At 41.5% G+C, this 288,358-nt stretch overlaps 7 protein-coding genes, 2 long non-coding RNA genes and 1 other non-coding gene across 17 annotated transcripts; 5 read left to right on the top strand and 5 right to left on the bottom strand.

Moving 5' to 3' along the window:
- Positions 1-2,176: 2,176 nt before the first annotated feature.
- Positions 2,177-5,905, bottom strand: LOC135413553 (coiled-coil domain-containing protein 42-like). Of its 2 annotated transcripts, XM_064653432.1 has the most exons (7): positions 5,529-5,902; positions 5,085-5,190; positions 4,853-4,957; positions 4,118-4,315; positions 3,536-3,757; positions 2,826-2,984; positions 2,177-2,369 (listed from the first exon to the last, which is right to left on the bottom strand). In XM_064653432.1, exons 1-7 carry the CDS (start codon positions 5,603-5,605, stop codon positions 2,199-2,201), a joined length of 1,038 nt encoding a protein of 345 aa, XP_064509502.1. In that variant the 5' UTR covers positions 5,606-5,902; the 3' UTR covers positions 2,177-2,198. The 2 variants fall into 2 exon arrangements, with proteins under 2 accessions (XP_064509502.1, XP_064509503.1); XM_064653433.1 differs by lacking the exon at positions 4,853-4,957 and having other exon boundaries at positions 5,529-5,905.
- Positions 5,906-33,888: 27,983 nt separating this feature from the next.
- LETM1 (leucine zipper and EF-hand containing transmembrane protein 1) lies at positions 33,889-64,862 on the bottom strand. The gene is made up of 14 exons (XM_064653430.1): positions 64,683-64,862; positions 60,495-60,552; positions 56,952-57,408; positions 52,126-52,269; positions 51,042-51,179; positions 48,094-48,297; positions 47,510-47,629; positions 46,298-46,429; positions 45,448-45,627; positions 44,684-44,833; positions 41,584-41,718; positions 40,837-41,024; positions 39,185-39,323; positions 33,889-37,818 (listed from the first exon to the last, which is right to left on the bottom strand). Exons 1-14 carry the CDS (start codon positions 64,759-64,761, stop codon positions 37,669-37,671), a joined length of 2,274 nt encoding a protein of 757 aa, XP_064509500.1. The 5' UTR covers positions 64,762-64,862; the 3' UTR covers positions 33,889-37,668.
- Positions 64,863-64,869: 7 nt separating this feature from the next.
- LOC135413552 (uncharacterized) lies at positions 64,870-67,336 on the top strand. Its single transcript, XR_010430284.1, has 2 exons — positions 64,870-65,018; positions 67,186-67,336. It is a non-coding gene; the product is annotated as an uncharacterized LOC135413552 (long non-coding RNA).
- A 13,400-nt stretch (positions 67,337-80,736) lies between these two features.
- Positions 80,737-89,551, bottom strand: LOC135413551 (uncharacterized). The gene is made up of 2 exons (XR_010430283.1): positions 86,273-89,551; positions 80,737-86,229 (listed from the first exon to the last, which is right to left on the bottom strand). It is a non-coding gene; the product is annotated as an uncharacterized LOC135413551 (long non-coding RNA).
- Positions 89,552-89,702: 151 nt separating this feature from the next.
- On the top strand, positions 89,703-165,743 carry NSD2 (nuclear receptor binding SET domain protein 2). Of its 5 annotated transcripts, none has more exons than XM_064653425.1 (23): positions 89,703-89,840; positions 104,105-104,730; positions 119,949-120,114; positions 123,653-123,819; positions 124,189-124,680; positions 129,182-129,326; positions 130,341-130,418; positions 131,871-131,989; positions 135,377-135,458; positions 136,462-136,586; positions 149,536-149,667; positions 150,703-150,826; positions 151,734-151,934; positions 152,586-152,765; positions 153,796-153,952; positions 154,687-154,892; positions 155,345-155,448; positions 155,705-155,974; positions 156,071-156,187; positions 157,948-158,089; positions 158,814-158,920; positions 160,506-160,710; positions 161,623-165,743. In XM_064653425.1, exons 2-23 carry the CDS (start codon positions 104,134-104,136, stop codon positions 161,886-161,888), a joined length of 4,182 nt encoding a protein of 1,393 aa, XP_064509495.1. In that variant the 5' UTR covers positions 89,703-89,840; positions 104,105-104,133; the 3' UTR covers positions 161,889-165,743. The 5 variants fall into 5 exon arrangements, with proteins under 5 accessions (XP_064509495.1, XP_064509498.1, XP_064509499.1 ...); XM_064653426.1 differs by lacking the exon at positions 89,703-89,840 and adding an exon at positions 90,483-90,503; XM_064653427.1 differs by lacking the exon at positions 89,703-89,840 and adding an exon at positions 90,959-90,979.
- LOC135413906 (small Cajal body-specific RNA 23) lies at positions 157,672-157,802 on the top strand. The gene has a single exon (XR_010430475.1). It is a non-coding gene; the product is annotated as a small Cajal body-specific RNA 23 (non-coding RNA).
- Positions 165,744-168,000: 2,257 nt separating the features above from the next.
- Positions 168,001-182,478, bottom strand: LOC135413550 (uncharacterized). The gene is made up of 9 exons (XM_064653431.1): positions 182,014-182,478; positions 178,763-179,248; positions 177,292-177,427; positions 175,269-175,357; positions 173,461-173,524; positions 172,252-172,340; positions 171,118-171,230; positions 170,506-170,662; positions 168,001-168,303 (listed from the first exon to the last, which is right to left on the bottom strand). The coding sequence occupies exons 1-9, from the start codon at positions 182,066-182,068 to the stop codon at positions 168,152-168,154; spliced, it is 1,341 nt and encodes a 446-aa protein (XP_064509501.1). The 5' UTR covers positions 182,069-182,478; the 3' UTR covers positions 168,001-168,151.
- A 5,151-nt stretch (positions 182,479-187,629) lies between these two features.
- Positions 187,630-211,397, bottom strand: NELFA (negative elongation factor complex member A). Its single transcript, XM_064653424.1, has 11 exons — positions 211,018-211,397; positions 203,789-203,960; positions 202,476-202,637; positions 201,482-201,571; positions 199,489-199,619; positions 199,236-199,305; positions 198,297-198,385; positions 197,084-197,195; positions 194,593-194,849; positions 193,411-193,510; positions 187,630-191,891 (listed from the first exon to the last, which is right to left on the bottom strand). The coding sequence occupies exons 1-11, from the start codon at positions 211,267-211,269 to the stop codon at positions 191,707-191,709; spliced, it is 1,620 nt and encodes a 539-aa protein (XP_064509494.1). The 5' UTR covers positions 211,270-211,397; the 3' UTR covers positions 187,630-191,706.
- Positions 211,398-236,180: 24,783 nt separating this feature from the next.
- LOC135413545 (NELL2-interacting cell ontogeny regulator 1-like) lies at positions 236,181-248,089 on the top strand. Of its 2 annotated transcripts, none has more exons than XM_064653423.1 (4): positions 236,181-236,342; positions 238,694-238,836; positions 240,619-240,707; positions 245,224-248,089. In XM_064653423.1, exons 2-4 carry the CDS (start codon positions 238,713-238,715, stop codon positions 245,293-245,295), a joined length of 285 nt encoding a protein of 94 aa, XP_064509493.1. In that variant the 5' UTR covers positions 236,181-236,342; positions 238,694-238,712; the 3' UTR covers positions 245,296-248,089. The 2 variants fall into 2 exon arrangements, with proteins under 2 accessions (XP_064509493.1, XP_064509492.1); XM_064653422.1 differs by lacking the exon at positions 236,181-236,342 and adding an exon at positions 236,503-236,606.
- Positions 248,090-254,571: 6,482 nt separating this feature from the next.
- NICOL1 (NELL2 interacting cell ontogeny regulator 1) lies at positions 254,572-268,247 on the top strand. Of its 2 annotated transcripts, none has more exons than XM_064653421.1 (4): positions 254,572-254,678; positions 254,855-255,012; positions 262,031-262,119; positions 265,931-268,247. In XM_064653421.1, the coding sequence occupies exons 2-4, from the start codon at positions 254,880-254,882 to the stop codon at positions 265,994-265,996; spliced, it is 288 nt and encodes a 95-aa protein (XP_064509491.1). In that variant the 5' UTR covers positions 254,572-254,678; positions 254,855-254,879; the 3' UTR covers positions 265,997-268,247. The 2 variants fall into 2 exon arrangements, with proteins under 2 accessions (XP_064509491.1, XP_064509490.1); XM_064653420.1 differs by lacking the exon at positions 254,572-254,678 and adding an exon at positions 254,719-254,738.
- Positions 268,248-288,358: the final 20,111 nt, after the last annotated feature.

Genomic DNA, 288,358 nt, shown 5'->3' with positions numbered 1-288,358 from the left:
AAGATACTTTGGAATTATTTCCTTATAAATCCAAGTATAACTTTTCTCCGATTTCCTTAACCACTGTATGGATTCCTGTTATGCACTCAGATTTCAGCCTGTGTCCAGCACTCTTAGTAACCCAATTAATGTCACAAAAACTCAGTTATATTAGAACTTAAAGCAGAAACAGAGGCATTGCACTGTCTTGTCTCAGTCAATAGTCGGTATTCACCTGGAAGAAGGCGTATGGTTTTTCTTTCTTTTTTTTTAATTTAAAAAGAGGCATTTATGATTTCATTAAAAAAAACCAAACCAAACAAGAAAAAAAATCCAACAAGAAACAAGATTTTCTATAACTATCTTAGATTTAAACTTTATTTCCTGATTCATGGCAGTGTGACATGGGGAGGTGCAGACAACTGGATCAGGCTGATGTCAAGATAGTGGAAGAAATACCATCTTTTGGAGGTGTAAATTCTGCATTTCTGTATCCTCATTTCAAAAGCATATCTAGCAAATGGAAATAATTTCCATAATATTCATATCCTCAGCCAAGAGGATTTTAATTAAAGGATTTAATTTGTTGATTTTACCTTTATCATGAAAAGATATTTAAAAAAACCCCAAGGGTAACAATGCACATGACCATTCAATCCAATATATTAAATTGATACCATCCTAAAATTTCCTGTAAGAAAAGTCAGACATTCATTCCTGTGTTGGCACAGGGCTCTGAAACCCTCATCTAGTTCTCTTGTGTAAAATATTAGGTACTGAAATTTGTCTCACTTTTTATTTATGAGCACAATGCACTGCAAAGCACACAGGATACCAACAACAGCTGCATTTCAGCCACATGTGATCCCTATGGAAATTGGGATTGCTTAGAAGGACATGTACCAACACACAAAGAGGATTTTTTTTCTTCCTAACTACCCGCCCGCATGCGGGAAGGCAGGGTGTGTATATCAGTATATCTCTGAAGTTTGGAGGAGAGGTAATACCCAGGATTAAAACTGTTACAGGCATGTTATTTCTTGCCATACAACATGGAAATATCAAAGTTCACACCCTGTTATTTTGGAAGATCAAACCAAGCGTAGATGGCAGAACCTGTCTAGCTAAAAAGAGCACCAGTTTGGGACTCACACTCACTATGCTGAAGCATTTGAATTGCTTCTTTCCCCCCAAGTTTTAATTCTTCCAAATTTAGCCTAGCCCATGCCCTAAAAAATCAGAAATTGCAAGGACACTGTGCCATGGTGAGGATAAGGAAGATGGAGAAACCCTTCTGAATTAGTGTTTGGGGATATGTCCCCAAAGCTCCATCGCTCATCTCCAGATGCTCCATTTCCAGCCCTGCTTCTTCCAAATCCCACCCAAAGCCTGGGAAGCGCTGAGCATCATTTCTGCATTGCACTGTGCAACCTTTCACCAGTCTCAGAGAGTTTTATTTCCTCCTGGAAGCTCTTCTTCCCCCAAGAAGTCCTTTGTCTAAGAACAGGAATAACTACTGGAGAGCAGGGAGCGAGAGTGTCTGATCAATGGTCTCTTGCCTCAAAATCTGTAAGCTTACCTCATTGGATCCTTAGTCCAATAAAAGGTCCTCCCCAAAAGACTGTGGAGCCTGACCTGAACTCCACAGTATGTCCCTGGAGACACTGTTAGTCCTCTTGTTTTGTATTCCTCATGACAGTACATGTGATGAACAGCTAAACGCTTGGTGAGGTAGCTTTGGCTGGTTCATCCATCATCTATGTCCATTCTCCACCTGTGTGGAGAACCTATGTCCGTTCCCCCTAACAGATTGAGGGGGAAGGTGAGCCTTAGTCTGTAACACGTGGCTGTGCAGAGAAATCCATATCCACTGATGTGCTGGATGTGGTGGAAACTCTCTGAAGCTCTCCTGAAGCACAGTCTCCCCACCCTGTTGTGACATCTCTCTCGAATATATAAGAGCTTAGGCTGAGTGGGACATCCAAATGTGAACACTTGTACTGATCCCTGTTGGAAACTATATTACTGTCCCAGCCTGCTCTCATGATCTTGCATGCTTTGCAGGAACACTATCTCCTGCAACCAGAACTCCATCTGCCAGAGGAGGCACCCCAATGGTCTCTGGGGTGAAGCTGTAGGAGGGAGTTGCTCTGACATGTCCAATCCTCCCAGGAAATGAAGAGACACCTTAAAACAGTTTGTTTGTTTGTTTGTTTATTTTAGTCTACAATATCTGTAGGGTTCTCCTCTTTCCCTTCCCAACCTACTGAAACTTTGTTGTCAGGGCAGGTCAGGTCCCCTTTGGCTTCATCAGTGTAGTTGCTCGCTGGTGCTTCTTCTTGTCCCCCACAAAGATGGATGTCTTTGAGGTACTGGATAAACTGCTTTATCTGGAGTGGGAAAGAGAGATGGCAGAGCTCAGCACAGGAATGGGAATAGGAAGAAAAGAGAGAGATTCATTGGCCCCAAATGTCACCGATCAAACTGAACAGGGGGATAAGCATTTGCCTTGCTGGATCTGCACCACCAGAATGGAGTTTTGTAGGCAAGTCTGAGTTCAGAGTATGGGTGAATGAAACCCAACCTTAGCTGTGGTTTGATCTGCATGTCCTGCATCTCCTGCCCCAGCCTGCCTGGCTCCCACTCCTTTCACCAGGCAAGGACCCACACCTTGCTCTGCCTCCTCAGAAGAGACAGGTTTGCCTGGTATCCCCTGCCCATTCCCCATGCCCGAGAGAGAAAGGATCGTGTCTGTTGGGCCTGTGGGCTCTCCCCTCCTTTGGGCAGCTGAGAAACACTACTGCTCCTCTTTCTGGGCAGGGAATAGGGCTCTGGCTTGGCTTTACCATGTCCAGCTGCTTGAGGCTGTCATCCACCGACACTTTACAGTCCGCATTCAGCCGCATGTTGGTGGACTGGAAAAGGTCATGGATGGCCAGCTTGATGGCCCAAAGCTTCTTGGTTTTCTTGGAAGTCCTATTCTGGATGTCAGTCCAGCAAGTCTCCTAGAAGGAGATGAGATATGCAGCATGGGGATGTGCCCCAGCAAAGATGCTTCTTCAGCACTGAACACCTGGCTTGGAGACCCTAACTTCCACACTCATCTGCCTGGCTAGGAAAACCCTGTCCTTACCAGGCTGTGCTGGAGGTGGTTCAGCAAATCCAGGAAACACCACAGCTGCTCCTTGCTCCTGGAACCTCCCCATCTCTTTTCCACTCCTGCAGTCCTCACTCTGGCTCCCTGCAGGCCCTATTCGTGCTGCCCTATTCGTGCAGGGTTGCTGATACCCTGGCAGCAACACATGCCACTGCCACCCTCCTAGACCAGCACCTCCTAGGTGCTTTCCAGCTTTGCCTGATGGCAAACTGGCTCCAGACCTGGTCCGTCATTCTTCCCTCTGCAACCCCATGGAGGGATGAAATGGTGAACCTCCTCCCATCACAAAGACTGCTACTGGGCTCTGCCATGACCCCATGGCTGAAGGATGAGCCATCAGCTGATCTTGAAAGAGACAGGCCTTGGAGATCGTCCCCTGCCTGCCCCACAGTTCCTTACCCAGAGGCGGATGTCGGTCTGAGCCTGGTCAAAACGTAGTTTGAGCTGTGCCAGCTTGCTTTTGTACTGAAGCATCTCAGCTTCTTTCTCTGCCCTGTACTGTTCCAGGAGCACCTTGTCTTGCTCAGTCAGGTCCTTGTGCCCCTGCTGTGACTGCAGAAGGTCCTTGTGTGTCCTTACCAGCAACGCGTACCGTGAAGTGACTTCCAGGATGTCCTCAAACTACAGCACAGGATTCCTGGTGTTAGTAAACTCATGCCCTCCCCTCACGAGCTGCAGGCCTTGTTTCATTTGGCACCCTGCCCTTACCAGGGCCAACACCTCCCCCAGATGAAAGATCTTCCCTTCTTCCCCAACTCTAAATATTCTGTGATCCTGTGATTCTCAACGAGACTTCCTTTCCTGCTCCGGTTCTCCTGCTCTAACTCTCCTCCCTGCGGCTCACCTTGGTTGCAGGGAACCTCTTCCCATTCCATCTGAGGTCTCTAGCATCCAGTGGGTTTGCCTTATCTCTTTTAGTTTCAACACCTACATAAGGCCCTTCTCAAGACCATGATCTGTCTCTCTCACATCCAAACTCACCTGTGAGATCTTTACCACATCCTCCAGGTATTTCTTGAAGACAGAGTACTTCTGTACTTTTTTGCAGAGTTTCAGGTGCTCTTTTCTGAGGGCTTCCAATTTCATCTTAGCTTTCAAAAGCTCACTCTCCTTTTGCATATTTTCCTCTCTCTCTTTGCTGTCTATCTTCAGAGCCAGGATTCGTACCTCTTCATTTTCCTGGTGGTTTCCCCCACCAACACACATGCATGCACATAAACAGAGAGGGAAAGGAAGGCAAGGAAAGATGGGGCTGGATCACTTAACAGCACTGGAAGGGCATACTTTCAGAGACTAGAGTCTAGTACTGAAGCACCCCAGGAATATTTTCCCTCCCCATTTGACAGGGCAATCCCTCTTGCATTGACCCTTTGGTCTTGGAGACAGGTGGCTGGAATGACATTCTGATTTTCAGACCTACTCGTTTCTGTCCCTGGAAGACAGTTGGATGCCAACAGTAGCGGCAAGGCTGAGACCCTTCCTAGGGGACATTTGGTGCCCTCAGTAGATCCCACTAGTACAGGACAAGCTCTCTCTCACTCAAGCTCTAGTAAGACTTTTCTGTGTATGTGGTACAAAACCTCATGCCATGCAGTTCCTCTTCCTTACACCTCCAGGTTCAAGGGAGACTTGAACAGGAGTACTGGCCCAAGACTCTCTTCCCCAAGGGTGGGGAGAAGTGGGTGGTGTGGCTCAAGGTCATGTCATCTGGCATACCTTTATAATTTTCCCAGACTTCTGCACGTGGTCTTTCAGCTGAGCCCTCTTGGCGTGCAGGGCCCTCCACCGCTCGACGATGACTTTCATCCTCTCCCTGAAGGCCTGAAGCACCAGAGTGAGGGTGGCATGGCTGCCCTCACCCAGCACCAGTCATCTGCCTGCTGGTGCCCCGCTCCAAAAAACCACAAGCCCTCCCAACCATGCCACAACACCCTCCCATCTTTCTCACCTCATCTTTCTCTGCCAGAGTCTTTTCCATCAGTCGGACTTCCATCTTAGTCTTCAGAAGGTGGATAAATGAAGATGGGGATTCCTCCTCTCTCACTCCGAGTTCCCTGCCACAGAAGTTTTCCTCAAGGTTACATGCAGGGTCCAGTTCCTTGGCAGGGTGTTGGATTGTTCTGGGTGTTGGATGGTGTCCCAGGTAGGGCAATCGGGCAGAGCAACCCAACACAATCTTTGACCCCACCTGGCAGCATGGCATCCCCACCCCTCCCCAGTGGGGATCCCCCTGGCAGAGCACGGGGGTGTTATAGGGAGGAACAGAACTGGGGAAGGCAGGTACAAGAGCAGATAGAAATGATGGAGATAAGGGATGGGAGTTTGCCATGGCAGAGGAAAGAGGGATGGAGAAGACAGAAGAGAATGGAGGCTAGTGGAAGAGGCCCCTCACCTGAACAAGTGTGGGAGTTCCACCCTGTAGAGGTTGAGGAAATAACCTGACATCTTCCCATGGCTCCAGATATCCATGATTGCAGCCACCAGCAGGAAACAGAGATCCCAGGCCCTGCTGGCAATGCCCCTCTCCCAGGTCAGCCCAGGAGCTGCTCTGCAAGCCTGAGGGCCCAGAGGTGTGTGGGAAGCACCAGGCAGGGGATGAGCCCCTCTGCTTTCCTGGGACCTTCCTTGACCTGTGGCCTCTGAAGCTCTTTGGCCCTACGGCTACTCCAACCCCTGTGCCAGGCCCTGTGGCTACTCAAGCCCTGCAGACCGGCCCTATGGCTACTCCAACCACCATAACAGTCCCTGTGGCTACTCCAACGACCATAACAGCCCCTGGCAACTGAATGGTTGCTTGGCAATGGAGTGTTTGCTTGGAATTAGGGGGACTGACCACTCTGTCCAGAACCAAGAATTTTTTCATTCCCTTTCTCTCATTTCCTCTCATTCTTCCTCTGCTAAAATTTGGCCCCCCGTGCCCTGTGACCTCTGTTGCCTTGGGTGGGTACTTCAGTGCCACATCCTGACAGCCACATCCCACTGTCCCAGTGCTCAGGGCAGTGGGCTTTCTCCTCTCCCTCAAACCCCAGATGGAAACACTGTTAACCAGGCACATCCTCATGGATGTGTGAGCACTGTACTGCCATGGTGAAGTAGTACCCTTCCCTCACAGCTCTGCTCATTGAGACCACCTGCTCAATGCTTTCTCCTAAGCAAAAACATCGTTTTCCAGCCCCTAAGCCCATCATCCAGTGGGCCATGAAGCTCCTGTGCATGGCTCTAAAAAGAGTGGCTGCTCACTTCATAACAGCAACAAATTGCTCCTGCTGGAGAGTGCAGGGGATAATGCTCCCAGCTGCTCCCTAATGGGTTATTAAATCCTCCTAATCAAGCAGTGGCAAACCATCACTCCCTGAGAGTGGTTTTCCATTTCCTATTTTTCTTCTGACCCTTCCCAAAGCCCAGATCTTCCTGCAGGAGGGTGCCCAAACGTCAGGCACCAGGCACACCAATGCAGCCAAATTAAACAGATTTAATGGCTCTTGCAGCAAAAGCTCCAGGTCCACATGCATGAGCTCTGCTCCTGGAGTCTGAGGAAGAGAAAGTTTCTTCTGCTCAAAAGGAATTTTTTTCCTGTCAGTTATGATAAAAGCTCAAACTGGAGATGATCTACAGAGAACGGGCTGAATAGTTCAAGGGCTGACAGTGAGATTAGAGAAGTTGCTATAGCTGGGGAGAACTTGGGAGGAACCATCTGTCCTGCAAACTCTTCTTGATGGCTTTTCTCTCACTTGTCCTGGTGCCATATATGTGTCTCTACCAAGATTCACTCCAGCAGCAGGAAAAGATGGGTTTGAGGAGAGAAGCTGTAGGAACAACTGTGGGCATCATCTGGACTCCAACACTCCCTGTTAGAAGTGCAGTTTCTAACCTCTTTTTGGTTTATTGACTAGATTTGCCCTGGGGTTGGGGAGACTGACAGAGGAAAATTAAGTCTTGGAAGTCTTCAGAAGCTTCTTAGCATGGACATGCTAAGGAAAACACACCAGCATGCTACAAAGGACAAGCTGTTGCTCCAGCCACAGTGTGGTCTACTGGTAGGAGTGGTGACTTCAAAAAATTTTGACCAGTGTCATTTTGACCATTTTAATTTAAAAGTCTATGAATCTTCTCTTTCCCCTCCAAAACACCAGTTTTGCCTGTCAAACTCTTACAAGCAATTAGCAAAATGAAGAGGCATTGAAGAGACACAGGACATGACAGCTGCTGGTGTGGAGCCCATGCTGTGCCGTGGTCACGGAGGCCACTGGAAGAGGGTGGCCCATGCCACCACTGACTTTTCAAACTTCCAAAAACCATTAGCTTATCAGGCTGTTGATCCCATCCATCTACAGCTACCAGATCCACACACTTTCCCCTGTGCTGAAGAAACTGCCCTGGGTAGCATCCCAGGCCACCTTTAAAGGACACTTTGCAATTTAAGAAAAAAAAACAAAACAGTGCTTTTCAGAAGCAAGCAAGTAGCGTCCTACAAGGTGCCCACAGAGCCTCAGCCTTACTATTTTATTGCCTTCCTAATAATTTTGTTTGCTCTGGACAAATAACAGCCCCCCTGACAGGTGGAAAGGTGCCTGGATGGAGCAAGAGGGTTGGACCAGAGGCCAGTTGGCCCCTGCAATTCCTCATTCTCTTTTCCAGGCTCTCCAGCATCTCGCTGAGAAACTTTCCCAACTGGAGCATGGTCTGCTCTGCTGGGGTCTGCAGGAGAAGCTGTTCACTTGCAGGTGAGGCACGTCAGGAAAACTGCCAGGCAAGGCATTAAGCAATGAACTAGAAGCAAACTAGAGCACAAAGTGCTCACCAGCTGCAGCAGGAGCAGTGTCAAGGAGCCACCTAATATCCTATGTCTGCTGCGTCTTGCAGAAACATTAACTCCTCCTCTGTCTTCCTCTGCCCACATCTTACCCCTCCATGGGGCTCTGGCTTGGTTTTGGAAATCTGAGAGGTAGGATTATCATCTTGGTTTGCTCTGGTGTGGTATCAAAGGGCTCTGGGAGTATTAGGGTACAAACAGTGGTCAGTTCCCCTTGCCTTGACCCAATGTGTGGCTGGCAGGCAGCGTGACAACACACTGCCTGGACCAGTGCTCACTATCACAGCCTCTTCTTGTAGCCAAAATCTCAGCACAGGCAGAGGCAGTGGATGGAAATCAAAGTCACGTGTTTCAGACACAGGGTCAAACAGCCTGTGTGCACCACTCTGTGGAGGAACAGGCATGGGGACAGGCTGAGTGGCCACAAATCTGCTTTACCCCCAAGGTCTTTTTCCCCTGGGACCTCCAAGGAGCACCAGCCTGAAATGAGGCAACTCAGGGGCTGCTCTAGTTTGGGCTCAGTGCTAAAGAGCAGGTCAAGCCAGATTCAGTTGCTTCTGCTGTCTCCTCTCCACACCTTTGTTGGGAGACACATAGAGGCACAGAGCAGAGAGGAGCTCATGGAGGTAGAGACATGCTGTTGACCCTGCTTGGAGATGGAAGTCAGACTGAAAAATTCCAGAGGGCCCTGTCAGCAGGTCTGCTGAACCATTAACTGACCCTATAGGCTCCCCGTGAGCCTTCCTCCCCATACTGTGACCCTCCACAGAAAAAGCCCACCCAGGTGAGGACAAGGGCACTTGGCAGCCCTTTTCCCCACAGCCTGGCTACATAAGGCAGAGCTTTCATCTCAACCCCTGGTACTTTGAAAGCCTCATGAATTTGTATCAAACACTAATGGTTTAACTCCTGCTTACATATGTAGAAACCTTGCCGTGAGACTGAGCTTTTTGGGGGGGTTGTTTTGTTTCTTTTTAACTTTATAACAACTTTAATTTTACAAGTTCATAGATAAACTCTTCTTCCTTGCTCTGCCCCACATCTCCTGTCTAGGTGTGGCTATAAGCAAATGAGACCATTGAATGAAAACTAATTTTTTTCTTCTTTTTTTTTTCTTTAAGAATCACTCATGTCTCCTCACAGCCTCAAATATTTCATGCAGGTTGTGCCATGTATTTCTTAAGCTAAGCCAAGCAAAACACTGCCTTCCATATACACGGCAAAAAAAATGTTTTTCAGGCTCAAAGCATTTCTGTCTTTGGCAGAATCTTTTCTCAAAGCATACCGAAGGAAAAGTATGGAAATTAAATACAAAGAGTGGTTAAAATAATATTTTGGGTAGAGATGAGCCCAAACCCCAGATTACAAAGCCAGATACCCCCTTAGATACCAGGCCTAACATGAGGAGGTTTGTTGTGATACTTGGAGAACAACTGGGAAGCACTGCAGGTCTCCCACCAAGTTTAATTTCTTAATTGAACTTATAAAAGATTTAACCCCTACCAGTCCTCAAAGCTAACTCAGATCCTATTATATTCATATCATAGATTATGTTTACCTGAACTGTCTGGATTAGATATGGTGTGGGCAGGCTGTGGAGGGGCAGATGGGGGTCCAGCATGGCAGAGAGGATCCACAAGGCAAAGGGGCTGTGCTGAACCTGGGCAGTGGACCCAAAACTTCCCTGGGTTTCAGTGTGGTTATATCTACTATTTGGATCCATCCCATCACTGATGTGGGCACAAACTGTGGTGTAATTTGGGGTTTCAGACCCAGCATTTAAGACTGGATCCAAAACTCAGACAGAAGAAATTTGGGAAAGAGGCTTTTAAGAGCCTAATTTGAAACAGAAAACCCATGAAACTATTTTTGCCCTTGGTCTTTAATTGAACTTTTTTTTTTAATCTTCTAGTATGCCTGGGCTCTTCAGGCATCCAACAGCAATGTCTCAGTGTTAAATAGGATACTTTATGCTGTAGGAATGATGAATGACTGACAAACTCAGCTCTGTGTGAATCTAGTGTTCTGGAAAGGTGAACAAACAGCGTGTTACAGCTCCATACGTGCACTCAGCAGCCATAAGGAAAGCTGACTTTAAGGAAAGACTATCTTAACAGAAGATTTCAAGACTATAATTGCACCTACGAGTTCTTAAATACTCTCAGAAACTGATAACCCAAGTCTTAGACTCAGAGGCATCTTTACTTTTTGTACCCCAGCAGAGTCCATATATTTGACTATAAATTAAGACAGTTTAATAAAGTGTATTTTACTTTCTAGTTTAATATTTTTTATAAATCCTGAAATAGTCTTAAAAATATTTGTCCTAGTACTTGACAAGATTTGCGTTTGTTTTTCCATCAACTTAGTGGTTGTAACACAGGTCTCAAAATAGAGAGAGAGGGAGAGTGTTCTGTTGCTCCAGAAGCTGAGGGTATACCCAGCATGTCAGCCTGTGCCAGCCCTGGTGTAGGAAGCACCTACCATCACGAGCTGAAACCACTCCAGCTCCCTGCCAGATAAGGATGGACATGTCCTGGGCTTTGGCCACTGCTCTGCTCCATCCTGTACTGCACAAGAACTGCTCCCATTCGGTACCCACAGCACAAGCAGGTGCCCAGCTGAATCCTCCCCCATCTTCAATAAGCCAGTTAGTCACACCTCTGTTCCTCCAGCCTTAAAACAAGGACAAGACTCAGATAAGGTGCTGGATCTTTGGTGAAGCACCTGCTACTAGGCAAAACAAAACCTGGCAGGCATGAAGGGTTTACAGTGCAGGAGAAACAACTCATTAAAAATCCTTTTTTTCATGAGAGGTATCGTGTTTTTAATATTTCATTATGTTAAATCCTTGCCCATCACAGCTTGACAATTGTTGGTTTGCAGGGGTCATGTCCCACCTTTAATGCATCCAGAACAAGCCCAGCTCTGCCCCAGCAGTGGTGCCAGCACCTCCCTGCTCCTATTCCCAGATCCTTGCTGCCACTCGTGCACAGGGAGGGACTCCCTCTCGGCCTTCTCAAGCAGTTTTGGGAACTGCAGGCATCCAGGCTCGAAAGCAAACTCTGGAAGCCAGTTTTGTAGCAGACAGTGTTCCTGGATTCTATCAGCAACATCTTCAGACTTGGTCACCTTTGAAAAAGACAAACTCCATGTACACTGTTCATACATACATACATGCACACAGAAAAACAGTTATTAGCTTCATAGGGTGAGTATCAAAATGCAACAATAAATTATCTGACATCTTTATTGCTTAGAATGACAGATTCAAACAAAGCTAACCCTTTAATTATGTTTATATAATGTAATTTGGCATAAGTCATAAAGCACCCCTTTGGCAATGCCAGATTAAATATTTTACATTTGCTTGGGCAGCATATTACGAGACTGGAAGTGGGTATTTTTGCCCAGTGCTACAGAGCAGTGACTGTAGTAGTGTGGATGGGAACAAGGGCACAGAGGCTGTCTCCCACAGGAATTGCACCGGGATCAGGGGACCCCAGCCCCACATCCCACTTTGCAGAGCTCCCCTTCACACTCTCACACCCATTTTATGCCACAAACATTTTGGCTAATGGGCTTTGAGAGAATTCATACCTGGGATTTCAGAGAGAAGATGAAGCACTTTGAGCTGTTCTGCAACAGGGCAGGGAAGAGAGAGCAGTCTCAATGTCCAGATTCTCAGGGCCCATTTTCCCATCCCTTCTAAGTATCTTTCCAAGAAAAAGGAGTTCCCACACCAGGCTTGGTGTCTGGGTTCCTCTGAAGGAAACTCTTTAAAGGTCCCACATCCAAGCTCCATGGCCCTGTTCTTCACTATTGAACTAGAAATGCTAATCATGCTTGTTGCCTCTTTCAAAGGGATGTCAATAAACATGGCCCTCTCTCACAGAAAAGATCCCATGAAGTCATCCTCCACTGCCAGCACATCGGGTAAGTACATGCAGATGAAGTTAGAGCAAAGTCCTTCAAGATCCAGAATGGCTATTTTAGTAGCAACAGACTAGTTACCCTTCCCAAATGATTTTCCAGGAATCACCACCACCATGCCAGGAATCTCAGTTCACTCTCAGCCACCTTCTTACTCTGACCATGACCACCTACTCCAACATACCTAAATCCAGGACTGCCAAGGACCAGGCTTGTCCAGCCCAACCACATAGGTCTTCCAGAGAGGTTTCCCTGACTAGGTTCTGTTGCTACCAATAGCTTGTAGCTGAGATGGTTTTGTTTCCCCTTTCCCATCTGCCTGTCTGACCCTCGTGCGTCAGCTGTGACCCACGTGGGCCTCTGTCTTCAACTTTGCTTCCGTGGTCTTGGAGTCAAGATGAAGAACATAGCTTCATGTCATTGCCTCTGTAGGTAAAGGCAGAGAAAAGGCAAGACAACATTCTCAAAGTCCACCAAGTCCTTCAAAACTCCAGAGATGCAAAAGGTTGGGAGAGAAGCATTTTACCAGCCTCCATCACAACCTCACGTGGCGTTGAAACTTCCAAATGTAAAAGCAGTAAGGTCACATCGTAGGAGGCATCCAAAGTGCTTTTGTTTTGGTTTGGTTTTTTTTAGTGTTTGTTTATTGCTTGTTTGGAGGTTTTTTTGGTGGGGTTTTGGGGTTTTCTCAGCCTTGCCATCTATGCAGTGAATGATTTTATCAACCATGGCAGGATCTGCATTTTTCTTAAGCTGCCACCAGTACACAAAAACCAGACACGGCACTGCTGTGGGAGATGGGCAAAAATGCAGTCCAAATGAAAATGTGGAAGTGTTCAGTCCTGCAAAAAGCTGTCTGCAACCAGTGGGATGGGAAGCCACACTCACAGTCTGCTGGAGCACCCAGCTTAAACTTAGTGTAACCCCACTACTTTAAGTTCAGACCATTTCACACACACACACACACACACACACACACTGTCCAGCATATTCTTTGTATAATGTATAGTAAGTAGAGGTTTGTATTGCTCATTATGAACATCAATCTGGACTCTGCAAGAGGTACCTAAATCCCTCTTCACTCTCATAATAGAGTGATGGCTGTGGAGACGTCAAGAATGAATGAGGACACAAGACAGAAAAAAGGAACTTGAACTTCTTCAGTAACATCTGGAGCCAAATGGTAAAGACTTGACTTAACATCAAAATTTAAAAAAAAAAAAAAAAAAAAAAGGGCAAAAAAACCCAACTAAAAATAATTCAAGTAGTCCACAGAACAACATATAATGTACAATTTAGAGCAGAACACTGAGTAACGTGAAGAGACAAAACCTTTGGAGCACTAAGCAGAGCAGCAGTTTACAAATTCTAGAGTATGTCATGTTTGCATCAAAGTGTTTTAATTACAGAATTAATAAATCTACCCAGACAAAAATTCCTTGGCTTCTTCAAAGACAGCCTTGACTGTTTTGTCAAAGCACTTTCCCTTTTTGCCTTCATATAAATTACGGTGTGCAAAAAAATAAGTCAATTAAGAGAGAACAGGCATTATGAAATACTTCCCTTTGCATAAGCACACAGGCTTGCAAATCTCATTGAAATTCTGTTGACTTGCATTGCCCACACAACTTGCAATCTTAGCGAAAGCCACACAAAAGGTTTTCCTCCCTATTGTTTACAGGAGCGTTTTGGGAACCGGGCATATATTGCTACACAGAAAGGGAAATGGAGACAGGAGTGAAACGTAGTTTGTTGAACTAATAAAACAGCAAGCCTTCCATTTGTTTCCTTAGTCCTATAGAGCCATTGCTGTTTAAGACTTGCACACTCCACTGTTCGCAGAGCTGGTGACAAGCATTTTCACTGCAGACTGTTAAAGCGTGTGGGCTGGTCTAGTTTTAACTATGAGGATGTTTCCCAGCCACTATTAATGGCAGTGGCTTAATTCATGATTTAAGAGGTTGATATATAACAACAAAGGGACAGAAAGCCCTAAAAAGACAAGCTGAACCATCAACCTGACTAGTTAAACTCATTTAGAGACTACAACAACCCTAGAAAAACATAAAATTCATCTAAATTCAGGGACTTCTAAAGTTTGCAAGGAGTTTGGCCGAAAGCAACCTAATTATTTTCATATTCCTTTACATAAAGTTACCAGTACTGCCTAATTACATGAGTAATAAAAGACAACAAAGCATCCTTCTCACACACTCAGAAGACTCTTTCATGCAGCAAGGAATGGTGTATATATAAAATAATTAAGACGGACATCAATGAAAGCAAGAAGGGGCATGAGCTTCGGAAAATCTGCCAAACCACTGGAGCTCCTGGCAGAACATCCTGAATGTCTGTGATCTGCTTATTCAAATATGGGCATCAGAGTTCTCAGCAGAGGCACCCCATGTCACACAACCACCGGACAGCAGTTGCCTCCTGATGCCCTTACAGGTGAGCTTCCCACTTCAGCTCCAAGGAGACAATGACAGAAACTGGAAACAGATGAGACAAATTCGATAGCAAATAGCTCTGAAACAAAAGGTATCAGAGATACCCATCTTCACGTCCCAGGAACTGAGGTTGCTCCAGCTCCATTCCTCCATCTCTAGAAGGGCTACAGACCATTTCTGAAGACTCAAGCAACATACAGACGGAAAGAAACGCCCAGGTGTGTTAGTGTTTCTTTTTTCCTCCTATCCCAAATATTCAAATTAAATGACTGAGGAAAAATCCAGCTTTACTTGGTTGGTAACTTTAGACCATCATGGCTGCAGCAACTTAATGCTGCTCCATACATTTACAGTGCCAATATCAAACCTTTCCACTACTCTAAAACTTACTGAAGGCAAAGGGTCACCTTCTGCTCAGCAGAAAGGGCTAAAGACCAACTCCAAACTGCTTTTCTTGCCTATTGGAAATCATAATTTACCCCCTCACTGTTGAGGAGGAAATACATAACCAGTTCACTCTGGATGTTCAGTTAATTTCAGTAGGATAGTGATAATTTACAGGAGGGGATAAAGCCACCAACAGGTGAACTCATGTCTTTCCTGATTTACACCAGGGATGAGATTCACTATCAGCAGGTGAACCAGCATTGTGTAGACAAGACCCTCTCAATAACCAGGTGACTTCAGTGTGGTTTAATTCTGAACCTCACATTTGCTCCAGAGTAACAGGTGAAGGTGTGCTCCTCTGCAAAACTTCGTCTTTACATGGCTGTGTGCTGGGGTATTGGGTGAAGCATCCTGAAGATTTTCAGGAAAAGAACTGAGGAAAGATCTTTTCCATAAGAAGAAAAATACTTTCTACAGGAGCAAGGCTCTGATCGCAGCCCCAAGCAAGTGGAAGGTGTGTTAAAGTCTGCAGCTCAGCTGGTGAAGGTCATATGAGGAAACTGGACAACTTCTTTGGGCTGTGCAATCCCTTTCCCAAGCACTGACACGCTACCACGGCCTTCCAATCCAGCCTAAGCAGAAACACCTCCCATGGAGCAGTACTGAGAGCTGAGTGTTTGAACCGAGTCATCCTTTTTTTGTTCAGCCTTCAACTCAGAGTCAAACCTCCCTTCCCGTGCTTTCTCCTCACTAATCCACACAACGTGTCTACCTGGTTTGGCCCATGGCAATCTGAGGTGGGTGGTCACTCCCCCGCTGTGGCTGCAGTTTGCTCCCATGCCTGTGGCCATGCACAGCCCCAGCAGCTCTCTGGCTACCAGGGAATTTGCAAACCAGAGTGATGAACTGTAGGGACTCTTCTGGGAAAGCACGTCTGGCACACACATGCTTATGCAGCTGGAATTAAAATCAGGTTTTATTTCCCTCTCTGGGTCAAGTGGAGTAAATCACCATTTGCCTGGTAAGCCCAGAGCCTGGGCCAGCCTCAGTGACAGAGATATGTACCCACAGAAGCAAAAGATCTTCTTTCACTTGCAGTGTGTTGTAGCCTGTCCCTTCTTCCCCCACCCCTGCATGTTTTCTGCTTATAACAATTAATTGCTTCATTGCTGAAGGCAGGGTTTAATCCCACAAGCATAAATTCTCACGTACAGTGATGTGATCAGTGAGGCTTGTGGGATTAAGTCCTTGGGTCCACCAAAAATTTTCACAGGAGTGTAATTATAATCAGACATGCAGCTACATGAGTGTTTCAAGGGAAGCACACGTGCAATTCCTTGTGATTTGTTGCAGTTTTTAAAATCAGAAAAATTGTTCAGGATCAAGTCAATATGAACTTCCTGGGCAGACATGCACAGAATTAAACTGTTTAGAAAAATCATTTTTTATGGATTCTCCTGTTGATCCTTTACCTAGTCCCTCCTCAGACCCCAAAACCTTTCTGAAGAAGTGACTTTCCTCCACTAGACTTTACACTGTTGCTTTCCTGACCTGAGCCCCTCCTGACGCCTCTGCATTAGTCCTGAACCTGAAATTTCAACCAAACACACTAAAACTTTTACCTGAACATCTCATTGTTTTTTCCTTGCAGCCCAAAGGACAAAGAAGCATAAATATGCAGTTAATATTTTATTAATGGTATGTTTTTCAACTGAACCCCCATGTCAACCCAAAAATTGGGAAGTGAGGATCTTCATGTTGTCTCCAAGATGACCAGTCTGGTTCATGTGGCTAAAGAAACAGCTCCTTGTCCTCTCCTGAGGGCATGCATCTCCCCCACTTTGCTCAGCCATGTCCAGTTCCTCTGCAGGTCAGATGATATCCCAACTTGAGGCAGCTCACTGCTGACTGCAAAGCACAGCCTGAACAACAGGCAGTCATTGCAGCAGGGAATTCCCACCAGCAAACTGCAGCTCTTCATGCCAAGACCATTAAAGAAATAACTCATAAAGATATGTTCCTTGAATTAGGTCCTTTTGCAGAACCTCTTCAGCCAGTCACTGCCCCTTATTTCCCACTGCATTCCCAGCAGCCACTCCTGACCCAAACTGCCACCAAGCCCAGCTTTCACATTAAATTTCCCACATCACTGTCACAACTCCTGTATTTACAAGAATCTGGCAGTGCCAGCCCACGCTGTGCCTGGCCAGGTGCCCGGTGCTGGTACAACCTCCCACATGCTTTTGATCCACATTTGCAGCTGCTTCAGAGCCTTTCCCATTAAGGGCTGTTCTGCAGAAGCAAAGTGTCCTGACTACACCCCTCAGGGCCCTGGGGTTTGGAGATGAGCTTTCTCCAGGTGAACCCAGTTGCAATTACTGGATGAATAAGACATTTCAGCTGGGTAGTCCCACACCCTCTCTGCTGCTGAGAGCTGCAGCTCTGATGAACAATTCCTGAGACCTGTGGCTATTGCTCTGGGCTTTTCTCCAGCTTCACAGCAAGAATCAGATCATTGGGGTTGTACTTGCACCCTGACTTTGGCTTTGGACCATCAGATATAAGCCATGGGCTATGCAGCCCGTGTTCTGTTTGCCTTCATGATGTCTCCAAAATAACCAGCTGCACCAAATTATATAAAAATCTCACTAATTGATGAGCTACGACAGACCATCTGAAAGGAGGTTGTGGTGAGATGGGGATTGGTCTCCTCCCCCAGGTAATGAGTGACAGGATGAGAGGAAATGGCCTCAAGTTGTGCCAGGGGAGGTTTAGATAAGATATTAGGAAAGATTTCTTCACTGAAAGGGTTGTCAAGCACTGGAAGAGGCTGTCCAGGGAGTGGTAGAATCACAGGGAGTTAGTGCTGGTCCTCTTTGGCTTCTGGCTTTTGAGTCAGCAGAATAGAAAAGCAGTTCTCACACCCTGTGCAAGATTCTCCATGCATTTTATACCTGGGCACAAACTAACCTGAGCCTGTGTGCACAGCATCCTGCTGATGCAGTAAAACTATCAAGGGTAGAAGGAGAAACTTCTCTTCATGGCATAAATTTTGTCCCCTTCTGATGGTATTGCCATCAACCTGTTTCATGGGCTGTGGGTAAAACCTCTAAATCAGAGAAGGAGCCAACTAAGTTTGATTTAATAACAATTTGCTTAATGAAACAGAGTGCCAAATTGGGAAATTATTCACTGCCCTTACTAGAAACACAATATGGTAATGAAAGAGAAAAACATATATTTAATGTTTTTCCATCAGTCTGAAAATCAGACTTATTGTCCTAGATGCTTTCAGAACTATTTGCTCCCTTCGTGCCATGCCGGGTTTTGAATGAAAAATGGACTGAGATAATCAGTATTTAAACCTCTACATAGAAGGATTTATTCCAAACGTACAAAAATGTCCTTAAATATTACCTCTCCAGTTATGCACTGCATAAAAATTTTGCTTTCTTAAAAATGGAATTGTTAATTTCTGTACTGAGTGACAGCTGCTTGCACAGCTGATTCTACTGAGAATTTATGCCTGGTCCAGGCAGAGGAAAAGAGCCTGGAATTAACCTCTTGCTCTCTGCTACTGGTAATTACCTTTGCTGCAGAGTAGAGCATGCCAGGAGCACAGCAGTGAGGCAAGGCCCTGCCATCAGCAGCAATGGCATAAATCAAGATGTGACAGCATGAAGGAACAAATAAATCACCAGGAGAGAGATGATGTGGGGAAGGATAAGACCTATAAGCAATGCAAGCACAGATGAGGATGTGGCCAAGGCCAGCTGTGCAGGAGCTGTTTTAGTTGGCATCAGTTGAACATCTGCAGTTGAGTTGGGTTTGTGGTACAACCTGTGCCTCGAGGACAGGAAAAATGAGAGGCAGAGAAGTTAAGTTTGAGTTTTCCAAGAGCTTCAGGGGAGCAAGACACCCTGTTCTGGTACAAGGTCTCATCTAAACAAGTTTCCACAGGGTGTTAGTACCAGAGCTAGAGACAGCTTAAAGGCATCCCAGATCTTCCTCTTCTGACATTGGCATGGGGAATTTATTTCATCCTTTGCTATTCAAGTATATCAGAAGCACTTCTAAAGGAAAAAATTATTTTTGAACTTCTGCTGTTCTTTCTGAAGAGAAAAAAGAAATCTGTGTTAAGATACATTACAGGTATTAATAAGGAAATATCCTAACAGAAACTTGAAAAGCAACACAGAGAAGGAGCCTTTCATCTTTAAACCATACATTGAAGGTGGGAAAATAAAGAGGAAATCTGCTTTTTGAGGGGGTTGGGTTTTGTTGTGTTTTTTTGGTTTTTTGGTTTGGGTGTTGTTTTTTTTTGTGGTTGATTTGTTGGTTTGATTTGGGGTCTTTTGGTTGTTTTGTTTTAAAAAGGGAGAATGAGCAGCAGGAGGGATTTGGCTGTTGAGGGTATCTCATGGCAGTAGGTGCCAAAGATGCCCCAATGCTCCCATATGACATTTTGGTGAGATGATGTGTTTGGAAGGAAAGCAAAATGAATGTAGCTGCTTCCCAGAAATAATCTCCCGAGGTTTTATCTTTAGTCTCTTTCCCTCCGTGCTCTGATATGAACTACATTGAAAGAATCCTGAGGTCAGCACAGCAGCCTGTGCTGATGCCAAAATGTGTAACCACGTCCCAGCCCCTCTCCAGAAGCAATTGCAAGTGTCTCATTTCCTACAGGATCTTGAGCAGGCTCTGGCTTTAGTCGTGTCCTCACTGCCGCCAAGCCACAGACAGTGCATGGAAATACCCACGTTGGGCTGCGGGTTCCTCCAGCAGGGAGGACACAGGAACAAAGCTGGGATGTTTTAGCAGGAAAGGGCCGCTGCCAGGCAGCTCGGTAGTTAGGGAAGAGAAATCTCTTCTTTGGTGGAAAAAGTGAACATACACAAATTAGCTTGCTCAGCTCCTCTGCTATCCCAGTGAGGCAATTAACTGGCTGGTTTTTATACCATCAAGCTGTTCCTTTCTGGTTTGGTTTCTTGTCGTGAACTTGAAGACCAGAACACGCTTACATGTGGTGAACAGCAAATACCAATGATCATTGCAAGCATAGAAGCCACATAAAATGGGGGAAGAAGAAACAAGGCAACGACTGAGTGAAGAGAAACCGCTAAACACCTGGAGGAAAACAAGACCAGGATCCATTAAGAGACCAACAGGGAGCCAAAATAACGTAAAATAATAATAATAAAAAAAGAACATAGGGGATTTTGAGCAAGATTCTTACTTCAGTTTGTGTCCCACAGCACTTATGAGGCCAACAGCTTGCAAAGTGCCAAAGGCCATCAAGTGGTTTTGTCAGTATTAGGTCTTGGGAAGATTTTGTTAATGAGGAATGGGAGGAGAGAGTATTTTTAATTATTATTACTTTTCCATGCAACTACTTTGAAGAACCTATCCCTGAGGAACAGAAGTCCTCCTGGAAGCTGATATCAGCTAAAAACTTTACAGCCAAAATCTTAAGGTTCTTCAGAAAACTACCTCTGGGAGGACATCTATACATGCACTGTGGAGAAAATACCAACCACTAATTATGATAAAGGGGCATGCAGAGGTGAAGAAACCTGCCTTACCAACCTACTGCCCTGCTCCAGGAAAATATTTCTTACACTCCCTCCAGCTTGCATTTGATTTTGTGGAATCGAGATCCTGCCAGTGTCCAGCTTTCTATGTCCTCCCCCCCGGTTTTTTTGGGCAGAACTGCAAAATGATAGGGTTAATAGAGTGCAGAGCAGCTGCAATCTATTTGGGTTTCACTGAAGGACTCTATGCTGTCTCCTGAAATCTTATGCTCCGTATTAACTCACGTTGGCTCAGGCAGGAAAACACTGTCATACGGATTGAAAGCTGACTGAGATGACTGCAAACATGGGGTACTGACTGACTGCACCACAGTGGGGCTGAGAGCTCCTGCTGCAGCTCAACCTCATCGGCCATCCGGGGAAAAGAGAAGGGGAATCTAAGAAGCACTGACAGAAACTTCCAGATGCAGTTAAAATAAAAGGGGGTTGCATCCAATTGGGCAGAGGTCAAGGGATTTAAGAAACATTGATAAAACAAGCCAAATTTTCCATGGGAAGGAAGGGGGAAGAGGGTCGTGTACCTGTGCAGGGATAGAAGAGCACACGTGTAACAGAGATGGCAGGAGGCAGAGGTGTTAATATCCTTGCAGCCACACAGCTGTCTGCAGAGCCAGAGGCTGCTTCACAGATTCACACATCCGTGTTTCAGCACAGATTCACACCTTGATGACATGAGGAACTTGACCAGAAAAAGCTATTGCAGAATAACCCATTCCACAGTCACCATTCTGGAGCAGCTCCCTGCTCAGACTGTCTTCTGTAGTAACAGTCATTTTAGGGTGGAATAATTACTGCTCTCTTCCAGAGGGAAATAATTGCTCTGGAGTACACTGCCTTAGTAGAGTTCAGAGGAGCAGCAGGTCCAGAGCAGCTCTTGCAAAATAGAACATTCTGGACAATTCTGCCTGGTAAACAAGCCCCAAAATTCAAACTCTTGATCCATAGCCAGAAATCTATGTGGTGACAGCAGGAAGGAGTTGTGCAGCTGATGCAGTCAGGAGACTGCTGCCCTTGTCAATGCAAATATCTACTAACCCATCCCACTGCTCTTGAAATCTGGGGCAATTTTGCTGCATTGATAGGAGAGGATTTGATTATGGCCAGTTGCATGTTTTCAAGGAAAAAAGGCTTTCTATATTAAAAGTTTTTAATTGCTTCAAAGTTTAGTTGGGTAATTCTTTTACCACTGAATCTCAATATATTGAAAGTGTTTTAACTTTGGAAGGGCAAGAAATCTGGACAGAAAATTGAGAAGAGCTTGGGAAAATCTAGGGTAAGGGTACATTTTTAAAGAATTATGGACAGGGAAAGATAGCTTGCGTTTTCCCAAGTACTGTTGATAATTACTTTGTTTGACATCTCTGCTTCTTCACACACAGAGTTTCCAAATTCTCCAGCAGAAAATAAAACTACAGGAACTTCACAGATATTCACCCATTGCAGTGATGAGCATTTCCCAAAGCACCCAGGTGGCTGAAGAAGTCAGTTGTTCAAAAGGCTTTAAAAATGGTTTGGTCATTCAGCTGTTGGTGTTCTTCCATTAATTTGGATTTTGCATCCAAAGCTCACAAAAACAAATAAACTCTCAGCTCCTTCACCTCCCTGGAGTGAGCTGCATGTCCTGGGAGCGGTTTTGGATACGTGGTACAGGGGCCTGCTCCCATGGCCACTTCAAAGAACGGGCTTGAGCCTGATGGAATTCACTGCAGGAGTGATTCTAGTTCCTCCTTTCAAATCCAGAAAACTCCTATCCATTTCTACCCATGGCAAGGTTGGAAATTTGGTTGAGACAGAGCTGGCATGCAGGGCAGGGTGGATCACCCCTCACACAGCAGAATGGGGATCCTTCACAGCAGAGTTCCCTGTGCTGCACGGTGCAGTGTCTTATCACTGATAGTCACAACACTCACCCCTCATACACGGACATCTCCGGGGTGGAAAAAAGCAAACTTAAGAAGAGCCTGACTTTCAGTTTAATGCAGACTCCATAACCAGCCAATCACTGGGGACATGAGATTCAGCCTTCTTAATCTCTTCCTGACTAATATGAAGCAGATGTCTTCTATTAATGAACTATTTGCTAATTAGTAACCACTTCATTTCTCTTCCATCAGTTTTCTTCTGTAGTTCAGACTCAGGGAGGTCAGGTTGTGTAAATAAATTGGTTCCCATAGAAATGTACTGCACATAGAGCAATCCAGAAGCAGTGAGGTACAAGATGAGCAGGGCAGTGCCTCTGATGAGATGGGACACTTGACAGGGGCGTGGGACACGTCATTTGCCCCTTTGCATGTCTTTTGACTTGCCGAGTTTCTTTACCCTCTGTATTTTGGACTCAAATCCTTGCTCATACTTTGTCTGTTCACATCATAAACACTGAACAAGGGACACGTCTCTGATTTCAGTGTTTAGCAGAAATGGGCTGTGATATTTTCTATCTCCTGGGAGACTGTAACGGGACAAAACTTCACAGCAGTTTCTCCTTGTTTGCAGCGGCGCAGAGCTGAGCATTGTCAAACCAAAGGCAAATTCCTATGCCTGGCACAAACTCATACAAAGACAATCTGAATGGACTTTGAAAGGGAACAAGGGCAAAGCCAGACCTTGTGCTCTGAGCCACAAGGACATGTGGGTTAAGCTGATGTGGCATAAAGCACAAGGACTTCTGTTAGCATGATTTTATCACTAAATCCAGAATTTCATACCTCCTTGGAGCCAGGTTCACAAAACTTCAAAAACAAAGCCCATGGATGCTGTACTCCATTGTCCTATCACCTATGGGACAGTGCACAGGGCAACCCTGTGACTCTGGATCTAGGTGGTAAATACTCCATTCAGGGTCCAGAAATGAAAAATTATTCACAGTAAGCACCCCATTTTCATGGTGGGAATTGTAGGACATATGGAACAACCCTCAAAGCAACAGGCTGCAGCCTCTGATCTATTTCTGGTGCAGGATTCTCATCCCTTTGTTCCCAAGATATTCAAATGGGAGTGGAGAGCACCCAGCAGCTGGGACACACTGCCCAGGACCCCTCAACGTGGTACCTCTGAATTCCAGTCCAAAATGTTACATCCCAGTTCAATCAAGAGAGATTATTTTCCTCTGGCCTTGCCTTAAAAAAATGCAATGATGCTTATGCATTATTTATAGAAAAGGGGTGACATTTAAATTCTGTCTGGGTCCCAGCCATCACATTGCATCTTTCTAATGGTTTCCCAATAGAAACAGATTCCTCTTCTGGCTGCCTGACTCTCCTTTCCCCTTTCCCCCTGATACCAAGGGATCTTAAAAGCTTAGAAGGCTATAGCCATGCAAATTTTGTAATACACTGTAACACTCCTTTTTCACCGTCCTGAGGGGGACTTACTCTAATGTGGTTCTTGGAAATGGCTTCTCCCCTCATAAAACACCCCAAATCGTAAAACTTCCAATGAACTCCTCACATTAAGGCATTTTAAAGTTTTATTTCGGTAATCATCATAATAAACAACTCCAGTCTTTACAGAGCTTTTCATCCCCAAGGATCTCTAAGTGCTTTCAGCCACTCCAAACCAGCTACGGACAGGGATGAGTCCATTGCCCTGCTAAAAGGCAGCTGCCCCCAGGGCTGCCGAGCAGGGCTGTGCAAGGGAGGTTTCAATGTGAAGGAAGAGCAGCATCTCTGCAGCTCAGCCGGCGCAGGGGTCCTGTTACAATGTCAAACCTGGCCAGAGCAGGAGTGGGGCATGTCCTCCACTTCTGCAACATAACCAAATCAGAGTCCAGTAGGTGGTTATGAAGAAACAAGTTATTAGTTGAGGGATGTATTAAGTAGTAATTAACAGTGTTGACTGCTCCGTGATATCAGAGAGCCAACGAACAAAAGTTGCAACATGGGAAATTATAACTAAATATAAAGGTGGTTATATGTCACAAATAGGTTGTCCAGAGGGGTAGTGGAGTCTCCATCCGGAGACTAAGTCCTTGAATTCAGCTGGATGAAGCTCTGAGCAACCTGGTCTTGCTGGGACCTGCTTTGTGCAGGGCATCAGAAGAGAGGTCCCGTGGTCTCGTCCCAAATTTTTCTATGATGTCGTCTGGCACAATAACTTAGAGCACGAGTGGCATTGGTTTAAATTAACACATCAACTGCTGAGCTGCAGCAGCTGTCACAGCTGTTAGCTGCAGGCCTAGCAACCTCCAGCCAACACCAGAAAGGCAATGCCTCAAGTTGCACCAGTGAGAGTCTACGGAACCCCCACTGTTCTGGTACTTTCACTGAAAATTCAGTTGCTCCTGTCTCGTCGCAGCAGCTGTTGAGGAGAATGGAGCCTGGGCAGCAAATGCTTCCAAACTTGGGTGTTCCCTTGCCTTCAGCCCCGTATTTTCTGGATTAAAGCCATGCAATGCCATAAACTATTCCTCACAGCAAACGGCCTCTCATGGTTCTCATTAATCTGGACCTGCTCCAGCTCGTTGGTATGAGGGGAGGAGTGCAGTGCCCAAACCTGGCTTCAACACACTGCACTTCAGACCTCATCGACACCCAGTGTGGCCACCTCCCTTATCTCACATACAGCCTTCCTAGGAAGCTGGCCCAGAGAGCTCTTACGAGGCAGACAAACGGCGTCATGCTGTCCCACTTGGATTAGAGTCTCCCATAGCTTCCAGATGTTTCTCCATCGCGCTGCAGCCGCACCAGCTGCTGCCTCCTCTTTAGGAATTTGTTCACTGGATCACACCTTCTTGCTCACGTCTTCACTAAAATCTGTCTTGCTGCTGGCAGGTTTGTGGTTAACCCCTGAAAAGTGATATTTCCTCTCCAGGGAGCTGTGCATCCTACACAAGGAACGACAACTAGACCTGGGGTGGAAGACAGCGAGGCAGGGAGACTCTACCACTGCCTGGGGGTTTTCTTCAATAGTTAATTTCCAGCTAACCACTTTTCAGCTCACAATAGATACTCAGGAGGTTGCAGCATGATGTAAAGACTTGGGAGCTCGACAGCAGCTATAGGCGAAGTCATTGCGTAAACCAAATCTTCCGGGGCTGGGAGCCAGCGAGTGTGGAACTCAATATGGAAGACATCACACTGTCTATTGTGTTGATATCATTATATTTTATATTCTGTTTCGTTACAGTCAGAAAATACTTTTTAATCCACTGCTCTCACTGTGATCTGCAGTCACCTGATTGCCTTGGTGATGCTTATCCCAAAGGAATCCTCACCTGGATTCAGGCTCTGCTTGGATTTAGACAGTTCCGGGGTTTAATAATTTTTTTTAACCTTTAGCAACTGCTGGGAAGTAAACAACCCAATAGTTCCTGTGGCTGTGGAGACCTTTTTGACAAACTGCAGCTCTGCACTATAAAGGCAGTACTTAAATCTCTGTTGTAGGGCAGGGAGACCTGGGGCAAACAGTGTAGATATTTATAGCTTGAAAAAAAAACCCCTAACCCATTGACTTTTGACAAAGGTCTGGCAAGTTCCAGCTCTTCTGCATAGCAGCTTCTAAACTGCAGTTATCAGCTCTGTTGAATTAACTGAAAAACCCACATTGCTAAAGTTCACATCTAGAAAACATGTAGGACAGAAAACACACAATTGGAAGGTGAATTGAAGAACAACTCTTTGTTTAAAATTTTACTCCGTGTAGCGTAAATAATGAACAGGTCATTTTTATCTTGTGGGATCAGTATGTACAAAAATCACATGAACTTTTCAACTTATAACATTTCTGAACACACATCACTGCTAAGCAGAAATAGGGTGGGGGGAGGGGAAAACAAACTTCCCCCCAGAAAGTAATGAAATGAAAGTTAGTTACAGGATTTTTGAAGAAATAGTTGTTGGACTTCATCCAGAAAGCTTTCTGTTTGGACCTGGTTAAGTCTTCCTAAGGGAAGCATTATTTTTTTGATGCAGAGGCTCAAGTCTCTATTTTTAGAGCACATCATAGTCAATGAGTTTAGCACTTTCACGTTTGAACTAACTGCTTATTAATATTTTCTTCAGACCTTCTGCAACACCACATGGTAGTTTGTTCACTTAATAATAATTTTGTAAATTGTCATGCCTGTCATTAAATTGGTTTTACCCTGAATAACCCCTTGGATTTGGCAAGTGAGACTCAGCTATCCCATACTGTGCATTAACTCTGTGACCTCCTTGTTTCCTTTCAACCCTTCTTGTTCAGTGGAGTGTTCAGCTCAGTGATCATAGCAGCCCTTGTGTGGGAGGGGAGTGAGAGCTGAGCGCAGAGGAGAAACCAGCTAATGGGAACACCATGAAGTGCTACAAAGGCAGATGCAGAACTCTTCACCTGGGAGGAATAACCCCATGCACCAGTACATGATGGTCTTTGAGAAGTTGGACAGCATCTTTGCAGAGAAGTGGACCATGGTCTAGCAATGAGCCCTTGCAGCAAGGAAGGCCAACAGCTGCATTAGGAAGGACGTTGCCTGCAAGCCAAGGGAACTGATCCTTTCCCCCTGCTCAGCACTGGTGGGACACACCTTGAGTGCTGGAACCAGTTCTGGGCTCCTCAGCACGAGACAGATGTGAACTGTCCACTGTGGGGGGTCCAGCAGAGGCCACCAGGATGGCCAGGGGCTGGACCACAAAGCGTACGAAGAGAGGCTGAGCCAGCTGTGCCTGCTGGCCTGGAGAGGGGAAGGCTTCGGGGGGACCTTATTGCAATCTGCCACTACCTACTGAGAAGGTGTGGAGAAGATGGAGCCAAACTCTTCTTGGGGTCGCACAGCGATAGGACAAGAGGCAGCAAACACTAGCTGTGACGTAGGACACACCCATCAGATTTTAGGAAAAAGTTATCACCCTGGAGGTGGTCAGACACAGGGCTCAGGAATTTGTGTAATCACCATCCCTAGAGACAAGCATGACTGGACAAGGCCAGGAGAAACCTGATCTAAATTTGGCCCTGCTCTAAGCAGAAGGTCAGGTGACCCCAGGGGTCCCATGCGGCCTGAATTATTCTAATTCTCTAATTCATACCTTTTCACCAAGCTACATTTTTTATAACAGACATGAGTAATTTGAAGTATCACATCCAAACCACTGAATCACATCTGTGTAACCTATTTTAAACCGACTTTAGCATTTGATCCTCAAAATGCCTCATCGCAAAGAAATGAGAGTGGACTTTCAGTTTTTGTTAACTGAGTGCTTATAGCACTGAGTAACACACTTGTTAAGCCCCCGAGACAAGAGCTGAATCTACCTTTGCAGAGGAGAGTGCGTTGGAACCTCTGCTTTTACAGCAACGGGAAAGTGCTGGGCTCTGTGGGGAGATACAAACCCAGATTAGTACTTTAATCCATTACAGAAGGAGGGGGGTTTGGATGTCACCTCCAGATGTGGAGTCACATGGAATGCCCTGCAATCAAAGCAGACGAAACCTCACCAGGCACGGCTGAACACCTTGCTCACAGCGTCAGTACTGAAGAGTTAAGCAAATCTTATGCACCACCTGCACAGAGGGAAGGGCTCTGGGGAGAGCAGGACACAGGTCACTGATGAGAGAGTCAGGAAACTTTCAGAAGAGCTGAGCAGCTCTGGAGTTACCCACGGTAATGCAGCCCATAGCAGCCCCACAAAGAAAACATTGTTGGGGGCTTTTCCACTGAGCCAACTGAAGCCAAACGAACAGAAGCTGGCATTAGATAAATTTATTAGAGACAGTTTGGCTTTTTGTTATTTGATTTTCCAAGGGTGGGGAGTTAATTTATTTTTTCTATTTTTAAAGACTTTTTCCCCTCTCCCTTCCTCCCCAAGAAAACCACCACAAACCACAGAGTGATAGCAATAGCAATACATGAGTACAAGAGCTCACCCAAAGTTTGTGGCGGATTCTATTTCACTGTCAAATTTTAAACCTAGATTGGAGAACTTCTTAGAAATGATGCTGTGTTTGAAAGAGGGATTCATTTTGGGAAGTCCAGCGTCTGATTATACCAAGTCATTTGACCAGACAACAAAGATTTGTTCTGGGTCATGTGAAAGAGTTATCTTGCTGACAGACAGAGAGATGAAACATGGGAAGAGGGAGAATGGGGCACTGAAACAGCCACACATCCCCTTGAGTAAACAGCATCCTCAGCGGGAGGAATCAAAGATTTTAGAAACAAGAAGCTGGGAAATGGTGGATAAAAAGCTGGACATGACCCAGCAATGTGCATTCGCAGCCCAGAAAGCCAAACATATCCTGGGCTGCATCAAAAGCAGCAGGGCCAACAGAGCAAGAGAGATGGTTCTGCCCTTCTTCTCTGATCTCATGAGACCCCAGCTGGAGTAGTGTATCCAGCTCTGGGGTCCCCAGCACAGAAAAGATACAGACATGTTGGAGTGGGTCCAGAGGGGGACATAAAGATACTCAGAGGGCTGAAACACCTCTGCTATGGAGACAAGCTGAGAGAGCTGGGGTGGTTCAGCCTGGAAAAGAGAAGGCTCTGGGGAGTCCTGACAGCAGCACTTCTAGCAACTTAAGGGAGCTTATAAGAAACATGGGGACAGACTTTTCAGCAGGGCCTGTAGCAACAGGAGAAGAGCTAATGGTTTTAAACTAAAATTGACTAGATTTAGATTAGGCATAAGGAAGAAGTTTATTAGCACTTAGTGCTATGGTCTGGTTGACAAGGGGGTGACCAGTCAAAGGTTGGACTTGATGATCTCGGAGTTCTTTTCCAATATAAATGATTCTGTGATACCAGGAGGGTGATGAGGCAATGGAACAGGCTGCCCAGAGAAGCTGTTGGTGCCCTGTCCCTGGAAGTGTTCAAGGCCAGTTTGGACGGGGCCCTGAGCAACCTGGTTTGGTGGAAAGTGCCCCTGCCCATGGCGGGGGGGTTGGAACAGGATGATCTTTAAAGATTCCTTCCAACCCAAACCATTCTATGATTCTATGCAACAGAGCCCGTGAGTGCAGGACAAGAACCCCGACACAAAGACAGGGCGAGGGAATCGGGAATAGGATGGGACCCGAGCAGCGACGCGCTTGGAGCCCGTCCCGGGCCGCTCCCGGCGGGGGGCGGGCGCCATCCAGCGGGAACACTGGGGATTGCCCGCCGGGCGGGGCTTGGGAATTGCTCGCGGTGCAGCGCGGGGGTCGTTCCTGGGGTGGGAAGCCCGGCGGGATGCTGGCCCTAGTGCTCTGACAGAGCAAATTTGTTCTCCGCCTGCTCTTCTGCAAAACGCAAGGGGCGTATCCGCTTCATCGGCCGCCGTGGCATCGCTTAGTTAAAAGTCGAGAAGAAGTGTGAAAGCCTTTCCCCCGCTTTCTCAAGCACCTAAGTTCCAGCTTCAGGAAGAGTATCAGGCTCGCCGGTACCTATATTACAACATCTATATTTCTATATTTCTAGTATATTTATCTTGACTGAGGGTATTTTTATCTTCATAAAATTAAAACAAATAGATATTATAGTCTCCCATTTACTCAGGGGCAAATTACAGGAAGGAATGCACAACCAAAATGCTACCACTGGCTCTCCCCATCTATTTGCATTCACTGCTACAGATGCTCCATGAGCCTGGCTAGGTGATCCATGAAAAATTCCCTTGAGCATTAAGGTACAAAAGAGGTACAAATAAGGTTTTTCTGTTAATGCTTCCTCCCCTGTCATTTATCTGAAGAGGTCTTTTGGGTAGACATCGGGCAATTCTTGAATTTGCAAGTCCAAAACCTAGATACCCAAAAGGTTGTTGTTTTCAGAGTACAAAGGATTTTCTGTGGAAAGAGATCCTGAGTGGTTTGGGTAAACCTCAAATTAAATCATACTGAGTCACTAAGGGACCACAGCTTTAGTTTAATCATAGAATTTGATGGGTAACTCTGGTTGCAGAAGGTTAGTCTAAAAATAGGGATGTGCATGCCTCTCTCTCAAAGTCACTCTTGATTTTGAAGACTCATCCTAAGAACATATTTTCCACTGGAATGTTGTGGCTTATAGAAGAGCATACACAATTTCCTGCGATAAGAGCACACAGAATTCAAAGGGAAAGAAAAATCATCCTGTTCTTAGGAGGAGAGACTGAACAGAGCACACAGTGGAGCTGGTGTAGTTGTGACAGAGGAAGATGAGGGTGTAGCTTGATGAAGGCTGATAGTGACTGGAGTTTACATAAACCAAGCACTGAAAACCATCCAGTGAGGAGATGCTCATTGGAAAGATAGTCTCCATATTTCAACTCCACTTCCACCGGTGCAAAGCAAGGTTCTGAGAAATTGAAGTGCAAGAGGAACTCCATAAATCCTTCCTACTTGGTCCTGCATATTAAGTAAGGGATAGAGAAAAGGAAAAGTCTGGGAGATGGGAAGGATGGAGAAGAAAAGCCTGCTGGTTTTCTCACCACTGTGGGATTAGATTTGTGGAAAAAAACCCTGTTATATTTACAAGTCTAGAATAGGCTGCAGAGATCCTCAGGTTTTCTGCATAACATGTTAATTCTGATCTTAATTTAGTAAGATTCTTAAGACTTTTTTTTAAATTATTTTTGTTGTTGTTGCTCATCTCCCAGTTGCCCTTCAGCTCCTTGCAGAAGCTCTCCTTAGGACAGAGTCTGAAAATCTTGCTTAATCTAGGACCTGAAAATGCAGTTAGAAAACACTAGAAAGGAACTTGGGCTGGAGCTAAGACAAAAGGAGGGGGAGGGAGAATTCGCAGTCACTCCCAACACACACAAGAGACCTGACATCTCGAAGTGCTGGCTGCAGCATTCCCTGAGACATAAATCAGGCCATTCATGAAGGGGCTGCTCTGCCAACATACATAGAGAGAAATACTAGACGGAAAGAGGCAAATCTGCATTAGATCCACCTCTAGCACAGCAGAAATCCTTTACGCCAGTTAGATGAGAGAAACTGATGTTTGCAAACCACAGAAGGTTTGGCAAGGGAAAAATTGTACATGCTAATGAGCCCCCAAAGAATTTTGACCTGTGAAGGATATTTAACTACTGAGAAAGATCTATATCCAATAATACACAAAAATAGAAGTGAGCACAGAGTACGGGGAATTAGAAACACATTACAAACATCCTCCTGATCACATCAGTCAGCACTGAGAAATAATTCAAGAAAATACCAGAAACACTTTTCAATATATAAGCAGTGAGAAATTAAGAATCCTTAGCCTGAGAAACTGCGTGGTATGGTCTGTCATTGTCTGCATTCAGTATTTAAAAGCCTTATTGCTACAAAACACTGTACCAGGTCCTTGCACAAGGAGACTCTGCTCTGGAGAACTTGTCTGCCCAGTCACTATCAGGGAGGTTTTATGTTACAGTGGCACAAGAGCCAAGTGATGTATTATTGATAGACTAGGCATTAACTGAACACAGATTTCTCAAGCCTCAGGTCAATGAAACAACCGCAAGACTATTCATCTCTCCACACCACTACGCAGATGTGTTCACCCTTTAAATGACATTTCACCAAAAGAGTTGGCAATAAAACTTCTATATTAATCCTTTTCAGACCATGATTTCACAGTCAGACATTTTCCTAACCAGCTTTCTGCCCAGCCTCATGTAAGAGAAGATTCCACCCAGTGAAGTCACAGCAGTATTTCCATTATTTACTGTTAGTGCAGGGAGTCGCCATTCCCTCTGTGTGTATTTGCAGATAATGCATAAATTCACATCTGTAATAAAAGATTATCCCCATCTGTCACAAGGGAAGCATAAGAAAAAACCTCCTTTATTCCTGATCAAACACTGGCATAGGTGGTGCAGAGATCCACCCAGAGAGGTTGCAGAGAGGTGATGGAGTCTCCATCCTTAGAGATACTCAAAACCTGATGGGACATGGCCCTTGGAAACCAGCTCTGAACAGGCAGCTGGACTGCATGACCTCTGGAGGTCCCTTCCAGCCTTACCTTCTCCAGGATTCAAATTTGGCTTGTGCCTACACACCAACCAGACTGGCCAGGCACCCTGTGTTTTGATTCCCTCCGACATCAAGGAAAGAGAGTCCAAAAAAACACCAATTTTTCCTTTAGACTGTAACAATAATTAGACATAATTGTTACAAGTGTGTAATAAGGATTCATAAAAAGAGTGTAATTTCTCTGATATAACCGATATATCTCAGGAAAGATAACATTGGATCCAGCAGTCAGTCTCTCTTGAGAATTCAGGACAGTGGTAAATATGATCAAGGGCACTTGACAATGTCCACATCTAATTCACAAACTCAAACTCCAGTTTCTCTGCTACTGTTTGACCACACTTGCACAACACTCCTGTTCACCCTAAATAAGTCTGTCATTAAAGGAAATTCTCAAAGCAAAAGCCATTTTTCAAGCTTTTTATTTGATATTTGGTTTTAAGCAAAAGAAGGAAAAATCTGCAACCCTACCTAGCTTATTTATTGTAATTTTAAAAGCATGTCAAGGCAGGAGGTTGTTTTCAACCACCTGCTGAAACACCTAGACACTAGAAAGCAGACTCCACATTTGCATGTTCCCAAATCCTGTTTGAAAGCAGCCAGGAGATTACTTTTATCAATGCAGCTCCACAAACCAGGACCTTCCCACCTTTTGGGTCAGGATCTTCTCTGCTACACATTTCTCTAAGTGCCAACCACAGCTGGGCCAAGGCGAGTGCTGAAGCTTCCAAAACAGCAGCAGTATCTGTTGTTTGAGATAGCTGTCATTTCCAAGGGACCAGACATGCACAGGACATCTTTTTGGTTCAGGGGCTCTGCTTTCCCACCCAGGCTGCCGAGGTATCAGGTGGTGAGTTAAGCATTAACAGCTTTTTTAAAGCATATTGTTGGAAATGCTCAAGACTTGGCCTGAAGCTGTGTCAGGAGAGGTTTAGATTGGGTATTAGAAAAAGTTCTTCACCCAGAGGGTGGTTGGGCACTGGAACAGGCTCCCTAGGGCAGTGGTCACAGCACCAAGCCTGACAGTTCAGGAAGTGTTTAGATGCTACTCTCAGGTACATGGTGTGACTCTTAGGGGTGGTTCTGTGCAGGTCCAGGAGCTGGACTTGATGATCCTTGCGGGTCACTTCCAACTCAGCATATTCCTTGATTCTGTGACTTAAAAGTCTGCTGAATGCTTCGTGAATAATATTGATTACAGAGGAATACATGTAATTTTCCAAAATCAGGAGCAAGGGGCACAGCCTGGCATAAAGTAAACTCTGGAACCACTTCAGGTATGTTTTTCCCCTACCTTGGACAAAGACTGAACAAGGATCTTTCCTAAGGCTATTTCTGTTTGGAATAGATCTTAATCTTTCCATTAGTTCTGTAAAGAGTAAGCTGCTCCCCACCTTCCCCACCTAAAATACAATAGACTGAAAGAATGGCTTATCACAATTCACTACAGCAGGCAAGCGGCCCCACATTAGCCAAGAGAATTTCTGCAAGAACTACCACTCCACCAAACCCCACGTAACCCACCAGCCCCCCCGTTAAAAGATTTGTCCTTCACTTTCCCTCTTCTACCTCAAACATTTCAGTTGTAACACTCAGCTCATCAGCATCCAGCTCCATGCCTGGCATCTCATCTGAACAGCAATAAATTAGCACTAAATAATCTAAAGCAACAGAAAAATAATGGAGAGATTAGGTTTCAAAATGATACTTTTATTATGACTAAACAAAGGACACAAGCTCCAATTAACATAAAAATTTTATACTGCGTTATGGCAAACACAGGACCAGTATGCTCAAAGCACAGACAAATGATTTTCAACTTAAATTTGTAAAACGGGCTGAAATTCATCAACTGAAAAGCAAAACTCAGAATACATACAACGGACAGAATATGGGATTATTCTTTTAATTAAATATACCCAATTTTTTTATATTAACAATTTAAAAGTATTTAAATACATGCTGAAGTAGCTAAAGTTAATATGATTTGCACGGTATGCAGATATAAAGTTACAAGAAGTATTTTGGAGTTGTATAAAAAATGTAACTTTTCCCCTCAGACAAAGCCTATGTAAGTGTAAGGTACTATCCTGGCAAGAGACTATTCCCTGCCTGCATGCAGTCCTGCTGAAAACCTCCTACTGAACCAGCTTTCTGGTACTTAACTTGGAGGCAGATTTACTCTCACAGCATGCAGTCAGTGATGAAAATCTCTGTAAAAACCATCTTTTGAGTTATGATGAAACGGAAACAAGTTTTTCAATAAAATAGGTCCTATAACCCACTTGTTTTGAAGGGGAAAAAAGAAATTGCACCCTACTCTGCTTCTCTTCCCTGTTGCTAAATGGATTTTTAAAAAAGCTTTTTTTGTGTGTTTTACATTTTTCCCCCAAATACTTCATAGTCAAAATCTGTCTTATTTGAATCTGTAAGAATCCCACAATGGTCTTACCAATTATGTAACTCTGAGCTCAGAGGCTTTGCCTGTGTAAGTCAGTCATCAAAATTTCACACATCCTTTAATTATTTTAAGAAATATTTACATCTCCTGATTAAATATTCATTCAGGAATAAGTTCTGACCAGTTACTGTACACTCGCAAGTCATCCTTTCTCTGAAAGTACTGCAGCTCCTGGTTTTTTGGTCAACACAAAAGACAACCAAGCTTGTTATCCAAAGCTAGTCCTCGAGCCACTGATCTGCTGGAGTTGTCTGTTTCGCCGGGACAGAGCTGCTTGGGAAGGTTCACAACTGGGTAAAAGTGGATCACCGAGGGCTTCCTAATCCTGTAAAGCTTTCAGAAAATGTGCTGTTCAAGTCCAGCTGTCATGGGTTTGCCTACTTTCAACAACGTAAGGAAGATATACCCCGCAAAAATCCTTTGCTATGGTCGATGCATCCATTAAACGCTTTTGATAACAGCGGAAAACTGGCATTTGTGATTTTATGTAACCTGTGGAGATTTCACAATACTCCAAATTTCAAACAAGTCCAAAAGCTAAAAATGTTCAATAAATGTATGACAATTATTTTAATCAGGATGTTCTTCATTAAAAAAAAAAATCATCAACTATTTTTGACTCCCTTCTTATTTAATCCACAGAAAATTTAAGTGAACAGTAAACACAGAATGGCATCTGTCCTAAACTCCCAAATAGTACAATCTGATAATTTACTGTAAAAGCTCTGTAAAACTCTGACCAATAAATCTTTGAAAACAGCTTTTTCTGCTACATCCCTGTTTTATATCTGCATGCATTCAAATGCATACAATTCTTAGGTTTTTATATTCCATGAAAGGTAGCAGGCGATTTTAAAGTATCTTTGCCATGTTTCAGGAATGTCAAGTAATATCATCATACATTGTTTTTAAATTGAAAGTATGCAACAGCAAAATTTAGCATACTTCAAAGCCCATTCATTCTAACTAAATTATACAATGTTAAATTAGTTTCAAGACTGTATTTTTGTAAAATGAGTTTCACTCTTTCAATTTCATCTAAGTGTTGGCCTAAAAAAAAGCACCTAGTGAAGTCTGATCTTCAAAAATCTACAAAGTGAATTCCATGCTGAAATCTCCAAGTCAACCTCGATTTATGAGGAAGAGAACAGCCCCCTTGTTTAGGGACACAGGAACCACAAAGATTGTACTGATGTGAAATTTCAGCTTTGTCACAGCAATTTCACACTTCAGATACAGTTACAGTAATTCTCAGGAGGATCGTGCTGTGAGCAGCTTTCTTTGCAAACTGTACAGAATATGAACTCAATAGCTGAACTAGACACTGACTCTTTTTCTAGAACTGTACATCTCACTGTACATATTGCTTTGGAAACAACTAAATACAATGGTCCATCATGCAAGCCATGAGACTGTCAAAACTTCTCTTGTTCCACTAACTTCAAATAAGTTTATACAAATAATTTAGCCAATCTGCATAAATACTGCACATGGAATTATGCTGAAATACGCTTGGGGGTCAACATTTTCTATGAAAATATACAATTATGACTAAAAGCATTAAGTACTAACTGCCCACCTCACTATCACCGTGTACAGCGCCATTGTAAGATGTGCTCTCTATAGTGTACACAAAATCAAGACTGTTCATACATTTTAAAAGACTGGGTGCAAAATAAGAATGGAATAAAAAAGCCAAACCACAACCCTGCTGGTTCAAGCCACGCAATGTGTATTTTATAGAAGATTTTAAGAAAAGTGGAAAATTTAGGCTACCAAAAGTTATGGAACATCCCAGAGTTAGTATTTTAGTTTTAAAACTTTAAAATTTACTACTAAGAAGGAACATTAATGAGCAAAACTTGACCTACTGCCAGTATTCAATCATACAGTTAGACAGTGACTATAAGCAATTAATTGGAAAACCAATGATGTAATTAAAGCACTGGCAATACCAGACACGACTTGTTGACTGCACAGTAAGCAAAGCCATGAGATGAACATATTTATGTACTCTTGACTATAGCTGGTTAATGACTTTATACCTGAGACGAAAATTGAGAGGTAAGAGAACCAGTTATGATGTAAATAATTCTCAGATGAAAAACAAGCATGCAGAAATATCTGCATTTTAAAAAAATATATGCAAGATCACAACTGACATTTCCCCCTTATGATTATTTTCACTTTGCTATTTAGACAAACACTTTAACTCACTTTACCATGTGACAGAATTGTGTTCTGAAACTATTTTAAAGGCTCCTGTGATTCCAATGCTTTAACAATTCATGGAGTTTTGAGTAGAGGCAGCACACTCTACTCCCCTAGTCTTAAGAAATTTAAGGCACCCATAAGTAGCAAACTTCATGCCATGTTTCCATTCTAAGGAAAAATCTGATTTTTCCCTTCAACAGAAAAAAAAAACAACCATGAATTCGTAGAAGTGATCAGAATGCCACATTCTCTGTCAGTGAGGCAACAGCTTAGTGATATTTAGCTTTAAAAAGCCACAAACTACAGAGTTACTACTGAAGCCACAGAATCTTCACTAACAGGTTACGAAATATGTAATATTGTGACAGAACAGAAAGCTTGTATTAAATTCTGAAAAAGCTAAAAGGTAGAAGCAGAGCAAGGTTGGGCCCCAAGTAACAATGAAAGAAAATAAATGGGAAACATTTTTCCATGATAGATACACTTAATTTATACAGCAAATTTCCAAGTTTAATGGATCACTGTACCACAACAATGAGTGCAAATACATGTTTCTGTGGGCAGGAGCACTGCTAAAAAAGCATATTTTGTTTTCATCAGTATGGAATGACAGTAAATCACTTCTCTGATGAACGGAAATTTCATTCCATATGTCAGAAAACGCATCTACGATTTATTACCAGAATCAGCTCAAAACACTTCCCATAATCACAAAGCTCAAGTAATATGTAGCCATTAGACACAAAGATATACAAGATTTTGGTTACAAGTGCATTAGCTTCAGATTCTGAAGCTTAATTCTTTGCTTCTGCAGCTTCTTTATCATGTTTCTCCTTTGCTTTCTCTTTTTCTTCCAGTTTTTCTTCTTTTTGAAGCAGTGACATAATCTCAGCAACCTGACTAGTGCCAATATCAATATCTTCTTTGTCAATCAATTCTACTACCTAGATGAACATAAAATGAAATCGAGAGAGCGTTTAGTTTTTACATGATTGAGGCATTTTCCTATAATAATCTCTTAAGACAACAAAAGTGTTCAGTTCTCATGTTCAAGAAAAACAGGATTTTTTTTCTTACATGAAAGACAAATTCAAATCACAACCAGTACCTCAAATATATCCAGAGTACTAAAAAAAAGCTAAAATGTAAAACAAATTATTTAGAACTTTTGAGCTTTTGTGTGTGCAGCATATAAAGATTCACATTAGAAAACAGATCCATTTATTTTATTTATTCTAATGGAAAGCCCAGATTCAGTACCTGCTGAAACAGTATTTAAGACAGTAATTTATTGGCCTACTTTTATCAAAAAAGTTCTACTGTATTAATAGGCACAAATTTAGAGTAGAGAGGGTGGGCCTTTCAGGAAGGAAGTGAAAAAAATAATCTGGTGGATGATTCCAAATTCCTTTATACAGCTTTTTATATGAATGTATTCTTGGCATAACTCCTCAATTTCCTAGAATTAATTATTCTGTAATACATGCAGAATTCAGAAGTACAGTTTATCTGTGCTGCTAAATGTACGACGGCTGTTTAGAGCAACAGGGAAGATAATCACCACTGGGACAACTTCAGTAGAGAGGGAAGATGTGTTGCAAAAGGCTCTTACTGGATTTTCTAGCTGGCCTTACTCTACATGCTATTCCTGTATTGAGTAGGATAATGACTTGCAAGAAGATGAGTTTCAGAACATATCTGAATTTACCAAGTAAAAAAGAAACAAGAAAATGCAGGTGAAACGCAGAGAAAATCTGAGAATGTTCCGCAAAATCAGAAAACAGGACAAACAGGCAACAAATACAGGTCATTTACAGTGGACTTAAAGACAACTGATGGTCTGTTGCCCTTCAAGCATAGGAAATACAGGTCTCGGTGACAGCCAAGGTACACAAGTAGGCAAGAGCAGCTACTATCTTGTGTTGACATCAAATATATCTATGGGCATTTTGTCAAGACATTTGCCAACAGTGGTGTTCCTGAAGTAGTTCTCCTACTCCCTCCCATTTTTAAGTAGCAAAAAAATGACCATATTTTATCAAACTTGACATAGATGTACAGAAAAATCTACAGCTTTGAAGGTAATGTGGATAACAGACACAGGATAAAGATCCTTCTTTTCCCCCAAAAAACAGCCATATAGATTCTCAAGATGCTAGCATGTATTGCAAGATCTATTTACAATACATTACCAAAAACCTCAGTGGTATAAAGACTCTTCAAAAGACAGCACTACCAATTTAAGTCAAAACAGATCCAATGTTTGAAGGATGGTTAGCCTTATTTTCTTTAAATAGTCCACAGACTTACCTTAACAACATTATCTATATCAATTTTTCCATCCTTGTTTTCATCTAGTGCCTCTGCAATCCTAGTTAGCTTCTCCTCTGGAATCTTCTGAATTTGTTTCATTGCATTGATTAGTTCAGCAATACTGATGAGATTCCCCCTGAAGAGAAAGCACAAACTGCATATGGCAAGCAGGTATTCCAAAGGAGTAAAGTTGACAAAAGGCAGTACTGAAAGTCATTACACTGCAGACATTTGTAAAAGTATTATGTAACTACTTATAATCCTGAAAGAATGCAAAAAGCAAAAATTAGTTACTGATCAACAAGCAGATTTTTATCTTACCATTGAATTTCGTGCTTCTAGTTTCCACATGTTTTATTTCACAAATACAATATCCAGCAGCATTTGAAAAAAAGTTTAGCACAGTTCCTGTGCTTCCCAGACTGTGTATCTATTGCCCTTTGGACCCCCACCCCCATTTACCAAAGATGCAGTGCCATGCATTTGTCATCCTTTTAGATTTAGAGGTTGGCCTACAGAAAATTAATGAAAGGCACAGGAAAACAAAAGCTGAGAAATAATCACTTGAGCAATTTCTCATATCACGGACTTGGCAGAAGAAAGGACTAACAGGTTTCAGATGTTTGCACTGTCTGCTCACTGATCTCATGAAGTTGTCTGTGCTACCTAAAGCCTCTGCTTGCCTATACAATTTGCTAGTTTGAAGAACCATCTTCCAGTACAGATCCAGCTGAAATTCAGGAGACAGTGAATCCAATAAATACTAAACAGGAGAGTTTTTTATCAGTGTAGTCTCAGCTCCTCTGGGCACAGACTGACTTTTATTCAAGAAGCATTTCTCCACCTGCCACCAAATATTCTGGACTGGTGTCATTTCTATGACTCTCGATGGCTTCATAATGACTGCACCAACTTGAGGGTTGAAAGACAAGCCTTTGACAACTAAGCAATATTCAAACCAATAATTTTCAATCATCCACAGTCACCTACAAAATTATCCAGAAAACCATCCATTACAAAGTATAATTACATTCAGTACAAGTAGATTCTGCATTGTATTGTTAATTTACAAATTCAGATGGTTTTGATCAACAACTTCTCTGCAGCACCACTCACATGGCTGCCTTAATGCTACTACACAAAATCTGAAACAAATGACCGTTTGCCCTGGGGACTGGAAAAAACAAAGTTCAGAAGCAACAAAAGCAGAATCCTTGTTTCTGTTCAGTTATGCTCTTTGGGAGCTGGGATCCTCTCTCAATGAATCACACAAAATGGTGCAAGCATAAACTAGATTAATACAGCATTCATGATCACAAACCATGAGAATTTGTGTCACAGTTTCCAGGTGTTTCAGTGTCTTTAATATGCAGCATATGACTGTTTGACACAGGATGGCCTGCTAGACTCTCCCCAGGACTAGCATCTGGGGAATTAGAAAACATTTTTTCCTTCCTCATTTCAACCATATTTAACCTTATAAGAGAGAAAATCTACAGCACAATTTTGTTAATTTTGTTTTTAAAATCAATTACCTCAACATTCTAAACATCAAGCTATTTACCAATTCTTTTCTAACCACACATCAGACAAAAGCAAGAGTGAAGATGAACAGCCAGAGACATATCCAGTGCTTCCAAGTCACTTACCCAGCAGGAACATCACCACCAGCCACCTTTGCATCCACTGTCTCTTGACTTGTCTCTAATTCAACAATAATTTTGTCTATCTGACCAATCATTCGGTTCACTTTCTTTGTCAACCTCTTGCTTGCCTTTGACTCTTCCACTGCCTCTTCCTGGCCAGTTTTAGAGAGCTCTTTTATCTCTTGCAAATCCTAAAAGAAATAGTCAAGAGAGAGAGAAAAGCTTTTGCTGGTGTGAATTCACAACAACAGATTTCAACTAGCATTTCAAGACAGGAGCCATTTGTAAATGAAATGCAAATGAAGAGATAAATTGAGCCAGACTGGAATTAAAACAATAAATTCTAACACTGCTGCCTATTTCATGCACCCCTTAAATGTTATTTTCCACATCTTTCATAAGACTGGATAAGATTAATTTTACTTGACTTGAAGTTTCTGTCATACTGACATCTACCCTTGATAAGAAAGAACTGCAGCATGCAGCAGTCAGTCAGCTCATGTTAGCCTAGTCACCCTGGGAATAAGAGCAGGAACAGGATTCTCATCTGCTGGGAACTACTCCAGTGACAACAACTAGGCTTTGAACATGTTATACCAATGAGGCTCTGCATTGTCCCATACAAAGTTCATTCACTCAGCTACCAACTTCAGGCTAACAGACAACCAACCAAGTTAATCTGAATTTGTGGGTCATTTCTGCTAAAACTAAATATGCACAAAAAAAGAACTTCCATGCCCCATTCTTCACCTCACTGTACTCCTGGATATCACCCTTCAATTCCTCAAGCTCCTCCTTCTCCTTAGTTAGTGATTTTTTCTGTTCCTGCAGCTTGGTGCAAGCATCACTCAGCACGTCAATCTCCTCCTTAGTGATTTCCTCACCCTGTAACAGAAAACACACACAAATTAGTGAAAGGCACATTCGTGATTTTCCTCAAAGATTTTGGGTCTTTTACCAGAAAAGAGAGACTCAAGATTCTTTTCCCATGTTTGAAGTCAATACTATCATAACCATTTTGAGGCTAATGCAAAGATTTTAAACGGTAAGGCAATTAGTTTGCTATGGTTCATATTTTTTTGAAGTGCAACATCAGTAAGTTCAGCTAATGTGACTGATTATGTGCATTTTGGCTATTAGAAATTCTGTAGCTAATCACCTCATTTGAGAACGTTTTACTTCATTCTTTGCTGGGTTAAGCAATTTAAACAACTGAGAAACAATTCACTACGTATAGGAAAGATAAATTACACCAAAAAAAATTGTAAAGTTTGGGAAGTTGAGCTGTAGAAAAGTTATCTTCAACAAGTTTTGTGAGAATGAGGATGAACATCCATAGTTTTTGAAGTATACCTGTCTCTTGAAAAGCTGAGAATAAAAAACTAACCTTCAAACTGGAAAAGCAAGACTTCAAGATGATTAATTACAAATGCTAAAATCCCATAATACTACCTATAGTTAGTGTACTAATCTTACCCAGACACCAGCTTTTATTTTGAATCGCTAAACTTTTAACAGACACATAAGTACAGTACAGAAAGACATGTGCAAACAAAACAAGGATGTGTGGAACACAGAGTAGAAGAATGATGTGCTTCCAAGAACCAACTGTGGAACAGGCATCCAGTCCCTTCATCAACTCAGAAGGAGTTTCAGTGTAATGCTGATATCTGGGCACCAACCTCACTTCTGATTTTAACACAATATCTATAGTTCACATTAGCAAAAAAGGTTTAAAAAAAAAATAAGAAGCAACTCGATTTGAAAACAAATTCCTCTGCCTCAAAATTAGTCATCTTCAAGAAGCCAGCAGTCTTGTATTTCCCTTCTCAGAGGTAGGAATTCCACTGTGCTTAAAATCTTTGAAAGCATCTTTAGGGGACGGGCCACACTGCAACCTCAGCTAAGAACTGTCATGTCTACTTTTTGTTTTCTCATATCAGTTTGGGCTGTTGAGGAAGTCCTACTCATGGCCTGGTGCCAACACATTCTCACGGCTTTGGTGCTGCAACAGGCAGTGATACAAACGCTATGACAGATGTGGCAACAAATATCCTTGCTCTTTCCAAATGAGATCATCCCAGCCTTGCCTGCCTCCCTCCCACAGCATTCCTCATGGCTGCACTTCATGCACCCAGCTTTGCAGTCAGTGAGGCAGCCAACTCACCACTCAACAACACCCATTTCCAGGCACATTAGTTCCATTTGGTTATTACCATTGAAACCTCCTTGGCAGCATTCTGAAGGAAACAATGTTATGGTAACAGCAGGTAGATAATGATGCTGTCGAGAAAAATCGAAAATATTTTTCTACTTAAAACATCCATTTTTAACTTAATGTTGTTATTCTGCAAAGTAACATCGAGACTGAGAAAAATCCTGACCTCAAACCCCATGGACAAAAACAAGCTACAAATAAAACACAAGGTGCAACTGGAATATGAAAAGGAAGTCTACAAGAGTTGGAAGCAGATACAGGTGACCCAGGAGGAATGCAGAGACACTGTGCCACCATGCATGGATGCATTCAGGAAAGCCAAAGCCTAATGGAGTTAAATTTGGTGAAGGATGTGAAAGGCAACAAGAAGGGCTTCTACAAGTACACCAGCAGCAAAAGGAAGTCAAGAGAAAATGTTTCTCTCACATATTCTCACTCCTCTCTTCTCTAGCCGCAATTATATCTGTGCAGTAACTTCCTTCCTTCTTAAATAAGTTATTACAGAGGTGTTACCACATCTCTGGTTGGTTTGGCCTTGGCCAGCAGCAGGTCCATCTTGGAGCCAGCTGGCATTGGCTCTGTCTGACATGGGGGAAGCTTCTTGCAGCTTCTCAGAGAAGCCACCGTTAAAGCCCCCCTCCCTTGCTACCAAAATCTGGCCATGCAAACCCAATTCAGGTTGTCAATGCCTTCCTCATTCTTTACTGGTAAGGGCCTCCAGGAATGCCAGGTCTTAGATATCAATGTCTGGAGAAAGGAAGACCTACCATCAACGGAGGAGGATCTGGTTAGAGAACGTTTAAACAAACTGAACACATGCAAGTCCATGTGACTTAATGGGATACAAGCACAAGTGCTGAGAGAGCTGTTAGATGTTACTGAGAGGCCACTGTCCATCATCTTTGAAAGGACATGGTCATCAGGGAAGACTCCTGAGGACTGGAAGAAAGCAGATGTCACTCCTATCTTCAGTAAGGGAAAGAAGGACACCAGGCAGGTACCAAATGAAAAAGAGCACTCGCTGTCTGTAGCAAAGCATGCTCTGATCACAACAAAGCATGCTAAGTTTAGAAATTAACCTATTACTTTAATGATGGTAAATCATGTTCCACGTTATACTGAAGAAATAGAGAAAGAGTACACTGAAATGTTTTTAGCACACATACATTGTCCATTAGCAGTTTAGAAGTGGAAGTCAATACAAATCTAGTACAGTCTAGTCCAAACCTAATTCCTTACTTAATGCTCTGGTCTTAGCTACACCCTTCAAAAGAAGGGAAGAATCATCTTGACCTACTCCTGCCCTCTCACTCCTCACATGTTAACTATACACAGCTTAAACGTGCACAGACCAATTACATCTACAGCCAGTGCAAATGCCCCACAAAATAGGTATATTAATTTCAACAATGCAAACAGATGAAGGAGATACTCAGAGATGTTTTGGGCTGACTTCAGTTTCTGCACTGGTTGCTTAAGAATTTGCAATCTACTAAGTAGTTGTTTTTAACTGACAGAATGCGGTGAGAGGGTTAAAAGTGAAGGACAGACAAGCAACTTATCATGGTTCTTAGGTGGATGCTTTGAACCTTTACATTCAAAAGTGAGAAATCACATAGTTATCCAGATTACCTTGATGCCTTCCAACACGGGTGCTGTATCTATCAGTGTCTCCGAGTGCACTGCCAAATCTGCCCTTGCCAGTTCTTTTTCAGTATCCACAGCCACCTGGACTTTTTTAGCTTGCAGAGCTTCAAGATCTACTGCTGGTTCCACCTCTTTCTAAATTTGAAACAGTCATTAAGTTTCAATTAAAAAAAAAACCAAACCATTCTCTGTATTAGCATCAGTAAAGAATGACTTCTCAAAATAGAAACAGTTGCCAAAGTAGACACACACATTTTTATGAGATGTTAAAAAACTGCAACATAGTGAGTGGGTTTCACATTAACATACCTGCTTGCATCCAATGAACTACATTCTGTGAGCTCGAGGCTTAATTCACCAGTAAAGGAGGCCAGCAGCTTTCATAGTCATACATTATACACTAACATTACGGGATTAATGACACACTAAGCCAAAGATAAGAACATTTAAAGCATAGGATGCAGAAAATAAAACAAAAACCAAACAAAACACAACCTCTGCTAGAGAAAAAGAAGTCTTCTCTTACTACTCTAATTAAGAAGAAAGAGAAATCAAAGACATGTAAGACGAAGCCAACATTTCACAGTAAACCCTTCTGTGTTGCAGTCACTTTTAATGTTCTCCCACATCTTCCCTATATGGATTTAAAGTCCAGTTTCTTGCAGGGAACACCCAGAGCAGAGGCAATAACTCATGTTAGTTTTTACATTACTGACATTTACTTTTCAATAGTTGTGAGCAGAACTTACCACAGCTGCAACTTCAAGCGTTTCTTTGGCTTTCTCTGCAGCTTCAGACAATCTTTCCATCTCTTTTTCTTCATTTTCTTTTCTGATGGCTTCCTCTTCCTGAAGCGTTGCTTCCAGACGGACTTTGTTATCTATTTTTTCACCTTCAACTTCTGCCACTTTCACCTGGGCCTCTTTGGCCTAAAAATAACATAAGTCTAATAAAAGTGTGTGTATATATATATGTGTGTGTGTGTATATATATATATGTATATATGCATATATATATATATATGTCTGCATGATTTAAGAAATTTAGATATTCTTACTGAGGTAGGTAGTACAGGTATGCTAATGAATCAGGTTGAAATCCCCAAATGTTACCCCAATTTTTGCATTTCTCAGGAAAAGATGACTCCCTTTCTTTAGAAAGTTTTCTGAACAAAGTTTCTGTTTCTGGTGGAATCATGAACTTTTCACCCTGTAATCATACATGTTCTTCATTCTATTTCTCTCAAGACTACCAATAATTTGATAATTTCTCTCTCTACATAACAAAATCATATATTTTCATAGATTAATGTCTTTATCTGGCCCAGAGCATTCATGGTATTTATGTAAGTAAAATGTGTATTCCAAACCTTTTTATGTTATTGCTGTCATGCAATCTACTATTGCCTTGTATTTGCTTTATTCTCATACCCCTCCACACATAACACAATTTCCTCTGCATTTGAAGGTCACTCAAACTTATCCATGGCTTAGTTTTTCATGGAAAAGAAAGGAACCAAGAAGAACATCTACTTCTCTGAATGGATTTTCAGTGATGACACTGAAAGCTGGTGCACATACTGTGCACATCAATACTTACAACACTATCTGGTAGTGTCTGAAGTGTTGTTTTGAGCTGATCAGCTGGAGAAAGGGTATCTGGAAGATACATGGCTCTGGATAAAATAAGCAACGAAGTAGGGATTTCCTGGTTCAAGTGCAGATCTAACCACTATAAACACAAAACAGAAAACAAATCTTCAACTTTGGGATTTTTTCTTTTTTACAGACAAAGTCAAGCACACACAAAAAAAGTATATGAAATTTTTTAACCACTATTTATCAGTCAATATCCTACAACAGGAACTACAGCCTATAACCAGAATTACAGCAATTGCACTGAAATATGGGAAGAAGTATTTTGTTTGAACAAGTATTTCAAGTAATATTCAATGAGTGTTTGAAAAAGTGGTTTGTTTCATATACATATGAGAATTACAGAATGTTTTGGGTTGGAAGGAACCTTAAAGATCATCCATCTAGTTCCAACCCCTTTGCCATGGGCAGAGGCACCTTCCATTAAACTGTTACTCAAAGCCCCATCCAACCTGGCTTTGTAACACCTCCAGGGTTGGGGAGTCCACAACATCTCTGAGTAACTTGTTCCAGTGCCTCACCACTCTCACAGAAAAGAATTTCTTTCTAATACCTAATCTAAACCTGCCCTCCTTCAGCTTAAGGCGATTCCTTCTTGTCCTGTTACTGCATGGCCTTGTGAAAAGTCCCATCTCCAGCTTCCCTGTAAGCCCTTTTTAGGTTCTGGAAAGTGCTATAAGGTGTGCCCAGAGCTTCCTCTTCTCCAGGCTAAACAACCCCAACTCTCTTAGCTTGTCTTCATAGCAGAGGTGCTCCAGTCCTGTGATAACTTAGTGGCTCTCCTCTGGACCTATTCCAACACATCTTCCTCTAAACCAGGCAACAGCAAAAGACAAAGAACTGATTTACTTAGCAAAAATTTCTTTACAGAGCAATACAAACAATTAACAAGACAAACTTCCAAAACTGAAAACATATACTGGCTATGTTTAAGTATCCATTTGCATCGTCAAAATGTCATGGCCCAGTCAAAAGGCAGAAACCCACAGCTACTACATTCTTACAATTTATGCATGATAAAAGCCTGTTAAGAAGAAAGACTCTTTTAACCAAGCCTGTAATGAGAACAGAATTAAAATGACTTCTCAGAATCAGAAGAAAAATCAGAGCTAGCAACTGCAACTAGGCCTGTGTATTCAGTCTTGCAAAACTATACCTGTTTAAGCTGCTCCTTGAGACGCTGCTCTGTCACACCAAGAGCTCTCATCCCTCGGGCACGACAAGCTGCCTGCAGCTCTTTAACAGTCAGGGTATCAACTCCTTCTTCAGCAATCATCTGCACAATGCATAAAGTCAACTTCAGTACGTAAGAGCTCAAAACACAGGCATCAATCACCATCACTGCACAGTTCGTGTGTTACAATGGCCACTAGAGGCTGCTGCGGTAACACAAAACAGCCTCCACTGTTCAAACACCTCCATAATGGCCATGTCAATCTCCAAGCCAATATTTCTATCAGCTCCCTTACAAATTACACTTTCATAGAAACGTTTTTCTTTGTAATAGAATTAATTTCATTGCGATTAATGGTAGATTAAAAAAAGGTCAGCTTTTTCATTACAAATAAGGGCACCCGATTTTAAGCTCTTCAAGCCTTTTCGTTTTAAGTTAGTTCAAAAAATAAGACAATTACGACAAAAAAGACAAATACCTAGGAAAACAAACATATATATTTCCACACACTGTCACTACTCTTATGTTCCAAAATTATCATCCAGTGCCTATTCAGAATGACTCACCTTGTCATCTGCTTTTATGCTTCTCAACCTCATAGTCAGTTGGAAGCGGAGAAAGTTATTTGTCCCAATTGACTGAAGTTCCAGCAATTTACAAAGTGCCACCAGCTGTGGCCTGGTCAGATTGTCCAGTGTCAACTCATCTTCAAACAGTTTAGAGAACCTTAAGATCTCCTCATTACTGGGTCTTTCACCAGTTTCCCTGATCTGTAGGAAAAAAAACAAACGCACGCAAAGCTTTTCAAAGCAGGTGTTAAGGTTGGGCATTATTTTGAATAAAACGTTCTCCTCATTTGTCAAACACTTTGCATCCATTTTGGGATAGGAAATAGCACACAAAGAAGTAACGACACAAATTTTTAAAAAACAACTTATATACTACAAAAGGCAAAAGAATTGATAGTGCTGCAGTTTCCAGCAATGCTGCATAATACCTCAAAATCTATGTGTATATATACATCTGAGTGAATACAAAGTTGCTAGAGAAGTCACCCTGACAAGTATTCTTTCTGGTATCACACTTACTAAACACAGAAGCACATTAAAAGCATCACCCTGTGAAGACATAGTGAGAAGTACATCCAATGGCAAAAATTTTGCAACGCTGCTGTCCCTATGAAACATGGATTAGGACACTTACCTACCTACTTCTCTCCACAAGCACATTTGTTACAATATTGTTTGGCTTTCAGTTCCTAGCTGTTCTGCAACACCCCAGTGCAAATGTTCTTGTACTTGAAGTTATTCCAAAGTATAAACCACTATTTGGAAAGGGGCTCTGCATCCTTCATATACTGGAAGGTTCTATGTAACTACTTGTACAAATGCAAAGTTAAGCTTTTCAGTGATATCTGGCCAAAGGGCACTTCACAGTCATTAAATCCAATTACAGGAAGCAGAAATAACAGTTCAAAGAAGTAGGAGAAAAATCATTCCCTAGTCTTATCAGGTCATAGTAAAGCATTATCACCTGTATAGGTGCTGATTTTTCTATTTAAAGGATACCATTGAAAGCTCATTAGTAACATCAGGGCATCAAAAATCTACAGTCTGAAAACCTAACATTACCTACACAGACTGATGTATCATGCCTAACTTTTTTACAAGCAAACTGAAATATTTTAGTAAACGGCTACTGAGAGCACAGGAAAAGGTAAAAATTTGGATACTTGTCTAGGAGAGAAACCAACTCAGAGAAAGGAAGGTCAAAGGCCTTGTTCCACTTCACCGGTGTCTTCACTATGGGAGCCAAAAATGGCACTTTAAAAATATAGGAAGTATTTTCTTCCTTGTTTAAAGATGAAGAGCCAACCATGTGTTTCTTAAGAGTACAAACTGAAGCTTTCTAGTACATCACTAGCTAGAAAGCAACATGGGGAAATTCTGGAATTCTGCAGCAAGCCTATAATCAATGGTTCTTGCAGTATCAAATACTTCAACACAGAAGAAGCTGTAAAAGAACAGCAAAAAGGTGGGAAACATTTAAGCTTCATCTTGCTCTGACATTTATTATGTGGTACAGTGAAATGAGATCAATGAATTTTGTCTCCACGGCACAAATGAGAAATATAATGCTGTAAAAAGCACACCCACACACAAGAAATGCGGGGCTTGAAACTTCTTTTTTAGTCATCAGAGGAACTTGGGACTTCCTCCAGCAAACGTGGAGTGAAACATCATTTATTTCCACAGAAATTAACGGCCAAACACAAATTCTCAGTAGCAGTTCTTTCAGAAGAAAACAAAATGTTCCAAACATGAAGCACGGCAGTGGCACGTTCCCAGGGTCTGCAGGGTCAGTGCTTCAGCCATTGACTGCTATAACTAACGACTTACAATGTTCTGCAGATTAAAAACAACAGAAACAGGTAATTGCATAGAAGCTTCAAAGTACATGGACTTTGCAAGCAGCTGCTGACTGGCAAAATCTGCCGCTGCGATGATGTGCGGTAACCCACGCGGCACTATCAACACCATCTCATTACCCCACACTTCAGAACTTCATTCTTACCTCTGACAAGCAGGACAATCTTAAGCTGACAGGACCTGTAAAGTTCAGGTCTGAAATCCCCAGGCTTATGTGCCTTTTTCTGTGCAAATACATGCACTGCCCAAAGGAGGGGACCACACCCTTACTTTCAACAAAGCACCAGTGATGTTGTTGGCTCCATCTCTTATTCAACAGCCCCACAATTAAGAGAAATTAAAAGTGCGAGTGGACTGAGATAAATCCTATCCTGAGAAGATTTAAGAAGGTATTTTTATCTCCAGGGAATTTTCTACCCTTACCTACAGTTTGGTGAAAGGAACCACTGTCAAACCTAAAAGCCATCAATACAGGAGGCAGACGTCTGACACTCAGTCTCTCTGTCAGCAACGGATTGTGAACAGAAAAATTTTGCACCAAACACAGCAACCACATTACAGCTAAACCCCAGACTATACGTTATAGTCAGTGACCAAAAGGATTTCAGCAGCATGGCAACTATGCATTTAAAAACTGTTTCTACAAGCAGAATTAGATCTGACCAAAAAAATTTTACTGTCTTCCCCCATGAAGTTTTAATTAGTTAATTAGGAAAGAACTCCCTTCTCCCAGTTTTCTTACCCAGGCTTAAAAAAGGTCAAAAACTACACAAATAACCACTGAGCACACAATGTTTCATGTCAGAATTAACTTGTTAACAAAATAAGAGAACAATAAGCAAATGAGCAGAAATACACTGCTTCTAGAATAAGAGAGTAAAAGCACCAGCTAGAACACCAAAGAACAGTAAAACTTTATCACACTGAAGTATAACTTACAAAAAAGAAATTTATCATAAAAAAACTTCTACATCCTGCTTCTTCAAGTCCAACAGGATAAAGGTATCTGACGATTACCATAAACCAAATACAACACCAAGCCATTTTTCTGTAGCAAGACTAAACACATTTTTAAATTTTTTTACCTTTTGAAAGAAAGTTGAAAAATCTTTTGCCACATTTCCCTTGGCTGCTTTATTTTTTAATGCCATCTCCTCAATGGTGTCTTGAAGGAATTTAGCCAATTCAAGCTTTACTCTCAATTCTTTCTTCAACCTTTCCTCCTGTTAAGAAAATATTTGGTTTTAAAAGTTCCTTCCAGAAACATGTGCACAAAATATCACTTCTTCTGGCCTCAGATAAGTCATGTGAAGTACTTCTGAACTTCTGCTGTAACACATACATCCCAAGAGGGCATTCACTCTTAGCAAATATCTCCAAATTACTCTGAAAAATAGGTTCCAAGCTCCATGAGGCATGAGATGCAATGCCTCACCTGCTAAAACTAACATGCACTCTCTAAATTAGCAACAAAAAGATTGAAAAAAACCCTGTTTTGGGTAGTTCCCAACCCTTGTATCCAGCACAGAAATCCTACACTACATCTCATCCAAAGGGAATTTATCACAGAATTAGACATGAGTGGTTACTTAGATCCAAATACACAATCATGATTGATTATATCTGTGACTGACTGGGAACTCCCTATGTACAAACCTCATGGAAGCTTTTTGTACTCTGAAAGTGAGAATTTGTGGGGCTTTTTGGTGGGATTTCTAATTCTGATAAAACTTAACTGAAAGAAATAAACTCTAAACAAAAAATGCGTAAGAAGCTGTTTTAAATATTAAGTATACATATGAAAAACCTTGTATCAAGAATAAAGACTACAAATGTTACAATGTCTATTTTAATACAAGTCAGGAAAATTAGGCCTCAGAGCTTTCATTTCTGAATTGAAAACGGAGATGGGGATAGCACAAAAGACACGAGAGGCTTAGAGCCCTGATAGCTCAGCACCTGCACATATAAACAGGTAAACCAGGATGGCACTGGTTCATTATTATACGTTAAACAGCAAGATCTTCAACACAAGATAAGGAAGATAAAAGCGTTACCCTAACACTGAAAAAAAAACACAAACCTACTTTTTAGACTTTTTCTAATTTCTTTACCAAGATTTCTAATTTTTTCAAAATGTTACTGGATTACAAATTCAGACCTGCTTACCTTTTTAGACTTTGTCTCAAACGTAGAGGGTAGCATATTAGGGAACAACTTAAGAGCTACTGGAAGCAAAAATTCCATAAATGGGACAACAAGAAAAACCAAGAAAGGGACCAGGCGGAAAAGATCGGCACATATTCGAAGGAACTAGAAGGGAAAAAAAAAAGAAATGTATTGATAAGCTAAAATTTAAATATTTATTTTAAAAATACGTGATATGATCATCCAATTATCACTTAGGCTCACATATATATATTTGGTATTAAGAAAATTATAAATAACACAGAAAAAGGATGTGACAAAGTCAGTTTTTAGTATGTTTTTCTTCAAGTTGCTATATACTACAGAGTTTCAGGACTTTTCAACACTATAGAAAGTATTTCAAAAGCCTCACTGTGTCTCAATAGGATTATTGAACAAGTATCTCATTTAAACCTCTTAAAAGCACCTGAAAACAGGAGGTGGTCATTTGTTGTCATTAAAGCTGCTTAACTCCTTTTATGCATCTTTATTTGTGCTCCACCACTTCTTACATGCATGAGCTACTATGGACTAAGTAATCAAGAACAAAATGAAAGATCCCTCCCCCTGTGCCTTATAACAATTGTAATGTACATTTAAATCCAGGGTAATGAGCCCAGCTTGGTAGCTTCTTTTTTTTTTTTTTAAATCACTGCTTTTCTAGAGCAGTAATCCTCTGAAGCAGGCCAAGACATTGGTTACTGAATCTTCAGCTGCATGAAATACCATCCTTGTGATTTCTGTACACTCACAAATATGTATATTAGGCTGCACAGTCGATAATCAAATGTTCAGTAACTGTTGAAAGCTTAAGAACTCAGTTTATATTAGGGAGTGCAGATATTGCTTGATTCTACCTCATTTCACAACAGATATAACTGGTTGTTGGGAATACTGTCCGTTCCTAAATCAGAGACCAAAGGCCAGATGTGCACTATGGCACACTACTGCCACAGCAGATGTCATTCAACATCAGGATTTGATAAACACAGCTATGAGTGGTAAAAACTGGCAACCTAAATGCTATTACAAAACCAAACACATGCTTCCCTCTCTCACCCCTTCCCGCAGCTCAAAGCAATCAGGGGAACAGCAGCAACAACCAGCACAGACCTCACGTGCCTAGGACTGATTTGCTAGAATACAAAACCTGTAAAACTTCATTCAAAATTTTCTTAGCATAAAACCAGACAGAATCTTAAATACTGTATGAGGAATGCACATGCTATACAGATTCAAAGTTCCACTTTTTTTTTGTTTGTTTCGTTTTTATACATATAAAAAAACTCAGTTTCCCAGAAGGGATACTTTGGTCCATTGTTTAGAGGCTCAAGGATTTTTCCATTCATTCCAACAATAGAAGGCAAACGACTACCAGGGAGTTTAAAAAAAAAAAAAAAAAAAGAAAGAAAGTTTGGAGGAAAATTTTAAACCTCAGAAGAACAAGTTCCAAAAAAACCCACCTCAAAATTTTCTAGAGTACAGAGTTCCTATTTTAACCCAGTCTCTATTTTCAGTCAGTGCGTGCAAGTATTTCTACAAAATCCATATCCAAGGAAGCAGTTTTACCACTGGATTAAGCTACCCTAATGCTAACCTGAGACAAGGTATAAAGAGCCATGAAGGTGCACTAGCAGTCACACCTCTGATCCAGGTAAAACTGGTCCATAAATACATACATAGACAAGTGAAAAAGGATCAGTACAAACCAAAGAGGAGAGCTGGGGGCAGGGGGTGTTGCAAAACTCAATTAAAGCACCAAGCAGGACCAGTTTTTTTTTTCCACAGCAGCACTGTCCTGGATCATTTTACATAAATCATGGAACTGCACTCGGCTAACTCAAGGAAAACAGCTTTACACAGGAACCTAATACAATGGTGTACGATTACACACACGTTATTTGGCAGCACAGCAAGAAGACCTTGTGACTACCTTGTATCTGCTGCTACAGCTCACAGATTCACTTTTCCCCCCTCTGCAGGCTTGAAGAGTTTGTAAAGCTGGCAGACCTGCCACAAACTCCATAGTGTTTGCCACCTCACTTCCATGTCCTGAACCATCCTGCTGCAGGAACCATCACTAGAGCCATTAGTTTTTAACAGCCAGTATCATATTTTGCATGTTTTACTTCTTCCTGCCCTCTCTCCTAAGTGTAGGTATGTGACCCTGTTTAATCCAAACCCTGCCAGCAATTGTACCAGCAGAATTTTGGAACTGACTTTTAGTTTACATAAGCAATAGCTCCCTTTGCATTAGCCATGCTGCAAATGCTTGTTCATGTGGTTAGATTACTTGGATATCCTTCCATTATTGCCTCCAAAGAGGAAGGAAAGGGCAGGCAGAAATAACTCATTTGTCAGTCTGCATGAAGATAAAATTTCTCTAGGACTGTCAGTTCATGTACAGCTTAATACATTTAAGGCAGTATGTACTTCAATTTTAATTTTACATTTTTTAAAGTTCGGGAGCAACTTTGGCAAAGTTTTAGGGAATTTGGCATCAAAATTTTAAGACTTCTTCCAATCAGTCAGTATACTATGATTTAAGGTTGAACTGATAAAAAGAAATTAACTGTGTTAAAACAAACTTGAAATAAGGTTTAAAAAAACACAGTAGATAAAGGGTTTTGTTTAGCTGCAAGATGGCTTTGCTTTTCACTGATGCTGGGTTCTAAGTCTACCATGCCTTCATTCCAGAGATAGGATGTCCTCTTCCTCCAATACAGAAAACACAAAACCTAGACTGAGAAACTAACATCACTGCAGTTCTTAAAGCTATTTTCTCTACATCTCCTACACCAGATTACATGCATATACATTCACACAAACACACGTCATTAGGTAAGAAACAGGCTACATCAGTGTAAACACCACCTCATATCTGCAAACAAAAAAACTTCGGTTTTATTTAAAACAAGAAAAATTGAACATCTGCACACAAAACCAAAACGAATCCAGAAAGGCCAAATGCCAGATCACTACTTAAATATGAGAAAGATAGATCTATGATCAAAGGGCAATCAAATTAATAAGTCCACCTACTGATGGAATATTACTGCTGTTTGTATAATTTCCCAGAAGTATAGCTCAGTGAACACAACACAGGCAGGAAAATCAATGGTTTCAATCCACCCTCTGGAGAATTTCTGATTCTGTTTGAAACCATGAATTAATTTGTCTCACTTGGCTTTCCAAGTTTCCCAAAGCTCTCAGTAAGCCAGCACAAGCCAGAACTGCTGCTTCACCAAGTCCTGCAGTCCTCACCTTCCCCTGTCCTCAGTTACTCCTTCTTGGCACCACATAATCCCCTCTCACGTCAGCACACACTGTTATATTTATTGCTGAGCAACGTCTCAGCTGGATCAGCTGCCAAGCATATTCTTGCACCAGCATAAGGAAGGCGTCAAAAATAAGGAGCATGAAAATGCTGAGACCATCAACCGGTGCTGTTCTTGGAAAGAGACCACAGGTACCCACAGCTAAAAACTGCTACATGTGCATGTAACAATTTTTGCTATTTGTTTCACCTTGTGAATATAGGAAAAACCTTTGCATTCTGCATTAGGATGTGATGGGTTCTAATTACACATCAAAATGTTCACATGTGTACCTAATTTCATCAGGAAATTATGAAAACAATGAGCAAATATTCATGTTTTTTATCATTTATTGGAAGTTTTGAGGGCAGAGATGTGACCCTAACACTTCGTGTGTGCAAGTGCACAAACTGCAGAGCGGCAGACTGTGCCCACGGGCAGCACTGCTCACTCCTCCTGCAGAGTACATACACTTTTTGCTCTCCAGCATTTCTTCCAGCACATCTTTTTTTCAGCAACAGCTGAACCGCTTTTTTTGTATTTAAAAAAGGCAGGAAGGCAGACCTGAATTTTTAATCTGTATAAACTGCTTAAACATCTTGTCCTTTAAAACAGTAAAATGAGAACTATCAAATCAGCACGTTGCATATTTTGCTAATGAACGGGTGAAGTTGAATACCAATGCATTCTTAAAGTAAAAAAAGGAATTAACTACACCAGTTTATTATTTTACAGTCTTCTCATATATGAGCTCACATCAAATGCTTTTAAATATCCATATAACTTTTTATTCTAATTGAATAAGCTTGCATTTACTTCATCCAGAACCTGAAATTACTATTGAAATGCATGTATGTTATTCAAATTTGAAAGCACTCATATTTTGCATCTCCCTTTTCTTTAAAATTATCAGTTTCCTTTTTACAGTTTCATACATGTAAGCTACATGTCATGAAGAAAACAAATGTATCTGGACTAAAATTATTTCAGATATATTTATAACAGATAGTACATTATCAGTCATGAATTTCAGCCTGCTGCTTTAATCCCGTTCAAAAAAAAACCAAAAAAAAACAAGCAAGCAACAAACCAGAAATAGAACTGGCACAAATCCAACCTTTACTAGAAGTGTTTTCCCTCTACTTTTCCAGCTGGAGTGAAAAAGCAAAGAAAGTGACCATATACAGAGAAGTAGCACATGGATGGGAACTTTGAGAACAAACCACAACTGCTGCTCACATGACAAAACAGAAGAATCCTCTGCTGTTCCAACTAGAAAATACCAAATTTATCTTCAATAACAGGGAACACAACTGAAATGTTTTGGAGCAAAAATATCCAAAAATTTTAGTGTCCACACAGTGAGCAGGAGGGAAACACACCTAGCAGTTTTAATTCTAGGAATAGAAGACAACAGAAAGAACTAACTCAGTTCAATAAAATGGAGGAATCACTGAGGACACTCAAGTGAAACTGGTGTTTATTCAGTACCTGTCTCCGTTCTCGACGAGACAAAGTGTTTCCGTGCAGGATTCTCCAGAGCATCCTTGCAGCTATTTTGGTGTCAATCCACAGTAATCGAAACCCATGGTAATAGTGCTTCAGTTCATCCATAACCCTCTGTCCGAGAGACTTTTTCACAACTTCCACTTCTGTTGGACTATACACAGGACCTCCTTCTTCCAGCTTCTTGTTTTTGTCCTTTAAGGACTTCAGTGACTTTTCAACTATAGAGTCATCTTGAAGAGGACGTGAAGAATGCCACCATCTAACTGGGAGATACTGGGGACCTAAAACACCCAGGGTTGCTAGTGGCGTCCATGAGCCAGAAGAGCTCATAAGAGTAAAGTATATTTGTCCAGATCCTTTAGTCCAACAACAGAAATGATCTTTTTTGGAGTATGTGTAAACAGGAGGGACACCAGTGCAATATTTAAAGTGTACAGTCCTTCAAAAGAAAATGCATTCGAGAATTAGCAACAGATCACAAGCTATTTATATATATATATATAATATACACTTGTATAGTTATATATATTTATGTATTATAAAATACATCATTTGAAAAATATCTACAACATATTTATGAAAAAGAATGCAAACTTTTGTCTCTTAAGATCAATGTCTATACCTGAAAAGAACAAGTGGTTTTACTTCATGACAAAAAAAATAATCTGCAGGGAATTTTCCATTAAACAACTTTGAAAAGGTAGTTTATTTTACTCCAAATAAATAAAGAGTAGCCATCAGATGTACTTTACATTTAGAAAGCTACATTTGAAAATTATTCTGCAAATTCATGAGTAACACAGAGACCCTTTTACTACTTCTCCTGTTTGAGCAAAACACTTGAGAAAAAGAAACAGAATTTGTAGACTTGGGATAGGTGTTGAGTCAGAGGAAGAGAATTACTATCAGAGAAATCCGATTTCATTAGAGTTCCTCTCTTATTATCTCCATTCATTTAGTTTTCCTTTTTCAGTGGAAACTTTCGCAAAAAATTCCATCCTGGAATATGATCCGGGGCATAGAGAACCAGCACCTTGTTCAGAATTTTGTTCTTTTCTTTAATTAAATGTAGACTGAAGTTAGCAGGGAAGCACTGCCCAAACACCCCAAAAGCTCCTGTTACACACAGAAGAACTACTCCTTATACCCAAGTAGAACTCTACACACTTTTATAAAAAGACAGGACAAAAATAAAATAGTAGATAAAATATTTTATATAAATGAGTTCCATTAGGTGTCCCTCAAATTGAAATGCCAGCATTAAGTCACCTACAGGACAGAAATGATTGGGGTGTTTCTTCATGGAGCCATTGTACTAACAAAACAAAATCAGAATGTGATTTTTGTCTTCAGTCAAAAACAGAAAATAGGAGCAAATGGCTCTGCAGGTCTGAATAACATTTTAAGAAAAAAAAAAGTTTATTGAACACTTGTAAGTATTAACCTCCCTCACTCAATTCTCAGGAAGAAGCACTTTTTAAACTTAATTATCACATGTTCCGATGGATTTTAAATTCCTTTAATGGTTTTGTCTATTTAATGTTATTCAAACAGAGCTTTGAACAAAAAAAAGAAAGACTGAAATTATTACTTTTTAAAGAGACATTATTAGTTTCTAGTTTAAACTAAAGTTTTAAACACCTGACCATTCAATGGTCAGACAACTGCCAAAACAGACACAGTTACACAAAACAGTCTCTTGATCAGCTAGAAAAGTACATATTTGCACAGATATTAACTGATGAGAATGACAGGTCTCTTAAGAAAATAAAGTACATATTCAAAACCAGATTAAAACATTTGCATAAATCAATCCAGCCTGACTCTAAGCTCTAAGGCACTTCCCAAAGGCAGAGCTCCAGGCCTACAGACCAAGTTCCACCTACATACATCAACACTCTTCTGCATGGAGAGAGGAAGGGAGCTCTGCCAGCAGAACTGGTTCTGATTCTGCAGAGAAAAAAAATTTGCAAGAAATGTGCCTCTCTGAACATACTTTCACAAGCAGGAGGTCAGAGAGACTTCTATCCTAGTCTGTCCTCAGTATTTGTAATAGTAGAGTCCCCTGCTTTCAGATCTGGGTCATGTGGGGTGCAGGCACTAGTTTGTTTTATTTTAAGCAGCCACCTTACATTAACAGCAATTTTTGTTAAAAAAAAAACCAACAAAACAAACAAAACAAAAAAACCCCCAAACAAATTACAAAAAAAAAATATTTTTGTTTGATTTGGAAGGGACCTTATAGAGCATCCAATTCCAAACCCCCTGCTATGGGCAGGGACACCTTCCACTACATCAGGTTCCTCAGAGCCCCATCCAGCCTGTCCTTGAGCAGTTCCAGGGATGAAGCATCCACAGTTTCTCTAGGCAACCTGTGTCAGGGTCTCACCACCCTACAGCAAAGAATTTCTTATGTCTAATCTAATCCTACTCTGTTTCATTTTAAAGCCATTTCCCCTTGTCCTGTCCCTCCGTGCCCTTGATAAAAGTCACTCTTCACCTCTCTGTAAGCCCCTTTAGATACTGGAAGGCCTTCCCGAGCCCTCTCTTCTCCAGGCTGAACAATCCCAATCCTCTCAGTCTGTCTTCAGATGAGAGGTGCTCCAGCCTACAGGCTTAAAATCCTAAGTTTCCAAATTTCCAAGAGAGAGGTCTTATAAGACTTACACTAAAAGTCTTTACAAATAAGTACATAGATATTTGGAAATGCTTCATGTATTTTTAAAAAAATAACCACAATTAATTCTACAGCAGGTGATATAGAACTAACATGTCTGAAAAAGAATTAGTTTGTTTTGCATTAAAGGGTTGTGTCTAGAGACACATCCTTATGTTAAAATGGAAACTCAGGAAATCGAAGAATAGTCACTGTGCCCTGGTCAGTTTGACTATTAAATGAACTACAGAACACATATTTTAATATTCTAAGGAAAGGGATTAGGAAATTCATGTCCACAAGTACGCCTTGTGAGCCAAGCCAGGAACAGAGAATGGATTCTGCCAACATTCTACTCCTTAAGCTCCATAAGGGCACACAACAGCTGGATTCATTTTCAGAAGAGGACACCATCACCCAAGGCTGTAACATATAATAAACTACTTTCTCTGGTTTCACAGAGATACAAATCAAATGATTTACATTCCCAAGTGTCAGCTATGATTTTCAAACTAGCTGTGATTCAATGTTTACGGTACTCCACAGAGAAAGTATGCGGGAAGCTCATCACATCCCGTTATGACACCTGGAATCACCCAAGAAAAATATTAATATTCTACTGCTTTCACATCAGAACTGAAACAAAAAGGGAGGAAGTGGGTGGAAAAAGGAAGATCTCAGTTTCTTTCTCCCACACACAACCAAGCAGGTGAAGAGAGTAATACTCAGACTTCCTTTAATCTGTCAATAACACAAGCTGAAGCTAATATTTTAGCACTTGGTCTAGATTTAAACCTACGCTCTACAACACTACACTAACTGATTTTTCGTACAGTTTTGAGTTCAGAAAAATGTTCATATTTACTCACATCTTGTTTGCCAGCCTCAGAGATGTACAGCTAAGACACGCCCGATCTCCCAAGTTACCTAGAAAAAACATCAATAATTAGCATTAATTCTGAAATTCAGCACATTTATTTACACAGTGAGTTGCACACAAGCACGTGATTTACAAGACCAACCTTTACATAGGAATGGCTACTACTGAAAGCACAAAGATGCAGCTTAACAGCAACTTCCCTAAGCACTGTTTGTCAGCACATTCACACTTTGGATGTTGCCAATTCTGTTTTGCTTTTGACAGTAGGCACGTGAAGTACTGAAGCCCTATTCCAACAGGAGTCAAAGCACATGCCTTGTTCTTATTTCTCTCAATCTGTAACCTCAATTTACAGCACAAAAAAGAGAAAACAGGTGGGAAGCAAGGCAGATGAGATGTTCAAGTAAACTGCCTGTGCACATCTGTGGATGTGTGAGGTACTGCTTGCTCTTGTTCAGTCACCTGAAGACACATTTCCAAGTCCCTCGGGCAAGTAACTATATTGCAGAAAAACATCACTGAAAGCAAATGTAATTTTTTAATAGCTCCATGACAACACAGGATTAGATGATCCAAATGGAGCACTTGCCGAGCATTTAGGATGAAAACAGCTTTTTGTTTGTTTTAAGCAAAACAACAAATAAAACATGAGTAGGAACTTAAACACATTTCATTAGAGAAGCGAAACCACATCACTTCAACACATTGCTGTCCATTTTGATTAGCACCTGGTAAAAACAGCCCTACTCTGTGATCTCTCTGCAAAGGATACAAATTGTCTTGAAGGGAGAGGACCTGACCCAAAGCATATGAAAGGTTAGCTTTCCAGAAAAAGCCATGTTCCTCAAAATGAATTTTATTTAAAACGTTAACTCAGAATCAATCCTAATAATAGCTAATAAAGTCCACAAGTAGGACTGACACCTATATACAGGCATCCTCTATCCAAGTATAGAGACAAGCAGCATCCACTCTGGAAATAAACTGAGGAGAGACCATGAAATGATAAATCATTTCACAGGCTTCAATAAAGGGCCATGCTTCAAAGCCTTCCAACCCTAATGGCAGAAGCATCAGCAACATGAAATGCTACCTAGTGGCTGTACACAATCTACAATCAGTGAAAATCATCCCTGAAATCACTGGAAAGGAATTAATCTCCCTAAAGAGACTTTAAAAAAATAAATCTTGTATCGACACCTAGCTACAATAACTCAACAGGTAGCTGAGTTATACCAACTGCAAAAAGATTTCTGGACAAATTACAGGAAAATCACATAAGCAAGACTCCAAATGCCTTGACACTTTCTGGCCAATCTTCTCAGAATTTGTTGTATCCAAAACAAAACTGGAGAGCTGGATAGAGCAGGTATGCTGTGGTTTGTTTCTCCCATCTGGAACCTACTATTTCTAGTCAATCCTAAGAGACAGCAGGATAGAAAAGTCATTTTAGAGGTTAGTTGTACCCTTTTCCACCATTAAAGCCAAGATATGGTCTATGACAGAACCTAAAGTAGAAAACTCTGAGAAAACACAGCATCCAAATACGAGATAGTTTAAGTATTAAGGGAAAAGAGATACCACAAAACCAGGTGGGACAATCAGAAAGTATAGAAGATAACTTATCTGATGAAAATCTTAATAACCAAGGGATGTCCCATGCTAAGTGGGCTCTGAAGTAATTACAGCAAAAGCCATCGCATTATCAAGTCAAAGGATTTACCCATCTCAAGTTATATCAAACTCTAACAGGCACTTACTGCCACTGCAAGTAGAGCCAAAGGAAAAACTGTCTCTTTCTGGCTCAGAAAGCAAGCTTTGAGAATCTGTGAAGGCATTCTGATACTCTCTAATATTTAGAGAAAGAACAGCAGCTGAATTTCTAAACCCAAAAGGCATCTCACAGGATGTCCCTGACTTTAAGGAAGAGCTGACCAAAGCAGATAAGTACCCAGTGTCTAGACAGGTAAGCCACAGCAGGGTAATCTGCTTGTCTCACCTGAGTGCCAGGCAGCACACAAAGCCCATGTGCCAAAATCCAGAGTCCTACTAGGAGAGGACACTGCCTGCTATGGACAGGTGCCCCCAGAACAAACAGAGATGATCTGGAGATCAAAACTGGCTTGGAGTTTCTTAGATAAAAAACTCCACAGAGAGCAAGACACTTTCACTTCACTTACTTCCTTTCCAACCAGACTCATTAAATGTTAAGGAAGGGGTCAAAGAACAATATTCCAAGGTTGCCATAAGAAAACATGCTGACTCAAATGCTTCTTGTTGTACAGCTATTCAGAGTGTGAAGAGGTACACAGAAACCGTTAATTCCAGCTTTGCCAGTCTTTGCCAGACAACAGCTCTTTATGTTTTGCAGTGTCTGTTATAACCAAGTACCTAAGAGCAAACCAGCCCTGAAATAAAACACATACTTCCTACAAAAAGGAGCAAAGTCCATAATCCTTGCTTCTAGGGTAACCCAGACATCCAGAAGTGTCTGAATAAGGTGAATATTGCTTAACCACACTCAACACTCTTCATTTAAGAAACTTGCATTAGCTTTGTAAGAAAGAAAGGCAGTAGTGCCAGAAAAACTGTATGTTGACACGTTCCTCATGAAAAAGGAGTAATGAGAAACTTTATTCACAAATTTAATGAAACATCAAAATCAAAGTTTTTAATGTAAAATAGCTGTGTACTGTTACTATGTTTAGAGTTTTTAAAAATAAAATGCTAACATGAAGTAAGTCCCTACAGAAGTGTAAGCTTGCAGTACTTAACAGTCTGATCTTGACAGGAAGAACATTTAGGATTCTTAGAAGCACTTAGCTTTAACTTAATCTTAGACTACTTACACGTAGAGCAAAAGAAGATGAGCTAAGTAAAGCAGAACACCACACAAAAAAAAATTACACCTTACAATAATGCATTAATAATAAATTAACACCCCAAATAAAAGCACTGATTGTATCATAACCATAGTGCACCACAGCACACTAATTGTTTGATTCTATCACAGTATTTCAGCACAGGTTCTCTAAGATTTATAACATGCAAAACCAGAGCGATCATTAGCACTTCTTATGCTATGCAACCAGAAGAATCAAATTTAATCCCACATAATTGGAAGGTACATGGATGTGTTTCTTCCTGTTATAAACTGGACAGCTGAGATACCCCAGTTGTTGGGGTTTTTTTGAGGTCACTGTACAAGCTCAACCTAAATAACTGTTTTTACAGTAGTAGTTTAAAAAAAAACCCATCAACCAGAAGAAGTTATCGCATTTGAGTGATTACTCGTAACCAAGAGGACAGCCTGGTCATCATAATGGACGAGCCTCCTCTTGGCTCACCAGGTTGGCCTGAATCTGGACGTGCCGCCGGCCTGTTCTCAGTGACAGCGCTCCAGTGACAGGCCGGGCCCGTGTCAGTGACAGTGTCAGTGACACGCCGCTGCCTGCTGAGCTTTCCCTCATTCCTCACTAACCCTCTGCCATTCCAGCTCTGGGACGTAAAGAGCAACCACAGGCCTCGCACATGTCTCAAGTTATCAGCTGTTTCATGCCACTAAACTTCACCACCCAGAGATCCTTAAACCGTCAAATTATCTTGGTTATTAATCGGTATCTCAAACTGCCTTTACTTTTTATTTGCCAGGCTTTCAAAGCCACGAAGAAAAAGACGAATTCATATATCCTTCCTGATGCGAACTAAGAAAAAAAAACCCTTGTACTTTCTTAAAGGGAAGGAGCACATAAACTAGCGAGAACTCCACTCCACACCCAAGCTACGCTGAGAACAAGGCGGGCAGGACCGAGACGTAGTTCCTGCACCTTAGCAAAAAGCACGTGTTTTCTTCTTCCCCAGCCAGCCGGCATTTAAAGGATACGCCTGCCCCAGCTGCCCTTAGGGCAGAGCATCCTCTCCAACCACGCTGGTAGAGGAAGCACATGCTTAGAGGCCGCAGGACCCAGGGAGCGAGGGCCGGGACAGGCCGGGCCGGGAGCAGCGCCCTGCCCAGCCCCGGCTCGCCCCCGGCGGGGACTCAGCGGCGGCCCTTCCCTCCCGCAGCGGCCTCTCCGCCCACGCCAGGAGCCCCCAGACGCCGCCGCCTCCGCTCTCCCTTCCACCCTCCCGTTTCCCCTTCGCCCAGGCCCAGCGAGCGGCCCCGGGGGAGCCTCACCGGGCTGTGGCCGGCGGCGCAGCGCTCGGGGCAGGCGGCAGGCGCGGCGCCCGCAGCTCTGCAGCAGCATGGACGCCATGGCGGCGCTCGGCGGGCGGGCGGCCCCGCTCCTGTCCCGTCTTGCCGCCCGGGCCGCGGCGATCTCCCTCCCACACAGCCTCAGCAGCGCCGAGGAGCCGCGTTCGCCCAGCACCGCCCCCGCGGCGCCGGGCACGCCGGGAGCCGTAGTCCAGAAGTGCCCGGTGAGGGCGGCTGGAGCGGGCTGTTGGGATGGCGTCACCGAGGGGCAGGCGCTGTGGGGTGTGTGGCTCCGCAGCCGCCCGAGGGGAGCGGCGGGTGAGTCTCGGGACCTGCTGCGGGTACCGGAGGCTACCACGATGACGGGTCTCCTACGCCCGAGGGTGGCTCGCTCGCAGCCCGCGGTCGGGAAGGTCGGGAAGCCCGAGCCCGCTGCGAAGGGCGGGCGCTGGTGCCTCACGGAGCCGCCCTGAGCCGCTCGGACCGCTGTGGCCACGCAGAACGCCAGCCCGAAGTACAGCGGTCCAGCACCAGATGGTGCTTCCTGCCCTGGCAGCGGGGTAGGACTGGACGGTCTCCAGAGGTCCCTTCCAACCCTAAGAATCCTGGGATCCCGCGGTGTGCGCGGCAGGGTTGCCGCACGCCTGGGGCCAAAGCCCAGCGTGCCGCTGGCGTTTGGGGACTGCTTGGCAGCAGCAGTTCCAGTGCACACACGTGTATGGATTGCGGATCCAGGGATGAGACATGAAAATAGCTTTCTTGTGGAGCTGTGATATCTTTGATAGGAAATAGCACATGAATCCATGAATCAGTCAGTTGACAGATGTGCCTCGCTAGTGCTGGTTAATTGCTACAACGTAGCATGATATTCTTAAAATATCAGTTCTACTGACCAGCGTTAGGATCTCTTATCATATACGTCAGTAGTCAATACAGCATTACGTATCATTTTGCATACTTTCGACTGCAGAGGCAGATGCAGCGAATAACTGGAATCAAACTGCAGAAATTATAATTTAACCTGAGAGCACTGAAATTTTAAAAGCTGTGTACATGAGGTTTGGGTGTTAATGCCTTGCTTGTTCCAAAAAAAAAAAAAGGGGGGGGGGGGAGTAGAAGTTGCTGGAAGTGTCTGTGGACAAGATGGCTGACAGCCCTGCCAACAAGATGGCTGCCCCAAGGACAGGTCTCCAGAGGGATGAGGGTGCTGTGGGCTCAGACCTCTCCTGCCTCACAGGCCATTTACAACACCAGGCATTGCATCACCTCTACACCTACCTAAACCTCAAAGAAAATAGGTGCTATTTAACCTATATTTACCCTTATATGTCAAGGGTAGCAGAAGCATCAGGTTTGACCCAAACCGTGACTGAAACAGCCTCACGCTAATAAAAAGCCAAATGAGTTCTGCGGTTATCCTTTCATGCTTGAGACTTTGCAAATGCAGGAAATTAATTAGTAATGTTATAAAGTTCTTTTGTGTATTTAAAGAAAATCCTCAGAGGTTTCTCCTAAGTGTGAAAAATTTAGATGAAAAAGATTCAAAAGAATATGTGAAGATGGACTATGCAATTGACTGAATATTTAAAAATAAAAAACAAGACACTCTTTTCTCACATCTTTTCACTGTGTTGGCGATAGTAATACTAGTGTTGTTTACATTTAATGATAGTTAACAAATTAATTGGTATTATTATTTATGTACTCTAATTACTAGAGCTAGTATTAAAATGTTAGGTTCCCAAACGCACTAAAAGACTTTTAGCCAGCTGTGTCTGGTTTACAAGTATTTAAAAATGTAGTGCATTTAAATGGTTAAAATTATTTAAAATGTGCAACCTCACAATAGTGCTTTATGTTAATATGGCAATCTTAAAAAAACAAACAAGCAGCAACAAAAAAAACATCTTCCCAATCTACACATCTCTCTCACTAGACTGGGTTTGTAGCTTTCTCTTGTTATTCTTTTTTCTTTCTGGTTGGCTGATAACAAAACCAAATGAAATGGGGCAACTAATGGCAGTTCCTCTAACAAAGCTGCTTAATTATGTAGAAACATTATATGAAGCCTATACAAGAAGAATAATATGCTCTGAAGTCATTAAACTATTGACAAGAGATTTCAGACAGCAAACAGATGATTACAGAGGTCTCAATACATTTATGCAGACAAGTAACCAGTCTTTCAATAGTTTCATTAAATTCATTAGTATTCAGGGTGGCAGACAATGTAGATGCATGTGCCTTTTCAGAGCTGAATTCGTTATGTTTTTGTACAGTCTTTTGTTCCAGATTTGTTTATACCTGGAATTTACATGGTTTTCTACCATATATAAAAAGGATTGATAATATACTCTGAAAAAATTGTAAATAGATACAGTTTCAAAAAACTAACTGTGTGCATTTACCAAGCATTGTGAAGTTCTGTTTAAGATAAGATGGAGTATTAATAATTTCCAAGTAGTTGTACAAATTGTTCCCACAGGAAAAGGCCGAGTGACTGTAGGTGACACATGGACCTTCCACACAGGTCAGTCTTTGTCTTAAAGAAAAACATCTTTCACTCCATCCCGAGCAACAGACCATGAGTTCACAGAGAAAACACTCATCCCCAGAATAAATCACCATACACATAATTACTAGGGGTTTATTTTTTAAAAACTCAACTGCTACAGCCATTTTAGACCTGGTTTTTAAAGCAACCATGTTGCTTGGAAAAGTTGTCAGCCATCTTGTTGAAAAATGTGTTTTCTAGGACGAATAGGATGAGGGACTGAAAGGAAGAAATACAAAGCCTTCTTTCTAGATGGATTTCACAAGGATCTGAAAATTATTAAAATAAATGTAATATTTGAACGTTAAGATTTGAAAATTTAATTTTAAAATTAAGATTACTATTTAGTATTAAACATTGATTTCCCCCCCCCCAAATGTTTAATAGAAGCAAAAGCAAAGTAAGAGTTCTCGAAACCAATTTGAAACAACCTCCAAATAACAGGCAAATGTGATGCCTGGCAGAGCCCAGTGATAGGACAAAGGCAAGGCTGTTTTACTTGTCTAAAAGAGGTATGATGCAAAGACCTATAAAAGCACAGAACATGCCTACGGCTGTGCTTTACTAGCATAGACATGACAAGGAGCAGATGAACCCATAATTCTCAATAAGGAAGGTTCGAAATCTGTCTAGAAATTGGGGAGCAAATGTTAATATCAACAGGGAGCAAAACTGTAAGGGAACTACTATATATGCAGTATTCTTGTTCAGAAAATCTCTGCTTCACAGCCAAAGTAATAGTTACATGAAATTCCTGTCTGCTGTTGTGCAGTACTCCTTCCCTCAGCAGCCCCTAACGAGCCCTGGTGGGCTGGGCAGGTGCATTTGGGGGGCAGGATTCCTTTGTGGGGTGCCAAAGATGCCTGCACTGTTGGACAGGGTGCCCCTGCCCTGAGGACACGTCCTAGGAAGCACTTCCTAGATCCTGTTGATGTTTTTGAGGATGGATAAGAGGACCTCCCACTGCAAACTGCAGGTGCCCTGTAGCTTGTGACAGTGGCTGTGTAACAGTACCAGGTCTGTGACACTCCTGCCAGAGCCACCATTACACAGACACGGCCTCAGTCCCCTGGAACACCTCGATGAGAAGCCAGGCTGGCAGCAGAGGCAGGAAGGGACCGGGGTAGTGGGATTCAATGAGTGGAGGGGAAGGAGGTGCAATGTTGATGCTCTGGGCTGCAAGTGGGAAGAACTGGGAGTGTAATTAGCGTTTGATGAATTGGGAGACAGGTTTGCCATTTCACTGCTTCAACATTATGTTTGTGTATACACAGTGCAATTCTGTAAGATACATATTAGCATAGGTCCATAGACAGTATTTAAAAGTAGGATTATGCTTTTAGTCTGTAGAATCTGTTTCCATGGCAATCCCCAGGTTGTCTCCTTGAATAGGTTTAACAATACAGGATTAACCTCATCTTTATTCAGCGTAAATCTAAAGAAAGGAATAAAAAAAAAAGACATTACTGTGTAGCAAGTTGCATTAAGTTTCCACTCGAGGGAGAAAACCAACAGATTATTAGTAGTTTTTAGAAAAAAAAATACTCCCATTCACCATCATGGATTTTTAGGAGAGACTCGTGGGATACTGAAGCCTGTTGCTCTGTCGATGTTAAACCCAAAGGTAAAAGTTCAAGTGGTGGCTGGATTACAGAGTTGCTGTATGTTCGTCCAGGTCACAAGTTCACTCCTGTCTGTAAATGCGCCAAAAACAAGCAGCACTGGCTACACATTAGCACAGAAACAGGCGGCCCCGGGTGCCTCTTCAAACACTGCCCTGAAAAGCTACACAGAGATTGTCTTGATGGTAATAACGTGCTGTAAACAGTCATTCCTGATCCAAGGATAATTACCTGCTCAAATTCTAAATTTGAGCAATTCAAAAGTGGTATTTTAAAAGATTGCGTAGGCTTGACCCAAATTAGCAACATAAAATGACAAATACAATTAACGTTATTAGGTTGTCATTAGTTAGATTTGACATGCAGGCAGACAAGGAGAACACAGCTAGGGGAGCACAAACAGGTAATTTTGAAAATCTTTCCAAATTGGGGGGAAAAGTACCACTTGCGGTTCCGAGAGAAAACCACCGAGGTTCTCGCTTTACCCACCAGATGGAGCTTATGTGAAACAAACAGGCGGAGAAGCTGCGTAATCACCGCACAAAGAGGGGTTTGGGGGGCGGAAGGAGCACGAGGGGGGAAAGCCAGAAGGGTCTGGCCCAGACAGGATCAAGCAGAGGGAGGGCAAGCTCTGTTCAGGCTATATGCACAACAAAAAAAGGGAAGAACATATCTATAACAAGCAAACTGATTTAGACCTTGAGAAAAACGGGGGGGGGGGGGGAGGGGGGGGAGACAAAAGGAGTCTTTAGTGTTAAAAATGCACCTGTTAGTTCCAGCTGGTGTGAGAAGGACTGAGATTTTACTGCAAAACCACTAACCCTGTATATAAGTAACCTGTTCTGCCTCCAAATGCATCAATTTGATTTTATGAATGACAGGCTGTATTTAGACTCTGTATTTAGAGTTATTCTTTCCTTCCAGGATTTGTTGAGTCTGTAAGGTTTGCAAGTTCCTGTCTGCAATTAGAAGCACAGAAAGCCAACAATCATAGGTCATCATCTGCCTCTCAGTTAGGTCTTTTCTAAGAAAACACCAAATGTTGTGTTACTGTCAATAAAAGCCCTAAATCTGCCACCTCTGCTTTTGTGCACCCATCAAGAAGCAAGACAAGAAGCGCACGTGACCAGGGAAGCCCTCCCCCCACCCATCCCGTATTTTGTGGACCTGTCCCTGCACTCCTTATATATCATCAAATTCCTGGTGAAGTCAGGCAATGTTACAGGAGTGCTGGAGAAACAGGAGGTCCCTGCAAACCAGAGATACCTTCCAGTTTGTGTCCGTTAAAGAAACAATAGGAGGTCAGTACACCATTTTAGGAGAATTTTTACCTTTATATTCTAAAAAGGAGAAAAATGTGCTACTTCCAAGGGCCATTTTAATGGCAACAGCATAACTTTCTTTAGCCATTTAGTGAGGCTGAGGCTGCTTGTGGTAGGCACTGGTTTGGAGGGGAGTGGATTACACCAGCACATGCCCACAGCTGTATGACTTAGTAACAGGCAAAATGCACCGTAATCCCATTGTCCCCCAGGCACATTCAGGTTTTCTCTGCCTCCAACGAGGTGAGCAGAACTAAGCATTTCTGTTAAAAGAACAAATGAGAAAGATACTGAAGATGGAGAGGTTGATTTGCTGGAGCCCGATGCTTAAAATTCATATGGCAGAATTTAGCCCTCTTGGGCCTCAGCTGTTGTTACCTCTTTCTTGCAGGTTTTGCAGGAGATCTTATCAGTCTTGGCTCATATTTTTCCCTAACAATCAGCCTTAATAACCTCACCGGAATGTGTCTTTCAAACCTTTGAATCGCTCTTTCTTATTTACCTTTCAGCTTTACACTTTCTACCTTACATAATCCAGACCAAGCCTGTAACACAGATCTCACACTTTTTTATCCTGTTCTCCTTGACCTGGCTAACACTCCCATATTCCACGCTGCCGTACAATGACCTCCCCATTCCAGCGTGCAAGCCCACAGCCCCTCCTTTATTCAAGTCAAAGAGCTGCTTTTCTCAAGAGGCCTCCCCACAGAGATAATGAAAAGCAGATTAAGAGATTTAAAAAAGGAGTTGGTTCCTTTGGAATGGTCAGTGCGCTTTCCCTTTCTACAACCATCCTCTATACTGTAAATTTTCCAAATCAGTGTTTGTCTGGATGTCTGTGCCTTGACCTCAGCAGGACCTAAGCTGTTTGGGCCCCAATCCTACACATGCATATTCATGCCATGTCCCTTTGCTATCAGAGAGGTTCACACAGAGTGGTAAAGAAACAGCGCAGTTACGTATTTGTAAAATCAAATCCTGGTGCTTGCCAGATAATATCATAAAAGTCTTGGGAAGAGCTAAAAATCAACATTTTAATCTCTGTTTTTGTGACACAGAAAGAATGGCAACTTGCAAGGCAAGTGAAGTGGCAGTTCTGTTGACAAGACTTGGTTTGAACTGATCTGTAGGTATATGAGAATCTTGGGGGGAAGTACCTGGTAAAATGTGATGTGAAGCTGTAGAAATACAACAAAGAGCCATCAGCACAAGTACATCCCAGTGGTGCTTTGCCAGTATCCTGTCTTTTTCTTGTGCTGCTGAATTTCAGGCATCAGAAACAGAAGACGCTTTGTCTGGGCTTTCCCATGTAATCAGCAACCTCTCTCCTGCCTGTCTTCGGTCCCTGTTCACTTCATTACTATTGCAGTATCCCCTAGAGACAGACTTAGGAGGCATTCACCCCCAAACATCCTGTTACCTTCAAGCAATTAGGTGTTTTCTCAGTAACACATTACATGCTTTAATCCTGGTTACACGTGTGGATAAAGTGTGGCTAGCAAGTTGTATGTGTATGTAAGAAGATACAAGGTTACATAAAAGAGCTTCACCATAGGGTTTGATCAGAATCCAGAGGAAGTCAAGTCCCCCAAAGCAGTTGCTGTCCTCTGAAAGCAACGTGAAGAGGGAATTTTGTGTACAAACTGAAGGCTTAGCTGGGGACTGCAAATATCCAGCAGTTCATCGGCTGGATAGAGCAAGAGGAACTCCTCGGGACTAACCTGTGCAGCAGGTCAAAGTGAGCCATCCAGCCTGCTTGTCAGTCAGGGAAACAAGCCCCACACTCATTCCAGTATGACATATATCAATCATTTTCTTTTTTAATCACTGTTCCAACAGTTGAAAGAGGAAATACGCCCAACAGATATCAACAAAAAGCTGGCTCAGCCAGCAGTGCTTTCCTGTTGTGCCAAGGGAACAACCTCCTCCCCTTTCCAAGGCCTCTCCTCCCAAGGAACAGACATCTAACTCTCCCTGAGCTGGGAAGCCTCTTTCAGCGTGCCAGCTGGGAATCAGGGCCCTGGGCGCAATCCCAGCACCTGTGCCTGGTTTTCTTACAGAGTGCAGCCAGCTGCTCTTCTAGGTCTGCAAATGTCCTGTATACTCTATTTCTTTTCATTTCTGTGTGTTGCTTTGGATAAGCGATGCAAATGTGTTGCTTATATTTGGATTTTTGCAAATACATTATTTTACATTTACCTTAACCTGATTTCTTTAAGGATCATATCAGGGCACTGACAAATGGAGCCATGCCATGTTTTTGGTAGTCCTTAAACCAGAGTTGTTGAACCAGTAGTGCCCAGAACCTCTGAACTATTTTTCAGGGAATTTGAAGGTGAGAAAAATGTAACTGCAGGCCACTTTGGAAACTGGTGACATGGAGTTTGGGAGAAAGAAGTGTTTTTGATGGCTGGTGTTTGTCAGCAAACTTTTCTGGCATTGCACATGGCAGCAGAGAGTATAGTTGACCCTGAGGGTTCCCAGGCATTAGATAATTGTTTTGGCTCTGACTTAGTTCACAGAATGTTAGACAAGTCATTTCTATCTGTGACACCGAACTATCAACTGCAAACTTCCTGTGTGGAAATAATTATGCATGTTTTCCGAGTTGGCATTATGTTCTTAAGTATCCAACGGTTCTTATGCAGAGAGGCAAGGTTAGAGTTAGGAGAAGACTGTTGTCACTGCTAATAGCTTGACTCTGAAAAGCCTTCATATTATTCAAAAATTCTAGTATAAGTGGAGCCAGAGTAGAGTTAGAATTCTGTACTACAACAGGAAGGGGAAACGTAGAGGTTTGAAAAATAATGAAGGTGGGAGGAAAGTGAATAGAAAATGGTTATTATCATTGCTAATAATACCATAGCAATTCAATCAGTTTATCTGGGAGCAGGGTTTAACAAAGAACAGAAGGAAATATATTTTCATGCAAACTTGTTCCCACAGGATGTTCTAAACCCCCAAAATATAAATAAATAGGTTCAACAAGAAAATAGGCAAATTCAAGGGAGCTAGGCATCATGAAGTCTTTGACACATGCTTGTCTAGATGCAATGTCACGTTTGGAAGTTAGGAAATCCCTAAACTACTGATTTTCAGGAATGACACAAGTGGTTAGGAGCTACTTTTCCTATGCCCTGTTTCCAATTCTAAGCATCCATTACTACTTCCTTTCGTGGTTTCCCATGAGGAAAGAACATGCCCGAGCCTGCTTTGAATTTTAAAAGCCTTCTCCATTCTGCACAAATAGAAGCGAGAATAAGAGACCATAAATGATTACCCATGGGCAGCTAATAAAAGCCATAGGATGGAAGTCCTAAACTGGAATGAGGGAGGTGTTTGAGGTGGAATGAAGGGTCACTACTGGTGGGTCTCGAGGCACTTGACTTGAGGTGTGCATGGCCTACCCCATGCTGGGGGGCTGTGGCAGTTTAGTTAGTCCTAGACACTGTTTCTGCCATCCTTATAGCTCCAGGTGTTGCCCTCATCAACAGAGGAACAAATAGGTTAATAGAGGTGGGGTTTTTTTGTGTAGAAGTGTAATGAAAGCCAGGTTAGAAAGGGAAAGGATTTTAGTCTACTTGGTAACTTACACAGAACTTAGCAACACGAAACTCTACCAAGGAAGGGGACAAGCATCTTCTCTTGCATTCTTACCACAGTGCTTCCTCTTTGAACTTTACAAAGTCCAACTTCTGCCATAATCCACCTGGCAACAAGTTACAGTCGACGTCCCTCTAGTGGGTAATTAATTACCCATGAAAGCCATGACAAAGCTGAGACGTGTGTTAAAAATTTGCCTTGCAGTTGCTTTCCTTAATCTTCTTTCTTCAATTTGCTTTGTTCTTCTTTCATCCGTGATCTTTCTTACACGTACATTCCATGTTTTCTTGGTACCCTCTCTAAACATCATGTCTGCTCCTTCTCCATTCTTGTGCTTTGTGAGGAGTTGGGCTGTTTGAGGGTTTTCTGTTTGACTTTGATGTAAGTGGAATTGAAAGTAAAGAAGCTGCCAAAGAATGAATTTAAAATGAAATATTCTGGAGATTAGTGATGTTTGCACAGAGGCATATGTGAAACCCCCAGTACACTGAAGGCTTAGAAATCTAGGGAAAAGAAAACCCTAAGACCTACCTTAAATGGGTTCCTGACGTTTGTAATTTATTTTTTCTATCTGGAGTTAGTAAAAAGAAATTTACAGTTGGGTTTTCTTATCCTTAAAGTTGATTTATTTGGGTGGAAAATCTTCCCCGTTCTGCTTAGTAGTTTGTTCACTTTGCATTTGTTGTTCCATTACCAAAACTATTAAGAGCAAAATACATAAGCCAGCTGTGTTCTATCTGAAGTTAGCTCTCTAACAGCAACAGTTAACTACCAAAGAGTATTCCCAGAGCAGAGCTGACGTTAATTGAGAAGGATAGTGCTCTCAAATACATCGAGACAAGATGCTATAGAAATTGATTTAACCAGACCATGCCTTTTGTCTATGGAACTGCATTTCTCTCCTTGCAGAGCACATAGGCTGGATACTATGGCTGCTCCTCCATTCAGATTAATGGAAATATAGTAGGGATGAATCTCAAAGGTATTTCCTTTTCTCTGACTACTCTGATTTTTTTTTTGTCTGGTTAAGCAGAATTCAAACAACAAGAGGAACAAGTCAATATTGTCCAAACGAAAAATGACAGATCTGGTTCAAAGAAATTTTTAGGACAGGCTTTGTATTAATCATTATGTTACCTTTCTGTTTAAAACTTTGAATTATCTAAATAAACTGACATAAAAGACATTGTGCTCCAGTCCAAGTATTTGCCAGGTTCCTGGAGGCACTGACCTTTTTCTCAACTCACTGTGATAATGATGTTCCTCAAAAGTCACTAATTAGAATCCCAAGAGTCTTTATTATCACAAACTCAGGTATCACAAGGAGAATGAATAAAATGAAAATAAACTGGAATTTAACTGAAGCAAAGTAAGGTCATGGATTATTTATCATGAGCAAATTCTGTTCCTACTAACACCTGTGCAATCCATATATTTACATTATATTGTGAAACAGCCTCATACAGAAATAATTTTGCTACACAGCATATCAGGATTATCAACAGTTATTTTACTTACATGGGTAAAAAAATACTGCAGCTTTTGCTCCCTTTATAACTGAGATGTCAATATAACTAATTTCATCTCACTGTAATAAAGATGAAATGAATTCCAATCCTGCTGCTATATCAGTTACAACATATTTTTATTCAGCTGAGACATTTCATAAACCGGCTGAAGGTAAGAATTGCAGACGGCGCTGAGGAAGGAGGTGGAGGCAGGGAAAAGGTACTGCAGAAGAAATTTACAGATTTTGTCTCCAGAGCTTTCCTTGCATTGATGTACAGGACAAAAAGGATTCAGTGACTACCAGCCTTCAAGACCAGCTTGTACAGCTGACAGTTAGAAAATGTTCTTTTGCATCCAAATTGAGTGCATTTGTTCGAGAATTTATTAAGAGTCTGAAAACAAAGAAACTTACAGCGCCACATCCTATTCTTTATTTAGGTTGGATGAAGGCTTCATTTGGCATTATGGAAACTGGAACGACTGCACTGGGCTAAACCAAAGGCCTGCGAGTCCCTTTATCCAGTCTGTGGTCATAGTCAGAAAGCAGTGCTTGGGGAAGGAGTAGGAGAAACAGGGTGAGCACAGAGCGTTGCTGCCATTTGCCTGCACTGCCTGCAGCAGCAATGCTGTATTTCATCGCTGCTGATAAACACACACGGAAGGTAGTCTAGTGGTCTGAGCACAGAGCTGGGAGCTATGAATCCGCTGTTTCAGCCCTGCCTCTGTCACCAAGGTTACTTGTACATTGCTGTGTCCCAGCTCGTGTGTGGTGGTGGCAAACCTGCCTTCAAGCCTCCGCACTGCAGAGGCACACACGGCCCACGCTCACGTACCCACACTTGCATTCGTGCTGTAGTTGGCCAGGTCTGGTATTATGGAGAGATTTGTTCCTCCCTAATGGGCTGCTTAACATCTGTGATTGTTTCCAGAAGAGCTGCACAATATCCTGGTGCACTTCTTATTGTGCCCCTTTATCTCTCCCCCATTCCTTCTGGCTCCTCTGTTTTTTGCTTGATTATCATCACTGGCTTTTGTGGTCCTCGTGCTTTGTCTTAAGCTTGTCATCCCTCAGTTCTTACACTCACAAGCAGCAGGCTTGGTGTAAAAACTCTGCAAATGTTTTCCCTGATTGCATAGCCCAAGTCAAGGTCAATCCGTCAGGTAGCACTGATCCTTTCAAATGTCCCCACTGAAGCTGCTGATAAAAAGGCGATGCTGTTAGATTTCCAGTAAAAACCGAAAGATAATGTTAAAGTCACCTCCTTAAAAATTCCCATTACAAATTTTGTTTAAAAACTATGTTACACATTGCTTCAAGACTACCTGCAATTCCCAGCATGGTAAGATGGCTCCTGAATGGACCCTCCGAAAGTGACTATCAGCTGCAGGCCCAGTTCTCGTGAGCTCACAACTTCATTGTTGCTGAAACTCCACCCTCTCCTCCTACACAACCATTGTCTCCACCTCCATTGGTCCACCATCCTTTCAGAAACACCACTGCAAGCTGTTCACTCAGGACACTACTCAGAACATCACGGTGCAGACAGGTAGACAGGGAGTTGCCAGAATTCCCGTTTCCATTTTTAACCTTGACATGGAGAGACTTTACCAGTTTGATGCATCACTTGGCCTCTAGAGCTATTGGGCATGTCATTTCTGCAAGGTGATTCAAGCTGGCTGGATTGAAGGGCAGATTTGAGGAATTTCTCCCCAGATCCTTGCACCTCAGGTTGAGCAGAACCCTGGAGAGCTCCTCCTCCTCCTCCCTGCAGCCTCCAGCTGCGCTTCTATGCAGGGCAAGGGTGCACAGGAACTGGAGGAAGCCACATGCAAATCAGAACTGAGTGGTAACCAAATATGCTTAACCCAGGGGGATGCTGGTGGGAAGCACAGAACTAGTGAAAGGGAAGTGAATAAATAGACTGGAACATACAGGCCTTGGAATATTGGCACGTCAGTGGAGGGCTGTGTATAGTAAATAAATAGAAGTATGCATGCTTTAGCAATTTCCCCAGGGTGAGTAGGAGTGTGTTCAAAGAGTAGTACTTGCTTTATAGTGTCCTGTGAGCACAGGTTCAATATATACATTAGGAAGTACATATAGGTTGTATATATGAATGATCAAGGAGTTTAGACAACCACCTGAGTAACTGGCAGCAAACACCAAATCCCATCAGCCTGATCCCAATGCCAAGTTCCTCACTTCTCAGTGTTCCAATTTCACAGGCAATTAAAATGGCTACTTAGCTACATCACTTGTCAAGTATTTTAAGTAGGAAAAGTGATGTTAATTGTTAGGCATTACTGCCCATGTAAAAACCACACCCCCGTGTTAAGTATGCACAACAATACACCATTAACCTGTTTAATATGATAACTTGAAAGAATGGTATGTTTTTCTAATACAGTTCTACTAAAAGTCCTTTGTTATTATTTTGTTCATTAGAATTCTGTCTGCAATAAAGGGGATTCAATGATTTTGCAAACCAGCATCATCCCCAGAATGTTATCATTTGACAATTTCAAGGCTTTTCAGCACAGACCGTTGCATATATGTCATATATCGCATTGCAGATTTCATCCAATAGTGGAAAATGTACTCTGAATGCAGTATCGTCTTATCAGTATTCTAGCACCATAAGCTTTCTCACTGCAAGCAGGCTACTGTTCATTACAATGAAACTGAAAATGGAATAACTGGAGGATTGATTTATATGACCTTCACTCAAGAATGTTCTAATTCTGACATAATCTCTCTGACTGAAATCCTAAACACTGTATAATTTTGATTGATTACCCTTAAAAGAAGGAGCCTGGATCTATAGATCAACAGAATACCTGGCATGAAAAGGAGTGGTGCAACAGCTCAGGGAGACTGCAAGAAAATGCAGATCGATCATGTGACTTTACTCCAAACATTGTCTCAGCCAGCGAATCCAGGAACGGGGCTGAAAGCGAGTGGAAAAACATTATGCGGATGTTTTCACAAATCACTCTGTCACTCAGAAATCTCTCATGATTATATACATTTTATAGCAAAGATAAGAGTATGTTAATAAGTTCAAGCATGAAACAGTCTGTTTACTAAAGGCTGCAGGAAATGTTTATTAAACCAGCTAATTTATGGCAAAACAGGGCCAGAGCTCGATATACTCCACAAAAGGCTGCTTTGCCAGGCAGCTCTGTTTTCCCACTGCTCCAACAGTAAAACCTACCCTGTGCTATTCTGTCCTACCTCCCGCTGCCATGGGAGCCAGGAGAAGGTGTGAGGGTACATTGGACCTGACTGCTCACAGGTGAACACTAGAGCAGCCCTACAGCTGCTGCTTACAATTAACAGCTGGTATCTTTAAAGCAAAGCAGCCAGATCTAAATCAAGTAGAATCTTACTGAATTGAAAGGTGAATTAGGCTGGTTGTCACCTGGATTTTTTTGGTGAGGTAAAGAGAGTAGTTAGAAGAAAGGGCAGATAGAAACTATTCACAACAAACTCACTGATAAGTATACATTAAAAGCCTAATGAACACAGTTTTAATACCTTGCAGGACTGAAATCAACAAGTCATTTAATTTTAAGCAGACTAGCAAACAGAAATCTGCCCTCCACCCCTGTCTTTTTTCTGTTCTCAGTGTTGGGTGAAATGAATGCTTGCCTCCTTCCCTCCCACACACTCAGCTCACAGTTCCCACTTAGCCATTTCCCAGTCCTATTTTGGACAAATCTTTATCTTATCATGCTTCTCCTGCAAATCCTTCTTCTCTAGAGCACTTAACATCCTCTTTCATAAAATCCACCTTTTACAAGTGTACCTAATCAGTCTTACTTTATCCTAGCCAGAAAACTGAGGGGGTTATTTTAGAAAAAAAAATTTGTTATTCAGTGAATTTTGTGTCTGGTATGAATTGTTTAATTCTAGCAGATGGTAGTCTCCTCTATGCAGGAGCATTTGTCTCTTCACTGTGTTGCACAATGTGTATTATTCTCACCTATGAATGGGCCTGTTCCTTATTACTCCCAAAGATCAAACATTACACAATTCCTCCAGTATAGAGCTACAGTCTGAGTTACAGCTACTGCAGCCACTGTAAAAGCACTACAGCCTCAGAAAGATTATTCCTTCCTTCCTGAATATGTTAGAGTGGATATACCAGGAACTAAATTTGTGCTTAAGGATAGCGGGAAGTGCCTGATTCTTTTTATGTATTTGTAGAACAGGAGGGGAAAAAAAAGAAAAAAAAAGGGAAAAAGGAGGAGATAGAGAAGAGAAAAAGATAAAAAGAAAAAAAGAGAGACTTGGGTGGAATCATATTTAGGACATTTATTCCTTCAACTATATGGACACAGTCTTCAAGAGCAATAAAATAAAGTATTTATATCAAAACCTGTGTTCTCCTAGAATGACAAAGGCTTGTAAGCAGTAGACAAAAGAGAAAAAACATGGTAAATATTATTTCTGTAATCAATTGCACCATACTGGTATATGGTGCATATCAACATGTATGAATACAATACAGACAATATTTGATTCTTTGGACTAGAAAATTTAACATAAAGCCCCGTTCTGCAAACCAATCCTGGCATACTTGATTTTCAGCATGAGTTGTTTATTGAATTCTCAAACGAATGTATTTATCGTTAGGAAAATCAGAACAGCAGAGGAAGTAATATTGTCTTAGATTTCCCAATGGTGAATTAATTAGCGGAGTCAATTCTGGCCTCAGTCTGGTATCTCATCTACCAGACAACACTCGCTTCCCAATGTAATGACAGATCATCATAAAAGCTTAGCAGTGTTTTGCCAGTGCTGGTAAAGCTGATAGGGATGGGCGTGAAGGGCAGGTTGGTATCTTCTTTAACCAGTGGCATAACTATTCAGTATGAGAGATTAAGAACTAGACTTTCTTAGGATGATTATCATTACCCTCAACAACAACTATAAAAAGCTCTAAGTCAAACGGTTCTGACTCACTTATTGAAGGGTAATACCATCTGTGGAGGAAATTCTGGGCATGGGCTATCACTGGGTGGCTAATCCCCCCAGAACAGGTGCACAGCAGTTTGCCAGTCCCACATCATAGCAGGGCTGGGAGCCAGGGCCTCCAGCTCATGAAAGAGATGCCCATTGGAAAGGAGGTAGACAAAAGAAGGAAGGGCACTGCCTCTCTTGGCATCTCTTCTGAGTGGCTTCCACTTGCAAAGTTTTGGAAGAAGAATTTGGAAGCCCTTCTCCACTCAGTGTGCATCAGCAGTAATACCCTACTTGTCCTTCCCCGATAGCAAGTTCTCCTGGGCCGCAGCAGCAACTTGGGTGAAATACTTTTGCAGACAGTATGTTTGTAATTGTAAATTCAACAGATTCTCTACAAACTGTTTAATATTTTAAAATATCTCTAGAATGTGTAAGTAGCAGAACAGTCTAACCCGACTAAGGTCAAAAAACATTTATTGAGTCTGTTCAGGACAGAAGGCAGAAATATTGCAAAATTGACTTTCAAGTGAATGAACAAGGAATATAGACTCAAAACCTCAACTCTGGCAGACGCTGAACCTGTCATTTGATCTGCAGTAGCACTTGGGTGTCTTTGTAGGTCAGCTGAAGCAGAAGGAAACCTTTCTCGAAAAGATTGCTCAACTAGTCCAAACTGGTGGCGTCTGAGTAAGAGAAAAACATTTTCTTACATTATAAGTAGTATAAATAAAATAATGTAAAGTCCTTTCACTGATTCAGACACACTTATTTAAAATTACATGTCACAGAATTAGAAAGGACCCTATCATCAAACCTGCACTAGACAGGCTAAAAGACTTCTTGAAGAGATTTTTTTTCAATCTGAAATATAACATACCTTTCAATATAATATTTCTGCCCAATTAAAGTAATTCCACTGATGATGAGTCTATCACAGGTTGATTATGATTACAATTTGTTGTAAACTTATTGTATTTGTTAGTTACCTGAGCTGTAAAAAATGTTAATACTAGTAATTATTAAACATAAGAATAATGCGAAGAAAAAGATAAAGAAAAAAGAGGGAAATGAAGCTGGTTAAATGTCTGTCTCCCATTGATTGCGAGTAGCTGCTAGTGTTAAATTAAGAGGTTATTTTATTGTCCTCTGCAGCCAAGCTCAGCTATACTCTATTCAATAACCAATAATTTATGTCTTCGAGTTAATAATAATCACAATAAAAGTATTCCCCACTTTCTGGCATGCCGCGTTTATTTTAGGATATTAACACAGCAATCCAAATACAACACGTAAGACTCCCTCAGGGCTTTCTGTCTCACATCCCAGACCTTCTGTTTCTTTATAAGCTTTAACAGCCACAGTTAGAAGAGATATAAATAGTCCAAAGCACAAGAGAATCTCTCTTCCCTGACAGAATCTTTATTTACAAGCTCTACAGACCTAAGCAGGTCAAACAGTCCCTTGCTGGCAGGTTAATAAGGCCCACCTGCCAAATAAACCCACCAGTGAACTCCACAGGGCCTACATAAATCCAAAACACTTGGACAAGACAAGATTTTCTCCCCAGGAATCATACTGAGATGGGATCCTTATAGTTCAAAAGGGGTTCATCTTTCAAACTCTAGAGTGCTTGTCTACCTGGCACATACTCATGAATGTGCAAAAGGTTTGTAAAAACTATGGCTCTTACTTTCAGAAGACATCATTATTTAACATTTATATTTCAACATTTCAATTTCAATAGGACACCTTCATGCTGAGGGCTCCCATACTGGTGCCATAAAAACATGTAAGGCTTTTAAGTCTCTGCCCTTGAGACTTTCTTTTTAAAAGGCAAGAATAGTTGGGACATAAATGAAATCTTTAAAATTATTCAAAACTTAACATACAATTAATTCCCCAACAACAACAACATGAAAATGAAATGAAAGAATATGATATCTGGTTATTTAAACCAACCTAGAAATTGATTCTCAGAAGCCACAGTAAATTTTTAAATGATTACTGGCCATTGCCAAAATGGAATTCTGTTCCGAGATCTGAGCTATTCAAACATGACTCTTGGGTAAATGTTTCCCACTGAATCAATGACTTCTTTATGTTCTTTCCTGAATCAGTTAGACCCAGCAACTATCCCAGTGTGAGCATATCCATAGACTTCTGAAAAGGCCCAGTCAATATGCTTATATTGCATTGTAAAAAGCATCTCCAAAGCACCCTTCAGATTTCTATTTGCTGTTCATACAGTCGGCAAAGTGGTAAATTCTGAGAGCATGCCTCACAACTTATTACACTTCTTAGGATGGCCCCAGGAAGATGAATGCAGACAGTTGTAGCTGGGCAGCAGAAGCTCTCCAGCCCAAAACACTGAAGCAGAAACCTGTGATCCATTCATGAAGGGAGTTGGTTTACCTTTCACACAGGCTGAGAACTGCAGTAGTGCCTGAGATGATTCATGAACAGAGGTATGTCCCAGCCCCAGAGGTGGCAGCAGCAATCAGAAAGGGCAATACAGGGCTGGAGAGGCAGTGTGTGTGTAGTGGCAGGGATCACAGGTCCCATTTTAACGAGCCAGTGGAAGTCTGATAAAGTTCTTTAATGTATTGTGAAGGACACATCCATACCAGGCCTACAGGCTGCCTGCCCATAAAAATCCTTGGGGACAGGCAAATCAGGGAGGACATAAAAAGGCTTGCAGCGATTCCTTCCTGCAGGTCCACAGTGGGCTAGACCAGACTCCCCTCAGGCACTGGGATTACAGTTTTGCAAGTGTAGATGAAGCAAGGAACACATGTAGAATGTGCATTTAAGATGGAATGCTGTGGCAAATCACTTAGTTGCACTTTGAAGGTCTCCATGTTGGATCACCAGAGAGAATGTTCAGTTTTGAGATCCTGGTATTGCAGCTCCCAGTGAGCTGCAAGCTATCAGTGGTGTACTTTAAGTAAGAAACAAAAGTGCCTCTTCTGGGTTCTATAAAGTACTTCTGGGACAAGACAAAATTTGGGGATTTGAATCAGTTAGACTCCTGAATTCTGAGTGCCATTTAAGTGCCTATCACCTCCTTTGGACCAGTGCAAACAGTTTATTCCTGCTTTGAAGAACCAGTTCAGACCCAGAAAATGCACATCACATCAGCCCTTCAGCAAACACCACATGCCCAGTCACTGCAGCAGTTGCAAAAGGAGGAGTGTTCAACTCAGGGTGACTCGTGCCCACGGCAGTGATGCTATTATTAGCACGGTGGTACTACAACCATGCCCAGCTTCAGCGTGAGACAACGCAGGGTGGGTGAATCTTCATGTAGGCTGTGTTCTACACGCTGGCCAGGCCCAAAACCTCTTCTCTGCTGAGCACATTCTTCATTTGAATTACAGTTTAGTTCAGCTGCTGTAAATGCAGCTGAGGCAGCCTGATGTTCTCCTGCTGTATGTAAACTGGACGCAGATTTGGCACTGGAGCCGAACTGCCACGGTGGGATCAGTGCTGTGTGTAGGGTTGAGCTGCTGACAGTGTGAGTCCTGCAGGCAGCCCAGCAGCCCTTCTGCTCCCTGCCAGGGCTAGTTCACCAGGCAGGAGTGTCTCACACAGCCCTGCACTGCCTGGCAGAGCGCACGCTCTGCTTCATTAACAATAACTGAAGCGAGCAAATAGAGCTTACAGGAGTGAGCATGTCGAGCTTGAGAAGAGTGTAAGAAAACTGTAAAATGTGCAAGAAACACATCCTACTCCTTTCAGTTTTCACTGCAGAAACAGCACAGGTGATAATTTAGCAGTTCGGCCTGCATTTACAAGCCTGCTCATCTTATGCGTCAAATCCAGTTGTTTCAGCCCTCATTTGTCAACTACATTTGCACGTACTCAACACCAATGTAAAACAAGTGCTAGGCATCTTATATAAAGTCTCCAAACAGTTCTCAAAATTAGTGGATGTTTCTGAAAATGCCTGTCAGTGAGCATTTTTCTCAAGGCATATATACTGAGTAAATGGGATATGATCACAGCTACAATTTCTCAGTACAGGAAATTGCCAGCCACCAATATAATTAGAAACAGTTCATATGATCAAATTAATCATTCAAAAAAGAGCAATTATGGTTAACAGAATAATGGCATGCCTTAAAAAAGAATGAAATTAACCTTTAGGACTGACATAGTTACCCTCACCATTCTGTACTGAGGCAGCAAAGATTAATATATGTGCAAAATAAAACACTGCATTAGCATCTGCTGGAAACAGTAGTAGCATTATCTATCTGGCCTATTCAACCCTTAACAAACTTTATTCTTTGGCCCTGGCATAGAGTGGAAATATCAATAGTCACTTCTCTGCCAAAATGAAGAAAAAACACTCTTCAAGACTTCCATTGCTATATAACTTACCAAATTGTGATTATTGCTGACCAATAATTACATGAAGGTTAAACATAAGTCACCCATTTGAAATGCAGAACAATTTAGCATTCAAACCTACGTTATGGCTCCTCAAAAGCTAAGAGTTACAGAGTTAAGCTTTAGCCCTAACAAGCTAAGATCTAGAAATACATACCAAACATAAGTCAAAAAACTATAGTTTTGTTCTGGAGTGCTAAACATTAATTCTGATTATTAAAGTATTTTGGTATATATACTTCTTAATGATATTAAATTTATCTTTTAAACAGTAACATACTATGCTATCAAGAGATAGAAGAGTTAATGTGTTTTGAATGCTCAAGCTGTGTGTTTCTACAGAGATTAGATTTATTTTATTCTGAATGTCAGCAATGTTTAAATTAAGTCATCGTGATGTTGAAGATAATTAGAGACATATAACTTCTATAGCTAAATTTATTAGCGCACTGAAGTTACTTACACCAGGCTGAAGCACGTTAGCTGCCTAGAACTGATATACAGCTGGTTTTTATCATCCAAACACTGGAAAACAGCAGGGACATGCTCCTCAGTTTTCCTTTCTCCTGGCCTCTGCCTTGCCCTGAAGATGTATCCCACTCCCTCATGTCTTCAACTTTCCTCTTCCTTTTGCTTCCTCAATTACACTTCCCTTCCTCCTGCTCAGTACAAATGGTGCAAACACACAGATATTTGCAAGAAGAGTGACATTTACTCCATTCTTTTCCTATCTGAAAACATATCTGGTAAACAGACTGGTGTATAACTCATAGTCTGAGGAAGATTCACATTTAACTGTGTATTTTCATCAGGATATCATATCTTACTCGATCAGTATTTAAGCTATAAGCTGTAGCTGCCCGTTAGAGGCCTCTCATTAGGAGAGAGACTAATTCTGTTTGAAATTCTCTAAGTAGATTATTTTCTTTTTCCCACAGAATCAACTTACAATCAAAAAATACCATTGCTCCATTTTTATATGAGATTACACAAAACATACAAAAAGTCTGAAAAGCCCATACCTTCTCATTTTCAAGTTAATTTAAAAGTAAAAGTGATTCTAATGCACAATGCCAAATTTTTTGAACAACCATTTTCAATGAATTTTCATTCAGATTAATTAGCAGATGTGTAAGTTCTCAAGAACACGTTTACTACTATAATTTGAGGACGAATATGCTACACTTGATATAAAATATTTTGAAACGCTGATTTAAGTTTACGCTTCATTCTTTCTTAATTCTACAGCAGCAGCTTGCTGTCTCCATATTAAAAGGCATGCAATATGGTGCATGGCCAAGGACATAAATGCATACATGCTGATAAAGATTTTTCTTAACAGTGGTGAGGACACACAGACTGACATGCTGAAGGATCAGTGGCTCTGTCCTAGCTATACCTAACATAGATAAGGATAGGTTCAGACAGGTTGAAAACAACGACTACTCTCTGTTAATCTGAAGGGAAAACATGGACTGCTGGCCAAAGTCAGCGCTCAGGTAATGGGCCGCCAGCTGACAGCATGAAATGGAGAGTAATGGTGACAGTAGGGACAACACTGAGCAATCCTATGCTGCAACAAAACAATCCTATGCTACAACAAAAGCAATCCTATGCATCAACAAAACAATCCTATGCTACAACAAAAGCAATCCTATGCTGCAACAAAACAGGACAATGGGCAGCAGCAATTTTTCCAGTGTATTGGTTTGAAGTAGAACTACAATGTCTTCAGCGTTCACCCCAATAGGTGGAAAAGTTTGTGAAACAAGAAAAAACTACATTTGTAGGTTCTATATGGCCTAGTACAGTCCTTATCCCATTAAACACCTGTAGTACAATAAACACTGTGGACATGCTGTGCTGGTGGTACTAACTAATTTGGAAATATCTGATTACACAGGTACTGCACTCACATAAATTCATTTTAACTCTACTTCGAGTTATCTTAACATTGCCACCAAGATAATCTGCATTCAGGAAAATATTTTACAGATTATTACACAAAATTCTGAAACAAAAAGGTAAAGGGATACAAGAAAGGAGTTCAGAAAGCAATCAATCCTTAGCATCCATATAGGAGAGAAATGTAAACACGAAGTTCCTGCCACAAAGATCTTCAATGAGATTAAATGTGCAAGAACTGCACCATCATTGCTATTGGCCTTTGCCAGGAGAAAGGCAAAGCTTTAGCACAGGAACTGCTGGTGCCTATTGCTTCTAATGGCCACAAGTACCCCAAAATGTGCCTCAGCCCCTTGTTAACAGGGCTGACCAAACTCTCAGAGTAGGGAGCTCTGCACTGTTGCATGGAGTAGTTCCATACATACACTACTTGATCCTGAGCTCTGCCTAACACAGTGGAACTACAGCAACTGCAATGTAGGGCCTTGGCTTTTCCAGCACTGACTGTCCCTGAGGTTGCAACAAAATTCTTCCTTCAGTTTTAGAATTTCAGCATATCCCAACATATGCCTAAAGCCAGAGGCACTAACTACAGTTATTGCTGAATAAGTGATCTTGAAAAAGTGTTTAAATTGCAAATTATCTGTCAGCCTAGTAACTAATTGATAATCTCCAAAATATTTAAATATTTCTAGGGCAATATGCAACTGCTACATTTATTTTAAATCCTTTGAGTTGAACAGAGACATTGATTGTGATACTGTTTAACACAATATATCCATATAAGTTGAAAGTAAGGAGCAATAAAATTTTAGATATAAGATGAAATAGGAGTCATTAATAAATGAATACTTTTATCTGCTCTAGTTACACATCTTTGATATTTCTTGGATAGGTCATTGAAACCAAAACCATTAAAAAATATTGGCCAATTCAAAAATCCCAAGAAAATATAATGAAAGAGAATAAAATCTCCAAGAGGTTCAGCCTGCAAATTTGCAACTACTAGAAACCAATTGGAGAATGTTTCCTTCAACCCTTTCAAATATAAGCTGGTAGTATTCCAGTTAAAGGTGTAAACTCCCAGCATAAGCTTTCCTGGAAATTTGCAGGGTGGGTCTTTAGGGAGGTAACTACATGGTTACAAATCTTAGTCGCATAGACAAGGCCAGTGATCTATAGGAGTTGTAAGGGCTAAGGAAGATTTGTTGTCACCTTGACCATGATAACAAAATCCTTCCACTTATACCTTAAAGGACTGACACAAAAGGCAAACATAGGAACTGGAGTTATCTGGAGGACATTATGGATTAGTAATAAGTACAAAATAAAAATCTGTTTCTCTTTTATAAGTCTTACATAAAAATGAACTTATATCATTGGGCCTGAACACAGAGTTTATTCCCAAGAGAATGTAGATAAAGCATTTATATTATGCCAATTATTGAAAACTAACCTCATTTCTTATGAAAGTTTGGGCTTTTTTTTGGGGGGGAACACGAAACACTCCTGCAAACACCATATATTGTGCTTTTAATATGTTAGCATTATGGTTCAACTGTGGAAGAAAAGCATGACTATATATTCCCTTATGTAAACAACAGGATTCACATATTTGTACTTCTGTTTATTTGTATTGATACTAGTGTCTCTATTTTTAATTAGAAAGCATCTTTAATTTTTTTGTAAATGCATTTAACTGAACTTTAGAAAGGAAGATAGATAGAATTGTCATGACTCATAGTCCAAATTAGCTATTATAAAATGGAATGGTACTTTCTCTTTAATGGTGTAAACCTTGTTTGTCTTACACCTTAAAGATAGGTTTTTTGTTGGTTTTTTTTTTTTTTTTTACAGAAAGGCTCTAAAACAAGTTAAGGTACCTTATCAGTACAGACAGATTTCCTTCAGCCACTTTGAGATTAAAGTTTTAATCAGCCGACGATTAAGATTTCCATTACTAAGTAATTAGCACTAAATTCACACTGTTCAACTGTTAACTGAGAAAGGTGCACCCACCATTAAATACACATCAACAAACTCTAACATATGAAAGTAAATTAAGGTCTAAAAAAGAAAAAAATAGTCTGAGCCTTTCTGTAACAGATGGTCTAATTTCCCCATTACCCATGAAGTATGATGCCGGTGTGTTCCCCTCCTCAATTATCATCTGTTTACCTTCACAGGAGTTGCTACAGGCCCTTAGCTACCAGGTTACTACAGTATCCATAGCACCGAAGAACTCTGTCCTCTGCCTTGTACAGAAAACACAGGTACCCAGTGCTCCATAAACTCTTCATTAAACCATCGAAAGCTGAAAAAGTTGGCCATTACCTGCTTTACATTTCACAGGAATATCTGTTCCTATGATAACATGACAGCTATTTAATGATTTGACCAAAAAAAAAAATTAAATAAATAAAAAAGCTGTGCTTTCCATTGGCAAATTGCAAGCACATGTACTTATTTTGATGCAAGCTTAAAAAAGAAAATAAAATAACCCGGGCCATACTTCCAGAAGAGACAGCCTGGGTAATTGGCAGCCAGGCGCCCTTGGGCTCTTACAACCACCGGACAGCCCCCAAATTGCGTGCAGTTGTACGGAGAGTCAAAACATTTGGCTTAAATCAGGGTTTTCCAGAGAGCGCACGTGCACGGTGGTGGCTGAGGCCAGCGGCGAGGAGGGCATTTCTACCCGGGCCCAGCATCCCACCGGGAGATAAACAACAACAACGGCGACATAAAGATATTTAAAAAAAAAAAAAAAAAAAGATACAAGCGTTTTCCACCCCGGCGGTGGGCGGGCCCTGGGGCGCGCTCTCGCCCCACCTGGGGGCGGCGAGCCAGGCTCTCCCCCCCAGCCCCGTGGGCTGCCCCTCTCCTGTCTGTCCTGGGGCGGCCCCGCTCCCGGCCCCGCTCCCGGCCCCGCTCCCGGCCCCGCTCCCGGCCCCGCTCCCGGCCCCGCTCCCGGCGCGGGGCGGGCGCCGCTCCCGCGGGCGGCGCGTGCGGGCGGCTCCGCGCGGGGGGATTTGAAACGGCCGCTCCGGGGGCCGCGCGGCGGCGGCGGCCAATCAGCGGCGCGGATTTTTCGCGCTGGTTCTGGCCGGAGGAGGGGGCGGGGCCGCCGCGCAGGACCCGCCGGAGCCGCCGCCGCCGCCGCCGCTGCTGCCGCTGTGTCGCCTCGGCTCCCACCGCTCCCCCGGCACCGGGACACCGCCGCCGCCTCGCCCGGCTCCCCGCGGGGAAGGATGCGCTAGGGCACAGGTCGGTAGGGCCGGGAGCGCGGCTGGCTCTCCCCGCACACCCCCCCCCTCCCCGCGGGAAGGGAGGAGGCACCCGGGGCACGTTCCCGCAGGCCCCGGGCGGGAGGCGGGAGCGGCGGCGGGGAGGCTCGCCCGCCCGCGGGGATGCTGCCGCCCGGCCCCGCGCCTCGCCGCGGGCACCGGGAGCGCCCTCCCGGGCTGGGACCGCGGGCCGTGCCCGGCGAAGCGCTGCGGAGGCGGCGTGAGAGACTGGGGGTCCCGTGGTGGGGCATCCGGGCCCCCCCACCCCAGCTCGCCCCGGTCCGGGGACTCCCCCTCCGCCGGGGCTGCGCTCCCCTCAAACTTACCGTCTGAATCGCCCGGGCAGCCCACGGCTCCCGTCTCCCCGTGCCCCGGAGGAGGGTTTTTTGTTCGCTCCCCCCTCCTCCCCCCCGTTACCTGGCCCTTGCTGCGGGGCCGCGGGTCCCCCCGATCCCCCCTCGCCCCCCCCCGAGGCTGCCGCAGGATTTGTGCCGCTGACTGGGCCCTGACTCCTGGGTGGCGGAGGAGCGGAAAGGAGCGATGCCGAGCAGGAGTCCCGGCTGTTGCAGCTTCATCCTTTTCCCCTCCTGCCCGCCTCCTCCTCCTCCTCGGCGCTGCGGGAGGTCGGGGGCAGCATAAAGGGGTAAGGGAGAGGTGCCCACCCGTCCCACCTCCCTCCCCCGGGGAATGGGGGATCAATCAGTGCAAGTCAGAAAGAAAACCGGAGGGGGGGGACACGACCAATGGGAAGGGATAAAAAAAAAAAAAAAAGCCTCCCCAGGGTTTAAACCGCCTCCTTAAGGGGTGTGGAGGCTGCAAATGTCCCCCCCGTGGCGGTGAGAGTGTGGGGAGGTGGAGGCTGCTCCTGCCCCTTCCCGCCGGGTAGGACCGGGATTGTACGGCAGCAGGAGTGAATGTAACTCTGGAAATGTATGGAGGGGGAAGCCATGTTTGATTTATTCCTCCACTAAACAGTGGTGTGATGATTCTTCCACTTACACCCTTCTGCAGTCCATCCTGGACCGGTATGGGAGGAGAGCCTTGTTAGGAAAACGGGAAGGAAACGTTCCTGTGAAGTCGTGCGGGCTCGTTGGCTCAATCTTCATTAACTATAGGAGGGTAGGGCTCTTGTAACTTGGATTGATATTTGTGTGGTAAAAGAGCCTGGGGAACTTGTATTCCCAAGGCCATAGTTACAGCTCATCTGCTGTGGCTTTACCGCTCTGGGGGTGGAGAAGGGAATTTGCCATACTTCTTGAACATATTTATACTTGCTTTTTGGTTTTGGCTTTTTTTTTTTTTTTTTAAAATATGTCGGCTGAAACGGGGAGTAAACACTATTAAGGGTAGGGAGATGGTAAACACCATATTTAAACAGATTTCAGAGAAAATGGGCTTCTTGCTAACAGACATTAAGCAAGCAAGAGGCTGGTATCAGTCATTGCCCATGTATTTCGTGTGTGTGAATAGTTTCTTATTGGCATTTGCTTTAAAGTGGATTTATACTGATTGTTAAATTTAGGAGCTAGTGCTGCCCACACTGAGTAAGCTAAAGAGGTCCGTTTAGAAAAAAAAAAAGGGAAGATACGTTTGCTTTTAGCCTTTTCATATATCCAAGGAAGGTAACTGTAAACACTGTAGGGTGGCAGTGAAGTTTGTAATAGATTTTGCAAAGAGTCCTTGCTGGTGACTTAGAGCAGATATGTATATGCTTACTAAAAATCCGTACACATTGAATGTGTGGCTTCAGCTGCAAGAATAAATTGGTTCTTTACTAAAATGTTTTGTGTGTTAGTAGAATCTTTGTAAATTTATTGCTGAAACTGTTATTTGCTTGTTTGCTGTGGGAATTTCACTCGGGAAATGCAGCATATCAACCTTTATAAACTCCTCAGTTTCACAGTGTGGTATTATTTGACTGTTGGATGTAATCATTGAATTAAACCACTGTTTTTCAGGGCTTCTCAGGGCTCAGTACTTAAAGTATGTGCAATTTTTGGTTGCTTTAGTAAGCATCTATACCTCATACATTAAAACATACCAGGATTTTTGTCTAGGATGCAGCCATCAAAAAATCTGACAGTTTTTTTCAGTATGTGAATATAAATACTCCGAATATTCCTGGAGACTGTATGGCTAGTTGTTGTGAAGGTTACTGGACTATCCACCCTCATACATGCTTGGAAAAATCCAGATATTAAAATTACAGTAAAACTTACTAATTTATCAAATATTATTTGAAAATGTCAGAAGAAACTAGGTCATTATACTTAAAGGGTATATATTTAAAGTAGTTTAGAAAATGGAAAACAAATGTGAAATATATTTCTTTTTAGTTCAATATGAATCCAACAAATGGCTAGTAAGAATAAAAAAAATTGTGCTTTACTGTCTGTAGGGCTTCGTGCCTTTTCTGAAGCCAGTGGTGGTTTTGCAGGGGAGACTACTGCATTTTAATTACTGCCTGCATGCAATAGACTGGATATTAGAGCAAAAACAACCCCACTTGGGTTTAGGCTGGAAGCAAAAATGATTGATGGGGGGGTGGCTTTCTGATATTTGGATGGTGAAATGAATATATGTATGTACGTGTTTCTGTATCTTCACATGTATATATATATACATATATATGTGAGTTTGTGTCCAAAACATTGCAGCAATAAAATAGCAAAGGAATGGCATGAAGGGATTATTTTTCAGTGCCCTATTGTTTGTGGCCCTTTCACCTCTCACTTTTGCACTGAGCCTGCTTTTTTGTTCCACTGGTATCAGGACGTTTCCCGAGCGAGGTCTTGTTTCTCCAGCCTGATAAATGTCTGTATTTCCTTGTGGTCGATCAAAGCCTTGGGACTCCATCCGTGTGTGCATAAAGGTTCCCCTGCTCTGGTCAGATTCCTGCATCGAGGATGTAGCGTGTGATGAGGAGAAGATACAGCAGAATTCTCGCAGCATTTCAGTCACATCTGGTCATTCCTGCTTACATAACTGCAAGACTTCTCTTAGGTTTTAAGCATAGAAGATGGTTTGATGCATGAAAATTGCAAGTATTTTCTGTGTAGAGCAAGGTAAAGGGCCTGGGCTTTTCTGGGAAAAAAATTTTTACTTCTCCTCAGGAGCGCTGTGCTGCACAGTGAGAAGCATCCACTAAATGGTATTGCTGAAAAAACATAATTCCCTAACAGTCAGTAATCAGGCATCAATAAAGAAATGCTCGGGTGGAACTAATAATAATGCAGTAGATAATGATGACTGCGTGTTTTAATACTATGTTTGTGGCTATAGCGTTTGAGCTCTTTCATTACTTTTCTGCAAAGACAAATGAAATGGCCTCACGGTTGAGTAGATACAATAGATCTGGTATAATTCTCAAATCTTGCCTTTGGATGAAGGAATAATGGAGATCATTGACTCACAGAATGGTTTGGGTTGGAAGGGACCTTAAAGATCATCTAGTTCCAACTCCCCTGCCTTGGACAGGGACACCTTGCACTAGAACAGGTTGCTCAGAGCCCCATCTCAAGTGGATCTAAGTGAATCATAAGTCCCACATTTCTAGGGAACATAATTTTCAAGTTAGGATGTAGCTTTGAGAAATGTCTTCACCGAGGATATTCTGGAATCTTGGTGGTGTAAATGTGAGGCGGAGATGGAATATGGCACCAGGATAAGCAGTCAGGTGGTAAAGTGGAGAGAGAAAATAATTTCTCATCCGATCTTGGCAGGGGAGTCTAAATTTCCTGTGGTGCTTAATTGTGGAGAATTTGGGAGAAAAGGGGTGGGTAGGGAGAGCCTTGTTCACATGCCAGTAGTTACCCTACTGGCTGTAAATTCATGTATCTGGTTGAATGGGTTGGTCAGCTGTTTTATACAGTTAATGGTTACTTGTAAAGTTTTGGTTCTGAGAACATTTTTGAAGGAAAAGTGAGAAAGTACCTAAGTTCTCCCTTCCTTGCAGATTTAAATTAGCTTCTCTATGACCTGCAGTCATTGGAGGTACTAAGATAGCTATATAAATGTATTTACCTTTTTCCTTTCATTTTGCACTGACAGAAATTACTAAAGTGATACACCAGGTGTTACTTTTAATGTTTTTATGAAGTTTGGTGACAACTGTAACAGATATTTTATATTTTCTAGCGTCAGCTGAAAGAGAAGCTTTCGGAATGGGTTAGAAGGAAAAGGTAGACCTTACTCTATTCTATTGTCCTTCTGGTTGAATAGTAAGCTACAAAAATACACAAGATTTCTGGAGAACAGATCATATATACTAGTACCATGTGTATGGTGATGATAGGTTAATGCCTAATCCATTATGCATTACTTTCCTAACAGGTAACTGAATCCCATTGATTCTCTGGTACATTCAAAACGCTGCTTCTGTCCAAGGCATACAATAGATCATACCATGAACTGAATATTTTAAAATACATTTTATGTGCAATAAATACCTGTGAATCGTGGTTGAACCAAAAGCAAGGTTTCTGCTATCCTTCTTGCTGATAAGAATTAATACCATTGTATGGAAGTTGTTCTGATAGGAGAGTGATGTGATGAGCTACATGTGGAAAGTAGATGTTGGAAAATATTTTTGAACATTTCACAGCAATCAAGTTAGACTTAGGCTAATACTTCACTCTTCCATACTTACTATGTGTACTTCACAGTATTCATATGTTGGGCAAAATGACTTTGCCCTGTGGCACCACTGATCGAGGTTCTTGTGTTTAACATACTTCAAAACTAATCAAATATACAAGTGACATAAAGCATGTGTTAAATTGCAAGGGTTGCTCAAGAGGTGATGGCTCAGTTTCTAGTTTTGTCCCCATCCTTTTAACTTGTCCTATTTTTATCTTAGTGAAAGAGAGCAATTTGATCTTCTTTTGAACTTTGGTATTGGAGCTATTTTATGTTCATATTTGGGGTAATGATACATAGGTGGCAAATGACTGAAAAACTGTAGCATGATGTGCTGTTGAACTCGACTTTCATAGAACCCTTAACATTTTTCTTCTGCTGTCTGAAGGATACTGTCAGTTTTCTGTGTGTCTCTTTGGAGAAGCACAAGGATGTCTTGTTCTGTTGGCTGACAGAGATGGCTATTTAACTGTCTTTGTGAAACCTCTTTGGCCTGTGCCTTATACAAAATACTAAAATAGTAGCATCTCACATCTGTGCTAAAACACATAAATACCCCTGTGTTTCATACAGAATCACAGAATATTCTGAGTTGGAAGGGATCATCGAGCCCAACTCTTAAGTGAATGGCCTGTATGGGGATTGAACATACAACTTTGGCATTATTAGCACCATGCTCTAACCAGCTGAGCTGATCTCAGAGTGTACAAGTCCTTTTTAAACGTATTTGGCCTTGAGGGCTAAGATCAGAATTCCATGTCTTCTCTGCCATAGTCAAAAACATAGCAGGAGTGGTTGTTGTCCTGATCTTGTGAGTTGTCTTAGTAAATAAGAGATACACCAAGGAGCAGATGATGAGATACTACGTGACAAAAATATTTTCAAGAAAGAGGGCTGAGGTTAGGGAAGATCTCATTAGAGATGCGATTTAAGCGTCATTTGAAATATTTTGAAAAGCTACTGGTAAAAGAATGAAATAGAAAGAACCTGCAGTAATGCAGCCTTCTATGATGGTGTTTGGGACCCATTTCATGTATTTATTCATTCTAATAAGTTGAAGTGTAAATGTCAATTGTGGAACTTGCCAGCCTTGGTGGGATGCCATTGGAGCAAAGATCCTGACTGCACTGGCACTCAGAAATGTCTAAATTGAGGAGTTATCTATGTAGTAAAGAATGCCTAGATTCTAGTCTGATAATAAAGACAGAGGGATTTAAGCCAAAGTATGAACCTTGTAGTGCAGTGTAGGATGAAAGATATGAATATGGATCATTTCACTATATGGAATAGTTGCTGACAACTTTCAATCAGATACTTCAGAATGAAATTAATGTTGTGATTTTTCTGTGGGTGCAAAATGCAGACCATCGGAATCTGGTTTATAGTAGCACTCCTGAACAAACTGGAAACAAATGCTGGGATTAAATGTGGAATGTCACTGAAACTCAGCACCAGTGCAAAAATCAAGTTGCAGGCTTAAAATGTGTAGCAGAAAGTGCACGTACGACATCTATTTCTGAGGTGAATGCTTAGCTCAAAATGGTAGTGATAGTTGAGTCTTCAGGAACTGCAAGTAAGGACAACAACTACAATTGCTTAACATGACTTATTTCTACAGTCAGAACTATTTAGATTTTCCCATGAGAGGTATGCACAACAGAATTTGTCTAAAGAACTAAATTTGATAAGACAGTGAAGTAACCTGCAAAGCTAGTGCTGTGCTGAAAGGACAGTGAAAAATGGTAAGAGATACCTGTTGCAAACCTCTCAACACAGAAGTTTTGTAAAGTAGGCAAGAGGGAATTGGTTTGTTAAGAAAATGTTTTATCTTTCTGTCTCCAAGCTAGATGGGTAAGCTATACTATATCTACAGAAACCTAAAACCCAAATGCCAGGCCTTTTACCTCAGACATTTGTTATGTACATGTAGCAAAAAGGAATTAAGAACCATGAGAATGGTGGTAATGCATTTTGGCAAGAGCATGGTAAAGCCCCCCAGCACAGGGAAATACTTCAAGTAAAGTCAGACCCAGAAAGGCCACTTCATAGCAAGTATTTGGATTTGTTCAGAGAGTGTTTAATGTTCAAAGTCTCGGGCCTTGTTTGAGTGTTCCTGGCATACATCTGCCAGTTCCGTGTGAGTGTGTTTTGCTTCAAGGTAATAGATTGATAGAATTATTAATGTAGTTGAATGTAAATGGTTTTGGTCTGTGTAAAGTAGACCAGATTTAGCACAGTATGGCCAGGATTACGTTATGTACAGTGAAGTTGTTCAGATACGGATATGTACAGTTTTTGGTGAACAGTGCACATCTGTAAGTAAAATTCTATGGAGTCTATTAATTACCTCTGAACTTTACCCTCCTCTTCTTTACTTAGTACCATGGGATGTGAGGTTGGATATACTGGATGAAAGAACTCATCTATTTGTACATCTTACCTGGCCACATTAGAGAGGTGCATTATCAGTGCAAGGTGCTGCTGTTTCTATAAACAACAGAAGATGTGGCTGAATGCTGCCCTGTGGTAAAGATTATGGTGCCCACCTCTGTATACAGGCAGCTGGGCCTTCATACTATGGGCAAGGCCTCACATATCACCGGTGTCACAACACCACCTTTTACAGTGATTCCAGTGCACCAAATGTGCTTCTGGCATTTATATTCACCCACTTGGATGAACAGGTTTTAATGCTGTGATAGACAAAGATAGCAGAGCTGTCAGGGTCTGGGCAAAATGATTGTAACCTCTGGATTTAAGTTAGTTGCTGTCTGGTCAGTTCTGGGCAATGTTGTTGATTTCTGTAGTGGTGTAGCAGATAACATTTTGTTAACACTACCGTTTGATTCATTACTTATAACATTTTGTGGTGTCACCCCAGATTTGATCTTCCCTTCTCAGAATTTGTATGATCAGAAGTTTCCATGATTGTCTCTGTGAATCTTCAGGCAGTTGCTGTGCTGTCATGACTACACATGGGAATAAGGGCAGAATCACTGGCCACAGTGAACAGGAAGCAGACTGCAGTGTATTATCTGCTGCAGGGAGTCTTACATAAGCCAGAGGATCCAAGTCCTGAAGGTGTGGTGCAAGGAGTGAAGGTAGGATGCTGAAAAGAAAAAGCAGTGGGATTTAAGAAAGTATGGGAAATTAAAGTAGGCTTGGACCAGGTCAAAAAGCAGTGTAAATAAGGAACTCTTCACCTAAGTGCTGAGCTATTTGGGATTTTACTTGGTTCTTTGTTTCCAAGCTACATAGAAGCCAGGGGCACAACTCTGGCCCACCTGAGAGACAGAGAGAGACATCATTTCACTGGTGAGCAAAGACCTAGATGGCTGTATTGAGTCCTGTTTTGTTAGGGAGGGACCAGTCCCTACAGCTGAACCATTTGGAGCTCTCCAAGACACAGAAAGGTCTAAGGTTTGCATTTGAAAACATAACATTTTTACTTTTAACCATTTGTTAAGCAACTGTTGGGGGCTGCCTTTTAGTGTTTATTAAATACTGGTGGTAAATCCACTAATTCCTACCATTTTAGGCACCAGTATTCTTCCCTGTTTATCTGCAGAGGAGAAGCAATTCTATTCTGTTCAACCTCTGGTCCCACCATGGTAGTATCTGTTATCTCTTCAGATAGAAATACAACGTCTTAGAAGAATTTGATTTTACTCAAACCTGTCTCATCACTTCTCCACCCACCTCCAGCAGCAGGAGTGGAACTGACAAAATTAAATTTCTGCTGCAGTGGAAAAAGAATATTTCTTGCGATTTTGGAGAGAAGGAATTCATGGGGAGGAGTCCTCTTACAGAATCTTCTAACCCCGTCCTCATCATCAAGAGTTGCTTGCAAAAGCTTTTCCTGAGAAAGAACAAAAAGTCAAGTCCATCCATTTTGTAAGCTTGCTTTGTGCTGTAGCAAGTGGCATTTAAGGGGAAGAAATTACTCACCGTTCTACAGTTCTTAAGTGTACAAGTTGGTATTACCTATTGCCTTCATAAGAAGGCAGTACATACTTGCTTTGGTTGATGAAAATGGACTATAATATTAAAGTTCTAAAATTTTATCCATTAGCAGAAAAAAAAGACAAAAACAATTGATACTTTTCCTTTTCCTGAAAAAAAACTATTGGGTGGTAAGTGCAACTGTAAGCACTCTTAAGTTTATTCACACAATTTTTAAAATGTGCTTGATCTTTTTGTGCAAATGTAGAGTGCATCTCTGTCTAACATTATTGTGTACTATAAGTGTAAGGAAATTTTTATATGCCCATTTAAAAATACTTTGTAAGTCAGCCTTGTCAGCTGACTGATTAATTGTAATCATTGTATATCTACTGCAGGACTAATGAAGTCTTTACTTCAGGTGCTTTTACATTAAAAATTTCCTCCTTTGGACTAAGGTTTCCTTTTTTTTTTTTTTCCTTTCCGAAGACTAGTGGTGAATTTTTAGAAAGGTTTGGTTTAATTATTTTCAATTCTTTGTCAGCTACTACAGTTAAGGTTTTCTTCATGAGAGATAATGCTTTTGAATCTTCTGGATAGAACTGGTTTGTAGCAATTTTTGGCAAACTTGCAATGCAATTTTCAGTTACGTGTTTTCTTCGGAAATTAAATCCTGGTTAGATCCTGTAGTAATCTTTTGTTATTTTAGTACAGTGAATAACAGTTTCATGAATTTACTGCATGATAGTAAATATTTCTCTACTCCTATTTGATATTTCAGGGGTATTATACCAGATAACGTGAGTAAGCATACTCAAGATCTCAAATGTATTAGCAAGAATGTGTTGTAACCTTATTAATCTCTTTAAGTATTTTATCTCATTCTGATCTGAAATTAGGAATAACCTTTTGTCTTAAAATTGGTGAGAGAATGGAGCGGACTTAACAGAAAAAGGCAGCAGCCATCTATTAGCTTTTTCAGTGCCAGCTGAAAGCCTGATTTGTAGGTAATAAAAATAGCTTTTGTAGATAAAGTTCTCTTACTGTGAATTTGTATTGAGGTGTGTCATCTTCCCCCTCTTCTCCCCCTCGCTGTGCCTGCTTCAAGTAATTCACCTTAGTAAGAAAGCCCTTAGAGAAAACAAAAGTGATATTTAATAGAGATCCTTGTTGTTGGTTACTTACTCTGTTCGCTCCCTTTGGCAGAATTGGAAGGAGTGGACTACTCCATTATTTCTGACACAGAAGAAAAGCATCTCTGAAATTACAGCAGATGTGGAAGAAATGACTAATAAATGTCACAGAAATGATAGTGGCCTGGACAGTGAAGGAGGAATCTGACACGCAGAGTAACTGTATTTGGCTCATTACTCCTGTCAGATGATGAACTTTCAAGTAATTAATAACATTATTTAAAATGTCTGCAGAATAATTTACCTTATATAGAACCTGTTCTTTTCATATGAAAATGTGTACAAAGCTATTGCAAGAATTGTCCAGTTGTCACTGTCTGAATAAAATATCTGGAGGCCTTTCTCTGATAAGTCAAATCTTCTTTGGCATACTGAAAGCTATTTGTTCGCAAGCCAAAATATCATGTTTATTCAGCAGACTCCTCGGCTATCATGTTTTTTCCTCTTTGTTAGTGAAAATGGCACTTGTTGGGTCACCAGACATTCAATATGGGACGATACTGGTTTAAGCTCATTAGCTGCTACTAGCGTGTGGTGCTTTTGTCCCCTTCCCTTCCCTGCCCTCCCCCAGTTTCCTTTTCAATAGATACAGAGTCATCTAGGAAAAGATAAGGGATTGCTTTTGCTTCTGTGTGATACAGTGCTCCAGGATTGCTTTTGCTTCTGTGTGATACAGTGCTCCAGCATGATTGCACTTAAATTTAACTACCAGATTTAATCACATGCTCAGCTGCTTCAGGACCTTACTCTTACAACTTGGATCAACCAGATCCTGTCCGTGATCTGTCTCACTTCATTCTTTCATGTCCTGTCTTTTAGATCTCACAGCAACACTGCTTGGTTATCTGCTGCTGATTATTTTCTCCTTGCCCATTCTCTTCTGCTGTGTCGTCCTCTTCTCACAAAGAGTCTCGTGCTTTTCCTTCCTTATGGTGTTACCATGAATTTTTATATAGCAAAGGTGGTGCAAAATGTAACCGGCTTAAATTTTGATCTTCTTTCTTGAAACCCTTTGTTGTTCTCATGTGTAGATTTGCTAACTTCTTCCATTGAACTGGACCCCATAATGTAGCTTATTTTTTGCGAGGAGGACTGATGCATATGAACAATTTCCATCCACTGGTTGTCCTAGACATGGTGACTAACCTGCAAATTGCTCTCTACATGTCTCATCTCCCCAGTGGGATTATATTTGTTTACAAGTACTCACGTCTATTATCTTTGCCCATTATTCTGCGTCTTACTTTAAGCCTCTTCTCATGTGGTTCCATTAAATCTTTGTACGAACATGTCTATTTTTCATATTCTATAATCTATATCTGCTGGTTCTGATAATCTTACTCTCTCAAATTCCTGTCTTTGTCTTTATTTTCCCATTTACCATTGTCCTGGGTACCTTAACTTCCTTTTACCACTTTTACTCCTGGGTTTGTCATCTCTAGGCTCCAGCAATTTGAGGAGCCTTTTTCAGTGCTTTCAGCTGGTATTAGTGAGAATCATTTAACTGAACCTTCACTCATCGAAATTCTAAAATCTACATGCTGTGTATCTTCTGATGTTTCTGATGTTTTAGGCAAATCAAGATAACTCCTAAAAGTTCAGGGTCTTTCACTGCATGGCCTTATTGGTCTTCATTTTTTTGTGATATGGAATGAGTCCCCTTAGGTTTATTAGCTAGAAAGAGAATAACTTGATTTCTTTAAGCGGTATCCTTTCACTTAGTTATCTACTGCTTGTTGTCCAGACAAGGCCTTGAGCAGTTTGATCTGTACTGGGCCTGGCTTAAGCAAGGGGTTGGAATAGATCATCTGGGAAAGTCCCTTCCAGCCTAAGTGATTGTGTGACTCTATGATGATTTTTATGTTTTGAAACTCTTAAAGCTATCACTTCTAATTCGTCCAGTGTTTTGAGATTGAGTGCACCAGTAACACAGTCGAATTAGATTATTTATTGCTTTTCTGAGTTGTCATGGTGTGCCTCAAGCTGGATGGCTTTGTAGCTTAAACAAGTAAGCGATGAGAGTAAGAGTTGTTATTACGCAGGACAAAACAAACACTAGTAAATTACGAATCAAAACAAAGAGTTACAAAATGCAGATGTCTCGATCCAGAAATCCAGACCCTGATAAGCACTTAATGAAGCCATATTAAAAAACGTTTTTCAGGGATGCCCAGGAGGCGTGTTTGGTGCTGGTGCTCTGGGAGCAGCCGGGATGAGCCACCGGGAATCCGGGGGAGGCGGCGGCTGCGTCCGGCACCCACTGGAGGGCGCTGCAGCTGCACAAAGCTGCTGGTTCACATCAAAGGAAATTCAGAATTTAGATGCCCAAATCAAATCCCTGGTTTGCTCTGTTAAGAATCTGTAGGAAGGGAGTAGAGATTTTGTGACAATTCGGTGTTTTGGGTTTTTTTAAAGGAATTTTGCTCTCATCTCTGTAACCGTAAGTGTGACGTGCTCCCTAGCGGGTTTGCCTTTGGCCTAGAGAGTTACAGAATTCGTCATCAGTTGCTTCTTAAAATAAATACAATTTCAGTTAAATCTGCTGAATCACAGCTTGAAACATTGTCATATCATTATTTGGTTTGAGAGTTTGTCTCATGTCCGTGCTTTCAGAGAAGATCTTGTGAAAGGACATGAGTTCTTGTTTGGGTTAGTGAGTTCTTTGTTCTGTTCTGGTGAAGTTTTGAGTTTTCTTTTACCTCTGATTCCTCTTCAGAAAGGTTAGTATAGTTGGCTGGTTTCCACTCATTTCTTAAGAGATTTTATTGGTAATTCAGACTTTGTCTGAAAGATTAGAAAGATTAGAAACTTTTCTCTTGCAGATTCACTTGGAGTTCAGGAATACTTGCTCTTCTTGTTTAATGCCAACATTTCAGCCTGCTGTTTGTCCCTGGAGGGAGAACGGTTTTCATCTCTCACATGAGTCTATATAGCTTGTGTGGAGAAATATCCTTTTATCTTGTAGGTACCTAAGGTATGTTATGGAGAGGGGAGCATTTGCTAAGGAGTGATGGAGTTATGATTTTTAGTGTTTTTTTTTTTCTTTATTTTCCTGCATCTTCTTTGTAAATGAAAAGGTTTCATGCTTGCCAATTGCTTTGAATTCAGGCTTGATATCCTTAAGAAGCTCTGCCAGGCAAGGGCAATGCTCAGGTATGAACATTTATACATTACTGCTCCTGTTGTAGATGTAGCAAGTATGCAAGTTGGAGGAATATTGCAGTTGTAAGCATCATTACTGTGTGCATTAATAAACAAGGTGGTGGATTCAGAAGTGATTTCTTCCATAGCAACTGGCAATTCAATAGTTATTCATCATGGTTTTTACTGTACTTTTTGGAAGCATGTGAGACTAGATTTGATGAATTTTTGATTTGATGTGACAGTTCTTGGACTTAATCATATATGAAATTGGTTACCTTGAGCATGGATAAGATGATTGCTGTGCTGAGATTTCATAATATTTATGATGATGTATTTCTCTGTATCGTGTATAAACTGGACCTGGTAATGTGAAGAATCTATGCATATGAATTTTAAAAATTGAAACCATCATCTGCCTGGTCTAGGAGCCCAAAGGAGTTATTCTAACAAATTCATTTGTTTGCTACAATGGTATAATGTTGAAATAGGCAGGGTTAGCTTTTAGAACCCTTGGGAGAGCCTGCCTAGGGTGGCTAATAGTGCAGTTTTAGCTTGTGGCATGTTTGCAGATTTCTGTATGAAAAGTAGGTGTTAGATGATATTGTTATGGAAAATCTGAAACTCCAGAGTTGCTTTGACCATTTAAATTTTGCACAGTATGGCCACTGGCCTAGAGGATCGGTTAGGACTGGTGTTCTTGGCACAAAATGCACTTTTTCATTTGTTCATGTGGGCAGAACCCTTTGGAGACTGAGCCTGTGGTGTTTCCTCAGGAGGTGTGCTTTGATGGAAGATTGAAGGCCTATTTGTAGAGTGAGGAAGATAAAGCTTGTGATGCTGCTGTCCATGGTGTAGGTGCTACAGGAACACGACCTGTGGGGTTTTTGTGCTGGCACAACGTCTTAGAAATAAAAGCACCTGGTTTATGTTGTTATTAATGATATTATCTTAGGTCTAACTCCTACTAGCTTCAAACAGTGCAGTACCTTTGTGTAATTGATGTGGGCAGGACTCATGCTGTAGGTGGCTAACATGTTGTTAAAGCTGTGATTTTGCTTTCTGCATTTGTTTTAATAACATTGATGATTCATCAATCTATTTTTCTTGGACTTTTTTGTAATGCATATTAACAGATATTGAGGTATTTTGGTTGTGAAGATCACTAAATCATAGAATATGCTGAGCAAGATTGTAAGCAATGCTTTTTTTAGTAAAACTTGAACGAAGTACATTGAGTGTTATATTAGTGGTGACATATATCTGTATACTTAATAGCTTTTGACATTTCTGTATTAAAAATATTCTCTCTCTTTTTGTCTTAATATAGCAGTGTAAGACTGGAAACATCTGGGCTGAATGGACTTTAGCATCAAAAGAAGTTCTCAACTGTTAACTCAAAAAATTAAATACATCAAAATGAAGCAGGTACCAGAGATCCTCGGAAATACCAATGGGAAACCACAGAATTGTGAAGTGAATCGTGAATGTTCCGTCTACTTGGGCAAAGCACAACTTTCTGCCACTCTGCAGGAAGGGGTCATGCAAAAATATAATGGCCATGAGACTCTTCCATTCATTCCAGCTGAAAAATTGAAAGATCTGACCTCCCGCGTGTTCAACGGCGAGTCCGGGGCCCAGGATGCGAAGCTGCGCTTTGAACCCCAGGAAATAAAGGGAGTTGGAACACCACCCAACACTACTCCTATCAAGAATGGCTCCCCAGAGATAAAGCTGAAAATCACTAAAACCTACATGAATGGAAAGCCTCTTTTTGAATCTTCCATTTGTGGAGACAACGGTGCAGATGTGTCTCAGTCAGAGGAGAATGAACAGAAGCCAACAAACAAGGAGAGGAGAAACAGAAAAAGAAGCATAAAATATGACTCCTTACTTGAGCAGGGTCTTGTTGAAGCAGCATTAGTATCGAAGACTTCAAGCCCCACTGAAAAGAAGGTAGTACTTTGTTTTTTATATTCTGTCTTTTGTTAGGTTAGTTAATCAGACTGGAAGTTCAGTTCCATGTGCTCACCTTCAGGTGTTTCAGTAGGTGCTTCCCACAGACAGGTCACTTTCTGTGATTCTCTTTTTCTCAACAAAGGACAGATGCACTCCAGTTCTGGTCCCTGTTTCTTCCCTAGCCTAGGAGTACCCCATAAATTCTGTTTCCATAGCAGTAAAATAAGTCTCCAGAGCAAATCAGGGCGTGTGGAAGTGTGTGATGTATGAAGCAGAAACTTCTTCCAGACTTGAAGCCAAGACAAGTTAGGGCGTGCACCTGAGCAAGGGAGCTGGGGGTGCCTCTAAGTTTAGGGATGGCCTTTAACTACTGGACAGTGAGGTATTCTGACTTCCTTATAACCAGATGTTTCAGAAAAAACCCACCTATTTCTATATTCCTTGTTCTGAATTAAATAAAAAGGTACTGAGCAGTCAGTTGGCTGATGAACTGGGCTCTTTACCGTCAGATTTTGGCAATTGGACTGGAGTCCCTACCCATATTTGTCACCTGAAAAGGGCTAGGTTTGCTTGTTATAACCTAGTGAATTGTTTTAATTGAAAACATCTAGATGTTTGTATTAGGTGTCATTAACTTTTGTAGTCAAGCTCATCTGTTTCGCTTCTTTTAAACATGGGCAAAAATGGATATTTTGCTTTTTTTAACTTGTTTTATCAGGTTATAAATAAGAATGCTGCTGGCAGCCCTCCCCCCCCCTTTATTTAGCTTTTGTTTCTAGACTCCATTTAAAGGAAGGTGGTTTGCAATACTTTCATCTCTGAAGAAAAACCCTACATAGCAGGAATACTTCTGTGTATATTAAGTTTCTCAGTGACTAATTCAGAATAGTGTTGTATAACAATGGTAGACGTTAATGAATGCTTTGGCTGGTTACTGTGTCCTGATTTTACACACCTTAAACACAAAATGTGTGTTACAGTTTTCTGTCAAACGCAGGTTTCTAGTTAATCATAGAAACAGAGATGGAAAAACACCTCTAAGATCAAGTCCAGCCATTAACCCAGCTCTGCCAAATCCACCACTATTGATTCTTACTTTCTAACAAGGTCACACATGCAGGGAAGAATCACACACACAGCTGCTCCATTCCCTTTGTTTATTTTATTTATTTTATTTACCCTTCTTTTCCATAAAACTGCTTAATGAGTTCACAGAACTGTGTAAACATTTTTTGAGTATCAGAAATATTTATGATTTATTTATGGTCTGAATATATTATTCATCCTAGAACGATCCATACTGATGTTTTCATGGATGTTATTAAAGGGTTTGTTTTCTTTAATTTTGTTAAGGAGAATGTTTTAACACTTACTGGTTCAGACCTTTCCGAATCACTACTCAGGTAAAAGATGCAGGCACAGTCAGTAATTCTTTGTCCAGTTCATTATTAATGAGGATAAATTGGACATTTTTGGTTCTATTGGTGGTATATTTATTAGCATCAACAACTCGAGCATATTTGTGTGTGTTTGTTAGTTTGTTTTTGTTTTAGAAAGAGGAGGAGATGTTTAATGTGTCCCTCTATGCAGTTTATTCTGCAGTTTATGCCTTTTACATTGGTTGTCCATTAAGGGTGGCCTTTATTTTTTCCTGGTGTGTGTGGATTATTTAAAACTACAAGAAATGTTTGTCTGGCTTCTTTGAGTTGCCTTCTGTCCAGAAATGGTGAGGAGAAAACCGTGTCAACACTGTTTCCCAGAGCGATTGAGACTTGGCGGTTGGTGAGCGACAGGGTTATTTGCTCCTGTGCCAAACCTGTGAGCTACCAAACTACTGAATCAGAACAACCACCTGCTTGATATCAGACTTTGCAATACTGCAGCCCCATTCTTTTCAGAGCACTTTGTAGCAGAGGGTCGTGCTTCTGGCTTCTTTTTTCCTATTACAGTGCACTTTAAAGCACAGAGGTCGAAAGGAAAAGCATTTAAAGGTCGCAAGATGTTATTTTATGATCTGGCTCCTTGATTGTAAAAATCCCGAGGCTTTTCTTTCTCTCATGAGGAAGGTTTGCAGCTGCACAGGTTTAAAGTAAGGAATAACATAGTATGAGGAAACATGTGAAGGAGATTTTTCAAATGTTTGTCCACATGAAAACTTGTGATATACATGTATTTTTTGTGGTGATAACTGTAATATCTTAGTATCAGTGTTCTTTGGTTCCAGGCCCCTGCTCTAGCTGTTATTTCATGGCCAGCATCCAAAGCCTTAATGTTAGTGCATCATACTGTGGTTTTATATAGCTGATTGTGGCTGCAAAGTGGAAATTAGGTAAATATTCTTGGAGTAAAAGCTGATGAATTTTGCGCTCAGATCCCTGTTTATTGTAGGTTACAGGTTAATGTGGAACCTGTTTGTCTGGTTTTATTTCTGGGCTTTCAATTTCTTTTTTGTCCAACCTCTTACTCTTTTGATTTAGCAAAAATCACCATGGTTCAAATACTGCCTTTTATGTAAGGTAATTATATCTCTGTCTGATGGACACAGCAGATTACTGTGGTGCTGAGGTGAGAGGCATATCATTTAACAAATGTTCCAGTGCTCTCTTTTTGGGTGTTCTTGTTGTTTGGGCATTTTTCGTTAACAGAAAAGAAGACTGTTTAAAACTTTAGCTGCAGGTTAGTTTTCAGTTGGGAATAAAAATGATCTGCCTGGGTCTGATGAGAGTTAGATTTCTGTTGATAACCACCACCTTTTCCAGGCCTCTGAGAAACAACTGTACTGCTCTCGTTTTCCCAAGGTAAAGGAGAGGAAGTGGGACAAGCCGTGGCTGTTTCCTCCCTCCCCTCCTGCCTTTCACCCCTCTTCCCTCCACCCTGGTATCTCTCCACCTGAGGAGTTTACTTTAAAATTCAGGCCTCTTAATAAGGCCTGGTTTATCAACTTCAATGCCAAGGCACTACACCCCTGAATGTTCTGTGTCATAGGTGGTGGGTGTCACATGTTAGGGGTTTGAACTGACGCCAAACCCATGGGCTCCAGTAGCTGCTCACGTGCCAGAGCTGCTCGTGGGAGCGGCAGGATGCCTTGGGACTGGGTTTTGTGGTGGCTGCTTTTTGAGTCACTGCTTTCGTCAATTCTTGCAATGTTCAGTGAGGAATGAGGACTTGCCTACATTTTTCTTACTCAATGCCTCTGTTAGAAGTGAAACAATAGTGTTTGGAGGAGAACAGCAGAGATTTGCTTCCTATATTAATATGAAGTAATCCAAGTCCGATTCCTGGAGCAATCCAGAGGGAAACAGAGAGAGAGTAACATGTATCTGCAGCGCTCATGCTGTGGCTCCCAGCGTAGATCTGTGCTCTCTGACCCTGAGAGCAGCTCAGTATGTGATCCTGGCACATTTGAGCTCGTTCTGCAGAAGCTGGGCTGGGCCTGCAAGTGGCAGTTTGCCCTTTTGGCTTGGCTTCCTGGCCTGGCTTCCCAGCACGGGTGCAGTAGCTCAGAAAGCAGCAGTGCTGTGTTGAGAACAAACCTGGAAGTCCACTCACCGCTCTACTTCCTAGCTTAGGGTTTCCAGCTGTGTGATATGTACACGATCCAGAAGCTGTACCTTCCACGTAGCTTCCTATCCAGTTTTCTTGTAGTGCTCTTCTAGTAGGACACCAGAAACTTGGCAGGTTTTTACTCTTCATGCGGGATACAGCCTATAATGACTTTGCTGTAGCTGCAGGGGGGGCAGTTGCAAATTGCTGGAGAAATTCCATTAGTCCTTGTCTTGTGTTTATGTTGCCATTTCACCATCACAGAGAAAAACTGTTCTGGCCAAATCCATTACGTCAAATACCTACATAATGTTACAGTGCCTTTACCAGGTGAAGACTTATAAACCCACTAAGGGTAGAACAGAAGCAGTGTGAGGATGATCTGCTGCTTTGAATGTGCCTGTGGTAACTAAATACAGGAAGATGGGGACCACTGAAGGTGGGCATGTTGCTCTGGTGCTTGTTTGTATCCGATCAGTAGAGCTGAGCACAAACCAACAAGTGCCCTTTGTCAGATTGGAGAGCCGAGTTTATCTGATGTTTGATTACCCTCTTGTAGCTGTTATAGGCAGATACTGAGGTGACTTGTTTTAATTTCAGAAAAAGTAAAAAGAAAAATTGTAGTAAAATAAATGTGTCTTTTTCAGGGGAAGGACTTTCTTGACTGTTTTTCATCATCAGTTATTAGGAATTCTTGGCCAAGTACAATTGCTGAACGTGTCATAAAATGTGCACAGGATCTGTATTTGTAGGGTAAAATGAACTCAGTTACCTTTTTCTTTTTATTGTGCCATTTTTGAGATATCAAATCCTGTTTTCAGGCGAGTGATAATACATGCTGTCTGGCTGATGTCACCAGAATCCCAAAGGAGTAGGAGTAATCCTAAAAATATCTTTGGGGTGATCCCTTCAGGAACAAGAGAAATAACTTCTTATCCTTTTTGGAAGAGTTTCTCAACTACTGTTTTGCATTAGCCTTTAGTAAAGGATTAAGTTTAGCTAAGCCTTGAGAAGTTGTTAATGCTAAGCAGCTCATGATGTGCTGCAGTAATTGTTACTTTGGAACTTTAAATTGTTTTTTCTTAATGCCTCATTGGAAAAGTATCTTAAAGAACTGCTTGTAGTTTAAGAAACACCAAAAAGCATACAACAGTATACTGGTTTGGGGGGAGATTAGAAGCTGTGAGTATTCTCAGTGTGGCTTCAAAATTAATTGCAGAATGTTTGAGTATTTGTTCAAGGCTTTCCATACCAGACTTCCTGTTCTTGTATGTAAAAGTGGCTGAATTAAGTACAGTTTCTACGTAAAACTGTCGTCTCAATGCGTATTATCTGAATACGTTTTTTGCCCTCTCTCTTCATAAACTCGTTGGTGGGAGAATGCAAATCAAATATGAAATAGTATCTTGAAGTGTCGACATAAGTACTGTCTAAGAATAGCACTACCAAGTTGGATCAAGGAGCCGTTTAATTCAGCACCTCACCTCGGGGTGAGGATCAGTGGAGGAGGCATAATAGAGAGTGTAGATGTGGCAAATCATGGAGTGATGCTCTTTTTGAATATATTCAGCCTCCAGCAGTTTGTGACTCAGAGGTTTCTGAAGCTGGTGCCTTTGTATTTAATGGCTGTAGATGGCTAAATTCGTGGGAGACCTCAGTTTCTTTTTGAGTCAGTGTGAGTTTTTTGCATCCATGACATTAAATAATAAAACAATAGAGCAGCTCTTTTTCCCTTTCAATTTGCCACCTACGTGTTTTGCTTGATTCTTTCATAGTAATAGAAATAGGGATCATGGACAAACTTCTCTATTATTGATAATTTTATAGATTTCTTACAAACCTGCTCTGTTTTTAATTTCAACTTGATGAGCCCTAGTGTGTAGTTTAACATACAGGAGCCATTCCAGAATGTTACTTCTTGTTATTGTCCTGTTTCTGAACTCTGATGCCCTTCAGCTTCTCCTATCCTATCTTTTTTTTTTTTCCCCCTGAGAATGAGGACTGGAACAGTAGAGGACATTCAAAATACAGATATCTTGTGAATGCATACAGTGGCATGTTAATGGTTTTCTACATTGTTCTCAGTTTCATTCTGTTTCATTAGAAATAATGCACAGCGTTTGATTCCTCACTGCTTCTGAACACTGAGCCAGTTTTCTGTAGAAAAGAGCTGACCAGATGTAACTAACTCAAATCCAAAGAATGTCAGAACTGTTGCATTATTTCATACTCATCATTGGTTTGTGCATTCCAGGACTACTTCTCTTTTATTTTGGTCTTTTGGGCACTATGGTGGACATGACAGATGAAATAATGTGGTGAGCAGGCCCTCTTTGGAAGAACTAACTTCCCTTTACATGTCAACAGCAGCTGGTGTTGAGAGATTAACAGCAGTTTCTGGGTTTATAAGTTGACCAGGTTTATTCTCAGTCGTGGCACAGGTAGTGTCATGATTTAAATAATTAAAAACCTCAGCATTTCCTCTCCAGATGGTGTTGGCCATTATGGGTTTGTGTGGCAAGGAACTTGCTTGTTTTCACTGCTTTTTTTGATCCAAGATACGTCAAAGCCTTTCTGTCGCTCTATTCTGTGTTCTGCTTAACCAGAATAATTCATGTCTAAGTCTTATATTTAGCTGAGTTAGACCTACAGTTCAGGGTTATGTTACTGGGATGGATTTACAGGCAGATATTTGGGAAACATTAGTGATCTGTACCAGATGTCATTTCTGGCCCTTATAGCCCCCTCTTGTCAAGAAAGAAAGATACTTCGTAGTAACCCTTAGGCGAAGTAGCAAAAGCAAAATATTTTGATCTGTCTTGGAACAGTGGTTTCAGCCTCCCTTACAAGTTCCCTTGTTCTGGGCTGAATTTCATGTAGGGCAGATGAACTTTAGGAACTCCAAAAGAGGTTTTTGTTCACAGATACTAATTTTATGCTTGCCTATTACCGTGTTTCATTATCCTTCTATTATAAATAAATAGGTCCCACTGGGCTAACTTAAATTTCTGCTTTTTGTGAATACCCAAAGTACCTACAGGAGCTGTGTTCCTGTGCATCATAAAATGACAGTAGCTAAAACTGTTGAGTTGTAAGTAATAAAAAATAAATTCCCTTCTCAGAAGGACACTTTATAAAAATGCTTTATTTTGGAAGCTCACTGCAAGAGGAAAAGCTTGATCTTGCTTGTGCCATTGATAAATAAGCTCTGCACTTGTGTGAGGAAGGGAAGGGAATCTGTGGCCTCATAGCAGCAATTAGTGCTAGAAAAGCTTGATTTTTTTTTTTTTCTTTCTTACTGGTCTTTTTGTTTGTTAAATAAATGTCAACTTCAGTGTATGCTGAGGCTGCCTATAAAGAAGGAAAACAATTTGGGATCTTAGTTCTGGAATTGATAGTACTTTTATCACATGCATCATGATTTTTTACTGCAATGACTGCACTATTTTAATATTCATATGGGGTTGGGGTTTCCCAGGTTTTCTGTACATCTGAAAAATGCTGCTGAAAATAAGGAATATTTCAGGAATATGCTTCAGCCTTGCCAAATCAAGGTAATGTCTGTCCAGGTTTTTTGTTCCCCTCCCCCCCTGCTTGCCCCAGGCTTATTTAACCACTGTTCTTGCATTTCTTCTGTAGAAGAAGAGGCCTTACTAGGTACATGTAGCTGCACAACCTGTCGTGCCTACCTTTGTGTGTGGGAATTAATTTTGAAGGTCTAATCTCAAAGGCAGAGTAGTACTGGGATTATGTCAAATTATTAGCTAACTACCAGAGCCCCTTTATGCCAAATCAACATTTGTTGTTGTTTAGGTTTAGCCAGCTGCCTTCATAAGTGTTCTTGTTGAAAAAAAAGGTAGAGATAAGTCTCTGCCTTCACCGGGAAACAGTGTTCTGTAAATCTAGTTGCCTGTTGGCAGTGCTATCTGGGCTTGGATGTTTCTGTTCTCTACCAAGAATATTAGGATTCAGAACATCTACCCATGCTGCCCTGGATGTCTGGGACCTGCCGAGGATATCTGTTCAGAAAGTGTCTTGGGAAAACTCTTTTCCTACTGAACTCTATAAGGGTGTAGGAGAGTGCTAAGAATAAGGCCCTGATACAGATTCTGATCTTGAAGTATGTGAAACTGTGGTACATGCAGATAACAAAATACATATGGATATGGCATTCTGAAAATCTGTAGGTATGCTGAGATGATTTAGCTTTCGTTCTGTTATCCTGTGTGAAGTTCATATGGAAATTATTCAGAAATAATTGTTTCCCATGCCAAAGGTCCTCGTGGCTCTACAGCTATGCTTTTCCAGGCTTGTATAGCATCTCATATCCACACTGTCTTATATACCCAGATACCACATCAAAAGTTTAAACCTTTGAAGGTGGGTGAAGGTTAGAGATGCTGGATGTAGGCAGGAATCTTTTTCTAATACTCAGTATAAAAGGTGGTTTTATTCGTTCCGATCAGGCCTTATCTAATTTAAATTTCTGAAACATGGAACCTTTCATTAATAAGCCAGTAACAACTTAAGAGGTCATCTAAATGTAAATGCAGAAGTTCTCTAGAGCAGCTAAAAGAAACTACTCTCCACATTTTTAAGAAAGATCGAGGGTTGGGAAGTATTCCAGAACTTGCATTTTGCTGGATCTATGTGAATGATTGAATCTGTTTCTCTTCAGCTCTTTACTCTGAAAGAGTTGTATCCTAGTTACTAAAATGCTGTGTTAAGTTTATTTCTAAAGTACATGCTCATACAGTGTTTGTGTAAAGGAATACTGCTGATTTGAATAGACAGATTTGATTTTAAATGTAAAAGCATCTTAAAAAACTTTCTGATCTGCTAGAGACTTGCTAATGAGGGAACCAAAGCCAGGAAAAAAAGAACTGAAATGTAACCAGGAGGTTACTGCTTGATTTGAAAGACAAATTTGAACTTCTGTCTTGTTTTAAAACCCTTAATCTACGTTAGGAATCCCTCTCTAAACTTAAATGAATTTTTGTCTTCTACTTGCTTTCCCTCCTGGAGAGGAGGGTCCTGCATAATAATACTCAACCTGCTGTCCACAAACTGCTTTAGATGAGTTTAGTGGAAAGAAATAGAGGAAACAAATCTATTGTCATAAAACTTATATTTGGGTTCAAAGAACCTCAGCCAGCACAGAAAAGTTTTTCAGAGATCTGTAGAGATATTCTTTCTTGTTTTATAGCTTTACCATCTAAGCACATTGAGGAAAAATAAGTGAGTCCTGGTTGTGTCAGGAAGTTGAAAACTTAGTGTCTTCTGCAAATACAGTTTTTCAGACTGCCAGATTTGACCCCCTTTTAGTGATATAGAAGAAAAGGAGTAAGTGGTTAGTAATAGAAGAAAATAAAAGATAACTTGGGGAAATACATCCAATGTAATTGTTCTCGTAATTGAATTTGGAGGGTTTTAGTTAAATCTCTGGCTTGGTATAAAACAATTAGAAATCCTAAAAACTAACAAACAGATTTAGAATATAGTTTGTTTGCTTTCTTTTGTTCTAGACTTTGCAGGTCCTCTTCCCCCTCAGTAGTCATTACCTCGCTGCATAATATGTCGTATGTTTTATGAGGGTGCTACAGATTTATTTGTGCAGACGTGGATGCAATGGTCTTTTGAGGGCTGCAGTCTTTGGATGCTCTACTGAAGTGTCCTTTTCTGTTTTACTAAAGATAAAACATAAAACTTTGCCAGCTCACTGCTTCTTTCTTCGTGTTTCCTCATCCTTCTCCATTTTGTAATAATAATCCATGTTTTCCTTTAATCTTCTTGTGAGGTTCTGGTTTACTCTTTACTCTTCTGCCTAAAACATTCTCTCTGTAGGCAGTGGTTTGCCAAATATGTAGTTGCACAGTATTCTTCCATTACATAATAAACAGAATATAACAAAACAAAGTAAAAACCCCTTCATTTCTGTTCTGTTGCATTCAGTTACTTGTCATTTAGTACCTAAATATACACACCACAGATCCCAGAAGGTGGGAGCTGTTTGGATAAACACATGGACTCTAAGGCCCTTTTTGGTTAAACAGTTTTACTATAACATGTGAATTATAATCTTTAAAAAAAAAAAACAACATAGAAAAGTAGGGTTGTGAGAATACACTATTTTTAGAGACAGAATCATTTAGAAGGAGCGCTGGCCATTTCTTAACAGACTTAAGTTGCCACCCTTCTCATTTGAAAAATAGTGTACACTGAGGGGTTGCATTGATTTTGATCAGCTGTAGTTGTAATTTGGGATTTTGAAGTGATTTGACTTAATGAGATTTTTGTCCTCAGTCACAGAGTGAGAAACAGCCATTTCTCTGCCCAGATTGACAGGACATCACTCACTGGGAAAGTAGCTGCATCCCTCCATTCCTTTGACTGAAGACTGAATGTTGATTTGTCTTTTGTCAAGTGAAATTCCTGAATTTTCCACTTCCTTAGTTCACTATGTGTGCTGATAGAGAGGCAAGACAAGACAAAGCAGTTTTACTTTTATTTTCATTGCACAAGTCCGTGATAAAAAATCGGAGTATTGGTGGTTGAGGCACAGGACAAGCAGATAGTGGGAGCAGAAAAACATGTGGGTTTGGTCATCAAGCAGTCTGAGCTTTTCCATAGTAAATCTTGTCTTTTTCCGTAGGAAAGAAACACGTTTGACTGTCTGAGTTGGTGTGTTCTGACTTTGATTCAAAATACATTTCAATTGCATATATTCTGTTTAGGGACCTTGATTATTTTGGTTTAGTTTCTTTGTAGTGCCAGTAGCTTGGGTTTTTATCCTGGCCTGCAAACGGACCTCCAGCAGTCTGTGTTTGTAGCTGGGCCTTCTGTTATAGTGAAAGTGGAAGTTCTTTGGTACAGAGTGAAGCTGAATTGAAAATGAAAACAGAAAGGGAAATACCAGATATCTGCAGCTTAAGCTCTTCAATATGTACTTTCCAGTTATGTCACACAGAGGAGAGCATTTACTGTCTTCCCTTGTATTAATGGTTCTCTCCTTTTTGTTGTCCAATATTAAATTCTTGTGGTGTATTCTTCACCAGTTCTCAACATTGTTTTTTGTCTAATCTCTTTATGACAATTAAAAGATAAAGGGGTTTTTGTTACGAATTCTGTAATTTTTCAAGTTTGTGTAATGAAATAGTAGCTTTTTGATGCTCAAGGTAACTTGCAATAATTTTGAAAGGTTCCTCTTTCCTCTGTACACACACAAATTGGATAGTGATTATATTATTATCTTTACCACTGATTAAAAGGGATAATCTGTCTGACACCCTAGTAAGGCTTCTGGGTGTTTATAAAAAAGAAATTACCTTTGACCCTTGTTTACTAAATGCTCATCACGGTGTTTTTGTAGCAGAGTCTACAAATAAACCCAAAGCTCTCAGTAAAGAAGCTGTCCTTGGTTTTGGTCATTTTAAGATAGTTTTAAGCTTTGAAGTGACGTATCACTCATGGTGTGTTCTCACCTCACCATATTTGTTAGGCAGATCAAAAGTAAATGGAAGTTGACTGGATTCTTTTGATCAATTGTAGGCAAAGTTAATTAAATACTAGTATTTTCTATGGCCAAGCCACTTCTTTGGGCTGATAGAATGCTGACAGCAGTGTTGTAAATTCTTGTCAATCTGCCTGTCACTCATTGGTTATGAAAGTGCTGAGACAAATGACAAACAAATCTGTGAAATGTTAAGGGAAGAGTAAAGGCATGTTAAATTTTCTTTTATTTTTCAGTCCTTCTCAGCCTGTTTCAGCTGCTTGCCCAGATGAGCTTTTAAGTATGCTGGTACTCTTCAAGGCATAATTTGTCACAGAAAACCTCAGTTGCTATAAAGGAATTACATCATTTCACACTCCACGTTCTCCTGGACAAAATAAACTTAAAATCCATCTAGCTGCCTTTAGAGTAGGTGTTTCATTAGGATGCTAATCCAGAAAGTCAGGAATTTCCATGTCTGCCATAGTGAGTAGTGCAGAGCCTGTGGAATGGCCTGTGTATTCAGTGTTAGGACTGGTCTGTATGGGAGTCATCACCTGCTCACCCTGGCCTTGATTTGTATAACTTCTCTGCAGTCTAGTGTTTGAAAGGGAAAAAACCCCCTCAAATTCCTTAAAGTAGAAAATTAACATTATCACAAGCTGTTTCCTTCTTCTGTTTAGCATAACTTTGTTAAGGTTTGGGGCTAAGGTGACTGAGGTGATAGTTATCTCAGGCTATAGAGCTTGCCTATACTTAAGGAAGGAGAGGTAGAGGAAATCCTGCAATTAAATGTGAATGTGTTTTAATTCTGGCAAAACTGCAATAAAAGGTAATGAGATGGGGGCATACGCAGAGCAGTCCAGACTTACTTAGCAATAACAGCAACCAAAGACTGTTCTGTGCTCCTCTGCAGCACAGAAAGCCTGTTGACATTTATGGGTAGGAAATCTAATTAGAAGTGAGACCAATTTCAAGAAATTAAAAGTCATCAAAAGACACAAAGAGCCAAAAACTGAAGGTAGAGTATTTTAAAATAGTTTGATTTTGTGTGATCTGCCCTTGCTTTACAGTTGGGCTCTAAACCAGGAGTCTTCCATCCTTATTTGTTTGCTCAAGTATCATCACAGAAAGAATTGATCAGCTCTTGCAGGACAAGGTATTCCCTGTCTTCTGGTGCATTCACACAGCCCATCAGGACTGTGCTTCTAGTGCTGCCTCTCCATCTTTCACAGGTGCAGTCGGGTGCCCTGTGCTGTCTGACTACATATTGTTAGGAATCCAAACTTCCCTAAACACCAATTTCTGTTTTCTTCTGGAGGAAAAAGAAACTGCAAGCCACATTTTTTTTTCTATATCACCGTGTAACTTTATAGTGATCTCCTATTCCTTAAAAATACAGAGAGTACAAGTGTCTCATAAAGAAGTTCCAGCTCTTGTCCTGTAAGAACATCGATGCCATCAGAGGAGTGGATGGCAAATTTGTTTAGAAATGCTTTCTTCCTCCCCTCCCATCAATAGTTAAAAAAACCCAATCTGGATACCGAAGTAAAATCTGTACATACAACTGCCTTCCAGTATCTAGGATTTCCTAATGTTTTTAAGGAATTTAAATACTCAAATATTTAATGCTGTGCTCGTGGTTTGCCAAAATGTTTGAGAGGAAGTATTGAAGAGACTTTTGGTGTCCTACAGCTGCTTATCTCTCAAGTGTATACCAGGAATTTCGTCTCACTGTTTACTGATGAGATACCCATTAAATACATCAGAGCAATTCCCAGAATGATGCACGAAAGTAAGATGGAAGTGAGCAAGTTAGTGGTGATATTTTCCATAGGTTTTTAAGTAACTTCATACGAGAGCTCTTAAAATATCATTCATCTAGAATTCTGTGCTGTGTTTTGCCATTCTTTCAAAGCACCCACATTTTATCAATAAAAGAAAACATAAATACAGCAAGCATTGCAGAGATAAACCTTGCAGGTGTTGTGAGAGCCTGTCATTTTCAAGTTTTTTATCATGTTTCAGTATAGTAAAAGAATTCTGGGTGTTATTTAAATTTTGTGAAGTGCTTGTAGATACATTAGAATGCGATAATGGCCTCTGTACTGTCACCCCTTTTAGATTATGCTGCAATAAGAAGCACTGCTAGAACCTTTTCATTATTCCAGCCAGCTCCCTCTCAGACTGGAGTCATAAATCTTTGTGACTTAGTTGCACTTTCCGAGGAATACAGGGAATCATAAATTAAAAATGAGATTTAGAATCCTCAGTAACTTCTACATTTCCAAAAAGTTAACTTGTTGAAAAAAAAAGAATCATCCCACCTCTTTAGCTGAAGTGCTGGAGTGGGTTTGTGTGTGTTAGGTTTAATGTTTTTCCGGATCTGCTCTTGGCATGTGTGTTCCTTAGTTTTTAGCTTCTAAGCATAACTTTTCACATCATGTTTTAACTGCTAGGAGGAGCATTTGATTTTTCACATCTGCTTGGAATCTTCTAGGTCTCTTGAGAGTGCTGGACTTGAGGCAACCTTGCAGGAGGGGTTTCCTAACAGTCTTATAGAATCCTTAGAGAGCCAAAACTCTCGAGACATGGGAACGTAGCTCTAGCTGGAGTCACATGAGCCAAGTCTGAATTCATCAGAAAAGCTGAATCACTGGATGAGTAACTGTCCTTAGCAATCAAATGGTAGAGCATCATGTATGTTTTCCAGGCAGAGCTTTAAAAGCTTTGAGGAAAGGATTTCTGAGTATGTCAAGCTTTAGGATTTATGATTGGATGTACCTTTATGTTTCAGTTGCAAATAAATCTCTATGCAGTTGCAGCGTATCAAAGATTTTAGTGTTTGTGTTTGGCAAATAATGCGTAATTAGTTATGGTAGTATTTTCTGGATTTAAAAGTCTACTCTGATTCAGCATAATGCTCCAGGTTCTTGTTTCTGTATTCTAGATTTCTGGTTTCTTAAGTGTGTTTTCTCTTTCTTTTTGCTACTTTTAATTAATTAAACCAGAATTTTGCTCCAGCTCTTAACATTAAGTCCAGTGAAAACATGAAGCTCCTGATTTGACTTCTGGATGTTGAGCCAGTACTACAGAAAATAAATGGTGTAACATTTTGCACATAACTTTAGTACTGGTAAATTAAAAAGAAGATCCAAAATACATGATTTTATAAAATACACGATATCTATAATGAGACACTTTATGTGCTTTCTTACAGCCAGAGTTAGTGCTTACCTAGATAAAGACATACATTATTTATATCAAACAGAACAGATGAAGCAAAAAAGGACGAAATGTAACTAATTCCTGGAATAGTTTTAGTTGGTGAATAGATGTCTGTGTTGCTGAACTTTGTTATGATACAAAAATATGATATAAAAATGTGTCTGCCATAGGGGAACACAAAACTCCCTTGTAGTTCTGTAATTGTTTTCCAGTAGCTAAAATAGCTTTAGAGCAGCAGCTGAGCACTCACAAACTTACTGCTAGAACTGGAACAGAAAAAAGTTTCAGAAGGGTATGGGGAGGGGTTTGTGTCACAAGTTCCCAACATGGAAAAAAAAACAACTGAAAGATAGAGAGTTTGGGGGTTTAGAACTGGTTATTTATGTAGTTTCTATTCAGACATAAAGAGAGTATTTCACTCTATTCTAGTTTGGGAATTTTTTTTTTGTTTTTCTAAATCTAAGAGCACGTGTGTGTGTATAAGCACTTAACTTGATTAGTAATATTCAATACAGAGGGAGGTTGGCTCTTCCACATGTACATCCAATGCTCACTTAATGTGTTTGAAATTAAAGTAAGCCTTCCTGATGGTCTCTCAGCAGTTATTTGAAAAGATAAAGGCAAACCACAGCTTACTTGCCAATATTTCTAATTAAAACCAAACCCATAACTGGAACATGAATTTTTTTTCACTGTGAGAGAACAAAAGTTATGATCTGAAGTTTTTTATTACGCATGAAATGCAATTATTGTTTGTTAGCAAACATGACAGCACTTTGTTCTGATGAACTATTTCTTATTCCTTCCATTACCCCTCTGTTTTCACATATAATAAGAATGCTTAAACAGAATACTAACTGTAGTTTGGCTTTTTTGGTGCTATTTGTAATCCTGGTGCTTATCTGAAGAAAGATAATGATCAGTTTGAATTTATTTATTTTTTTTTTCTTTTAAGGCTCCTGCTAAGAGAGATCCAACTCAAAGTACCACCAAAGAAGAAAAAGTGCATCTGTTGAAGTATAATGTAGGAGATCTAGTGTGGTCAAAAGTGTCTGGTTTCCCATGGTGGCCATGTATGGTTACTGCTGATCCTGTTCTCCATTCCTACACTAAACTAAAAGGTATGTCAGTGATGCTAAAAAAAATCAGATTTCCTCAGGTATACATAATCATCATTTTGGAAAAATTCTGTTCTTCATCTGTTCAGATGATCAGTAACTAAATCAGCTCCTTGTTATCAGCAGGAATGTTTAAATCATGTAAACACCATTCTTGAGCATATAGCAGAGGGAATTTTTTCCCCACTGTGTCTTTTAACTCTGAACATTTTCTGAAAGGTATCAAAGTTGTGATCTGTGAAACTGTGGAGTCTTGTTAAAAAAATTCTTTGATGCTGCTTTCCATTGTTTTTAGAGAGATGCTTGGATAAGTGATATGGACTAAAAATTTTATTGAAATGTAATGGGAATTAAATACTCTTGATGATTGTACTTTATTAAAAGCAATCCAGAATTCAGGCAGCTAAATTTTCTGTGATTCATAGAGTCAATACTGTTATCTGCAGACAATATTAGTTAATTTTAAATGCAGGAACTACCAAGTGTTAATGAAATTTTTAAGTAGGACTCTGTACAACAATTTCATAATCTCATTTCTACCTTTGTTCTCTGTTCTGATACCTGAAACATCTGAAGCTTAAGAGCAGTGAATATTTAGACTACGCATTAAGAAAGACTTGGAAGGGCTAAAGTGAGTGAAGCATTGGGGTGGATTGCCTGGAGAAATGGTGTGATCTCATTCATAGGAGGTTTTTAAGAGCAAATTGAATGAATATATTTTTAGGATTATAGCTAGATCCAACATTGGTAGTAAACTAAATGGCTTCTTGAGAACCTTTCAAGCATTCATAATACAGTTGCTAGAATGGTTATTATAGACTCCTCAGACAAATTTTCCTTGTAAAAATCTTTCAGAGTTTGGATCAGGCAGTCCCTGGGATTTTTATTCATTGGATTATTAGGTCTATTATGACATAAAGAGCTGGATTTTGAGAGTAATAAAGCTGTTTATTTGTTCCTAACTGAATTACTCTGTCCCTTGAAAGGTGCAAAATTTATGTTTTGTTGCCAAGAATCTCTGTGGTAGCTCTTTATAGAAGTAGATCCAGCAAAAAACAGTCCCTTGTATCTGAATGCAACCCGTGGAGTACTACCAGAAAAAAGGGCCCATGTACTTTAAGATGTTAAGTTCCATCTCTTTGAAGTAACATGGGTGATGGTTATTTCTCATATTTGCTCTGGAGTTGGCTTGGGCCTGCCTTTTCCTTTGGGAATTTGAAGTGGGTCTGGGCAGCCACCATAACTGGTAAATGCACACTGATGTGTGTATTTCCATCAGTAGATGTTTCCAGTCTTACCTTCCACCTACTGTTTAATATTGAGGCACTTGCAAAAGTCTCCTTTTCCAAACAGAAGAGTTCTTTAATCTGGGAGTTGTAGAAATACTGAGCTAGGTCTCTGTATTTCTCATTTCTAGGTGAAGGATCGAGTGTTTATAAGCAGTCTGAATTTCTGGATGCTAATGCTTTATTTCATCCTTCCAGCTGGTTAGGCTTAAGAAAAATTAGCAGCTTTCAACTTGCAGAAAATACACTTTGTGTAAGAAAGCCCGTACTGAGTCAGACTAAAGCTCCATCTCACTCAGTGTCCTGTCTCTGGCTGTGGTCAACCACAGACACTCGGATACAGAAAAGACCAGTAGAAGTGGTGGGTTCCCAGAACACTCTTCCAAACCTTCAACAACTTATTTCAGGATTATGTGAGCCAAAATTTGTTTTGCTGTATAACAGCCATTAACGAATTTCATTATTTTATCCAAGAGCATTGATATAAATTCAACTCACAAAAGATATCTGAAGATTTACAACTAGGTTCTGCGACTCCAGTGGTAGGCGCTGTTATTTGATCTCCTTAATTAGGCAATTACAGATGTCCAGCACTACGAGGCAGATCTTTACAGGTGGTTGTAAATTTATTCTATGGCATCTATGTCTGCAGCCAGGGCATCCTGGTAAAATGCAAACATTACCCCTTATTTCATCATAATATAAGTCATTGAAGCTTTGTAGTTCCTATTCAAACAGCATTTTCTTAATGAGGACAGAGTAATTAATGTGCAAGAGAATTATTGTGCGCTTCTGACTGTGCATTACTGGAATATGTATTATACTAGTGGATTGGATGTGTGGTGTATACAATCCCAAGACTTTCCCTATGCCATTCCTCTAGATTCTTATATCTGATCTCAAGTGAGTCATTATTGTTCTTGTAGTTCTCATATATGTTTTTATATATATCTGTATATTTGTAATTGTTGTAAAACATTACATTTTGCTCATATAATTAGTTAGGTTGATTTCATATTACCTTTCCAGATGCCACATCTTACAATCAAGCCCCTTTTAAAATTACTGTTGGCTTGAGTCGTCATGGAAAGCAAGTTCTTTCTAAGTCTAGAAACATCCCAGTTACAGTGCATGAAGTGATCCACTAGATGTATTTTCTGATTAAGCCAGAAGACATGCAGTGTGTGAATAACCTGGTAGAATCTAGACCTAGTTTGAAGACCCCTGTAATAGAATTGTGACTGCTATTTGCTCCTTCTGTGTAGCCATCCCTACCCAAGTTCCTCTGCTGCCCAGACTCTGTTAGATAATCTAGGGAGGGTAACTGATACAGCAGGATTGAATTTGCAAACACAAAAATGTAGGTCATCACAGCTAAAACCTTTTCCATTTTCAAATGAGTCCCTAATTTGAACACTGAGACAGCCAATTTGCAAGTTCTAATGAAGGAGGTGCTAGAGGACATCTTAAGTCTAATCTCTTACTTCTGCATTTTAGAAATTCCTTGTTAACTGTGAACTCTTTGATGAATTTTGAAGGTGTTGTCTTCCCCATTCTCTGTAGAACAGCTGAGACCTTTAGAAAGGGAAGGTTACATGCCTATATTATTCCACAGTGAGACAATATTTCTTTTTTTTTTTAAGGAAAAAAGGGAATATTTTTATTTTTAGAAGAATAAATAATTTCTTGCCTAGGTTTCAGAATTGTTCTCTTATCTTTGAACTCTCCCTACCACCACCCCAATCGATTTTGTTTATTGCTTTGATCCCTGAAAAATATTGGCTAACATGAAGTTGTGATTGCAAGGGTTAAAACTAGCTGAAGTATGTGTTTCTGTTTAAGAATATTAAAAGATAAAGTTTAGGTGACTCAGAGATGAGGCTGAGTATACAGCCTATCCAAGCTTTGAAACTTTCTCAATGTTCATTGAGAAATGAGTGCTCAGTGCATTTTCAGAAACATCCAGACCTAGATGTAAGTTAATATACATGGAAAATGGTGACAGGTGATTGTAACCTTGAGTTAATTTAGCCAAGCATATTGTTGATGGAAATTAAACTGTTGGGCTTTTGTGTCAGACTTCATAGATTATATCTCAGAGACTTTCAGGCTGGTTAAGTGGGTTTTTGAAAGGTTATCCCGTTGTAGTGTGCTTTCGTCATGGTAACTGTAGCAGCTTTCAAACAGACTTCCAGTCCAAAAGTGAAGAGAACAACTAAAGTTGTATCTTAAATACATTTGGTTTTAATTTTCAGGACAGAAAAAGAGTTTTCGTCAATATCACGTTCAGTTTTTTGGAGATGTCCCAGAGCGAGCTTGGATATTTGAGAAGAGCCTTGTGCCTTTCAAAGAAAAAGACCAATTTGAACAATTATGCCAGGAAAGTGCAAGACAAGCCCTCACTAAAGCAGAGAAAATAAAGGTAAGAGGTTACCAAGTCAGACAAGATTTGCAGCCTTTTCTTTTGCTGTTACAGGTATGTACAGATATAAATAGATACTCTAGAAAGCTTAAAGACAGCTTGTTTTGCAGAGACCTGTAGTCTTACATTTCATTTACAGATGCAAAGGACGGGATGATTTGCCACTGTTTGTTACTCAGTAAAAATCAGTACTCTTCTGCTTTGTCACCGATTCACGCGTGGTACCAGTACCGTCAAATACAACTCCATTTGAACCTCCTGAATTGTAGATCTGCATTACCCTTAGTCTCTTGGAATTGTTTTAGATTAATGTTGGCATTTTGAAATGAAAAGTGGACAAGTTTCTCACTCTCTCAGTTTCTCTTGCAGATGTTAAAGCCTGTGTCGGGGAAGCTGCGGCCACAGTGGGAGATGGGTGTGAAGCAAGCGAGTGAAGCAGCTGGCATGACAGTGGAAGAACGGAAGGCCAAGTACACCTTCATCTATGTTAGGGACAGACCTCATCTTAATCCTCGAGTGGCAAAGGAAGTTGGCATTACTGTGGAACCGCCAGAGGAGATGGATGAGTCATCTTACTCAAATGAAGAAACCACTCCAAACCTGAGGTCGATGAAGGAGTCTGGCATTCCTAACAAGAGGAGGAGAAGGACATCAAAACTGTCTGCCACTGATGATACACAAGAAAGCAGTCAGTTGGAGGATAAGAATACTACTCCTCAGAAGTCATCTGAACAGGCAGAATCCAAAAGAGGGATAGGCTCCCCTCTCAATAGAAAGAAAACTCCGGCGTCTACTCCGCGAAGCAGAAAGGGCGATGCAGTATCTCAGTTTTTGGTCTTTTGTCAGAAGCACAGAGATGAGGTTAGTCTCTTCTGGCTGTTACTGTTGTTGATTGCCTCTTCTCATTTCTGTACTTGAAGTAACTTTTTTGCTTTAGTAAGCAAAAAATAGTTATTACTGCAGAATCCATAATACTGTGGGCTTGACAAGGTATGCCTGCATCAAATCTTAGTCTAGACAGAAATAGAGAAGGAGGGGAATGTAGATGAGCAGTATGAACAAGATGGTGATAATGCTGTTGTACTTTAAGCCAAAGTTGTGTTAGTATCTTCCCACATAATCTAATAGTCCTTTGTATTATCCATATTTTTTATTTAATGTATGTAAAACATAATAGATATGCATACGTGCACGCTCAAGCAAATATAACAAAGATTATGCTATTTATGGCAATCTACTTGTAGATAGCTTGTACATTCTTTCTGAAGACATGAGTTAATTCCTTTGGTGTGTTCATTTACCTTTGAACACCTCAAAACCTCATTTACCTACCTGGGACTTTTTGTTGAGCTTCAAAAGAAGCATTTTACCAAAGCTTGTGAAGACCACTGCAAATGTGCAACCTGTTGGGACAGAAACTAGGTCCTCTTGAGATGCTTATACTCTAAACCTTTTTTGGGAAGACTGTTAAAAGTATAAAAGCAGTACTGCTGTTTTAGCTCATTACTTTAAAATCATGACCATCATTTTTCTTCCTTGTGACCTTCTGCTCCATTTGCAGTACTATTCCATGCACTGAAGCTAGAGGGATTCCTTGTGTTTTCTTGTACTGTTACATATTTCAGGATCAGAAAGTTAGTGGTGACTTTGTCATGCTGTATAGCTACTGAATGGTTGACTTTGTCATAGGATATTTATGTTAGAAAATATTAATAGATACCAACTTCATAAAGAAATACTGAAAAGCAGATTCTGTTGTATGGAAGTCAATTAGTTGTGGTTCAACTTGAGATCTTTTTAGATCATTGAAACTTAAGCTAATATTGAGAATGAAAATGAGCATAGCATTACATAAACCTTTTAGTGGCTTTGGTTAAATTGAGAAAAGCATTGGCAATTTAGTTTTCTGGCTCTGCAGAGGAAACGTTGTTTTAGCCAGACTGTTAAATACAGATTTGGACATATTAATCATGAAAAGCTGTATGGATAAATCATCTGTCTCATGCTGGAGACACATGAGTTCTATTTCCAGTTCTTCTGTGAGTGACGTTGCCAGACGGAATTTCCTTGGCCTTTAACGTGTGTAGCAGGAAGTCTTGTTCAATATTGAGGGACACGAAATTCCTTCTCTGGAAGAAATGAGGTTGTGAGGACCTGTTTTATGGAGCCTTAACCAAGCATGCTGAGCCTCCAATGTTATACTTCTATTTTCTGTGCCAGTTATCAAGCTTCATTCCCTGCTGTGGTTATACCATAATTCTCAAATTATTAGATGGAAAATGTGAAGACTATTATGGTATCTGAAATTGAGGTAATGCTTTGTCTTCAGGGTCATTTTGGGAAACTGAAAGGCTTGCGTAAACTTGGAATTCACACTGATGATGGTGACTAACATTGCACAAAGTTTAAAGCAGAAGGAAGTAAGTTTCAAAGTATTACATATCTTTAGAGAGAGGACATTCTACCATTACTGGCTAGAATACTTTTTAATGAGATCAGTGATGAAATCCCAAATCTGCCTGATTGTGTTATCTGTTCTAACAGGTACAGAAACACTTCCGTGGGTAGAACAGAACTAGGTTACAAAAGCTGCAGACACCCCTCACTGATGATCAGGGCAGGAGGACCTGTGTTTCCTTTCTACTGAGTCAAAGTTAACTGGCAAAGTGAGGAAATACCAATTTAGATACTCATGCTTTTTGCCTGTCATGTCGCTTTTAAAATGGCAGTTTTATGCCTTTGGTGGAAGGTGGATGTTGTATCTGAACTAGCATTCAGAGTTTCCCTTTCTGTTAGGTTTATCTGGTCCAACTTGCACGTCTTGCTTTCTACCCAAGTGTTGGTTTTATTGTGTTGTAGATGTTGTGATACTTTAGAAAGAGTGATAAACAGCTAAAAAAAACAGACCTGGTTTTGAGCTACTTGTATTAGTGGCATCAGAGAGTGTAGTGTATGGCTGTCTTAGTATTTGCATGTACAAACTTAGAAAAAAGGAAAGCTGTGTATCCAGAAGAGGCTCTCTGGCCCCAGTCTTGGGAAGGGATGGAAGTGAATGAAAGGTATGACTGAAGAATTCTCTTCTGGGGCCTCTAATAATCGTGAGCTCCCTTGAAAGTAGAGCCGTTTCTGCTGTGCCTTGCTCGGAGTCTGGCTTTGTTCTGTAGTAGGGTTCATATATTGGCTTGGTTTTATTATTATTAATTAACTGCTGGAAAATGTTTTTTTTTATGATTTAAGAGGCACACTTCCCTGAGAGAGGTGCTGAAAGCTTGGAGCACTTTTGTGGTTGCAGTGACGCATTAAGTGTTTTGTGCTGTTACCAAAGGAGTGAAGATGTATTTCTACTATTGGCTCTCTTGTGCACTTTGTCTGTGAAGTACAACCACAGTAGTCATTAGAGAGGAGTGCCTGACTGGAGATAAAGAGGCAGACAGCTATACTGTTTACATTGGGCCTTGAGTCTGTTTTGAGGAAAATTAAGAAATAATTTCGCTTGCAGGGGTCACAGTTGAAGATTTCTGCACGTGTAGGGCAGTGTTGGATATCAAGACAAATAAGAGCGAAGGTGATACCGTTTACTTGGATGAGCTAGGATGTGCCTGGTCTGATTACCACATCCACACCTTTGGTGATGTTGATTCCCAGAACCAGGAAAAGATATTCCTTGTGTTGTGGAGCATAGTTAGAATAAGTACCTGGGAGAAGTGCATGATTTTTGTGTACATCAAGGTACCCAGTACATAATTTCTGGTATGTATGCTGGGATTGAGCATTACAGTGTGGAGACTTGGGAGAAGACTGCTGGGCATTTTCCTTGGAGGCTGTATTTGCAAGGATCCCTTCACTGTTAAGAACCATGACTGTCTTTTCCTTGTCATTTCACAGCACTCCTAGTCAGTTGAAAGTTATTTTTATTCATATTTTGGTGAGACTGGGGATGATGTTAAAACTTATCTCATTTGTTTGAACTAATCTAGTTATTTCTTAGAGAGCTAAATAGCTCTGTGCCCTAATTGAGCACAATTAGCTGTACACTTGGCAGCAATGGTCAAAAGTGATGCTAATTTCATTTCCTAAAGTAAGATTTTGTGGGAGGGGGTATCTTGTGGGTCTGTCTATGTCCCCCCCTTCAAGAATTTTTTTGACGTTGTTGGATTGTAATCAAACTTTGAGTAGAGGCCTTCAAAGATCGTTGTATTCTTCAAGCCTTATACAGATGAGTTATGCCAGATAGAAGCAAGAAAATTCTTAGTACTCTACCAGGAGAAAAATTACAGCATAGATTTCTATACTAGACACTGAATAATCCCAGTGGAAGGACGGTACTGCAGCTATTCTAACCCCTGGAGAAGCATCACTCACACTGGTATCCTGTTTGATAACAGGAAGTGCAGTTTTAAGGCATTAGGTTCTAAGAAATTAGGTTTAATAATTTCCACTTATCAGAAAAACTGTATTTCTGTTCTGTTGAACAGTGTTACTGTTTGAACACTTGGCTTTCTTGTCCTAGTTTTTATTTTGCTCTATGTTTTCGGGATATTGGTTGCATCACTCCAGTAACAGGATTTTGCAGAGCGCTGGGTAATAAGATGAGAAGGGTTGCTTTTAAAAGTACTGTTTCATTTCTGTACAATTGTAGAGCTTTCTGACTGTTATGATTAATCAAATCTGGTTTTCCTTAAGTAGAAGTAGAGGAATACTGAAGCAGTTTGGGAGGATTTTTTTCTGGGGTTTAATACTGGATTTTCTGTTTGTGTTGAATAAACCTCTAGAAACTCTCTTAAATTCCATGTTGATGGATATTATGTGTCCTGCTCATAGTGTTAAGAAAAGATGCACAGCTTTTGAGTTTCCAATGTTCACATACATAATATAAAATGATGACTTAATACAGGAATATGTTGCATCAGATGGTAGCTTGTTTAAATTTCTCTACTGAGATAGGTGTACTGAGTTTTGTGTTTAATGAGTTCTTCTATGAAGATGGATGGATTTCTATACTCCAATATTGCTGGTCTGTCGTTTGTGGTATAGATTTAAACTTCATTGAGAAATCATACACATCTTTTTGAATGACAACAAGATTTACACTTACTCTGGTTTTTTGAATGTTAAAATGCAAATAGATACTTCCAAAATTAGTCTTAATATTTCTTAATACTCTCATGGATTAGTTTTTTAGAGACACAGAGAGAGAAGTGCTTATTAAAAGAAAAGCTGGATACAGAAGGTTTTATTCTAGTTCTGTCTAGAAAAGTTAGATAACTTGGTTGTATCCAGTTTTCCAAAGTGATGGAAGTATGTTCACCATTCTTTTCAATGGTCAACTTTTTTTAATTCAACCCTATTTCTGCATGTATAGGTGGTTGCTGAACATCCAGATGCTTCAAGTGAGGAGATTGAAGAATTGCTCGAATCGCAGTGGAACATGCTTAGTGAAAAACAGAAAGCTCGCTATAACACAAAGTTTGCCATAGTGACCTCCCCCAAATCTGAAGAAGACTCTGGTAAACGTAAAACTGTGCTAGTGTACTCTAACTAAATTTGATATACATAGTGGCGTTAAACTAAGCACATATTTGAGACCCTGTAGGGAAAACAGCTTTCCCTGTTTTCCAGTTTTAATTCTTGGTGTTTGTGCCAATAGCAAAGGAATGCCAATGGTTACAATAAACGCAACCCACGAAGTCTACATTTCTTGCTCATTGTTCTGAAAAGTTGTTATATGTAAACCTTCTGCTGTTTAGACATTGCTGGTTTCTCATTCTTCTTCTGCCCATAAGCAGCTGCCATTGCATCCACTGCCTGTTACAAGTGGATGGTGGGAAGGGAAGATGAAGTGTTACTACTAGTAAAATTTGAGGTGTTGTTTCTATAGAACAGATAGAAATGGTTTAAAAAATTTAATCAGTGCTACACCTTTTCTTGATACATACCTAAAGTGTATTACTTCACATCATCATCAACTCAGGAAGAAGTATTCTGAACTTTATTCTGAAACCTTCATCCATTTGGCATTTTATTGTGCTACTCAAAGTTTTTAGGACTTTGTACAAGATTGCAATTACTTTATTTTTTTCCTGTTTTTATTTTTTTGTTGCTGTTTTCTGGTGTTTGGTTTTGAGAAACAGTCTCGATTATTTTGCAAAATATTTGAGGGGGTTTGGAGTCATTTGAGAAAGGAGGAAGATAGTTTGGCGTTTGCATGAACTTTATCAAATTAAACTAGCTATAATTTTTCAAATTTAAATAGCATTACAGCACTCTAAGAAGACTTACTATGGAAGTATTAGAAGCCAACAGGTGCTGCTTTGGGCAATGACAAGAATGAGAGGGAGTGTTTGAAAGTTTGTGAGACTTGGAAAAACTTGTATAAAAATGGCAGTCAGTTTTGTTAACTATATGTGTGTGTGTGAAATAACATCATTTTGTGGAAAATTGAAAAGTTTTTAACTTTAAATTTTAAGTGTTAAACATTTGGATATCAGTTTAAAAAAAAAACACATTCTGTATCTCTCAAGGTTCATCATTGAAGAATATTGGAGAGGCCAAACGTAAAGTGTTTCAAGACTCACCTAAAAGGAGATCAAGATCCAGAAGTAATTGAAATTTGTGTTGTGTGCAAATAGCTCATCATTATAAGTAGCTATTGAGTGTATTTTTTTATGTAATCGCCCACGTATCATAATCTCTTTATTTTATCTCAGATGTTGTCTTCCTTGACATTAGAACTTTAATGGATCCCAAATTAAATATCTTAACACTGTAGTGCTGAATTTTGTTCACCTTCCTCAGTGTCATATTGCAAGAAATGTAATTGAAATTGTACCTGTACCAGGTGTTTCTAGTACATATATTGTGTACATTTATAGCTATCTACAGATGATAATATGTCAGTTCGATTGTTCCCCTACTCAAATCCTCTTATCTTAAACTTGCAAAAATATTGTGGGATTTCTTTTGCTGGCTTTTTGTAAGTAGCAGGTTCTCCTGGAGCCATTTCAGTCTGCTTTGTGGATTCAGAGTCTGATCGTAGAATATATTCTAGATTGTTTAGATAAGAACATTAATTTGAAAATTATCCATATTTTCAAGTTGTTATATTTTTAATATTTACAGATATTTGTTCCCACTGGAATAGAATGCTTGTAGCTATAGGGCAATTCTAAGTTAACATGTTTGTGCCCCTGAAGCTTGCAATCTTCATACTAATAATATTCTGTAGCTTCATAAAGTAGGGAGTACTGGAGAGTGTAACGATGTTGTCATTTCGTCCTGATGAAACAGAGCACTTCCCAAACCCTTACCTGTGTGTTTGAGGTGCAAACAATAACTGAGCCTGTGGCAGGGGTATGTAGATTACTCACTGACCTTTTGTAATTTAGCAGCTGCTTAAACTGTACAGTGAACAATCATCTAAATATGTGAATGAGTTTGTGGTTTAAAATGACCAGTGTGGTTCTGTTCATAGGATTCTGGTTCATAAAGGGATCTTACAGTCTCCTGTAAAATATAAGTAAGCTTGTTAGAGAGAGTCTGGAATTGCCATACCAGAAAGAGAATCAATCTGTATGGTTGGTGATAACTTGTCTTTTTCAGAGGCCCTTTAACAGATGTCACCAGTATCTTCATCTGTAACAGGTGAAGAACTTAAAGTAGACTTAAGGAGGAGACTTACAAATTAATTTTAGTGATAAAAGTGACAGGAGAGCTAAAAGCTGTGTAGATCAATCACGTGCAGTCTCGTGATATTAAATAAATGTTGGGCAGTAGCATTCAGGTGTTAAACTAGTGCTTATACAGATAGACTCATCTTTCTAAAATAACTTGAGTATGAAGGAGTTGATTTGGATGTGTTTTAGAGTTAGTCCTCAGCACCAGAAGCTAGATCCTAATTGTTAAGAGGTCATCAAACTGTGTTAATGTTTAACCATGTTTTAAAGATAATGACTGAGAGAAAAGTACCTTAAATAACTAGATCAGTTCAAAATAATTTCAAAGTGGGTTTTAGATTATTTTTCATGTAAGTTTCCCCCATCCCCCATCCCAAGGTAATTTACATGGAAATAAAAGAAACCAAAAAAAGAGGACAAAGGAACCTACAGAAGATTTTGAAGTTCAGGAAGCACCTAGGAAAAGACTCAGGATGGATAAACAGAATAATCGGAAGGTAATTATGTTGTTGGTTTGTTTGGGTTGATTTATAGCAGCACCAGTCACATTGCTGTAGTTAAGTTTGTCAGCATTTCCATTTCCAGGATAAAAAAAGTACTGTGTCACACCAAACTGTTGTAAGTATTCAGATACATGTGAGCTTATCACTGTAGGATTTTTTCTTTGGTTTTGAGGATGGAGGTATGACTTAAACTGTGGCAAACATGTCACTCAGAAAATCTGTTTCCCGAAGGAATGTGCAGAGGGAGGCATGACCTCTCCATGTTGTCATGCTTTGTAGTTCTTTTTCTTTCCTCCTGATTTGGAGTTCAGTTTTACAGGAATGTAAAAAAAAAAAATACCTTTAGTCAATACTTATTTTAGACAAAAGTCAGGAGAGGGGAAAGCAAGTAAAACAAAACAGAAAAACTTCATGAACTGGAAGGCTACAGAACATTTTAGGGTGGCATGCTGACCCATTTCTTAAGTTAGGAAACTGCAGGAAATTTATGTTTATGCAGTAAAAGTATTGTATATCACACAAATCACAGGCTTCTTTTCAGGTTAGCTTGCTTGTGAGGATGAGACTTTTCCTTACATAGGTCACTAAAACTGTGTATAAGGACGCAATACTTATCTTCTGGAGACCTAAGCACAGGTTTATTTAGTCATGCATGTAGAGCAGTGAACTTCATGGGTTTTACTTGTGTGGAAAGCTTATCTCACGCGTGTTTTCAGGTATGTTATTGCAGTATCATTCTGTAGTGTGAGTTCCACAGACCTCAGCTCAGAACTTTGATGGTACAGCAGTTAAATGAAACAACTTAATATAAGGAAAGGTAATAGGTTTATTTTTAAATAAACTGTGTAGATCTCATTTGTAGATGTCAGTTTGTTTGGTAGGCTGGTTACTTTAGTAATTCTGTTGATACTGTGGATATTAAGAGAACTTGTTTAAAGTTTATTATAAAAAAACCAAATAGAATTTCAGATAGCCAGGCTTAATGAGCTGATTAGCAAGGGACAGAGATAATTTTAATGTTGTTACCTTTGCAGAAAGAAGGGCCAAAACTGGTTTTTGTACTTCTTGCTCTAGCACATTAGTTGTTGAAATAGTCATCTTATGATGAGCAGGAGCAGTTTTTCAGATCTTTTTAAACTCATCTAATTGATTTGAATACACTATAATGCAGTAGGCCCATGGAATAATGAAGTCTACTTATTGTAATTAATTCCTGCTATGAAGTCCTTGTTTTAAGTGTGCTAAAGGTACTTTACTATCCCACCAGCATTCGTACACTACAATTAGTCTGCGTTATCACAAGTAGAATGGAACGTGGTTGCAGTATAAGTTCGTGCATGGGAGGTTCTGGTGTCTGATGCTGTGACACAGAGGTGAATATCAACAGGAAAATAAGTAAATGAGATGAACGATTCCCTTGAGATACTTCCCACTAGTAACACTGACCTAGTAACATGCACTTAAAAAGTGTTGTCCTCTACCTGATCTGTTTATCAGACTAGGAAGGTCTGGTACAAGGAATCTGATACGTGTAAATATTAGGCAATTTGGAAACTCTAACTGGATATAGCAGGGTTTGTGCTCCACAGAAAGGTAGATATGGTAGAATGGTTGCTTTGCAGTTTCTTTTAGGAATTATCTCTTAGCCTTTCTCCTGCCTTCACGAGCCCAAGGTACTTCCAGCTGTATGTGCTGCTGCTTAGTAAAACATCTCGTGAATGACAGTGAAAGTGTCTATGTAATGATTCGAAAACCAAACACTAACCATACGCCTTCCTTCTGCTATTCCCAGTTTACCTGCAGGCTTTAGTTGCAATAATTTTGGATAGGAGTTTTAAAGCCTTTATTTCATGATGTTTTACTTGTTTTGTGTTATACTCTGCTTTTGTCCTTAATCCTTATTTACAAAATCTGAATGTCTTCACACGTAGTGACCAAGTCATAACTACCCATAGGGCAGTTTTGAAAAACTAATTTGTTCATTGTTGCTTTGATGATGTATATAAAATGCACATTAACAGAATGGGGGTTCTGTAAAGCGTGCTTTAAATTTAAATGACTTTTCACAGAGTTAGGATTGGAAAGGACCTCTGGAGATCATCCATTCCAACCCCTCGCCAAGGCAGGGTCACCTAGAGCAGGTGACACAGGGAACAGTTCCAGGTGGCTTTGGAATGTCTCCAGAGAGGGAGACTCCACGACCTCCCTGGGCAGCCTGTTCCAGTACTCTGCCACCCTCAAAGTAAAGAAAATCTTCCTCATGTTGAGGTGAAACTTCCTGTGTATTAGTTTATTGGCCACTGCTTCTCATCCTATCCCTGGGCACCACTGAAAAGAGTCTGGCACCATCCTCTTGACACCCTCTTTTCTTTCATTTTTGCACAGAAGTGTAACAGTAATCTTAGAAAACTGATATTGGGAGCCTTCGGTGGCATTAGTGGTAGGACAGCTTAGTCTGTCAGAAGTCAGTAAAAGCACAGTGCAGCACATCTGTAGTTCAGTAGCTATTCATGTTTATTTTTACAAAGGAAACCAGTTCTCTGGCCTTAGAGGTGTTCACCTGCACATCTTTTGTATAACTCATTGTCAGATGAAGACTGAAAAAGTGTGTAAAGCCTTCTGTTTATTAGAATTGTTCTTCTTGATCAGGTGAGCATTTGTAAGGATTAAGCACTCTTGGTTGCAGTTTTAGTAACTTGAATGAATTCGTAACATACAAAAAATGAAAAAAAATAGTGGCATGTGTAAGGAACAGTGTCTTAATTTTGACAAAGAATTGACAAAAACTTTCCCAGTTCTCAGCCTAAACTTTTAATAATGAATTCTCAATCCAGAGCAAATTTAGGTGGTGTTTATTCTCCCTTGAAAATAGGGTATTATTTTGGAAATGCTGAAACAATCTTAACCATAGTAATTTAAAAAATGGCACTGCTATAAGTTGTGGAGTTGAAAGCAAGCCTTTCTGGGACTTCAAGTTCTGCACAGGGTTTATTCTCAAATTTCTATACTAATTCTGCAGTTTACCTTTAATAATTGAAGGTTTTACTTTGACTAGTTTAGACAAAGAATAGTAAGGATAACTTTACAAGGTTTGTGTTCATTTAGAGCTCCCCTCTTTGATATGCTGAATTTGGGATGGATAAGTGGGATGTTGGAATACTATGTTCTTTAATTTTTCTCAGTTGTTTATGGGTTTGTACCCTGTGCTGTAAATGAGTTTTAAAATTCACTTAAATGGGGCTAGCTTAACTACATTACCATTCATATATTTGTGAAGACACTTTCTCTTTAATAATATAAATCCAGAACTAATTGCCAGTTTTATCCAACCACTCATAAATTAGGAGTTTTTTTATTTTTTCATATTTTTTTTTGTGACAGAGGGAGACAAGCAATGACAAAACAGCAAAAACAAACTCTTCTAAGGTCACAGAAACCTCCTCTTCACAAAAGAACCAGTCAGGTAATGTGGTCAGAATAAATTTTAATGTAACTTTTTCAATTCAGTAATTTTAAAATGACCAGGTTGTCTGAGGCAGCCGCTAAATTTTGCTGATGCAGTCACCAGTTGCAGGCAGTGTGCCACACCTGGGGGGAGCATGTCCTCTTCCTTCACTACCATTTTGCAACGTTATCCTTGACTGAAGTTGTGCGTTGCTGATTGAGAGCAGCAGTTCACAAGTTCACCATTTGATGGCACCAAATTATAAGCTGGTGCCTCGTGCTCTTGGCAGCAGGGATACAAATCCTACTGCTCCAGTTTGTCATTGTCCATTGGCCCAGTGAAACAAATGCAGTGACCATCAATGTCATCGGTTACTGTGGGATTTTAGTCCTTTTAAGTGATGCTTGATGGGAGGCAGTGTGGAGCATGAGAGGGGATTCTAATTCTTGGACCAAAACTCAAAAGTCAGACTTGTTAATGATGCTCAAGTTCAAGGTAACTTCTGTCAGAGCATGTCTCTTTAGGTATCACAGCGATATGCCAAAGACAACTGAGCTTCAGCAAGTTCTGCACGATGTAGAAGTGGTGACGTGCCATAGTTAATGTCTGGTTCTTGGCTCCTGTGTATAACCTTTCTCTTAATAAAGTATTAGTGGTACTCAGATTGTGATGAGATCACGTAGGCCTTCTAATATAACTGTTACCTCTGCTTTAAAGAGGTCATAAATCACAAGATATTTTGATTTGAATAGAAATGAGCCAGAAAAAAAATTGAGAAAACAAACATTTCTTAGCCATTTGTATGAGATATTTGATCAATGGAAGCCTCTTTATTTTTAAAATCAAGCCGAAACACATGGTTTCAGAAACTTACTTCATGTTTGCTCAGCCCTACTTGCGTGCCCAGAAGACCTACCTAAATAATTCCTTCCTTTATCTGAAGGAATATTTTTAAGTGGCTTCAGGGAGATAACATTTTAAAGTTCCAAACTTCACTTTGTAAACCAAAATTATTTTACAGCAACGAAAAATCTGTCTGATGCATGTAAACCTCTGAAGAAGCGAAATCGGGCTTCAGCAGCAGAATCTTCAACTCTTGCTTTTAGCAAGAGTTCATCTCCTTCAGCTTCCTTAACTGAGAATGAGGTAAAAAAAAAGTGGTGTTTGCACACAGCCATTTAATTACAGAAATTATCAGGTGTGAATCTTGTTTAAGAAAAAACAAAACAAAACAAAAAAAACCAAAACACAAAAATCAAAGGCGAATTCTCTAACGTTGGTGCTCTAGACAACTTACAGTTTTGGCCTCAGTGAAACCTGTTAATGTGTGCATTGCAAATTCATTTATTGTAACACAGACGTCTGATTTGGGGACGTCGAGGTATTATTGTGGTTTTTATTGTATTTACCAACAACGTTTTAGAATTGTAACCTGCTATTAGAGGCAAAGTACAATGCCAGTGTGTTCTGTATTTTCTTCTACAGACTTTTATGTAAGTGTACTACATTAGTTACATTATGTAACTCAATATTGTCATGTTGCCATAGCTTTTATATTGAAGCAAATTTCCTAATCCTCTGTTTGATCTAGAACTGGACAGTCTCCTGAGCAGAGCCCCTTTGAGCTCAAATTAGTTTTCAGGCTGTTTAAGTGCTATTTCTCTGTGATGCAAATAGCTCCATCCCCAGTAGAGTTAAACAGGCAGTGGAGGATGTATCTTTTTGATACTTGCGAATCCCAGTCTTAGCTCTGCATATTTGGAACTGTAATTCTTCCCAATTGACATACAAGAAATGAAATGTATGTACCAGAAGTGTATTCATACAATCCATTGAACCATTCCCCAAGTCATCTACACTGTTAAACCCAATCAGCCAAAGAGTGGCAGCATGAGGGTGAAGCGTGCATGCTGTTTTGCAGGTGGGTTCAGAGACGTAGTTGGTAGGATTTAGTAAAATATCCATAGACAAACAGCTTCACCCAGTTTGTGTTACAAAAGCTGTAGAGAAAATACTTGCCTGCTAACAAGGGAGTAGGGCTTCCAGCTCTCCTACAGACTCTCATATGCCCTAACAAATGCATGAGGTGCTTAGACACTGTGATGAATGCAGTTAAAATACCTAGACATAATTTTCAGTAAACAGTTTATGGGGCAAAAAGATTGCATGTTAATGGCTGTATATCTTAACTGTAACTGGAAAAACGTTTTAACTAAAAAAAAAAATCAAACAATAAATTCTCCCTCCTGTACCCCAATAAGACAAGCAAAGGAAGTCCCACAGGAAATAATGTCCATAGCAGCAGCCAAGTAAAGTAATACTGTGTTCTCTCAATTAAGAGACTCCCATCTTTTGGCTTACTAGTTTCTTCTGGTTTGGCTTTACTGATGGGAGAATTAGTAAAAATATGTCAAAGCTGTTTCTGTTTGGGACCATCTATTCAGGCAGACCAGTTTAAGGGGTTTTTTTACTGTCTTTTTTTTGGCTCTAAATATGCATCTCTAAATATTGTGTACTCAGGAGAAAGATTATTCTGTTTTTAGATATTGTGATTACAAAATTAGCTACCCAGAAGCCTTTCTTAACAAAAGGCTCATTTTTGCAGGATTTGGTGTTGTAACTTAATGGTTCATATGTGAGAAAGCATATGGTTATATAGGCTGAGATAGAAATTTTAAGAGTTAGCTTCAATTTACTCAGCTACTGCTAAGCAGTAAAAGATGTGAGAAAAATGTACATCATACGCTGCTCACAGAACACAGATACACAAACTAGAAAGTGAGTGAATTGTTTTCAAGGGTTTGAAAGGTTTAAAGTACAAAGAAGTCCCAAACAGCATAACAGAAAATACACCTTGTCAAATAACAGAGATTTTTTTGGGGGACTGGGTGCAGGGGGAAGTAGATTAGTAGGCTAGATCCTTGGATTGGTTTAAAGCTACACTGACCTGAACTTGGACCGTCTAAGGACTGGGCCTAGTTTGTTTCCTGTATTAGATATATTTTGCCTTTAAATAAAGCAAGAATGTCAGGCATGTGTTTCTGAACTTTATATTGGTCTGTTCTACAAAACAAGGAAAGACAAAAATTTTGGATTGTGTGGGTAGCTCTAAAAACTTTTTCCCCCTTTGTATTATTTAGCACTTGTCTAAATGGCAAAATATGTGTGGCCTGAGAGCATTTATCTAGAGAGAAACCTTCTCCAGTGTTGAGGGAAAGGTTTTAAAAAATAAACACAATCAGGTAATGATGAAAGCCTTGCACAGCTTATTGAATAGGATGTAACACTTCTCAACATTAAATAGATTTAATGATTAACTTTTATATTTCTGTGTTCACTATAATACTTCTAACTGTTGGTTTAGGTGCTCTCTTAACAAATACAAGAAAAATTCCACATATTCCACAAGCACATACACCTCCATAAGGTGTATACTAAGAGGATTCTGGTCTTTTTCTTTTTTTCTCTCCTTTCTTTTCCTCCCACGCTGTTTGTGGACAGCTTGTTCCGGAATGGAACCTGGATATGACTGTTATTTGTCAAGATCTGTTGTTTTACCTGCACACCCCTTATATGTCAGTCCTTTGCAACCAGGTTCTAGGAAAGGTGTGCTCAGTTCTTTCTTGTTTGAAAGATGCATCTTATTTGACATTTTCAAAAATATTTTGGATGCTTTTTGTTGTTATTCGGGGTATTTTTTAAATGGGGTTTATTTGAAATACTATAAAATGAGGAAGGCTAAATTTTCAATTGATAAATTACTTTGGGAGAGAGACAGGAGTGGGGGTGTGGACTTCTGCAAGCAGAGATTTATAGACCTGACATATCAGAGATTAAAGGTAGGCGTTCACTCCCTTCAAAAAACTGGGCTTTGAAGTTGTTTTAAGATGGATGGACAGAAGTATTAAGTAAGGTACAGGAATAAATGAATTTCATACGTGCATTTAATTTTGAAACAAAGTAATTTTACTTCTAGGCACTTGACACCAGTGGTAACTTCCTCCAGTACTTGTGTGAAATATGATTTTGTTTATAATTCTTAATGAGCAACTGGTAGGGCCAGATGTGAGAGGGATACTCAACACTTCAGAGTCTGCAAAAACTCGGAGTAGTTTTTTACTGCCTATGTAAGACTTGGTGTAACCATCCAGAAGCACATGATATTTGAGAGAAAAGATACAGGTGGTGTATTTTAATTTCTTTTTTTACCTTGGCCCTCCACCTCCCAATAATGTAGTAGGTGCCAGTAGAGTGTAACCAGTATTTTTTTAATAAATAAAGAAGACTTTACATTACCATTACTTCTGGATTATTGGCACACTTGGTGTGTTTGCATGAAACATATCTGCTTTAGCTTTTCAATCAATTTTTGTGATTGTTGTCTGGCTTCATTAAATTGGATGACTTTGACAGCAGATAAGTGTCATAGTATCATGTAGAGTCTAGATACTACTTATGAACTTTGTCAAAGAAACTGTAATTTTTTTCTAAGAGAGGTCAAAATAAAGCACATATAATACTCTCTAAGTTAGCCAGCCTGTCATTCATCACACCTTCCTCAAGTATGAGCTGACCAGCAGATGGCAGCTTAAAGAAGCCTGTGAAAGATTTTGAAGGGGTTGCTTTTATCCTAAGTTCCTCACACCTTAGGGAATTCTTTCTTCCTTCTGTAACATCCAGTGTCAAAACAAGCTCAGTTGCCGGTTATAGCTGCAGATTTTTGTGTTTCCAAGGCCTGACAATGCAAATTATAGTAATGCAAGCCTTAATGCTCTTTTTCTGCGTATTAAACAATGTATTTTTTTCTCATTACTGATTTGAGACAGATTTGCTTTATCTGCATTTTCAATGGGTATTAGCATGTATACACAATGGAGAAAACACGTGCAGTTCTTAAAAGGTAAGGTATTTGATAAGGCAGTCGTGAGACATGCACAGCTTGCAACTCAAAAAGTACCTCACCTCCATTTGTCAACTCTGGAGTCTAGTTGTCCTACAGTATACAACTAAAACGTTCTGGGCAGTCTTACTGAAGGTAAAAATAACTGTCTTTGAGATCCTGAGAACAGGAAGGAAGAGGGAATTCGTGTTATTTTAAGCAAACTACTGCCCTAAAGAAAAAACAGTTGCAGTTAACCTTGGAGGTTGTTAAACAAAACCAGTGTGCTTCTAGCATTTCATTCTAACTTCCTTCAAATGTAATTTTCTCTTCAGAACAGTGCTCAAGGATAATTTAATATGTAGTGCCACCTTACATCCTGTGACTTAGCACACAGTTGTTTCCTGTGTTTCTATATGCCTGTAGATTATTTTTCCCTTGTTTGAAAGCATCAGTAAGCAGTCAGGGGGACAATTTTTGTGGAACGCTGCAAGTAGTTGGACTTGTTTCTTGCTAAACTTCTGCTAAAGACTAACATTTGACATGACCTGCATTGGCCACCAGTCCATACAGTTTTGTTACAATGGCTCTACTTTGACATGAAAAAAAGTTCTAAGCTTGACTTTTGTTCTTTGGCAGCACATGCTGTGTAGAAAACTGAATTTTCTTATGTAATTATTCTCCTTTTGTGTATTACTTAGGCTTCAGAGTGCAGAGAATCTGTTAACTGAATGTTTACATGATGTAGGTTTTTATTCCACATTCCCTACCAAAGTATCATGAGTATCTGTAGGCAATTTTATACTGTTTTAAAATGTTCTCATAGTTTTAATTAACTTTCCAGGCAAATTCAGAAATGCGTAATATCCTTATCTGAAACGTCTAACTCCTGCTAATAATAAAATGAAACTTGTCCCAGGCCGTCTTTTTTTTTGCTATTATAGTACTGTGTACACTTGTGGCACCGCATACTTAAAGAATTTATCTAGTCTAGCAGTATGGGCCAAAATATCACTCTTCATTCAGTTCAGGAATTCTTATACTGAAATAAAGGAAATGTTAACTGTAACTCAATTGGCTCTGTCAGTTTTTCTGTCTCTGTGTGGGTGCACGATAGTCTTTTGAATACAGCCTGACCTGTTGTTTGTGTGCTGCTTATTGACTTAACGTAAGTTGTTTTTAGATTAAAGAAACCTCGACCCTCTAGCTGCTCAGATTTTGTTAATAAGAAAAAAAAAAAAGGCAGATGGGGTTTGTCTGTTGGAAAGATTCAAGAATTCACTTATCAGAGTGTGCATACACAAAGCTTTTTAGAGAAAGCTCTTGGCCAGCCCAACCCACTTCCTCCTGGGTGACTGTGGTATATAAATCACTGACTCCAAAGTCCTGTCAGGAAGTCTGAGATTGTAGCAGTGTCCTGAGTTTTAAGGAAAGTAGAACTTAGTAGGCAACACCATTCAGAACTCACGGAAATGTGCTTCTAAATTGCCCATGAAAAGATGCAGTGCATTTTTTAATATGATATGTTCTTATCATATAATCATAATATATATGATAGCAGGTGACCCAAGAAAGGATGTTGCTTTAGACATCCCTGTAAGAGTAGCAGGTCACTCTTTGTGGGCCCTTTCTTTATGGATCCTGCTGATCCTGCAGTGCAGGAGACTTGCCTACCAAACAAAACAGCAGAAGGAAATAATTTCCTGCCATGGTTTCTTTTCATTCTGTATATCCCTGGCTTTAAGATAAGTGTACGTAGTGGGGTGTGTTTCCATGTGAAGTTCTACAGCCCAGATTATGAAGCAGGTGATGCTCAAGTAAAACAAGGGGAAGCAGGAGGGATTACCTTACCTTCTTTGGCTCTCGAAAAATTTGCCCTTTAGTTGTTTTTGTAACTGCTTAAGCAGAACGTGGCAGAAGAGCATCATTGTCTTGAGTATGACTAAGACCAAAGCTTGTGCTCTTAAAGAAGACTGTTACACAAGCATATATGAGTGATATAAGAAGTGGTTTTGTAAGACTGAATGACTTGATTAAATGAATTTTCTGAAGAAGAAATTTTTTTATGGGGAATCGCACTTTGGTAGCTGGAAAAGTCTGAAAAGGTGTGTGGCTGATGAAGTAGTGACTGTTGGAACCCATTTCAGTGTGGGCACCATAGGTGCTTAAACGTTAGCAACCTTTTCACTCTAAATGTCTAAATTTGTTTTAAACCTTTAAACACTGGGCAGGGAAACTTTGTCTAAATTGGATCTAGGAGAGAAGTCCCAAGGAAGCTGATAAGCACAGAAGTATAAATGTTGTTAACTCTGCAATTGCTAACACACGGTGAATAGTACTTGAAACTTGCTTCTGCTCCATGAAGCAGTAGTTTTTGTCTTAACAAATATTGATGCTCTAGTCCTTTAGGACATCCTTTAGCCAGAAAGTACTTACAGGGAAGAAAAAAAGACACACCACCACCCCCTTCCCACCCCCCAGGATAACGTTGAGCAAGGATGCTTTTATAGATCAGCTGTTAAAAAAAGAATATTTAATTCTAAGTCTGAAACAAAAAGCACATTTAATAGCCAAGTCACCAGCTGATTGAGGGCCAGTCCTGACAAGCAGAACATTTACATTTTGTGTTTTTACTATGGTAACTTAAATTCTTAAGCTGCAGATTGGATGAGTACAGCCACTTACTTTCAGACTTAGATTTCTGAACCTCTTTTTCCTTGGAATTGCAGTGTAATGATTTTGCTGGCACTGGTATTTACTCTGATTTTGGAGCTGTCTGAAAGGAAGGAGAAAATTGTAAATGGAGAAAAAAATTTTTTCTTCAAGTGGGTGAGTTGATGGAGCAAATATCCCCATCAGTATTTGACTTCACCTGCTTCTTCGAACCACAGCATCATTTGCATTTTTAAATTCCAGGCTGTCCTTTCCTGTGGTATGTTATCAGTGTGATTGGATGCCAGCTGAGAATATGTCAGCACCTCTTTTTTTTTTTTTTTTTTTTTTAATAAGTGACATTTTAACCATCCAGATGGGGAAGTAACGATACTGTTTGCAAAGTTCACCCACGTGATTCTAGAAATATGCAAGCTGAGTGTACATCAGCCTGCATCCAGCTTTTTTTTTTTTCCCCCTCTTTTTTTTTTTTTTTTGTGAAAAGCCAGAGGGAATGAAGAATTGGCTCGCATTTCTGCTGAGGTCTGTGGCTGAGACTGGAATCAGGTACCTGGTTGTGAAAAATGCTTAAAAAGTTGTTGTAGACTTGAATTCAATATTTAGATGTACTGTGAGAAATGCCTTCCCTGTGTTGGTGCTTTTCCTTTCACCTTTGAATGCTTTAATTGCTGGTGCAGTGACCTGTGAAGGTAACTGAAGCTCAGTGTTGCAGCTGAGGGAAGTCTTGCGGCAGGAAAAACATTTGAGAAGTGATTTTGTACACGCAGTATGTGTACAGAATCTTCTGTCAAATCGTCTTCCTGCCCACCCCCACCCCCCCTTAATCATTTTAAACAGCTTCAGTCAAAAGGAAAAATTAAGAATATAAACTTAGAAAATCCACATAGCTGACTCAATTTAATTCCTTTTAATACTCTAGTGTCTTAACTCTTACTGTAAGTGTATGGAGTTGCACACATTTCCTCCTCTAAGCCTGCCCAGCAGCCTCTGTCAAAACCAAACACTTATATACTCAATGTAATCATGTAAACTCCGTTATTCCACAAACAGTCTTTGCATCTGTATGCACATTGTACGTCCCTTTCACACAAAACAAGGAAAAGTAGTTCAGGAAGCAGTTAAAAAAAAAAGTAAATCTCATCCTTATATTTAGCAATTAAACAATTACCCAGTATTCAGCGGCGGTTGCTGATGTAATCTGGCTTTAGACATCAAGTATTGCAGTATGCAAAGCATGTTCATTCGGTTAAGAAGTAATGCTGAGGATTGCTTTTATAAGCATTGTTATATAGTCTCTCTAAAAATAGGTTGATGTTTGTCTGGAAGAATCTCTTAAGCGCTTCTTTGGGTTATTGTGAAAAGGGAATTTTAGCATACAGTTCAAAAGAAGATTAAAAATACTTTGGGAATTTGAAGTCTTGATATGCTGATTCCTGTATCGTTGTGGGTCTGAGTCACTATTGCCAAAAAAAATTGGAGTAGTATAAAATGTGTGCCCAAAATATCTTGAGATGAGTAAACCCAATTATTTAATGACCCGTTGCTACAGTTGCTCTCTTTTCAAGGGTGAAAATACAATACTAAACACAAAGAATTCACAGAGATGCCAAAATTTTGTCCCGGTTTGACTCAGTGACAAAGTATTTTTTCAATAATAAAGCTATAGAGAACTGGGAAAAATGCAGTAATGTGTCCTTACATGTTCCCTTTGAGTCTTACATGTGTGAGTAGTGAATAATGACTGAGACACGTGGGAAAGGAAAGATAGCCTTGGGAACCTGACAGGAAGTTGGTCTGTTCTGTGAGGAGTAACCATATTCTGAACCTCTCTATCCTTGAAGTAAGTTCTGGCCCAGCTCAAATGAAGAGCAAAGCTCATGATTGGGGTTTTAGGCCATTTTCTTCCCTTACTCTCAATTGTGTATGCAGGTGCACGGTTTCCAGTAGAAAGAGCTGCATTTGATTTCTGAAACACCACCCTTGCTCAGTGTTCAGGCAGTGAAGTGTGAAAGCCTCTACAGGCAAGTCCTCACAAAGTAGTGTTGACGTTCAATAATTGAAGGAAATGGGAAGGAAAGCCTGACTGATGTGCAGAATGCAAAGTTTGATGGTGCTTGTGATGATCCTGACTGCAGCAGAAGAAGGGCATCTTTCACGTTGCAGCATCAGTAACTGCTAACAAGAAGTGGAGGTGATGATAGAATTTGGGTACAATTTCAAGGCAGAAACTTGACAGTTGCTAAAAATCTGAAGTGCCTTTTTCCCCCTAAATTTGCACTCTTAAAAATAGTACTTTGCCTTTATGAGAAGTAAGAAATTACTCAAAATGCAAAGTAGAATAAAATAGCTACAAATTGCTAATTAACAGGTTTTCCCCCTAATCTAAATGTTGATTACTTTGAACCTTGGCCTCAATATCAGAAGCATTAATTACATGCAATTTTCTTTGCTAGGAAGATTATATTAGGAAAGTAAGGACAAGACAAGCTCTGCCATGATCACAAGGAAAAGGTTTACGTTTGTAACTTAACAAGTACAGAAAAAAGCCCCCCAAAACCTGTCCTGATTTGTGTTGAAGGCTGTGATTAGGGCTCTGGTATGCGAAGTATTAGACCTTCCGCTGTGGAGAGTTGGGTTAACAACCCATAGAAGTGTTACATCTCATTGTAGTGGTGGCTGTGTCACGTCAGCACAAACTGCTTTCTAGCAATCTCGTTGTAAATCATCTTTACTTAGTGACTGTTTCAATCTACAGGTATTTTAATTGTGAAACTCAGTGTCTCCTTGGTGAATTGGAACCTGGTTTTCCTGCTACAGCTTGCTTGGGGTACAAATACAGTTTTCCCAGCCATCTCATGCTGTACCTGTCTTAGATTCTAAGTTCTCTCTGAGAAATACTAGGTGAAGGTTGTCTTGGCCTCTTCTCCTCAGGCCTGAAGGGACAGACTCTTATTTCACTTCCCCGATATTTCCATTGCCTGTTCTGGGATAACTTCAGGAGCTGAAGTGTTGAATTCATTCCCTCTTCATGGAGGGAGCCTTCCCAGAAGGTGGTTATACGGAACGGGGGTTATTTGCAAGGGGAGATGGCTGGCAGAGGGTGTTTCACCTTCTGCAAGATACTAATAAGGGTCAAACTTTGAAGTATCCTATAGAAATGCTTCCCTTTCTTACAACAGGGAGTCTGCTAGCCTTCCCCTTATTAGGGCCCTGAAATTACCTAGTATGAAAACTCTCAGATGATGGTGAGGCGCATGTGAGCTGTGAATGAGTTGTAGCTGTTGGCTGTGATGGCTAAACCTTTGGTCACAGTTGCAGGGATGATGAGACAGGTCCTGCAGCAGCAGCAGCCTGCCCCAGGCCATAGAGGTGTATCACTGAGCTTCTTGTGAATGTTGTGATTCTTAGGAGTTGAGACAGCCCTGAGCAGGTATCCAGGCTTGTCTATGTAATACAAAACTGGTGGTTAATAGAGCATTTTATTTGTGAAGTGTGTGAGGTTCCTGACAGCCATAAAGGAGAGATCTTGAAAGATACTCTCGGCCTGGTAGCCACATGGTTGATGAACTGAAGGTATTTTGTTCATGCTCTGCCTGTTGGTATTCTTGCTTGAAATCTGGCATTAATCTATAGGTGGGTGTAAATTGCCAAGTTTTATCTTGAATGGGCTGATAGAATTTGGCTTTTGTGGTTGCATTTGTGATGTAGAGTTTGATTCTTGCCAGGGCTGCTCCTTTTTTTGGCTCAGTAACCATTTAATTTAAGTGAAGGGCTGGCACATTAATTCTGAGGCAGTAAAATCTCCGTTCTGTAGGAAAATTGATGTCAGCCTATGATTCACAAATAGTTGGGATTTTGTCACCAAGATCTAGGGGGGTTCTGAAAAACTGCCATCTGTCAGTAGGGTTTCCTTTCCATATAGAGGTCTGCATCTTTTGTTTCAGCAGAGTATATAAGCCAAAGAATATCTTGGAAACCATTGCTTTGACTCATTGTCTTTTGACTGAATATATTTGTCACTGGATGTGTTCTGTGTCTCTGCTCTGCCTTCAAAAGTAGTGAGCTGGGGGAAGATGAGTGCCTTCCTCAGGGGCAAGGCTCTGTAGCTTTTGCTGCTGGGAAGACTGTCTGGACTCAAGGTGTGCTGCACAAATGGATTTTATCAGGGTTAAGGTGTTTTGTGGTGGGGGTTAAAAGATGGGGAACAACCATAGCGTCAAGTTAACATAAAACTGCTTGTTTTGTTCTCTTTTCTTTTGAAGTAGAAAAGAAATACAGATCTAAGACCTTCCAGCTTATTTTTTTTTATTATTCTTTTCTAACCATGACTAATTCTGGCTAGTTCAAACAGGGAACATAATGAGGTACTAAAAACGTTGGAGCAGTGCACTGCTTACACTAATTAATGCTTCTGTGGGGATAGCTTAAACAAAAATGAGCATGTGTGTAAGTATGCTTAAACCATAAGGGAAACTGGGTTTGTGTTTTTGCTGCACTCCCACACTGCCATCCTTTATCTGCCCCTTCCCAGCAAGAACTGGCTGCTCCTGGCCTTGCACTTGGGTTGCATTTGCAGTTTACTGTTTCACAGCTCCTTCCAGGGGACAGAGATTTCCAGGTGACTGAACAAAGCAGTGATTTTTACGTGCAGTTTTTTGGAAAACGGCCAAGCAGAATCTCCAAATCACTCCAATTGTAGAAATGTTCGTAGGTGATGTGTAGGTACAAGACACTTTGATAGTATTTATTTGCATGGAGGAAATGAATTTACACTCTTGCAAGTAATGTGGGGGGAAAAAAACCCCACCAACCAACAACTGTCAGTCTGATTCAATTTTTAAAATATTTTTAGACATGCTCAAGGCAAGCAAATGTTGAATGTTAACTGGCAGCAGCAGTGAGAAGTAATCACTCAAAAGCAGTGTTTCTAAAGGACTTTTATAAAGAGTAATTCTAGGCCTGGTTCGGTCTTATATTTTTCTCTCTGATGTCAAAATAAATCACTTCTAATAAATTTGCACGTTACATAGATTGTCTGATAGGCAGGTTGCATGTAGCTGTCTCCTGCATGTAGCTGGGTCATTTTTTAATTTACTGTGGTTAAAGATGAGATTCTGTGTCTGAAAAGAGAAAGCAAATTCTTCATATAAAGTGGGGTGTCTCTGTCCTGACAATTGGCCATTGGCAAAACGATCTCTTGCGTAGCACAGCTATTTAGAGTGACTTTCAGTGCTGTGTTGAAAAGACTTAGGGAGATCCTTGCATAGCAGAACAGAAGTGGAGAAGAGTAGTGGCATGGTGGCTTGTTTTGGATACTGGACTTAGAAGACTTATAATGGTCTATTGCCTCCAGTTGTCATGCCTGATTTTTCAACAACCCTTTTAAAGTACAGATAAGGTTTAAGAAAAAAACACTAAAATCCTCTAGATGCTGTAAAGTGTCCCCTAGGGAGAAAATTAGAGGGTGGACCAAAAAGGATTGAAACCAGTTTAATGGCAGCATGCTTCCACAGGAGGAAAATGTCTGCTTCCAAAGGACTTTTAATATAGCTGAAATACCTGGAGAAGGCATCATCAACTGGGAGTTGCAGTTAGACAACTCAAAAGGACAGGAGGCAGTGCTTTTGATGGTATGTGTGAATAACCATTAGAACAAGCTCAAAGAGAAGTGACATTTCTTTTGCAATTCCAAGTTGTGATGCTCTCCTGGAGAATATACTTGGAGAGACACAACTCGCTGAGTACCATCTGGGGGCAACAGCAAGAAATTCTGCATCTTCTGGTGTAATGTGAGATGAGATGAACCACTTGGTTGTCCATTCCCTCCTTAAATTCTATTGAACTGAAAACTGCCCTGTATTTTTCTTTAAATATGTTACTTGGGTTGTTTTTTTTATCAAGTAAAATTTTTAAAGTAAATTATGACTACTTTTAAAAATCCTCCATATTTTATACATCTAGATCTGTTATATAAGATTGATCCTATCTTTCGTAGTATTTTGAATTCATTGTGGAGTGTAACATTCCTTAAACATATTGAGAGCTGCTTGTTTCTTTCTTCCTCTCTTCTATATACTATTCCTACTTCTTCAGAGAATATTTGTCAGAGACTTTCATACACAACTTGAAGTTTACCAAGTTTCTTTTTTAAAATTGACTGTTACTCTCTCATAAACCACGTACTCAAACTTCAGTCGAGGGATTTGAAGATATCCTTATGTTACTGGGTAGGCACTTATTGCTAACTGTATTACAGAACTGAGTATAAATAAAATGCCATATAACAAAGTTCTGGTGTTCTGTTTTGGCTACTGTTGAGTTGCTGGTGAGGGTGATTGTCACATAGTCCTTTTGCTGAGACTTCCACAAGTGCATATTCTGGTTTTTAATGAAGTTTTTCTTGAAGGTGGGGGAAACAAAACCGAAAGAGTGTGCCTGAATCTCCTAGTCTAAATTGCAGTCTGTTTGCTTCCATCAGTTGATATTCTGTGCAGAAATGACCATTCATGGCTGCTTTCTCTAACACCTGTGTTTAATCTTCAGATCTCCGATGGCCAAGGAGATGAGCGGTCAGAGTCTCCCTATGAAAGTGCTGATGAAACTCAGACTGAAGTGTCTATATCATCCAAAAAATCTGAGCGAGGAGCAGGAACAAAAAAAGAATATGTGTGTCAGGTGAGAAACATTAGCTGGGGCAGCAAGACGGAAAGGTGTTTTTAAATATTGAAATAACAATGTGAGGCCAGAGGCAGGATTATAATGTGTGTCTGAGATGTCTGTTAGTGATGAGGTTGCCATGCCAGTAAATGGAGTTCTTAGTACCTAATTATTTTTTTTCTTCACCTCCAGTAAGTGACTTAGCCTCTCTGCTTGAGCTTCCAGATCTGTAAGATAAGCATGATTTGTACCTCAGAATAAGCAAATGAGTGTTGCCAGGTGACCAGTGATGATTCAGAAGAGCTGCTCGCTCCTCTCTTAGTAAAGAGGAGGAATTCAAACCTGGTGGGGTTTGTGCTTTGTGTGCAGCAGAGGTGGCAGTGATGCACCGATCACAGCATGCAGGTGGCAGCTGAAAGCAAAAAGCTTTTTCAGACTACTCTGGAAGAGTTCTTAGATTGTGAAATGATAACACAGTCCAAGTAGGCAGATCAGATTTGTTTCCATGAGACTGGGCAAGCAGTTACATTTCCATTTCTTGTACATAGTGATGATGAGGTTATATCTATCTTTAAATGCTGGGTAATCCCTAAATTCTGACAGCACTGTTGTTCAGTTCATTTTTAGTTGTGCATGTGTCATTGCTAACCACTCAGACATAGAAGTATCATTGTGCCAACTAGATTAATTTCCTTTTGCCAAGGAAAAGGAAAATAAGGATGCTTTATAACCCTGCTCAGATGCATCAGTGTGCTCAGGGAATATTTCTTAGGGCTTTTTTTTTCCCTATTCCTTTTTTCTGTCAAGTTGTATTTTGTATTGAGCTATGGTTCTGGAAGGTGATATTTCTAGTGGTTTAATGATTCTTTTACCTGTTTCAACTTGAAGCCAGGGCCTGTGGTGATGGTTGTAAAATTGTCTTTCACTTGTTAAATTTGATTTCAACAATGGGAAAAGAGATTTTGAGGAGCAGTATATGAAATGGAATAAAGAAATCAGTTTTTTCCACATATGAACTTTTCTTTAACATTCAATGCCTTTGTGTTGTAAAAGCTGTGTGAAAAAACAGGTGATCTCCTACTGTGTGAAGGACTTTGCTATCGAGCTTTTCATGTAAGCTGCCTTGGGCTCTCTGGAAGACCAGCAGGAAAATTCATTTGTAGTGAATGTACATCAGGCAAGTTTGTCCCTTTCTATTAATTTAAAAAAAAAAAGTTGTAGTTTTCCAATACATTGTTCTAGGACATCCTCCTGGACAGAGTATGTATCTTTGGAGAACCCTTACTTATCCTTTGGGACCTGACAGGGTGGGAGTTCACAGAGTACCACTAAGTGTGCCATCTTTTAGAAAGTTCACGCTGGTTTTGGTGAGAACTCTCTTGCAAGTTGGCTGATTTTAGTCTGAATTCCATTGCCTTAATAACTGCAAATTATTTGTTCTCTGAGTACAATTACAGATGAAATTTAAAGTCTGTCACAAAGACTTAAGAAATGCTAGAAAAAAGAGCAGCACTTGAAATGTTTTCAGTCCTTGTTTAGTCCTTTGTGTGTCTATATCAGTCTTTTGCTTTTCCCATTAAGAGACTACCTTAATTGCTATTAATTTCATTTGCTTTTAATCCTGTAGTAACTGCTTGGAAGTTCTTAATCTCAAAACTTTATGTAAATGATTTGCGTTCTTGCTCATAAGCCCATTTCAGTACATGCAGTAAAATCTTGTTGGAACAAGGCTGCTTCAAAATAAAGCTGTTCCAAGTGATCCAGAGAGAAGATTGGAGGATGCTTGTCTTTGGCTTGTGGTGCTGCCTCAGATTTCACAGGATCAGAGACAACCCATCATTCTGTTTCACTGGTTTAAAAAAAAAAAATTAAAAAAGAAAAATTCACAGTTGTCCTGGTGTACTGAGGCTCATAGATAAGAACGTAAAAGCAAGATTGGTGAGGCTTTGGATGTTGCGTACACTTTAACTGCACAAAACAGAAGCAACTCCCTCATGCATAACATAAAAGCACAAGAGAAGCATTTTAAATTCACGTCTTTGCATGAAAAATTAGTTACATTCTGTTTATTATTTTGCCATTAGGTGTGCACACCTGTTTTGTGTGTAAGGAGAGAAAGGCAGATGTGAAACGCTGTGTCGTATCTCACTGTGGAAAATTCTACCATGAAGCTTGTGTGAAAAAATTTCATCTTACTGTGTTTGAGAACAGGGGGTTTCGATGTCCTCTCCACAGCTGCCTCAGTTGTCATGTCAGTAACCCCTCACATCCACGAATTTCAAAAGGTAGTTTAATTTTACATTTTTATAACTGATGAATTAATTCTGTTTGTGGTATGTTAAGGTAAGGAATCTGTCCATTTAAGAGCTGCTAGCTGCAATTTTTTTAGGTGTAAATGGACTATTGATTGACTCAGAATTTTTTAAAAAATAATAATAGAATAATTTTTAGTCAGCATTAGTATTTACTTTGTTCGTGCTCTTTTTTTTTTTTTTTAAACTAGCTTTCAGTTATCCATAGTTAACCATGTTTTATTCTCAAGAGAGAATGAAATCTAGAATGCATAGATGATGGGAAAGAGGCCAGGCAGTGAGGGCAGGACCTGAGAATGTAAGAACACTGCAGCAAGGCTCGATGAACATGGAGACATTTGATTCCGTGCAGGCTTTTAGCTTTGGGCAACAACTGTAGACAAAACTACATGACTGAAGAAAGCTTGTCATAGTTAATGATGTCCATAGTTAGAAATCTTCACGTTTAAACATTATAGTGCTTTAAAAAACCTTTATCAATTCGGCATTGTCGCTAAACGCAAATATTTGGGCTTTGGAAACATAACGAGCGTGTATTTGTGTGTGCATTGGCTGTCTCAGGCATTTTTAGCTCAAACAGCCAGTTCTGTTGGAAAGTAACGTGTCAGTGTCGTGCTTTGCCAGGGAAGATGATGCGCTGTGTCCGCTGTCCCGTTGCGTACCACGCTGGAGACGTTTGCATTGCCGCGGGATGCGCCGTCATCGCCTCCAACAGCATTGTCTGCACCAACCATTTCACTGCCATGAAGGGGAAAAGCCACCATGCCCATGTCAATGTCAGCTGGTGCTTTGTGTGTTCCAAAGGTAAAACTCACACAGAACTCCGTGTCGTTAAATGCGACCTCAAAACGTTTTAAATTTTATTTTATTGATCCGTTTAGACAAAATTATTAGAAGTGTGGCATATTAAGTGGGGTTTTGTGAGGTTTTGGTATAATGTCAGGCTGGCTTGTGCTGCTTCAGGTTTTTAAGTATCTTTTTTTTGCAGAAATGATTGATTAAAGAATACTTTTACTTGGAATTTATCCAGCAACTAGAAGCTTGGTTTAATTCTGTGTGAGAGACACATAATGAGTATTTCTCTGTTTTTTCCCCTGTGTTCAATGTACTGAAGCTTTTTGTGTTTCTTTATTGCTAATATGTAATATTACGCCATAAATGTTTTAAGTGTTGCTTTTAGTTTAGCATCAGGCAGCAAATTGAATCAGTATTAGTTGTTGCTAGGAGTGCTGCTAATTAAGGGTGTTTTGTTTTATGTTGTACAATAAATCTCTTCCTTATTGAGAACCACGGAATGCGTAGTGCTGATTAAACTTGTAGCAGCGAAAGTTTACCTGATTTGTTAACAAATTAACAAGCAGCATAGCAGCTTTTAAGCTCCAACTAACTTTCCGCTTGATAATTCGTGGAACAAACTAACAACCTCATTCCCTTTCCCCCAGGGGAAAAAAAAACCCCAAATATAAGAAAAGTCTGTTGTGGTTAAAATTTTTCTCACATTGAAATGTTAATATATATTAAACTGTGTTAAACATATTGTAGTCATTAAAGTAAAGCAAAGTAATTATAATATGTGGTGCATTATTCTGGCTTTTTTATCACCAGCTTGCTTGTTATTTTGCATGTGTTACTAACCCAAGTCTGCCAGGCATTCGAATCAGGACTTTTTGGCTTTTGTACACAACTAAGAGATATGTATTCGTTACATTTTAACCATTTATTTTATGAGTGAACCTACCCACATGTACATCACACTGGTTTTATGCAGACTTTTATTTTGGTCTTGATGTCTTTCAAACTTTTTGCTTTTCTTTTTTTTTTCCTCTCTGTGAAGGTGGAAGCTTGTTGTGCTGCGAGTCGTGTCCAGCAGCCTTTCATCCCGACTGCTTAAACATTGAAATGCCAGATGGGAGCTGGTACTGCAACGACTGCAGGGCGGGCAAGAAGCTCCATTTCCAGGATATTATTTGGGTTAAACTGGGAAATTACAGGTCTGATGAAGGAATTTTATGTTGTTTTACAGTACTGGCATGTTTAAGTAAGGATCATACAGTTGGTTTCTCCTGCAGACCAGCCTTGCTGCACACTGATTCCTCACTCCTCTCTGAGCTGGAGACCTTGCAAGCTTCAAGTTCAAAGACTTGCAGCTTTGCTGTTGCTCTCAGCCAGGGCATTACCCATACAGGACTCCTTGAGCCTTATGATATCTGATTCAAGTGTATGAGCTTTCAACCCCTTTTGTTTCAGAGATCTCTTCAAATAAATTGTTATAACTTGTAATTGGCTAAATTACTACCTCCCAGGCTGGGAGATCAGTCACTCAGGTTGTCAGTGTTTCACACTTCATTGAGATTTGAGTGAGATAGAGGTGGGTGGGAGTTGTCCTAGAAACATTAATAGCTATTATCAACCTTCTCTTGATCTTTGACAATTACAGAGATTGCAGGCCTTGTAAAGATGATGGTTTTGCCACCCAGACAGGAGGAACCCGATGTGTTTCCTTGACTTTCAGGAAGGCCAAAGTCCCACAGATCTGAGTGTCAGGCTTTCCTTTCCTAGTCTTCTCTCACTGCCTAGTGAGTGAAGGGAGGAAAGGATTTTAAATCCTCTTGGATCCTGGAAATAATATGCAGTTACTGCTCTTTAGAGTGATTTTACTAAACTGTCTCATGCAGAAAGAGCTTGACTAAAATGCTGTATTTTTTTATTTGTACTTCTGTGCTAGATGGTGGCCTGCAGAAGTTTGCCATCCGAAAAACGTTCCCCCAAATATCCAGAAAATGAAGCATGAAATCGGAGAATTTCCTGTGTTTTTCTTTGGTTCTAAGGATTACTATTGGACGCACCAAGCACGGGTGTTCCCTTACATGGAGGGAGACAGAGGGAGTAGATACCAAGGGATCAAAGGAATTGGAAAAGTCTTCAAAAATGGTACATAGCTAAAAGTAAACAAAAATAATCTAGGGATATGCATGCTTTGCTTTCTTCACACATAGCCTTGGGGTCTGCTTTCGTACAGTTGTTTTACAATATTGAATTAAGGAAATTGTTGTGGTGTCCTGGGCAGCAGCCACTATTACTATCTTTGAATGAAAATATTATTTTCATGGCTTTTAAAAGACTAGGGTCTAATTGGAATTATTTCCGATGATTTTTGCTTTCTGGAAAGGAAAAGGAAAAGTGTAACTGGGAGACTGAAAGAGTAAAATTTGTACACATCTGTTGAGAGCATTAACATCTCAGAAGTGTTGTTTGTAAGAAAATTGAGTGATGGGACTAGGAAGCACACAGTTATTTGTTTAACACACGTGAGAATGAGCAAGTCAACCCGGGGAGAGTAATCCCCTTTCTGGCATTTGTGTTGATGTGACAATCTTTTTCAGCTTTGCAAGAAGCTGAAGCTCGATTTCGAGAAATAAAGCTACAGCGAGAAGCCAAAGAAACCCAGGAGAGTGAACGCAAACCTCCACCATACAAGCATATTAAGGTAAAGTTTGAGGAAATTACACTGGGTACTCAAAGGTCTCAGGCAGCACTGGAGAGGAAAAGCTGAACTGCGAGCTGGGGACAGGTTGTGATGCTGTGCTGGTAATTGTGCTTTTACAGTCCTGCTATGGTGAAATTTTGCTTCCATTGGAACACCTAGTGTGGCAAAAACAAATTAGTAACCGCCTTAATAACTCTTACAACAAATTCAAATGTTCTAAAGTGATACATGAACTATTTTAATGTATTTTTTTCAGGTGAATAAACCTTGCGGTAAAGTGCAGATATACACTGCTGACATATCTGAGATTCCCAAGTGCAACTGCAAACCCACAGATGAAAACCCTTGTGGCTTTGATTCCGAGTGCCTCAACCGGATGCTGATGTACGAGTGCCATCCCCAGGTTTGTCCAGCGGGAGAGAGGTGCCAAAACCAGTGCTTTACAAAGCGCCAGTACCCCGAGACCAAGATCATCAAAACCGACGGGAAAGGGTGGGGTCTGGTCGCCAAGAGGGACATCAAAAAGGTATGAATTGTTCTTGCCCCAGCGGAGAATCGGTGACCTGTGATGCTCTCTGTGGGTTTGGTATATACTTTACTAGTGATACTTGGTATCTTCCAGGGAGAGTTTGTGAACGAGTATGTGGGAGAGCTGATTGATGAAGAGGAATGTATGGCAAGAATCAAATATGCACATGAAAATGACATTACCCACTTCTATATGCTTACTATTGATAAGGTAGAGTATTTGACACTTTTTTGCCATTATTTAGTTATTATTTTGATCCTTTTTCCTCCTGTTGATCATATTGGTAGGGCTCTCTGCTGCCTTTGATGTTCCACAGTTTCCTGTATTCATAGCATTGTATCTTCTGTGCCTGTTCTCTGCATTCTATATGTATATAATGCATCTCATTAGTTCTGTGTTATGTAATAAAGTAAATATTAAGGTCTATAAGTTTTGCTTTGTTGCTTGAAATCAGATGCAGCAAAGTATTTACCTGCCTAGTCTCAAAATGAAGTGTTGGGGAATAGTAGTGATACAGTTTAAAGAATTACTGTTAGCAGTGCTTTTAGTAAAATTTCAACAACAGAACATAAAATTCTCACTTGAGAGAATGTGAAATAGAATTGTGAGGCTGTGTCTTATATTGGGTATTTAATATTTTTTGGATCTTTCTGTCCATTTCTTAGTTTATAACAAAACTAGATGTGTGCTTTTGTAGAAACTCTCTTTCTGAAAGCACTCTCTGCATCAGTAGCCAGCCAGTACTCCACAAATTGATTCTGCAGCAAATTGTTGCAGCAGATTAATTAACACATGGAATTAATGCAGCACCTGTGGTTCTGTGCCCACTTCTGAGTATTTTCTTTCTGAGGAGAAGAAAGCAGAGAACCTGGACAGTAGAAGGTATTGATTACATATATTATATTGCTTCAGTCCCCCCCCAAAAAAAGCTACTTAGGAGAAAAACAAGAGCTGGCTGCCAGTACTGCATTTCTTTCAGTCCCAACCACTATTCTTTTGCCCAAGACTGTCCTGCTCTGTATTTCCACATCTACTGTTTTCATTAAACCTGTGACTGAGGAGTTCCTGTTACTGGAATTATCACCAAGGAATGATGAAACCACATTTCTCTGAACACATAAAAGTTTCTCACCCCTCTACTAAATTGACACACATCAGTGTGTTACATATCTGAACTGAGAATGTATTTGACTCTTGCTGTAATTAATAAATACTAATTGTGGGTCGAGCTGCCCGTGCAGTTGGAGTGGCTGGGGGTGTGTGCACATAGGCATGGCAGTCATGCCATGTGCATTATAAAAATGAATTAGAGGGAAACTATAATAATATTTCATTAATTAGCAAATCCCTCTTAAGCAGCTCTGCAGCGAAACACAGTTCTGGCTATTTCAAGATTTTATTTTGTTAATGTCTGGTATGTTCAGAGGAGATAGAAATTAAAAAGCAATTGTGTGTAGGGATGGGATTTTTTTAGTTTGCCAAGAGCTTGTTTTTGTTTTAACTAGGCTGATTTGGGGAAAAAAAGCTGGTGCGAGACTGATAATCTCTGCAAGTAATCATGCAGTGACTTGGTAGATGCCATAAAGCATAGTATTTGTAAATGCCTCACAGCTTTGTGAATGCAAAGTAAAAGATAAATGGACTCAGTCTGAGTTTTGAGCCTTCCTGAGGGAGGGGGTTCCTTAGCCACCACAGTGCTCACAAGAACACTTATCCTGCCATGTGGCTGCGATGGGTGCTGGGAAAACGTGAGCTAGAGCACAAGTATTGCTTTGGGAGTGTCACATTCCAGGCCACATGGGACACTACAGTTTTCAATACAACATGTACCATCGATCGTCTTTTGTGCTCTGGGTAGCAACACCCTGTTTGTTCTGAATGCAGCTACTGAAATCATGTACGGATTTATTTTTTTTTTGTGAGGGGGAGAGAAAAAACATTCATTCTGTTGCTGGTCTGATCTCCTCCAGGACCGTATTATTGACGCTGGCCCCAAAGGAAACTACTCTCGGTTTATGAATCACAGCTGCCAACCAAATTGTGAAACTCTAAAGTGGACAGTGAATGGAGACACTCGTGTCGGGCTGTTTGCTGTGTGTGATATTCCTGCAGGTATGTCAGCTTCTCTTGGGTTTGGTTTCATTCCTTAAGTTAAACCTTTTCTGCACTTATGGGTGGGACAGTCGTGGTTTAACTGATTCAGTGCAAATATTTTTATAGACAGCTCAGCAGTCAGAGAGATGCTTCGTAACCTGCCTTTTACTTCAGTGTTTCTTAATAGTGAGTCCCATGGTTGCTTTTTATTGCTTCCTTCTAGAAAGGGCAAGTAACCTTAGTAAGTTAGTATCCTTACACTCACTTTGTGTTGTAGAGCCTAGCTTTTGTTTTGGAGATCTCAAACAGTATTTTGCATCTTTTCACATGAAGATAATAATAAACTTAAGACGTGGATGTAGGAGACTGCTTAAAAGTAGGTATGTTCTGGTTTGTGTACACACATGCTCACACACACATATATCTATCTATAACTATATCTAGCTGGAAGGATGGATAGATAGATAGATAATCTATATAACAAGTGTGTAAACCAAACACACGCACTGATTTGTGAAGTCAAACCAATTTATTTTAAAATGTAATTGCCCATCGTGCTGTGTGGGCATCTCGTTAATCATTGTCGGTGCTTATGAGCAGTAAAGGGGAGGAAAATCCCGTGACAATACATCAAGTCCCAAACCAGCAGACAGATAAGGAAAGCTGCATTTGTTTGTAATAATTTTGATAGAATTTGTTACCTTGTCCTTCACAATGAAAGGGTTTGTATTTTCTCACTCAGGGACGGAGCTGACTTTTAATTACAACCTTGACTGTCTGGGCAATGAAAAAACAGTCTGCAAATGCGGTGCCCCAAACTGCAGTGGATTTCTTGGGGACAGACCAAAGGCAAGTAATACATCAAGAGATTCTGACAGTCTTGTCTACTACCCTGGGTTTTTCTTTTGGGGTATGAGTGAGTGGACCAGTTTTATGTTGTGATAAGGGGTGATGATGCATGAACAGATGCTTTCTGTCCTCTGAGTTCAAAGCTTGTTGTTTCCCTTGCTGGAAAGATGGAAACATAGTTTTGCCAAGCATAACCTTGATGCTGAAGAATACACTTCATGCTGTAACAGTACAGTAGGTGATAACTGGTTTTGGGAACAGCCCAAAATATTTTCTACCACTTTCTCCTATGAGAAATTAATTACTTTGGGTCCTGAATAAGAAATACTGCTAGCTACTGACACTAGTTTCTGAAATCAAAAGCATTTTTTTAAAAAAAGGAGATTTCAGAAGGAATAACCTCCCCACTCCCACTTGAAACATGGGGAGGGGAAGGGTTGTAGGAGCTTTGAACTGACTAAGAATGCACCTAACTATAGTCAGTGAGATTATTCTGACATTGCAGTTTATATTTCTCCCATCTAAACCTTAAAATATTATTACTTTAAGATTCATTAAAGAAAAATCAGTTGAACTGAAGAATAAAAAATGTGACTTTTGAATGAGGAAAGAATGATATCAAATTATGTCAAGAAATTATCTGTATGATTCCTGCCAGGTTAGTTTAAAACCTGTAATCCAGCAGTTGATGGGGCTTCCTGAAGGACTGGAATAGGAGTGCAAAGGAAGGCACAAGTACCACCTGTGGATGTTCAAAAGCTGCACCTTCCTGTGGCCCTTCACACTGCTCAGTACCAGCCACTTCAGAGGGTGGACTGAAAATCTCCAGAGTTCACACAGTTGTTTTTTTGTTTAGAGATAGGCTTAGGGGAAGTTTCACATAAGCTTGTGATCCATTTACACAGACAGCCATGAAAAAATGAAATATTACAGTTCAGTTTTGCAGAGCTGTCTGCACTGGTAGATAGAATGGGCTAATTTTAAAGAAAGTAGGTAATGATTACTGGGGTAAGAGGGAGGGGAATGATGGTAGGGATGTTGAAAAAACATCCAGAATTTTACATAATTGGTGAAGTGCAAGCAGCAGAATGTCAGATTGAAATAGAGATAAGGTTTGGAAAATTCTTTCTATCATTACAGGCACAGCTACAGTTCCTGAAGTTCTGCTGTCTGTTCCTCAAAGAGAAATAGAGGCAGGTTCTGGTAATTCCAGCAGTAATATTCACAACTGGAAGAGAAAAATGGGTATTGAAGTGATTGGTGGTGCAAGTACAAAATGGGGGTAAATTAGCCACAAGTAGATCAGACTGGAAATTGGAAGACCTTTTGTCAGTGACAAGAAAGTGAAGGGGGTTTCCAGTAGGGAAGGTACTCTAGAGACAAGATCTGTTTTTAGGATGACTTTTCACAAGGGTCAGTGCGGGGGTTTTGCCAAGACAGATCAGTATGGTGAGGCACTGGACAGGTCTGCCCCAAGTCAAGTTTTTGGCTGTGTGCAGAGTCTGTCAGGTGTGCCAACAGCTTGTCTAGGTTGTGTTGTATTTTTGCTTTGCAAAACTGGCATTAACAGATTTGCATCTTTTAGAATTCTTCCACTAATGCCTCAGAAGAAAAAGGCAAAAAGACCAAAAAGAGAACACGGAGACGCAGAATGAAAAATGAAGGGAAGAAGGAATCTGAAGATGATTGTTTCCGTTGTGGGGATGGGGGCCAGCTGGTACTGTGTGACAGGAAATCTTGTACTAAAGCTTATCATCTCTCCTGTCTTGGTTTGGTGAAACGTCCTTTTGGTGAGTCAGCCCACCTCTTACACTTGTATAAATAACTCGTGCAGGTACCTCATTTATTGCATTCAAACCTTGTCAGGAGTGTCATCTTGAAAATACTGGGTTTGTGTGGAGAGAACTTTGCTCCTGCATCACATAGGAGCAACTTCTCCTGGATGCGAAGACAAAATGATGGCCTCCTCCTGCCTCTCTGCTAAAATGGGCTGTTTGCTTTACAAATGTAGGCAGTTGAGTACATCACCTGGTAGCTGAGTACATCACTGTCACAGGAAAGCTGTTTTATATCTGAGAAATGCATGAAGCCCTTTGAGCTCAGGCCAGAGGAATAACAGCAGCTTCTGAAGGAGGCGAGTAGGAAAATTAGGAGCAGCAGTCAGTTTGCATTTCTAGATATCACAGGAGTTACCTGGTTCCAAACAGCCATGTCAGGTGGGATACGAAGAAGGGAAGCAGGGAAAGCCTGTTATCCCAGAAACAAGTAAGACAAGGACTGGGTAAAGCATGCTGGGGCGAAAGAGCAGCCGTAGGTGAAGCACACCAGCCATCCCTGAGCAAAACTGGCAACAGACAGGTGAGTGCTGTAATAGGCAGCAGTTGAGCAGATGTTTGGGTGCTCTACTAGCCTGCAAGTTCTGTAAAATTTTGTTGAGTAAAGCCTGAATACTTTCTTCTAGCTGGAGCTGTCTGCTGTATTTAAATTGAGAGTATGTCAAGTGTGCTCCTTACAGCTGTCAGCTGAGCTTTAGAAGTAGGATGTAGCATTTTGTGTTGAGATTAGCCCCAGTAGTTGCTGTCTCATTTGCTTTGTCAGGAAAGTTGTGTGTTGTTCAGCTGCTGAAACACAAAACTTCTTTCAGAGACGATGCCATGTTTTACTCCCCACTCACTAATGGGCTCTTTGTTTTTTGACTGCAGGGAAGTGGGAGTGTCCTTGGCACCACTGTGATGTTTGTGGCAAACCTTCTGTTTCTTTCTGCCACTTCTGCCCAAATTCCTTCTGCAAGGAGCACCAAGACAGGACAGTACTAAATTCTATGTTGAATGGACAGTTATGCTGCTCTGAACATGTTCTCGGGGTGGATTCTGTTGAAACTCGGAAGACTGAGAAACCCCGCAGAAAACTGAACAAGTTGAAGCCGAGGAGAAAGAGGAACAGATGGATGAGAGCTGAATGCAAATAGTCATGGACTGCAGTTTCTACTGCTAACACTATCTTGTAGATAAGTTGTGAATATGACCAGGGAAGGACACAGTTTTACATATATTCTGTAAAGGTTACATGGGGGGGGGATTTTTTGTTTTGTTTTTATAATTCCACTGAGCCAACCACAGCAGTCTTCTGCTGCTTCTGCACTGATAACGAACTGCATAGTTCAGTAAACTTCAGGACAAACCAAACTTATTACTCAGCATTACAGTTACACTTGAATTGTTACGAATGTAAAATGTTCCCTCCAAAAGACTTGCAGTTTGGAGGTAGGTTAAAAATCAAACCAGGTAGGCGTAAACATAGTTTTTTTGAGATAGTATTTGTCAACCAACAGATGTTTAAAATAGTATATCCTTGAAAGAAGTTGTTAGCTCTCAAGTCCTTTTGAGTAAGAAATGGCTTGGTCTGTGGTCCCAATAAGATTTGCTTGCCTTGTGTGTTTTTGAGCAAGTGCTTGAATGCCAGTCATGGTCCAGGTGTGTATCTCGCTATAACCACACACACAACAATTTGTTTGTGCTCTTAGAAAATGATTATCAAACAATCATGTTCTTAAATATCCTTCCACCGAGAAGTGTAGTGCGTGGAAAGGCATACCCCATACCAGAGAGGGGAAATCCTACTTTGTTAGGGATTTTTTTTCTATACTGTTTTTTCCTGTGTTTCATCCCAGCAAAATAGAAGTGACTTTATCCTGCAGAGCTGTGCAAGTCAGGATTTAAAGGGATATTGTCTTGCAGTCTAGGCCCAATACCCTAGGAATTTTGTGTTTTAATAAAAGTAAATCTTACAAAACCTATTATTTGGAAAAAATTACTTGATCTTTTTTTTCCCTTAATGTCAGGTAAAACACAGAGGCAAACATTTCTTTGGAATGCTTGGAGTCCAAGCACTACAACTTTATGATAATGCAAGAAATGCCCAACGACAGGTAAAACCAACCCTGTGAATGAAACAGAAGGTGAAACTTGACTAAAGTGCAAAAACTAAATTCAAAACAACTAAGTAAAAGCAAAACAGATTTTTGAAGAAGCACGTAAGGAGGAACTTTGATACAAAATTTAGCCTGTCCCTTTCAATAAAGTTTGTAACTGGCTACTTGACTTGACAGACTGAAATTATTTGTTACAATTTTACAAGCTCTGCTCTTGACTATCATCACCACTGTGTTGTGTCAGCAAAGCTGTTTTGAATCCTTTGCTCTCATCAGCGTTGGGTTCTCACAGTGAGATTAATATACGAGATTTAGTATTGATGGAAATATTAGAACTAGGAAAAAACGGTAAAGAAAAACACCTGGCAGTTTTCTTCCCAGTGCATGTCCTTGGCCCCGTGATTAGGCAGCATTACAAGCACATTCTGACTTGTGCCATTGTCATCTACCCTCTGTGAACACCACGGGCGCCTCCACGTCCATTTAGTCATTTGTGTATGTTCTAGCTTAGTTTGCCTTTAATAGTGCAAAAACTCTGTGTAGCCCTTTTGAAAATGAAGCCTTGCTATATCATGAAAGTGTATGGTTTTTTCCCAAGGTATTTCTTCAGGAATTGATTGCAGATATAGTTTTTTTGAATTATTAAAATCCCCGTTTATTCCCAACACGTGAAAACTTTGGTTTTATTAGAAGGTATTAATTGAAAGAGGTTTTAAATGTTGCATTGCCGTATCCTGAACTCTTTTGTTCCTGTTTTGTGACCAAACTGCTTTGTTCTTTGAATCAGTTTTTATAAACACTGTTGGAAGGTTAATTTTTTTCAAATAATTTTGAAGAAATAGCACAGGTCAAAATCTGGGGAAGTGTTACATGTTTGCATTTCTTGAAATGGTATGCCAAGCCTTGCATTCGAGCTAAAATTCAAGATTCCTTAATTGGTTTTGAGGGAAACTTTCTGCCATGGGACTGAAGAACAGTCCTGTGCCTAAAATCAAAACCAAAAGATGGTACTATGGATGTTTCTCTAATATCGGGGTTTGCGGGGAGGAAAACGAGGTCAGGTAGTAAAGCAGAAATATTTTCCTCATTGCTTTTAAACAAAATGAAGGAATTTGATGTCATTGGGACCATTCTTTGAATACTATACCGTGTAAGGAAGGCTTTGTAAGAATACCTTTAAATAAGTTATTATAAAATTTTACATTCCATTGCTTTTATAATTTGTTAATTTCTTTTAGTTGGTGTGTTGCTTTTTCCTCTTCACTTGTAGGTGTAACAGCTCTGGCACTCTGGAACAGTGATGCCCCGGGCCTTGAGAGGCAGAAGCCACTGTCTCAAACCGTTACTGACGGGCACTGCTGCAGTAACACCCTCCGGTTTGGGATCAGGTACGGAGCCTGCAGCTCCCTGCCTGCCTCTCCAGTGGGGTCACAAGCACATTTATCACAGCAGGATGCAGGACAGCCACCCCTTTGTGTCTGTCTGTGGGAACATAAGGACTTGGGTGTCCAAAGCGACCCCTCCGAGCCCTCCTTACATTCACACAAACAGATCTGAGGGAGCGGCTGCTCCACTTCCCGCCTCCTTCTACCTCTTCCCTGCTCTTTACTACTCAACTCTCGGGGCCATTGGAGCTTTGCATCACTGAGACTGCAAACCAGGAGTTCCCTTTTGAGTTCCCAGCGATTCATTCCTTCTGCTGGGCACATGTGGATCATATTCCCCCTCAATACGTACTGCCCAGCTCAGCTCAGTCACTCACGTGGCAGTCTGGGGGAGTTTTAGTTTCTGAGTCAAGAAAGGTGGCGTTTAGGTGTGTTTTAATGAAGGCTTCTGTACCCTGCTCTGCAGCCTGGGAAAATAGGCCAAAGTTTTGTTTAAAAAAGAGGGCAAAAGAAAAGTTGTTCCGCTGTTTTCCTTCTCCCACTGTGCTGGTTTAAAAGTAAACCAGCCAGAGAAATGAATCCAACTCCAGAGAGATTGCAAGTCAGAGTTACAATTTACAAAAAATTATTATGATAGATGCAATGATACAGAGAAAAACTGGTTTTAACCGCCAAAGACAGATGTATAACCCAGTCCCTGGGACAGAGATGACCCCTCAGGCTGGGTGTGAAGGTGCTAATGCCTCCCCTGAGGAGAGTTATCACAGCTGAGTCTTTGGTGTGAAGACAAAGAAACACTCCTTGCGGAGTTCTTTAACACCCAGCTTGTAGGTTCAGGTGTCAGGTGTGCCCTGGGCAGCTGCTGCAAATGATCCATCATTACCAGTCCATCAGAAATGACATAGAGGGTGTAGGATACACAGTTTTGGTTATACCCACATGGTGATAAACTGGTCCCAGTCCCTGTAACTAAGACACCCACTGTTCAAATAAGAGGTAAAACAGTCTTCAAAAATTGCGCTTTCTCATGATGCAACTCAATACTTCCTGGTATTCAGCAACTTAAAAGGTTTTCTGTTATAAATTCATCTAAACAAAATCTAAGTGTGGCAAATTATGTGGCCTTAAATTATGTTCTCTGTGTTTTGCCCATCAAAGTAGCAAAATGTCTTTCCTTTTCCAGCCAAAAGCTGATACATGACAGCCAATTTCAGAATTTGTTGTTCTCTTATCACATGAGCAAGAATGGGAACAGTTTTCAGTTGAATATGTTAGATATATTTTCATACACTCTAGGAAGAATAATCAAATGTCTGTTTTGTTCAGTAGCTTTGTGTTCATGGTCAGGTTTAGGTTTTCTTTTTTTTTTTAATTTGAATTACTTGGAAAAGCAAAATATCTTGAAAGACGTATTAATGGGATTTTTCCACATTGTTGAGTCATATTATTCCATGTCTGACTGCTTGAGAAACTTCAATGTCTTATTAAATATTGAATTTCATTCCTAGTTATTTAAGAAGTTGCTAAGTCTTTTTTATAAAACAGCTCTGTATACTTATTTTTGCACCAAATTTTTTTCTTTAAAGAAAAATGATACGTACTAGGCAAGCATGGTTTGACAGCAACGGAATGGGGTTTTGTTCTTTCATAGGGAAAACTTACACTCCAGGACTTCCTAAGAGACACCATGGAAATACTGTTTTACGCTTACATGGAGGTGATAATGATTGTGCTCTGGCTTGTTTTCACAGCCTCTCTTATCACAAAAATACTGACATTTTTTGCAGTCCAGTTTTTCCTGTGAGAGCGCTGTGCTCATAATTTTACACTGAGCTGGAGCCACTCAGCCCGACCAGCGCCGTTCCCTCGGGTTCCTTTTGCTGTCACAGGTGCTGGTCCTGCTTGCCCAGGTGTGAATTTGACTGTTTTGCTTGTTCAGACAGGTTGGGGGTTTTTTTTGTGGGGGAAGGAGGGTCTGGTTTGGCTTCATGTGTAGAGTCTCCTATGTCTGACAGCAGCTACATTTTTTTAAAAAGCATTTCAGAGAACTGCTTTGATACTAGTGGCTTACTGTTCTGCTGAGCTCAGCTAGTGCTGTGCATCAGGATTGTGTCCCTTTGCTGCTCCCTGGAAAAACCACAGCCTTTTGCCAGTTGAGAAGCTTCATGTCTGTCTCCTAAATCAACAGCGTGAGGGAGACTGCAGGGAGGGTGCAGGGACCTGTGCCTGTGCTGGGGTTTGGGGAGGGTTGTAGGGACCACCTGTGTTGCTGCTGATCCAGATTAGAATCACAGAATGGTTTGGGTTGGAAGTGACCTTAAAGACCATCCAGTTCCAACCCCCCGGCCATGGGCAGGAACACCTTCCACTAGATCAGGTTGCTCAAATTCCCATCCAGCCTGGCCTTGAACACTGCCAGGGATGAGGCATCCACAGTTTCTCTGGGCAACCTGTCTGCAATGGCAGATGTACCTCTCTTGCCATCCATTTATTCATCTGACATAGTTGAGAGAGATCAGAGCACTGATATATTTTATATATTTTTTGAAACACACTAACACCTCCCCTGGGGAGAGAATGAGCAGCTGAGGGCAGGAACCACTTAACCCCCCACAGCTGGGTTATTCAGCCGACTGAGCTGCTCCAGGGGCCCATTAGTGCAAGACTGAAGTAGAAGTAACACCTGCTCCCCCCTCAGTGCAGAGTCATTTGAAAGCGTGGATCTTTTCATAGTAGGTACTATTTTTACAAGCACTCACAGAGCTGGTGAAGCACAGCCCTGACACGAAGGGTCACAGCTGGCTGGTCTGTCTGGGCTTACGCAGCACGTGTGTGCACGTCACTGTAGGAGGAAAAGGAAGGTGGGAAGGTTAAGAGGCCCCAGGTACTGGTTTCATGGAGCAGTTGAACCTGACTCCAGTACAGTCAATGGCATTTCTGAGTGCCTGGGGCACTGACCAGACATCACTGAGAGAAAAAGCACAGTAGGGAAAATACAGCAAAAGTAAGTTTAAAAAGAGAAGAGTCACCCAACTACACGCTTTGAAATCATCCCTGTAAAACACAAATCACATCAGTTTAACAAGATGGTTAAACTGGGCTGGGTGCACAGGAGAAGGCTTGGAGTGGCAGAGCAAACAGGTAGAAACCAGACCTGCTGCTCTCATGGGTGGGGGACGAATCAAGTGTCCAGGACCAGGGAAGGAACTTTGCATGGGCGTTTAGGGAATGGGTCTCATAAAGGCCCATCTCCTCAGCATGCAAAAATCTGCAAGGCATTTTTTGTGCCTGCACTATGCTGCTCCCTTCAAGTTGCTTTTGTAGCTCTAGTATGAAGGACCACCTTACAGCAGGAAACTAAAGAGATGTATTTGTCCCAAAATCAACCATTATTTTAGTTGCACGTTTGCCCACAGCTGAGAGAAAAGGGAAAGCTTTTTCCTTCCCTTGACTTACCCATTTGATAATGAGAAAAAAAATACAAATGACATATTAGTAAAAAGAAGCACATTCATGTTAATTCATGCTCGGGTGGAAGGGAGTGTTGTGTCACAGGAACTTCAATAACTGGAGCGGTCAGTCCTCACTCTGTTGAGCTGACTATTGAAATGGAGAGAGAGAAGTAATTGTTTGCTTCTGTTTGGGTTTTTCCCCCCCTGGGAAAGGAGAAAAGTATTTACTTGTGAATGAAGCCAGGAATTGAAAGGGGAACACATCAGGCCAGTGTGGCAGAGCAGGCAGCTGGGTTGGTTCGCACAAGCAGCCACAACTCAAAAACTGAGTTTTATTTCTCAGCACTTATTTTGCCTATACAGAAATAAGTTGCTTGTGGTTAAACACCTTGCCCATACACACACACATCTGTTTTGCCCCAGGCAAAAGAGAGGCAGGTGCCTGCTGGTGGCCTGTCCTGTGCTACCACCCAGCATAGACTGGTTCTGTGTGCTCCATGCCCCCATAAGTCGAGTGTCGTCCTGAGCCTCGGGGCAGCAACAGAGACTTCAGTGATTTCCTGCCAGAGTCTTGCCGCCTTCTCAGAATTATTAGAAAGATAACAAAGATTCCACCTGGAAAGAGAGGAATGGTAGTCATTCTCAGATGGGAAGGTAAAGAAAGCATCAGGTGATGTTTGCTCTGAGGCTTCCCAACCCAGATATTCTCTTCCAGTAACATAAGGGTTTTTTCTCCTACATACTCTGCCTCTCCCACACCCCCCAAAAAAACCTTCAAAATAAACCACCAAAAAAATGTTTGGCTAGCAATAATAATAAATGCTCTGGCATTTCAGCTTTGCTCTGGAAGCTGCAGGGAATAATGGCAGGTTTTAATGAAATACTTCAGTAACTTGCTTTCCTACTCCCATTAGCTTTCTGCTCCATGGAACTGTTCTTTTCTACTTGGCATCCTATCCGCTGCAGATCCCACCAAAGACTCTTGTTGAGAAATTAGTTTGCTCTGAGCAGCACTCACACTGAGGCACAAGAAGTAACTAACCTAGATTAACTTTTGAGTCTAGACTGAGATCATCAGGGCTGTCAGGAAAAATTACTTTTAGATTGGGCATAGACATGGAAATAATTGGCAAATCTCAAGTACTGCGACATTCTGTTCATTTGTTTCTGGCAGAAGCATCATCAGAGAAAATTGATCTGAACAGAAGAGCACAGATCTGTCGCTGCGATGCAATATGGCCAGACAAATATGCCCAAATTTAGGCTGCATGAGCAGACAGTCTCATGCTAAACACTTGATCTGTGAGACCAGCCATGAAATACTCGTGTTTTCCTGTGTGGGCTGTTTCCTTTCCCCCTCCTTGTAGCAAGCTCTGGGAGAGGCGGGGCTGCGCCGGGGAATGCTGTTCTCTCACCCTCGGACTTGTTTATCAGAAATGCTGGTTAATGGGCCATTGTGGGCCTCTGTGGACGGGCTTTTCATACACTTCATTTTAATCTACTTTTTCAAATTAATATTCGCTTCAAATGGCATCTGGCAGATTTTTGGACTGCAGCCTGGCATGAGGGGGATAGAGGTCAGTGGAGGAGCTCTCACATGGCTCCGAGCCACAGCCTGTGAGAACAACCCTCATCTGCTCCCACCAGGCATTTCAGCTCTTGGGAGACAAGCAGTCAGCCAGTGCTGTTAGATCTTCTCCAGATCCTGCTGTCCTTGTCTCCTCTATGTATCCATGGAGTCCTCTCCTTAGCCTCCAGGAGAGGAGTTTGATGGGGACTTTCGCTGCTTTATTGCTGGAGAAGGAGCTTTGCTCACTGTGGGGAACAGCACATCTATTTTATCTCCCCCTGCCTTTTAACAACAATGAGCTGAGTGGAGAATGGGTCTTCAGGAGGTACATAGCACACACTTGAAACACAGAAAGCCATGGATATGAGGGTTATTGGATATTCCTTATCTTCTCATGGCTTAGTCATCTCTGTGACTTAGCTCTCTTGACACAAGGCTTTTTTCTCTGGTAGCGTTAAGTGACACTTAAGAATTTCTCTTCATTTGCCAGGGCACGGGAGACAAATCCCTCTTCCCAGCTTCCTCATCTGCCCTTTTTGCAATCCATAGCAGTAATAGTTGCCCATTTTCATCATGACTCTCCAATTAAACCTCCCCTCAACATTGATTAAAACCAACAGAACTCTATTTTTCCCTTTGCTAAGACTACAAATGCAAATACATTGTCTTGGAATGATTGTTCATGGTGCAGCTTCCCAGCAGAAAAGCTCATCCATACATTGGCTTGCCCTAGTGAGCTAATTCCAGCAGGTGGCACTTGGGATGAGGGATGCTCCCCAGACTCAGCAGGTGCTGGCTGTCTCATCTGCTGGTTACAAGATGCACTATGGCATCAATACAAGCAACAGTGCACGAGCTGGCAGCCCCCAGTCCTGCTGGATGCTGTGGCAGAAGTTAAGGCAGAAATGCTTTCAGGAAGCAAAGTCTCATACCAAAAGGAAATTGGCCTTATTTCCTACGTTTGGGCAGTCAAGAAATTCCTGATGTGGGATCCATATGCACACCTGCTTCCCAGGGACAGACAACAAGCATTCAGCCTTACTCCAGAAAAAGTACAGCTGTTAACACATATCAACAGGGAAAGGATTATCACTGGCCTTGAAAGCAGCCAGAAAGACCTTCATTAGAAATCCAGATTCCCAGAAACACGAAATACACCATCCAGAGAATACTTGGTTTAACAGAAAGGTGCCCAGCTGCAGAGGGGTGTCTAGTTTTACCACAGGACAGAGAAGACTGATGCTCACCTGCAGAGAAGGTGGCCAGGAGAACAATCATCACAGGGGTCAGCTGGCAGGAGTCCCCTGCCTTGTACAGGAAGAGCTCCATGCAGTAGGTCGGCTCTGTGCTGCCCCGGGGGCAGAAGGCATCAGGAGGGCACTTGACCGGGTTCACATCTGGGCTCTGCCCAAGAGAAGAAGTAACTCAGCACCAGCAAACTGCACAAGGTAACTAGTGCAAAGGGAGGTGACACTGTAGCATTGAAAAGAAAAACCCAGAAGAAAAATAACCAAAAAATGAACCTGCTGTCATTAAATTCAGCCTGTCTGCCCCTGTGGTGTTAGAGTAGGGGAAGAGCAGAAGGTGTCATTACGCAGCAAGTCCATACATCAACCCCCTCATTAATGGACACACCATCCCCTGATGACCCAGGGAGAGTGGGCAGCTCCAGGGGTAGCAAAAAAACCACCCTCCTGGTGTCATAATTTTAACCATCTCCCTCCATCAGGGCTCTGTCTGTTTAAAAAAAAAGAAAGAAGCTCAGATTAAAAAAAAAATGTTAATTGAAGTGTATTTGCTTTGTCATGGGACAGCTCTATTGTTAACCCAGGCTATTCCACCAGCTGATGGGGACTCACAGGGCAGTAATGATTCTCTGGGCACAGGTCACAGCTCTCCTTGCCCCGCTGTAATTGGTACTCTCCTGTCCTGCAGACCTTGCACCTGCTGTCATTTGGACCTTTGAATGTACCTAAAGAGCAAATAAGTGCAAAATTAAGATCTGGGACTAGACCCCAGGACCTTTGCAATTGCATATGGATGATTTAGTTTTCAAAGCCACAAGGAGAAAGAGCATTAAAGACTTATGTGCATAACAAAAACTGAGCCTGGCCTTTGGTCCTGGGTCGGTGGCAAAGGGGCAGAACGGAACAAACAGGGACAGAGGGACTAAAGAATATCTGGGGTCAGACCTTGGCAAACAGTAGGTGTGAGTAGGAGTAGGTGGGGGAAGGATTTAGTTGTGAGCTCTGGCTTTAAAGCAGATGGGAGGTTGGAGCTGGAGGTCACCAGTGTTTCATCCACTCCAGTTCTGGATTCAAACATCTTTTCCAGCTGTTTGAAACTTGCTGAGCACAGTTCAAAGCACAGCTTGGTTTCCTAAGCTTTGTGGGAACGCTGGGTCACAGAGGTTCCAAGTCTCAAAGCGGTAAATGGTTTTCTGCACGTTTAAAACTTGGTTACAAGAAACCCCTGGTGCTGTGTCCAAAGTGGAGGCTGGCCATGGCCACTGGGGGTGCCCGGAGCGCTCTGCCCTCCCGCAGGGCCGTGTCCTCACATCCCCTCTCTGACTGTCCCCTTTGCCCCAGGCTGCTGCCAGTGCAGAGCATCCCCCCTTCTGTGCTTTCCTCAGCAAAGCCACCACCACTGATGAAGATGCTTTTTAGCCAGAACTATGTATCCAGCCTGGCTTTGGGTGCCCTGGCGTGCCAGGGACCAGCCCTCCTCCAAGCCATTAACCTCGGCAGGAAGGTCTGGCACAGGCACAGCCTCCACCAGCAAGTCAAACGCCCCAGCACCAGCCCTCACTGCTTTGCTCTGCAGACGCCAGCCAGGGCAGGGAGACACAGCCTCCAGGTCCAATGGGAGGAGTCTCGGGAATAAGCCACTTCCACTGGCAGTGAAGCCATGTGTTCCCAGACAGGATAGCCCAGCCCCACCCTCCCTGCAGAGTTACCTGGGACAGCCCAGCCCCACCCTCCCTGCAGAGTTACCTGGCTGGCAGGGCACACAGTCCTCCGACGCCTCCCGAGGAGCCTCTTGCCCCCCAGGACAAGGCAGACAGGCCGTGCAGCTGGTGGTGCTGGGAGGGGAGAGGAGGCAGGACATGCTGTAGGACAAGCACTTCTAAGGCCAGCCCAGCCCACAAAAGCCAGCTCTTATGTATGTATAGACTGGACTCTTCAGGGTCTACTGGGAACTAAGCTTTTCCCATTTTATGGGCATCCACAGTGTCTGTCTCCAGTGCAGTTCCTTGCATGCAACCATAGATTCCTAGAATGGTCTGGGTTGGAAGGGACCTTAAAGATTATCTAATGCCAACTGGAACACCTCCCGCTAGACCAGGTTGCTCAAAGCCCCATCCAGCCTGGCCTTGGACACATGTCTAACTAGGGCTGGGTACACGATGGCATTTCTGTCTTCTCTGACTGCTTATTTGAATGAAACCTGTAAGAACTTGCTATCCCAGAAGTCACTCTGCCTTATCTGGCATTCCTTGGCTGGAACTGGTTAGAACTTGGCTAGACCTGCAATACAGCTGGTTAAGCCCTGGGTTAAGTCCCATGGCAATTTAAGCAGGGTTCAGCAGAGATCTGCTGCATAACATAGAACAAATGAGCTCAAGGGAAATCAGAAGGAAGGTATCCATATGCCAGTTCTCCTGCTTTAGACATAAACACCCCAACCCCTGTGCAGGCATCCCTACACAGTAGGTCAAGGCCCATCATGAGGTACCTGCCAGGACCTCCCTCAGGTTTTCCCTCCCACCCCAGGGTGACAGCTCAGCCAGGGTACTTTTTCCACTGCCTTCTGCTCACCCTGATTCAGGATAAACAAACTACCAGCTCAGTTTCGACCTGCAAAGCCCAGAGCAACTCTCAGCTCCATCTCTGTGCCAGTATCAGTCTGATCCCAGGGGTGTGCAGTGCCCATGAAACGCAGTGATGATGGAAAGTGGGAATGCAGAAGGCAGGTTGTGAGCTGATTCTCTGCCACCTCATCCCAGAGGACCTCCGCATCCAGCCAGGATCCTCTCCTCATTGCACCATCCCTCTCTCACCAGAGTCAGCACTAACATCTCCACAGCTGAAGTGGCAGATGACTTGTCTTTGGCCACTGCACTGGTGGTTGCAGCTCAGTGGCCAAAAGAAACACCCCTCTCCCTGTCTGCCTGAGAGCCAGTGTCCCAGGAGGCTTCTTACTTGCAAAATGATCCCGGCAGGCAAGGAAGACAAAAAGATGAGTTTTGCTTGGAGCTAAAATAACCTGAAAAAGAGCAAAGTAAGGCTTCAGGGTCTTGCCTCCACATCACTGCCACACATTGTTGTGTATTTGCTCATCTTCGTTTTACAAGCAACAAAATGAATCCCCACAACATGCTTCAGGTGGCATTTCATGGGCTAATTCAGGATATTTGGGGTTCTATTTGTCAAAAGCTCTGAAAGAGCAATAAAAGTTCCCTACTGCCCTCTTCCACGCTGAGGGATGCATGGAGGGATCAGGCAGATTGCCCTGGTGTCACTCTCACATCCAAAACCTCACCAGGGAGACAGAGAGATCTGTCACCCTTCCCAGCACCACAGGGTGAACTGGAATGAAGCTGGAATAGGTAATCCCAGTGCCATCTCCTGGGTTATTCAGCTGGAGCAAGCCTCTGACCTGGGGAAATCCCTCTGGTCACCCCAGCCCTTCCAGGAGTTCCCTCATCCCAGGAAGTCTGGGGTGCATCTCGTTGCCCCCAAGGGGAAGGACACAAGACCCACCAACCAGGATGGCTCTGCTGGTGTAGTAATTAGCTACTCACCCCCCCTCCTTCCCTGCGCCATGAGGACCCTCATGGGCAGGAGGACACATACTGACCCTTCCCAAAGCACAACAAGGAGTGAAGTGCCCCAAAGTGGCCGTGGTGTGGGCAGGGGCTGACAGGACCCAAGTTGTGAGTCCTGCCACACCAGCAGGAAAGCCAGGAGAACAGCACCCGGGAATTCAGGAGGTTTTGGGAAGGAACCTGATGATGCACAAAAATTATCATGGCCGTGGGGCCACACTGGACAAAACTAATGTTCAGAGAAGAGCTGAAAGCAGTGTGGGTAAGATCTGCCTCAAATCCACACAGATTTGCACCAAACAGCAGGAGCTGCAGCAGAGCAGGATCAAACCAAACCCACCTCCCTCTCCCTGCAGGGAAAAAGGATATTTTTACATTTATAATTGCAGGATTTAGGGGCCACCCCCACAGACTCCCTTGTGACCTAACACAGTGTTCAAATCTGCTGAATAAAGGGAGTGACAGACCTCCTCGCTGTCACCAGTCAGACTTTGTTCCTCCTGAAATTAGCAAGTGACAGCCAAGGTTTAGGTACCAACCCAATGGTTCAGTGGGAGGATTTTCCAAAGAACAGCTGTGCATGTTCGAGCAGCACCCCATTCTAGTGCAGAATAGCTGCTGCACTGCATGTGTTAATTAGGCATAAGTAAATGCTGTTCTGTTCTGCACACGCTGTTACCTCATCTGCAAACACATTGTACCAGGCTCGTGTGGCATCACCCAGGTGCAAAGCACCTCACTGAAACTCCAGTTTTAACACCTGGAGAATAAGGAGAGCATCACACTTAATACTCAGGCTGAAGAAGATTGCCTAAGTGAAAGCAAAGATGATTTAGACTCATCTTTGCCATTAAAAACGGAGGAATACTTTATTTTCCTGACACACCCCTCCCCCTTGTGCTATAACTGAATTTCATAAACCTCCTTTCCTGATTTTCATTGCAGTGTTAGCATGAGCTTGTTGGAAACACAAGCTTGACTCCAAGATCTGTTCTTTTCATTTTCATAAAAATGTCAATAGCAGAATGGGAAGGGATCTGCTGTGTTATTTTTAGCCTGAACAAAATAACCTGTTTACCCTTCGGTGCTTTTAAGTTACCTGGTAATTGCGTCTGGCCCTGGGAAAAAGCATCGGGTAGCCTGATGAAAATGCATTTGGGTTGAATACAGACCAAAGCCTACCTTGCTCACATGCTCTGCAGGCTGCAGCCCCAGACTCATCAGCAAAATGGCCAGGTGGGCAGGGAAGGCACACGGTGCTCCTTGGGAAGCTGGGAGAGAAGGGAGCAGAGGGGAATGCTATTTTAGGTCACCTGAGCCTCTATCTGCTTGGAGAGGAGAGAGCAGAGCACAACACTGACAAGTCTAGAAATAGAGTTGTTATAAAAAAGGAGTTCAGGCAGAAAAACGTTACTGTGAACTGGCCTGAATGTTAAAGGTCCGCTGAAAAAAAAAATCCTGTATTATTAACATTAGAGATACCCTGTGCCTGTGAGCTACGTGGAAAGGGAAGGCCTGAATTGAAGGTCTTGAAGAATACATTAAGGCCAGGCTTAAAACCCTTGGTTTATAGTCAGACTCTTAAATCCACATTTGAATATTAAATTGAATTGGAAAGGTGTTTGCTGTTCAGCATCCATCAGCCATTTCAAGAGGAGCTGCTTCATTGTTGGAAATCAGAAGCTAAACCACAGGCAGTGACGTGTGAGAGAGCCCTGACCTTAAATAACAGGGACTGTAGGAAAGGGGATGCAATATGTTAGACCTCTAGGAGGAGGGGGAGGAAATGAGGGAAAGGCAGGGAAAGAGGAAGCTATTACATTCATCACTGACAGAGCCAAATCCCCCACAACAAGCATGGGGGTATAAGAATTTGTTAACATTCTCAGGGATGCTTTGGAGGAAAACAAGGATGTGCTCTTTAATTCCTTCAGAAACCCCTGGGCTGACCGAGATTTGCAGAAAAAAAAAAAAAAAACAAAACAAAAATGAGTTGGAAACAGAGCAAATGCTTTGCTTAAAACAAACCAACACAGGGCCCGTGGCAGCCAGAGCCGCTCAAAGCTCCAGGGAGGCTGGATTGTCCAAATACCACAAAAATGTTAAATGATCCCATCGCAGCCCCAAGGCCCAGACAGCTGCCACAGAGATGGCCATGCACACACTGCAACCCCCAGAACCCCCAGTCTCCATATCCCCCATATCCATGTCCCTGCTCTGGCACACACAGACCCAACACCACTGGCTGACCCTCTCTGGTCCCTGGCTCCATGTTGCCCTCTCCCACATCCCGACAGCAGCAGCTGTGTGGTGCCCTGGAGACTGCTCCTGGTTGTTTTTTTTAAAGCAATTTGGGTGTAAATTTTTAAGGTAGGTCCTCACAGCACAAACTGCAAGAAGGAGAAGGATGCTGGCACCCCAAATTCAGGGGCTGCTGCAAACAAACTGCACGGTTGGGTCACTCTTCCCTGCAGATTTTGTTCCCCTTCCCCAGGACTGATCCAAATGGAGCTGCTCTGTGATGGACACTGTCCTAGGAAGCTCTGACCACCCCTTCTGTCCTTCCAACCACCTGAGGGACGGAACCCACTGGTTGCAGACAAGGGAAAACCTGATGGAAAATGGGGAGAGCAGCACATCCACATGTCCCTGCAGCCAGAGGACTTGTACAGCATGATGTACAGGTGGATGAGGCAGCCTGGTGAGACTGCAAGGCAGAGTTTCTGTCTGGGATGTCTTGTCAGCTTTTCCACATCCTGTCAGTTGAGGATATTGCTTTAGATGCCAGCAACTTAAATGTGATGAGATCTCTTGGGGGCAAGAAAACAGGGATTGAGAAAATACTCAAGCAAAGCACAGAGATGGAGCCCATTGGCCAGAGATATCCTAGAGAAAAGATGAGAAGATGAACCCAGACCTCGCTCCCAAGTGTCCCCTCATCACAACACAGACTTGTTCCCCCCTAGTACACACAAAAGACCATGAGGGTATAAAAGGGTAGCCTGCAGAGGGATGGAGCAGCCACTGGGCAGCCCTCAGCACCAGGATATCCACACCAAGGTTTCCTGATGAGGAGAATTTAGCCTATGAGAAACAACCCTTGCAGCACTCTTCCTATAGCCCAAAGAAGGAGATTTAGCCAGCTGGGAAGTGTTTTGAGGAATAGCATCCACCTCCCACCATGTCCAGGGACTCAGTCACTTACCTGGTGTAAGACCCCTGTGGGCAGGGCAGGCAGGATGGTTGCCCACTTTGGGGCTGGTAGTGGCCTGGTGGGCAGGAGCTGCAGGCACTGGGGTCTGTGCACGAGCCCCCTGCACAGCATGAGCAGCTCAAGGTGCCTAAATTGGAACAAAAAGTCAGGATCAGGGCTGCAAGACTTGAGTGAAAGCCCTGTGCTCGTCAGGACGGGTCACTGCCATGAACACAGAAGGGTTGGGATGCAGCCCCTCTGGCAAGGCACCCTCAGAATGTAGGAACTGCAATATTAATGCTAATTATGCTGCTGTGCATCATTAGCAAGCCAAAGAACAGCTCTAAGATGATCTAAGGTGTCAAGTCTATTAATGTGGATTTCCAGTAGTTAAGGTCACTGCTTTTTCCTCCTTTAATTTGAGGGGACAGGAACATTTTCCTTGTTTTTCCTCCAACACACAAATAAAAAAATCCCAAGAAAACCCAAACCTTTGAATTACTGATAATTTAAGCTTGCAGGAAGCAGAACTGATGAGTAAAACCCTGGAGCAGAGGATATGCCTTAAGCAGTAACAGCTTTTCTCTGAGCACAGGTACCATGGCATTCCCATCAGGCAAACTCTATCCCTCTCTGCTTCTCAAAACAAATCCAAACCATGCAGAGTAACTGGGAGGGATTTGCTGTAGCTGAACATGTCAGACCTGCCATCCCACTGCTTGCAGGAGCCAGTCCTGGGTGCTGCACAATCAAGCACAGGCAAGAGGAGAAGACCCTGTGGATGAATGTTCTGCACACAAGGGAGGTGGGAATTAACTCCTGTCCTCTGCAGATTCACCCTAAACATCAGAGCTGCTTACTCCCCTTTTTGAAAGTGCCCTGCAGTGGGGGGGGGGGGGGGGGCGGTAAGCAAAAAGTATATGGATTTTATTTTAGAGAATTCTTTTTTGGTGGTGGTAGTTTTTTGTTTTTGTTTTTGGGGGTTTTTTGAGATATTTTTTGCGGGGTAGTTGTGTTTGAAAACAAAATCCAGCCATGTTACAACATAACTAACTTCTGGAAAAGGTAATACTATGCACTCCCAACCACAACAGAGGTTGATCAAGTATTTTCTCAAGCCCAAGGGAAAAGGCTGTTTCTATAGCAGAGATTCTCTTTCAAACATTCAAGACAGCTGGAAGCTGACCTTGTATTTGGCACTGTATCTAAAAATAACATCTTTCTCCCAATAAATCAAGTTACACTTGTGTTACATTTTGTGCCACAATCCTACTGCTTTGTCATCCCACTGGGAAGCCTCAGGAAGACCAACAGCACAAGGCCAGAGAAGACTAAGTCTTTAATGTCAGAAAGGTGTGATGAATTATCTCCCTCTCCTGCTGCCTGTCCAAGTTTCCAACATAAGAACACGTGCTGGTGTCACCTCCCCTGACAAGTCACTTTTCCATCTCACACGGGATCCAGGGCGAGCAGGGACTCTTACCTTCGTTGGGGAATGTCCCTGGGGGGCAGGGGGAACAGGCTGTCACGTTCACTCTGCTGCAGTTGGAGGGCTGAGGGGTGCTGAGGGACGGAGCTGCCGACGGGACCCCGGGAGACGTGGCCACTCCTGGAGGGGATGTTGGGGCACCAGTAGATGCACCCACTGGTCCTGTAGATACTCGAGAGGTAGCTGTGCTGCCAGAGCTGAGGATGGTCACATCTGTGGTGGTGGGCAGAGCCTGAGCAGGGGTTATGGTGCTTGGATCAGCAGATGGAGCTGCTGTGGACGATACAAGGTTTGCAGTGGTTGATGCCAATCCAGCTGGGAGGGTTGCAGTGACAGCTGGGGGAGCAGAGGCTGCAGTGGTGCTTGCACTGGGAGATGCTGGGCTTGATGCAATAGGGACCTCAGTGCTGGGTGTACTGGGAGGCACTGGTGTTGATGTAATAGAAACCTCAGTGCTGATTGTCTGGCCTAAAGCAATACCTAAGAGAAGAAAAAAACATAAGAAGTGGCAAAATTATTGTTCTCCCTCGGTCGGTAGCTTCCCATTAGGTCTTTATCAACTACTTAAACCATGTGTCCTTGTCTGACATCCAGAAGCTCCCATCTGCTGTGATTCACTACAGAGCAAGGATCTGAGTCAGCATCTGAGCATCCCTGGCACACAAGAGACTTATCAAGGAGCTAAATTAATGGGTCCATGAGGCCACAAACTAAGTAGATGCCAATGTTCAGGAGGCCCGACTCTCCCTGATAGAAGGGTGTGAGAACTGCCAGAAACACTCAGTTTGGTTAGCTCCTTGAGACAGTTTACACTGAGAGCTTATGACAATCTGATTTAAGATGCTTGTCAAGTAGCTGGTTGTTTTATCCCATCTCCCTTAAATGGATCAGCCAAGAAAAGTCATGGGTTTGGGATCTTTTAAAACTGTCTAGAGATATATGCAGTAGCCAGAAGGGAACCTGCAGGCCAAGACTTGCTTTGATTCTGAAATCCCCCACCAGAGAATGGATAGCTGTAATCTCCAGAGAAAGGAGGTATTACTGCAGCTCAAGTTGTTTTGCCATGATATGTGGTGGACTGAAATGTCTTCTGCTCATGGAAGCCATCCCTTGTCACAGGCATGGGGGACATCTTCCAGTTTCTGAACAGCTTGGTTTTTACTTTAGTAGTGTGGTACTAAGCAAAGGAAGCAAAGCAGAACCAAAACAGGCAGCTCCTGCCACAGCAACTGAGGTCAGTCAGCCCCATCAGCTGGGGTCAGGAACTCAGGGCAGGGATTTACTTAGTAGTAACTGCAGCTTCTGAAAACATCCAACCTTATACAGCACCAGTATGAGACCAGGGCTGATACCATGTGAACATGCTCTTCCAACCAGCACACATGTGCTAAACCCCCACACAACTGAGTGCCCCTTGGCATGGAAAGCAAAAGGACTGTCTTAAGAAATCAGTTTACGGGTTTCAAGAAGCTCCAAAACTGCAGCTGACACCCAACAGGGGGATGAGGCTGAGAAAGGTGAGAAGAGGGGTGACAGCACAAGGGCCAGGCAGCTGCAGACCCACAGTCCCTGAAGGCTTTTCCCTAACCCTGCTTCACCCTCAGCCTTGATTTGTCTCTCAACTTTGTCCACACCACGCAAGGCCAGGCACTGCAGGTACCAGTGCTTAGAACCACCGTGGTATGAACAACAACATGCAGACCAAGCTGATGGTAACTCCAGTTAAATTTCTACAGCAAGATCAGGACACTGGACAAAAGAGTCCTTAGAAAGTTGAGATCACATGGAGAGAGTTTGATATGAATGCTCCCTCCTGTTGAAAGTGCCTGCTTTGTGCTTCACCAAGTGCTAAAGCCCATCTTTGTGCAACTACTGAGTAAAGCAGATGAACACCCAGCTGTCTGGGCCACTGCCCACTTTTTTGCTGTAGCCTTAAAGCAGAGATCATTTTGTGGGATATTGATCTGCCCCAGGCTCAAATCCAAGTGACCTGGAAGTGCCAGCATTGGTCCTAGGCAGGAAGAGCAGCTCCACAGTGCCCAGAGAGGATACTTCTACCGTGGCCATGCCTCCACCCAGGACCGAGGGGCACAATTCCTGTCATCTGACTCCCCTGCCTTAAGGGCTGAAGCCAGTCTGCTGCTATTTCCTTGCCTCTGGCGATGAACTGAGTCAGCCCCGAGATTCATTAAACTAATGGTAAACACTACCACTAAGTCACTGTCCAGTTTTCCCGGAAAAACCTCCCAGACTGCTGGGATCACAGTCTGATCTCCCACAGAGCAGCCCTACCCATCAGCTCAGCTCTGCCAGCCAGAGACTCTGCAGGGGTTTGAACACCTTGGACTGCCATTAACGAGCTGAATTTTGTTGTTGTTTGGGTTTTTAGTTGAATATGTAAGCTTTCACTCTTTGGTTGGTTCTGGTGTTGAATGGTGGTACTGTTAAGATGCATTGTTTCTTTAACTGAAAATACTCTTTGATAATAATTTCTTTACTAAAACAGTAAAGACTTGCTTGCAAAACTTCAGTAGCCATCAATAGCCTTCAGTAGCCAGCACTTTTTACATTAATTTAACAACTTCTGGAGAAAAAAAAAAAGAAGTCAGCCGACTGAAAAAAACTAGTTTTGAGCATCTAATAAAGTGTGTGGGTTTGTTTTACAAGTTATGGTGTCACAGGTGTGAAAAAACAATACTCAGACAACCTCAGCTTCACCAGACAAACCATTTCCTGTCCTGCTCTTATATTGTCTATTCCAGGGAGCAGCAATTTTGATTTCTAGAGCCTTTTTTTTTTTTAGGAGCACTGTGAATCAACCAAAGTACCTCCAGGGATACTTGAAGGATTGGTCATTTCACGTGTGATGCCTCAAATAGCCTTGGAGACGTCAGGGAAGGTTACAGAGGTGATCCTTCCCACCCTACAGGCAGGCATCCTGTTCCTTAGGGTTTAAGATAAAGCCACGAAGAGGCCCCTGCAAGTCCTCAATACGCAGAGTAATACAGCTCTATTTTTCCTTTTTTTTTTCTTCTTATGAAAGCAAGGTTTTACATTTACCGTATTCACCCCGCTTCCAACACTGCCTATCATTTAACACTTACTTCCTTTCCTGCCTCCCCCCCTTGCCCTGCCAGCTGCAGCACCCCAACTCAGTGAAGCCCAGTGCTTTCACAATCCCATTATGGCTTTACCCAGCTCCGTGCTCAGCCTGCAAAGAGGAACTCCACGTCGGGAGGACTTACCTGTTAAACACGCTGTGGTCAAGCTCCAAAGCAGAGGAGAGGGCCAGGCACTCATTTTTCCCTGAGCAGTAATGCAGCTTGTCAAAAGGCAAGATCAGCAGCTCATGCCCTCACCCAACTGCTCATTCTCCTCTGCTTTCATGCCCAATTTTGTCACCTGACTCTGATCATGCGGCTCAGTCAAGTCAACCTCTCCCCAACAAAGGGGGGTTTATATTCGGAGACTGCAGCAGGTCTTAAGACAATACTGGCCCTCTCAAAGCATAGCACAAACTGGACACTGAGAAGAGCAGATCCAGGCCTCTCCTCACAGCGTGCAGAAATTCATGCAGGAGGAGTGTCCGGGAGGAAGCGATGGGCTCACAGGGAGGAACAGGCAGAGCAGTGGAGGAACCCCGCGCCTGGCTGCGGGCCAGCACCCTGTGACCTCGTCAAGTGAGAGGATTTCATTTTGTAGACACACGAGATTTCCTGTAAGAAGAAGAACAAGAAAAACAACCCCAGAAGAGTCCCCAGTTCAGAGCAGCTCCCATTTTAACTAAGACCACAAGGCCATAACCAGAATGCAGCCTCTGGTGAGCACAGAGCTTTCCAAATCAGCATTTCACTCCCCCCTCGCTGACCCCAACGTGTCCGGCTCGATGCATCAAGTTGTTGAGGATCCTGATGATGATGATTTTGAGGTAAGGGATTAAAGTTTAGAAAGGCCCCACCCAATTTCCACATGTTATCCAGTGCCCATACTGCTTGCTGTGCCACCTCAGGACACAGACGTCCCCATGTTTTCCTCACCTCACAGCCCTGCTTTGAGAGATACCCCCCTTTCACTGTGCCCCCATCATTTAGCAATCAGCATTGCCAAACCTCCCCTGTGAGAGAGGATTTCCTTTAGCAGACAGCCAAATACCACATCTCACATGTCACATCTTCCCCCAAATTCAGGGAACAGCTGGCTACTCATGTAGGATTGTGGATGTTCCACACACCCCAAGTTCCACGAGCAGATCATGTGATCACTGTCAGGTGTAGCCAATGTCCTCTGTGCTCCAGGATCCTCAATAGGACCCAACATGGTGAGCCAAGAATTAGCGTGCTCTAACACAATCCCTCAAGCTTTCCTCACAGTGGCCCAGGTTGTGTCAGTTTGGGACCAGGGACAGTTTCTCATCCTCCTGTCTCCAGCAGTGACAGTCTGTTGGTGCTGACCTGCCTCGTGGCAGGTGCAGGGAGACAGGGCAGCCTCCTCCAGTCTGGTATCACCAGTTTGGGTAGGCACAGGCAAGGCAGTGACCAGGCTTCCCACTGTCAGACAGAACCTTAACCTGAGCTGGTTACTGCCAGCAAGTAAAACATCAGACTCAAGGACACAGCCCCACGTCCAGCACTCAGCCCTGGCAGCCTCTCACAGAGATGCTGCTCCAATGGCTCCAGGTAAGGCAGGAGTGGAGGGCTGACCCTTCCCTGCAGGTGGGAGAGCTCTCAACAAGCTTTATAGGTTTTATAAGTCTCTGCACAGGGTGTTTGATCTCAGTCTGTGTAAATAACACAACAACCTGTTCCACCCAGACCTGTGTGGGGCCATCCATCCTTCAGTGGGCTGAGGCTCTGCAGTGCTGGGCAACTTCCACACAAGCACCTCTGCAGGATGCAGCAGCCTCACATATGGGTACAACACTGCCAGCAACTACCCACTGAGATGGATCCTGCTCAGGGAGCTGACAGCAGATCAGTCCTCTCCATACCACAAACTGCACCCCTTGTTTGTGGGGAACCTTCCTACACCCCCAAGTCCCAGAAGAAAGTCACATTCTTCCTGAGCAGCCACTACACACACACTGGAAAAGCACTTCAGAACTGGATGTGGCAGTACTTTCACTGGCAAGTTTCAGCCTGACATGTGGAAGAGAAAGGGAAATTGCATATTAAACCCCCTTGCTGTGCCCTCAGAGCTCCCTTTCAGGATAAGCTACCAGAGCCCAGTGGAGAGGAAAGGCAAGCTGCTTTCTTCTCAACTATTTTACCAAGTTGGAAATACTCTTCCAACAGGAAAAGCCTGATGTCACTTCAGGGCAAAGAAGTACAAACAGATAAATTTGTAAACTCCTGACCCACCCTGGACTGTCTCTGTTGAGATTAAATGCTTTTGCTAGTTGGCTCACAGAGAATAAAAAGCAGTGTTATGGCTGATCAAAAGCGATGTCCTCGGCTGGCACAGGGCCCTCTGCTTGTCAGTTCTGTTGCTCCTCCATGGATGGTGAACCTTGTGTCCCCAGATAAACCAGACACTGCCCTCCACCCTCAGAACTTACAGGGCAGAGGCAGAAGCAGTGATGTTTCTCCCAAGAACACGGCATCAGGCTCAGACACTCCAGCAGTTCGTACCAACTCCCCTGTGTTGCCCAGCCTGGGGAGTACAGCTGTTGTCCAGGGCTCCCCAGAACCACATCAGCATCCAAAGTGAGCCAGCAAAGGATGTGCCATTAGAGATTTTATCTGCCGAGGGCAGACTCGGATTTCTGAGCTACGCAGCCACTACAAACCTGTTCTAGTGCCAAATGACTGCCATGCTCCAAGCCAGGCCAGATACTGCAGAACCACCTTGTTCCCAGTACTCTGAGGAAAAAACTGGTGTGCTGTATCCAGCTGTTTGACCAGACCATGGTACTTTGTAATCCACACCCTACTGCTGAGCTAGAACCTTAAGGGCTGGGCTGCAGCTGCTGCCTGGGAAAGAGCAAGATATTCAAGACAAACTGCAAGGTGGATTCTGACAGGAGCTTTTCTTGGAAAACAACTTTTCTTCAAGCAATGAAGCTTGCGAGTCATACCCAAACCTGGCTGTGAACAGAAGAGGTACCAGCCAGCAGGTATCACTTCCTCCTCCGCAGCCAATTAAAAAAAAAAAAAAAAAAAAAAGCACTGAAGCATTCCTGGGATGCATCATTACCCCCATGGGCTGTGCTGGGAAGCAACTGGGAATCCAGAATCCCCTTTTAGATGCAACGTTATTCCAAGGTATGCAAGTTGACTCCCATAAAACAGGACAGGCACTCAAGGCTTTAAGAACACAGATCCAACAGCCTCGTGCCCAAGAAGGGGCCAAGACACTCCCAACACGGGTAAGAAAGTAAAAAGCAAGTGGAAGCCGCCGGCGTTCCTAGAGGGACACACTTTTTTGTGCTCCGGACACCGAGACCTGTACGGGAGCGAACGGCCACATGATGGCACCACAGCCCTGGAGAGAGAGGACACTCCGCCACACCCCAGCCAACCCTGAAACCCAAAAAAAGAGGTGGTGCTGCCTTCTCAAACTGCACCAGCAGAAAACTCTGTCATGAGTGTTGTGTAGTTGGAATAACAACCCGCAAAAGGGGAGCTGAAGGAATTAAGGGAAAAAAAAAGGTAAAAAAAACAGTTATTGCAGTCACTTTGAAATAACTCAAACCTCTTCTTTTTTTTTTTTTTTTTTTTAAATGTGTTTCTCCTGTGCCTGGATTTAGAAGGAATTCAAAAAAGAGTAAAACTAGCCAAACAGCAGGGATCTGATGGCTTATCCAACCATTATAATGTACAAGCTGAGGCTAAAAATTTATTTTCTTACAAGCAGCATTGAACATTTAATTCTTAATTAGTCCCTATCAGTTAAAAAGAGGGTTTTGAAATGTGAAAAAGCTCCAAAATGGAGCAGTGTGCCTTGGTTGTAATCAGTGTTAAGGATGCAGGTCAAACCCAGCCTGCAGCTTTTGGGGGAGGGAAGGAGGAAACATGAGGTAACCTTTCCTTTAGGCACAGCTTGGGTCCCACCTGGCCAACAGCTCTGGATCAATGACACAAAATTTTAGCACAAGGCCAGTCATGAGAGTTTGTGTCTCCAGCTTTCCCATGTGAAGAAACAGCCAGTAAGAATAATTTTTATTGAAAGATGAAAAGGAAAAAGGAGAGACTATGGACTCCAGTGACACCAAATGATTGGTCAGGCACTAGAACCAAGCTTACATGCTACTGAGGGTTTGAGTCAACCATTCTGAGAAACCAATTATTTTCTGCTTCCATTAAATTTGCACAAGGAAGGACTCAGTATTTCCAATACCAAATGCTACTCAGGAACCATGTTCTGAGAGCCAAGTAAAGGAATCCCCCCAAGTTCCTCAGGAAAAGGTCACAGAATCCCAAAACTTTTTGGGTTGGAAGGGCCCTTAAAGATTATCTCATTTCAACCCCGCTGTCATGGGCAGGGACATCTTCCACTAGACCAGGTTGTTCAGAGCTCCATCCAGCCTGGCCTTGAGCAATTCCAGGGATGGTACCATGCAAGTGTCTTGAAGCACAGCTGATTCTGAAAATAAAGTCACCTCATCTACTGTAGAATAACCAGGTTTTGCTTCTTGCCTTATCTTTCCTTTCCTGCTCTCAGGAGAGCCTGTTCACACACACACCTGCACAGGCAGGGAGATGAGTGGAGTCTGGGATGTTTTGAGCTCTGCCTAAAGGCACTGGGAATACAGGGTAGCATCTGACAAGTTGGTCTGGGTCTCAACTTGCTCAATGATCAGACTTGAGGGTTAGCATTAGAGCAACATCCTAAACATTAAAAGCCCTGTGCTTGTACCAGCTAAGACTGCCCAGAGTGTTCAGTGGCGAAAAAATTGGGTCCAGTTTGGCACAGGTCAGTCTCAGCAGGCAGGTGAACTGGCACATACCTATTCATATACAGTGTATCAGTGACACAGCTGGATACTGCAAAACTTGACTGAACAAGTGCCCTATGAAATCACAAAAAACGCATCTCAATCTATCCCAAAGCTTTGTCCCCAGCATTCTACCAAAGCAGCTGACCTGGAACAGAATTCCCTTCCCAGCTATTTGATAAGGTCGATCTGACACAATAAAGAGTGAGCTCAGACTGTCTGGCACCACCCCAGCGCAGGGAAGCGGAACACAGCCATGTCACACGGCTGTGCATAAGGAAACTGGAGTAAGGCCAGCCACACACATCCACACAACTCAACATTGCAAGACAAACCTTCATGCTCATCACAGGATAAACTAGACTCTAGGGATGGTATCTGAGCATGAAAACAGTTTCTAAAAATACCCACAACAATCCCCCCCAAAACCCACCAACTCCAAACCAAGAGACACCCACCTCCTGCAGCACTCTGAAACTAAGAGGCCACTCTTGCTCTAATTCAGATAAAGGCAGTGTCAAAAAAACCCAGTTTATTCCACACTTCCACACCACCTGGGCAATCCACAGAACCCGTGCATGGATTCTCTTCCTTGAGCCATCAGGTCTTGGCTGTGGCTCGAGTGCCTCAGCACAGTACCCAACCACAGACACACCACCCAAAGTTCATCAGCTTTCAGTGAAGCCACACGGAGAGCAAGAGACGGCATTTCAGTAGATCTCCTACTCAAAAATATCCTAAACCAGCAAAACCAGCACAGGTCAGCTTTGAAATAGCAACTCTGAAATGCATCTACAGAGGCAATGGCAACATAAATCTAAAAAGGACACACATTATTGCGCAATTTGGCCGTTTGGTCTCAGGTTGGTGGTATAACGATTCAACTGTCAATACAATAAACAACTTGATTAAGACGAGTGTCAGTCTATTTCCTTAGAAAATCTAAATTTTTTATTATACATACTGTATTACACTGAAAATACGTACCCAAAGACAGAATATTTTGAATTTACAACTGTACAAAAAAAAAAAAATAGAAAACATACGGGCTATGCTATAGATGTGACATTTTACAAAATGACAGTTTTTGTTAAAGGCACCAGATTCCCAGAGGGCTCTGGCTTAACATTTTTTAGTCTTTTTTTTTCCAGTCAGATCTTACTATGAAAACGTGATTCACCCTTAAACTGTGTAATGTCAAAGTGTCAAGATTTCTTCCATCTGGACAAGTGGTCTGCACTTTGACACAACTCAGCGAGAGAAGTGACCAATTCCACATGGAGATGTCAAGTAACTACCAAAGGCTCCTCCCCACTGCATCCTATGGTATTGAACTGAAAGATTAAATGGCAAAGCTAACAGCCAAAATCAGGTTAACCCACAAAATACAGGCCCAATACCAATGTTAACTGTACTAAGCCTAGACTGGTTTCTATGGAGATAACTACAGAGCAGTAGAGAGCAAAAAAACGTTCTAGTGACAAGTAAGATGGAATCTGTGTGTGATCAGAACTCTTGCTCAGCATCCTTCTTGGGCTCAGCTTCTTTGTTACACTCATTTACTCTTTCTGGTCCTCACAGCACTCGTGAACAAAAATGGAGCCAACAGAAACCCAGCACTTCAACTGTAGGAGAAGTTGTTAAAGCAACCTGGGCAAGCACATATGTGCTCTTCCTCCCCTAAGACCAAGTTTGGCCAGGATAGGGAAAACACAAGCCCCTTTCATTGCCTCCTTCTCCAGTATTCCACACTCTAAAAATCGAACAAGCTAATTCATACCATGTCTAGGCTTGCACAGACAGGGGCTTCTCTACAAGTAAGGGCAAAAGAAACTGGGACATCATCCTTGCTGAGGAGCAGTTCAAGCTCAAACCTCAACAGTTTGGGCTTGCTATTTCCTAAAGCTTCATGCTGGGATAAAGGGAAGAGGAAAGGACACAAGCAAAGCATGAAGAACTACTTCTATGGTCAACTTCTGGGTGCATCTGCGAGTCATTCCAGAGTCAACGAGTGTTTGGTTTAACTTACAGCACACACTGAGCCTCAGCTCCAGAGAACACATCCGAGTCACTGAGTGTTCAAGACAAAAAACATCAAGTTCCAGGGTCAGATTTTGTTCTGTATGCAACGTCCAGTATATTGGAATTTCAATGTTGATGTTGCCCTTTCTGATTTGTCTGGCATCATTCCTACTTTCAGAACACTGATTTGAAGACTGAATTTGCTGAAGTGAAGAGCTCTGTGTAGTTTTACTCCTTACTGTATCATTTTAACAATGTTGCAAAACCTTCCCTTTGTTTAGGCATTTAAAAACACCTTCTAGATTCACAGATCAAGTTGAAGTAATGCTCTGATATTGAGGGTCATAAAGTCACTTTAAAAAATAATTTATTTTTGCAGTGTTGTCTTGTTCTAATGACTGAACAGAATTAAAAATATACTATAATTCTATTTAAAATTTCCATTTATTGCATATGACTGACTTTAGACAAACAGGCCTGGAGACCAACTGGGTTATGCAGCAAATACAAACAGCAGCATGGTTAAGCTTCCTACATACTACTGCACTCAAATGACTCCACTGCATCCTAGAAGGGCTTCTTGAAGAGGAGAGTGGCAACTGCCTCCACCCCTAGGTCTGAAATACAGACTTCTGTGCACCAAGAAAGTTTAGTGAGGGACTACAGTTACTCTCAAGGAAGCCAAAAGAGCCACCACACAGCAGCTCCTGACTACAACACAGTTGCACAAGTCTTTCATCAACAGTTTACAGTGACAGTACATGCCCCTCAAGCCAATTTCCTAAATGCTCCTTCTTAAAAACTGTATTTGATAACTGTTCCTGCTTGCTAAATAAGCTGCAAGACAGACAAGTATCATATATGTTTACAGAAAACTGGTCTTCACAAGAAAACTTCAAAATCTGAATGCAGACAAGAAAAGGAATGTCACTTTTCTTTAAACCTTTCTTTTTAAAAGATGAATATTTTCATATTCTATCCTTAGCCCTTACCATGTAACACGCTAAAAATCAAATAAGTTATAACCATGATAAAGCATTCTACTGAACTCCTAAAAACTAAAACTCACTACTCATCCTCACTTGTCAGGCTGGTTTCTAGCTGTTTATAAAGAAAAGTTGCAATCAAAATTACAATCTACATTGTTTCTGAAATGGGGTAATTACGTGGAGGACAGCCCCGATGTGACAGTTACATGTGATTAACTTTCACACTAAAACATGCACAACACTCCTTAATGGCAGCAGCTACCATCACATAACTGGCCATCACAGGAGCTACAACATTCTGCATATTTGCTTAAATAAAGTTAAGAAATCTACACTTTTGGTCACATCTTAAAACACTGTAGAATACAGGGGTTCTTTTATTATTTATACTTGCCCTGTCCTGTTGGATAGTTTGCTTCAAAAACTAAAATTAAAATGCAATAAAAATTCCCCAATAAAAAACAAGACTCTAATCAAATCATCTAGATGTCTGTTAGTATACAAATGTCCTATGGGATTTGGTCTGCTTTCTTTTCAGAGAAAAAAAAAAAAAGAAAAAAGCCTCATTTTGTCCTAAGAGTTCCACTTCAACATGAACCTCTAAGTCAGCCCCAAGGTACCTTCTCAGCACCACATCACCACTCTGCTACTCATCTTTGTATTTCTTCCTTCTAAGCAGCATTCCCAACCAAGCACAGCTCCACACACAAATACTGGCAGAAACCAGACGCTGAATCCAAGTCTCCTTCAAATGATGAAGCCAAGTCTCCCAAGGAGCAATCCTGATTTATGTACACAAGTCCTCTCAATAAATGCCAGCTTTGTTTGTACTATTAAAGCCAGATTACACCAGTGGTGTGAACACAGTTATAAAGATAAAAATGTGCTTCTACTAGCAGGGGACAAGTATAAGGCACATTTATATGCCAGTATAATTGTGGCCACAGTAGCGATTATACTGATAAAACTACACTGGTAAGAACCACAGCTACAGTCATTCAAAACTTTTTGGGTCAGGGTATGGTGATCAAACACATTATGACTGCTCAACCAAACATAAACTAACACTGCCTCAGGACAACAAAACTACTACTTCTTCTCAGATGTATGTCTCAACCATTTCTAGGGCCATTTCTAAATTAAGTTTCAATTGGTCTTGAGATGAGTGGTTTCCCTTCCTCCCATCCAAGTTATGCTGTGCAAAGGGTTTGCTATGCAAGAGCTTCAGATGGACTTCAACCCCAAGACTTCCATGGCAAAGAGCTGTCACTTCCAGGCAGTGACAAGCCACCACTACTTCTTTAATTTCGACAGGTTTTTTCCTTCAGAAAGTTATGATACTTAGTTTCTCTCTATCTCAAATAATGCCAAATACAGATTAACACATGCTGGGCATGTACATTGACAATATAGCGAGTCAGCAAAGCTGCTCAATCTCATCCTATGACCCAAGCACAAATAAGCTAAACATACAGTGGGTACCTTTAGACACTGACATACCACCCGCAATAGTTATACTGCAGCTGAAATACAAAGTAATCAAGCACTGACTTGTGGTGCTTCAAATGTCTGTTCTTACGACAGAACCCATGTAGCCAAAGAAAATGTTTTTACAATGAAGATCTGTGCCCTCAGTTAATGGTAAACCATGAAGGACTGTGCAGTCGTCTTCTCTTCCAGCACTAGGCAGTGAACTGCTCCCATCTGTAATCTTTTTCAGCATCTTGAACTGTAGGAAAACAAACCACAACGTCTCCCCATCAAGATCGTCTTTCCCTCTCCCAAGATTAATTAAAAAAAAAAAAAAAAAAAAAAAGAGTGAGTTCGACCCCATCTTCTGTGTTCACTGAGCCCAGTTTGGTTGAAGAGCCACAGCTTCTATTCTGGAGGCTAATAAGAAATGTACACACGAATGCCATTTTGTACAGTTGACATACACTATGAGCTGGTTGACTCTAAGCTTGATTTGGTCCAGTCTGCTGTTGCTGCATCTCTTAGGAAACATTAGTTATAGGTTTGTACTTCTTGAATCTGGTCCATTCACCAGTAGCATAGTTCATTTCAAAGACCGTATCAACCAACATAGTGGTGCTGCCCGTGCCATCTGCCTTTGGTAAATCTTCTGTATGCTCACTGAGTTTAATTTGGATGATGTCACCTTGCTCTTGGCAAGGATTCTCTGCAGAAACAAGAACAGAAACAAATTATACATTTCGACACTGTATTAGACAAGTTAAAGAGCACTTAAAGGGGTTCTTATGCTTAAAAACCCCAATACACAAAAAACAAACCTCAAACCCCAAACTGAGCAAAACATAAAGCCAAAGATCTCCCTCCCTCTATACTCCACAGACTGAGCTTTAAGGATAACAAAACCAGATCCCTAAAGATGAAGCCCAAGGCTAAAGTAAATGGAAGAATAACAGAAGGGGGAGTAAAACATGCCAGTGTCATTTCTCTCTGCCTTGAGAGTCAGAAGAGAAGCTTATATTTGAATAGGAGTTGGTAAACCTGAATTACCAGACTTATTTTATTTAGGATACATTTTGTAGTTAAATGCCTCAACAACTTTTAGCTGTTCAGAAAGCCAAAACAGCTTCACTGAAACCACTTGTCCCAGACTCAGTTCCATGCCAGTAGAATATTAAATGTTACACTCCAAGGTATTCAAATGGTGTTCAAGAATATCAGTTGGCAGTTATTTACCCAACCTTCAGAAGGTGCTGACGTTATTACTGAAGAAATTCATATTGATATATTCTTTTCTGTATGCGTGAATATATCACACACACACTCTTCCAAAAATACTACTTTATCTTACATTACAAAAAGCTGTTCATGTAGCTATTAAAGTACACTCTCCTGCTGCAATTTGAAGTAGCATCTAATACTAAAAACACCATCATTAATGCAAGATACACCAAACTTAAAGTCCAAGGATCACCACAGTAACTCTACCCTGGTCATCTTTGTTAATTTGGATTATTGCATTAATCTAAATGTATGAGTCACATTTAGGCTCCAGGGCTCCAGTGATAAGAACCCTCAAATACCAAATTAGAAACCAGAGCTAGTGCAGATGATGGAGTTCACTTAAGGACTCTTAAGCCCCTTCTCATTTTACATCCGATAATCTTGTAGGTAAAACAGCTTTGGTCTATCAAGGCCAATATATAACAGGATCCAGCTATGAGACAGCTTATCTCCCTGTGATTCACAGCCCCAGTGGTTATCTAAAGTCTGAGACAGCAGTTGCTAGCTTCTAAAGCAAGGAGCTAGCCAAGAGGTTCTGTATTCCCAGCTTGTACCTGGACTTGCCACAGAAGAATTTACATTCACTGCTCTTCTAGACAGTGTAGCAGGACCCAACCAGGCTGTTCAAGGTTGACCAGCTGCTTTGTTTCTCCTTCAACCCCAAGCTGTGATTTTACAATATGTTCAGTTATGTATATATCATGTTCAGCAGCTGTTCTGACAAACTGTTTGACTTATGGGAAATAGACCCTAAAACATCCACTTCCGGGTAGCTAGAACTATAACCCATAAAACTATGTCCAGTCCACAGTAAAGGAAGGAGTCCAGCATATACAGGCAAACCTAAAGCAAAGTCTTACAGCATAGCATTTCTAAAGGTGCATGTGTGAGTGCATTGCAGATTTGGGTATTCAGAAGCAAGCTAAATTAGTCTCAGTACATACCTCTGGATCCTGCCATGAATCCAAGTATAAGAGCCTTTTCTGGCCTTGTAACTTTGTTTGCAGTCTTGAACATTTCCTGTGCAGCATACATTTGCTCCCTCTGCAACAGATATAACAAATGTCAATTCCAGTGGAGACACTGCCAACAGGGACCACATTAATAAGCATAAAAGAATATGGTGAAGTTGGTAGGACCTACAAAAAGTAAACAAAAAAAAAAAAGCCCCTTAACATCAAGGTTTCCTCCTCTTTTTTAATACTTGCCCCTAATACTTCCAGCAGTGACAACTGAATTCTGAGAGTGGAAAAAAAACCCCCACCTTTAAATAGTTACAGAAACATGTGAGAGACTTAATGTTTACATTATCAATTTTGTGTCCTTTATGGCATAGGAAAAAAGAAAAAAACCACAATGCTTCCTCTACGGTCCAACAAACCCAGGCTTGCAGTCATTTCAGAGAATTTTCTTTTTTCTTTAATAAATGAAGTAGAGAGATACTGTAAAAAAAATTCACCCAGCTTCCTAAAGTTCAGACCTTGCAAGCCAGGCTTACAGATGTGCTTAGCAAAGTCTTCAGATCAGTTCCATCTTGAATTAGTTACCTACTGACCTTCAAGCATGCATATAATATATATCCACATACCAGGAATAAGATGCCTCAGGGCATATAATTGCTGTTGAGTTTAGTTTCCTCCCCACCCTCAGGCTTTGAAAAATTTGTGATGCGGAGTAATGAGAACAGAAATAAAGGTTTTCATCTTAGAATAATCTATTGATATATTTTCTCCTACCACAGCAGTGACAGGATCCTTTTAAGCAGCTTACATTATGTAAAACTGGCTGGGCAACAGCTCTCCTGGAAATACACCTTTCTCTCAAAATTCTTTTTAATGAGTAAAACAACATTATTTTCCATTACAAATAGAAGTAAATAAAAACAACTTACTGCGACATTAACACTATACAAATAAAAATGTTGTGATTAACATTAAAACAGCGATGCTAAAAAAAAAAAAACCACAAAACATTCACATTATCTTTGGTAATAAAAAAGCAGCCTCAACCACTCCATGATCCAAAGACCAGGAACTGCCAACATAGTAAATGAGATCAATAATAAAAATTGGCATTTTCCAACCTACATCAAAAGCATCAGTCAAAAAGAACCTGGTTTTACTTACTGTGAGAGAGAGGCTTTTCTTCGGTGGTGGCTGTTGCTGAGTTTGGGGGGCCACTTGTGGTGCTTGTGCTGCAGGGGAGATGGCAGGAGGCGTGGTGGGTGTGAGGGGTGAGGTAGGTGTAGCTGCAGGTGGATTAGAGTTACTGTTGTACATGGGTGTTCTTTGCTTGAACTGTGCAGGAAGAGTTGTAGTAGCATTGGGAGCTGCAGGCTCTTCAGTCTGTCTGTTAGTCTGCAAGGCCTCTCGTGAAGAGCCAGCTGCAAAAACCAATCAGGATAATTAAAAACATAATCCACAAATAGGGATTAGCATTACCAATGGCCTTTAAAAAAGCCCTAAAAATTCTGATTATTCCATTTTAGCACCATGATTTAATATGCTAATATCCACATGAAGAATTTAAGAGCTAATGCTTTTTCCACTCAATTACCTTTAGCAATAATTAGACAACAGAGTAATTAGCTGTCCAATATGGATTACACTATATTTAGTATCAAATTTTATGTTTAATGGATATCAGACTTATTAAATTGAAACTGCTTTATTTACTGCTTAGCTTATATTGCTGTAACAACTGTACTCTGATCCTACCAGGACTATTGCTGTACTGTTATGTAGAAGCAAAACCAAAAATATTCCAGCAGTTTTTATCTAATGTAGCAACAGCTTTCAAAGGAACAGTAACTAAGTCTCAGCCAGTAACAGACACTGAAAATACAAATACTTAAAGAGATGCCAGAATTAAATGTAGTCTTCACAAATCACTCATTATTTAAACACTAACTGCTAAGAGCATTAAAACCCCACAATATTGACAAGTCTTAACTCCGTTCTTTCTCCAAGTTGATCCATTCACCTGCACTAAGGAAGCTACTATTCCAAACCTGGCTGCAGGTAGAGGGAACTTAGGAAATCTCAGTAGCTTGATCACAGCCAATGGTAACTATCCAGTGGACACTCACCAGTTACATTCTTTTGCAGCTCTTAGACACAGGCACAGCTGCTCAAGCACCCGTCCCAAACCCATGGGGTTTAATCTGACCTGTTCACACTGTGTTCACAGCAGACTCTAAGGCAGGTATCCATCAGAGCTATGCTGACACCCTTCAGATCAGATTTCAGAGAACGAGAGGTTTACAGTTCTCCATCTCAGCACAGACACGGCATTGCTTTAACAGTATGACTATTATCCAGTGGATGTGAAAGGGGACAGTGAACAACTGAGAGGACAAACATTTGTACCAATTAGTTACTCCTGAATTTTGTACTGTTTGATTACCAGCTTCTTCTCTTGTCATAATAACTGACTTGCATAAAGTAACAGGGTTTAAGTATGGAGCCTCAGATTATATGAGACCAAATCTGTGGATCTTCTGTGTGCATCTTATATCAAGGGAGCAGTTTTATATTCCTTGTCCATGAGAAAAGCTAAATACTCTATATTCCTAAAATAAAAACAGAACAGACAACAGGGAATTTTAAACTAGACTTTTCCTGCTGTTGAACACAATGCCAACACTCTGGAAAATAGTACTAGCTGCTGACACACTGATGTGCTCTTGGCTGTGTTCCTCCTAGAGATGCCAATTTTCTGCCAGAGAAAGATGTGCATGGACCTTCAGAGAGATTCTAAACTGTTCAGAGGCCAAGTGAAATGACTGGGGTTTGCATACTCATTTTTCTGTAGCGACCAACATCCCACAGCTCACAAGCAAAAGTAAAATTAATGTATTAAACTGAAATGTTGGTTCTCTGTTAACAACCAGACCTGGTAATGAATCTCAGTCATGCACATCTGTGAGTGCAAATTAATGCACTCCTTTAAGACTTTACACACAGCAGGGACGGAAGAGTAAAACCAAGTGGGTTAAAAATAAGAGGTGTAGAAATAAAGGATTTGTACAAACTATTTTTTACTATTGGCAATTTCCTAGAATTGAAAGTAACACAGCACTTTTTCAAAATATGCAGGAGCTCACAGATAATATCACAGCTATTATCCATCAGACTGTTCTACAAAGGTAAAAGGAAAATGGATGGCTTAATCCTAGACTGTGTGAAAGCTAACGTGCACTTGCCTCTAGAAATAAATCTGACTCTTGAAAGCAACTGTTCTGTAAGTGCTAGCATATGAATGTTTGTATGGAATATATACTCCAGATTTATGTTTATTACTGCTGTCTCTTTAGGGATTAAAAAAACTTGATTTTCTATTACAGAGTAAGAAAAAAACCAAATCAGTAAATCGTTTTACTTACTTAACTAGCAGTCATTTTAAGACTTAAAGCCAACAATTACATTCTTTATTTAGGTTAAATGATATGTCTGGTTACTTCAAACCCAAAGGTTGAGTTCTTCCAATGGATTTTTATACTGCTAAGGTGGAGTTTCGCTAGAGGGACAGTAGGTTTATAAATAAAATAACAGCTAGACAGCAAAACTGTACAGAGTTGGAGGTAGTAGGTCCAAAGAGCAAAAATGTGTCTGTTACCTGGCTGTGTTTCAGAGCTTGGGATATAGGAGGAAGATGGCACCACGCTGGGGGTAGCAGGTAAATAACTTGTAGAAGGTAGTGCAGGCTCATTGTTCAATGAGCCAAGTTTCTACAAAAAGAAAGAAAATAAAGTGTTAAAGCCACACTATATATTTCGCGTGCTGTTTCTGAATTTTAAACACAATTTCAACATTAGTTTTATTACAATATTCCTTTTGGGAACTCAGTTACTGCCTCCTCTGTTAGGAGTCCTACCTAACGACCTGTTCAATGCTAACTTTCTACTTCAGACATTGGAAATTTGTGCAGATGGTACTCTGTGAAGAATCACTCTATAGAATTAAGTGACCTTCTGCCTGGGCAAACATGCTCTTCACTATTAGTAAGCAGAAATCTGTGTTCATCCATGGGCAGAAGACCTACTAGAGTATCACCAAGAGAACACAAAGGCCTCTGGGACATAAGCAAGCAGAAGGCAGCAGTGAACAGCTCAGGTAAAAAACCTTGTTCCCACAGAAAAAGGCAGTGAACAGCAACACAACGGATGCCATGTAAGATCAAGCCAAAGAAAGCCACACTTTGTACTTAACTATACATGACACTGCATATATAGTACAGTATCTCTATCAGGATCTTCACTGTCCAATCCAGCCTTATAAACAAAAGGAAAGAAGAGGAAAGAAGTTTTGGGGGAACATGTCTAGCACACAGATAATTTAAGGTAGCCTTACTGGATAAATGATGGGCATTCTGTAAAATGTGGAGCTTGCTAAAAGAAAGATACCCCGAGCATTCTGCAGAAAGATGGGCAATGACCTTCACTGCTGACTCTGGCCTAGCAATATCTGCCTGTATACTGTTTTTTGGCATGTGTTTCTAACTCAGAAGTGGGGGCAGGACATAGAATTCTTTTAAAACCTGTGTCCTGACAGAGAGAAAGCTGCATGACAGTTTCTATACCGTACCATACCTGAAACAGGAGGAAAACAGCCTACACACAACTCCTCCCCCCTCCCTTACTGAACTACTTCTAGCAACAGGTTTGCTCTTTTTGGGTGAAAAAATCATGTAAAGATTTTTATATAAAGAGGCACGTTTAAAAAAAGTGAGTAAAATATCATTACAGTGTTTAGCTGTTTTAGAGTAGCATGCATCATGGTTTGGGGTTTTTTTTTTACTAGTTGGTTTTTGTTTGATGGCTTGGTTTTACCTGTGTAGACACAAGGCCAGCAGCATAATCTGGGGTAGCATTTTCTACTACTGTTTCTTCTTTGGCTTGTTTTTCCACAACTTCTGTATCTATTGCATAAAAAAACCAGAAGTCAGTTCAAGAAAGTTTTCTGAAATACTGAATTAAATATACTTTTTAAACAAAGATATAAAAATGCATTTGTCTAAGTCTGCTAAAACACGATTAAAGAGGTATATGCTGAAATAGATAATCTCCATATACAATTTTATAATCAAACCAATAATGTACTGAACCACAATGTACCAGATACAGTAACTGAGTGATTAGGCAGAACTGGCTAATTTTTTGACATTAGAAAGCATGAAAGCCCAAGCAACAACTTAATTCCAAATATGGTTTTGCTGAGTTGTTGGTTTGTTTTTTTTTTTTGTGAAAAATACAAAAAGGTTGTTTTGGAACAGATATACTGACTAGTGCATCTTCTTGATATGGTTAAGTAGAGCACTGCACTGCCACTTGACTTAAAAGCATGATACTGGATACTGTTCACTTCCTAAGATCTCTCAGCCAGAATTTTGAAGAGTGCTCCAGGTTTTTTCAATGTTACTTTCAATTAATTTACTTCTACAGTCAGTAGAAGTAAGCAGAATATCTCAGAACAATTCCAGTACTGAAGCCACTCACACACCTCTGGGCTGCCCAATGCACAATGGATGACGAGCTCAATCCTTTCCATGACTGAGTTACTGGGCACAAGGCAAGAGGAATGGGAGCACTGAAATAAAATAAGTGAAAATCTTCCCCTAAAACATTTCTGGGTTGGTTCACATTATCCTCCTGGTCTTTAAAGTCCAGCTTAGGCTAAGTTTTACCAAACTGAGAACAAAATGGTACTGCAAATCTAGATCCTGTTTGCAGGCATATTGACAGCCTTTGTAAGAAGAATGCTGTACCAACCTAATGTCTTTCTTCTTCTCTTTGCTTCACGGCCAGCACCAACCATATCCAGCTCAGAGATATCTAGAAGCTAAAAAGAAAGACTATAAAGAACTTAATAACCACTGTTAAATGTATGTAGTTTAAATATTGTCCTTAGCTCTTTTTCTTTAATATATTGATATTTAATTCAAAACAGCACCAGAAACTCACTTTAGATGAGGAAGGAGAACTGAGCAAAAAAAAACAAGAGCCCAAGAACGAGTGCACCCACCTTTACTCCCCTTTCTTTGCGCAAAGGTGTTCTTGAAGGAGGAATAGGAGTTCTGTTTCCAGAAGGACTAAATACACTTGGTGCTGAAGTACTCCTGAATGGAGCTTGTTTTGGTATTCCTTTGAGTGGTGCTTAGGGAAGATCAAAAAAAGCAACAACTGATACACACATTTAGTTACAAAAACCATATTTGAGTTTTTCAGCTTTTTCCCTTCTTAATGCATTCCCTACCTCCCCTTTAACTTCAAATGTTTATAAATGTGGAACTGTCTATAACACACTGCATGTCCCTCAGAGGTCAGATTAGGTTTTACCCTTCAAAGAAGGAGTAAGAGCCAATCTCTAGGCTAATGCTTGCAACCCTGTTCTACTTGAAGTATTCAAATGGGTGCACTCATAGCAAAATTGACTTTTCCTACACTTATTGATGCTTTCTTTACTTGTAAAAAATAAACTCTGAACACATAAAATGGTATAGGACATAAATGTTTTGAATCCAATTACTGCCAAAGTTGCTCTTTGAATTTCACAATCTGGTTACTTGGTAAAACTGTATTTAATCAAAGATTCTCAGCCAAGCTTCTGCAGGGCTAAGGGTTCATATCTACTGAAAAGGTAAACGAGTGCTTCACACAGGGCTTTGAAATTCTAGAGCTGCTGTTTGCACAAGAAGTGAGGACCCAATTTGGGTCTACGGTGCAAAGAGAACACCTGCTGCCTCAATCAGTCTCAGCAGAATCAGCTACCCTTGTAAGCAGCTGTTTTCCCCCAACTCTACACTGCTGCCCTTTACCTCACACTTAATGCTACTGCTAAATACAACATTCTTTTACCTACCAAAAAATTAAGGACACATACATATTATCTATCAGGTCTTTGAGCCTCCTGAAAATCTCATCATACTCTTTAAGTTGATGATAAACACAGAACCTTAGTTTGATGTTAGAGACTCTGTATCTCTCTACATGTTGTACTGAAAACCCTTTCACCACAGGACAACCCTCTGACTCACGTGAGTACATTCCAGCAGAGCAAACCTCAGCTGGTGCCCAACTCCTATTTCTAGAGACCACCTGGCTCCAAAGGCCATGTCTAAAACCTGGTTTTATCAGTTCAACAGCTAAACAGAATGCCAAGAACTAATGGTCATTTTCTATACTGGGACAACTTTTAGTTCAAATTACAACCAGACTTTTTGCATTTCCTGCATGAACGTGAGGCCAAACTTTGGTCCTCAAAGCCACATCTTAAATAGCATTGACACAAAGTACTTCATAGCTTCTACCCACAAAACCAAGAAATCACTCAAAGTTTCACACCTCAGCATCACATTGGTGGCCAGAAAAGTGATGTGGTGGCCTGTGCAGTGATTTAAAGTATGTAACTCATTTTGAGTTCTCCTCTTGCTTCTAATCAAAAATTTATTTGAAAAATTCAGGAGTTGGGAAACTTCAGCAAACAGTTGAAAATCTCTTAATATAAAGCTGAAGAATCATTATAAATGTCTGTCATGTCCATTAAATAGAAGTCACTGCACAGCCTTGGCTGCAGAGAACACACTGTCCCCCTTCTTTCTCCAGACAGAATTATACAAATGCAATATAGTTTCAGTCTAGTTCACAGCATTTCAAAGAGCACAGCAGACTACTGTGATCCACTCAGCTCCCTTTTGGAGCAACATGGCTTAGTCAGGAGTTATTCCTGGAGTGATGCAAATTAAATTCCTACCAAAGTCTACAAGCATGATCTGGTTGCATACATTTTAGAAGCATGGCAGATATACTTGCCATTTAAAAAAACCTCCACACTCTTGTTCTTTCTGACAAGACATGTCAGAAATATTTAAATATCAGGAGAGAGGGAGGCAGAAAGGGAGAAATTCTTTGCTTCAAAAATAATTAAGTTTTTGTAAAAAAACAGATGGTAATTTTATTCTTCATCAAGGCCATTTTATCAGATTTTCTTTCTGAAAAGTGATGGAAGTGAGCCATACTTGTTGTATCTATCTTTTTGACCAGTCCTCTGCCTTTGGCATGGAAAGGCACTCCTGCAGTCTTCTTGAGCTGTTGTGCAGTTTCTGTTGCTAAAAAGAAAAAAGCTTTAGTTATTACAGAACCTGTGCTTGAAAAAAACACATTGCTTCTTATAAAAACGTTAACTAATACATAAAGAGAGGGGAATAGCAACAAAGAAAGAATTATACTTTAATAAAAATCCAGGTCATTTATGTGAAGTTAACACAGTATTTGGAGAAAATGCAAAATCAATGACTATGCAACTGACAAGGTGATCTAAGCTAAAAGAGATTACCAAAATAAAATAATTTCAATCTCTATTGAGTTAATTGTCTAAGATACATATAACATCATAAAAAGTTACAAATCTTGTATTTAACCAGATCAACTACTCAAGTCACACACAAGAAAGTAGCAAGCTGCTGCAACAGAACAGCAGCTACAGTAAGCTATTTTAAGATCACTCAGTTCAACCAGCTACCAATACCTCCGTGTACACATATGCTGCATTTTTTTAGTGAAAACCTGCTTGGCTTTCACACCCTATACAGCCAATACTGAGCAAAAGGAAAACATTAATTAGCAGCTCTTGCTCCCTGTTGCAAAAACACACGGCAAAATAAAACTGGGTTCTCATTTTACTTTTGTTTCAGAAGCTTTAACCAACGCTGTCCCTCACAAGTCCTCACATGTTAAATATACCCCTGAGAGAACTCATCTGCGCTTTAAAAAGCCACAGCTCTTTGTATGCCTTGAAATCTGAACAGCATTTAAATTAAGATTAGAATTTTAATGTAATCATGGCCGAGATGACTTGCACCTGCTCTTCCACACATCAGTCCAGAAAAGAAAAATTTAACCAAAACTCTTGTAACAGAAATTTTTAATGTATATCACCACGTTGGAGAATAAGACTGAATATAAATTGTCCTTTCACCATTCAATTTGCTACACAATCTTAATACTACTTACACTTCTGCAAGAGTTCAGCTCTGAGAGTGGCACTTTTAGGTTTCCTTTTCAGCTGGAAGTGTTTCACTGGGGGAGTAAGTGGCCCAGCTAGTGTTGTCAAGGCATTTTTGTTTAAGTATTGGCATTCCAACGGCAACATAGCTGAAGTTTCACATTCACTTACTGCATAAAGAGTTAACACAGTACATGGGTATTAGCACCTCTTGACAGCTAATTACAAAACATTTTACAACTAGACTGTACAGGTGGTTTTAAATTTTAGATTACTTGTTTAAACACCAAGAGTAATTTAGTTCCAATTATTACACAGTGTGTAACCAGTTATTAGGATGTTTGTTTTTCACATTAGCTTCATAAAAGCTTCCATGTTAACTATACCTAGGCAAATTACAGGAATCTTAAATATTCTACTATTGTCAAAAAAGATAAAATTACTGCATCTCAGAGTCCTTAAAAATTACACATGAAAAGGAAACTACTGAATAAAGTCCAAATCAAGTGTGAACAGACAAATGATTGTTTGTTTAAAATAAGAAAATGTTTCCACCTCCAAGTCATTTTATTATTGTTCTGCTGCAATCCCAAATCCAAAATCATGTCTGCCCATTTATGCCTGAGGGCTTTTTCTAGGCAGTGTGCTGAAATAAACCCACTGAAGTATGAGTAGTTTTGCATCACCATTTACTCCACTGCTTGAAGCAGCAACTGTGCAAGTGCCTGGACCCACATTTTCAGCTGCTGGGCAATCTGCAGCTATTTGGACACTGGCAGCATAACTCTTCCTGAGGTCAGTCTCCCCTCCAGCACCTATCATCTGTTGCCCACAGGACTTCCAGCAGAGGCAGCCCACCTGCCCAGTGCAACAGGGTCCTTCCACACACACGACGCTGTCCACACAAGAAAAACAGGGACTTACTGTCTTCTTCAGTACTAGGACATGAGACAGCAAAATAGAAAACCCTCTAATTATTGCAGTCACTCAGTTGTTACCCATCAGTGCACACACAGCCTGTCTGACACTAATGAATCCACATTAATTTGTGTGTTGCCTTGCACTAAGACCCAGGGCAATACCTGACATGTAAATTCTGATGATGTGTGAAAAGACATTTTAGGAAGTTACCATTCCTCAAATATCACAGTTCCCAGTCCAGTAACATTCCATGTCATAAACTGTGGTAGTTCAGAGACAAGACATACTGCTTGTCCTGGTACCTCTACTGTTAAGATAGCAAGACTGCAGATGAAATGACAGGTTGTTCTTGAAAAAAGGGACCATATTTCTGCAATTTTCACCAACAGGAAGGGCTTACCTTTCTCTCTAAGCTCTCCTAAAATATCTTGAACATTGGGATTCTGTTCTTCAAGATCAAGGTTAAGGGAGCCAGTATCTGGAAAGGATTTTAAAATATCAGCTACCATTAAGACCCAGGGGTCTGAATCCAAGGTAGCGAGCTGGATAATTTCAGTCAGTGCCCCTTTCATCTAACAAAAAAAGAAAAAGAAAATCAACCAATTGGAAACAGTTTTAAACAGGTTATAGTTGGATTTATTCTAAAAAGACACTAGCACAAACATGCACAATGTTTTACTACTGGGGAAGGGAAGAGGGAGATTGTTTCCACAAAGTTATACATTAACTCTACAATTAAGTAAAGAATGAATCAAAGTAATTTTTTTCTAGTGCTTTCAGCCAATCTTACTCCAGTTTGTTTTGAGCTTTTGGCAGCTCAAAGCTTTGTTTAGCACTGAACATTTTTACTAAAAGCAGCAGGTCAAATTCTTAAATTACCATCTCCTTATGTTCTACACTCATACTCCCAGTGTACCCACACCTTCTATTCAGTGATAAGAATATCACCTAGAATACAAGTTATTTAAACAGGCATCTAAATGAAGATGTGCCCCTTGCTGAGCTACAGTATAATTAAGCAGACAGACCGTATCTGCATCATAATTAAGCCCTCAAAATAATGTGTTTCAGACTAATCAAAACTGTACTGTTTGACAAAAATTATGTATTACATAAATAAACACAGGACTCTATTATGTCAAAAGTACAAAGATTTTCCATCTACCCAGAGTTTCTATAGTCAGAAAAGTTAATTTTCTTTATGCACCTATCTTGAAAAATGCTAAGATGAATTTAAAAAGTCTCATTGTCACAGTAGTTTTTTTTAATTACTAATCGACGTGTCTGTTGGCACTATGAAATGAATATCAAGGTGACTACAGTCAGGGTCTACACAGTGAATCTCTTAAATGAGTGGTTCACTTCATTCACAGGTTAAGCTGAAACCCTTAAAGACTGAACACTTGCTTTTTTAACTAAGTACATTTTCATGTAAGCATTACAGCATTAGCATCAGAGAACTAAGATGTTCGAGATGTACTGCATGTCTATCAAGCCACAAAACATAATGGTAAAATTACATAAAGTAGTTAAACATACTCTATCTGTATGATATTTTAACACTGAAGAATGTACAAGCAAGTATAAGGAAATATGTGAATTTTTATTTTTCACAACCCATTGTGGCACATACAGCTTAGTTACAGTGTACATGCTTCTGAACACAGGAGGACAAGAAACTCATCTTCACCTTTATGCTGTATTCTTTTCCCTTTATTTAAAGCCAGTCTTTTTTTTATATGAGAACATTTAATCAAATAAGCTTACTCCACTCATACAACTTGAAGAAAAAGTTAAACCTCTGCTCCCCATTCCCCCCATCCACTTTTAAACTCAGAAGCAAACAAACACTGACATTTCTCAATTCCTTTCACCCACACAATGTTATTGGCCTCTCACTTTGGAAGGGTTTACAAGTCCACTATAGAGCCTGTTTGTCCTTCACCCCCTGCATGTTCCAAGGCTCACAGTAACGTGCTTGTGAAACGAACTGCATCAGTTCATCCGACAGAAAACCAGCATCTCTCCAGCTTTATGCTCAACCAGTTCATTGGTGTGACTGACTGCAGACACACAGACACCAGAACCACAAAAACAGTGGAGCAGGAAGGAGACTCAACATGAGCCAGTTGCCACTGATTTGCTTTGGGTTAAACTGAGCACATAACCAGGACCACACACTGTTTAATGCGTTGTCCAATTTAACTGATGCACACCCAGTGGAAAGAATCCATCTCTGAGGTCCTAGTCTTCACTATCCTCCATTGCTCATTTCTTTTTCAGTAAATGTAAGCCTACCATAACCTCCACACAGACTTCTCCTTCTCTCTAACCTAAACTGCTCATCGAAAGTCACTTCCACAGAAGAGAAGGATGTCTGTGAACACTATCAGAACAAAGTCTTTTATTCTCCTATCCATCCTTCAGGAATCAAGGGAGTGATTTATACAAAACACCCGAAAACCTAAAAGATGCCATGAGAGCTAATGCATTTATAGCTTTTATAAGTTTTTATCTGGAAACCACTAATGCAGGTAAGTGCACAGAATGTGATTTGCTCCATCAAAGCAAACTCAGGCAATAGCTAGAAGAAAGATGTCTCCTGTATCCTCACAATTTACCCTTCATACCTGCTTGACAAAACTCCTCTTTATACCAAAAATTCACAGAGCTACATGCCTATACCGTGTAAGTTCCTAAGAGCTCTTGTCTGGGCATGTTGCATCCCCACTGTTCTCAGGATTAAAGTTCAGGCAACCTATTTATGCCACAACCCACCACTATACAAGCCTTTGATTCCTTCAAGAAAGGAGCCCAGAAACAACTTGTTTTCTTTGCACTGGGCAAATAACATTATCACAAGGCCTCAAGGCAGAAAGAATGTGATGGAAGAACAGTCACTGTCACGCACAAGGAAGCAAAGCACATTAACTCGTACTATGAGCTAACCAGAGACCTTGCCTGAATAGGGGTTTGCATTTAACAAGCCTGGATTCAAGTTTTGACTCAGGTTTTTCTTCAAATGGCAACTTAAATACATGTTCCCACTTCACTGTTCAACTGACAGCTGAAAAAAATATACTTCATTTGTGGTTTGAGAATGCCTGAAATGAAACTTAAAATAACAGGGAATCCTACAGATAGTTTTTGGGTCACTTTATAGAGCACAGCCATAAGCCCAAACTCTTAATTGTCTAAGATTGCAACACTGGGTCAGTAAAACTCCCTTTAGCTCCAACCAGCATCTTGTTAAGCATGAATGTCAAGATCTGATGCAACATGTTCTGGTATTTTTCTCATCTGAAACTTAAGCATCTCAAGTATTTTTCTCAGCCTGCTGGCACACAAGAAAAAGCAAAGGGCAGGACTCGAAATATCTAGCAAAAAAGGATTAGGTAGGATGGAAAATGTCTGGGAACAAAGGCAGATTAATAATGGCTGTGCAGGAAGAATACACAAACAGAACTGTGGGAAGGAGTAAAAAAGGAAATGTTACTAGTAAGGCAAAACATGATGGTTCTGATATGACTTCTTGCAAAGAATTCCCGTTCATTTGCTTTATATTATGCCCAAATTAATATATGGGACTATACATCTAGACAACTGCATCAACAGGTAGCTAATCAACAAAATCAAGTTTTAATCTTTCAGGGGCCATAGAGGTGATATTTAATAGGTATCTGTATTATTACTATAGAGCATTTTCATTAAACTAAAAGCATTGGATTGAAAGTACAGTATTAATATTTACACAGTACAAAACAAGGATGGATCGAGTATCACTGTGGTATTTGGTTTGCATTTTAATCATGAAAAAGAGTAGAAGTGGCCAAGAGTGCTATTAGATTAAAATATACTATATTACATCACAGAATAATTAAGAACAGTAAGTGCAGGCCAAAAAGATGCAAAGCAGCCTGTCTGTTCTGAACACAGGGAAAGGCAAGTGTCATGTGCCTTCTGACTCCTTTGCACCAGTACTCCACAATTCCCACTTCCATGAGTAGATGACTCCTGGTTCACATAAGCCAGAAGGAATAAACAGTTTTGACTTTTGCTCTCTTGCAGCTACTGTAATAAAAGGGCAGGCCCCTGCTGGGGTAGGATCTTCCTCTCAGGATAATTCAGAAAGCACAGAAGCACAGTCCTGATTCCAAACTTGGTTGTAACATCACAGTCTAACCCTGAACAAATAAATTAAACACTGGCACAGAAAGAAAAAACTTGCATTTGCCATTGTGAATCAGGTTAACCAGACTATAATATACAAAATAAACAGAAGTAACTGTTCTGCCAAATTCACAACTGAAACTCTGGTCAGCACTAGACTGAGCTTTAGGCATCATTTCAAATAAGTGCAATTATCTAGAAAAAAATTTAGCAGCTGAAAAGCTGGGAGGCTGCGAGATTCAGGAGTTCCCAAGTTCTGCCCAGAGAATTACAGTGGGAAAGGGTATTTTTGATAACTGCCTACAAAACACAGCTTAGGATGAAATGAGAGCCAATTATTCTTACTAGTCAGCAGGAACAAACGCACAGTAATGAGGTTCCCAGCATGATAAAAAAAATGAGGTTCATTACCTATCCCACAGGAGTATTACGAGGATTAAGTCACTTATATCTATATAATATTTGTAGTGTTGAATGAAAACATTATGAAAATCGAGAGATATTACCTATGAGGAAAAAAACCACTTAAGTGAAGGACTGAGCTTTCAAGAGAGCTCATTGAAGATTCACTTGTCTAGACTGAAGCTTTCACAGAGATTTAGAAAGGACCAGCAGGAATTAAATCCCTTCTAAACCAAATAACCACCACAGTTTCCTTGATTTCCACATCACTTTCTACTCAAATGTCTTCTCACAAATCGTTTCCATGTTATCCTAAGCCTTGGTGAAACTGCTATCATAAAGAAAACAAACAAACTCCAAAAAGAGTTTAAGGAGAAACAACAGAGTCGAATCTGTTATCTAGAGAGGGGAACATTTAACATATTCTGTACCCACTGTCGAGGTTCCCAAAGCTTTATAAAGCTGATGCAATATATTTTCCAATACAATTAAGCTTCCAAGTGCCAGCTTAGTGCTTCTTGCACATGATCGATACACACTGGCACATGGCATGGAAGGCACATGTGACTTTCCAAAGAGACTCATTAAGTACTCTCACAGTTAAGTTTTATCACTTTCAGATATGGGAGTGATTTCCAAATGCCTAAATTAATTTACAGGCAGCTACAGGTACCCTGTCCTGGTGCTGGCAGGAAGACACCACGTCCAGCACTCCACAAGACATTGAGTGGAGGCTGCTGCAGATCCACACTGAACACAAACCTCTCTCTCTTGTTTTCTGGGTATCATAGGCAAGACACTCAATGCCAGTTAAAATATCAAAAAATCTTAACAGTAAGTTATGTAACAAATCTCCACAAATGCAACTATTTTAGCAAATTCACCACAAATGATGAGTGTCTGATAAGACAACATCCCTTTCTGTCAGCAGTTTGTTACATCAGCTATTTTTATCACCTATAGAAGGAAGTCTATAATGATAATAGCAGGCCTACTAGCGATGTTAAGGGTTTCTGACTCATGAGTTTTTCCATTTTTAACTACTTTTTAAAGCCTTTCCTTCCAGTTTAAGAAGAAAAAAAAGGAAGTCACATCCCTGAAATAATTAAGATGCTACAGGTAGATCTCAATCAAGCATGATCTGTTTACAACGAAGGATGAAATTTGTTATTGAATTTGTGAACTCCACCAAACTGAAAAATTCCACAATATTTTGTTACAGCAGTAACAAGAGCTTTGTATTTGGAACATGCTGACCACTTAAAGGATACACTAAAAGGCACAGCAACTACACACACCTTATCTCCACAGCTAACAAAAGCACAGATCCATCCTCCTCAGAATTGGTTTAAAACGTGGGGTTTTTTTATCCACCCAGTGAACACTCTTGTAGCATTTCAACAAATTATTTCAGTTTGCTTGAATGCTGCTCCCTCAAACAATTGGCATGAGTGTTATTTATGAAGGTCCCTAAGCTTTTTGAAGCTCTTTTCAATCTAAAACCACCACTAATTTGATAGCCTTTTCTAAATACTGCATTACTCATTTCTTCCGGGCTACTTGGATTTTCACACTTACTTCAGAACAATTTTGCTAACTCACGAGTTCACACGACCTCCCATCCCCCCTTTCTGGCCTTGGTTATTTTGTTTGTCCAAAATACAGCCTCATTTGTCACACACAAGGGTGACAGCTTATGCACTGGACATTAATATCGTGTTTAAAAAAAGAAAATAAAAAATCAGCATTTACGTGCCAAACCAGAGTTTTTTTAAATTGACACCAGTGTAACAAAATGAACAACCACTCAGATGCACGTGGCAAGACAAGGACCGACGTACACTAAATTATTGCTTAAAGGTGATGCTTGTCCACTTTCAGCTTAGAAGTGCACAAAAGCTGAGCATACAATAATCCAACTTAGATACCACACCCTGTCTAGTATATATGTGTATTAAGCCTAAGCAGCAGCTGTGTCCTAGCCAAGAAAGAGACTGGTGCAAGCACAGCTGAGAATACCCTGCACAAGGGGAGGACTAACTACACACTGCTTCCATGGTTGTTACCAGGAACTGACACCTTACACGATGGAAGTAGGAGGGGAATTCCTCGAATCTGGCTGAACAAACTTAAGATTTCTAATCGTTCTCCAGATATTGCACCAAACATCAATAGGTAAGAATAAGCCAGGTATGGTCCAGGGCCAAGGGAATAAGGTTGCAGAGCCAGCTCAGACTTGAGCCAGCCAGTTTATTAGCTGGGGTGGGAGTGTAAAGGAAAGCACCAGCTGTTCCCAGAAAGGTGAAGAGAAGCAAATAAAAAGCATGGCAATTTTCCTCAAGAAAACCCTGGCTCCAAGAGGATGGGGAAGAGCCCAGTTCAGTGCAGACCCCAGATCTTCCACTCTCAAAGTTTCAGCACTTGCTGCTGTCCTTCCTAAAGCCGAGATGTTCGACTTGTGACACCTACACAGCTGCCAGTGCTAAGGAAGGAGTGAAGGAAGCTCCTAAACGATCTCGCCTTTCTGTCCTAGCCCTACAACAACCACTGCCTCAGAATAGCTCTCTCCCCCAAAAAGCACCCAAAAGTGTCCTAAAACACAGCCCTGTGGGGGCACACGATGGCTCGCACGTCCAAACTGCTTCTAAAAGACTAATGCCAGCCAGGGAGTCCCCAAAGCGCAGGAAGAGGAGGAGGAGCAGCAGCTAAGCTCCCACTCCACTCTCTCCTTTATCACGGGCAATCTCAGCGCTTCCCCTCACACCGAGTCCTCCCCCTCCTCGTCCGAGAAAGTCTGCAGGGGAGAGGCGGGGATGGCTGTGGGGACCAGCCCCACCACACAGCCCTGCCCGTGAGGGGCAGCGGCCGCTCGGCTTCGTCCCCCAGGGTCTGTGGGGGAGCCCGGGGTGTCCCCTCCCCGCAGCCTCCGTGTGGACAGAAAAGGGCGGGCGGGGGAAGCGGTGCTGGCGCCACTGCCCCTTCATGCCATCTCCGATCTCTTTTCCTCCTCACACACACCCGCGCCGCGCTTCGCTGCGGCTCCCGCCCGGCTCTCACCTCATCCACCGCCCGCCGGGGCAGGTGCAGCATCCCCAGGAGCAGCTTGAGCTTGACGGCCGAGGAGAGGCCGTGGAAGCAGAGGCGGATGTTGTCGATGACCGAGGCCGTGAGCAGCGAGGCGATGCTCGGCGGCGCCCACAGCTCGTCCGTGGAGCCCAGTTTGTTGTGCAGCCACAGGCCGGTGTCGCTCTCCCGCATCGACGCCATCTTGGGAGCGGGGCGAAAAAAGAGGGGATTCTCGACGGGCATTTTATGAAGGCACCTAAAGGGAGGAAGGGAGGGGGTGAGGACCCCTGCGGGTCGCCGTCCTGTTCGCAAGCCAAAATGGCGGCGCCCAATGAGGTTGCGCTACGAAAGGCGGAGGCTCTGCCGTAACCTAAAATGGCGGCGCCCACCAGGCAGAAAATAGCGAGGCTTCTCTCATTCCTCGGGCAGATGCAAAATGGCGCCCGCCGCGGCTTTTCTTCCGTACTGCAAGATGGCGCCGCCTCACCAGAGAAGCTCTTCTGTCAGCCTCTCATTGTCCCTCACAGCCCGCCCCGACTCCTCCGGGGCTCTCCAGGGCCAGAAAGGGTCGAGAACCGGGAGCGGGACGCCGAACCACCGCGGGGCCGGACGGCGGGGCTCGGAGGCAGGGCTTCCCCCCCGGACCGGGCCGGCCACCGCGCCTCCCAGCACAGCTTTCGGCGGAGCACCACGTCTCCTTCCCACATGGCCCCGAGGGCGGGTCACCCGCTCCTTTAGCGCCCTCCTGCCCTTCCTATGGCCGGACCGTGTTCCCACCCAGCACCGCCGGTAGCTCATTAGCGTTAAGGGCCCCTTCAAGTGCCTCAGACCGCCGCCATGTGCGCTTCAGGCGCCGTCAGCCCCGTTCGCCAAGCCCAGCTCCGGCCCGGCTGGGAAGCCCCACCGTGGTGCTGCGATTTGACAGAAGCTGTCTCCCTCACGATTTTCCCCAGAGTTTTGTGTGCTGGGTGCTTCAGCCATGTAGGAGGTTACCTCAGTGTCTGCAGCACTAGGGGTAGGCACTCAGACATTAGGGTTGGTGTGCATACACTCGTATTCCCCAGCGATTCGATTCATTGTTATTTAAATATGAAAATCAATTGCCTAAATCCCGGAAGACTCGGAGTTTTTTCAAGTGCAGCATAAACGTTTCAATTTGGTGTCTTTCTGGTTGAAATCAAAGTACAGGAGTTGTAGGAGTGCGTAGCAAATTCACCTTCTCTCTTTCCCTAAATTTTTGAATGAAAACATTTTCTTTACAACGTTCTTCGTTTCAAGGATGTCGCCTACAACCTGATTCTCTATGAGAGCAGACCAGTTGTTGCCGAGGTGCTTTATTTTTCTTCAATAAAAAATCACAGAATCCCTAAGGTTGAAAAAGATCTCTTGAGATCATCGAGTCCAACCACTAACCCAGCGCTGCCAACCCCACCACTAAACCATGTCCATAAGTGCCACATCTACACGTTTTTTGGACACTTCCAGGGATGGTGATTCCACCACTTCCCTGGACAGCCTGTTCTGATGCTTAACCACTCTTTCAGTGAAGAGAGTTTTCCTGATATCAAATCCAAATATGGCATTATGGAGTGTTATATTTTGTACTTGTTTTGACTTTTAAGTAATATCCAAAATGCTGAGTGTCTGCAGCTCTTAGGTGCTTATGACTTCTGTCAGTGTGGAATTGTTTTAAAGCAAAGGGTTTCTATGTGAATAAACTATATATTAGTACATTGGAAATTTTTTCCGCAGCTAATCATGCATTTAGTTGGAACTATTGATGTATACTCAAATCTGATTTAAGACAAACCTTTTGTATGAAGTGAGCTGACATTTTAGAACAGCAAAATCGAAGTTGAAGCAGTTTGTGCAGCACATAAACATCCAGAATTTCAGTTGACCTCTGTCTTGGTATGTTAGTTCAGTATGTAGCTGTGGGGGAATTATTTATCCACAAGTAGCTATTTATCTGTTATTTTATACAGAAAAAAATTTGTAACTAAGCGACTGCGATAAATGATTAAATTAAAAACAAAACAGGAAATTAGTTAAAGCAAAAGGTTTAAAAAACAGCTGTAAAGGAACTGTATTAGTTTAGACATATAGTTAACATGTAATTATCACTTATAACCTTTACCCAGCCGTTTACAATAGGCACCAATACTGGTAACACTTGGGTATGTGCTTAACTGTAGTGCAAAATCCCACTGAGTTCACTGGAACTATTTATTTCATGGCAGGAGAGTGAGCTTTGAATTACCCGTGGTAGAGAGTGTATGTTTTTGTACCTTCCATGGTCCCTCATAGACTTAGGTCTGATTTTACTTAAGAGTATGGACTCTGCTGTGAGAAAGCATTCTAAAATATAAAAAGTGCAAAGTGGCACAATTGTGAAAAAAAACCACAAACAAACAAACCAAAAACAACCCAAACTTATTGGTGAGACACAGTTTAATATTCCACCCTTAGCTCTGCCTTCTGCTGTCAACTACTTTTGAAAATGTATAATAATATAGGGTAATTACAAAAAAAAAATCTAATTAAACAAGGAAAACTAGTGATGTTCTCACCTTCTAATGTGAGGAGAAAAGTAACCACCTCCTTTTATAGGTGAGTTGAGGGAGGTAAATCAGAGAACGTGTTTGCTCAGCTGGTTGTCTTCAAGCAGTAGCTAAAAGAGAGTTAACCTGGTTCGTGAGATGGCACAAACTCCACCAGTTCAGGTGGACTGGACGTTTTGGACAGGGTAGCTCTGTTTCAGTAAAGTTTGTGTGGCTTTCCCAGGCAGTGCCAAATTATTACATGTTTTCTTTGTTCCTGTGCTTTCCTCAAGGTATCTATTTTTGGACACTGTCAAGTGTTAAAACACTGTACTGTGCGCAGTCTGGTCTGAGCTGCTTTGATCACTTCTGTGCTCTTATCTGAAGTGTGACTTGCAAGGGGAGCCTATTCTGTGATATGTATCTGGAATAGAAGGCTTTGCGTTGTCAGTTTGGCTCCAGTCCTATCACCTGCAAATTTGTCCCTATCAGCTGTTAACTGAAGGGGCTTCAGACACTGTGCAGATTAAGACAAAGTGCTGTAAGAGCTCGTATCCTGACAGTTACTTGTACCTTAACTTTCTGTTTGAAAAGAATAAAGCTTTTTTTTTTTTAATTTAGATTTTGTTTAGCTTGTATAGTGATTTTCAGAGTAATAAAAAAAGTTCTCATTCCTCAGGGATTCTTGGAGCTGGAAAAGGCATGCTTGATTTCTCTGGAATGCCTTATATCCCAGAGGATGTTGCTTTTCACAGATAACTATTTGCAGATGTAACTATTTGCAGATGTTTTCTCCCTTAAGTTGCAGGTCCCTTTCTCAAAGTTGGTGATGTTGAACATCAAATTGTTGAGAAGAGTTGGAGCTACAAAATAGATGAGGGGGAGACACCTTAGATTCACTTACTCAGTTGTAGCAGTATTCGAATAAAATCCAGACATAGGCAAGGATTCATTTCTTTGATTCCAGTTTTATAATTGTTTTAAGAAAGGTGCGACTTTGTCTCACACCAAACCCGGTGCTCCATGAATTTCTGGCCTGCAGTTTTATCTCATTACCTTTTGAAAGATGTACCTGTGTATGCTGGGGTGAATTAGTCCTGTCACCTCTCAGATTCAGGATAATCGTGTGTAGTCAGGAGGACATTCCAGGGGTAGAGCCTGGAGCTGTCCTGGTTTGGGGGAAAGCAGGATGGCATCTCAGCTGGGCACCCACAGCGAGGAGTAGGACACTGATAGGCAGAGGTCTCAGATTTGTGTTGGCATTGTGCTCTCAGTGAACAAGAAGCTGCTCTACTGAATTTTGGGAAGCACTGAGGCCTGTGCAATGAACACAACGTTGGCATTAGCAGTGGCACTGAGTTCCCACTGGTGTCTCATCCTGCAATGGAAACTATGGCAGTACCTGAGCCAGCAAGGCTTTAGGCTGTGATTCATGCCACGATGGCAGGGGCCAGCCCAGGAAGGCAGACAAAGCAGTAGATTGTGTATTACTGTATAATGTACCTTCCTGCCCCCCCAGCATTGCCATCAAGATTGAATAACTGAGCTTTTCTGCAGTTTTGTTTTTACTTTCATGTTTGTAGCTGGTGTTCTAAACACCACCTCTCCTTAATACATTCAACATGATATTAAAGTGTAGTTTCCTAGGTTTTTAAAGTGTAATAAGAGGATAAATTTTATCCTGTGGTATCAAGTTGGCACGTAAGTTGTCTGTGGGGTTAAACCTTCAGAGCTGTCAGGGGCACTGATGGAATAACTGGTAGTAGTAACAGGCTAATATCCTTTGTGTTAACTGATAACAGAGGTTTGTCACTGGGTCTAAGGTACACTATTAGTAATCATTAAGCAGTAGTTGGTTTTATAAAATGGTATTTACTGTCAGTGTTAACATCTGTCAATACATTATACATTTTTATACTAATTCAGTTCCTAAAACGCTGCTTATTATGAGTTCATGCATTTGTGTGGGTGTATCATTTTGTGTGGGAGTTTATTTGACCCATTTTAAAACTTTGCTGTAGGAATGTGATCTGAAAGGAAACAATGGCTGAGAATTTACTCAAACTAAACCAGATTATCCCACTTCCTCCTGTCAAATGGAAAGCTTGTTTGTGGCAACCTCTTGTGTCAGCTGTGGTGTGTATTTATCCATGCATGGTGCTTCAAATTGTCTCTGCTTATGATAATATGACCAAATGTTAGAAGGGCCTTGCTTTGTAGGTAAGGGATTCAAGGGAATTAACTCAGGATCATCTGTTACTTGACATCTCATGACATGTGCTGTATAAAACATCATATTGTTGTTTTGAGAGAAGCATAATGCTTTCAGCAGCCATCACAATGAAATTGTGCTGTGAAATGAGGGGTATTAAAGGTTATGACATCAGGTCATGTTGAGACAATGTTGGGATCTCTGACAAGGAAGTCACCAAGTTTTCAAGGAAGATTCCTTCCCTCTTCATTACCTCCAGGGACTTTGTTTGCCAGCACTCACATGTTACTTTCCTCTTTTCTCTCCCTCTTTATTATGTTTCAGAAACTGTTCTTTTATTTTCCTACATTTTTTATCACTCTGCATGCATGTGGAATTCAGGAATGTTGGACTGGATGAGATGTCCTACATGACCAGTTGCTGTCACGTGCCACGTGATTACATCAGTCTTTCTATAAGCAATTAAGCTCCATGTTGCAACTGGCTTGATTGTTTTATCCTGCTTCTGAAGGTAGAAAAGTATTCCAGAAGCTCATTGCTCTGGCAAGGATTGCTACCTTCTAATTTCCCAGCTAGACTACACCCATTTTTATGAAAAGGTTCTCCTTTCTGTGCAAACTGGATGAACACTTAGAATAGAATTTGTCAGCCTCTGTGAAAATTCTTTGCTCCTGATTTCTCTGTTTTGATGACTGTGGGATAATACCTTCCCTGGCACACCTCTCTCGATGGAGTCCAGCTGCAGTTGGCTTTATTTGCAGTGAGAATGCACTGTTGGCCTAAATGGACTTGTGCATGGCCTGGCATGACCATGACTCTTTGGTCCTTCTCCTGGGCTGATGCTCAGCCAGTTCCCACTTGTCTTGATGCCTGGGGTTATCAAGCTTGAGGTATCTGTTGGCCTAATCCTCAAATTTTTAAACCATCTGACAGACTGGCAGCCCAGCCCATGCTTTCTCAAAAAAGACCATTTTTTTGTGTCACTGTATAAATTAAAATAGAAGATAACTGAAATTTTTTTTGCATAAATCCCGCACTGAGCACTTGAGAAGATTTAAAAGCCCAGGGGACACAGAAAGGACTGTAAAATATCTGGATGGGAATTGTGGTATCCAAGTCTTACCATATAGTTGTATTATGTGTTATATGCCTTATTCCACTGTTTAAGATACTCCATGTGTGATACAGCTGGATGTTCTAGGTGTGATTTAGGAACTGTAGGTATCTGGGCATGAAACTCCATATTTATGAATCAGTGGAGAACCTGAATTTCACGGCCCATCTCTGCTTGCTCTGTATCCTGGTTAGTATCAACATAGGTAGCAACACAAGATAAAAGTACTTGAATTTAGAAGTTAGTTACTCTCACAAGCAAAATTTCCTGCTTTTAGTGGTAGCTCTTGACGCAGTGAGCTTTCCAGAGTTACTGCTGATGTATTTCTTATTCTCATAATTAAAAAGGAGATTGTTTATGGCAGTATTTGCCTAAGTTCTGAACATAAACACAGAGAATTCACACACACACACAACATCATTTGATGGAAATCATTAATCAAAAAATTATACAAATTCACCCACAATAAATTCCAAATGCCCATATGCTGCCAAATGGCCAAATTAAGTGTAAATGTCAGTTAGTGCCTGGAAGTTGAGATCTCTGGTATTAGTTCACATACGGCTTTAAGGACTGGAGTATTTTTTGAAAAACACAGGTTACAGCAGGAAAAAAATTGCAGAGACCTCCAAAGACCATGACAAGATTTACATAACTGAGGAGTCTGGCTGAAATCAAAACATTTCTCTTAGTTTAAGGGATACTGTGAACTTGAACTATAGTCTCTTAAAGATAAAATTAACTGGAAGCCTTTCAAGTTTTTTTATGCCAGTGAATTCTCTCAAACCATTTTTATGTTCTTACAATGACACTTCAAAATTTATTTTTGCTCTTTTAATTGCTATGAGAAAAATCCAAATAAGCAGGGGAAAATTACTGGCTCACTACACAGTTTTAGAGCTATGTAGAGAGTGGTGTAGATTAGTATAAATCTTCTAATGTTTTTCACTTGTAAATTATCTTAGGCTTTATTGGCTTTGCTGTACAAGTGTTTCTTGTAAATGCTTTACTTTTAAAGTAATACTTCTGTAATCTATAAGAAAGGTTGGGCTTATAGAAAAACAATTATATTTTATCAGATATAATTGGAAAAATAAACAAGCTTTCAGGATTGCAGTCCTTGTATTTGGTCTGATTTCATCTAATAAAACATATTACCTCTCCTTCCAAACTTTCTTTTCTCAGGATGGCTAGATTTCCTCCAGAACTGTAGTAAGAACTTACAAAGTTGCAGGTTTTGCAGGCAAACTTACAGTATTTGTATGTGATTGTTTATGAAATATTGAGGTGTTGCTACTCTCTGTGCAAACTGATATTGCATATCCATTGTAGACCCAGCAAATTAACTCATTAAAAATTTTTTCTTTTTCATTAATTTTGGATTACTATGATGTGCTGAGTATTTGCTTTAATTTTTTAAAAAAAAATATTATTATAACTTAAGCAAGACCTCTACTGTGTTCTAGTAACTGAGGTGATGTCCTGATGGACAGATTTTCAGGGAGCTTCAAAAGGCATAAATCTGATTTACATGTGCTACTTGTATCAGTTGGTGTGGTTCTAATTGCCATTGGATTGTATGGACCCAATCCCTGATAAAAAGGATTCTCACCATTTTGTGAGATTCATACATATGTTACCCTGTTTAACAAAGAGGCAGCTAAGGACTAGGATAGATGGAATTCTATGCTTAGGGCCAGGTAAGAAGACTAGACGAGGCAGGTCTTTAACTCGATTCTCCAGCATCTCACTGGTGATTTTTACTCTATATTTTTCCTTCTTCAAAGAATCACAGAATCATGGAATGGTTTGGGTTGGAAGGGACATTCAAGATCATGTAGTTCCACCCCGCTGCCTTGGGCAGGGACACCTTCCAGTAGACCAGGTTGTTCAGAGCCCTGTCCAACTTTGCCTTGAACACCTCCAGGGATGGGGCATCCACAACTTCTCTGGGCAGCCTGTTCCAATTCCACCGTCTGGAATTTAACTGAACTCTTCTGAAATTTAAGTGGGCTAAACCAAGGAGGAGAAACCTGGAGATAAAAATAATGTTGCACTCTTCCCAATTTACAGTTGCATTAATGAAGGGGATGTTTAAATCGGCTTAGTCTGTTAATCCCTTTCTTGCTGTTGGGCGATGTAAATTAGGTTGAAGGAAGATGTTCTGAAATGAATTGTATTGACACTTTCATAGAGGAGTTTTTGATCTACAGCTCTCAAAGCCCTTTTTAAAGGCAACATTATGGACTTAGGTTCTCAAATTGATGGAGGAGGGCAGTGAGAAGAGCAAAAAGAGGAAAGACAGAACAAGGAGAAAAATTAAAACAAAATCCCCAGAACACAAAAGAATAATTTCAGTAAATGTTTTGGAAAAAGTAATTATGGCAATTTTTCACATTATTTCTTAAAATATCTTCAAAGCCTTCTTAGGAGACCATCATTGAATTTAATGGGAAGGAGATCAGGCATAGTAGGGAGACACTGAACATGGAGCAGTCTGACCATCAGGGATAACAGACTCATTGATTCTGTGCTGTTTCATAAGGTAACGATGAGTGTGTCGTTTACTGTGACCAAATGGAGTACATTGTACCCCAACATGTGAAGAGCTTGGTAGTGCAATTGTACCTTAATTACTTATCAAGTGCTACAGAGCAAGGAAAGCAACTCCAGCACTGAACTGGGTACCCAGCTTCTTTGGAAACTGCCAATGCAAAGCTGCCGGGTACCATGCAAAGATCTGTTTAATCCTAGCACTTAAAACGCAAGCCTTGAAAATGAAATAGAAACATCCCAGTCCTAACCCTCCTAACCTTCAGGCTACGCAGAATCTTTCCACAGTAATTGGGGGAATAATATTTTAAAATGCTGATGCTGGTGGGGCAGAGATAAAACAGTTCATTGAACATTTGACAACATGGTGGGAAAATGCAGAACAGGAAATGAGCAAGCAAAGGGAAAGCTGATCCCAGCCAAGAATGGGGTGGTGCTGAACCCAAAAACTGGTGGATTTAAGTTTTTCTTGTTTTACTGACATTTGCTATTTGTCTTTTCACTGTTGAAGTGTTCACAGATGAAATGATAAAGGTCCTGATCATTCACATACAAACCTTTACAAAATTGATTCCAGAACCAGCTTTTCAGAAGTGCTTGCAGGAATCCAGGGAGAAAGCTCAGAGGAGGGCAATTCAGTCAATGTGCAGAGATGACAGGATTATTGCATCAAGTGAATTCACTTAAAGTTCTTTGGAAAACCTGTATCTGGCAGCTGCGTGAAGTATGAAGATGGATGAACAAGGGCATAGGGAAGGATCTGCTGTGTAAAACCATAAACTTGAAAATTCCTAGTGTTCTGATAGCTGATTTACAGGTGTGATCCTCTCAGCTGATGTATTGGGATTGTGTTTTACCCCCTACAGCTTGAATTGAAGAGGCAGGATCTGTTACTGACAGCTCAAAAACCCACGTTCTGATGAAAATGGAGCAGAAGCTGTAAGACCAATCTACTGCAGCGTCACAGACCCAGGGCCAAGTCAGCTTTATATGCAGAAGTGTGGGACACAGTCAAACATGTTAGCTACAGGTGTGATTTCATCAGTGTAGTGTCCTAGAGGGAATAATTAGCTAAAATAGCAAAAAAACCTATATTAATTCATACTTTATCTCTTTAAATGTCTCTCATATTGTTACCTTAAGTCTGTTTGTACACAGAGTTGCACTTCCTTGTTACAGTTTGACGGTAGCTTGGTTCAACTAGTTCAAAATTCTGTAAACCTTTTTAGAATTCCAGTATTATGGTGTAGTTTGCATAGATTTAAACTAATCCACAATAATCAGGGTCTTAATGCACTTTTAATCTACAAGGATTCCTCTTACGTTCTTAGTACTTTTTTTTGCATAACCTATCTTTAAATTCCACACAAAAAAAATCATATAAAAGCTTTTAAGGCTCCAAAGTCAAGCATTCTGAAGTTAGAAAATGCCAGAATTTGTGTTGTTTGCAGAACTTTGCCTCCCCTTGTATTTGATTGCAAGGTAGTAATTAATGACAGAAGCCCATTCAGTGGACAGAAAGGATGGTAGTCACTTAATGAGCTATTCAATATTTTGTTCGTTTTTGATCCTTGGTGTGGACTCCATGCCTTGCTACTTACTGTTCAAATCCTGCTGTGAAGGCAGACTTACCAATTTTGTTATGCACTCTTCAGCAGTACAAAACAGTGTAGGAGCTGAGAGTTTCACAAACAGAATTCAATGTATTTTGATAACATTATCATTATGTAAGCAGAAAATAGCATTACAGCTAATTGCATTATATTGAAGCTACATTTTTAACCATAAAAGCACAAGATTAGAATTTAGGCTTTCAGCAAAACCCTGCACCCAGTTCATGGTCAGCCGTGAAAAATGGGTTTTTAAGTGGCTAATTTAGTAGTCTGTGAGGAAGACAAAAATAGAATCCAGTCCTTCTGAGCTGCATACAAATGCCTTTGTCTGCAACCACTTTTTTCCTCCTGCAGTCATTGTGTTCACTTTCTGCAACAAAAGAGCCAGGATTCTCTGGACAAGATCTGGTTCATCACACAATCCTGACTCATTTCCATACCACAGTTCTGTGCACTGTGAGCTACATACAGCTCTATATGAACAAGCTGGATACGCTTCCCTAAAAATGATGGAAAAGTGGCAGCAGAAGAGAAAAGCAAAAAAAAAAAAAAAGAAAAAGGCTGTCCCTGCAAGTATTTCTAGCAGGCCCAGTGGTCCTAGTATGCCTCTGTGTCTAAACTGATGTGGCTTCAGTAACTGCTTTGTACAGCTGTGTGTCTGTGCTGGTGCTGAGCCTGTAGGGTAAAGGTATAAAAAAACCTTCCTTTGAAAGATGGGTGAAAAACGGTTTATGAGATGTGTGAACTACGAGTGCCGAGATGGAGGGAAGGAATTCTGGTTGCCAAGGGGCTTAGGGAAATTTATGGGTAGGAAAAGGAGGCCTCATTTAGCTCTGGAAGGATGTGTCTTGATGTTTCCCACCCCTGGTGCAGATTGTAACCTGTGAAAGGTAACAGGATGCCCCTCACCCTGAGAGGCTAAGCACTGTAAATCAATGCACCACTTCCCTCCTTAAAAAGAGAAAGATAAAATCAGTTCCTCTCTTCCTTTTCCTGATGGGTCATGAAGCTAAACTCCTTGAAGAAGTGATAACACATAGAGGAGGGGTTGTTTTGCCTCAAAATCTTGCTGCAGGTCTCCTTCAGCTTCTTGATTTTTATATGGCAGTGTCTGTGGAGCTGTTGAGTGCCTCTGCTGGGACTGTCAGTGAGTGATGAGTGCATTAGCAAGATATTTCCTAGGGTTTTTTTCGTGTCTGTGGTCATCTGGATACTCTTCCAACTGGCAGGAGGGCCTAGAACTCCTGAAGGTGCAGTGGAGTGTGGTGCAGCACACAGTGTAGGGTGACACCATTGATATATTGCAGGTCTGTGAGTCTTTCCTGAGACAGGGACATTTTGCATAAGCACCCACGTGTGAAGTGTCACAATGGTGTGGTGTGGCAGGTGTGGCACCAGGGCCAGGTTCAGGTCTGCTGCACAGCTTTGCTCATGGCTGGGTGACTGTGGCCACTGCAGGTGGGAGCTGCACCCAAGTGCTGCATGAGCAGTGTCCTGTAAGGTGATCTCACATGCAGACACCCTTAGATTATATTGTCCTGGTGTTCCACTCCAGGGATCCTCAGCACCCTCAGCTCCCAAAGCAAGATCTTGCTGACTATCAAGGGCTTCGGGTCTCAAGAACCCATGTGTCACTGGAATAGGGTATTACAGGCCTACCAACACAGCTTTGATGGTAGTTAGAGAATTCCTGTCCCTTCTGCAGTATAGGCAGACAGGAGCCCTGTTTACATTACCATTATGTCAGGAGAACTGACTGAGAACTCAGTGCCAACACTGAGAAACAAGAAATCAAGTGTTTGATGGATTTTTGTGCATGAGCGTGGGGAACACTCAGTGAATCTGTATGTGCAGTAAATGTAAAGATCCTCTGGCTCATGGGAGCAGAGAGTTACAGAACATTCATGAACCTGAACTCAAAAGCTCCCATAAGTCTTTACAGAACATATTTAAACTGGGATTTTCAAAGGCTTATCACTTGGCCCAAATTTGTGCTGTGACTCACAGGAGCAGTGAGAAGCATGTCTCTGATACAGATAGTTCCTCTGTTAGAGTTTGAGGCTCTGCATCAAACTAGAAGATTCACAAACTTTTTAACAGAGAAATCTTGCATTCCTTTTATTAAGATAGGCATTCTTCCATCTTTTATTCTCATAGGCAGCTGAACCATTATTTTATTAAACAAGCAAACATAATACCTTTCAGGTCTTCAGCAGTCAGCAAGCACAGAAAATCTTATTCAAACAGTTAAGGCTAGAATCGTAAAGTACTGATAACAAACCTAGTAATGAAAAGTGTCAGGCTGCTTTAATTACCTGTGTCCATATAAACAGCCCAACAGGAGATACAACACACAGTCACTTACCTTTACAAGCTACTAATACATGAGATCTTGTACCTTTTATTTCCGCAGCTCCGTTCCTCAAACCAGTTTCGTGATGCAAAGCATTAGTTTTAGGTGAGAAAACTCAACCCTGTATGTTTTAAATGAGATAAATTATTAATTATTTATTGATAATTATTAATTAGCTCGAACAAGACTGAACAAATGTGAAATATGTGAGCTAAGCTCATAGCAACAGCTCAGAACATGAAGGGACGCATCTTGCACCATATGGACTTTCAGGTGGTTTTATTGCAGAAAACAAGCATGGATGTCTTAATTTCCACTAGATAGATCTGTCCAGATAATACCTGTTCTCACTTCTTTAACCAAAAGGTGGCAGCATATTGTCTGCTTTCCCTTTCCATCCATCCCCGTTCTAAGCTCCTAAATAACCTTATTTGCTCAGTTTGTCTGAACGCCAGGAAGTCCAGAACAATCATGCTGACTAAGGAACGCTGATGAGATCTTATGTAAAATCAACTCTTTATCACCTTTAAATAGAAACAGGAATAGTTCAAGGTCTGGTGATTTTATTCCATTGTTTCAATGACAGCCTGACTGACTTTCGGAAATGTGAAGAAGGGTTAAATTTCACCTCAGTGGTGTAAATTCAGAAAGGACATGTACTTATAGAGCTTAATACTTTTATTAACAGTAATGATTGTTAAAAAGCCAAAGCCAATAGTATCTGCCAGATACTTTTGCTGTGTCAGACTTGAACTCAGTTTTGTTCCTACTTAGGTACTTCCTGCGTTGGTAAATAGACAAAAGGCCAGTGGGCATCCAAAGGATGAGCAAGGGTGAGGCAAATACTTAATGCAGTGCAAATACCAAGGTGAAAAGGACATGAATATAGCCACTGAGTTTTGCTGCATGAAGGTGTCAGCTCAGAGGCTTCTGGGAAGATGCCCAGAGATACCCATTTCCATTTGGCTGGTAAAGAGATCTGGAGATGGAGGAAAGCATTCTGAAACACGACCTGCTCTCAGATCTACAGGGGTATTGTATACTTGGCACAATGCCCCAGGTCCTCAGGAAACACAGCGGCTACAGAGCACTGCAGTGCATGTCCTTAACCACTCAAAACACCCACGTGCATGTCAAACTGATTCCTGCTCTCAGCACTGGCTTCCCATACTCAAACTCCAGGTCTCAGTCATGATTTCCCAGCTGCTCCCTGTCCTGGCCTGGGAGCTGTAAGTGCCACTGCTCTGGGGTGTTGGCTGGAGTTAACACTACTGTCCTGAGGCACTGTGGAGCTTTTTACCAAAGGGTAAACAAAGTCTTTCAGCTCGAGAGAGTTGAGAACTTACTTCTCTTAGCCCCAGATGGAGAACAGGTGTGCAGAAAGGATAAAAACAAGTCTGATAATTAGAGAAAACTTAGGGTCACTTTCAATCTCCAAATCATTAGATGGCTATAACAAAGTGTCCTAAGTACAGGCTCAGCAGACATCCAGTGTGAGTCCAGAAGCTCCTCTGTAGTTATATGATATACTTGGTACATCAGGGTACTGCAGCTCATGAATATGGGCAGTGGTGAGCAGCAATCCCACATGGCACTGCACCTCCTGTCTTTCTGTCCATAACTAGAGATCAGGCTTAATGGAGAAAGACAACTTGTAGACAGGGCTGGATGGAAGATTAAGGAGAACGATGTGGAAGCTGGTGCTGACGAGCAAAATGCAGATGCAGGGAAGGTTGCTTAGGTGGCTTAGAGCCAACTGGAAGGTCAGTTTTGGCCTGATTTCTCTGACACAGAAACATCATTCATTTAGCTAAAAAGACTCCCCAAACATCACATTCCCCCTCTTAAGAGTAGAAGAGGAATAACAATGCTTATATGAAAATTTTACGTGATGTTAGCCCAGCATGTGAATGCAAAGTACTAAAATACACTTAGCAATGAGGACATGTAAAAGCACATATGGAGGAGGATTTCCAGGCAGTGGGCTGAGTCTGTCATAAGTAGAGATGCCTTTGAGGGAGGCTGTCGAATTGCGATGTGGTGACTTTAAAGTCACTTCCAACCTAGACTATTCTCTGATTCTGTGGTGAGCCCCAGCCACTGGAAGTCTGTTATTCAGAGATCAAAGATGCCCCTCACCAATCACACTTGGGTTTATGTCTATCAATCATGAGAGAGACAGAAAAAATATACTATAATTAATATTCTTTTATGTACTAAAAAATGCACAGGTGGGAAAGCCCTGTGTGAATTGTCTTATATTTTAAATGCTTTCAGCCATGTGATGAGTTAATGCAATTCAGCCATGCCAATATGAGCAGATTTCAAAGCTGCTTGTCTGTTGCTTCCTCCATTTCCCACCTCTTGTTGAACAGCTGGTCTCTAGAAACAGAGGAAATACTTCTGTTTTGGAGGTTTCAAAACCATCTTGAAAGATAAAGGACAGAGAGCACCTCAGTATTCTCCCTCTCCTTCAGTGTTAGCACAGCTGGCAAATTGTATGACTAGCAAATCTCAGTCCTTTTCAGACCTGGAATAGCTACTCAGCACAGGTTCTATTTTGAATGGGAATCTAATTTCCTCTATACTGTATTTTAAAAGCATCTGTAGTTCACAGCTACGCTCAAAGCTGACAAGTCTGCGTGTCAAATGGAAATGCCAACATAGTATGGTGTGACATGAACAGCGTCCAAACATTTCCTTACGGCTTTTTCTTTTTTGCTGGTGCAATAAAGGTATTTTTTTAACATTTGTCTGTCTCAGATGAACATGGGGTCTAAAGACAATATTTTCTTTATTCTGAAGAGTTAAGATTTCTGCTACCTTTATACCCTCCTCTTTTTCTCCAATGACATTTGCAATTTAACACTGGTTAGAAGACAGAGGAGCCGTAAGTCACTGATTCAGAAATACCCCCTACACAGTATCCAGTCTCTTTTCCACCTAGATAAAAAATGCTAGCAAAAAAAGTGCAACCTGCACAAAATTTAAATAGCTGATCTCAAGATAAAATGTGACTCATGGCATAATCAATCTTCCAAGCCCATTTTTATGCAAAAGGTGACAATTTAATCCTCTGTTAATTTCAGTGTTTGGAAAGAGGCAATTTTCAACTCCAGCTTGGAAGAATTAACAGCCAACTAGGGAATTCTATAGCATGAAGGTGAGATCTCTAAGTATAGTATGAGCCTTTGCTTTCCAAGATAGATTTACACTTGGATCTAGGTCTGGTCTATAAAAAAAACCCTCCTTGTTTTGGTAGTTCCTATTAGTTAATGGGAAGTAGCAGACTTTTTGAATAATCTAATGACTCCTGACTCTGCTTAATTACAGCCTTTAAAAAGCATACATTTGACACTTCCTCCAATAAATAAAATAGTTAACTATTTTAGCAAAAATATTCTTCTCTTTCAGAATTTTTAGATTTCAGAATATGCACATGCTTTTATTTATTTGTTTGTTTGTTTGTTTTTCAGCAAGCCTGAAGCAGAAAAGCATCTTTGCAGGTCTAAGTGATAATGATGAGGAGAGGCATTCCTGAAGTTCAGGATAAAGAGGGTTACACTGCTGGTCTGGAAGTGCTTCGTTTTTCTGTCCTCAACAAGAGGGTATGTATTCCTGCACAAACCTGGCTTGGAACCTGCCTCTCAAGGAAACAAGGTGCTGCTCCTGGTTGGCTAATGGGTGGTACTTTGCCTCTCTGGAAGGCAGGAGCTCTTGCTGAGCTCAGAACTCGATTTGAACTGGGAGCCGACAGCCACTGCCTCCCCCAAATGCTTCTGTAAGGGAGCTGTGGCTCCTGGCCCTGGCCCTGCCCCAGCCCAACATCGTTTTGTCTGCCACTGGACATCCTGGGTGTCCTGCATCACTGATCTGGCTTCTAAATCATGCATAAAGCCCCTCCAGTAACATCCACACAGCAGGGCAGTGCATCAAATTGTGCACATCAAGAGAAAAATGTTAAATACTTCTAGCTTTAAAACGGCCAAACAGATGTTCTTTGCTTTTGACTCAAAACCATTCAAGTTTAAAGACAAAAACAGCTGAGCCAAGTGGGAGCATTTCAGGCTCAAAAAAACCCCACTGGAGCCAATGGGGAATGGTAGGCTTGTTTTGTTCTCACACCAGTTCATAAATTCTGTTTCAAGTGCTTTCCCTAAATTAACTTCTGTTCTGGAACAGTGTAGGAAAAAATTAGCAATTGGAGAGGTTAAGTGAGGATCACAATAAAAGTTGTAATTCAGCTTTAACAACCCAGGACGCTGCAGCCACGTTTATCTGCTGTGCATAGTGCAGGCTTTTTCAAACACTCTAGAAAACCCTGGTACCTCTTTGTCAAAAGGATACTTCATCTAACGTTACTAGAAAACCTTTACTTGCCTCAACTATATTTCAAAGTTGATACAAATCCACTAGAATTTTTTTAAATCTTGAAAAATATTTATTTCAAATTGCTTATTAAAAAATCTCCTCATATAACAGCCACATGCCCTAGATGTGAACCCACTGCCCCATAGTGATTCAGGGTCATATTAGGTTAAACAGTAACTCTTGAGAGGTTGTTCATGTTAACAACATCAGCTTATCACAGTTGCACCATTAGCATAGAAATTGCAGGAGTTTATGCTTTGCAAAATTGGATCTTTTAACTCTCACATAATCTCCTTTTTTCCCTCCTGATACAAGTTCCAGAATGTAGTGGGAAACATACCTGTTTTCTGAAGAGAGGATGCTGCTCTCTGGGATAAAAATGCAGGATGCTTGCCCAGAGAAGATTCCTTGGCAAGAGAAAAATATTTATGCAACTTAGAGCTCTGCCTTGCTTTTTGCCTTTTTTGGGATGTGGAGATGAGAAGTAGTTAGTGCATTATCACAGATTCAAACAAAGCAGTTAAAATAATGCAGGCTGGTACAGTGGACTGCCCTCGTTCCTGGGGATAGGGTGGTTGTCCCAGGTGCAGACTCCTCACCCAGAAGGAATGAAGAGAAATAACTAGGTGGTTACTGCCTTGTCTTTCCCATATTCATAAAATTATGTAGAAAGTTCTAGAAAAGGCAAAATGGGCTTCAGAGTGAAAAAAGGTGGAAAACCTTTAGTCAGGCCTTCACAGCACTTGTACAGTCTCCTGCTGATGGCTGACGGCTCAACTTGAAGCCAGCTGTTATTTTTTGGGAGATGGATTGGGCAGCTTTTTCTCTCAGCCCTCACCTTGCCTGTAACATTCCTCTTTTTAAAAGTGTATGTCTGTCCCCAAATAGCTGTTAAACACTGACTCATCACAGTCCCAGTACCCATACTGATTTATTGACTATCTCAGGGAACCTGTTATACCCTTTATCTCTACAGTATTTTGAAAGACTTCCATGCACGTCTGAAGCTCTCAGGGTGGTTACATGACTTTTAAAAACAGGAGTCTCTCTTTGTTTTATATTCATCTCAATCTTTGTTTACAGTCTGCACTAGCTGTGTTTGGAGCAGCAAGCCAGCTGAGCTGATGCTAATTCTGGCAGATGGGACAAGTGCAGTCATTCAGTGACACTCCACAGTGCCCTTTACAACACACCCTGTGATCCACAGTGGCATAGGATGCCAGACTATCAACTGCAAGGGGATGAGAAGCCAATGTGTTTGTTCTAGCCATCTTCCTACAGAACAGTAGCATCCTGGCAGAGGGATAAGGGAGTGGAGAGGTGCACAAGCAACTATTTCTCTGGAGGGTTGTTAAACTGCACTCAGAGAGCTGAGTGCCCACACCAGGGTCAGCATTCACACACTGCAGCTGAGCATTGGATTGCAGGGGAATATCAGGGGCTGAGAGAACAAAAAATGTCAAATAGGGACAAAGAACTAAAAGCGAGAATGAGTAATTACTGCAGAAGTTGTATAAGAGAAAAGAGCAGCATAAGAAAGGACCAGAGGCAAAGTAAGAAAAGGAAGACCTTGGCTGACAAATATCTCTTTATCTCAACTGCCACACTGTCCTATGTGCATCTCTAAGCACCTAGTAAAATATCTTCTGTGAGTTCTCTTCCTCTTCACCTTGAAAATTTGGCTGCAATGCAAATAACCTGCTCCTGCTTTTAAGCATAAGCACTGTTTCAAACTATTAAAATTGTATAAGCACCTGTCCGACTCCCACTCAGGCCGTGCTGAATTTTGGAAGAAGTGTTCATCTGTTTTGGCAGGCAGATTCACCTCTCAGACAGACTTATGGCTTCCTGACAGTTCTTGGTTCCAACGTAACAGTGAAAATCCTGTTTTTCTTGGTTTGCTGAGGTTTAAATTTCTTAAACCAGTAATCCACAGAAGTCATGGCAGTGGGACATGACAAAATGAGCAACACTTCGTAGTTCATGGAATCATAGCATCCAAGTGTTGGAAGGGACATTTAAAGGCCATCTATCCCAACCTCCCTGCAATGAGCAGGGACATCCTCCACTAGATCAGAGGCCTGTCCAACCTGACCTTGAATGTTTCCAGGGATGAGGCATCTACCACCTCTCTGGACAACTTCTGCCAGTGTTTCACCATCCTCATAAAAAAAATTTCTTCCTTATATTTAATCAAAATCTACTCTCTTTTAGTTTAAAATCATAACCCCTTTTTCTGCCTCAGGAGGTCCTGCTAAGAAGTACCTTTAGGTACTGAAAGGCCGTCTGTTTTAGAGTTTTTTAATACACCTGTCACCGTGGCATATTTGTTTTCCTTCTACATCCTCATCCCCTTAGAATACACTTTTTTTTCCTCCCATGGTAGGGATTTTTGTTGCTTTTTAAGTGAGTGGATATGAAGATCAGAAATTCAGGAGAAAAAGAAGCATTTCATTGGAACATTTCAGCGGAACATTTCAGCATCTCAGCCTCCTGGGAGGTTTCTCATTATTGAAAGGCTTTTATTGAGAGGAAGATTTTGCAGCATTTTCTAATTCTGGCCAGACTCTGCATTCACCATATTTCTTCCGAAACTGCTTGTGCAGAAAAATGTCCTCAACAGGATTGGTCTGTTCTCTGCTCTCTTAAAGTACATTCTGCATAATCTTAGAGCTGCAGAACCGCCATTGTGCTTTATAGGATGAGTTTGATATTGCTGGGGCATGAGATACTCAACTGCCTTATGTATTCTAGCAGGTGTTGGAAGTGGACAGGGAATGAACAGCATTAAAGCAGAGCTACCCTGCATTTGTCTGCCTAAAACCAGGTGGGTATCTCGACCATGGACACTATCTTTCTGCACACATGTGATTTACAACAGTGTGCAGTGAAACACAATAGCATGACCAGGAGGATGAGTGTGGAAGAAAGCCAAGATATTTCCCTGGGTGATAGAAATGAAAGGACACATTGCTTAGAAACTGAGACTGGATGTCAGAGCACAGGAAGGCAATCACCTCCTGTGTGGGACATGTCCTACAAGGCATTTGGACAGCATTAGGCGTGCTAACACAGGTTGACAGTAGTTACTACTACTAACTGTAACTTAGTAAATAAGAAGACTAACATAGGATTCTTCATAATCTGAACCTAATCTGTTGGTTTGAGTGTTGTAGACTTACACTTTTTTGGTCACAGTTAAAAAAAGTTCTCCAAGGAACAGGTAACCCATTCTACCTTGTGTATCCCTCTAGAAAGCCAGATGAGCTTGAGGACTCAGGGGTTCTAATCTGTTCATGAGTGTGTGTTAGAATTGATCCCTACCTAGATCAAGTTTTAGACCTCCTAAGGTTGGGAGTCTGTCCCAGCTCTGATCACCGATTTTTGACTCAGTTACTCCTACTCTAGTCATGATTTTAACAGTGGTGGTTCTGGTCTGTGTTCCAGGATTTCAGCCAAGACTATGGCCACTATAATGATACTTAAGGAATATTAATTGCTTATTTGTCTTTGGCCTCAGTCTAAAAACATCCCTTGATCACAAATGAGGAATTAATTTACAAGATATTTTGAAGGCAGACATGAGTAAGCTTTTAGCTGGAAACTGTGCAGTCACAGCTAGTGCAGCATCAGGGTAGTACTGCACTACTCAGTTTGCAATTTGTAGCACTGTCACTGTAGAAAGGAGAAAAAAATTGCAAAAAGGAGAAGTCATATCTGTCAGCTTGCAAATCTCTCAAAAACATGATCCCAGGTTAGAGAGGCAGTTTTCAAACATAAATGTATGAAGGTGGATCCAACTTTACAGCATTAAATCATAGAGATTATAATGTCAGAATATTGATTATCAATGAGATCCAAGTATCAGTGTCATAAAAGTCATCCTGGATCAGTCTCCTAGCTGTGGAGGAGTTAATTCCTAGAGCAGAGAATGGATCTGGAGCCCTCTGAATGTGAGTCTTCTGATTTCTGAAGTTTGGGAGCCCTTATACACACTTTGGATAATAAACATCTTTTGGTGAAAAAAAGGGTCAACAATAAACTTCCAATGTTAGCAATCTCACTTCCTTTATTTTCCAAGCAGCCTTTGCCAGGAACCTGGCTAACAGTGCATTGTTTCTCAGCTGAGAGATCTTCTCTTTACCTTCCTAGGCCACTTGTGTTAGAAGAGACCCCTGGACTCTAAAGTCTGGTTCTAGACTGGGAAGCTTGGGAAGGTAGTGGTTTGTTCCCCTCCAGTTCAAAGCCCATTCATGTGCCTATATATTTGTCTAGTTGCTGCAGAGTACTCAAGGCATCCCTGTGGACTTCCCGAACTAGTTAAAGTTGCAACTCTTATGTACCCTGAAATAGCTCAAGCACAGCTTGGAACGCAGCTTTTTTCCCCAAAGCTGTGTGTGCAGGAGGGTGGATAGGGACAGTGCAAGCCAAGGATAGCTCAGCTAACACTAACCCTTCCTGAATATCGCCATGGGATTTTTAAATGCTACTCAGCTCCTGCAGAGATGCGGAAAGATATGACCCCGGTTCAACATCTCATCCAAAAAGCAGTAAGTAGTTCTGACAGTGCAGATCTCCCTGAGAGCTGTATGGAAAAGTCAGACTTGGATGTGAGCCGAGCCTTAGTGTTGTGCTGAAATGCAAGATTTTTGGGTTCTAAAATGACTTCAGGCAATCCATACCCTGACAGATGGGAACCGCAGGATTTGGAGTTCCCGACAAGGAAATTATTCCTAAAATTACTGGTGGGGAAAATGGAAGAAGGAACAATTGTGATTATTTGCTGCTACCAAAGTAGGTGAGACCTGTTCAGGGAACAAATGCAGACTTCATTTCTTAATCTGGTTACTCTGACACATCCCAAGAGCTTTACATTGTGAGGAAAAGAATAAGAGGCTTGCTCTATGAATAGCTCATATATCAGAGTGGGGGGAGAATGAGATCAGCTTTAGGTAGTTTGTCTTTATTAATTCATCACATCTGCCCAGAGGCCTCCATCAACACTCCAGCCTTGTGGTGCTGCGCCAACAAGTGCAAACACAGCCCCTGCCCTCGAGCTATCACAGCTCGGGATTACTGCAGGATCAGGAGGGGGGGACTCATCCGGAGGTGTGAGGCAGGGAGATACTGGTGTGACAAACACATTTGCATGCCGCCCGAAGCCCCAGCCAGATTCCTCCCCAGGCTCTGCTGGCCAGCGGCACTTCCTGGGATTCGTGGCAGAGGCAAAGCATAAAAGAGGATTTGATGGAAGACAAGATGGCACCTTGCGGGGAGATTTTTACCATGATTTAGAGGGCAGGCTGTGAGAAAACATAAAAGTGTCTCCAGGAGAAATGACAGAATCTGTTATCTTTAGTGAGGGAAGAAAGTTTTCTGCTGTGACAGAGTATTAGATTTAAGAACCAAGGAGATACCAAGCAGTGAAGAGGCTTAGAGGTAAAGGCTTGAGCTTTTCTCCCAATCCCACAGAAATATTTATAGTACCAAACATGTGCTATCAAGATGAAAAAATGAAATCTCAGTAACAGCGCTTTGATGTTTTTTAGCTGGTGGGAATCTTGAAAAAAAATCCATTGTGTTCAGCTTTATTATAGAAAAGAAGCTATAAATTCTTTCTGCTTTCCTCATGAATGGTCCCCCAGGGCAGCTGGGGAGCCAGCATGTTCCAGCTTTCACCCAAATGTCACTTTTCACGCTCATTCCATGGATTCCTCATACCCACCACTGCAACTTGGGGCACACCAGTGAAATCACCACTGAAGGCTGTTGTGCAGGTGCTGTGTAGTCCCAGTCCTGGTCTGTACTTCCAGTTTTCAGGTGCCCTTGGGCTAGCATCTGTATGACCCATGCTTTGTGCTTGAGGGAAATAAGAGAAGCAAAGATTTTTTTGGGGGTTGTAATGTTCTGTTGGAGATGTGCCTAGATATCTTTAACATGAGAGCTGCTCCCACTCTGCAGTCCCCTGAACAGACTATGTAATATATTTTTACTTTGTTAAGCTTAGTTTAAAAAGGAAATAATTCTCAAGCAGAAAGCCAGAAATTATCAATCTGAAAATTATCCAGATAATATTTTTCAAATAATTTTTCAAATAAAAATTTCAAAATTTTCAAAATTTCAAAATTTTCAAAATAAAATTTTCAGTGTACCCTGGCAGCCAGGAGGGCCAACCATGTCCTAGGGGACATCAGGCACAGCATCACCAGCCAGTTGAGGGAGGGGATTGTCCTACTCTGCTCTGCACTGGGGCGGCCTCACCTTGAATATTGTGAGCAGTTTTGGGAACCACATATAAGAAGGATATGAAACTGTTAGAGATTGTCCAAAGGAGGGCCACGAGGATGGTGAAGGGCCTGGAGGGAAAACCGTGTGAGAAGCAGCTGAAGTCACTTGGCTTGTTCAGCCTGGAGAAGAGGAAACTGAAGGGAGACTTCACTGCGATCTTCGACAACCTGACAAGGGGAAGTGGAGGGGCAGGCACTGATCTCTTCTCTGTGGTGACCAGTGACAGGACCTGAGGGAATGGCCCAAAGTTGTGTCAGGGGAGGTTTAGTTTGAGTATCGGGAGAAGGTTCTTCACCCAGACGGTGGCTGGGCACTGGAACAGGCTCCCCAGGGATGTGGTCAGAGCACCAAACCTGACAGAGTTCAAGGAGTGTTTGGACAATGCTCCCAGGCACGTGATGGGATTCTCAGGGTTGTCCTGTGCAGGTCCAGGAGATGGACTTAGATGATCCTTGTGGGTCTCTTCCAACTCAGGACATTCTATGATTGTATGAAAAATATTCCAAAATGGGATCTCTAAGTCTTCTGTGGAAGACCTCCTCCTTGGTGAACTGATATTTTCCAGCTAAGAAAATTTTAACTTCAGTGAAGAGAAAAAAACAGTGCTTAACATAGTGCAGAGTGGAGGAAAGTGAATGAAGAGGATATGTCTTTAGACACTAAAATAGAAGTTGTTCTATGCAGGATAGGTTTATTTAAGACAAGGCTAAAGAAAGGACATTCTGGTACCTGGTGTGAGATGCTTAGAGCAAGCAATTTGACATCTGAGAATGGCAGAAATGGATTTTTATAATTTTAACTAATGGGGTCAGAAGCCCATTGCACGTTTCTAGAAGAATGAATCCATGATAACACCCGAGGTACCAGAGTTGACTGCTTGGTGTTACTGTTGTGATAGAAAAAGGACAGGATTCAGGAGAACAGAGTAAGATTTACTGGGAATGATCACATTATGAAAAGACATATAGAGAGAGAGAGAGAGGGGTGTGCATGTCTGCGGGGGGTGTGTCTATATGAATATCTATGTTATTTATCAGGAAGAGAGGCCAAGGTGTGAGATTAGAGGGCAGAGAATGATCATGAATAAAGTTCTGCGTTTGTAATTTGTGTATAGGCAGATGCTAAATCAGACCAAATCCTTTATGGTTATCTCTGCAAGAGCAATGCTAAATCTTGTTTTCCCAAAAGAACAGTCTCTAAAAATTATTTTACCCTGCCTTCTGTTTTTTGTGATGTATAAGGATACCAGTACTATAATTAATTCCCTCTTGACTCTGCTTATGGATGCTGTAACTTCATATAGCAGCATAGTTACACACTGAACAACCTGACATTTTAGCTTCTTACTTACTTGAGTTAATGGGAGCAAACCATTCCTCTAGGGCTGTACAGGAGAGACAGGTTATAGAGCATGTTGAAAAGAAGAATGTTAGCCAGCAATTTAGTCATAATTCTGCAAAAGACTTTCTGATCATGAAAGAAAAAAGGTTGTGTGCCTGACCTTCCTGGACATGGAGTGCCCCCAACTTTCACTGTGATGGCATTGAAGATTTGAGTCCCCACTGAACCTGCTAAAGCAAACACAGTGCACAGTCCCTTTGAAGTCCTGTGCATGCTCCTCAGTGCCATGCCTGCCCTCAGCTGGGTTCATTCTCTCTGTAACAAGAACTGCTAGTGTTTAATTTGTGATGGGAAATGTGGGTTGTTTTTTTTTTTTTTTGGGGGGGGGGGGTTGTGATGCAACTCCTGAACTTAGCTTTGTTTTGACAAAAGCACTTTTATAATCTGCACTTCATTACATTTTTGCATTCAGCTCAAGTGCCGTCAGTGTTGTCCTGGAGCACAGCTCATGGGGCATTGAAAGGGGAACAGAGGTGCAGGCTGGAAAATAGGGGTGAAGTTTACTCTGAGTTCAGACTCAAGTTCCCATTTAGAGTTTAAGTGCCTGCACTCCTGCATGTGCTCCTAACAACCCTGGGACTGGAATCACAGAAATTCCCAGGAAAGCAGGCAGGAGTGCTTAAGACCCCTGCAACTCAGAACCATTCAAACGACAGTCAGTGCACTGAACAATTCCTGAGTGCAATCCCATGGTTTGTCCTCATTTCACATAAAGCAGGTGTAGTTTGTCATGGTTATTTTCAGGCTCTAGGGAAGCAAGTTGCTTGAATCAGACACGACACCCAGCTGTGCAGACTTCAGGAAAGCCATTCAGCAGACTTCAGCAGAGATGGATCAAATGGCTTGGCTCTAAAAACCTTACCCAGAGCAGGTAAGTCACTACTGGATCTTGCATGTCAAACCAGAAAGATCCTTCCTCAGACCTGGGAGACACAGCCTATGGCTCTTTAAATCTGCACTGTGTGCTGCAGTGCTCTGCATTGTTGCCATGGCAGAAATCTCCCCGTAGTAATAACCTCTTTCAGGGAAGGTTAAAAAGAGACAGTGCACATGCTCAGAAATGCTGCACTTGTTCTCTTAGCAGTTTGCAGCGGCCATTTCAAAGAAACCATCACAAAGACAAGAGAAAGATCAGGTACTGATATTTTTTCCTTTGTTAGAGGGGATGACTTTTCTCTTTCGCAGTAGTCCATGCACAGATCTATCTCCGTTCCCAGTTGCACTGCAGAGAGAGACCACCCTTGAAGCCTGTCATGATTATTCCTTGCAATTTTTCATGGAATAACTAAGAGGCAGGAGTTAGATGTGATTTAAGGTGATTGCTGCACTCGGGGAACAATTGTTTTGCTGTGGGGCTCACATACAAAGCTGAGCTGACTCTGGGGTGGGTGATGTGTAAGGTACCCTAAAAAGTTTACCAGCATGCCTGCTGTGTTTTGATGAACCTTTGTAGTACTCAGTCAACTATGAGAATAGCCTCCGCTCCTACTGATCAGGAGGCTTCTTCATCAGGTACTTTCAAAAGAGGCTGGTATTATCCTAGTTTACTGTTACTTGGAGACACTCTGCTGCATCCTGTTGCAAAGACTTTGATTCTACTGGTTTTGATTGCAGATCACCATTAATTAAAACAGAAAACCCAAGCCACTTGTTATCATTTCAATCCCTTTATTTTAATGATTGTAGAAATAAGAAAAAGGAGCACATCAGATTTAAATAGTGGGTGGGGTAGGAAACCCAGTTATGAGGTTATAGAAATTACATTACCAGATCTTTTTCTTTCTGTGTGCTCAAATACATCTGTGATGTACATGTTTGCCTCTGAACCACTCCCTATCTTATGTTTAGGCTGAGGTGCACAGGAAGGAGATGTGTATAAGGCTGCTCCTTTCCTGGATGAATTGCTGGTTTGCACATGCTGCAAGTGTTTGTGCAGAATTTACAGTTTCAGAGTAGCTGCATCTGAAAAGGTGGATTGCATAGATCGAAGAGCAAGCTTTTTCTGTTCTGTGTTTGTGGCAAGATGGGGAAAACCCTTTCCTTTCCTGCCTCCCTCTACTGCCTTTCTAAATGTGAAATACAATCTGTTCTGGGGAGTGCTGTACTCTCACATTCAGTACATGCAGATTTGCTGCTCTTACGCAACATCTTTTGCTTAGTGTGCACCAGCTTAAAAATCAGAAAGAGGCAGAACGTTGTCCTGCTTTCTGACGTTTAGCTGAAGATATTTTTCATGTGACTTTTATTGTATTGCCATAACTTAAGTCTTATTTGATTCTTTCTTTCTTCCATTTGAATGTACAGGAATGAAAGGTACCTAAGGACCTCTTTAGCAGTTTGCCAGAATCCTTGAGGCTTGGATTGAAATCTCTAATAGGCTGTTGCAGCTTGATCCAGGCCCTCTTGATCTGAACAGTTTACCTGTCAGGTCAAGAAACTACTTAATTTGAAACCTGTGTACTTTAAAAAAAAGTTACCTCTGTGTGAAGGGGAGCTGTTGCTGAGACAGATCCTGCCAGCTTCAGGGCATGGTGTGGCCTGGCTGTGGTGTTCAGGAACAAACGGATGGCTGCAAATAACAGTCTGAAGCCCAGATTAGGAGGGGGAAACAGAAGGTCAAAGAGTTTTGATGTGTTTGCTGTTAGAAGTTCTACCTGTGAATTTGTGGAGGTTTAACAAAAGGCTTTTCTTTATCTACTTTTATAAAGGAGTAAGTTTTTGTAATCAGTGTGGTGTGTAATGCTAATGGTTACCTTTAGTTATTATATTTGTGAAAAAAATGGTGCATCAGTAAAGCAAGGCAGAGGGTAAAGAGCTCAGTTCCAGGTTCTGGTCTGTTTCAGCCAGCTCTGTAATCCCTGCAGTTTTGGTCTCCAAGCCCACCTAGTCTAGCTCTCCAGACTAGCTAGTCTAGGACCGTGTAGTTAGAAAAAAGTCACAGAGCAGGCAAAGTTGTTGGCATCCCGGCTTGCAAATGAAACCAAAAACTGTCTAGGGACTTCTGATCTTGTCCTTCATGTCTAGGGATGTTCTTTCCCAGTTGGGATTTATTTGCACTGCTGGAAAAGTAAGAAAAGTACTTTTGGTCTAGATCTGCTATTTTGTTTTCTTTCAGGTGATGACTGCCAATGTTTTAGCCACCAGGAACATTAATTTCTGTGTAACAAAACCCTTGTATCCACAGTGTTCCTCACTGACTTGTTTATGTCTCTTGATAAACAGAGAAGCACCCACTCCCAAGATGCTGCCACCCTGCCTTCTGAGAAGAGCCATCCTTACAGTTCCTTTAGTTTTTGTGGTTGTACTACTCTTCATGGAGCCTGTTAGAGCTGATCAAGAAGCAGGAACAGCCATACCAGCTGAAAGTATGTACCACCCTGCAGCCCTCCCCTACAGCCCCTACTGTAGTTTCCATGTTGCCGAACTTCACATCACTGAAGCTTGTCCACATAATTCAAACTATTTTGGACATGTCTTGTGTATATTGTTTTAAAACCACAGCTTGATAGCATACCAGTGCTGTTTTGCTCTTGCATCCAAGGCTCTCCACTGTCTTATCCTTGTCTTTTGCCTGTTGCTGTCTTGCTTCTACCTGAAATCTGCCACTGTTCTTCACTTTTTCTTTTGTATATCCCTTTCAATGTGTTAGCCCTTTCTATGCCAGGAAACACCTTGTTTGCTTTTCAGAGACATTATTGAGAACTTGCTCTTTTTCAACTGACATTGGTTGTTCATTATATTTCATTCTTGAGAATGTTTGCTATATTAAAGTCATTATTTTTATTTAAAAAATCCACAATGAAGACGCCAAGAAAACATTTTTTAAGCACCTAGCCTTGAACACCTAATTCTCCTTTGCTGATTTGTATTGAGTTTATTTTACATCATAAACATAATGACAAGTCTTTGCATCAAGTTGTTGATGTGAAAGCTGCTGAAATTGTTGATGTGAAAACTTCTTTCCTTTTGTCCAGTGCAAATATAGTAACACTAAAGTTGGGTGATGGTACAGCAATGAGAGAGTAGGTCTGTAATACTGCTCTATGTTTTTTTCTATCTCTTTTTCTCTTTTTTCATAGCCGGTTAAAGAATTTGGCAGGCTCCTTTCCTCCAGCAGGCAAAATTTCTGTTTGCTGGTTAGCACACAGATCATGAGCTGGAAGCTCATACTCCAGCTTATTAGAGGCATGTAGTAATCAGTCCAACATCAAGTGTTTGCAAAATGGGCTGACACTGCAGGATTTTCCAGCATCAGTCTAGGTTTCATCCCTTCTTCCTTACCAGACCTCAGAGAGCAAACTAAACCTGCGCTCAGAATTTCTCACTTGCACAGTATTTCCAGTGAAGTTGTCAGCAAGGCTCAGGCACTGAGAGGGAAATAAGAACATATGTACAACCTGATGATTCAAAGACGTTTCATCATGTCTATATTTGTTCTGTCTTGGTACTGCTATCTGTTGGGGCACAGTTTTGTGTTACATGATGATCCACATGATGATGTGGCCTTCAGTCTGGGTGTCTGGATCTGGGAAAGCTCTCTTAAACAGTGCAGTGAGTCCAGATTGCAGCAGTTCTGCTTATCAGCAATGCCCACTAATGACAGGGCATTTGTTTAGACTAAGCTGTATCATATTCAAAGTTAGAGGCTAAGTGGTCTGTCTGTGATATTGCAGACAGTTTTATTCCATTAGCTTTCTATTTAGAACTCAAGTTTGTGAGATTAGGAGATAAGATTTTCCAGGGAACAGGTTCATGGCTTCAGAGGTTTTTTCTGAAAAATCTGAAGATAAGGTTGAAAATGTTTTTGAGGTTAGTGAAGCAAAATGAAAAACTCAAATTATGGGGTTAGTGTTTTCATACTATGAACTGTGACAAGGAAGAGTGGCACAGCAATAAAGGAGGAAGAAAAATTTTAGTGCAAATTTGTTGAAGTAATTATTTTGTTATTGAGAGACTTGGTGGACCATCCTGATGGACCATTTACAATAACCCAGATTGTTCAAGGGTACCTACATCAGTATAGACTCTGTGTATTTTTTCCTGTAGCTCTTTCAGATACTCAAAATCACTGTTTAATCCTTCTAGTTAACTTTTCATGCCATATAGTCATGATTCTCTATTAAATGGTCTACCAAATGCTCTCCTAGGCCGTCCCTGTGTTGATTGCCATGCATTTGAGTTCATGCAGAGGGCTCTGCAGGATTTAAAGAAGACAGCATATAACCTAGACACACGGGTAAGGAAACATTAAATTTCTTTCTTTTTACTTTTTTTTTTTATATAGAAGAATATGCTGTGCATAAAAGTAGATAAGGTGGATGGATTTTGCACAAGCACTCAGTGAACTGTACTGTCCTGTCTTCTAAGGTGAGGATGGTTAATTACATTTCCATTTCACCTCTCTATGAAATAATCTGTGGAATTCTTCTCCCTGGGGGTTCCAGGGCACCGGGAAATACAGGAAGGAGTGAGCTGACCATCCTAAGCCCTTTATCCTTCACATACAAAGTTACAGCCATTAGTGCTGCTCTTCTCATTCCAAATGCTGAGCACACACCTTTGTTTTTATGTTAGGGGGCGTAAGGTGAAAGTATCATTTATATTTATTACCCAAAAGGAGGGAGCCAAACAAAAAGTCTACTAAAATAAAATACTCCCCTGCACATCCTTTTACCCCTGGGGAGAGGCTAAGGAAGGAAACATCATCCGTAGATAGTTTTTACATTTCTCCGATTTCATAATGATGAAAAACGCCACAAAGTAGAAGAGCATAGGGAATGAAACTTGTTTGGCTTGCAGTCAGTGTGCAGAATTTGCCAAAGTTGGTATCTTCCTTCTGTGAGAGAAGTGGAATCTTTTCTCTTGCTGCTGCAACCTGCAATCTGTGTGTGGCTGTGTCCCAGCTGCTGTCAGATGGAGGTGTCCCAGGAGGGTGGCTTTGTCCCCACCTCCTGTGTACTCTTTAGCTGAAGTGCTATATCTACACTCTTGCACAGATTTTTCAACAGAAGGCACTCAAACTTTTTTGTTTTTTCTAATCTATGGTCAAGGTTGTTCACAGTTCAAAGCCTGTGAACTGGCATCTTTGAAGAACAGTTTGAGGTAACTTCGAGCAGGGTCCCTGACATTTAGGTGAAAATGTAAGGGCAGGAATGAAGATGCCTTGAATTGTGACATACTACAAAAAGATAAACAAACATTTCAGCAGAACCAGATTGGTATGTAACACATTTACAGTTAAACAAAATCTGTTCAATAATTACAGGTCAAATATATTTTGGGTCTCATGAAGAAATCTTGCTAATGAATAGATCTTCTGAACACTGTATACAGCCCAAACAAGATGTTCAGATTGTGCTGTAAAGTGGGTCTAGTACATCTTTTCCTTCCTTTACAAACCTTTGAACTTTTCACCAGAATTTCTTCATCTTGATTCAAAAATATCTCAACTCCTAAAATCTTCTCTGGCTCTCTGGCTATGGCAGTGACCTTTATAAAACCTTCAGATTGTAGATAAGAGAGAAACTTCATGAAACACAGATATCCAAAGCAGGAGTAGCCATAAGAACCCCAAAGATAGCAACTCTATTTTAATACTTTTCAAAAAATAGAAGTAAAAGAAGGCAAAAGAAATAAAATGAGGATAGAAAAAAAGTCAGTTGAGATGAATATCCTATTAACTTTCACAGTTGTAGATTTGACAGCAAGCCTGAAAATGTGGCTCCATTATATATTCTCACCAAAACAAACCTCTCACTTTCTTATAACTTTAAAATCTAAGGAGTTGAATCCATATTGAGCTCCTTCAGTTCCCCTGGACTAGGACAGGCCTATTCCAGTCATTAAGCTAGGAGTTCTGCCTACATCTTCAAAAGATATGGAAATATTTAATAGTTGAGGACTTCTTGGAACAACCTTCTAGGGTATTTTAATTCTTACTTTTATTATTCAGCTGTGGCCCAATTTGATGCAAACTGAGAGTTTTAAGACTGTTCCTTTCAGCTACATAGATATTTCACATTTGACTATTTTAGTCTGTTTTGTTGCTTTGTGGGGCAAATATTTCTGTCCCTGAAAATACAATTCCCTTTGTTAATATTCCCACTGGATACACTAATTTTCTGAAAAACCCTCTTTTGTTTGCAGGCAAGATTGTTAGAAGATGACTAAGCAGCTTCTAACTGTGTTGGAGGAACAAGGATTGCCAAAAGAGAGGAATTTCTCATTTAATTCCTCCTGCACATCTCATTCTGCAGTTCTGTACAGGGGAAACCATATAGTTTTATTGCACAGCTCAAGAGCTTTCACACTTAATTTGGCCCTGTGTTGATCTACATGGTGTCTCACAAAGCAAACTAACTGTGTCACACACCCCTTTAGGGAGGCCATAGGCTTTATCTCCTTCCTTTTACAAAACTAGATGTGTTTGTGACCTAAACTGATGTGAAGATCCCTTACTGATTGTCAGGCTGGCTGGATTTTACTCTCTCAGCAAGAGAAGGGTCACAGACCACCTTTGAGAGTCTGGCTTCTACCCATACATATACCAGACCTGTTTACCCCTCTGTGTAACTGTTCTCCACCCTTTTGTTGCTCCTGGCCCCTTGGAGCAGGCTGCAGGCTGGATTAGTTGTTTTGGCAACATTTTTTGGGGATATCTGTGATTCATCACTCGGCCAAAGTGCCGTATGTGGCAGGTGCAGCTCTGATCAGGAACTGGGGAGAGGGGTCTCATACTGCTGGGAGGAAGCTGCTGCCATCACAACCATTCAGCCAGTTCACAGCCAGCTCCCCACAGCAACTAAAAGCTGCTCAAGACAGAGCCCAGCAGGGAGACGGCCATAAAACAAATCCTGGAAAACAAATCCAGCCCATGGGCTGCACAGTTCACTCTAAGTCTGCCCTGTAGACAGTTATTTTCAGAACTCCAGCTCATTTTTCGGAGTTAACCAGTGGACATGGCATTACAACTTTGAAAAGCTCAGGAACTGCATTTTTAGCTGGAACTTAACAGATTTATTTGTAGGTTTAGAATCTGGAACCTGTTTGACTTTTTTGGTGGGTTTGGTTTGGTTTTTTTCTTGGTTGGTTGGTTGTTTGTTTTTTTTATTTTGGTTTAGTTTTATTTTTTTTAAACATGCCTTAACCTACCAGGGAATAACAACAAAACTCTGTGAAAACAGTTTTGTGATCATGCTTTCAGAACAGTCAGCAAATCTGTATTCAGTGCCATTCATTTTGTTCTTTATTGCTTTCTAAATTGTCAATGGTTATTGGAATGTTTAAAGCACATTAAGTTAGATGTGTCCCTGAAAATAAAAATAAAGGCTTGAAAATGTTATTAAAGGTATATAAGATGGTAAGCAGCCTTGGGCCTCAGCTCCAAAGATGTTGGCATGCTGTCAACCTCCCTTATTCAAACCATTGCAAATGATGTCAAAGAGGTGGTTAGAAGGTGGTGATTGAGTGTCTTTTCAATGATTAGCAAAGCCTGATCAGATCTTTCCAGCTTTGCAGGGTAGCTGAAACGATCAAAAATTAGCCCTGATTTAATATAGAACCACAGGGCTGTGTCTAGTGATTTATCATCTGAGGAAAACCCCTGAGCAGCAGATAGCTTTTCCTGCACTAAGAAGGAAAGTGGAAAGCAGGATGCTTCAGCCCATCTCTGCTCTAAGTGCCTTTAGCTAATGTGGGTCAATGGATAACACAGGATTTAAAATACAGTCTTTTATCACATGGCAATTCCATCTCATACAAAAATCACAAGTCAGGAAGATTAAGGATGGATTTGATTGGCATTTAGAGCTGGTAGTCTCCATAATACCCTTTTTTTGCGTAGCTGGTTGCACCAGTAGGAAATAATTTGGGGAGTGGACTTCCCGCAGCTACTGTGTCCCATGACAATAAGGAGGAAGTCCTCTCTTGGATCAGACTGGTTCTCAGATACATCCCATGTGTGAGCTGTGATGGCTGTAGGCCAGCTCGGCACCTCTCCTCTGTTTTGGGCACATCAACAGTAACAACGGGGAAGCAGGAGAAGTTAAAGCAGAAGTAAATCTCTTCACTGAGAGGGTGGTCAGTCACTGGAACAGGGTCCCAAGGGAAGTGGTCATGGCACCAAGCCTGACAGAGTTCAGGCTGGATGATGGGCAATGCTCTTAGTCATACACTTTAGTTTTAGGTAGTCCTGTGAGGAGCAGGGAGTTGGACTTCATGATCCTTATGGGTCCCTTCAACCTGAGATATTCTATAATTAAATTATGCCTTACTTTTTTGGTATAACTTTCAACAGTGAGTCCAACCTGTAATATTCTAAATTTAATGTTTGAGTCTGTTCCTAAGTAAAAGAAAATTTCTGGCAGGTTTTTGGGATCTTTTTAAGCCTCTAATGAACGTCCGAGCTTATGCTCCAGTTTGTGCTGTTGAAGTAAGATTGTAAGAAAGAAAAATAACTTTAAACAAAACTAACAGCACCCAGACACATACTGAATGGACTGATGTGAAAAATATGAATGTGTACTGCACTGAATTTCTCCATGTCACAGAAGTATTGCCATATTGGTATGCCAATTAATCCCACAAAAGCTAAATTATTTTGCAGAGCAGTAAACAACAACTCTGATTTTTACCCCAAGCCTCATCTCATACAACCAGTTTCAAATCTTAGAATGAAAGTAAAATGGGACCTAATTAGTTTTACAGTGCTGAGACTTGTTTTTTGATGTTGCTTTTTTCCCCCTCTCTTATAGACAGAAACTCTGCTTCTTCAGGTGGAAAAGAGAAATCTGTGTGACTGTGTAGCTGCCAATCTACTGAACTGAATCTTGGAGGCCACCAAGGAGAGTCACCTGTTCAGCAGTTTTTAAAATGCAGCTGTATAAAATACAGCTTTATGGAATTCATGTTGCTAGCATGTATGCCCCAATGTACTGATGAAATTGGGGGCCTGTGTCTTATGTATTTGTCTGCTCTGTATTTTTTTAAAAGAGTACTCTCTTTTTTTCACACTTGCTGGATTGCCAGTAATGTCTCAATTCAATAAATCTATTACTTAATATTAGAGTGAGGGGAAAATGTACCTGCTTTGATTTTTAAATCAGAGTTTGCCAAGTGTAACCCACAAGATAAATTTGGCCAACAGTGCTGTAGAGACACTTGCAGCTGTTTTTTGTCTCCAATATGAACATATCTCTGTGGTAACTTACCCAGTTATATTGAGACAGGACACTGTGGTCTCTGTAGGCTTTGCTTGTGTATTAAAGATGATAGAAGTCCTTTCTGTTTGTTGTTTGCACTCTGACCACCTTGAGGCATGTTGTAGTTCTGTCAGCTATAATGAGGTGTGTGTCATGAGGAATTACATGTGTGCTGTGCTTGCACCAAACCAGTTTATATCTCAGTGCTGAGTTTTCTGTTATCCTGCATAAGAGTATTGTTTTCTTCAATTAAACTGTTTAGTTTCTTCCCCTCCTTCCCTGGACACTCCATTCTTAACCTGTTGTATCTCTAAATAGCTTTATCTTGGCAAGTCAAATGGATAGTGTACAAAAAGGAGAATAAGGGTATGACTAGGCAGCCTTGCCAGTTCCAGCTGTACCAAATGCTGCCACCAGCAACTGCTCAGCATCACATTGAAGGAAAGCTCCATGCAGTGCCAAGAAGTTCCTTCCTGAGAGTGTGCCTTATTTTACTTAAAGTGAAGCACAGTGATTAGCACACACATATTTGGTCCATTCTGTGATGTACAGAACTTAGACTGTTTTGGTTTTTCCTTGTAGTTGCCTTTGAAAACTGCTCTTTTTGTTTCAGGCATGAAGAAAGACTTGTGTACCTGAAAGCTGAGATGGTTTTTATCCTCAGCTCTACCCCTTTATTGTAAGACAGTGTCTACTCACAAGTCTCAGTTAGGTTGTAGATGCTTGGAGTTTGTCTGACATGAATTATTAACTGTCTCAAACCATTCCAGCATTGAGCTATGGGGTGCTAACTTGTCTTGGGAAGGGAATAGGACATCTGAAGACAAAAATCTCTTCAGCTGAATTTGGAAGAAAGTGCCTGCCTGTCACCTCGCTTCTCTAACTAAACTGGTGTGACTTTGCTGGAAGTGGATGAGAGAAGAAATTAAACTACTGCTCTGCCAGTGCAGTTCTAGGTATGGTAACAAACAGTGGGGAAGTAGAGGAACACCATAGAGAGCCTGAGTTGCTTCCCAAACCTGTCCAGGGCTTGGAAAGTGTGCAACTGCTGCACACTGAGAAGTGCATCGTGCTCTTTTGCGTGGGACCAGGACCCAGGCCAGCACAGAAGCTCAATGTGAACTGGAGAGGGGATTCTGATGTTATTTTTCCAAATTCCCTCAGAGAGCACCTGTGCTGTATGTTTTTCCCTAAGTCTGTTCACACAGCCTGGGAGCACTGGCACTGCTGATATCGGGCTGCTTGGCAAAACTAGAGTCACTGCAAGCTTCACCTGCAGCTCCCCTCCCAGAGAGTGGGAAAGGGCAGCAGTCCTTACCCATGCATGGCAGAACACTCTCAGGACTTCTGGAGCAAAGCCTCCTTTGGAGGGCTTCAGCTGATCCTGGCTGCAGCAGAGTGGCTTCTCAGAGCTTCTTGGCTTCTGTCGCACTTGGCTCGTCCCCGTCTTGTTATAGCTTGGCTTTGTTCCCCTGCTTTGCTCTGGACCTGTCTTGTCTGTCCTCTATAGTCTGGCATTGCCCTCCCTCTAGTCCTGGGGATTTCTCAGTGAACACCTGGTTGCCCATCCTGGTGAATCTGTGTGTAAGCACTGCAGGTGTGAGTGGTGGGGCTTATTGTCCTCAGGTCAGCTGAGTCCAGCTGGAGCACTGCCAGAGGAAGAAGTGGCACTCCAATTTACCATGGAGTGAGTGAACATGGTGCTGAGGGACACTGCCATCTCATTCCCAGGGAAGGGGAGTTCCCCTGTCCAGGGAAGATATTGTGGGGAAGGGCCTCTTTTTATCTGAAAGCCAACATTCCCGTCGCAGAACTTGGAGGAAGTCCCAGAAGAGTTCAGGTGGCGAAAGCTCTGCTCCTGAATCTGAGTTAATCTGTAAACTGTCCCCCAGGGTGCTGTAATCTGGCTTGTGATAGGTGTGGACAGGAACCCAGCCATGGTCAGTCACTGGTTTTTCCAGATATTGAGTAATAAGGTGTTCTGGCACAACTGGAAACACCTGTAGATGTTCATGAATTTTTCCCTTCGTGTCTGCACAGACACTGGCTTGAACAAAAGAAAATATGACCATGTGGAGATATTTTCCTTCAGTCATTTTACTATGATTTTATGGTTCACGTTGTTAGAACTGGGGAAGTGAAACACAGGACAAAACTGGGCTGTTGCCCCAAGAGAAAGCAGCCAGGAGGGGGATAGATGGAGAAAGGGGAATAGGGCCATCAAAACACACATACATCCTTCTTGCTGTACACCTTGTCCTGTTTTATTCCCTGTGCTATGTTATGTGGTGCCTCTTACTTTGTGACTGCACTGAAAGCTCTCTGGGGCAGAGAAGTTGTCATGTCAATAGCACTGTCAGGTGGCCATTACACCTTTAAGTGTTGTCAACTTATTAAATAAAAATCAAAACATAAAATATGCTGGCCTGTTGCTTCAGTTTCAAATGTGGTATTTGTTTATGCATAGGTTTCCAGTTTAATCTTCATGTAGGTATTCCTTAATCTTCCAACTCCAGCTTTGCTGCTCCAACTGTGACTTTGTACAGATGGGGAGTGGCTGGTATTTTCAAGACCTCGAAGTGCCTGAAGTTTGAAAAGTGGCATAAGAAGAGTTTCAGGCATAGATGCCATGAGAAAGGAAATGCAAATATCTGCAGATATTTTATTTTTTACATTGATCTGCCTACACTTTTCTTTCCTGATAGTCAGGGCTGTCATCATTTGATTCCTGGTCTGAAATTCCATGTACTTTCTAAAAATCTGCTAACATATCATCTTGTCTTCATTAGCCTTGAGCACCTTTTGCTCAGCAAAGTAAGTGATATTGCAGTTTTATGGTCATTTAAGTGACAAAACTACAGCTTGTTCCCTTTGTCAAGAGAGTCTGAAAATGGAACAGGACTGGCAACCCTCCCATTATTCTTTTCATATAGCTTCACTCTTCTCTGAGGGTTCAAATCAGCTGGAAAGAGTGCTGACTGGTGATACAAGTTCAACCTTTCCATAGAGTAAGCAGAATGTAGATTTTAAGGGATATACCAATGTAAGGCCATGATGACCATCCTGATCAGTTATGGGAAACACCTCAGCACCTGGTGGGGGCATTCTCAGAAACCCATTGCCAGATGATAATGGGTTACACAAAAAGGGACAAAGAAACCCCAATGGCTTCCCAAAAGTCCTCAACAAAATGGGGAGACTTCCCAGCAACAGACTGATAGGATTAACGAAGGATGGAGTGCTATGGAAATAGCACAGCCTTTCCACGCAACATCCTACGGGAACACAGGGACCCGACCCTTAGGCCTGTGTCATCTGTCTATCACCCCAAAAATCATTATTGACTATAGTCACTCAAACTGCCTAAGAAAAAAATTATAAAAGGAGATTGGACGAGCAAAATCGGGGAGAAGGTCCATCATCTCTGCGGGGGTAACTGATGATCTGCCCTGTCTCCTTCCACTCCTTCAGACACTGTAGGGGTGAGCAGCCATTTACTCTGCTTTCTTTAGCTTGACCTTGCCTTATACCCTGTAGATCACTGTCTTTTACCATTACCCCATAGATACTTTATTTGCTAATTGTACTTTGCTACTTTGCTTTATAGATACTAATTTTACCTTGCCCTACACTTTTTAACTTACAGCGTACATATCTTACTTTATGTTCTTTTTATTGTTTTGTTGTCCTATATTGTACTTTATTGCCGACTTGTTGTTTGTGGTTTGCTCTAAGGTGTACATTTCCTTATCTTAGTGAGTTGAAATGTGTGTTAGTAGGAAGTGGACATGTTGGCCACACTGTTCCTGATACAGGCCAGGATGCCATTGGCCTTCTTGGCCACCTGGGCACACTGCTGGCTCATGTTCAGCTTCCTGTCAATCCAAACTCCCAGGTCCCTCTCTGTCTGGCTGCTCTCCAGCCACTCTGTCCCCAGCCTGTAGCACTACAGGGGGTTGTTGTGGTCAAAGTGCAGGACTCGGCACTTGGTCTTGTTAAACATCATACGACTGGATTCAGCCCATTTATCCAGCCTGTCCAGGTCCCTCTGCAAAAAGCCTTGGTGCTCTTCCATATCTTATACTGTGGTGAAAGAGACCTCTTAGAATTGACTAGTTCATATATCAAAGGATCTTAGTACTGAGTTTGTCATATTCCCTCTTTGCAGCCACATCCCTGTTTTACAATGTCACATGGACTTTGTTGGGACAGCTGCAGTGTCTTGAAGCCTTGCAGTCTGACCAAGGTTCAGTTTGTGGTTGGATTCTTGAAGGGTTTTCCAGGAAGCTCTAAGATAGGGAACTTGTCAAGCAATGATTCCAAAAACGAGCTGGTCATTTCACGAGGGAGACTTTTTCCCCTCATCAAACTTCTGGCAGTTCTTAAAGAAGATACTGAGCCATCAAGCAAAGGTGAATTATCTCATGGCATGAAGGACAAGGTAAGCATAGGGTGATTTAATTTTCAGTCCTTCTCAAGGTCTGAGGTGGCTGTCAGAAAAAAAGACGATACAATTTATTCTGTTTATGGGCTGGAACATCTAACAGTGCATCTCTCAATTCATCAACAAGACTGTGATATACTTCTTTAAAGGACTATCATGAAGCTGTTGGCCCTGGCAGCTGCCCTGTAGCCAAATGTCTTTGAATGCCTTTATCAGTAACCCATCCCAAAATGGGGATGTTCTCTAGCCATCATACCTGCTTAGACCAGAAAAACATTTCCTTTGCCCTGATAACTAAGGAAGGAGAAATAATTAGTCTGACTTTCAGATGCTGCACAAGGGCAATGCATTTCTCCCAGGGGTGTCTGTGTTCGTGCTGGAATTACAACACAGAGAGCTGGGAAGTGACTGCCTGGGGAGCAAAATTATTCTGAATTATAGAATCAGGAAAAACAGGAAGGGAAAAGTATCCATAAGAAATCACTCAGTCCATCCCTTGTGTTTATGCAAGGCCAGCTATCCCAATGCCATTCCCAGATGATATCTAATTTATACCTGCAGTCTTAAATATTCCCCTGTCTTTCACAGGTAATCCCTCCCAGTGCCATCCTCATTATTAGGAAGTTTTCCAGGGGCTTTAATGGTACCTTCTTGATGCCATTTAAACTTTTGGTTATTTCTGCTGCTCTGGGTGTCTCTGACAGTTCCTAGTATTGCAGTGACCAAATTAGATGTAGCACTGAAGCTCAAACCTTCTGCTGAAGGCAGCCTGAGCTCTTGCACTTTTTCTTTTGCAAGTCTCACTATAACTGCATTTTTTTTGGCAATTGCAGAATATTGTAAACTGATTTCAGCTTGTGACTCCCTAGCTTCACCATAGAGGTGCCACTTAAACCTCTTGTTCCCCATTCCAAATATGAGCTGTTGATTATTCTTGATGAAGTGTAGCACCTTGTTCTCATTTTGATAAAATTTTATTTTGTTTTTAGACTTTTTTTTTAGAATTCTAGTCCTCTCCCCCAGCACTGCTTATAACCTCCAGACTGGTGTTACATCTTAAATAACCACTTTGCTTGTTCATTATCCAGCTTACTAATGAAATGTTGAATAACCCTTGAACTGAGTCTTTGCAGACCTGATGTGATATATCTTTCCATGGTGACAGTGACCCATTGCTAACTCTCAGCAGTGACACAGATGGTTTTGCTGGCCATGGAGCAGTTTCCTGAGTTTGCTTCTGACAATGCTGTGTGACATAGCAGTAGAGATCTCCCCGCGTTGATTAAATTTGGCTTTCTCTCTCTGTAAGGCCTGTTACCCTGTCACAGAAGGATACCAAACCAGTTTGATTTGATTCTTGACAAACACATCTTGTTTGCAATTCCAGTTCTTGTTTTTCACATACTTACAAACTGTTGGTGGGATTATTACTTCTAAAACATTCTCCAGGATGGACAGGTTTGTGTGTTATCTTCCAGTTTCTCTTCTTCATTTCAAAGACAGTCACTGCACTTCATATTAGACTGGAATTAATCACCCTGTTTTCCATGTGTACCCATGACTATAATAATGGAGTTAGTTCTAAAATCAGAACCTTTGCCAGCATCTTGCTTTTGTGCACACATGTTCAACTCAGGCCTCTAATGTTAGTGATTTAAACTCGATAGATACATTTTCTTCTACTACTTCAAAGGTGTAACTTTCAATACCTGTAGCACTTAGGCATCAACAAGAGATTTTCCAAGGAAGCTACCAGATATGTATCCTCACAAATCATTTTCCCTTTAAATGTCTGATGTTTCTGATTATTTTGGAGGAAACTCTTTTTTTTGTTAGTAAACAACTATTAGGCGGGTATTCTCTGCAAAAAATGAAAATTAAGTATAAATATTTCTGACAGCTCTCTGGGATTCACTGTGATATTCTTCAGACACTAAATGGACTTCTGTGAATCTCTTGGAATTTTCTTATCCTCCAAAGTAAATTTAGTTCTGGTATCCCTTAGTCATGGTGGTTGGCAATAGTGAATGTAATAGCAAAGCAAGTCATTCAAGTGCTTTCATGCTTCTTTCTTCTACAGCTTTGCTGGAGGTGAGAGAATAACACAGATTTCTGGAACTTTTCCGTGCAGACTGGCTCCCGTTCCCTGTGAATTGAGAACCACACCTTGGACCACACAGTTCTGTTAGCAGGAGGAGTTGGGAATTTTTTTTCACATTTCTTAAAGACCATGGCACAAAAACTGGCCAGAATCTGTAAGTGCAATGTCTGACTGCTTTACATCAGCACTGAACATTTTTTTTAAAAGGACATTATTTTAAGCTTAATAGTGTGTGTGACACCAAAATAACACCTTGCATCCCATTAGATGGTGGATACAGAATGTCCTACTGCAGATCCCCCACACTGCCACAGGTGGGAGCAGGTTCAATGGTGCTGTACAGTCTTGATGGCAGCAGTCCAGCTCAGCAAGGACTCCTTCTGTGGTGCTATTACAGGATTAAGTCTGGATGGTGGGGCGTTGAGCAATCAGAAACCAAGAAATACACAGTCCAACCTCTCACAGAGGAGCTCTGTTGAATGCATGGACAACTATGCAAAACTTTGCTGTGATATATAGACCATAATGACAAGATATCACCAAACCACATGTAGAAATTCTTGTGCAGTTCTGGTCATCCTGGGAATGATATATTGCAGGACCTTCATCTTCTCTTTAGCCCAAATTTTCCCAGGTTCTTCTCTGTGATCCTCTTTTATATTTTCTGCAGTTGTTTAAGTGGGTGACTCCTCTGCTCACTTCTGTGGTTGCCCTTCCTCCCTGAGATGTCCAATTTCCTTACCTTACTGTGGGTTCTTCTGCTTGTTCTACCTACTTACTGAAAAGACCAAGCAATTAAAACAACTGCAAAAAATAGTTACAATTTTAGAAAATACTATATTGACACCTTGAAAAAACGGTGTTATTGCACCTGTAGGCAATTCCTTTCTGTCCTTTTCATGAAGCTCATGTATGAAAAGTATGTTATAGCTATGGGACCATAAACGAGGGTATGGGCAAGAAACACTTATGCCAGGGTGAATGGAAGTGTAAAGTTTGGATTTTGTGCCAGAATTTCCATTTGGTGTTATTTAAAACTGCAGATCAGGGATAGACTGCGTGACCAGCCCTAGATGGGTGTACAGACAAGCTGTACAATGTTGTTTCTTTGTATCCCGGCTCTTATGGAGCTGCTCCTTTAATGGGGATCTGAGGCCTGTGAAGAGACAAACAATGTAAAGCTGGGCCATCTCACACAACCTCACCTCAGGCATCCAGCTTCAGAGCTTGGATTGGGAGTGTCAGCTTCTTATAAAGCCAGTGGAGACATTTGGGTGCTCATGTGTGCCCTGACTCACCTTATGAAGACCCCATTGACTGAGACCATTTGGACCTTCCACAGAAGGGAATTTGAGTTTCAGTTGCACTGTGGGCTGAAAATTTGGCAGCATGTCATTTTCTGTAGGGAGTGCTTCCACAAATCTTGGCTGCCCCCTGTGAAATCCTCTCTTGCATACACAAGGCAATTCCACTTTGCCAGAAAGTCCTTTGAGATAACTTTTAAACTAACCTGGTCCAAAAGCACAAGCACTGAAGGGAGGGCCGTAGCAAGTAATTCTGAAGAAGCTACAGGAACAAGTAAAATAGAAGCACAGTACATTGCTGGTGACAGTCCCCAGAGCTGAAGAAAGCCAGGGATAAACTCTGTTTCAATCTGGGAAGGCTGATACCTCCACAACCTGGCAGGTTGGTTATTCTGTACAGACCAAGAAGACTGGACCCTATTCCCCAGAGGGAGGAGATGGAGTCTCCTCCCATTAGAGAATGACAAAGCCATAAATTGAACAGATATGTTGCAAAATGAGTCTTTAACCACCCTCTGGGGCAAGCAGATAGAGCATCTTTTTCTCTTTTCTGAAAGGTATCACCTCCTCTTTCTGAACGCTTGGTTTCAGCGAGGTCCTTACATGGATCCTCTATCCAGGAGGGCTCATGCTTAAGCTTCATCAGGCCTATTAGCAGAATCCCAGATCAAGAGTTGAGTTTGAAGCAAACATTCCTAAATTTTTGCAGTGCATAAAACTTCTGAGTTTTTGTCTCATTTGAAACCTCCCAGAATGAAATCTCACTTTAAGTGAGTTACAGCTAAAGCAAGGGATGGGAGCTGCATATTTCAGCACAGTCCCTTAGGGAATAAAAGCAACAAACACAAAAATTGCCCAAGACCCTTTTATGTGGGTGGCAGCAGCCAGTTTTCATCAAGGAGAGGGCATGGCCTTTGAGGAGCAGAGGCAGAGCAGGAGTACAGCAGTGACCATCCACCACATTGTGGTCCCTTTAAATCTTCTCCTCCACTTGGCAGCTCCAATTTTTCAGTGTTGCTATAGCAAATCTCCATGGCAATGACCCTAATCAGGGAAGGGGGGATGCTGAGGGGACGCATGCTCAGAGTGGCTGCTGGAGCCTCGCCTGCCCGCTACAGCTGCTCCAAGGCTCTGGCACACGGGCGAAGGGAAGGATCAGGTACCGGGTAAACTGGTCCTTGGGGTGCATCGCAAGCCCGTGGGGTGTCACTGCAGTGATGTGTGTGCGTGTGTTTGTGCGTGCACGCGGTCTGTCCTTGTCATGTCTCATCCACTTCTTTGTGAGGAGCGTGCTGGGAGCAAACTGTCGCTTTTCACTGTTTCTCCTTGTTTCAGGCAGGGAAGACAGCTTGAATTATTGATGGGAGCAATGGCGTTGCCGTCTGCCTGGAGTGGGGTGCGTGTGGCGATCCTGTCCCTCTCGGTGCTCGGCCTGCTGAGCGTGAGGCTTGTGGGGGCTGGCCAGGACTCCGGGAGTGTCATTCCTGCAGAAAGTAGGTACCCGCTGTGCACACTCCTGCCCTCCCGCCGCACCCTGTCCTGCTTTCCTTCCTTCACTTCACCCTCAGCAGCCACACAGACACTGAGCTCCGGGGGAACTTTACGTTTCCTAAATAAGGAGGGAGTAACAAGGAGTTCGTGCCATGTCAGCAAAGCACATGGAAACAAGGCTTATAGAAACAGCAAGCAAGCAAGCAAAGGATTAGTAGTTATTTAGGAAAAAATACTAACTGCATACTATAATTTTTACTGGGACTTGTGTTAGAGCTCTTTGTTTGCAGGTCTTTTAGATTTGCTTCTTGAGAGTTTTGTTTCCAGATTTGCCACGATACATATGATGTCCTTGCTAGTCTGGATATTGTTAGAAGAATATCTTTGTGTTTATTTCTGCTAGGGCATTGCATTTGGCTTACTGTAGTATTTGGTTGGAACAATAGGTCAACTTTCTTGTAACTACTGCAGATTGACACAGGGGACATTTACCCGAACAGTGCATTTGTAAAGAATGGTTTCAGAATTTCTGAATACTGCAAACCTAAAAAGTAAATAAATATGACAGACTGGCTGGAGCACACCATGGAGCTGGGAGCTCTTGAATTTGGATCACAGCTCTATATTAGCTTCCTCTGCAATTTTGAGTAAGTCTCTATTTAAACTTTGTCAGCTCCAAAATGAGGCAATAGTTCAAAGTTAGTAGGGGATGGAGTCAATGTTCTCAGGGTGTTTTTGGTGACAGCAGGTGGGAAGTAGACACTCATTAGAAACTTAAAATATCTTCTGGGGAAAAAAAGCAAAGGAAGATAATTGCATACAAACCAATCTCTAGTTCTTAGTCATGCTTACATTGTATCACAGCTATCTTTTTACATGACTACCAAATATTTAATACAAGACCTGATTTAGTCACTGCATTTTATTCTCCATTAATTCTGTTACTAGTTTTTAGATACACCCATGTGTATTTGTATCCACAGGACTTACATGTTGAATTCCGTTCTTTTTCCACTTTCTTCTCTTTTTTTTTTGTTAGCGCCAGTTTTCGGTCTTTTCTAAACCAGACCTCATCTTTATTTTGTGTGTCTGTTTTCTAGGCATTCATTAATTTTTATAAGTTTAGTGATGAGTAGTCCAATTTTTCTCCTCAAATTCCTGAAAAATAAATTGTATGCACCCTTTGTGTGCCTGTGTTAGCAGAGGCAAGTCAACGCATTTGGGAAAAAGTGTATAGTGGTTCCTTGTTCTACTTGTGTAGTGAGAACTCCCATTTTATCCATAGAAAAACACTCTTGGCCAGAGTTTCTAACCCAAGTCTCATAGAACCATAGAATTATAGAACAGTTTGGGTGGGAGGAGACCTTTAAAGTCATCTAGTCCAAGCCCCCTGCCATGGGCAGGGACACCCTCAACTGGATCAGATTGTTCAGAGTCCTTTTGAACCTGACCTTGAATGTTTCCTGAGATGGGGCATCTACCACCTCTGTGGGCAACCTGTGACAGTGCCTCACCACTCTCCTAGTAAAAAACTTCTTCCTTATAAAGAATTTACATTGACTCTCTTTTAGTTTAAAACCATTACCTCTTGTCCTATCGCAAGAGGCCCTGTGAAAAAGTGTGTCCCTATCATTCTTATAATCTCAATGAGTTATCTTTTTACCATCCTCCAGACAGGCTACAGAGTTTCTTGAACAGTCCTTGAGGAAGATTCCTTGTCTTATCTTGTCATTACACCTGCACGTGAGAGTGAGGAATGAAGGGCAGGTCAGAGTGTTTCTGTGGTCAGTGTTTCTGCAGAGACACTCTGCCCTGTCCTGAGTAATAGAGGCTGTCAGCGTTGCTACAGAAGCATAACAGTATTTGTGTTTGAGGCCAGGCCAGGAGGAAGACTCTCAGATCGTGAACTGTGAACTGTGTATTGCTTTGGGCTGCTGTGGGGACAGAGTTTTAAAACAACAAGGAACTCCTGATGCTCCTAATCAGACATTTGTTGAGACAGTGCTGCATGGCTGCTAAGTGCTCCAGGTACTTTCCTTTGCCAGTCAGGGCTCTTCCTGATAGTTTACCCGTGGAACTCTTCCCTTAGGATGCTGTGGATGCTAAAAGTTTGCATGAGATTGCAGAACTGATTGGTTAAATTTGAGAAAACAACAATCTTATAAAGGGCTGTTAGACACAGCAGCAGTTCTTCTGGTTCAGGAGCTGCCTTAGCATATTCCTGAGATCTGGCAGGGTGTTTGGGAAGACATCCCTCAAACTTGCCCTGTTCTTATGCTCTTTCATGGGCACCCATTTCTGGCCATGAAGGTTGCATCTATAACCAGTGCCCATGGATGTCCCCTGGCATGGGGATATGACTGCACCAGTAACCTGCTAGGATGGACCTTGGCACACTTGTGTCCATGACAGGAGGCCAGTTGTCTATCTGGAAGACAGAGCTTACTCAGAGATGAGCTGTCCCATGCCAACTGCTCCCAAAGCTTGGGAATGCTCCTATTCATAGTTAATGTACTACAAGAGACGTACATCATGGGAGACTGGACACTGGGCCAGGCAGACCTTTGATGTCATCTAACACAGACATTTCTGGATCTTTTCCTGCTTGATGTCAGCTCCACTGGCTACTTCTCATGAAGGAGTTGACCCTCCTGAGCACTGACACATTTAGGGGCACTGCCTCTGCTGCACATGCACACACCTTCCCTGTTGCTGGCACTGAAGTCCATACTGTCAGCCCAGATAACACCTGGTGGCTGTGGGACCCTGAGTGACCCAGGAGAGGAAGGGGGGCTCTAGTACATGTTCTTGACAGGGATATATGATGTACATGGACCATACTAAGTGTCCTTCTGCAGGGCAGGGCAGTGCAGTGCTCGATGCTTTTTCTGTTCCCAGGTGTGTGACATGGGACTAAGAATGTGCCTTTAGCAGGAATAATCCCGCATGGATCACACAGCCTCTCTCTCCCACTTGGTGGGAGGAGTGTGTCCCTCCTGCAGCACCATGAGCAGGAGAGGGACAGCAATGCTCCTGTGCAAGTGTGGGAGGTGCAGGAGTCACAGGAGAGAAGCATGAGAGTGAGTCAGAATTGTTCTTAGCACTGCAGAGGAATCCTGTCCTGTGTGTGGCACCAAGATCTGGCTCGGGGTACCCTCCCCTGCTCTCTGCTTGGCATACTTTCTGCCAGCCACAGAGCCAGGCACAGCTTTTTATGAATAATTCTAATTAGCAGTGTTTAATTGTGTCCTTATACTTTATACACAACACTCTGCATATGCAGAAGACTGTTCAAGTATGAAGTGGGGTTACTAATACTTGTGGATTGTTTTCCTTAAAGTTCACTGCAATCCACTTTAAAAAAAAAAGAAATAATTTCCCTAACCTTCCACTGGATTTATAGCCCAGATCACCCACTGTGAAAACTAAAATATGGAATTTGAAGACCAGAAGCTGGTCAGTCTGTTTTCATTAGCCAAGGTGCATGAAATATAAAGAGTAAATGCCATGTGCATGCAAGGGAAAATAAATTAGACTTACACAGTGCTTTCAGTTCCAGTTTTTCACCAAGGAGAAGCCAAGAGAACATATTTTAAGCTCCCCTCCCCCACTTCTCCCTGAACACACAAAGACACATACAGTCTTCATGCTGACAGGACCCATTTAAAGAATTATAGCTGACTCTTGATAATTCTCATTATGTTAATCCACAAACCTGTTAAGTCTCCCTATGAATGATAGTCTGTTCCCAGCTGTCAGCAAGGAATTAATAGCACTTTGCTGTACTTTGCTGTTATGTGACTTAAGGTTTGGTTTCATGATTGCTTTCAGTTGATGGAAGCCTGTGCTGCTTTTGCCCTTCTCCTCCCCATAACCTGGCTGCCTCTCCTTGCACCATTTCTTGTGGTGGCCCCAGAACTTGGACATTCAGGATCTGATCTGGAGAAAAAAACATCAGCAATCCAGCTAACTGAGGAGCTGCTTTCACTCGTGCTGCCAGCAAGTGGAACTGTGGGACCACCTAGCCAAGGACAGAAAGCAGAGTGGGATTGCTTCTATTGGCAACAACACATATTTAGATTTGTTTGTGAAAACGGATGCTTAGACATATTTGTGTTGGGGAAACGTCCATGGGCACATTGCTGAAAATATTGTGGGCATGAAGAGAGGCCAGGTCTAGCTAGACAGGCCAGCTTAGCAGCCCAGCTCTTCAGTCTGGAAAGCAGAGCAAGGCAGGCAGCAGTGGAGAGCAGCAAAGTCGTAAGTGGGACAACAGTGAATATTTAATAACCATCTCTTCCACTGCAAAAATCAGAGGCAGGAAATGAAATCAGCAGATGTCAAGTTTAGAGCAGACAGGAATGGTATTTTGTACACTCACTGAACAGCTCAGCTGTGAACTCATTGCCACAGGATGCTGCAGATGACAAAAGTTTACGTGGATTCAGGAAGCAACAGTGCAAATTAATGTGAGAGAAATTCATGGAGGGCTTATCAGATGTAGAAACACCAGCCAGACACAGGATATCCTCTGACACCTTGGTAGGCTAGAAGAACATTGCTAGACACTTATTCTAAGCATCTGCTATTGGCTACTGTGATCATCTGGCTCGTACAATAGTATAAAAGCCCAGTTAGTCAGGACTTTCAGAGTCAGGACTTGGCAGCTCTGCTGCTAGAAGTCTGACTGTAGCTGTAGGATTTCCAGGTAGTGGGGTATTGACTGTGTTTGATTTGGGAACTGCATTTAAGTTGCTCTGTGCTAGTGGAAGCTGCTTGATGGAGAGATGAACACTGCCCTATTCAGTCCCCAAGCATTGAACAGATGGTGCTCTGCAGGGCTCACCAGTGGAGGAGTTCACAGCCACCCACCTTCCCTGCTGCATGTCCCCCACTCCCAGGTACAGCTGTCCTCTCATCTGCCAGTGGTGCTGCTTCAGTGAATCCTCTCTGCAACTCTGGAATTCAGAATGATGTGTCCCACCCTGGGATATCACTGATTGGAGGAATCACACGGGCTCTGAAGGGCTGCTGGCTCCCAACTGGCAGGGATGCTGACCTGATCTCTGCAGAGACAGCAGTGCCTGGAGAGGGACCTCCACCACCGAGAACAGCCCAGGAAACTACATTAAAGAGTGAATATCTTGCTATGTGGTGAAACTGGCTGCAGCTGCACTGTGACTTCAGAGAGCAGTGTCATGTTAGGAGATTTGCAGGTGCTGGTTCAGGATGCCCAGAGCTGCAAGGCAAGTGTCCTCACTGCCACCACCCTTCTGCACAAGCTGCTTTGATGCCGGGGCAGCTGCTTTCACAGGGCTGGCAGAAGTAAAATAACCACTTGGCAGAGTTGTGCCATTCCACTAGTACCTCCCTGTCTACATGGGAGCACTAGGCTGTCATAAATACCAGTGAATGATCCCACACAGCCATGGCTCTCACAAGGGCCTGGGTGACAGGCAGTGACTGACTATGGAATTCATGGCTCTCCTCAAAAATAATTTCTCCACACTGCAGAAGCAGGAGACAAGAAGTTTGTTTTTTCTCTACCAGGTTCTGATTCTGAGAACGCTTTAGTGACAAGCACTTCAGGGTGTGCAGCACCTTCCCGAGGTGGAGCCAGGGGAGGGTATTTCTGACAAGACCACAGCGAGGGGAGGGAGCAGGTCATGACATTGATCCAATTATGACGGATTTGCAAACAGCAGTCTGAGGATGTAGATTCTTTCTAAGGGCTCTGCTCCATGATCTGAAGTGAAAACAATTAAATTACTGAAATACTGAAAACAGGAGGGGGTTGAGTATCTCTAAAATGTGCTCAAAGCCAGCTTGTCACTACTCCTCTCAAGCCTGAAGAGAGAGAGTCTTTTTGAATGATGCTGTTCTTATAGAGCTGGGGACTTTGCGTTTCCTCACACCCCTGGAATTAAATCTCTAGCTTGATTTCCAGGTTTTCCTGAGATGTCAAGGGAGATGAAGGAGAGAAACACCTCCTGAATAGATCAAAGCTTCTAAGAGCTTTGCTGAGGACTGAGAAGCAGTTTGGCTGCTCCCTTCCATCAGGTGCAATGAAGGAGTCGGTGCTGGCAGCAGGCTGCCAGGCACAGGTGGGGTGCTACAGTGCTGCACAGCAGGTCCCTGGCTCCAGGCAGCTCCCCAGCTACCTCAGCAGCAGCTTTGTACCCTCTTTGCTTTGGTGGAGCAGCACAAGTGGCTGCATGTGGACAAGGATTTCGGCACTCCCCCCAGCTAGGGGGCTCTGTGATCAGGGTAAAATGTCCTCTTTCCCCATTCCCTCTGCATCTACTCCAGCATCAGCAATTTCTTCTTCTGAAAATGCACACTTCATTAACTCTGTGACCAAACAATCCGAGATCAGTGCAGGATGAATCCTAGCAGAGTAGAAATGCCCAGGTTCAAAAGTGAGCCATTTTACTTGCTGTCAGGTCCCCTCCTCCTCCTCTTCTCTGCCTTTTCTCTGCCCTGCCCCTCTGTGCACACACACACTGGCACCAGCTGCAGAGCCAGTGGGATGCTTTGCATTCCTGGCAGAGAAAAAAATACAGCAGCAGGTGAAAGGAAGCAAATACAGATCTGGCACTGTCCCTTGCCAAGCTGCTCTGTAAGAGCTCCTGTAAAAACAGACCTGCCTGTCTGGTTCCTGAACCATTGCAAACTGCTATTTTCAGTGTATCAGTTGAGAATTAACCCATGTCTGGAGAAGGGTTAAGGATTTCAGTTTTAAGGGGAGAGGGTGGAGGCTGAAGCAGCAGGCAGAGTCAAGTCTGGGCTATGTTCAGAGAAGCACAAACAGCAAAGAACTCTTTGTGGGTTTTGCTGATCCTTCCACATTTGCACAGGGAGAGATACAGCCCTGTCCAGAGGCAGCCCTAATTTGGCACACATGCAGGTGTAGCTGCCTGCTAAAATGGGGTTTCTCCTGGCATTACAATTCACCTCTGTACTGCTACACTCCAAATTTCGTGCTGTGGCAGTGATGTCTTCTTCTGTCTCCTTTCCCAGGCCGTCCCTGTGTTGATTGCCATGCTTTCGAGTTCATGCAGAGGGCGTTGCAGGATCTAAAGAAGACGGCATATAACCTAGACACACGGGTATGTGTTCCTGCAGAAGTGCTTTCACTTAGCCTTTATCTCCCAGCGGCCAGGTTTGCCTGTCTGTGTACAGCAGACATGACATCTCTGCTGACTCACTCCCATCTCAGCAAATAGGTTTATACCAAGCACAGATTATTTTTCACAGTCTGCAGCGGTTCATTAACAATGATCTAGTCTGAGTCTGACTTCTTGCATAACAGGCTAAAGAATTACCTCAGACACTCCCTGCACCAAATAGAGAAGGAGAGAGGATGTATGAAGGAGAGAAGAACAAGAATTTACTCTTTGCCTCACAACATTGCTTCTGAGCTGTGGACTGACTGTTCACTGGGCAGGAGCAGAAAGTGAACAGGAGAGCGAGAAGGTGGCAGGCAGGGCTGGCAGAGGAAAGGAAAGCACATGTACTCCTTGCTCATGGATCGATACTCCGTGAAAAAGGGGGAAGCACATTTTCTCAGGTGTTTGTGACAGCACACAGGGCATTCTGCCACTTCACATGTCAGTCTTGTGCTGCAGGTCTCAATGAACAAAATGAGGGTGTGTTAAATGCCCTGATTTTAGCAATTCATACATATGAATACATAAATATTCATACAATTCATACATAAATATGCACAAAATGACTGGGCTAGGAGTTACTACAGTGGCTCCCGTGCTATCTGAAGCTTCCAAGAGGCAGGAGGTCTCTCACCTCTAATAAAGTCCCTTCATGCATGTCTTGTCCTACCCCCCTCCCCTAACAGCTCTATGCCCACAAGGCAACTTGTGGTGAGTGAAACCAGTTCACAGCTACATCTCCCAGTTCCTTTAGGAGCCTGCCCAGTGCCTTTGAGCAAGGCTATCTCTGTTGAGAAGTGAGAAGGGCCCCTTGCTCCTCTAAAATCACACTCAGCTCCAATTGTCATTCACAGCAGAGCCAATCAAAGAGATATAAATCAATTAAGTGCCTCTGGTTTCCTGTGACCTTGGTTAATCATGTTGGGCCCTACACAGTAAGCTTGGAGTGACTGTAGCTTTCTTGGGCTATCGATAGCCAACAGATTAGGGCAGAGTTCCGAGTGTGGGTTACATTACAAAAGTTTCCCATGCTCTAATGTAATAAATAACCCTTAAGTGGTAAAGTGTCAGTAGAGGGCCTTTACCTCCAGCAGCTGTGCTGGGCTGTTCTGGTGCATAGCAGAGTTCCACCTGTTCGGATTAGGTTCAGCTGAAATGTTTTGTACCTACACATGACATGTCAAGACCAGGTGCAGTTGCAGCTGTGCTGGTTCTTATACAGTCAATAGACTTTACGTGGGAAGTTAAAGTTGTTTTTGAATTTAATAGAGGCAATACAGTTCCTTAATCCCACTTACAGAGATATTCAGATGTGTCTATGAGGTCTGTTCTTTCTGGAGAGTGGAGTAAGAATACAGTCCATCAGAGAGCAGCACTGTCTTGTAAGAAGTGAAGCAGAATATAAAGGGAGAAGCTGATCCCAGAGCACCACAAGATAAGCTTCTGTTTCTGTGAGGAGCTGGACAGGCCTGACATGCCAAGGCACTAATTCAGGCAGCTCCCAGTATTACAGAACAAGGGACATAAGAATAGTGCATCACAAAACAAACATAACCAGTAGTTTGTAATATCACCCACCCTTTGACAACTGTCAGAGTTTAGTACTACTAGTAAAGAGAGGGTATATTACTGTACACCTTTCCCAGCCTTTGGATTGAGACTCTGGAGGGCTTTCTGGAAGAGATGCTTTAGTTAAATACAAATTATTGAATGATGCAGCGTTAAATGAAATACAGCAGCCAAGGCCCTACAGATGGTACCCTGTGACCTTCTATTCTCTGAAAGGTAGACCCTCCATATCCTTACTCCAGCACCAGTGCTTGGCTCATGATGACCAACTACAATTTCTCAAGTTTTGCATACAAATATCTTCATTCAATTACTCCTCAGTCTTGGAAATTGTTGTTACAAGGGCAAGCCCAATGCAGGACTGCTCCTGCATATGATTCCTCTGCCAATGCCATCAAAGCCACAATTAATTTTTGTAACTGATGCTTCTCTTTCACAGTTCTTTCAGTTGACAATTGTGTGCTTCCAGAGCTGCTCTTCCTGCCTGTAAATAGTCCTGAGTGACACCCAGGCAGGGTTTGTGGTAGCACTGACAGCTTGTAGGCATTACTGTGAAATCCAATAAGCCTGTTTGATGTTAAGATGATTCTATGATTTCTCCTGGGCTCCCAACAATGAGGGCATTCACTCATCCAAGATTCCACTGTAGGAGCAGGGAGCAGTGTTTAAAAAGGCCTGCCATGGCGCTAAGCCGATAAGTGAAAGCAGACAAGGAACCTGAACAAGTCCTCTTTAATGCAAAGGTGGATGTCAAAAGTTTGAGTTGAAAAGGATAGAGGGCTGTGGAGGAAAAGGAAAGCAGTTCTGAAACAATCTCTCCCTGCACAGGTTTGCAGTCTGAGAACAAGAAATGAGTAGCAGAGAGGGGGAACTGCTGGTCAGGCAGGGCAAAGCTTGGTGGAGCAGGACCCTTGTAGGAGTGCCCAGCTACTCCTTTGGAAACTCTCTTTCTTAATTAACCCTTTGCTGTGTCTAATTTATCAGGAGGTATCTGGTCAGAGAAACACGAGCAGGCTGAAAACCTTGTTGTTTCAAGAGCTTTGAGATAATTTGTTCACAAGTGGTTTTCAACCTTTAATGGGTTTTTGCAGTGCAGATGGGAAACCCATTCACGGTGAATTCAAGCCCACTACATTTTTTTCTTTTCCCCTCAAGAAACTCTTCAAAGTCAGTCTGCAAACTGCTTAAGGGACCGCAGACCACACGGTGAAAACCACAAGATATGCTCAGGAGGAAGGTTCTCTTCAGTCACAATTGCGCTTGCTGGTGTGAGTTGCTTGCACCAACAATTTTGAGTCTCACAAGAAACTCAGCTTCTGAAATGATGGTGCCCTTTGAGAAATCCATTCTTTTTATCTCAAAAAAGTGAGACTAGGACCCACAAAATACTTATTTGATCACAATTAAATAAATGATACTTAAATACCTTTGAAGATCTGAAATTAATTTTTTCCCCTGGATTCAGAGAAAAAAAGCTTGGAGATGCTTTTCCACTAAGGTGTTCCAATTACAGCAAGTAATTTTAAATTATGTACATAGAGAATAATTTTCAAGCTTTTGATGGAGTTCTGGGGGCATGGGTCCAAATGGAGTTAGTAATAAGGCAATTGTCAGTAAATTAACTCAGGTTGAAATAGGAACCACATACCCAAGCCTAGATCTGCCCTGAAAGATTACAGGTTTCAGACAACAAGGTTAGACTGACAGCTGGATTGAACTCAGAGTTATTCTAGAGAAACAGCAGTGTAACTGAGAGCACAACTGGCACCTCAGCACATGGTATCTGGTGCAATTAAATTACACAGTACTGAAGGCATCGTCAACAGGAAGCCATCAATCACCACGACGGAATTAAGAGCAGTGCAGTCAAAAGTGGAATTTTTCTCAGCATTTATAAGGGACACTTTAATAATTTTGACAGCCTACTCCCTAGAAGTTAACTGTGAAAATGAAAACATTCAAACTATAAAAATACCTTCCCTGCATCTCAGTTCTGAATACACTTATTTCATCATTTTTTTCTGGATGAAAACCAGCACTAATAACTATGATTTTTCACTCAGCAAAGCACCTTGGCTACAGCTGTGCAGAGGGATTAGATCTAATCAATTATATACTCTTTTAAAGTGATATATTCAGTTCTTTGATTTCATGGTTGTTTGTTGTTTTTTTTTTTTTTCAGACAGAAACCCTCCTCCTGAGAGCGGAAAAGAGAGGCCTGTGTGATTGCTTTCATGCAATACACTGAAATGAGCACTGGGATTTGGCCAGTGGACATTTATTCATTTTTAAAATGCTGTTCAATAAATTACAGGAAGATACAGAGTGCAAGTTGTGCCCCACCATAAGGAAAACCATTTTTATCAAAACAGTTTATCAAATCATTTCTATCAAATCATAGGTATAGCTCAGTTAAATCAATTTTGCTTTGATGTGGTTTATCATTACTGTATGTGATATTGCATCTGCTGAAACGTCAACAGAGGAAACAGTGCCAAAGTCTCGCTCATGGGTTTTATGCAAGGATAGCATCCTGCTTTTCTGGTATTTCAAGCCAAAAATTTTCCTTGGACTCTCAGGCCAACCCTTTGTCTCGTGTGGATTGCCATAGACCTGTGAAAGTCGGTGGAGTCGAATTCTTTAATGTATTTATGGAAGAATAACATGAAAAGGAAGCTACTTTGCCACGGTGCATAGCTAAACATTTACAAACAGTCAGACTTGGCTTTATATAGAAATTAATAGTTGTCAGTGACTGCTTGGCAGTCCAAGGAAGGGATGTGTTCCCGATCACATCAATAGTCCAGTGCATGGCAAACACAGTAATCTGTCTCACAATTTTAATTTCTTCAGAGCCACACAGTAGCTGTGATCTTTTTGGAGAGATTTATTAAGTATATAATGTGATCAGTAACATTTGTAATCACATGAATACTGCCTGGCAACTGAACTGATTATGTCTGCCAAAATCTTCTGGAGAAGTGTCTTTCATTAAGCAAATCACATGCTGGATTGAACCACTCAAACTGGCCTCTACAGAGAGTTTTGGCAGAGAGTGTACACAACGCCTGCCTGCCCAGGAGTCTCTTGCAAACTGTATTTTGGGAAATATTCAAATTCCACCAAAATGCTCCGTAGCTCTTGCATGGACTCTGCACTCCATCACGGTGGGTTCCAGTGCTGATGCTATTAATATTCCTGCTGGAGTCAGTGTGAGACAAGACAGAACAAAATAATTTAAGTAGTGTAGTAGTAGTAGTAGATGACAAGATTGCGCCTTGTTACTCTTCAAAAAAGAATAGCAATCCTTTCTCATTGTTTTCCTTTTTTCCTTTGTTTTGTGGAGGAGAGCAGGAACTGGCCAAGCGGAAAGTTCTTGTTGACAATAATAGATTTTTGATAGGGCTTAATATAACATACCCAAAGTAAAGATTTATGTATCTGCTTGAGCATCAATGTACAGGCTAGACACTTTTATACGAACACAACAAGAATGGTTTTCAAAGTCATTTTACTAATTCTTATTAGTATATCTGTCTTCTCATGAGTGGCTGATATTTTTGATTTTTTGCTCTCAACCGGATCAGCAAGTTAGGATGGAAGCTATCTGCTGCATGTTTCCAAACTGCTTCTCTCCCGTTTTATCTACAATATTAGGCACAGGGAAATAGGGAACTGTGACCCACTGAAAACTTATTATTTTGTATGCAGTCATACTTAATAACACAAGGGAGTGTATCACAATATAATTTGCCAAAGTTGTTTGAAAGGCATGTGGTTTTCAGCTTCCTTGCACCTACATTTCAAAGAGGAAATTTGCTTTGTCCTTTGTAGTATTCTAGCAAAGCCTTTTATAAATCATCAGCACCTGGACTGTGTACAAGAGAAGCAGCGTGACACAGCAACACATCTCTTCTGGTGGCATTGCACTCCACTGTGGCACTGGTCACTGACTGATGGGAAGCAATAGAGGTTCTTGTCATAGACCATATTTTACTGTACAAATAAAACAATAGGTTTAACACTTTTTTTTTTTTTGCAAAATACCAACCTTACATTACTTTCCTCCCACTTAGATTTGAACTAAAGTAACATACAGCTTTTGAGTTGGCTTTTTGCAGGAGATGGAGTTCCAGCACTGAACCTGTGAATTTTCCATCACAGCTCAACTTTTTTGGGGGCAGTGTGTCTGTGGTTTGGTATTGCTGTTCTGCATGTTTATTCTGCTGGTACCCTAAAGAATCTTGCAAAGTCCTCTTAACAAGCACTGGGTTTTTTGTCTGTGTTTTTATTTAGAAAAACAGTTGTTCACTGCTGAGATTTCACATATACAGCTTGTTACAATAAAAAGGTGGAAAGAATGTCAAGTGGATGTTCTCAGACTTCCAAAGGGATCAGAGTGATGCTGCAACTTTATGGTTGTGATGGCAGTAATTATTCTGTATGTATTCCTCTTTGTCTATAATACAATACAATAAAAGGGCAAGATGGATTATAGTGTTTGGTGTGCTTTGTTACTGATTCAAAAAAATGATAGTGCTTATGCAATAATAAATATCTGGTCTTTAATTAGGTGGAAAATCCACAGTGAAAAAAATATGCTATTTTGAATACAAAAATAAAGAGATCTTGTATTTGGGCTAAATTTAGTAATGTATTTTCCAAAGTATAAAATCAAACTCAGTCTTATTTAAAATTAAAAGTACTGCAAGGATTTTTGTGAGCTTTTTTAAGGACTCCATACTCTGTACTTGGTGATTGTGGTAAGGCTCCTTATAATTTCCAGATAGCATGAAGAAAAAAATGGAGCTAGATAGTTTCAATTTATTGTTGCTCATGAAGTTAATTTAAATTCACAAACCCCTTAAGTCTCCACTTACTAGAAGAAACTGTGTATTTTGCAAAAGGATTTAATTGCAGGAGGCCTTAAAGCAGAAATTCTCTTTTCCCACACATCAGTTCCAGCACTTTTCTGCTGTGGAGCCAAGGCAGTTCTCATGACCTTTTGAAACCAAGCTGTGTCTTCTTTTCTTTTGGTGCAGCGCTGCTGCTGATAGACCTGGGCAAGTGGCATCTGTACACAAGGTGGAGTGTAGGTGGTAACCTGTAAAATGCCCAGCCAAGTCCTCCCTGTAAGAGAAATGGTATAATCACTATAACCATTAGCATGGTGCTATCCCTGGGTAGGTAAGGTGATGGAGAAATCCTGGTAATGATTTCCACATCTCCAGAGCTTCTCATACCTGAGCCAGTGCCTTCTTTGGGTGTAATTCTGTGTGTATTCCAAGTTAGTAATTTTGAGCTGAGTCTCAGGACAACTCTCTTAAGACATTGCTGGATTTTATTCTGAAAGATGGGGACACAGTTTATCTTGCTAGCAATGAAAAATCCTGATAGGTAACATCAAAGATCAATAATATTATTGTTAGCTGAATCTAGTTAGTGAATGGACTGTGTGGAATACTCTTAAATTCCCGTGGAATACGCTTTCCAGATGGAAATCTCATATTTAAAAGCAAATTACGTCTTTGTACTGAGAACTAGTCTGTAGGTGACTCCTGGATGATCTGAGCATCCAATATGCATTCCCTGTTTTCTGAGCAATAGTTACAAAATGTGTAGGTAGTTCCTTTAAGAGTGACTATGTAGTTTCTGTGCCCTCTTCTTCACCTGCCCTAGGCTGGTACCCAGAGACAAGACTTCCTCCTGTAGCAATGGGTCTAGTGGAGGGGGCTCTTGGTGGCTGTTTGCTGCCAGCAGACAGATCTCACCCTGAAGAGAGGAAGCACTTGCTGAGCTGAAGGAGGCCGACAGGAATCCCAGTTTAGTTCAAAGGTAATTTAAGAGCAGGAGGGTTCTGAGGCTGCTGTGCCTTTTGTGAGGCAGAAAAGCATAAGGGATGTTTTCTCTTTGGAACCAGTACAAGTCAGAAATTTTACCTTTGCCTCTCCTGGCAGACAAAGACCCCCTTGCCTAAAATGTTGTTCTTAGTCCTTCCCTGGCCACAACTCAGTGAGTGAGAGAGAAGGGGAGCAAGTGTGGAAGGGAAAAGAGACACCTTCCTCCTGCAGCCTGGCTGAGTTCCTGGCAAATCAGTGCTCCTGACCGAGATTCCAGAGCTGCAGCCTAAGGATTTATGTGCTGTGTGTGGTGAGCAGAGGCTGCAATCACTCCGAATGAGGGCAGTGCTGCAGACAAAGCCAGAACAGCGGTACCAGAGACAGGATTTGAAAAGGGGAGCACAGAGATACTGTGTGCACTGGTGTAAAAGAACCTGCTTTTGAGAGATGTACAATGAAATGCAGATGGAAGAGCTGGTTTTGAATAATCCCTGTGTTCCCCAGGTGAAGCTGTGCAGAAGCTGGAAAGTCTCAGGGAGGGCTTTGTGCTGCGCTTATTCCCAAAGAAAACATGGAAGAGCCGGAAGCGTCTTCTACAAACTGGTACTTGCTGATTTGAAAACTAAGGGGAAATTAATTTGTAGGTGCTTTTACTAGCTAAGGAGAAAGGCAGCCCTCACTTAAAGAGTATTCTTGGCAGCAAAAATTAAATAAAAGTGGAAAACTAATATAAATTGCAAATATATATATGTATGTATAATATGCATATATGTATAAAATATTTAGCCTGATTTTTGCTTCATTAAACATTTAAAATAAATAATTTCAGATTACAATGGATGAAGGAGGATGGGCCTATCTGCTAAACTGCTGAAAAGTCACCGTGATTTTCCAGTGTCTGATTCAGGTTCTGCCTTGAACAGGCCTTGGGGCTCTGTTCAGAACATGCACTCGGAGTCTCCACATGGGCAAAGGAAGGAATTTTCCCCAATATGCTCATGATAATTTGTTGACTGCTGGAGAAGGATCCCACAATGGAAGGGCCTTTGGTCCAATGGGGACAAGCTTATATGCTCATTTTATGTTTTCTATGCATGTGGCTAGAAACAAGTTGAAGTTACTAACTTCCTGAACTCCAGAGGGAAGGAATGAAAAACACAAGGTGGCTGTTAGATAATCATTTAATCATTGTCATCATCCTTGAGGAGGCTGGAGCACATGGTAGACTTCACAGGAACCCACTTGCCTCAAACCTCTCTCACTTGCTCCATCCCTGAGCTGTCCCTAGCAGATAAAGAAGAATTAACATTGATATGTTCATAAATGCCCATTATTAAAGCTCTAGTTCACTACATCCATCATTATGTTTTCCATGCAGTAGCTCTTTGCAGAGAAGACTCCAGTAAATTATGGACCTTTTATTCAACCTGGCTTGTCTCAATGCATACTTTGGACTCTGTATCATGTTTCTATTCATGCTGAAATCATTATCAGAACAGTTTCAGCAACACTGGCCCAAATTCTACCCTTATATGCCCACATGGGAATCTTCATCACCTCACTGGAAACCACAAGAGGTGACCCAGGCCTGTTTTGCACTAACACAGTAGTGTTAAATCTGTGTTTAATCTGTGTGTCTAAAATAACTGCCTTTCAGATTGCCTGCAGTTCCCTTACCATGCTGTAGAAGGTTTTCCTGGAGACAGCAAAGTCCCCATGCCCTATCCCTAGAAATGTAGAACAGGGGACTGATTGCTAACAAATTTGATCCTATAAATTTTGCTTCTCAAGATGATCACGAGCTCAAGATTAAATGTTATCCATAGCTTAAGTACTGACCATGTGAAATAGCAAACAGAAGCCTAGCCTTTTGATAGTGGTGCAGAAGGTATTTCATCATCTTAAAAGCATTAAGGTACTAAAGATAGATGGTGCCTGTAGTACTGATTACTGAATATATCTGGTTTTTCTAACAGTTGGTTTTACTGGTCTGTACATTATAGATGGGGACAGAATGACAAATCTCAGGAGGACGGATTGTCTTTACATCAGATTTCATTCCATATAAATCAATGAAAAAGGTGAGGTAAAAATGTGGATCTACACTATTTTTTTTCCAGAGACACGATAATGATAACAAGTCCATTTTCCCTGATGTTTAATTCCTTTTCTTTTTAACTACTTAAGAAACTGTGCCTCTATTTCTCTACTTAAGGTGTGTGGGAGCTGAATGTATAGCAGACTGTAAAGCATGTAAAGCTCATCAGTAGCAGTTAAGTACAGTATAGCCTGAAGAGGAATTTGGAGAGCAGAAATTCTCAAGCCTTGATACAGTTTTGCCACTCCTGTGCTTTGAGGTACAGGCCATGTTTCCTCTGCCATCTCTGTCGTCCAAGTTCATCAATGGGGAAATGCTCTTTTCATAAGAAAAATTCAGACCACTGTGTCTCACTTGGGGATGTATTAAAAGCAAACGTAATTTAAGTATGAAAATAGAAAAATCCTCGAGTTACAATTTTTTTAAGGTGAAATCAGTAGAATCATAGCTCTGTGTACTCTATATAGTGTGCCTTCTAATATCAAAGATAGAAAAAATTACTATCTGTCTAATTATTGCCTGTTTAGCTAACATTTGGATAATTATACAGGAAATAAAGAAGTGTTATATATTTATGCCATTTTATAAAATCACTTATTTTCCTACTTGGAAACTAATGAAAAACTTTATTTCAAATTCTGGTCCACGTTTCTAATGCATCTGCCTGAACTATGCTTCTTATATTTCCTTTCCCAAAGGAACACATTAGGAAGATTCAGTACCAAGATGTGCAACAGCAAGGAAATACCAGGGTTATTCTGTGAATATTCACAAAGGAGGACGAAGGAGAGGGTTATAAATTTCTGTTCAAAGACCTTCTGTATCTAAACAGACTGTTGTGTATTGCCTTCAACAGAAAAGTACTCCATGCCCAATAACACATTGAATAATTGTGATTTTTTTTTGAATTTGTGAAATAATTCTGAAGAATTAGTTCTATGGACTGCAGAATACTTCACTGTTGTGCAAAAAACCCCCACATCAAAAGCCAAGGAGAAGTGGCAAAATTTAAAACCTTCTTCATTGCAAATAATTGACTATTTCCCATACATACAGCTATATAACTGAAAAAAACCCAACTTTATTGTGATGTAGTTTGGGTTAGTCTCGTTTAAAAATTTCTTGAGATGATCAGGATCTGGATGTAAATGAATTCCCTCAATGGATTTAGTAAGTGTTGGACCTTGGCCAGCTCTCTCACAGCAAGTACAAACATGCAACAGTGGAGAAAAAAAGAAAAACTAAATGGGTAGCAAAAGGTTGGGAAGACGAATACAATAAACTTGGGGAAAAATGCATTTAGCTGTTTTCCATTTGACCTGAGGTCTGATTTACACCATGCCCATTTAAAATTTTCATTGCAGGTGGCATGTGAGTAAGTTTTCTGTATTGCCTCCTCAAGATCAGTGCTGAGAGCAGAATGGAAGCTTTGGACAAAGTTTATCAGAGAAACCCTCCTGTTGAGTCACGAGGTGCAGAAAGGACCCCCTTGCTTTCTAAACTCCTTCTCAGAGAGGAGTCTAGATGTGACTGGATCCAATCTTAAACCCAGACCGAGTCAATGGTCTATGTTTAAAGGGTTATATAGATGCAACTGAACCTTTGTACCACTTTGTCCCATGGGATTAAGGGTGGCAAATCAAATATATTTGTATGAATATAATAAATTATTTATTCTATTGATGACTATAATGAAAATGGTTAGACCAAAGGACCCTAATCATAATTATTTACTACACAAGGTAGGTAGCTGTAGCTACTAGTATAGTACACTATCAGTCAGATGTTGCTAGACCAGCTGTGGCAGCTCAGCAGCTGTTAGCTCAGCAGCTTTAGACAAATTATTATTTGTTGGTTCCTTTATCAGGACCTTTGTGTGCCACATCCTCACTGGTGCCAGTTTCTGTCAGGAAACATTGTTCTTCATATTCTCAGAATGTTTAACTTTGGGATTATTGGGTCAGGCTGGTCTCAGCATTCTTCAACACCAAAAGCAGTCCAACACCCCTTCGTTCTCCATACACTACTCATAAAGTTTGGAAATAGAGTAAAGTTTCAGCTGTTTGCCCTCACTTAGAACATTCTCCTATAATCAATTGTCATTTAGACTTGTGGTTTATTCATTTAAGGTCACCTGATAGCTCATGTACATCATGCCAGGAATTTTATCATCAAATTCATAGTTTGGAATCAGCCAGTGTGAGGTTTTCAGACTGAGACTGGCAAACAGTTGGATGCCCATATACTTCCCCCAGTCACTGCCAGCCTGGAGAAAGCATCCAGCTCCTACTGCCTGGGTGACTGACTGTTTCTGTGGAGAACAACCCTCTGACAAAGTGCTCTGGCACACAGAGGCTGGGAGGGTGAGCCTGATGCCATGAATGCCTGACATCCTCGACAGGGAGAGGTTTTGTAGGCTGACTGTGGTGGCTTGGCTGAGCACTGAGCATAGAGAGCAGAATGGTGAACACTGCAAGAAGTGCTGCAGCCTTTGTAGTGCAGAACCCAAAATCTCTTTTTTGTGTTTGATACCAACTATATTCTGCACATCTTTGATACACGTAAACATGCCTGAGATGTGACAGGCCCCAGAAGTTTTCTAAAGCACAAGATTCCAAGGGGTACCCAGTGAGGAGAACCAGCCTTCCACAGGGCTGTACTTTGGTGTACAGAACTGACAGCACGATTTCATGTGCCCTGGACCAGGTGTTGTTTGTACAGCCTTGGACTGACACCTGTGAGAGGGGGGACAAGAGGACAACATGGACATCAGTGAGTGGGGTCTCTGGGCAGGGAACAGCCCTGCTGTCATCACAGCAAGGCCCTGGCCTTCTGCCCATGAGAATGAAGTTGCTGGCACTGGAGAGAAAACTCTGGGCATGAAAACGCTCACTCTGGAGCACTGACCAGTGAGGGGGGACAGGAGGTGGGGAAAATGGTGGGGTTTTGTCACCATTCATTTCCCTGGACATGTCACTTCCCCAGGTGTTCAACAGGCTGTGCCTGGGGACTAGAACTGTCCTTGGGCCCATCCTTCATGAAGAGAATGCAAAGCCCAAGCACAAGAGCAGAGTTGTACACACCTCAAGGTACAGAAACAACTCTGCCTGTCTGCCGTGCCTGTGAGCCAACACCAATGTGTTGATGGAAGAAAAGCTTGTATTCTGTGGGAATGGAGACCCCCAAGTGTGTTTTGCTAGAGGCACTTGCTAGGGGCACTTGGGAAGGGTGTTCCCTTACCCTGAGCTGGCTTCCAGCAGCCTTTGATAAACCCCAGTCTGGTATTATCTGACAGTCATTGCTCAAAGCCACTCCACCTTGAGACAGCAGGATTTGGGATGATCCCAGCATAACGCTGCTGTTTTGTCCATTTGCAAGGAAGGAGCAGATCTAAAATGCAGTTTGCTACTATGTCACCTCAATACCGTGACTGTGATTAAATTACATCGGAACCGCCGTGTGAACACTGACAATCACAGGATCTGCCAGGTTATTCACACTGACCAATCCAGCAGTCCAGAAGAAGAAATAATGGGATTTATAAAAAAAGCACAGGATTAAATTAATACATTTAAATAGGTTCTCTCAATTTTGTGCCACTTTTCATGTTTTAAGTCATGCTAGCTGGAAATTACAGCAGGAAATAGTGCAGAAATTGTATTAACTCTTAAAATCTGATAACTCCAGACAGCTGAGATTTTTAGTGAGTTACCTTTGGTTGTTACAGCACATAAAACATGAAGAGTCCTGTGTTACTGCAAAGGTCCCAGCAGCCTGCAGCCAAAGAATTCCACCGACTTCCTCAGAGTTCATACACTGATGAGTTTACTCTGGTGAATTAAAGGTTGCTTCATTCATTACATTTTGATGTAGACTTGGACTCAGTTTGTTGTGCCTCATAAACCAAAAGCAGATACTGGGTTTGCACAAACAGATGGCTTCTCAAATGCTTCCTGAGGTAGTGACTGTGGAGCTCGGGGGCCCTAGGTGTGATCGTAGAATCCATTCAATTTTCAGATGCTTTACTAAGTTTTGCTTGAAAAGCAAGGCAGGATAGTTGTGCATCAAATACTGATGAAGAGAGGTAGAGAGACTGGATAGATGTACTGGCTGGAGAGATGAGCCAAGATACAAAGCTCCAGATCTAATGCTCTAGATGTACTTTCTGTAACAACTGTTTCAGCTCTGCACATCCCAGGAATCGATATGTGTTGTCAGAGTACAAACAATAAATTTTGCAAGGTGCTACAACAGCAGCTTGTTTAAAACAACGTACATCCGTGCTTAACAGCTTTGCAAAATTGGACCTTGAGGGCTCAGCACTCTTTGGGATTCATCACTTAGTGAGTTTTGCTCTCTGCTCAGTGGTGCCATTATTCAAGCCATGACAGTTTTCTCCATTACATATCCGTGTGTTTGGAACTGCTGAAAAAAGATCTACTCCAGATGGAAATGTAGTGTGTAAACTACCCAAATGCTACTTTTGCAAAAAGCATTTCCTGAACAATTGTTTGGGACTTTACTAACAGGGACAGGAGAGGCAATTTGAATGTGGCTCCTTGCAGCTTTTTCCCCACTTAAAGACAATGTCACTGGGGTGTAGCATTAGGACAGCTAAAGCCAGAGAGCAGCTCCAGTAGTTCCTCTTTCATGGGGTGTCCCACAGGACAAGATCCAGAAGAACACAAAAAGTAGCTCAGCCCTCCTGTGGAGTGAGCTAGGAACCCCAATGGGACTGTTTTAGGAGCCAGAGGGATTTGTATGGAGAGGCCCCTGTAGCTGTCCTCCAGGACCTGCTGAAAAAGGTGATGCTTTGGCTAGGAAAGACTGAAGGAAACAAGGGCTCTAGTCCCTTCCTTGGGGACAATTATTTTAAAAAAATATTTAGAAAACCAAGGTTAGAGGTCTAACTTGGAGAACTTCAGAGGTGAAGCATTTAAAGATGAATTTTAATGAATGAAGAGATAAGCAGATGTTGCTTTAGTCATCAGCACAGATCTATCCATCAGGACTGTCTGAGGAAGTGTGGGGGGGCAGGGCTTTAGGCTGACTTCTATCAAACTTGGCATAAAGTGCTGGAAACTGGGACTGAGAAAGTTGTGGAGAGGGGTCGAACAAGCCAACAGCTGCCTCAGCCTGCAGATTTCATAGATGGAAAGGGCATTCCTTAGCATGTCCTTAAAAGAGTCTTCTTCTAGGACACTGAAAATATTGTGGATGAGGAAAAAAAGGGTCCAAGCAGATCACTGTGGGATTTAAGCTGTGATGAGTCAATACATTTTCTTGGAAAACAAATGTTCTTTATATCAGTGCAAGTTAAAATGATGGCATTTGCAGCTTTGCTAGAATTTAAACCACTTATTTTCTTTATTGTTTGGAAAAGCATGACTAAGCTGTCGCTGGTTTAGGCTCTGTATTGGGATGCTGGGAGTGGTCTTCTGGGATGGATTAAACTGTACTGTGAATCAATACCCTCACCATGCTTTTAAGGTAATTGTAGGGGAATAAGCTCCTTAGTGGAACTAGGTAATTGAAATCTTTGTAGCATCCAGGCAAAGCATAGATACCTGTGACTGCCCCAAACTGAAGCACGTGTAAGATCACTCAAGGATTTGAACTGTATGAGAGGGGTTTGAGGCTGTCAATGTATAAATTAGGTTGTCAGTCAAAGACTGGTCTCTTTCTGTTTTGAAATTATTTGTTGTGTCAATGTCTTGAGTACATTTGGACCTCCAAGTCTTTCTGGTACCTGCTGGCTCTTAGCCTACCATATATATGTAGACAGCCAGGCTGAAATTTCCCATTTTCTGACACTTACTTTGTTTCTATGCATCTGTTAACTTTAGGCAGTTCCACATTTCCCTCTGAGTTTTCACAGTGTTGAATTTGCCTCTCTCTTAGGAAGTCTGAAAACCCCATTCTTACAAATTTCTAACGGAAAATAAGCAACCAAATTTTTTACCTGTCTTTCTTTCCTTTTCCAAGTTGTCTAACTTTATATAGAGGCTCTCACTGTGTGAAACCTGTGAATTGTTGTCTTTCACTGATTTCAGCTTCTTGATCAGTTCTCTTCACCAGATTTCAACAGAAATATAGGCACTGAAGCTGGAAGTCTGTCACAGTTGTTTAAGGCTAGTTAGATTCTCCCTTTGGGTATTTTCTAGAATATCTTCTTATACATAATGTATTTCTTTCTCTATAGGCTTCTGTTTCATAGTTCTCCAAAGCCTTGATGCTTCCTTGTCAATAAAGCTTGGCACACTTTCAATCACAGTGCTTTGAAGCTTTATTCTTTTGTGGCTGAAAGAATCACTGCTAGAAAATGCCTGAGGAAAGCACAGCTATATATGATAAGGAAGGTTTATGTCATTAGAAAGGGGAGCTTATCTTAAATAGTGTTCTAATAATTAGGTTTCATTAGGTTTGGTGTTTCTTCCCAAGGAGAGTCCAACAGTGGTGATGAGGACTGAGCTGGAGAAAGAAATTGAAGTGTAGCAAGGAAATGCCATGGGTCTGTTCAGCTTACTGGCAGATGTATCAAGAACATGAAAAAGAAAACCTTGTTAGTGTTTTCAGCTTTAGCAACAACTTATGTTTTCATCTAGGAACATGAACCTTCAAGTAAGCAATGTTCTATTGAGCTTCTGCAAAAATAATAGTTAATGATCCAAGTAACAGACTCATTAACAATCCAATGTGGTTGAGGGAGAATGGAAGAGTCAGTGGAGGAATGTGCTGCAAACAATTGTATCCAGGTAACCCAGTTGCCCGCCAGCTCCTGGGATAGATGGGGGGAACTCAGCATTCAGGGGACAAAATACCAGGAGGAGTGAAAATGATAGAAATTATGGAGAACCTGCGTGGTTGCTGGGGAACAGAACAGCAGCAGTGGGGCCAGTGGAGTCAAGTCCTGCAAGACATTAAGTGGGCATGATTCATCAACAATATTGTTTGTATATGAACTGTGTTATCTTAGAGGCTTCAGCCAAACTAGGATACTCACTGCTCAGGGACCAATGTCAGCCTGGAACATATAAAAATCCAAGGGCATGGAGGTACAAAAGAAAGGATACAGAGATCACCAGTGCGTTGTCCCCATGCTGCCAGTGCTCCTAGCACTGGCAGTTTGGGCAGGCAGAGGGACACCCCAGAATCCATCAGGCCTCTACCAGGGTACAGCAGTCAGCCAGTACTACTCTGGACTCTCCATCCTGCCTCGCCAATGGCCAGCACTGTCTGAATAAAAGATGAGGAAAGGAAAAGGAAGAGCTCAGCAATCCAGAGCATCTCTGCCCCTGAGCTGTTGCTTTGCAGCATCTTGAAAAAGAAAATGAACCAGCCTCTACAGTTTTAAGAGAGGGAGTTTTCCCTGTTGCTGCTGGGGAGGGACAGAATCTATGTGCAAGTGGGTTGGGTTGTTACAGTGCCTCCCTACTGCTTATTACCATTGCAGGAAATGCACCTCAGTTATGAATTGCTCCGTCTATTGCTGTCTGAGAATTGAACTACTTCTATGACACTGGCATCCAAAAATATGAGCCATTACAAACTCATAAGACACAAGTACAGAGCTCAGTTCAGATCCCAGTATCTCAGTTCCTCTGATGCAAGGATGATCAACAACAGGCTCAGCCTCTCAAAGAAGAATAAGGGGTAGGAAAAGAAAAAACTGGATCCCTTTGGCCAACAGTGACTTCTATGGACATTTGGAAAGACAAGTGCATTGGTTGGTCTCTGTGTTCAGCCTTAGAGAGCCAGCAAGACCAAACTGATGGAAAGGAGAAGGTGACAATAAGTACACATCCGTGTGCTTTTGGATTTGGAAAGCATCTTCATATAAATATCACTCAGCTGGTGGAGGCTTGCAGGGAACTATTTTTAATCCTATTACCTCCTTTGCTTTTAGTATCTGTTTATGTTTTCCCACAGAAGACATGGGGGCTGTCTCATGCACTTAGTCTCTGCTTCAGAGCCATCAGCATGCTTGGTACAATTATAAATGCACTGAGACACAACTCAGACTTTATCTATATTAAGAATGTTGGGGTTTTTTTCACTCTAGAGACATTTCAGAGATGGAAGTGTAATATTCAGCCCCACATCTGAACTACTGAAGTGATCATTTTTTTCCTAGCTGGAATGACACTTCCAGCAGGCTTTCTGTCTTTTTGAGCAAAACAAACAAATTAGTGGGTCAACAGCTCTTAAATTTACAAATCCTGAACTTTTTCATTTGTTTTAAGGAAGAGAACTGCAGAAGCATGTATCTCAGCCAACTGCTCACATCCCACTGCACTGGTATAGAATGCTATCTCTAAGCAATCAGTTGTAATTAGGTTTTGGCTTATAGGAAAATATCTGATTTGGTCTTTAAATTTCTACTTCTGGCTCACCAGTATTTGAAGCCTTTGGGGTTTTTTCACCCCTGAAGTGGAAAAATGGATGGTCGGGGTCAGGTTTGTCTTGGATACAGTTCTGTTTGTTTACAAAAACTGTATTTAATGTCCTTTCTCACTGAGCACTGCAGCACTGTTATTATTCAAGGCCTCTTCTCTATTGGCATCTTTGAGCACCAGCTCCAAGAACCTGCCTGTTCCCTGGATAAGGAGTTCTGCTCATCTATGAAGTCAGTGAGCAGAAGGAGCCATTCAGTGAGTTGCTGAACCTGTAGCAAAAACCCCACTTCAAATCTGCTGTTTACATAAGTTTAATTCTAGGAGGGGTACAGGAAGACTGCAGCAGAAGGCAGGAATGGGAAGGATAACACAGCTGATGATTCAGAAGCAAAATTCACCACTACAAAAGATCTATATACATTACTTATAGGGCAGGCTGGCACCACTGCTTTGAAATCACTCTGCCCTCATGTTTTGGCTGCTCTTCTATGAGTCTGCAGAGAAGTGGGAGACAAGATGATGCAGGAGAGGGGATGTGTGAGAGACTCGGCAGAAGGCCATTTAGATGGGTTATGTAAATCCAAAGGGATAAACCTTGGATGTTTCTTGTGCGTTTGAGTGGCACTTCTCAAGGTTTAGCTGAGGTTAGTTAAAAACCTTCTGGTCCCTGCAAATGGAAATAGAGCAGAGCTGGCAGTGTGCATTCCTCTTTGAGCAGGGAGGAGCTATGCCTGGCCTCACAGGCCTAGGTGTATCCATAAATTCTTTACACAAGAAGGCAAAGGCTTCTCACTTCTTAACCCTATCTATTTAGTGACTCGCTCTCTGTGCCAGGAGTTCAAAACCTGCCAAACTCCCTGTTCATCAGTATTTTCAGGGAACTCAATCCATTTCCTGCTGGAGGTTATGTGCATGTGTTAGGGGCTTGCTTTATAGCTCCCTTGCTGTGAGATGCACAGCCTTCGGGTCTCCTGCTGGCAATGTGTACCTGCTATGTACAGTCATCTAATTTGCCCCCCTGTTTGATTTCTGTGTTGAACTCTCAGTGTTGTTGACTTATAGCAATTATGGAGTTTTCTGCCAATTAGGCAGTGGAGATGAGCAGCACTGGGCTCCCAAACTGCCATTCTGATGCTTAGTGCACTGCTGAGCTGCCACAGGCTATCACAGAGCTGTTGGCACTAGCATTTTTCTTCTGCTTGCTGAGGGCTTTTGAGTCAGCCTGCAGCCTCACAAAATCTATTCAAGGAAAAATTAGAGTTGAAGTGAACTCTTGCATAAAAGCAACAGAGAGAAAAAGGCCAAAAAACCCATTCTTCTGTAGCAATGAATTTTCTCTCTACATTACAGGCACCATCATAGTTCACTGGGGAATACCACCTGGTGTTCTTCACTAAGACAAGGCTCACACACAGCTTCTAGGGTCATCAGAAGCCAACTCAGCCTCCAGAGTGGTTCTGGGAACACTTATAATCCCTGTGTGTCCCACTTTCCAACAGGTGAATGAAACTAACATTCCCTTTTTCTAATGCCTGCCCTGTTTCACTTGGAAGCACTTTGGGTTAATAGCTGCCCTACCAATTTGCAGTGACCTGCAGGAGGAGGACACTAGATTTCAGGTGATAGCCAAGGCTTTTTTTTCAGTAATAATACAAAAATTGGCCTGGTGCAAAACCCCAGTAAAGACCAGTTGTCTCCATTTTAAATGCCTGCAGCAGCATTCACACACATTCAGAACGGAGTACAAGGACTAAGAGCAGCTCTCACAGTTACCAGCAGTGTTATGTGCAGAGCCCAGAAGTGAATGTTAATATTCTATATTTATGCTGCCTTGTTGTGATTTTTAGTTCTGTAGAGTCATCTCTCTTTCACCTGACTTCTTGGCCGTGGTTTTTGGTTTTTGCCTTTCTGAAGTCCTCTTCCTTTTGGCTGCTCTTGGAAGTTCTGGTGGAGTAAAACATATGTTGCACCATTCTTCATACTGTTTTGCCATGTCCTGCAGGAGTATCTCTTCTAATTATTAACTGAGTTTTGTGTTACAAAATACCCACTTTACCCATACTTGGCTATCTGCAATTAAATCTCTAGATAAGCCTTGTTTTATCTACTGATAACTTCTGTCTTGAGACTTCCCTGTAGGAACCTTTGAACTATAAGCACAAATGAAGGCTGAATTTACTAAGAAATGTTGCCTCTCATGCAGCTGGCCTTATACTGCACTACAGTTATGGCCATAATGTCTTTTATTAATACATAATGAATAAATTGACGTGTCAGTCACCACATACCAAAACTGCCAGCTTCCTAGCAATGCAGATAAAACAGAAATTCTCCCCAGTATCAGGATGGGGAGAGAGGAAGAGAAGCTACAGAGCAAAAGAAAGTACAATGACCTTTGCAAACCTTGTGACGCACAGCCAAAGCTGACAAATGTTGACAAGACAGCAGCTAAACTCTTTCTGGAGAGGTTAGGCATGGACTAGATAGCGCTGTGGTATCTAAATCTCACCAAGCACATCCTTCACTCAGAGCAGGGGCTCAGACTTTCTGCTGGAACCATCTGGGCTGCAGAACTCTGCCCTCAGTTAGCAAACTGCGTCGGCGAAAGGCTGAGCTCAAAAATCATGCCAAGCACCTCTTCTGGATGCTTTCCCCAGCCAGTCAACATCACTCCAGTCTTATCAAGTGCCATTTCAGCCGCCTTGCCCTCACTGATCAGGCTCTGCAGTCCTGAGTAACCCAACGAGCCAATCCAGGGAGGCCAGAGAAAATGGAGTTGTAAAACTGTGTGAGGGCACTGTGACAAAGGCCTGCTCACAAATACCTCAGGTGTGTGCTTAGCACAGTGAGACTTTTAGAACCACTTCTAACACTTTTAGAACCACTTCTAACTCTTTTAGAACCACTAATGCAAGGGCTTAAAGAAAAATAACATGCAGCCAGCATCATCCTCCATGAGACCAGTGATGTCAAAATCATAAGAAATAAAAATAATGTCTCTGTCACTTCATGGCCTCCTCTAGTTTGATTCGAGACTAGGAAAGGTAAAGACCCTCCTTAAACTTAAACTTCCCTTCATCCTATAGACCATCTGCTGATTGATCATGAAAAAGAAGTAAATGTAAAGACTTTCTTAATTTTAGTGCTCCCTTGTGGATTTTTATCACTGACATGAATTTCAGCACCGTTACACCTTCTGAGGACATGTGCTTTTCCAGGACCCATGATGCAGTTTGGATCTGCTGGATCGTCTCCTGAAGACCTGCTCTGATGGAGGCTGGTCCTTTATTTCACTTATCTCCATGCCAACCCACACTAGTTAAGGCCAAAGTCAGGAAAGTGAGTCCAGATGATCCCCATCTAATGACACTTTTCTAGTTCAGTTGGTACTTTTCTAATCTGTGCCAAAGCCTGCCAAAGAGTCAGTACACTCTACAGGAAGCTTTCCTCATGGTCACGTGCTTCAATCCAGCACAAGTTTCTTTGCTAGAGGAGTTTATTAATCATTCCATGCTTAAATAATGGCTGAGCTCTCCTGGACTCAAACAGGGTAAATTATCAAGGATGAAGCGCATTTGTTAGATGTAAACACTCCATGCAAATAAATGTTCCTGTTTACAAGAGCTCTTGGCTTTCTCCCCTACATAGGTAGTTTAATTTCACTCCTTAGGAGACAACAATGAAATATGATACTGGATTTTTAAGCTTTTATTCATTTTAATTTTCCACAAATGGTTTTCACTGTAACAACCTCAACAGGAACCAATAACACACATAATCACAGGGCCCTTGATAATGATGAAAGTAGATATGCTGCCAGCAGCTATTATGCTCATTTCGAGACTGTAAAAAACACTATACATGCTTTTGTTTGGGTGAGATAAAGGGCAGTTTTACCCCAAAAAAGGGATGTCAGGATGGCAGTTTCTTATTCAGCAGCTTTGCTCCCTGCTCATGTCAGATCTACTGATGTTAGGGGAGACAAATAAAACTGTGCTACCTCAGGGTTTTAACTGCTCTCTACCTGTGTCAGATATGCTCCATGGTTCATTATCATCCAGATTGATTCATTACCACTCTCTGCACGGCTCCTCAGACCAGCACCTCAGCCCCCAGGAGAACTGCAGTGGATCAGAGAGGCCGTGAAGCAGGTTGTTATCCAGTCAGGCAGCTTCCCCCTGCAACCAGCAGCCTGCAGAACTCACACAGCCCACAAGGGTTAACTGGGTCGTCCCTTCTCTGCACTGCCACCAGAATGAGTGACTGTCCCCATGCCTGTGAGAGGTGAAGAGGTGGTAGCCAGGACAAGGAAGGGGGGTACCATTCCCCTGACAAGTGGGAAATGTGACCCTCTCCACCCTCATGTGCCGATTGGACTAAGTAACTCCTCAGAGGTAGATTAAGTTGATCAATTGCTGGTTCTTGCAAACTTTTCCTCCTAAAACATGGACAGTAGGGGAAGTGCTGGTACTTAGGTGAGAAGAATCATCAAAAGTCGTTGGTTGACAGGAGAACTGAGAAGTGATCATAGTCCCAGCTTTCTGTCTTCTTCAAGTCCTTCCTTGTAGGCCTTTAAAATTAATCTGGAATGTCAATGTAACCATACCATATTTGCTTGTCTGTATTGCTCATGGGGCAAAAACATTTTAGGAATAAGATGTAAACAGAATGTCAAAACATTAGAAATCTCAAGGAAACACATCTTTCAAGTAAGCTTTTCGTATCTTCATTAATACATAAAAAAATCATTGATTTTATCATCAGCCACAAGCAAATTTATTTATTAGCCATGAACTCATCTGTAGTCACTCATGATCTGTTTTTTTACACTTTCAATTCCCACTGATTTCACTGGGAGTTTAGAAAACTCAGAGCTTTAGAAAGCTCAGAATATCAAATTGTAGACATGTTCACATATATTTATTTTCTTCTGGCTTTCATTATGTAAGGAACTGAGCCTATTAATTCAAAGTCCTTTGAGTACTGAAACATCAGATGTACAATAAGGACAAAGTTACATCTAAACTCATGTCATTTTAAGAACCAGCTTATTTGAAAACTAAAACCTAAGTAAATATACAGTTCTTAACATCATATAATTTCAACCTCTGTAATTTTGATGTGAAAAAATTCCCCAAAAGTAAGAAAGAAAAGAAGGAGACAAAGGACATTGTTAAAAAACCTTTTCCCCTTCCTAAATGTATTCAATAGAAACTTGAAAATTGATTTGCCTTAGTATCACAGTAAGATAAAATTGGCAGAGGCAGTTAGTTAATAATAGTGTTAGATAAAAGTGGAAACTAAGAACAAAAGATCAACAGCATACAAATGCTGTATCTGTATTTGTTTCAATAAATTTCACCCTGCTATTTCTCATATGATGACCCAGAAGCAGTGCCCACTTCTGTGTCTGCCAAGCCTTTATGTTCAGGAGAGTCTTAAAATGATCTTCACTTGCAAAGGTGTGAGAGCTCTGAAAACCAGACATTTGCTTGAAATATATGATCTTGAATGATACTGTAGTCAAAGAGGCCCAGCTTATTAGAACAGGCTTGGATCAAGAGGACCTCCAAAAACGTTTGAGGGTTTTGGGAGTACTTGAAATCCTGCAGCTTCTGATGTGTCAACTCTTGTAGCAACATTTTGTCTGAGTTCCTGGAGATATGTCTGTTCACTCTGGTGTCTAAAGAGATGCTGAGAGCACGTCTAAGAAAGTGTAAACCCCAGGCTATAGGTCTGCAGCATGTGGGTGGATTGTTGATGAGTTTGGGGGTGGGACCTGAGTGGGCTGTGAAATGCTTTCCAATACACATGTGGCAGCAGAGCTATGACTAAGCAAGCCCAGAGCAAGCTCCTGCCTATTAGGAGTCTATGTGACCTGCTAGGATAGGGTACAAGTGCCAAAGCAGGCAGTCCAATGTAAGGGACAAAGCACGCAGCTGCTCTGCAAAGATAAGAAGTCCCTGGAGGTCGTGTTTGGTGATGAAGAGATGAAAATCTAAGTCTATTTACCCCAGGTTCTCCTCAGCTCTGTACACACTCTCCAAGCCAAGGCAGAAGACCCACTGTGTTGGCTTTGCAACCTCCTGCCCCACAGCTCTGAATTTATCCTACACTGTGCGTGCTGTTTAGCAGCAACTGCACATCATTATTGACAGCCCTGGTACTTGAATAAACCAGCTTGGTAGTGTCTGGGAAATCTGCCTGTACAACTCACAAATTCTGTTTGATATGGAGGACTTGCTGTATGTGTATGTTGCTTGAGTTAAAAGCTCTCCTTTGAATGTAGGGCAGATCTTACTCTTCTCTTTCTACATTTATTTTTGGGACAAAATAATGTCCAGAGGGTATGACAGAGTGCCAGAATTTGATAGTCACTGAACCTTGACAATTTTCTGATTGTATGGCAGTATTCTTCCTACAATAACAAGTGATCTTTGAGCAGTCTGAGCGTTACATGTGTTTACATGCCATCTGCTTTGAAAGCATAAAATCTTGACCAGAATTGTGACAGGGCATCTTCTGAGCAAGATCTGGTCAAGCTCGCTGTAATCTTGGGGACCAGGGCATCAGAGACAGAGTAAACACATTTGCTGTGGGGAGTGCAAATACGATTACAAGGATGGGCTAAATGCTTCAGCTTGGCTCAGGTCTGAGGCCAAACATACCAGTCCAATACAGAAGTCTGGCATATGTGTGGCAGAGACATCTCAACTTTGTGCTTTTGTTTCAGGTAACAGCATCTGCCTGTTTTGTAGCCGAAAGCACAGAGCACTCAAGGCAGGGTCACCAGGACCCCTCTGAGCTCCCATGCCTGTGCAATATTAGGTATCACTTTCTGCTGATGGCTGAAAATTGCCATGAATGCCAAGCTAGTACGCCCATGCACAGGGCTCAGTGCAGCACAGAGGCTCTCTCTTCTTTCTATAATTCAAAGCAACAACAAAAAACAGCTGCTTTGCTTCAGAGGTGGCTCCAAGTATCCAGCTTTAGACAGCTCCAGAAATGTAAGATGATTTGGGTTCAGCTTCCTAGTGTGAACATCCCTCGTGCAGTGATGCCAAGAATCAAACCAGCATGTCTGCAATAAAACAGATCTAACAAAGACTGCTCCTGGCGATGCTCTGCTGTCACACCAGCACCAAATATCTTTTTCATTAAGTTCGAATCAGTCTCATTAGTTCAGTCAGAATTCATTTTCTTCAATGCTTGGGGTCTTCTTGAAGTGAAACACATTAACTTCATCTTGATTTATAGCCCATGGGTTGGTTTCACTGGTTTGTAAACTGAACTCCTACACATTTTTCCTTCCTTATGGCTGTATTTTCTGTCCTCTTCCCTCCAAGAGCTGCTTATCTGATCAGTCCATGTGCTGTGTAGGCTAGTTAAAGATTAACACAGCCAAATTGTGGCAGTGTAAATCTTGAACATGCATGGAAACATAGAAAACAATTTTGCAAAACAAGTTACACAAGCCCTTCATGAAAGCGGTTTGCTCATAATATTTCTCTTTTTGTTTGTTTCTTTTATCAGTGAACAAAGTTTTGGACTGTTTGCAGTTCTACTTTCTTGTAATTCTCTGTTAAACCTAAAACTCACATTGAGAAACTCAGAATCTGTGGCCACTCTGCCTCACAGAGTGGTCAGACAACTGACTGGTCCTGCTCTCTCCAGTCACACCCTGTACAGGGAGAGGAATAGCCGAATATCTGTAAGAATTTGCCCAACACTAAACCCCAACACTCATCATTTAATAGGCCCAGAACAGGTTTTGCATCTTACAGAAGGAGGGTCAGCATTTGTTCCTCAAGGCATTAGAGAATCAATCCCAAGTGCCACATTTCATGGTGGGGTACAAGCCTGTAAGGGCTGTTAGCCATGGCACTTGGACAGCACTTTTGCACAGCCTGGGAAAAAATCCATATCTTCTCTCTGTTACATCTGTGCAACAGGAGATACTCGCATCTACTTCAGCAGGAATCCCTCTACAGATGTTAGAAAACTTGAGGGTGGAAATGTGAAAATCTCATTTTTTCCGCTGTTCTGTGTTTTATCATCCAGCCGCAATAACATGTCTCAGTTTTTGGCTTTGTGCTGTAAACCTCAGAGCAAACATGGCCTGACAGGATGTCATGCTGAGTCATAGACAGGAGTCTTTTTCAAGGCAACCTCAAATGTATTCAGTCTGCATTTGTTTTGCTTCTGTTTGCCTGCTCAAATATGTGTCAAGAATTCCCACTGAAACCAGCATCCAAATCCACATATTTTTCTCCATG

Source organism: Pseudopipra pipra, chromosome 4 (genome assembly GCF_036250125.1).
Source record: "Pseudopipra pipra isolate bDixPip1 chromosome 4, bDixPip1.hap1, whole genome shotgun sequence".
NCBI lineage: Eukaryota > Metazoa > Chordata > Aves > Passeriformes > Pipridae > Pseudopipra > Pseudopipra pipra.
This window is presented reverse-complemented; position numbering and strand designations above follow the sequence as displayed.

Bases quoted from the DNA above. Each gene is read 5' to 3' on its own strand.
- LOC135413550 (XM_064653431.1), bottom strand. From the start codon at position 182,068: ATGAGTGCCTGGCCCTCTCCTCTGCTTTGGAGCTTGACCACAGCGTGT. The intron at 175,358-177,291 runs GTAAGTGACTGA...CTTCTCTCCCAG, and splicing joins CCACAGGGGTCTTACACCAG to CTTCCCAAGGAGCACCGTGT. The intron at 171,231-172,251 runs GTAACTCTGCAG...TTTGCTCTTTAG, and splicing joins CTGTGTGCCCTGCCAGCCAG to GTACATTCAAAGGTCCAAAT.
- NICOL1 (XM_064653420.1), top strand. The intron at 255,013-262,030 runs GTAGGTACCCGC...CTCCTTTCCCAG, and splicing joins GAGTGTCATTCCTGCAGAAA to GCCGTCCCTGTGTTGATTGC. The intron at 262,120-265,930 runs GTATGTGTTCCT...TTTTTTTTTCAG, and splicing joins CATATAACCTAGACACACGG to ACAGAAACCCTCCTCCTGAG.
- LOC135413545 (XM_064653423.1), top strand. From the start codon at position 238,713: ATGCTGCCACCCTGCCTTCTGAGAAGAGCCATCCTTACAGTTCCTTTA. The intron at 238,837-240,618 runs GTATGTACCACC...ATGCTCTCCTAG, and splicing joins AACAGCCATACCAGCTGAAA to GCCGTCCCTGTGTTGATTGC. The intron at 240,708-245,223 runs GTAAGGAAACAT...CCTCTCTTATAG, and splicing joins CATATAACCTAGACACACGG to ACAGAAACTCTGCTTCTTCA.
- NSD2 (XM_064653425.1), top strand. From the start codon at position 104,134: ATGGACTTTAGCATCAAAAGAAGTTCTCAACTGTTAACTCAAAAAATT. The intron at 135,459-136,461 runs GTAATGTGGTCA...ATTATTTTACAG, and splicing joins TTCACAAAAGAACCAGTCAG to CAACGAAAAATCTGTCTGAT. The intron at 152,766-153,795 runs GTAAAACTCACA...CTCTCTGTGAAG, and splicing joins GTGCTTTGTGTGTTCCAAAG to GTGGAAGCTTGTTGTGCTGC.
- LETM1 (XM_064653430.1), bottom strand. From the start codon at position 64,761: ATGGCGTCCATGCTGCTGCAGAGCTGCGGGCGCCGCGCCTGCCGCCTG. The intron at 52,270-56,951 runs GTACTGAATAAA...TTTCCCTTCTAG, and splicing joins CTCGTCGAGAACGGAGACAG to TTCCTTCGAATATGTGCCGA. The intron at 41,025-41,583 runs GTGAAGAATGGG...TATTTCTTTTAG, and splicing joins ATATCCAGGAGTACAGTGAG to GATTTGCAAGAGATAAAAGA.
- LOC135413553 (XM_064653432.1), bottom strand. From the start codon at position 5,605: ATGGATATCTGGAGCCATGGGAAGATGTCAGGTTATTTCCTCAACCTC. The intron at 5,191-5,528 runs GTGAGGGGCCTC...CTTCTGTGGCAG, and splicing joins GAACTCCCACACTTGTTCAG to GGAACTCGGAGTGAGAGAGG. The intron at 2,370-2,825 runs GTAAAGCCAAGC...TTCCCACTCCAG, and splicing joins GCCTCAAGCAGCTGGACATG to ATAAAGCAGTTTATCCAGTA.
- NELFA (XM_064653424.1), bottom strand. From the start codon at position 211,269: ATGCCCGTCGAGAATCCCCTCTTTTTTCGCCCCGCTCCCAAGATGGCG. The intron at 197,196-198,296 runs GTAAAACCAAGC...TTCTTTTTGTAG, and splicing joins CTGGCCTTGTGTCTACACAG to AAACTTGGCTCATTGAACAA. The intron at 191,892-193,410 runs GTATGTACTGAG...TTGTTTCTGCAG, and splicing joins ATTCATGGCAGGATCCAGAG to AGAATCCTTGCCAAGAGCAA.